General features: G+C 40.7%; 5 protein-coding genes and 1 long non-coding RNA gene across 40 annotated transcripts in view; 3 read left to right on the top strand and 3 right to left on the bottom strand.

Annotated features, from left to right (window-relative positions):
* Nucleotides 1–29,925, bottom strand: part of TMEM163 (transmembrane protein 163) — a 256,787-nt gene extending 226,862 nt beyond the window's left edge. The window contains exons 1-2 of the mRNA XM_082397929.1: nt 29,507–29,925; nt 23,583–23,702 (exon numbers count right to left, since the gene is read on the bottom strand). Coding sequence (XP_082254055.1) covers nt 23,583–23,702; nt 29,507–29,708 — 322 coding nt within the window. The 5' untranslated portion in view covers nt 29,709–29,925. The remainder of the gene's footprint in view (nt 1–23,582; nt 23,703–29,506) is intronic.
* A 31,054-nt stretch (nt 29,926–60,979) lies between these two features.
* Nucleotides 60,980–194,587, bottom strand: LOC309631461 (uncharacterized protein). Of its 10 annotated transcripts, none has more exons than XR_014246265.1 (7): nt 194,379–194,582; nt 173,740–173,833; nt 127,471–127,561; nt 69,794–70,242; nt 68,338–68,452; nt 62,360–62,558; nt 60,980–61,121 (listed from the first exon to the last, which is right to left on the bottom strand). XR_014246265.1 is itself a non-coding variant. In XM_082397938.1 (7 exons), exons 1-5 carry the CDS (start codon nt 194,339–194,341, stop codon nt 68,433–68,435), a joined length of 372 nt encoding a protein of 123 aa, XP_082254064.1. In that variant the 5' UTR covers nt 194,342–194,587; the 3' UTR covers nt 60,980–61,121; nt 62,360–63,388; nt 68,338–68,432. The 10 variants fall into 10 exon arrangements, 2 of the variants coding, with proteins under 2 accessions (XP_082254064.1, XP_082254063.1); XM_082397938.1 differs by having other exon boundaries at nt 62,360–63,388; nt 70,177–70,242; nt 194,241–194,587; XR_014246259.1 differs by adding an exon at nt 95,461–95,642 and having other exon boundaries at nt 62,360–70,242; nt 194,379–194,587.
* On the top strand, nt 102,276–193,784 carry ACMSD (aminocarboxymuconate semialdehyde decarboxylase). 5 transcript variants are annotated; one of them, XM_082397927.1, is made up of 10 exons: nt 102,276–110,543; nt 117,715–117,759; nt 129,367–129,463; nt 133,330–133,379; nt 134,743–134,979; nt 140,116–140,209; nt 142,652–142,747; nt 143,462–143,486; nt 143,870–144,042; nt 168,076–168,175. In XM_082397927.1, exons 1-9 carry the CDS (start codon nt 110,418–110,420, stop codon nt 144,000–144,002), a joined length of 903 nt encoding a protein of 300 aa, XP_082254053.1. In that variant the 5' UTR covers nt 102,276–110,417; the 3' UTR covers nt 144,003–144,042; nt 168,076–168,175. The 5 variants fall into 5 exon arrangements, with proteins under 5 accessions (XP_082254053.1, XP_082254052.1, XP_082254051.1 ...); XM_082397926.1 differs by lacking the exon at nt 143,462–143,486 and adding an exon at nt 192,657–193,784 and having other exon boundaries at nt 106,581–110,543; nt 168,076–168,174; XM_082397925.1 differs by lacking the exon at nt 143,462–143,486 and adding an exon at nt 172,846–173,050 and having other exon boundaries at nt 106,586–110,543; nt 143,891–144,042; nt 168,076–168,174.
* A 17-nt stretch (nt 194,588–194,604) lies between the features above and the next one.
* CCNT2 (cyclin T2) lies at nt 194,605–242,750 on the top strand. 22 transcript variants are annotated; one of them, XM_082397863.1, is made up of 13 exons: nt 195,632–195,713; nt 220,133–220,256; nt 220,672–220,813; nt 221,359–221,525; nt 223,822–223,864; nt 224,039–224,167; nt 225,430–225,542; nt 225,988–226,048; nt 228,286–228,348; nt 231,572–231,617; nt 233,277–233,440; nt 238,350–238,420; nt 238,924–242,750. In XM_082397863.1, the coding sequence occupies exons 7-13, from the start codon at nt 225,528–225,530 to the stop codon at nt 240,349–240,351; spliced, it is 1,848 nt and encodes a 615-aa protein (XP_082253989.1). In that variant the 5' UTR covers nt 195,632–195,713; nt 220,133–220,256; nt 220,672–220,813; nt 221,359–221,525; nt 223,822–223,864; nt 224,039–224,167; nt 225,430–225,527; the 3' UTR covers nt 240,352–242,750. The 22 variants fall into 22 exon arrangements, with proteins under 22 accessions (XP_082253999.1, XP_082254000.1, XP_082253984.1 ...); XM_082397860.1 differs by lacking the exon at nt 223,822–223,864 and having other exon boundaries at nt 220,672–220,808; XM_082397865.1 differs by lacking the exon at nt 221,359–221,525.
* LOC309631498 lies at nt 197,684–214,685 on the top strand. The gene is made up of 2 exons (XR_014246315.1): nt 197,684–197,802; nt 200,524–214,685. It is a non-coding gene; the product is annotated as an uncharacterized lncRNA (long non-coding RNA).
* An 88-nt stretch (nt 242,751–242,838) lies between the features above and the next one.
* MAP3K19 (mitogen-activated protein kinase kinase kinase 19) lies at nt 242,839–286,914 on the bottom strand. The gene is given in 16 exon segments (XM_082397940.1): nt 242,839–249,137; nt 253,546–254,243; nt 254,970–255,119; nt 257,463–257,487; nt 257,489–258,231; nt 258,235–258,353; nt 258,356–258,599; nt 258,603–258,725; nt 259,088–259,314; nt 259,317–260,093; nt 260,096–260,264; nt 261,716–261,759; nt 275,174–275,270; nt 283,592–283,609; nt 283,613–283,707; nt 286,287–286,914. Coding segments are annotated over 16 exon segments (3,618 nt in total). The 5' UTR covers nt 286,309–286,914; the 3' UTR covers nt 242,839–249,070.
* Nucleotides 286,915–288,358: the final 1,444 nt, after the last annotated feature.

The raw sequence follows: 288,358 nt of genomic DNA, 5'->3' as shown, positions 1-288,358 counted from the left end.
TCTCTTCAGTTCTGATACCATATTTCCTCATTCACAGTAAAGAATAACCTGGGATTAGATCCAAATGCTCACAAAATGACTACATATACACACTACTCTTTTTCAAAAAAAAATCAAGAAGTCTCCATTTTGGAAATGTACTTGATCAAATAAACAAACTTCACTTGTCATCTAAAAATGCTACAATGTTTCTGAATGCAATTAACAGGAATGCCAGAAATTTCCCTGAATTTAAAAAAAAAAAAATGCATTATGGATAAGGTACCCAGGTAAGAAATATAAACTCCAAGATTTTCTGGTAAGATAGAAATGGTAGTTAAGTGGTAGGTTTTGTTTTTTTTTTTTAATCTCCCTGAATTCCCCCATAAAAACATCAGAGAAACTAGGATAGAAAAACCAAAAACTCAAACATTTACAACAAAACTAGGTGGAAGGCATTTACAGAAAACATAAAATATGAGCACTGACCTTCATACTATCAGCAGTAATCGGGAAGAAACAGAAGGGAAAACCCCAAAATCAACAGATACTCGCCAGAATGAGTAGTAGGTCAATCTGAGAAAGGCAGCCCAAACTGAGAGAAAGCCTTACAAGCTCCAACTCATGAGCAACAAACAGCAATAAGGTCTGTTAAGACTGTGTGTGCTGAACTAACAAGGCAAACCTCTTTTTCAGGACAGAGTTCCACACTGAGAAAAAATTACTAGAAGCAGAATCCAAACACAATAGACCAGAAACAACTGGGGCAAAGGAAATTTCCATCATAATGAAAAATGAGGAACAGTCACAAAACCAAAGAACAGGAGGCAGACCCAAAGAAGGAGGCCATATTTTTTTAATCACTTTATGAAAAAAAAAAAAAAAGAAAGACTGCTAGAAGCTCTCATGCTCAGAAAGCTCTCCAGACTTACCCTTCCTCATAGAAGTAGAGGAAGACTTGTTTCATTTAAACATGAGTCACAGGGGACTTCCCTAGTGGTGCAATGGTTAAGAATCCGCCTGCCTATGCAGGAGACACGGATTCGAGCCCTGGTCCAGGAAGATCCCACGTGCTGCGGATCAACTAAGCTCATGCGCCACAACTACTGAGCTCACGTGTCGCAACTACTGAAGCCTGCATGCCTAGAGCCCATGCTCCACAACAAGAGAAGCCACTGCAATGAGAAGCCCACGAACCACAACGAAGAGTAGCCCCTGCTCGCAGCAACTAGAGAAAGCCCGCATGCAGCAACAAAGACTCAAAACAGCCATAAATAAATAAATAAACAAATTAATTTTAAAAATAAATAAATAAACATGAGTCACAGAAAAAGATTGCACCCAAATATTATTCAATTAAATAAAAGAATGAGAAGCAGGAAAATGTCCCTCTACATGGTGAGCACACGCACAAGAGAAAAACATGCTCACTAAACTGATGCAAACTCTAGCATAGCATCTAAAAAGGAACAAAGAGAAATAAAGAAAGTGACACATGTATGGAAATATATGTATATATAAATCAGAATGTAAAACTTCAGAAACATTTGATTGGAGAACTAAAACATTTGAAAAACACAGATGAGAGAACTCAGCAAAGCTTTAAAATCAAAACAAAATTTTCATTTCAGCAATAAAGAGAACACTAGAAAGACCACAAGAGCAAAAGAAAATAGTAATACTATTTCCTAGAAAATGGAAAGGAGGAAAATCTTTAAACTTGAAGAGAAAGGAAAGATTAAAAGATCTGAGGAAAATTAACAGATACAGATGGCAGGAAAAGAAGATCCAACACGATCAGGAAACTGACACAAGCCTCTTAGATAGCCTCATCCACCAGAGGGCAGACAGCAGAAGCAAGAAGAACTACAATCCTGCAGCCTGTGGAACAAAAACCACATTCACAGAAAGATAGACAAGATGAAAAGACAGAGGGCTATGTACCAGTTGAACCCCAGAAAAACAACTAAATGAAGTGGAGATAGGCAACTTTCCAGAAAAAGAATTCAGAATAATGATAGTGAAGATGATCCAGGACCTCGGAAAAACAATGGAGGCAAAGATCGAGAAGATGCAAGAAATGTTTAACAAAGACCTAGAAGAATTAAAGAACAAACAAACAGAGATGAACAATACAATAACTGAAATGAAAACTACACTAGAAGGAATCAATAGCAGAATAACTGAGGCAGAAGAAAGGATAACTGACCTGGAAGACAGAATGGTGGAATTCACTGCTGCAGAACAGAATAAAGAAAAAAGAATGAAAAGAAATGACGACAGCCTAAGAGACCTCTGGGACAACATTAAATGCAACAACATTCGCATTATAGGGGTCCCAGAAGGAGAAGAGAGAGAGAAAGGACCAGAGAAAATATTTGAACAGATTATAGTCGAAAACTTCCCTAACATGGGAAAGGAAGTAGCCACCCAAGTCCAGGAAGCACAGCGAGTCCCATACAGGATAAACCCAAGGAGAAACACACCGAGACACATAGTAATCAAACTGGCAAAAATTAAAAACAAAGAAAAATTATTGAAAGCAGCAAGGGAAAAATGACAAATAACATAAAATGGAACTCCCATAAGGTTAACAGCTGACTTCTCAGCAGAAACTCTACAAGCCAGAAGGGAGTGGCATGATACACTTAAAGTGATGAAAGGGAACAACCTACAACCAAGATTACTCTACCCGGCAAGAATCTCATTCATATTCAATGGAGAAATCAAGAGCTTTACACAAAAGCAAAAGCTAAGAGAATTCAGCACCACCAAACCAGCTCTACAACAAGGCTAAAGTAATTTCTCTAAGTGGGAAACACAAGAGAAGAAAAAGACCTACAAAAACAAACCCAAAACAATTAAGAAAATGGTCATAAGAACATACATATCGATAACTACCTTAAACGTGAATGGATTAAATGCTCCAACCAAAAGACACAGGATTGCTGAATGGATACAAAACAAGATCCATATATATGCTGTCTACAAGATACCCACTTCAGACCTAGGAACACATACAGACTGAAAGTGAGGGGATGGAAAAAGATATTCCATGCAAATGGAAATCAAAAGAAACCTGGGGTAGCAACACTCATATCAGATAAAATAGACTTTAAAATAAAGAATGTTACAAGAGACAAGGAAGGACACTGCATAAATGATCAAGGGATCAATCCAAGAAGATATAACAATTATAAATATATACGCCCCCAACATAGGAGCACCTCAATACATAAGGCAACTGCTAACACCTATAAAAGAGGAAATCGACAGTAACACAATAATAGTGGGGGACTTTAACACCTCACTTACACCAATGGACACATCATCCAAAATGAATATAAATAAGGAAACAGAAGCTTTCAATGAAACAATAGACCAGATAGATTTAATTGATATTTATAGGACATTCCATCCAAAAACAGCAGATTACACTTTCTTCTCAAGTGCACATGGAACATTTTCCAGGACAGATCACATCTTGGGGCACAAGTCAAGCCTCAGTAAACTTAAGAAAATTGAAATCATACCAAGCATCTTTTCCGACCACAATGCTATGAGATTAGAAATGAATTACAGGGGAAAAAACGTAAAAAACACAAACACATGGAGGCTAAACAATACGTTACTAAATAACCAAGAGGTCACAGAAGAAATCAAAGAGGAAATCAAAAATACCTAGAGACAAATGACAATGAAAACACGACGATCCAAAACCTATGGGATGCAGCAAAAGCAGTTCTAAGAGGGAAGTTTATAGTTATACAAGCCTACCTAAAGGAACAAGAGAAATCTCAAATAAACAATCTAACCTTACACTTAAAGGAACTAGACAAAGAAGAACAAACAAAACCCAAAGATAGCAGAAGGAAAGAAATCATAAAGATCAGAGCAGAAATAAATGAAATAGAAACAAAGAAAACAATAGCAAAGATCAATAAAACTAAAAGCTGGTTCTTTGAGAAGATAAACAAAATTGATAAGCCATTAGCCAGACTCATCAAGAAAAAGAGAGAGAGGACTCAAATCAATAAAATCAGAAATGAAAAAGGAGAAGTTACAACAGACACCGCAGAAATACAAAGCATCCTAAGAGACTACTACAAGCAACTTTAGGCCCATAAAATAGACAAAGTGGAAGAAATGGACAAATTCATAGAAAGGTATAACCTTCCAAGACTGAACCAGGAAGAAACAGAAAATATGAACAGACCAATCACAAGTAAGGAAATTGAAACTGTGATTAAAACTCTTCCAACAAACAAAAGTCCAGGACCAGATGGCTTCACAGGTGAATTCTACCAAACATTTAGAGAAGAGCTAACACCTATCCTTCTCAAACTCTTCCAAAAAATTGCAGAGGAAGGAACACTCCCAAACTCATTCTATGAGGCCACCATCACCCTGATACCAAAACCAGACAAAGACACTACCAAAAAAGAAAATTACAGACCAATATCACTGATGAATATAGATGCAAAAATCCTCAACCAAAATACTAGCAAACAGAATCCAACAACACATTAAAAGGATCATACACCACGATCAAGTGGGATTTATACCTGGGATGCAAGGATTCTTCAATATATGCAAATCAATCAATGTGATACACCATATTAACAAATTGAAGAATAAAAACCATATGATCATCTCAATAGATGCAGAAAAAGCTTTTGACAAAATTCAACACCCATTTATGATAAAAACTCTCCAGAAAGTGGGCACAGAGGGAATCTACCTCAACATAATAAAGGCCATATATGACAAACCCATGGCAAACATCATTCTCAATGGTGAAAAACTGAAAGCATTTCCTCTAAGATCAGGAACGAGACAAGGATGTCCACTCTCACCACTATTATTCAGCATAGTTTTGGAAGTCCTAGCCACAGCAATCAGAGAAGAAAAAGAGATAAAAGGAATACAAATTGGAAAAGAAGAAGTAAAACTGTCACTGTTTGCGGATGACATGATACTATACATAGAGAATCCTAAATCTGCCACCAGAAAACTACTAGAGCTAATTAATGAATATGGTAAAGTTTCAGGATACAAAATTAATGCACAGAAATGTCTTGCATTCCTATACACTAATGATGAAAAATCTGAAAGAGAAATTATGGAAACACTCTCATTTACCACTGCAACAAAAAGAATGAAATACCTAGGAATAAACCTACCTAGGGAGACAAAAGACTTGTATGCAGAAAACTATAAGGCACTGATGAAAGAAATTAAAGATGATACCAACAGATGGAGAGATATACCATGTTCTTGGATTGGAAGAATCAACATTGTGAAAATGAGTATACTACCCAAAGCAATCTACAGATTCAATGCAACCCCTATCAAATTACCAATGGCATTTTTTACGGAGCTAGAACAAATCATCTTAAAATTTGTATGGAGACACAAAAGACCCCGAATAGCCAAAGCAGTCTTGAGGGAAAAAAACGGAGCTGGAGGAATCAGACTCCCTGACTTCAGACTATACTACAAAGCTACAGTAATCAAGACAATATGGTACTGGCACAAAAACAGAAACATAGATCAATGGAACAAGATAGAAAGCCCAGAGATAAACCCACGCACCTATGGTCAACTAATCTATGACAAAGGAGGCAAAGATATACAATGGAGAAAAGACAGTCTCTTCAATAAGTGGTGCTGGGAAAACTGGACAGCTACATGTAAAAGAATGAAATTAGAACACTCCCTAACACCATACACAAATATAAACTCAAAATGGATTCGAGACCTAAATATAAGACCGGACACTATAAAACTCTTAGAGGAAAACATAGGAAGAACGCTCTTTGACATAAACCACAGCAAGATCTTTTTTGATCCACCTCCTAGAGTAATGGAAATAAAAACGAAAATAAACAAATGGGACCTAATGAAACTTCAAAGCTTTTGCACAGCAAAGGAAACCATAAACAAGACAAAAAGACAACCCTCAGAATGGGAGAAAATATTTGCAAATGAATCAACGGACAAAGGATTCATCTCCAAAATATATAAACAGCTCATGCAGCTCAATATTAAAGAAACAAACAACCCAATCCAAAAATAGGCAGAAGACCTAAATAGACATTTCCCCAAAGAAGACATACAGATGGCCAAGAAGCACCTGAAAAGCTGCTCAACATCACTAATTATTAGAGAAATACAAATCAAAACTACAATGAGGTATCACCTCACACCAATTAGAATGGGCATCATCAGACAATCTACAAATAACAAATGCTGGAGAGGGTGTGGAGAAAAGGGAACCCTCTTGCACTGTTGGTGGGAATGTAAATTGATACATCCACTATGGAGAACAGTATGGAGGTTCCTTAAAAATCTAAAACTAGAATTACCATACGATCCAGCAATCCCACTACTGGACGTATACCCAGAGAAAACCATAATTCAAAAAGACACATGCTGAGGAAAGTTCCCTCTATGCCTACTTCCTGCAGAGCTTTACTATGTGCCTTGGCGTGTTTCTCCTTGGGTTTATCCTGTATGGGACTCTCTGCGCTTCCTGGACTTGGGTGGCTATTTCCTTTCCCATGTTAGGGAAGTTTTCGACTATAATCTCTTCAAATATTTTCTCGGGTCCTTTCTCTCTCTCTTCTCCTTCTGGGACCCCTATAATGCGAATGTTGTTGCGTTTAATGTTGTCCCAGAGGTCTCTTAGGCTGTCTTCATTTCTTTTCATTCTTTTTTCTTTATTCTGTTCCGCGGCAGTGAATTCCACCACTCTGTCTTCCAGGTCACTTACCCATTCTTCTGCCTCAGTTATTCTGCTATTGATTCCTTCTAGTGTAGTTTTCATTTCAGTTATTGTATTGTTCATCTCTGTTTGTTTGTTCTTTAATTCTTCTAGGTCTTTGTTAAACATTTCTTGCATCTTCTCGATCTTTGCCTCCATTGTTTTTCCGAGGTCCTGGATCATCTTCACTATCATTATTCTTTTTTTTTTTTTTTTTAATTTTATTTATTTATTTATTTTTTATTTATGGCTGTGTTGGGTCTTCGTTTCTGTGCAAGGGCTTTCTCCAGTTGTGGCAAGTGGGGGCCACTCTTCATCGCGGTGCGCGGGCCTCTCATCATCGCGGCCTCTCTTGTTACGGAGCACAGACTCCAGACGCGCAGGCTCAGCAATTGTGGCTCACGGGCCTAGTTGATCTGCGGCATGTGGGATCTTCCCAGGCCAGGGCTCGAACCCGTGTCCCCTGCATTGGCAGGCAGATTCTCAACCACTGCGCCCCAGGGAAGCCCCCACTATCATTATTCTGAATTCTTTTTCTGGAAGGTTGCCTATCTCCACTTCATTTAGTTGTTTTTCTGGGGTTTTATCTTGTTCCTTCAACTGGTACATAGCCCTCTGTCTTTTCACCTTGTCTATCTTTCTGTGAATGTGGTTTTTGTTCCACAGGCTGCAGGATTGTAGTTCTTCTTGCTTCTGCTGTCTGCCCTCTGGTGGATGAGGCTATCTAAGAGGCTTGTGCAAGTTTCCTGATGGGAGGGACTGGTGGTGGGTAGAGCTGACTGTTGCTCTCTGATTTTTGTATATTAAACTTCTATCCATCCACATCAACTTTCCTGAAATTTCTCATTTCTTCTAACAGTGTCTGCAGACTTCCTTATCTTTTCTATGTAGAGCAGACTATACTATCCATGAGTAATGCTGGTTTCTTTTTTTCCCCCTCTCCAATCAATATGTGTACTTTTATTTCTTTTCCTTGCCTTATTGCACTGGCTGGGACATCAAGAATAATGTTAAGGAGAAGGGATAATAGCAGCATCCTTATCTTCATTCCAGATTTTACAGAACTGCTTCTGATAGTTACCACTTATAACTGTTGACATTTTAAGTTAGATACCCTTTATCAGGCTAAAACAATTCCCTTCTTTGCTAAAAGTTTTTATCTTGCCTTGAATTCTATCAAATGCTTTTTGTATATCTAGTGAGAGATGCTATGACTTTTCCTCCTAATTTATAAACATGATGAATTACATAATAACTGTTCTAACTACACCATCCTTGCATTCCAAAATTTACACAATATGGTAATGACGGTTATTTACTGTTTTGTTATATAAACATAGAGAGATTCAGCTTGCTATTATCTTATTTAAGATTTTCACATCTATATTCATGAGTGATACTTATCTATAAATCCTTCTCTATCGTCTTTGGTTTTTGGTATCAAGCTAGTACTACTCTCAAAATGATATGGGAGGACTTCCCTGGCAGTGCAGTAGTTAAGACTCCAATGTAGGGGGCCCGGATTCAATCCCTGGTTGGGAAACTAAGATCCCACCTGCTGTGCAGTGTGGCCAAATAAATAAATAAATTTTTAAAAATGATATGGGAAGCTTTCCTTCTTTTTCAGTGAAACAGAATACATGAGAGTGGGATTATCTAATCCTTGAATATTCATAAAAACACCTTTAAAACCATGTTGGCCTAGAGCAGAGTTTCTCAACCGTGGACTATTGATATTTTGGGCCAGATAATTCTTTGTCTGGTGTGGGACTATCCTATGCATTGTGGGATGTTTAGCAGTATCCCTGGCCTCTGTCAGCCAGATGCCAGTAGCACTCCTAACCCCAGTTCTGACAACCAAATATGTCTCCTGACGTTGCCAAATGTCCCTTGGGAATGGAGGGGGTAGGGAGTTAGGTGCAAAATCATAGCTGGATGAGAACCAATGGCCTAGATTAACTTCTTTAATTTAAATCAGGCATACTTGGTCATTTTTTTCTTTGAGTCAATCGTGACAGATTATGATTATAGGAAACCATGCATTTCACCTAAGCTTTCAAATTTATGGGCATAAAACTGTAAATAATAGTCTCATTACCTAAATTTTTCTTTATTACTAATTATTATTCTTCATTTAACTTCTAAGTACTTTTCACTCATTCCTTTTCTGTTATGATCAGTCTTGCCAGAGCTAAGCCTATTTTACTAGTCTTAAACAGCTTTTAGTTTTATTGATTCTACTGTATCTTTTTCTCTTTCATTAATTTGTACTCTTAAATGTATTGTTTTCTTCCTTCCACCTATTTTGGATTTACTGCTTTTCCCTTTCTTAGTGTCTTGTTTTAGATAGTTTTGCTCATCAATTTTTAGTATCTAATTTCCTTTAAGTTCTAAATATTTTTAAATATTTAATATCTCTCCCCCTTGAGATACTCAGAAAGGTGTTAATTTCCCACATATGTCGTGATATACAGAAGTATTTTAACTATACTTGATTCCAAATGTTCATTGCACTGTGGATAGAGAACACTGTAAAATATAGATTCTTAGTAATTGGATGAGACTTCCTTTGTGACTATGGAAGTGGTCACATTTTAAAATGTTCCATAACATTAAACAGACTTGTTGGACACATGGTTCTATATTGACCCATTGGGTCAGTGTTCTTTAAACTGAAAGTTACAACTCATTGGTGGCACACAAAATCAATTTGTTAGGTTGTGACCAGCACTTTTTTCAAATGAAAGAGAAATGTTCAAGTGCACTTTTTTTTTTCTAATTTTAAAATCTCTGACATGAAGTCATTCACACATGGTCAGTATGATATAGTTCAATGACAGCATTTTTTAATTTTCCTAGTAGCACCAAAAAAAAACATGCTGCGTATTATAGTTAAATGTGCTTAGATATGATGACATGTAGTATGTATATAAAACATAAGTTCAGATATACTAGGTAACATGCATTTTTTACTACAGATAGTAGTCAAAAATGTTTGAAAACCACTTAATTCCATAATTCAAATATTCGATGTCTTCACTAGTTTTTTGTCTTTTCATTTGTCAACAAGTAAAAGAGGTACAATAAAGTCTACCATTACGATTATGATTTATCAATCTCTACCTATAATGCCATCAATTTTGGTAGGGGCTTTGGAGCTTTGTTTGGTATATACAAATTCACAAGTGTCTTGTCTTCTGGGTGAACTGAACCTTTGTTTATATAGTAACAACCTTTATACCTAATAATGCATTTTGTCTTCAAGCCTCTATTTTCTCTATTAATACAGCAACAAAAACCTTTTGTTCCTATTTGCCAGACATATTTTCTATCCCTATACTTAAGCCATTCTGTGACCTTATGTTTTAAGTTTATCTCTTACTAACAGTATACAGCTAGATTTTTAAAATCCAAGTTATCTGACTTTTACCTAATGGATTTAATCCATTTATATTTTTAAAATTACTCAAATGTTTGGATTTTTTTCTACTTTTTGCCATTTCTATGCTTTTTCTGTGCCATTTTTTTTTTCACTTCTTCTGCTGCCTACTAAATAAGGTAAGATTTTAATTCTTTTTCCCCTGTAATGGTTTGAAACGTATGTACTCCACTCCTTCCATCAATTCCAAAACAGCCTCAGACACTTCTAAAAACACTGACTATTCTCTATTTCCCCTTTTTTCTACTTTTGGAATCCATATTCATTTATTTCAGAAATTTTCCTAACTTCCATGTCTCTTAGAAAATATGAAAGAGAAGAATCACTTTGTGCTACATTCTGGGTAAGTTCCTCAGACTATATTTTGGTTCACTATTTCTCATTGGTTTCTGATTCACTTTGTATATTTTTCACTATAAATTGCTGTATTTGACACTTCCCGGCAAATATGGCAGGATGGTTCCTCACATTTACTTTTGCTTCCTCTAAAAAACTCACTAAACTAAAAGTAGAGGTATTTAAAAAAAAAAAAAAAAAAAAGACAACCCCATTAGAAAAAGAAAATGAAAGAGGCAGCAAAAAGTATTTTTAGATGCTAGAAAACATATGGGCAAGTAGTAGTTGATTTAACAAACTCCAGAAAGCAAATTCCTAAGACAGCTGTGTGAAAGCAAAAAGGCAACCCAATTTACACTCAGGGCACTGAAGAAGAAAAAAAAAACAATTGGTAGCACAGGGTAACAAAGAGAAGACTGAAAACAGAAGGACTGGTTAAAAGTCTATTTAAAAACCACTCCTCCAGATTCCCTCCCCAACTTCTATCAGACACTAGAGGTTTATTCTCTGAAGAAGGTGCAACGGTCTCTTGGAGGAACACCAGACTCAGCTAAAGGTGGGAAAACCAAACTGAACTCTAAACCGGCAGACCAAGTTAAGAATTCCAAACAGAATGCTGAGATCTCAATCTTTCTCCTCAACTTAGCTCTCAAAATTCACGCAGTCAGGTGTCTACCCTCCAGGCAGATCAGAAAGCCCTTCTCCGGGCTACTTGGGAAGTCCAAGAGGAAAGATCAGGAAGTATTAAACTGGAATCCACCCAACAAAACAGTCCAACCCACAGGGAAGTCCATCTACTTGTTCAGAACTCTAGTCAGCTTTTATTATTTTTTTATTTTATTTTTTTAACATCTTTATTGGAGTATAATTGCTTTACAATGGTGTATTCTAGTCAGCTTTTAAACACCCACTCTTTTTGCCTCTCTTTTTTTCCATTATGTTTTATCACAGGATATTGAATATAATTCCCTGTACTACACAGTAGGCCCTTATTGTTTATCCATTCTCTATATAACAGTTTGTATCTGCTAATCCCAAACTCCCAATCCATCCCTCCCCCACACTCCCTTCCCCCTTGGCAACCACAAGTCTGTTCTCTACATCTGTGAGTCTGTTTCTGTTTCGTATGTAAGTTCATTTGTGTCATATTTTAGATCCCACATATAAGTGATATCATATGGTATTTGTCTTTCTCTGTTTGACTTACTTCGCTTAGTATGATAATCTCTAGATCTATCCATGTTGCTGCAAATGGCATTATTTCCCTCTTTTTTATGGCTGAGTAGTATTCCATTGTGTATATATGCCACATCTTCTTTATCCATTCATCTATTGATGGACATTTAGGTTGTTTCCATGTCTTGGCTATTGTAAATAGTGCTGCTATGAACATAGGCGTAAACACCCACTCTTTTTTTTTTTTTTTTAACACCCACTCTTAATATGAGCAGACTATCAAGGATCACCACTCACAGGATTCCTCACGTGAGCCATGAACCCAAGGCAAGCAGGAAAAAAAATGCACCTTGGAGGAAGACAACACAAGAACCGGAAAAAGATTTTTTTTAACTATCATTAATATTTGCTCAGAAAGATAAGAAAAGGTCTATGGAAAAGATCAACAAAACAAGAGTTGGATGATTTTTTTTTTAATTAAAAATTAAAAAATATTATTAAGATAAAAAAAATTTTCAAGTACTAAAAGAAAAAAGAAGAGAGCAACCAAACCAATAAACAAATCCACCACTGATAACATGCGCTAAAAACTATACTAAGATAAACACAACAATCAGAAACTAGTCAGTCCCATACAGCAAACCCCAAGACTACAGTTACTCCCAAAGTCCACCACCTCAATTTTGGGATGATTCATTGTCTATTCAGGTATTCAACAGATGCAGGTACATCAAGTTGATCGTGGAGATTTAGTCCACATCTCCTGAGGCTGCTGGGAGAAACTTCCCTTTCTTTTCTTTGTTCGCACAGCTCCTGGGGTTCAGCTTTGGATTGGCCCCACCTCTGCATGTAAGTCACATTCTGGCATCTGTTCCCTGCTCAGGGAGGATGGGGTTAAAGTAGCAGCTGATTAGGGGGCTCTGGCTCACTCAGGCCAGGGGGAGGGAGGGATATGGAATGTGGGGCGAGCCTGTGGAGGCAGAGGCCAGCATGACATTGCAACAGCCTGAGGCACCCCATGTGTTCTCCCGGGGAAGCTGTCCCCGGATCACGGGACCCTGGCAGTGGCGGGCTGCACAGGCTCCCAGGAGGGGAGGTGTGGATGTGACCTGTGTTTGCACACAGGCTTCTTGGTGGCTGCAGCAGCAGCCTTAGCATCTCATGCCCGCCTCTGGTGTCCGTGCTGATAGCCATGGCTTGCGCCCATCTCTGGAGCTCATTTAGGCGGTGCTCTGAATCCCCTCTCCTTGTGCACCCCAAAACAATGACCTCTTGCCTCTTAGGCAGGTCCAGAGTTTTTCCTGGACTCCCTCCCGGCTAGCTGTGGTGCACTAGCACCCTTCAGGCTGTGTTCATACAGCCAACCCCAGTCCTCTCCCTGCGATCCGACCGAAGCCCAAGCCTCAGCTCCCAGCCCCCACCTGCCCCGGCGGGTGAGCAGACAAGCCTCTCAGGCTGGTGAGTGCTGGTCGGCGCCGATCCTCCGTGCGGGAATCTCTCCGCTTTGCCCTCCGCACCCCTGTGGCTGCGCTCTCCTCCGTGGCTCTGAAGCTTCCTCCCCACACACCCCCTGTCTCCACCAGGGAACGGGCTTCCTAGTGTGTGGAAACCTTTCCTCCTTCACAGCTCCCTCCCACTGGTGCAGGTCCCATCCCTATTCTTTTTTCTCTGTTTTTTCTTCTTTCTTTTGCCCTACCCAGGTACGTGGGGAGTTTCTTGCCTTTTGGGAAGTCTGAGGTCTTCTGCCAGCGTTCAGTAGGTGTTCTGTAGGAGTTGTTCCATGTGTAGATATATTTTTGATGTATTTGTGAGGAGGAAGGTGATCTCCATGTCTTACTCCTCCACCATCTTGAAGGTCCTCCCATTCCATTTTTTTAAATGTTACCTAGAACACCAGGGTTTAGATACACTCCATTTTTTCAACAGAACAACAAAGAGTATGTCTCTGGGAACGTTTGAGAGTATGTCTCTGTGTGGTTGAGATCCTGGGGAGTCAAAAATTTCTACTGAACCTTTCTTGGGAGCAGCCTTGGGCTTTTTATAATGGCAGCCTCTAGTCCGTTTACTTTTTTTTTTTTTTTTTTCATGGATGACCACAACAAAAGCAACAATGATTGCAGTTACCAAACATGAAACACACTCATACTATGTCATAATATTGACATTCAGTCCAGTAATCCTCCACTGTAACAGCTCCTTTACTTTGCAGTGAAAATTGATTTGTATATTCTTTGCCTCTGAGTCCTTGTGGGATTTTTTTTTTTTTAATTCAGACAGAAAGTCACAAAAATTATACTCATCCTCATCAGTTCACTCAGTCCCATGTAATTAATTTTTTTTTTCATCTTGATCTTTTGTGAACAAACAAAAACAAGAGTTGGATGATTTTTTAAAAGGCACACTCAGACAATTAAAAATAAACTTGACAGTAGGAACGAAAAGCTCAATAGAAACGTAGGAGTATAAAGTGGAGGACATTTCCCAGAATGTAGAGCAAAAAGGCAGAAAAAGATAAATGGCAAATAAAAAAAAAATAGAAAGGAAGGGCATACATTCATGAAAAAGACCCTACTGCAGCAAGTCTCATACAAAGGATTATAATTTAGAAAGGTTTAGGACTTAAATAGTAACCCTAGAAATAAGAACTTCAAAACTCTTAAAGAACATTATTTCCTACCAAGAATTTTCTATTAAGGCATCAGTCAAGTGTCAGGATATATTAATGACATTTCAGGCTTGAAAGCTTCCCTTCCCTTGTGCCCCTTCCTAGGTAGAGGAGTTAAAAAGAAGATAAGGGTGTCTATCAGAGAAGAGAAAAACGTGGTATCCAGGAAACGGGGAACTCAGCAGAGGAGAAAAATACAGGGAATGCCCAAATCCCTGGTGAAGGGTGATCCTAGGATGCAGCTGGGCACCTAATAGAAAGGGCAACCAAACAGATTAGAGGATGTCAAATGGCTCCAAGAGAGATTTCTTCAAGACGAAACTGACAGAATTATCAGTGCATCTGAAAATATTACAGAGAAGCTGAGGTTGGAATAAAAATGCTGAATTATAGTTTAATAAGAAATAGATGCAGAGAAAAGTAAACATAGGACTAAACAAAACAGATATTAAAACCAAGAGAAAATAAAAAATGGTGCAGGAAAGTAATCATTCTTCACCATATAGCTCAGTGAGCAAGATTTATGTAGTCATAATAATGCAAACCATAACTATTATGCAAGGGTGGAAATTCAAGAAGTCAGCATGTTTGTGTGGGACCAGGAGGAGGGTAAAGAGTAAATTATCTTCTTCCATGGTGGGAGGTCAACAAATAATGCCTAAATGACAAAAATTCAAGAGCTGGCATTAGAAGCCTGTTATTTATACAGATATAAGTAAATGCAAGGATCAACTAACTAGAGAGGCAAAGTGATTGCCAGGATGGGGACAAGGAGGAAATAGAGAGGAGAGAGAGTGGGGGACTGTTATAGTTCTTAAATTTTTAAAAACTACATCCATGTTATGGCTTCCATAAAAACAACAAAAATATATATTTCTTTGGTTATTTTCCATTTGGTCTTTTCAGTGTCTTTTTCCTTTCGTGTGTTTGATTCCTTTTTGATTGTCTACTCATTAAATATACCCATTTTACAGATTTTGTCAAGTAATTCTCTTCTCTGGAAATGGGAGTTGTAATCACATGCTGGCTGACGTAGTCATGGTGGATCCTCTCTCAGGAGCTTCCTGTTGTTGGATTATGAGCTCATCTTCGGTGGAGTGTCATCCATGGGACGCTGCTGGGACTTAGCTGAGGTTCTACACTTGCTTCTTTCAGGCGCTCCAGGGATATTTCTGACCTAGAGCCACATCTATGTTAATATCTCAGCTTGAGGGTTCCTAGGCTACTCGGGCAGGATAAACTCCTAAAGCGGATGCCATGGTGTAGCCCCTGGATCCTCCCTCGGGACCTGAGCACTCATTCCTCAAGCCACCAGGAATGAGGGCTGCTGACGGCTCACAGTGACATCCCTCTCCTGGAACCAACCTCTACTGAAGGAAGCTGCCTCTCCCAAGGTTACACTTTTCCGTGGGGCACCTCACACCAATGACTGCTCTAACAACCTTGCTTCAGTTAGACAATTCTGAAGGGCCATTCCAGCTTCTAAGTCCCTGTGGGACAAGCCTCTGAGGTAACAGCATCGAAGTTCAACTTCTCCCTCTGCCCAGTCTTGATTCCCTTGCTCCCTTTCAGGTATTATTCCTTAGAGCCTCTCCCAGCCTCCACTCCCAATACGCCTCTTGCAGTAAATCTCAGAGTCTCAGGGCCTATTTCTTAGGAAATCAACCTATGAAAATTCCAAACACAAACTTGCACAAGGTAATCCCGTGGTTATAAGTTCTAGTGGAACACTCCCCAACCCTCACCAAGCTAAGCTGAGTCAGATAAGCTTCCTCATTGTCTTCCTAGGCTGGTGAGTGGGTTTATTCTGGTCCAGCCTTTCACTGAAGGTAAAAGTCCTCTAGCCCCTACTATTTGCTCTGACATCTGCGGAGTTCCCCTTCCCATTAGGCTGGAGCTCTTCAAGGGGAACAAGAGACTGTCCCACTTCCTTTTTTTTTTTTTTTAATTTAATTTTTTTTTATACAGCAGGTTCTTATTAGTTATCTATTTTATACATATTAGTGTATACACGTCAATCCCAATTGCCCAATTCATCCCACCATCACCACCCCTCCCCCCCGCCTTCCCCCCTTGGTGTCCATACGTTTGTTCTCTACATCTGTGTCTCTATTTCTGCCTTGCAAACCGGTTCATCTGTACCATTTTTCTAGATTCCACATATATGTGTTAATATATGATATTTGTTTCTCTCTTTCTGACTTACTTCACTCTGTATGACAGTCTCTAGGTCCATGTCCCACTTCCTAATGTTCTCTGTCATACCTAGCAGAGCAGACAGGCAACAGAAATTCACTAAGGACTGAATGAACACATCCACCAGCTGGAAGGAAGGATGAGCTGATAGGCATGGGAGAGTTGGCAGAGAGTGAGGAACAGGTCCCTTCACTGGGGGAAGGAGGGTTCTCTCCCACACTCTGGCATCATCTTCGGCCCTCAGGATGGGACACCAGGAAATAATCTCTTCTCAAGAAGTTTGCCAGACATTCATCTTCAAGAGGCAATTCCCAGAGGACCAAATCACAGCTCTGGAGTACAAGCAGACCAGAAAACCCCTTCTTGTCCAACCGGCTAACAAATATGCCTGGAAAGAGATTGAGAGGCAATAGGAAAAGCCCTCAGGAATTTCCCACAGGGCGCTGGCCCATTTCCTAGCAGAGCCCAGGCGCAAGCAAGGAGGGGCAAGGACCCGGCGAGCCTAATGAGATGAGCCCAGCCGGGGCTCACTGCCCAGCTCCCCTGAGCCACTGCCACCGCTGTGTGACAAAGACACCCCCGTGCAAATGCACCCTGGCCACACTTTTAATTCAAGGCTGTGTGCAGAATGCAGGGAGAAGGCAGGCAGAACAAGCGAGCAGCTGCTAAGACCCCTCCTCCACTGCGGCTGCAAACAGCAGCTCATGCTAAGCGTGGAGACTCAGGAAGATGCGCTCTCCTGACAGCCACAAGCGAGTCCGGTCAAAAGAACCCTGGATCCTTCGGTCCAAGAGGAGGCAGAGGGAGAGGGGAGGGCGGGAGAGTGGAATGAGGGGGAGGGGGAGAGAAGGGGCCTGCATGCCCCAGCCCCCGTACCCACAAAGGTGAAGCCGGCTTTCCCCCTTGTTTCCGTTCACTTGAAAACGCTGCCGTGCCTTTTTCGGAGCTCTTTACCTGCAAATGTACATCCTCGACCAGCTGCAGCCACGATGGCCTCAGCAGGAAGATGTCAAAATTACTCCAGTCCAACCAATATCTGAGCGCCAACTGTGTTAGGGGCTGAGAAAGCAGACTGGAGAGGACGGCGCCCTGCCCCTGAGGGGGATGTATCAGTGCACAGAGCGACAACGATTGGGTGTCACGTTCCTGACTGCTGGGTGTCACGTTCCTGACTGCTGGGTGCCCACGCGGCTATGGGCAAAAGGGGCATTTCAGACAGCCCGGAGGGTCAGGGTATGCTTCCTGGAAGAGGGGATCTTTCATCTCAGTTTTGGGGGAGAAATACAATTTAGCAAGAAAACAAAGCGGGGGGTCAGGAACAAAGGGCATCTGAGGCCAAGGGCAGAGCAGGTGCATGGGTATGAGAGCGCAGGGTTGGATGCAGCACTTGGGGAACTACAAGGAGCGTTTGTGGGCTGGCATGGCTGGGAGATGGGAGGAGCCGAGTACAGCCAGGAAGGAGGGGCCAAGGTCAGGAGGAGACTCTAGGTAAGCAAAGGGGTGGGACTAAAATACTACTGCGCATCCATGAGGCATCACTGAGCCAGCATGGGGGAGGGGACCAGGCAGCAACCTGTGAGGACACGACCTCGAGGATGTGAAGGAGGAACCCGGAGGCAGGGCGTGTTGTCAGGATGAGGCGCCCAAACTGCCTTTCAGCCTGTTCCTCCCTCCTGGTTTCCACCTCTCAGAATCAGCATCCCCGGTTATCGTTCGCCCGGCACGCTCCCGGGTTAGCAAGTTATCCCACTCAGCACGCCCAGGATGTGGCTCACAAGCTTCCTGCCCACATCCTGTCCCCACCGTGTCACCCGGCTCAGCAGCCCAGGCAGGCCGTGGTTGGGAAGTTGTTCCGGAAAACTCTCCACCTCGAATCGACTTCACGCTACGCTAGGGAAACAGCAGCTTGGGAAGAGGCCGGGCTCTTTGAAAGACCAGCAAGAATAAGACGCCATATCTAACCTAAGTACCAACGGGGAGCGTGCACGGCCCCACATCTGGGCTTGCCGTGCCCAGAGAATGTCTAGAAGAAAATACAAGACACGGGCAACAAACATCGTCCGGGAGGCGCAGGAACAGGGAGAGAGGTTAGGATGGGAAAGAGACTGGCACCGTGTACCTCTGGCCTCACGAATTTTTATAATGTGCACATACTTCTTTTATCAATAGAAATAAAAAAGAACAGCAAACGACACGAAGGATCATTCTATGAGCAGAATAAAAACCGAGTGCTGAAGTCTTTGGTTCAGGGAAACAGTTCAGGGGCTGAGTCTTAAGGACACAGGCAGGAGAGCCGAGGGCCTCACAGGCGGCGTCATCCAACGGAGGTGGGGACACAAAGGGGAAAACTGGGATGAAGAAAATACACCGTGTGATGGGTAAAACTACTCTGGGGGATGAGTCCTGGTGACTGGGGAGGCCCCCCCTGAGGATTCAGCCACGTGGAGATCCATGGGAAGATGAGCTTTGCTGAAGGATGCCCACCCCCATCCTGAGGAGAAGGTGGGGTGTCTGAGAAAGTGGGGCAAGGGTCAGATCGGGACGCACGTTTTAGGCCGCTGTAAATTTTTTTTTGGCCACGCCGCGGGTCATATGGGATCTTAGTTCCCCGACTGTCCTCCTGCATTGGAAGCAGAGTCTTAACCACTGGACCGCCGGGGAAGTCCCACCACTGGAACTATTTAGACGCTACTCTTAGGGCACCAGAAAGCCACTGGAAGATCTTCTGTCTTCTTTCCCACCTCACAAATGTGTCACTTGAGAGATACCTAAAAAAGTTCCCAGACATATTTTGCTGAGTTTATAGAAGAATCTGTAATTTCATTTCACTTATCTCTCAACTCTTGGACTCACAAATTAAAAATAAAAAGAATAAGTACACTTATTCTACCATTTTTAAGGGTCAACAGTTTATATGAAAATCAGATATATTATTTTAAAACTCCCAAATATAAAATCACTCCTTTCAGAAATTTTTCTAATTCTTAAATCTACTGATTCACAAAAATTTTGAGTGAGCTTTTTCTGAGAAGATCTTGGTTTGGAGTACTTTTTTTTTTAAAGTAGAACTGTGTATCTTAGGAAAAGTTTTCTCCTGAGAATGTTTCAAATATATCTTCATTTCTCACAGAACATGTATTGAGTGCCTAAAAATTAACTTGCACTCATTCAAAGCTCAGAAAGAGTTAGAATGCATTTTCCTAAATCATTCTAACAAAGACATCAATGATGTCAAAACCCTGAATTCTGAAACAGAACTTCTGTTCTCTTTCTAGCCTCATTATTAAAACAGATTTTTTTTAAGGTTTGTTCATAACAGGATTGCCATTTTCCATGCTGCCTACCGATTATAAACAGAAGTAATTCTAAAGCCAAACTAGAGCTGTCTCTGAAATATTCAAGATGTATTACCATCTGGTTTTATATCAGCATTTGAGCAGGTCCAAAAAATCACTACATTACCAAGTATTATCAAAAATAGTTCATTTCCCTTTCAAAGCACATATTCCTCTCAAAATACTTTCAAGTCACAAACTTTAAAAATTCACCTAATTTTTCAAACTACACCAGACACATGAATGTCAACCATAGTTACATTTGTAAGTGATTTGTCACAGATCACTCAGTAATACTGACCAAAGCTAGTTTCATCTAATGGTCTTATGGAAAGTACTAATTTGGGAAACATGGCATACCTGATTACTCGGAAGCATATAGGAAGTAAAGGGTAATAGTCTTTATTTGCAATGTACACACTATGTAAAACTACACATCTTTCCAACCCTGAGAAAAGAGGTGTCCCCCAAACTTATATATATCCAGCAGCCTCATTTCCAAACACAAAAGAGACAATAGCCTTTCTCCAGAGGATGCTCAGCTAAAAATCAGCATCTACGAGTAAAGAGAAAATGGCAGGTGGGGAGATAAAGATGGGTTTCTAACTGAACCTGCAGATACAGCTCCAAGACAGGGCCCTTAGCAAGAGAACGGCTGTCGGATTTTCCAGCTGTCTCGACAAGATTTCAATTGTTCATAAAATAAATGAGACCTAAGCCTGGTATCTAAACAAATGTTTAGATGAAATTTATTTCTAAGAAATCTTTTCCTTCCACCTAACCGAAAAAATGCTTTTTAAAATCTCTCTCAGTTCATTCATTCAACAACTTTGAGTACTGATTCCACGTAAAGATGTTCTTCCTGCTCCCAAAGAGTTTACCATCCAGTAGTGGCAAGAAGGCATGACAATACACACAGTCTTCTACTCTTCACCATGATTATCACCCCCTGGCAACACACACACACACACACACACACACACACACGCGCGTGCATGCGCGCGGGCACACACTCCGACCACTTCTCTGCCATCTCAAAGCACTGCATTCTATAGCAATTCTCTTCAAAATGCTAACTGGTTCAACCTGACCATTTCACAGGATAAAACGGGGGTTCGCCAAGCCAGACCATATTCCATTTTATCCCATCTCTCTGTCAACCACCTCCTTGGAGAAGAAGACTGGGGGCTCCTTCTGACACTTTTCTAAAAATACTTTTACTGCACTTTCTGAAACGTACCATTTCCCTTGAAATACTAATTTACACAACTTCAAAAGTCAGCTTATATTGCTTAATCTCTACTGATTTTCTCTCCCTTCAAAACTATGAAAAGGATTGAGCGAAGGCCTGTCAACATGTAAACGATGCCTTAAATTTTTTTTAATATTTCATGTTACAAAATAAACTTAGGAAACTAAAGAGTAAAACCAGCAGCGCTAACAACACAGCCACAGGCCACCTCAAGGGTCTAAAGTACGAAACACAGACAGGTGCACATACACTGCAGCTACTCTGTAGTTAAAGCGGGAAAAAATATAGTTTATCTTCTACATGTTTTGGTTTCACTGGACCAGAACAAGTTGAAAGCAACTTGGGAACAAATTGAATGTACCATAGAAAGCAACAAAGATCATATCATGTATATGTCAATGCCAACGTTTTATAGGCAAGAACTTACAGGAGTTAAATTGTTTGCTTGCCATAAAAAAGTGGTAAGATCGTTCTGAAAAGAAACAGAACGCTTCTCACAAAGCAATATTCGAATTCCATATGCATTATGCAACAGTCTTTTCCTATTATAAGAAATGGAACAAAGTTTTTATGATAATCCAACTGATCAGACATAATACGGGAAACCAAAATTTCCTCCTAATTTGTTCTTATTCTGAGATTAAAGACATCAAATGTAGGACTCTTCTCCCAAAGGAAAGACTTGCTCAGTATTTCTTCACATTCAGGTCCTCATTCAAACACCCACATTACAGAGTCGTTAACATCTCTATCAGGCACACAGCCACGCATCTGAGTAACTATTATTCTGTTTGTAAATCACCTCTCCTTTCCTGGCGTTCCTCTTTCTTTCCATATGTAAATTATGGTGTCAGATTCGGACCCCACCACCAGCCACCGTGACCAAATTATCCTCCAGGGACATCAATCGGGCTCGTTATTCTTGTTTCAGCATTTAAAAAAAAAAAAAAGGAGGAGTAGCTATTTTCAGGAAACAGAATTCCTTTTTTTTTTTATACATCTTTATTGGAGTGTAATTGCTTTACAATGTTGTGTTAGTTTCTGCTGTATAACAAAGTGAATCAGCTATATGTATACATATATCCCCATGTCTCCTCCCTCTCGCATCTCCCTCCCACCCTCCCTATCCCACCCCTCTAGGTGGTCACAAAGCACCGAGCTGATCTCCCTGTGCTATGCGGCTGCTTCCCACTAGCTATCTATTTTACATTTGGTAGTGTATATATGTCCATGCCACTCTCTCACTTCGTCCCAGCTTACCCTTCCCAGAATTCCTCTTGATCAGATGTCTGGCTCACTGGTAAATGTTTCTACCCTGAAATGCATTATCCTTGGCTGCTAAATGTGTGGCTTTAAAAAAACAAAAAACAAAAAAACAAAACAAAACAAAAAGCCAAGACATGGTACAGCGTTTCCAATATAAATTGCTTCCAGGAAACTATGCTGAGTTTTGCGGGGAGCACTCGGTCAAATTCTAATATTCCCTCTTGGGAGCCAACACCAACTTCCAGCAGCAGCTCTAACTGTGCAGAACGGAATTTCAAACACACACAGGCCAGCATCTTCCGGCGGACACAGCCCTTTCTTCTCCTACTCTGTGGGGTGTCACATGAGACACCTCGTACGATACTCATCACTTAGAATATAGATCTTTGTTAAAGTCATAAATTAATCACGAAATGCACAAAATACATTCTTTTCCCTAGCATTAAAGAAAATAAATAAATAACACTGTGGTTTCCAGCAAGGTTGAGCTGAAGCTGAATGTCACTGCTTAAGCTTGTGAATCACTGCACGATTAAGAATAAACACCACACACACATCTCTATAGGCTGCAAATGTTAGCAGAGAACAACGCATGTCATGGGGCTTCCTAACACGGACAAAGGATCATCCATGGGCAGAAAGTGTTCAGTTGTCTTAGTTCTTCTTGATTATAATAAATATTTCTGCTTCCGTGGCCACTGAAAACTTGAGAGAGGACCCTCCCATTCTCTTTTCATTAAAATGTACGGATGATTTTATTCTAAACCTTACGCAGATACAATCGGGGGAACGATTGCACTCATCTGGTGGATGAAGCTCAAAATACGAATCTCAAGCATGTATATTTGTCACATGTCAGCCCAGGCTGAAGGCATCCACCAAGAGAATATTTTCACTATTCAGCTGGCAGCCAGAATCTACTGCCACGAACCCGCATACTGATGAGAGCCAAAGCTCCCAGTCCCGTTCTCCATTTCTTCTTCTTAACCACCTCTTGCCTCTGCAGAGCAGAGAAGCCATTTTGCTAATTTATAAGCATCCTGACTATGCAACCACTGAAAAAAATTTACTCATCAATGATAGCTAAAAGCAAAAGCACATCCCATAGGAGTGAGAGAACAAAACAGGCAACACCGGCACATATGTCGATCAGCAAGACTCCGGATACTCACTAAAGGCAGCCACTGCCAGGGCCAGTGTGACAATAATGGAGAACCAGGAGACCCACAACGCCTTCTTTCTGTAGTTCTGGGCTTCGTGGGGTTTTAGCCGAGTGCTGCTTTCTAGTAAGCCTGACAAAAACAAGGAGAAAAGGAAGTTAGGCATTTCCTTATTAAGAAACCCACAACTAGAGCTATTCTTTCTTAGCCAAGGATTGCAAACTGACAGCCCGCGGGCCAAGATGTGGGGTTTTTTCATTGAAATATAGTTGATCTACAACACTGTGTTAGTTTCAGGTGTACAGCAAAGTGATTCAGTTATCCAAGAGGTGTTTTAACATTTAGGAGAGTCGTATGGAAATCAAGCTTTCTGGCCTCTCTTGAAAGATCTCGGGTTCTGGCAATATCTGGCTCGTGTTTCCGCAGGGTAATGGCAGCTGTCTTCTTTGTAAAGTACCTACCACCCCCTGACCTGACATATGACCCCAGCCATCGCCCTGCCCCTGTGGCTCACTGGCTCACATAGGTGCTGCTCCTTCTAACGAGAATTTTTCGTTAGAAAAATAGCACAGATAGCCCACATCTGGCTGGGCATTTGTGCTCCTCGGCGTGGCACTGATTTGCATTGCTCCATCAGCATGGCCCTAACCGGCGGACCGGGTTTCGGAGTTGTGGAATACAAATGCCTCCATGCCTCCCCTCAACAGTTAACAGAAGGAGGACCATTTCTCTTTAACCACAACCAGCAGCCACCAGGCCTAAATTACACGCCACGTTTTCTTCCCTCCTCTTTCTGCTCTATAGTATCTATTCCTTTGTATCAGTCAAATGTCAAAAAATTCTCACAGTATTGCAGCGGGGTAAACCCGCTAAAACTGGAGGTCACCTCCCAGGTGGGTCACGTGTAAGAAAGGTTTGATTTCGTCTCCTATGCTTTCAACACTGAGAGTCCTCAACAGCAACAGAAATTCAGGACGACTCTGAGGCAGTGCCCAAGCTTCTGCAGCCATGGGTTGAAGACTAAAACATCTCCAGCATGATCTTGATTTATATTCTTTCTTCTCCTTTGTAAAGAGATCATACACGGCATCTCTTAGTTGCATGAAGAACCAAACTCTCAGCCCGGCATTCTACATAAACAGGACAACATCTCTGGCCAAACAACCCATAATACACCTTTCAGAGGTGGGGCACCCTCATCACAACAGCTCCAAATGATGAAGGAATTGGCAGTCAGAGCTTAAGCACCCACCTGTAAAATAAGGCACAGTGTGCGACAAATCACACCTAAGCACTGTGGAAAAGGCATCTTCCCGTTAGACTGACTGGGTACCACATTAAGCCTCTGGTTGCCAAAAACTGCATCCTGTTCAAAAATTATAACAAGGACCCTGTTAAAACTTCCCAATTCCATTAACTACCCAGATTCAAACACCCTTAAGAAGGCCTAAGTAAACAGGAAATGTGGAGAAGCCTGCTTACTGAGTCCAGTGTACAGCCGCAGATTTTTTTTTTTAATAAATTTATTTTATTTTATTTTCTATTTTATTTTTGGCTGTGTTGGGTCTTCGTTGCTGCACGCGGGCTTTCTCTAGTTGTGGTGAGCGGGGGCTACTCTTCGCTGCGGTGCGCAGGCTTCTCAATGCAGTGGCTTCTCTTGTTGTGGAGCATGGGCTCTAGGCACACGGGCTTCAGTAGTTGTGGCACGTGGGCTCAGTAGTTGTGGCTTGCAGGCTCTAGGGTGCAGGTTCAGTAGTTGTGGCGCACGGGCTTAGTTGCTCCACGGCATGTGGGATCTTCCCGGACCAGGGCTCGAACCCGTGTCCGCTGAATTGGCAGGATTCTCAACCACTGCGCCACCAGGGAAGGCCCCACAGATTTTTTAATCATTGAAACCTGTAGACTTATTTACAACCAAAAGGTAGATAAATTTGCAAAAGGTAGGTAATAAACTCCATCTCCATCACCTCACTGTAAAAATCTCCCCAAACCTTCCTTTAAAAATGCACTTGGATGGAAAAAAGAAAAACCTTCTCTCTTATCAAATTGTGCCCTGGGTACAAGTGATTTCAAACTGTCCCTTTGTCTGCTTCCCTAGCTGCTGAAAAACACCCCATTCTAATTTTCAACTGTGATCACCCTCGACTCCAGTTAAAGCCACAACCTAGAAGAAGCAGGTCCCAGTGACTCCCAATAATTTATTTCCCTTTGCCCAAATGATATGGAAATCTTTCTTTCATCCTGGCCAATTGATTTTCAAGAGGAGTGAAGCTGTAACACTTAAGTACTGACTCAAATAAGCAGTTCATTTGCTGGGTACTTTGACAGCAACCATCTTGAGAGGTTATCCACTGGGGCTACAAACGAGGTTTCTTCTAGAAGTAGATTTAATTTCCTAAGAAAAACAACAAGGATCTGGGTTTTCAATTCCAACACATGACATTTATTTTCCCTACCAAAGCCAGCTGTTTCCAACAGTATGACTGGAGCTGACCGCACAGACCAATCATGTGCCTCGCCCCAGAGTGGGCCAGCACTCCCCTTGGAGGGAGTCCGGAATGCCAGCTCACCTGGGCTGCACTGCCCTGCTAAGGTGGCAGTTGAATCCTCTGATCAACAAGACTGGTAGTTCTTCCCCAGGTCTGATCCTGTATGTGCTTCCCCAGGAGATACTTCAAACTTTAAACACTGGAGTAAATTGGAAGACTGTCCAAGAAGGGAAGAACTTTCCCATTTCTATCCAACCTTCTGTTTCCTGCTAGTTTTCCTTCCTAAAAATAGAGCCAATACCAAGAATGGAAAACTTCCCACTCCTCAAAGGGTGTGGGGTATAATGACCTATGAGGACCCAGCTCATAAATGAATGGTCCGCACACAGGTGCCACCACCTCCACCCCGTGTTAGCTGCACGCACACGTGCAAGCCACAGAGATGTGCTGAGAATTCCTGAATCTTTCAGGAAGCTGTGTGTCAAAGGTAGAAGAAAAGCAGCGCAGCCTACAGAAGCCAAGGCAGGCCTCAGATTTGCACACAGGGCTGGATCCTTCCTACCCGTAGCTGGCCTCCACATTCAAATGTTTAATCTCACTTGAATTTCACCTATTGGTAATTTGGGCCTGGCAATAGTAAGCATAAGGGTTGTATTAATGAAGGACTGATACCTTATTTGGGGTGGAGGAGATGCAAATATATGCAGGGAGATTGAAGCCATCAGTCATTTCCATGCTAGTATGAATTAGTTCCAATTGCTTTCTCCTAAGAGTTAGTCACGCTTGGATTCTCTGAAGGAAGGGGTATATTCATTAGATGGGAAGGTAGTAGGAAATGCTGAAGCATGTAACACTCTAGGGCCCTAAGGCTTGGGGCAGAATGATGGGAAAACACCTGTGGGGAGAAGAGTGGGTATTAAAAGGTAGGGCGTGGAAATGCGTAAGACAAACTTGGCCTATGTTTTGTTTTAGTCCCTAAAGGTCTTGGACCACAAAGCTCTTGCTCCCTGAACTACAAGGCTCAGTAACTGCAGTGTCACTTGGCTGATATATGAGCTCATTAGGGTCCTGGGAACCAGCCCACATCACTTCTAAGGAAAAAATACCTCTCAAGCCTCCAAACACTAGATTTTTATAAAGCAAGCCTTTGATCAAAGTTAAATGGAGCCTGTCACAGGGTCCTGATAGCTCAGAAGGAATTTAGGGCAAGAGAGAAGGCCAAGTATAGGTACAAATCCAGCTGCCCACCCACCACAAACACACATACCCATTGGTAGGTATTTAGGCCTCGAAGAAAGCAAGCCAGGCATGATGTAGAGATACACATCAGGCAACTGCTGACGCCTCCTCCTCCCCAAATCCTCTCACCATTAGGAAAAAGGTAGCAGCAATTGAACAGTTCCCAAGGGATACAAAAAATCGATATTGGAAAGATGCAGCCCCGTTAAGAAAAAATAACACAAACACAAAATATTATAAGAAACCTCCTTAGTTAAGCTTCTGATTTATTTAATAAAAATGACTCATTCAGCATTAACTCTTTGCTGCCAGGAATGGGTCAAATAGAAGAATGTCACACTGACTTTCAGCTTTCAACGCCACATGGCGCTGGGTTCTTTGGGGGACAGGGTTCATCTTAACAGAGAGGCAGTGTGCGACATGCAGCGCTTTCACACAGTGACAGTTTATGAACAGTGAATGCTTTCATGCTATAACATAATGGAAAATGAAATTCAGTTGACCAGTGAAAAATAACCTAAAGAATAAATTCAGAAGGGCTTTTTACACTTGAGCATGAGCTACAAAATGACACTAAATATTAACTGGCCCTAGCACTTTTTTCCCTCCTATCATTTTGTGAGGCGGGGAGAAATAGGCCAGCTTTTACAGATGACCTGCAATGCTACAAAAATAAGCCCAGCCCAGAGTTCGGTCTTTCTTCAGTGCAAAAATTTTATAATCCTACAACATTAGTTACAGTGGGAAAGGTAATTAACACGACCTACACTAAAAATAACAGGTTTTGCTGGGTGCTTGTGATGTCACCCACCATCAGCTGGAAAATGATAATCGAGTTAGGTGAGAACAGGAGGAGAAACTGCAACACAGGCGCGGAACTCGTTGCACCTGGAGGGGCTCCAGTTCTCACCCGGGCATCCCTGCCGACTCTCTGGGAATTGCCGTTTGCATGCTTCACATGCTACAGTTCAAAATTTCTAAGAGGAAAGAAGAGATCGTGCATCCGAACACTAAACCGGAATAAAAATGTACAGGAGATACTAAGAATAGGACAGAAACCTGCGAAGACTGAAATATACAAGTCCGCCGCAGCCAACAAAATAAGGCTTCCAAGAACAGGGGGTGGAGGTGGCGATGGGCCGGCTCCCCCTGAAGGGCCGGCTGTCAGAATCCCGTTTCGGCCACTAACCGGGTTTAGGAAAGCCACTGAGTCTTTTTGAGGGGGCCGATTTGGATTTCGATTCAGCAAGAAGCAGAGAAGGTACCGACGTGGCTACGAAGAGGGCCCCCTCTGAGCCAAAAGGAAACGAGAGAGGGAGAAAAAGAGGAATGTAGAGAGACACGACAATGAATAGGGTAGTCTCTCCCATTTCTTATGGGCAACTCAAAGGCGGCATCAGCTGTCGGTCGGAGGGTCGGGTTTGGCCTCCCCGGAAAGGGACGTTTGCAGGCTTCCAGGCCAGTGTCTGGGGAAGGATTCTGAAGGGGCTAGGGATGGGCGCTCCGGGAACCATCAGGTTCCAGTGGCATCCATCCAGGATTGGTGGCCCAAATCCAAGTGTCCCAGGCCTCTCCCCCCACCGGCAGACAGCGGGGCAGTGACCCACGGTAAACTGGGTACCCTGTAAATGAGAGTCGGGAGTCACCCGACTCCCGTTCGCCGGGGCGGTCGCCGAGGGACTCCTCAAGGCTAAATCCGCAGAGGGAAGTTCTCCCGGGGAGCCGGCGGTGGCCGCAGGGGGCTCGGGAAGGAGGATGCACCGAGCTCAAGACCCTCCCAACTGAGCGGGACACGCAGTCCCCGGGAGCGCTCGGCTCCGAAAGCAAAGGAAAAAAAAAAAATCACACACACACACACGCCTCCTGCAAACTTTTCCAGTGGGCGCCGGAGGGACCAGGGCTGGCCGAGAGGAGGGCGCGGGCCCCGGCGGGGTCGCCCAGGAGGCAGCACGGTTCGCGGTTCCGGCGAAGGCTCGGCGGCCCCGGCGGCGCCGGCCGAGGGAGGTGGGGCTGCCGCCCTCTGCTCTCCGCGCCTTCGCGGGAAGTCCCGGCTCCGCGCCCCCGCGCGCGCCGAGGCGCCGAGCCCCGCGCCCGGCCCCACCCGCCGGCGGGGAGAGGCGGGCCCCGAGCAGCGGCTCCTCAGCGCGCCCGCCGGGCGGGAGGAAGGGGCCGGGCCGGAGGAAGGGGCCCGGGGCGGCGCGCGCTCACCTCGATCCTCCAGCCCGTCGCTGAACTGGCCGCTCTCGCTGATCCGCAGCTGCCGCTCCTCCTCGGGCTGCGGCGGCTCGCGCGCGGGGGAGCTCAGCGGGCCCGGCCCGGGGGCGGCGGCCAAGGGCGCGTGGACCCGGGGCGGTGGCGGGACGGCGGGGCCCGGGGGGCTGCGGCGCTCGCTGCCCACGGCCGGCTCCATGGCGCGCGGCGGCGACGACGAGCGCGGCGGGGACTCGAGTCAGAAGTGCGAGGCGCAGCGGCTGGGAACAGGCGGAGGGACGCACCGACCGCGCGGAGAGGGAGGGCGGGCGCCGCGGAGTGGAGGTGCGGCGGCGGCAGGGGGCGGGGGGTGCGGGCGCGGCGCGGCTCGCGTGGCCGGTGGCAGAGCCTGGAGCCCAGTAGTCGGCGCCGCGCTCCGCCCCCGGGGGCAGGTGCGTGCGGCAGGGACCCGCCCCGAGGCACGGGCGCCGGAGCCGGCGCTCCGAGGCCGGTGGGAAGGGAGGGATGCGGCCGGGCCTGATACCCGGAGGCTCGGCGGTGTGGGAGGGCGACTGGGAGAGCCGTGACTAGCAGGCGGCCGGGGCAGGGCCCGGTGAGGGTGTGACGGGAGACCTGCCCCACTCGTGCCGCGGGATGGTGACCAGAGGAGACCGCCCCCGCCCCCCGACCCCGGACTCCACTCCTTTACCGTCCGAGAAGCCTGCGGCCGCGCTTGGGTAGAAAAGCCATCAGCGCCCTAATTGGGCATCTTTCTCCTCTGGAGTCGCACAGGCTTCAGACACTGTGGAGGGTCTCCTGCCTGGGCTGCCATTCTCACCGCCCATCCCGGGGAAACGAGGTTCACCTGCCCCCAAGCCCATCCGTGTCGGGCCTTCTTCTAGGAGCTTCGATTGCCCTCCAGCACCAACTTAAGGGGACCGGGTATCTTAGGAGCACAGGGCGTTCTAGAAGATGTTTGGACCCTACCCCGCCCCCCTTGCGACTGCCCCTGGGCCTTGGTCCCAGCCGGTCCCCCACCAGCTCTCTACTCCCCCTCTGAGTAGCCGAGTCTTGCCCGTACTTCAGGCCTCCGATGGAAGCCTCCCTCCTACACGAAGCCCTCCCCTGGCTTTCTTGGCGCGGCCAACTGTCCCCACCTCTGAGCGCGCGGAGCTCGTCCCTTTGCGCCGTCGGGCTCATCTCCGCAGCGAGGCGGCGAATTCGTCCACTCCGGGACCCACGCCCGGCGGTGTAGCTCGGAGAGGTGCCGAGGGGGGATAGGCCATTTGTCAGATTCAGCTTGAATGTAATAGCAACATCCAAATTCACGAACCTAGATTTCACCTTCCTATGTATAATCAGTCTTCAGATTTAACGAGTTCTCTAAAATGCCAATTCCTCGTTTAAAGCCTGCCTACTGTGGGGAACGGCACCCTGTTTTCTGAAGAGTAACCCGTTTCCTTTCTCATTCTCGCTTTGCCTGCGATGGAAATCGGAACGGGATTTAAATGCCTTTGTCGTGCAGTGGAAACAGCACCAGCACTGGGAAGAGGGTCTCATTTTATTTTGTTGCTGTTGTAGGGTTGGAATGAGAATATCTGAGTTGACCTTGGCCAGCTCACTTTACCTTTTGGACCACTCATCTAACTACAAGCGGAAAGAGTTGGGACTAGGGCGTTTCAAAGGCCCCTTCTTGCTAGGAAGGGAGGGAGGAAAGGAAGGGGGAAAAAGCAAAGAAAAACGCTATGATTCTTTGGACAAAAAACAACGAAAATTTTTACCCACTGGTCTTGGTTCTCTCTTCTGAGGTAGACAGCCTTCGGGTATTTGCAGACAGCCCAACACACACACCTCTGTTACTCTCTCCCACCCAGACTGTTTTCCTCCAGGTTTTCGCATTTAATCCGTCAATGGCTCTCAAACATAAGAATCACCTGGGGAGTTTACAAACAAAAATACCCAGGACTCAGCTGCTGCTAGAGATTCTAATATCACAGGTGATAAGGTGGGTATTTTTTAAAGCTCCCTTCCCATTCCTTTTTTTTTTAAACGTTTTTATTGGAGTATAATTGTTTTACAGTGGTGTGTTAGTCCCTCCCCATTCTTAAATCATCTGGGGAAGCTTTTTTTTTAATTTATTTAAATGCTGATTCCTTGTTCTTTGAGATTCTGATTCAGTAAATCTGGGATCTGGCAGAGGCTCTTCATCTGAATAACACACACATTCTGATATAGATTGATTGCTCTAGGACCACCTTTAAGATTCTCACTACCTAACTACCCTCCACAATCTGAACTTTTCTCTCTCTCTCTCCTCTCTCTATTCCTCTCACACAAGCACCCAAGGTCTGTGTTCTCTCAAAGGATAAAGTATTATTGTTCTTTCCTCTGGTTCCTCAGTTGGTTCTCTAGGCCATCACATCGCAACTGTGAATGTGCAGTTGAACACCTGGGATTCTTGTTAAAATGCATATTCTAACTCTGTGGGTCTAGGGTAAAAGCTAAGATTTCTAACAAACCTCCAGGCGCTGCTGATGCTGCTAGTCTGAAGACCACGCTCTGAGACGTAAGGGTCTAGGAGTTATTTATTATTCATGGGATAAATATATTTTCCTTCAAGTACCAGCTGCCCTGGCTCAATAAGCCAATCTTGTCTCCTCCAGAAAGATTTCTCTGACTCCGGCTCTCCCCGGGCTCTCCTTTTTGTGAGCTCTAAGTGTTTAATAATTCACTCCTTGTTTCATGTTGGAGGCAGGGAATGTGGTGCTTGCCTGATTCCCATCTTCACTCACCCGCATCTATCTGGGGGAACACAGTGTTCCCCCAATCTCTGCTGTTGGGGAGATAATATTATCTTACATTCTGGAGGAGGTACTGTGTGCTAGGCACCTTGCTAAGTGTTTTACGTGCATTGTCTCCATCCCTTAACCACTGCTATCCTCATTTTACAAAGGAAGAAATCAAGGCAAGTCCCCTGTTACGCCGTCTAGCACCTCAGCCCACAGCAGTACCGCCCCCTAGGGGGCGTTTTGGAAATTTGCATGTGCTTTGATTGTTTCTCACAATGATGAGAAGGGGGCAGTGGCATTTAACGGGAGATGGAGGAGGACGCAGGAAGTGCCTCCAGGGCAGGATTTTGCAGCACAGGGGTTGTTTGTGTGTCAGACTGGACATTTGGGGCGGTTAAAATGTGCTTCTAATTACATTAGAACTTTAACTGTTTTCCATATAGACAAAATATTTTTTTGCACCATTTGAGTACACACTGGATTTTCTGTAAATGCAACTACTGCATAAATCTAGGAGAGATTGTACTTTGTTCACTGTTTTGGGAAATCAAGACAGTGACACCAGTTCCACCCATGGCAATCAATACATCAGCACCTGTCAAATGTATAACTGTCACAGGCCCAGTAATTCCAAATGTGTATATGAGTATTTTTTATTTAGCTCTTACTTCAAAATGTCAAAAATAAAGAAAAAGTGTCAGTAATATTCCAGAGTCTTGTCTTATTGCTCTTGAATTATAAATGGGTACAAGTATCTGACTATTTTATGATTTCTGATGCAGATCTGAGCATTTATAGAAGCAACTACATATTAAATATTTATTGTTTTACTCCTCCTTCATTATATCGTTAGGTCATCATATTGATGTTTAAACTATGTGTGTAGGTACTAATAATGCATTCTATTTCATGATCACAATAGTGAATAGTACCAAATAACTTACAGTAATATAATAATTGTTATGAAAAGGGAGCCTTAACTGTCACAGCCAAGAGGAGCCTAGAGAGACATGACAATTAAATGTAAAATATCCTGGATGGGATGCTGGAACAGAAAAAGAACATTAGGTTAAAATTTAAAACATCTGAACAATTGGGGCCTTAGTAATAATAATGTATCAATTATAATTCATTAATGGAAGCAATGTACCATACTAACATAAGATGTCAATAATAGGGGAAACTGGGTGCAGGGTATATTGCAACTTTCTATACTATCTTCTCAATTTTTCTGCAAACTAAAACTGTCCGAAAAAATAAAGTCTACTTTTAAAGAAGTAAAATTAAGTGGGGGAGATGGGAAGGCTTGAGTAGAGGTAGACATCCTAACCTTAAATTTTGCCCATTGCAGAAGAGAAACCATGGAAAGACAAAGTACATGGGGTCTTTAATAATACTTTAAAGTTACTTGGAAACTTTAATATGGTCATCAGGAGTACAATGTTCATGAATAATGGTTAGAAAGAATATGACATAGAATTAAACTGAGTCACAATTTTCAGCCTATTCCACTGGCTTTTACTGGAACTTGTTAGTATATTTAAGGATTTAGGAACTTTTGTGAATTTTGTGAAATCTCAAATTCTTAAATCAGGGGGCTTCCACCAGGACACTTTAGAAAGTCACATTTGGGTAAGAGCACATGAACATGTAATCTGACTATTGAAAGACCACAAATTGAGTGGTGTCTTTTTTTTGCTATTTATTCCCCTTTACATCTTCAGTATAGGCATGCCTTCTTTTATTGTGCTTTGCTTTACTATACTTTGCAGGTTGCATTTTTTAACAAATTGAAGGTTTGAGGCAACCCCACATCCAGCAAATCTATTGACATCATTTTTCCAAAAGCATTTGCTCACTATGCGTCTCACATTTTGGTAATTCTCACGATATTTCAAACTTTTTAAATGATTATTATATTTGTTATGATCTGTGGTCAGTGATCTTTGATGTTACTATTGTAATTGTTTTGGGGCTCCACAAACCGTGCCCATAAAAGATGGTGAACTTAATCGATAAATGCTGTGTGTGTTCTGACTGCTCCACCACCAGCCGTTAGGCCAGTTAATAACCCTACATTGGAAAAAAAATAAAAATAAAAATAACCCTACATTGGCATCTAAGTATTCAGGTAAAAGGAAGAGTCACACCTCTCTCACTTTAAGGCAAAAACTAGAAGTGACTAAGCTTAGTGAGGAAGGCATGTCAAAAGCTGAGATAGGCCTCTTTGCCCTAAATAGTTAGCCTTGTTGCAAATGAAAAGGAAAAGTTCTTGAAGGAACTTAACAGTGTTACTCCAGTGAACACATGAATGATAAGAAAGCAGAACAGGCTTACTGCTGATATGAAAAAAGTTTTAGTGGTCTGGATAGAAAATCAAACCAAACACAACATTCCCTTAAGCCAAAGCCCCATCCAGAACAAGGCCCTAACTCTTCAGTGCAGTGAAGGTTGAGAGAGATGAGGAAGCTGCATAAGAAAAGTCTGAAGCCAGCAAAGGATAGTTCATGATGTTTAAGAAAAGAAACCATCTCCATAATATAAAAGTACAAGGTGAAGCAGCAAGTGCTGAAGCTGCAACCAGTTATCCAGAAGACTAGCTAAAGTAAGTAATGAAGGTAGCTGCACTAAATAACAGATGTTCAACGTAGATGAAACAGCCTCCTATTGGAAGAAGATACCATCTAGGACTCCCATAGCTAGAGAGGAGAAGTCGATGCCTGGCCTCAAAGCTTCAAACGACAGGCTGACTCTTGTTAGGGGCCAATGCAGCTGGTGACTTTAAACTGAAGCCAATGCTCATTCACCATTCTGAAAATCTTAGGGCCCTTAACAATTATGCTAAATCTTCTCTGTCTGTGCTCTACAAATGGAACAACAAAGCCTGGATGACAGCACATCTGTTCACAACATGGTTTACTGAATATTTTAAGCCCACTGTTGAGATCTACTGCTCAGAAAAAAAGATTCCTCTCAAGATATTACTGCTCATTGACAATACACCTGGTCACCCAAGAGCCCTGATGGAGATGCACAATGCAATTCATGTTGTTTTCATGCCTGCTAACACAACATCCATTCTGTAACCCATGGATCAGTGGGGAATTTCAAATTTCAAGCCTTATTATTTCAGAAATACATTTCGTAAGGCTATAGCTGCCATAGACAGTGATTCCTCTGATGGATCTGGGCAAAGTCAATTGAAAACCTTCTGGAAAGGATTCACCATTCTAGATGCCATTAATAACATTTGTGATTTATGAGAAGAGGTCAAAATATCAACATTAATAGGAGCTTGGAAGAAGTCAATTCCAACCCTCAAGGATGGCTTGGAGGGGTTCAAGACTTCAGTGGTGGAAGCAACTGCAGACGTAGTAAAAACAGCAAGAGAACTAGAAGTGGAGACCAAAGATGTGACAGAATTGCTGCAATCTCATGATAAAACTTTAACGGATAAAGATTTGCTTCTTTTGGATGAGCAAAGAAGTGGAATGGAATCTACTCCTGGTGAAGATATTATGAAGATTGTTGACAACAAAAGTTTTGAATATGACATCAACTTAGTTGATAAAGCAGCAGCAGGGTTTGAGAGGACTGACTCCAATTTTGAAAGAAGTTCTACTGTGGGTAAAATGCTATCAAACGGCATTTCATGCTACAGAGAAATCATTCGTGAAAGGAAGAGTCAATCCGTGCAGTAAACCTCATTGTTGTCTTATTTTAAGAAACTGCTACAGCCACCTCAGCCTTCAGCAACCATCACCCTGATCAGGCAGCAGCCAACAACATCAAGGCAAGACCCTCCACCAGCAAAAAGATTACGACACGCTGAAGGCTCAGATGACAGCTAGAACTTTTTAGCAATATTTTTTGAGATATGTACATTGCTTTTTAGACATAATGCTATTGTACCTTAGACTACAGTACAGTGTAAGCATAACTTTTATATGCACTGGGAAACCAAAAAAATTGTGGGACTCTATTATGACATTCGCTTTATTGCAGTGGTCTGGAACCGAACCTGCAGTATCTCCAAGGTAGGCATTCACAAATGTCTCCAGATCCCTAATCCTAGGAATATATGCAAGAAAGAGAAGAAAGGACAAGAAGCCCAAAGAAACAAAGCAGGCAGTAAGAGCCTCAGCAGGAATACAAGTCCGCAGTTACCTCTGGTAGAGCCACCTGCTAAGGGTCATGAGTCCTAAGGACACCACATGTAAGAGTCATCTTAGTCCTCACAACCTTATAAAGCAGGTAGTATCAGTACCTCCATCTTAGGGATAGAGAAACTGAAACACAGGTTAAGTACCATTGCTAAGGAACCCATGAGTGGAGCTCCCTGAGCCTTGCTCTTAACCAATACACTGCATAGCTACAGAAGAATCTAAAGATGACCAGAGCTTGGCTTCTACACTTGACTCCCTACGTTGGACTGCACACTAAAGTATACTTGTCTTACTTTGTTACATGGGTGGACTTTGGAAAACCAAATAAAAACATATCATCTTTTGCAATTCTTGAAGAAACATAAGAGACACTTAGAGCTAGCTAGTGCCACCCTTGAAGGAGTGAACCCCAGGCCTGGGGCTGGGTGAGGAGCTTTCCCATGATGGGGTGTCTAAACGGGCTGCCAAAGTCAACCCAGAACAGCAGGAAGGGCCCTAAGACCTTTTCTTGGAAAGTGGGAAGTATGTGTGTGCATACATGCCTGCTGGTGTGAGTGTTAAATTATAAACTCCCTTTACCATAAAAAAAATTTGTAAATGAGGGCGAGACTATGGAACATTTAGAGAAATACCATATTAGTGATAAGCATTAGTAAGAGGCTTTGTGTGCAAAATACCCTAATACAAGACATACCAAAAGAATCGTTCAGTGCCATCTCTGCTTTTAAGGGACTCAAGGATGGTGTAGTTCTGCATCCCAGCCTTTGTCACGTGCTCTCCAGCAGCGCGTCTCAGCTCTACCTGCGTGTTATAATCACCAGGGCTAGGGTGATCGACTTGTCCTGATTTGCTGAGGGTGTTCATGATTTTAGCACTGAAAGTTCTAAATCCTGAAAAAAAAAACCCAGTCCCATGAAAATTGGGACAGTAGGGATGCTTGCTAGGATCCTGATGCCCAAACCAACTCCCGGATCAATTGCAGCGGAACCCCCGAGTGTTTTTGGAAGACCCCCCAGGTGATTCCAATGTGCAGCCAAGCTTGAGAAAGCACTGCTCCAGGACAGTTCTGCTCAACTTGGAATGTGCACAAGAACCTCCTGGGGATCTTATAAGATGCAGATTTCAATTCAGTAGGCCTGGTGTGGGGCGCAGTTTTCTGCATTTCTAACCAGCTCCCAGGTGATGCCAGTGCTGGTATTCGGCCCACCCTCTGAGTGGCAAAGGTCTGGAATGCACGAGCAGTAGGTTTGGTTTCTACTTCGAAAGAATCTACAACGTAGTCAGGACGGGGAGAAATATGGGGACAAAATGGACAAAAGGGAAAAATCAAATAAGCAACATGTAAGTAATTAGGAATGCAATACAGAGAGGGAGCAGGATCTCGGGCACGCTACCCTCTGGGATTCCTCAGTGCTCAACACACACAGCGGGCATCCAACACAGAGAAAAAGGGCAATCTGGAACAGCTTCGTGGGGGTGAGTGCCAACAGTGATTTGCAGTTACAGGGGGGAGCATCCCAGGACAGGGCAATGAGGGGCATGAGGATTCTGTGATGAAATTAGCCAAAGCTCGGCAGAAATGACCAGATCCACAATTCTCTCCATATAATGCTTACCTAGGGGAAGAAGGGAATTGGAATGGGGATGGGGCATGTTAAAAGAGGCTTCTGGGGTGGCTGGGGAAGTCCTAGTTTTTGACCTGGGGAGCATTTGTTTTATAATAATTTGTTAAGCCATACATTTGATTTGTGTGGTCTGCAACATCTGTGTTTTATTTTGCAATAAAATATTTATAAAAAGTCTATCCAGAATAACCATCTATATTGTGAGGGATAGATGATACTGTGGCTAAAGCAGTTTTTCCTGAACCCAGGCAGAGGTTGCCAGGGGACACGGAGCAGGACTAATGAGTCATCTCGGCTCAACGGGCTGTCAAAGACAGGGAGGAGTAGGGCATTAAAAAGAATGGAGTACAAAGTTAGCTGAATCTGGTATGGGAAAATGCAGTCATATAAACTCAAAAAAACTGTTGCATTTTCCCCTGCTCATATAAAAAAAAGTTTATGGCATCTACTCTCCCCTGATTCTCCTCCCACCTCCCCAGAGCCCTCAGAGTCCTAAATCCAACTCCATGTCCAGCTGAGTAATCCTCCCAAACTCAATCTGTCCCTATACAAAACACATTATCTTTCACCCCCAAACCTGTGCATCTTCAGTCTCCCTTTATTGGAGAATGACAGCTCCATCCATTGTCATCTCGTGCCAGGATCCTAGAAATACCTCCTCTTGACTTCACTCTTTCTCACCCTTACAGGCAGCAGGTGATTGTTGACTGACCTCTGTTGAGTCCGCCTTCTTGACATCCCTTATATCATCTCCACCTTTTCAACCAGGCTCCTATTGTTTTATTTGCAAACCTCCACCACCTTTTGCCTGGACTGTTGCAGTGGTCTCCTGGCCAGTCTGTTTTCCTCTTGTCCAGCTCCCTCCATCCTCTGTTATAGTTCTTTTTCCAAGAAGTCACTCTGACCATGTTGCTCCTCTGTTCGCTATTGTTTATAGAATAAAGGCTTTAAAAATCTGTTAGGTTGGTAGGGAAAGCCCTCTTCATCTATGTCCCCATGTCTTTCTCTTCTACTGAAATGACCCTCCCCATTCCTCCCGCCCCTGTCTCTCCAACTGGGCAAAATCTCTTTTGTTCCCCAAACTTGTCTGGATAATTCATTCACACCTCTGTGCTTTTGCCTTTGCTATTCTCTCTTCCTGGAAGAACCTTCCAGACTCTCCCTTAATCCCAGCCAAATGCCGGCACACCCAGTACCTTCTGTTCTTTCAAGAGTTTCATCCTCTGAAAGTCTTTCCTAATACACGCACCAGCTAAGGGGTTCTGGTCTTTCCCACTGTTTCCCTCCCACTATTCATACCCTATACATACTTCTGTTATAGCCCGAATCACACTTTATTTCTCTAATTTTGTTTATATACGGACTTCTTTCTACCTGATGGGAAATGTCTCAAGGCAAGAACGCAGTATATTTATCCTAGTGTTTTAGGCATTTACCACAATGCATGCAGAGAGTTAAAAAAAAAAAAAAAGTGTTGAAGGAATAAATGAATAAACTCAGCTACACCCATATCAAGCCTTAGATAACTGAGTTGACCAGACAGATCATTTAGGACTAATTTCATAGCCAGCTACTGAAGCAGTACCCAGAAATTACACCTCCCTCATAGCCCCTCCCTCAGTAGGAAGAGAAAGAGAAATCCAGGTTCCAGCTTTTAAACTACTAAAATGGGAGAACTTTCAGGGAGAAAAAAATGTATAAATTGTACTGTCCCTTTAAAGATGGCAGACACCCACTCCCACCCATCTCTCAATGGCAGATGCTGTTGAGATTACATGGTTTTAAACTTGACAGACCCTCGTCCCAAAAGTCCACACTGTTTTTCTGTATTGGGTTGGCCAAAAAGTTCGTTCGGGTTTTTCCGTAGGATGTTACGGAAAAATCCAAATGAACTTTTTGGCCAACCCAAATAAAACTTTTACTGAGGTTTAACATACATGTAGAAGAGTACACACATCCTAAGGTTAAAGCTCGATTTTCACAAAGTGAACTCCCACATGGAACCAATTCAATAAACAGAATATTATCAGCCCACCAAATCTCCTCTGTTGTCCCCTGTCAGTCCCTGATCCCCATACCCCCAAGGGTAGATTGAAATAATTCCAACATGGTATGGACACAAACTATTTTGTGAAAAGTTTGTATCTTTATGTATTTTATATAATTAAAAATCAGTTTTTAATTATAAAAGAAAATAACATAGGCTCATTGTAAGCAGTGAAAACTAAATAGAAGTGTAAAATCACATCCTGGGTTCCCCCCAGTTACCAAGTTCCTTCACCGCTCTGCCTTCACCCTTGCTTTCCCACTGCCTGGAATGCCCGTCCATCTGGCTAGTGCCTTCAGTTCAGTGGTGACATGGTCTAGGAAACCTTCTCTGACACCCTCCCATGCCCAGGCTGGGAGACGAGCCTCCTTTTCAGAAGCCCACCAGTGCCCGCCTCTATCAGAGCAGGTACGACACTGTATTGTAATTGCCACTTATCTGTCTCTTTCACCTGACTGCATCCATCTTTCCTCCCCGCCTCTCTGGGTCCCAACACAGTGCGCAGGTACACAGGAGGGCTTGGTGAACATTTGTTGAATAAACGAATGAATGAATGAATACCTTGCCCTCTCACAGCTGTGCCCAGCAGCTGCTGTCTCGTTACCAACCACAAACAGGCTTGTTTCCCTCAGATCTGAAGTCCCTCCTTACTGCTGCTTCCACAACTACTTAAATCCCAGACTATTTGCACCAGGGCTCATCCAGCCCAGAACTAGGAGTGAGAACAGGTAACAGAATCATAGTTACTCTGGGCCAAGCATTTTCCAGTCTTTAATACTCATGACAGCAATACAAAGTCATTCTTATCATTCCCATTTTACAGCGGAGGAAACAGAGGCTCAGAGAGGTTGAAAGTGACTTTCCCAGAATCGTACAGATGGGAGTGACTGAGCCAGGAATGGAACCACAGAATCTGGCTCCACAAGCTCCAGCCCTTCCAGCTGGGCCATGTGCACATCCATTGAAAGGAGAGGCAGCTGTGTGGGTGGGAAGGAGGAACAGCTGCCCAAGACTCACGCTGACTAAGTGACTCAGTTCCCATTCCCACGAAGGGGCCATGGGCAGTGCCCCAATTCTATAGCCATCAGCGTTTCTGCCACTGGTCATAGTGTACCCAAATGACCTGTCTGTAATATCACCTCCATCAAATATATTTAGAATGTGCAGTCCATGTACAACCCGTGTCTAGAATAGTATCTAGTATAAGGTAGATGCTTAATAAATATTTGTTGGTTTAATAAGAAAGAGTGAATAAACAACAATCACCCTATTAAAAGTACTCAGTGTAGTTTTTCTCTGTATTGTGCAGGATTTTAACATTTTATTTTATTTTTTTATCTCCCAGGGTTTTCTTTGTTTTTTTTCTTTTTGGTCACACCACATGGTATGTGAGATCTTAGCTCCCCGACCAGGCATCGAACCTGTACCCTCTGCAGTGGAAGTGTGGAGTCTTAACCACTGGACCACCAGGGAAGACCCTGTGCAGGATTTTAGAAGCCAATTTTCCAAGGAACCCATATACAAGGGCTGAAATTTTTGTTCTTCTCTCTCCTCCATGATATGTTCTTCCCCTTTTCTCATGTAGAGACTGAAAATTATAAGTACTTATTGGGTAGAAATGCACATTAAGATCTTCTGATAAAGAGCCCCTTAACAGGTGAAAAATGTCCTGATGTTACTTTAATTCCAAAATAGTCGTCCCGACGGCACTACCTCATGAGATCATGAGGTTCTGTAGCTGTTTATAAACTTGAAAATTGGCTCTAATTCATCACCATGAGCTGTTGCTCGTCACCTTGACTCTGACTTTCAAGTTCCGAGTCTGACCTTGAGCTCTCATCTCGTGATGCCAACACCACTGAAACAGGCTCAAATTGTTCTGTATCCAAATACAATATAAGCAAGAAAGACCTCTTCTAAGACTCTTTCATCTAATGGAAATGAAGAGACACGTGACTGGGTTTTAGTTCACCTCGGCCATAGAAGTGTGTCCTTACATCTCACTAGACCGTGATTTCTTAATGTCTGTAAAAGACATAGATACTTATTCTGTCTAGCCCAAAAGAAAGCCAGGATAATGACTGTGGAATGAGAAAGAGAGTTAGATGGGGCCACGGAGGTCATCTAAGTTTGCCCGAGGCTCCACGTTACAGATGAGGAACTTGAGACGAGCATTACATTAGTTTCCTATTGTTACCGTAACAAATTATCACAAACTTGGTGGCCTAAAACAATACAAATGTATTCTTGTGTATTTCTGGGAGTCAGAAGCCTGAAATGAGTCTGAGGGGCTAAAACCAACATGTCAGCAGGCCTGGTTCCTTCTGGAGGCTCCAGGGAATAATCCAGTCCTTGCCTCTTCCAGCTTCTACAAGATGCCAGCACTGCTTGGCTCCCCCCCGCTTCACCCCAGTCTCTGCTTCCATGGTCACATCACCTTCTTCTCTCTGATTCTGATCCTCCTGCCTCCCTCTTATAAGGACCTCTGTGATCACTTTGAGCCCGCTGAATACTCCAGGATAATCTCCCTTAGCCAAGATCCTTCATTGAATCACATCAGCAAAATGCCTTTCACCACGTGAGGTAACATTCGAAGGTTCCAGAGGTTAGGAGATGGATATCTCTGGGGCCATCATCCAGGCTACAGCATGGGGTAAAGAGATCTGCTTAAGTTGACACCATGAGGAAGAAGCCAGGATGGATGGTAGATACACAGCTGCTCCTGTGTATCTACCATCTGGGTGTCTGCTGAGGCCTGTCATCCAAGATTATGTAAAATTGAATCCAGCCCCCATCCCAGGTTTTGTGAGAAGTTAAACGTGCTCTGTTTAACTTCTGATGGGCTAGCTCCTCCATCGTATCTTCTCAAGGTCATCTCTCCCCACACTCTCTGAGTTCCTGCCACCACTGAATTCCTAATCCTACATGCATTTGAACTCCAACAGCCATTCTCTTCTCTTGGCTCCTTGTCTTCTCCCATTCTGCACTGATCCAGTTCTGGGACTCAGCCCCTTTCCTTGATTTACCTGAAACCACTCAAAGAGGCAATTACTGTCACTCATGCATATGTTCATTCATTCATTCATTCAGGGTTGTCCAGAGGGACTGAGTCCCAGTTACCCTTAGAAGTAACTGACTTGCTAACACACCACGTATTTATTTCTATCCCTTCTCTTTCTCACTTTCATACCCCACTATCAGCATTTCTCAAGATTACTTCCCAAATGAATTACTTGCACGCAAATTCTCACTGTAGGGTCTGCAACTGGAGCAACTCAAACCAAGGCAGTAGGCAAAATCAGTCCATTAGAATAAGCAACATCAACAAGGAGATGGTCTCCAAAAAGAACCTGTGATCATGCACTTGTACTTCCAGGAAGGGGGTAGGACCCCACAGCACCTTTAGTCAGAGATATCCTTACATGTGAAAACAGAAGGTTCTGGAGAGATGCTTTTTTTTTCCATTCTCACCAAAAAATGCCTCCTACACCCATCACTCCCTGAAGTCTTTTAATGGGAAATGGTGTTTTGTTTTGTTTTGTTTTTATAGATTACTGTGGTTTAAATTTATTTATTATACTTATTTATTTTTGGCTGCATTGGGTCTTCATTGCTGTGCGTGGGCTTTTCTCTAGTTGTGGCGAGCGGGGGCTACTCTTGGTTGCGGTGCATGGGCTTCTCATTGCGGTGGCTTCTCTTCTTGCGGAGCATGGGCTCTAGGCGCGTGGGCTGCAGTAGTTGTGGTGCGCAGGCTCAGTAGTTGTGGCTCATGAACTCAGTAGTTGTGGCACACGGGCTTAAATGCTCTGCAGCATGTGGGATCATCCCGGACCAGGGCTCAAACCCATGTCCCCTGAATTGGCAGGCAGATTCTTAACCACTACGCCACCAGGGAAGCCCGAAACAGTATTCTTTTTATTACCCAAATATATATCTAGCTTCCAAAATCTCCCAGAGAAGACTATGCAGTATCTCATTTCACACGAAGCCATAGTTAAGGGATATTCGATCCCTTCCTGAGAAGAGACTTTACTGCAGGGCGGGGTGTGGACACATGAGATGCAGTCAGGCGAAGCAGAGGAAGAGGACAAAGAGGGAAGCCGGTGTGCACTTGCCCTCACTGCCCAGAACCAGCACTGGAGTGGCTCACATCTGCAAGAACTGTGATAAGAACTCCCAGCCCCACCCTGAGTAGATTCCTAAACTTTCCCTGGAGTTGAGTAAACATAGTAGGGAAAATCACAGTAGGACAGAGAGTCCCATGAGGACACCCTGCTTTGTGGGGGTTAAGCAAAGGACAAAAATATCTCTGGGACTTGCCTTTTAACAACTTCTTTTCCCGACTTCAGCTCCAGATCTTCACCTGCTGAAAAGACCTGGGGGAGGGTTTCCCTGGTGGTGCAGCAGTTAAGAATCCGCCTGCCAGTGCAGGGGACATGGGTACGAGCTCTGGCCTGGGAAGGTCCCACATGCGGCGGAGTAGCTAAGCCCGTGCGCCACAGCTACTGAGCCTGCGCTCTAGAGCCTGCGAGCCACAACTACTGAAGCCCGCACGCCTAGAGCCCGTGCTCCGCAACAAGAGAAGCCACTGCAATGAGAAGCCCGCGCACCTCAACCAAGAGTAGCCATAAATAAAAAGACCTGGGGGAGCTGGCTCTGCGGAGGGATTTCTAGCTGAATGGGACCCTGTAGACCTAGTTACATCTTCTGAGCTCCTTTCCAGCTGATTTGCATCCTGGTCATTCTCTACCCAGGTGCAAGGGCTGGTAATTCCAGCTTTTCCAGGGAATAAAGGGAACAGGACCCAGAGTCAGGAAAAGTGATTTCTGGTACTAATTCTCACCTTCTGATGACCGAGCTGCTGATATGCCCTTGGAGAATCTAGCCTGTCCCCTGTGATCCTTCCTCCTGCAAGTGACATCTAGCTGTGCTCAGTGTTGATCAGAACATTTTCAGGCGCAACAGACAGAAAGCGATGAAAGGCGCACCTTGGGTTGTGTAAGAGGGAAGGACAGGACGCCTCGGCGTGACAGATCCAGGACTGCTTCCATGTTGTCAGGGCCACTGTTTTCTCTCTCGCCACCTCTTAGTGCTGGGTGCTGGCTTAGTGTCCATGACCTCAGAAGCGCTTTTTCCACATAGCAGGGAGTGTGGCCACTCACAGCCCCAGGTTCAAATCCTTCCAGCATCTCAGAGGCAGGAGGCTGTCTTTTTCCTTGGTTTCTACAGAACAGTCCCAGGAAGGGCACTGATTGGCCTGGCTTGGTCATGTGCTCACTTCTGAACCAGTCTCTGCACCCAGCTGCGTCGCGTGCCCACATGTGGCTGAAGTCAGGCCAGGTGGCGGGGCACAAGGTGTGTTATCAGCGGAAGGGGCATGAGGAAAATCATGCCAGGCAACCAAAATCCATGGCTACCTCGGCCCCCAGCTTGCCTGCGTGTGTCTGATAGCCATAGTCCACGGTGGATGATGGGGGACAAGGATGAAACAGAAGCCAGGGAAAGGATGAAAATAAGAAAGAGTGAACCCAGAGGGTGAAGAGCCCGTAAAGGTGAAAATACTCCTCTTATCCTTGGGAAGCAGTAGTTTCAAACAGGAGAGACCTCGCCTCCCTGGGCAGGGAGTCCGGAGTCACATCACGCCTCCAGAAGCAACTCGGAGTGCCTTTAGTGGGGACAGTACCTCCACGATCTCACTCTGAAAAAATACAGATGGTCGTTGTGGACTCACAGGGCTTGTCTGAGGTCCTATAGAAGCAAGGCCTGAGATGGGGATTGGTAGGAGCGTTCTCGGGAGAAGAGAAATGAGGGAAGCCAGAGAGGACAGAGGAAAAAGCCAAGAAAGATGTGGTGCAGCTGAGGTCTAACCTCAGCCCGATCCCGCAGGGAGCTCTATAGCTCTAATGGCACCAGAGTTGTCTGGCCTTGAGACAAGGGACTAGGCTTTTGCACCCCATATCTGTCAGTCATTGGCTGGGGGTCACCTCCGCAGGGAAAGCAGTCATTTCTAGGCAGCCCAGGGCTCAGAAGGAGGAAACAGCTGAGAGCCGTGAGCAGCCAGCACTCACAGTTGCTGGGGGAAGTGTGGCCAATCAAAGGGGATTGGGTGGGCCCCCTAGAGGGCTGCTGGAAGGTAATGTATTTCAAGCGCCCATCAGAATGCTGGGAGTTATCACCATCATTTTACCTGTGTTGTACAAAGGTAATGGTAAACGTTACATAACGCATGGTTCTCTGCCAGATGCTGCGCTCAATAATGTAAGCATGCGTAGGCAGTAGGAGTCTAGACAGACATAGGTTCATATCTTGTTCCAGCACTGCCGTGGACTAGTTTTGTGATTTGGGGTGCATAATTTAACCCCTTTGAGCCTGAAAGGGTTCCTGAACCCAATTCCAACGTGTGTGCATGTGTGTATGTGTGTGTGTGTGTCTGTAGGCTTCCCACACCAACAAACTCAATTCTGACACTATCTACCAACAAACTCAATTCTGACACTATCTACCCGGAGATAGAATCGGATTCCACAGGTAAAGGGTTCAGTCCCACAAGACTGCCCTTCACCTCAGATGCCAGTCGTAAGCCAAGATTGTTACCTGTGCTTCTGACCGACTGGCTCTAAATCAGAGGTCCCCATGACCCCCTCCTTGGGTTTGATTAATTTGCTAGAAGAGCTCACAGAACTCAGGAAAACCCATTTACTCACTAGATTGTCAATTTCTTACAAAGGATATCAAAGGATACGAATCAGCAGCCAGATGAAGAGATACATGGGGTGAGGGCCCCAACAAGGAGCTTCTGTTCTTGGGAAGCTTGGAGCCTGGCTCAGTGGCACGTGGAAGTGTCTGGTTCACCAATGTAGCTCTCCAAAATCCCTCCTTTTTTGGTTTTTATGGAGGCTTCATTACATAGGCATGATTGATTAACTCATTGGCCACTGGGGATTGAATCAACCTCCAGCTCCTCTCCCTTCCCTGGGAATCAGGGAGTGGGACTGAAAATTCCAACCCTCTATTCCTGTTTGGTTGCCCTGGCAACCAGCCCCCATTCTTACTTAGATGCTTTACAGAAGTCACCTCATTAACATAAACCCAGCTATGGTGGAAAGGGCTTGTTATGGATAACAAGACACCCATTTCACCTTCCTGGCTCTGAAGCAGTTTTTGGGTTTTTTTGTTTTGCTTTGTTTTTTGTTTTTGTTTTGTTTGTTTTGTTTTGTTTCAGGAATTTTTGTTTTTTTTTTTAAACATCTTTACTGAAGTATAATTGCCTTACAATGGTGTGTTAGCTTCTGCTTTATAACAAAGTGAATCAGTTATACACATACAATATGTTCCCATATCTCTTCCCTCTTGCATCTCCCTCCCTCCCACCCTCCCCCTCCCACCCCTCCAGGTGGTCACAAAGCACCGAGCTGATCTCCCTGTGCTATGCGGTTGCTTCCCACTAGCTATCTATTTTACGTTTGGTAGAGTATATATGTCCATGCCACTCTCTTTGTCCCAGCTTACCCTTCCCCCTCCCCATATCCTCAAGTCCATTCTCTAGTAGGTCTGTGTCTTTATTCCCGTCTTGCCACTAGGTTCTTCATGACCTTTTTTTTTTTTTTCCTTAGATTCCATATATATGTGTTAGCATACTGTATTTGTTTTTCTCTTTCTGACTTCCTTCACTCTGTATGGCAGACTCTAACTCCATCCACCTCACTACAGATAACTCAATTTCGTTTCTTTTTATGGCTGAGTAATACAAAGACGATGTGAAAGCACAGCCTGAGCCTGTCTGGGGGTGGAAAGTGCGGGCCTTGGTAGCGGTTTCTCTGGTCCATGCAGATCACTGCTCGGAACCAAGGGGACTCAACCTTAAGCTTCCACGAAGACTTGTCAGCCTGAGGTCACTACCTCTCACTTGGTGGATCAGCTTTTCCTGCCTGTAACCAAAGAGGATGTATGTCCTGGTACAGATTAGCTCAGGCTCTGCCGTCAGGCAAACCCAGGGTGTGCCCTTGCTCTCTGCACCCTAACAGCTGTGTGCCTATGAACACGGCCTCGCTGAGTTTCATTTCCTTCTCAGTTAATAGAGGAAAATAATATCTGCATCTAGGGTTATGGTAGAGAATTAAATGATATTTGTAAACACTTAAATCAGTGCCTGCTCCCAAAGAGCAGCTACTATTGTTGTTATGGATGTTTATTTGTTCAACTAATATTTACTGATGCCCTATTAAGTGTCAGTACTGTTCTTGGTAGTGGGAAGATTTTGGCAGGAAAAAACATGAGGTTTCTGCTCTTAGGGAGCTTCCAGTGAGAAGGGACGGTTAACAAATAACCAAGAAAAACCCCAGGGTGTGGGATGAATGGGAGATTGGGATTGACATATATATACTATTGATACTAAATAGTATCAATGTATAAAATAGATAACTAATGAGTATAAAATAGATAACTAATGAGTATAAAATAGATAACTAATGAGAACCTACTGCACAGCACAGGGAACTCTACTCAATGCTCTGTGGTGACCTAAATGGGAAGGAAATCCAAAAAAGAGGGGAATATATGTATATGTACAGCGGATTCACTTTGCTGTACAGCAGAAACTAACACAACATTGTAAAGCAACTATACTCCAATAAAAATTAATTAAAAAAAAAGAAAAACCCCAGAGTGGTTAAGTGTTATGCAGGGAATTAAAATAGGATATGTGATAACACTGAGCCAGATCCTTTAGTCTAGACTCTACTTTAGAAAGGCCTCTCTGAGGAAGTGAGGTTCAGGCTGAGATCTGAAAAACAGGATGGCACCAATGAGGCAATGATGTGGGGAAAGGAGATTCCAGGCCCAGAAAGCAGCTAGTGCAAAGGTCCAGAGATGAAAACGAGTTGTGCGTGATTAGAGCAAGGTCAGAACGTTTGAGGGACGCACAAAACTCAGGTAGCTGGAGTATAGTGAGAGAGGGTGGTGGACAGGTGAGAGGTGAGTTTGGGACAGTAGACAGAAGGGACCATTTAGGATTTTTCTAAGTCAGGTGAGGAGGTTGGGTCTTAATCTAAATGGAATAGAAAGCAACAGGATTTTAAGCCAAAAAGAGACATAATGTGAAATAAGCTTTTAAAAGTTCACCTGGATAATTTCATCCAGTATTTAAAGAAGTAATAATACATCCTATATATATTTCAGAAAATTGAGGATGCAGGAACACTCCCCAGTTCATTAGATGAGGCTGGTATTATCCTAACAACAAAGCCAGACAGATATAAGAACACTAAAGACATGAATATCGATGCAAAAATTCTTAACAGAATGTTAGCGATCTGAATCCAGCAACATGTCTTTAGTGACTTTTCCTCTGATCCTCTAGCTGTGGCCTTCCAGACCTCCCTCTTCCAGCTTCACCCAAGGTCTAATTCCAATATTAGGCCTATTCAATCTCGAATACATGTAAAAAATGCATTTGACAAAATGCGACACCATTCCTGATAAAAGCTCTCAACGAAATAGGAAAAGAAGGGAACTTCCTCAGTCTAAAAAGGGGTATCTGTGAAAAATCTACAGCTAACTTCATACTTAATATGAAACACTGATTGGTTTAACCCTGAGATCAGGAAGAAGGCGAAGATGCCCCCTCTCATCAGGCCTATTCAATATTGTACTAGAGGTTCTAGTCAATGCAATAAGGCAACAAAAAGAGATAAAACACATCCAAATTGGAAAGAACAAAGTAAAAAACCGTCTTTATTTACAAATGACATGAAAATCCTAAGGAACCTATCAAAAAACAAACATACAGGCAAACAAACCCAAACTACTATGACTAATAAATTCAATGACTAACAATCCAATTTTTAAATGAGCAAAGGATTTGAATAGACATTTCACCAAAAACGACTTCCAAATGGCTATTAAGCACATGAAAAATGCTTAACATCACAAGGAATTAGAGAAACGCAAATTAAAACGAAAATGAGATACTACACACCTACTAGAAGTATCAAAAAGACTGACGATACCGAATGTTGGCAAAGATATAGAGCCACTGGAACCCTCAAACACTGCTGGTGGGAACAAAATAGTACAGACACTTTAGAAAATATTTTGGCAGTTTCATAAAAAGTAAATAATGCACTTACCACACAACCCAGTAATTCCACTCCTAGACATCTACCCAAGAGAAGTGAAACATAGATCCACATGAAGTCTTGCATGGAAATTTTTATAATAGTATTATTCATAATAGCCAAAAATAGAATAATCAAAATGTTCATCAACTAGTGAATAAATAATCAAAATTTGGTGTATTCATACAATGGACTGCTATTGAGCGATAAAAATGTTGCTACATGCTACAACATGGATGAGTCTCAAATACATTTTACTGCTCCCTTGCTCTCCCCCTCTCCCTCCCTCCCTCTGCATTTGCACAAAGAAGAGGTCATATGAGCACACAGCAAGACAGTGGCCACCTACAAACCAGGAAGAGGCATCTCACCAAAAATCCACCATGCTGGCACCCTGCTCTGAAAAGTTGGACAAAAACAACTACGTGTAGTATGATTCCATTTATTTGAAATTTTCAGAAAAGGCACATCTATAGAGGCAGAAAACGGATTGGTGGTTGCCTGTGGCTGGGGATGGGAGCTGATATTGACTACAAACAGGGGATAAATTCTGTTTGAGGGGAGATGGAAATATTCTAAAACTAGATTGTGGTGAAGGTTGTATAACCCCACACATTTACTAAAAACAGTTGAATGATATATTTACAACAGGTAAAATTTACTGAGGTAACATGTACCTCAATAAATCTGTTTTTGAAATTTGCATAACTATGTGGAGAATGGATTGCAGCAGATAAGAGTCAAAGAAAGGAGATCAGTCAGCAGGCTATTGCATTGGTCCAAGGTGAAGGTGATGGTGGTTTGAACCAACATGGCGGCAGTGGAGATGGTAAGAACTAGTGGGATTCTGGACACACTGTGCTTGTGGAATTGACAAGATTGTTGGTGGCTTAAACATGCAGTAAGGAAAGAGAAGGACAGAGAGGAATTTTGGTGGTGGTGATAGTTGTGGTTGTATTTTGCAGTTCAATTCTGAGGGATCCCTAGCACCAATGCTGAGGGTTCTGGCCTGTGTGTAAGTGGGGAGATGGAGTGGCTGGGGGCAGAGGAGGGAGACTTTTTTTTAAAGTGCAGATTCTTGGGGTCCAATTCTTCAGAATCAGAATTGCTTAAGCTTGGTCCCTGTAATCTGCATTTAAAAAAATTCCCTCAGGTGACTGAGAAGCACTGCAGGGTTTGTAAACTCACCTGTTGCAGGCATTATTATTCCTCCCCCCCCCATGGGGTGCACATTGTTTATTTTATTCCTTTCTTTGAGGTCACAACTTTGTTAACTTTTAATTCAAGAAAGTGTCTGGGGCTTCCCTGGTGGCGCAGTGGTTGAGAATCTGCCTGACCATGCAGGGAACACGGGTTCGAGCCCTGCTCTGGGAAGATCCCACATGCCGCGGAGCAACTGGGCCCGTGAGCCACAACTACTGAGCCTGCGCGTCTGGAGCCTGCGCGTCTGGAGCCTGTGCTCCGCAACAAGAGAGGCCGCGATAGTGAGAGGCCCGCGCACCGTGATGAAGAGTGGCCCCCGCTTGCCGCAACTAGAGAAAGCCCTCGCACAGAAACGAGGACCCAGCACAGCCAAAAATAAATTAATTAATTAAAAAATAAAATAAAATAAAATAACAAATATTCAAGTACAATTGGTGTCTAAAAAAAAAAAAAAAAAGCATTCCCCCACCCTTGGTATCTAATCAAGTTCCTTTCTGAAAAAAAAAAAGAAAGTGTCTGAAAAATAAGGACTACGGTTATTAATTAATCCTACTAAGAAGTCTTGTTCCTATGGATTGATTTGGAAACCTGTAATACGAGAGACAAATTTACTAACCCTCCCCCCAAACATGACTTAAATCAACTATACTCCAATAGAAAATAAAAATATTTTAAATAAATACAGGCATTATTTTTAAAGTGTTAGAGTGCTTGACTTTGGTTATTGGTTCCTATAAACTTGTCCAGTGACCCTCTTTAATGTCATGAGCACAGGTGTCCTGTTCCCATTCATAGTTCTTCAACCCTGGGAACACCAAGATTAAAAGTCCAGCGTTCAAAAAAAAAAAGAGACTTCTCTGGTGGTCCAGTGGTTAAGACTCCAAGCTTCCACTTCAGGGGGGCATGGGTTCAATCCCTGGTCGGGGAACTAAGATCGCACATGCTGCGCGATGCGGCCAAAAAAAAAAAAAGTCCAGCATTCTCCCTGAGCTCTGTTCTTTCTCCCTTGAATTCTGTTTGCCCAGAGTGGAGAGCACCACTCCCGAGGCGGGGTATGGCTTTGGAGGAGACAGACTAACCAGGGCTGTTGTCTGCGGTTGCCCGTGCCGTGCCCTCTCACTGGGGAACATTTTGAAGTGATCTAACCACAACTCTCAGACGAACCACAGAAACTATGTAGATTCAGTAAATTCACAAGCATTCCCCCTAACCCTCTAAATTAGTCTTCCTCCTTTCTCTCTCTCCTTCTTCTTAAGACCATTGACAGAAGATTTGTGAAGCCTGAGCTTGAATCCTCGTACACTAGCTAATGAGCTATGTGGCCTCATTCTAGTTCTGGGACTCAATGAGCTTATTTGTAAAGGAAGAATGGAACAAAGTGAGTGGTTCTTAACCCTGGCTGCATGTTAAAAGCACTGGAGGAGTGTTTAAAAATTGCTAATGTCCTGGCAACACCCCCAGACAATTGCATCAGAATCTCTGGGTGGTCGGATGCAGGCATCAGTATTGTTAGAAGATCCCCAAGGTGATTCCAATTGCAGCCAAGGCTCAGAATCATTGATCTGTGTAATCATTAAGGGTTCTTGAAGCTCTTTCTCTGATCTATATTTTCCTTGGCTTCCACAACACCCTCCCTCATGATTACCATTACAAGGCCAGGGTGAGTGGGGATGGTGTATTACAGTCTGTGACTGGCCAGTACCCAGGGGGTGAATCCACTCAGTCTGACAAGGACCATATCTGGCCTGGCCGCTGAAGAACCGGTGAGTATTTGAAGGCGTGTTCTTGAGCAGGTAAGCAAAAACCAACTTCCCTGGTTGCATTTAAGACCTTCCATTGGTATCCCCTAAATTAAGAAAAACTACCATTTTATGGGGAGCAGGAGTTGCCTCTCCTAAAGACATTGCCCAGAAGCCTCCAAGCGCTACAGACAGGCAATGATGGGTTAGAAGTGAGTCAAGGGGGAGGGCACAGTGGCTTTGCAAAGCAGAGACTATTTTTAAACATTAATTTGACTTTTTGAATTGATCAGATGTCCACATTAGGCAACAGAATCCTGGGAAATTTGTTAATTGTATGGAAATGTTTAGACATCTTATTTTTCTACGGATTTAGAAATTACCCATTATTCTTTATGGTATAAATAATTCCAAAATCTGTAAAACAAAGAATGTAAAGACAAGAAAGTTTGAAAGTTTCAAACTGCCTTCTTCCAGAATTCAATTCCACTGAATTCCCTGGCGGTTCAGTGGTTAAGACTCCGCACTTTCACTGCTGAGAGCTGGCTGGGGAACTAAGATCCCACAAGCCACGTGGCATGGCCAAAGAAATAAATAAATAAATAAATAAATAACAAATCGTCTTCGTCCCATTTTAGCCACAGTAATTCTAAGCCCCCTGTGATGTTTCCCATCTCAGCACCCAGCACCATCTAAAAACCCTGGGGCATCCTCAACTCTGCTCTTCCATGCCTACATGCCTAGGGCATCAGCAAATCCCACTGGCAAACCTTCATAACATAGCCCTAGTCTAACCTTTTCTTACCACTCTTTTTTTTTTTTTTAATTTATTTAATTTATTTATTTTTGGCTGCTTTGGGTCTTTGTTGCTGTGCACAGGCTTTCTCTAGTTGCAGCGAGCAGGGGCTACTCTTCGTTGTGGCACGCGGGCTTCTCATTGCGGTGGCTTCTCTTGTTGCAGAGCACGGGCTCTAAGCACGCGGGCTTCAGTAGTTGTGGCACGCGGGCTCAGTAGTTGTGGCTCGCGGGCTCTAGAGTGCAGGCTCAGTAGCTGTGGCGCACGGGCTTAGTTGCTCCGTGGCACGTGGGATCTTCCCGGGCCAGGGCTTGAACCCGTGTCCCTTGCATTGGCAGGTGGATTCTTAACCACTGCGCCATCAGGGAAGCCCGTTACCACTCTTTTTTAAGCCACATTTATCTCTTTCTTGGGTCTGGCTTCAACACCTGTTTGCCTTGTGACCCATAAAAGGAGGCGGCTGGCCTAGCTAACCTCTGAGGTCCCTGCTAGACCCAAGAGTCTAGACAGTCTAACCCACAGGAAGGCGTGGACGCTGAGTAACCACTCACTATGCATCAGGTGCTCTCCTTTTGCTATTCGTTTCATCCTCATACCAACCCAGTGAGGCAGGTATCATTATCCCCCCTTTGAAGAGACAAGGCACCTGAGACTCAGATGCTTCTGGCTGCCAACCCAGGGCCCCCACCACTTGCTTCCTTGTTAACCAAGCCTGATTTTTGTCAGGGGTGGCAATGAGCCCAGCTCCTAGTGAGTCAGCAAGTCAAGATTTAGTCAAAGCCAGTTTTGGTGACCATGCTCTGCTTTACTTGTAGTTAGTACACATGCGGGCATGAGAGATACAAGGGGAAGGCAGTTGGGGCGTCCTGGGAAAGTATTTTCTCCCTCATGAGAGAAAAAAGAGCAGAAGAGATAGCTCTTTATGCCTCGTTCCTGCTGTTTCCGGCTTTGGATGTTATCAGGAGAGCAGGAAAAGCTGGCGGCTTTGTCAGGCTATGGCAGTTGTGAGGTGGGGGGATGGGATGTGTCTGAGGATGCAGGAGGAAAGGATGGGAAGTTTGGTCCTTGATGGTCTCATTGAGCCTGGTACTGCCTACCTCTGGGCTTCTTCTCCAGCAAACCACAAATGTCCTTATGAATGAAGGCAGGCTAGTCGAGAATCCTGTCACATGGTACCCAACGCACACTGACACATAAATAACTTGCCAAGGACACGCAGCTAGGAAGTGGCAGCACCAGGCTGCAAAGCCAGGTCTGTCTGTCTGCCTGTCTGCAAAGCCAAAGCGGACAGGCTCTCACCTCTGCCCCGCCCCCACTTTAATTCCAACTCTGCACCTCTGAGAGAGGATGGGCTTGAACAAGCATGCAAGGGCTTCCCAGCCGCAGCTGATGCTGGACCCAGATCTCAGCAAAGCTGCTCCTCTCACCCTTCTGGGCGGACACTTCCTGAAGGTCGGCCCTGTGGGAGTCAGGGTGCCCCCTCAGTGTTGTGGAGACTGTTGTCAAGGGCCGTCATAATAAACAACAAGACTCGTCACTCATCTGCCTTCGTGGCACCCCCTTCGTTTCACTGTGCTTATGCCTGGAGCTTGATACGCTCCACTCGCCTGTTTTCTGGAATTGGGGCTCAACAGGTAGGCCCTTCCCCCAAACCGGCATGTTGGCATCAGGGGGCCTCAGAAATCAAGCTACTCACCTTGTACTGGACTCAGAGGGCTCAGGGGAGGATGATTGGAATGTCCTCTCTCCCTACTCCTGGCCTAACCCTGCACCCCAATAGGCTGGCCTACAGGTGTTGAAGCAAATAGATCTGAGGGCTGCCAAAAGATTCGGCCACCTTCACATGTCTGTCCCACTGACCTGCTCCAGCGTGAGAAATCCCTACCCTTAGTCCTGGGATATAGTAGTATTTCCAGACTGTACCTTTCACAAAACAAACACATTACTTAATAGGGATAGCAAATCAGTTTCCTTGCTATACATGAGACTTTTACATGTTGCTTCCATTTATATGGAGATAAAACCTACCTCTGTTTGAAACTGCATACTTTTAACATGTGATTTCTTGTTATCTCTTTCTCTTTCTCGATAGTCTGTAAGCTCTATGAGTGTGAGGGGGCTTATATTTTTTTTACTTGCTGTTGTAGTCTGAGCAGCTAGTGTGGTGCCTGGCATTTGATAGGTAGTTAATAAATATATACAGAAAGAATAAATGAATTGCAGTATAATGGAGAGGGAAAGGAAGGTAAAGAAGTGGAGACAAGCGTAACAACTCTTTTAAGGAGATTGGCTGAGAGGAGAGAGAATGGGTGTGGTTAAAGGAGGACACAAAGGGCAGGGAGATTGTTAATAGGACAGGCAGGAGAAAGGGATGGGAGAGAAGTAGGATTTTCAAGTCAGCCTTGTCCACTGCCAACCCCAGGTGCCATCGTTTACATGGCATTACATGTGGATGACACCTGTTATGGCTGTGTGATGCAGTGGTCCAGTTGCATATAAGAAAGAAGTGATCATTGATGGAGAGTAAGATAGGGCCGGAATCTAGAGCATAGGTTGTGGTACTCATCCTTTGAGATTGGATAGAGGAATATATTAGGGGTAAAGTGGGAGGCAGGAAATAAGGACAGTTTTTGCCCAACGACCTAATTTTTTGGTCACCTAGGAGATGAAGCCATCCCACTATGAGAGAGCTGGGCTGTGTGAAAGGCTTAAGGAAAGTGATGAGGGTTTGGAAGGGAAGAGAGAGTTGACTAAAGACAAGTAAAAGGTCTGGCAGAAACAGAGGACCCTGGCAGATCTGGGATCATCAAAGAGAAAGAAAAGGAGGCTGGGAAACACAGCGGGGGAAGAGCCGAAGGCTGGAAGGGTGTCTTCCATGCACAGCCTCTGACCCACAAATGGTGACAAAACTACTTTTATGTAAGTTGTCAGGACTCAGAAAGCATTGTCCTATTGGAACTACTGTTTACAGTGATTCAGTTCTCCAGCCAGCAACCTGCCAAAGCCCATTTATTCTTCAAAGTCCCTGAGGTCGTGAGCTAATGCTATATTAATACTTCAATATCACCTCCCATGATTACTAATTAACAACCTTTTAAGGGAAAAGGTATTCCAAGTTACAGATCGGTAGAACTGGAACACTTTTGCCCACCACCATCCATCTCTGAGTCTCTCCCCCAGCATCCCTGCCCAACACGTGGTAAGAGACTTGGTCAGCCTTCGGAGCCAGCCCCTTTGGTGGAACCAAGCCTCTATGTACCGAGAACTTGTTAGTTGCATTCATTGAACCAGGCACTGGACCTGTATGCACTTGTAAAGGGACCAAGAGCTCCCTCAGGAGTTCTGAATTGCACACTACTGGCAGTGCCATCGCTCAGGCTTGGGGGAGGGCAGCGTTTAAGAAGGGCACTTTCTCAGACAAATCTCTCTTTGATGGAGAGGTCATTACTATGTCATAACACTTGACCATTGAAAGGGCCTTTAGACTTTGATCCAGCAGTTCTATTTCTAGAAATCTACCTGGTTGAAATACCAGCACAAAGGTGCAAAGATAATGCTCACAGCTGTTCACTGCAGTATTATTTGTAATTAATAAAAGCTGGAGGGCTTCCCTGGTGGCGCAGTGGTTAAGAATCCACCTGCCAATGCAGGGGACACGGGTTCGAGCCCTGGTCTGGGATGATCCCACATGCCGCAGAGCAATTAAGCCTGTGTGCCACAACTACTGAGCCTGTGCTCTAGAGCTCGCGAGCCACAACTACTGAAGCCCGTGTGCCTAGAGCCCGTGCTCCGCAACAAGAGAAGCCACCGCAATGAGAAGCCCACGCACCGCAATGAAGAGTAGCCCCCCGCTCGCCGCAACTAGAGAAAAGCCCGCGTGCAGCAATGAAGACCCAACGCAGCCAAAAATAAATAAATAAATAAATAAATAAATATTTAAAAATAAAAAAATAATTTTAAAAAAGCTGGAAACATGCAAATATTCGTCAACGGGGGAAAATGAGTAAATTAATTTTGGTAACCTTGTCCCACTGCATAGTGGCCCATGATGTGACCCTTAAAAGAATAAGATAGGGCTTCCCTCGTGGCGCAGTGGTTGAGAATCTGCCTGCCAATGCAGGGGACACGGGTTCGAGCCCTGGTCTGGGAAGATCCCACATGCGGCGGAGCGACTAGGCCCGTGAGCCACAATTGCTGAGCCTGCGCGTCTGGAGCCTGTGCTCCGCAACAAGAGAGGCCGCGATAGTGAGAGGCCCGCGCACCGCGATGAGGAGTGGCCCCCACTTGCCGCAACTAGAGAAAGCCCTCGCACAGAAACGAAGACCCAGCACAGCCATAAATAAATAAATAAATAAAATTAAAAAAAAAAAAAAGAATAAGATCTGCATGTATTAACACGGTATATAATCGATATATTCATGATACATAATTGATGAAAAAAGTGGGTTTGAAACAGTATGTGTGATAGGAAATTAGATATAGCTACATAACAAAATATACATATATTAAAATGTATGTATGTATACATGATCACAAAAGTACATATTAAGAAATACCATGTAGGATGAGCCTCTAATTATTAATAATGGTTACCTCCAGGGGAAGGACTAGAGGAGGAGAAATGGAACTTCCATACTTTCTACATTACAGAATTGCCAGAACTTTTTACAATGAGCATGAATTACTTCTATATTAAAATAGCTTTTGAACTAATTTTTACAGATATTAGACATTGTAAATATGTTAGTGCACCATAAATTAATCTATAAATAGATTGTTCTCCCAATGAAAATTCCACAGGGTCTTTTTTTGGAATCTCACAAGCTGATTCTAAAGTTCATATGGAAAAATAAACATACTAGAATAACCAAAAATTTTCTGAAAAGGAAAAGAAATGAGAGGAGACAAACCCTAGCAGGTATTCAAATGCACTGTCCAAACTACAATAATTAATAGACTCAGCTGGAGAGTAACCCGTGAATAGACAGGCAGATCAATTCAACACAAAAGAGCCCAGAAATAGACACAAATGCTTGTGGAAAATTTTTATGGGATAAAGGTGTCCCTTCAAACCAGTGGGGAAGAACAAGTCCTTCAGTAAACAGTATTGGAACAACTGGGTTGCCAGCTTGGGAGAAAAAAGAACTGAATCCCTCATTCGATCCCTACACCTAATAAATTCCAGGTGACTCTAGATAAACGTTAAAGAGAAAAACTATAAAAGTACTAGAAAAAAGTATGAGCGAATATGAGCATATTTTATAATAAAGGAATGGAGAGTAGGACTCAGACATCTTCGGGGGCCACTACTCTGCCTGCCCCAAAAGGTACCACTGAGCTGGTGCCTCTTCTACCCCGGGCACTGAGGACACACCAGGACAGCAGCCACACAACCCTTGCCTCATAGAGTTCCTATTCCAGCTGCGGGCGTTACAGAGCCCAAGCTCATTCTGCTCACTGCATGACAGGCCCGTAAATTGGGAGACAAGCTGTTGCAACAAGGAATAACGCTTTTAATCGGAAAGCTAGCAGACCGAGAAAACACACTAGCGTCTCAAAAAAACCATCTTCCCTCAGTCCGAATTCCGGGCTCCTTTTATACAGAAGAGCGGAAGGGGGCGGGGCCACTGCAGCACCGACCAATGGCTGAGCGGAGCTGCTACAGCTCGCGCCTGCCCCGCCCCTATTACAGGGGGAGGGAGGCAATAAACGAAAACACAAATAAAATAAATCATGTTAGATGGTGATTAGTTCTATGGAGAGGTACAGAGCAGGAAAGGAGGCAAAGCTCGTGAGTTGAGGCTGAGTGAAGGGATTTAGAGCCAGGAAGCCCTCACTGGGAAGGGGACACTGGTCTGGAGGAAGAAAGGGAACAGCTGTGAAGACACCTGGGGGGAAGAGCATTCCAGGTAGAGGGGACAGCAAGTGCAAAGGCCTTGAGGCTGGAGTGCATTTGATGCATTCACAGGGCAGAAGGTGACAAGTGGGGCTGGCGGAGGGTAAGAGAGATGGTAGGGAAAAAGGCCAGAGAGAGTTGGGAGGAGGTCTTTTCCTTGGAGTGAGACAGAGCCTCTGGAGGAATCTGAGCAGAGGCTAACAAGATCTGCCTTCCTAAAATTCTGTTCAAATGCAAGGGAGGAAGTCAGGAGGTTATCGCGGTAATCACGGTAGAAAGTGATAACGTGGTTCACGGTACTAGCAGTGGAGGTGAAGAGGAGTAATTTGATTTTATGATTTGACAGGATATGACATACAGCCAGAGCTACAGATTGTAGGATGCGAGAGAAACTGATAAGTCAAGAACGACCCTAAGGGTTTTGGTCTGAGCAGTTGGAAAGATGGAACTGCCATCACTGGAGAAAGAGGTTCAAGAGAGAAGTGGATTTGGGGGCGATAATTAGTTCATTTTGGGAAATGTTAATTTTGAGATTCTATGTTAGTGTTAATAAATGTTCATAAAATGTTAATTTTGAGACATCCAGTAGAGCTGCCAAATGGGCATTGTAAATCCAAATCTTGACTTCAGGAAAGAGGGCTAGAGATAAAAATTGGGAGTCAGAGAAATGGCATTTAAAAACGTGAGATTGAACAATGGGTCACCCGTTGGCAAAGGCAAGGTTTGGATCCAGATCTTGGTCCTGCCTTTGTACATTGAAGATTTGAGGTGCAGAACTAGCTGTATTCCTTATCCTTTGTTTCGTTTAGAGAGCAGTTAATTTCTATTTTTCTTTTTTTAGTAGGGAAGTATTTCATGTTCAATTTAGAGACCAGACACCAGATAATAAACACCAAAAATGTAAATGACCTATAATCTCATTAAGCATAATTGCTCTTAGCCATTTGATATATTTCCTTTCAGACTCTTGCTAATGTATATATTTTGTATGTCACACAAAGCCCAAAAAGTATTAGTTGGTTTTGCCTTTTTATAAAAAAAAATATGAGAAGGGAAATGCGGGGCCCCTTGAGAGACTCACCTGGTGAATATCCATCCATGAAAATATCATCACTCTCTCCAAGGCAGGCTTTCTGCCCAAGATGCCTCGTTTTGCACAAGTATGGTCAGTGCCTCGCCTTGGGCTGTGCGGCCACTCGGCTCTGCCATCTGCTGAGCAGATGAGGAGCCTGGCTTTCTGACGTGTACCTGTGGCACCTGGTGGATAAACACATAAATGGGTGCTTGGCTGGTGTGACTGTCTTGTGTATAACAGGCCTCACCACCATGGGGCTTCCACCCGTAGTTGGGTAAGTGAGAGGCTCGTTCTGCGGCAGCAGGAAATTTACTTCCTTACACAACTGTGAGGTTCAGGAAAGGGTATTCAGCAGCGGTTTCACAGTGGAGAGAGAAAACCCTTGGGAATTCATTTTGTCTTTTCAGCTCCCAGAACATCTCATTCAGAGAGGAACTGTCATCTTTCTATTCCTGACCTAGTACTAAGGCTCAGAACCAGTGACCTGCCTGCATTTTGCCTGAATTTCTTGCAAACTGAGGCCAAAGAAAGAGCAGCTGCTCTATAAATACTGATTTGTGAAGGGAGTACAGGGTGAGGGGCAAAATCTGGCCCCTCTCCTGCTCCCGCACACACACCTTCCCCACTCCACGCCCCACCCTTCCAGCTGCTCCCACCAGGACAAGGGGAAACTGTGACATGACCATAGGGGCCCCAGAGTCAGGATTTTTATCACCATGGCGATCAGTCACCTCTTACAACAATGCCCGTAAGACACAGCCTCACGCACCCCTGCCAGAGCCTGACATGATGTGCTGATAAAAGCATAGATTTTTTTAAAAATATTCTTTTTTTTTCTTTTTCCACGCTGTGTGGCATATGGGATCTTAGTTCCCCGACCAGGGATCGAACCCGTGCCCCCTACATTGGTAGGGTGGAGTCTTAACCACTGGACCACCAGGGAAGTCCTATTCTTGCTTTTTGACCAAGTAATCCTACTTTTATATATATATATAAATTTATGTATTTATTTTTGGCTGCGTTGGGTCTTCATTGCTGCGGGACGGCTGGGCTTTCTCTAGTTGCAGTGAGCGGGGGCTACTCTTCATTGCGGCACGCGGGCTTCTCATTGCGGTAGCTTCTCTTGTTGCGGAGCACGGGCTCTAGGAGAGCAGTTGCGGCTCGTGGGCTCTAGAGCGCAGGCTCAGTAGTTGTGGTGCACAGGCTTAGTTGCTCCACGGCATGTGGGATCTTCCCAGACCAGGGCTCGAACCCGTGTCCCCTGCATTGGCAGGTGGATTCTTAACCACTGCACCACCAGGGAAGTCCCAAAACCACAGATTTTAGAGGCAGCACACCTGGGCTCAAATCCCACCTTGATCAAGTTACTTAATCCCAGACTTGGTTTTCACACCTGCAAAATTGGGATGATAATACCCACCTGTCAAGTCTGTGGGGCAAGACTAAATAAAATGTCTGCAGATCCCCTGGTCCATAGTAGGTCACAGCAAATGTTATTTCCTGCTCCTGTTCATGGAGACCAGCCTTGTTGACGTGGATTCCCTCTCTGCATGCTCCTTCTGGGGACCTCAGAAGGTCATCTGGCGATACACTTCTCCTTTAGCATCTTCAATAGTGCTCTAGAGAGGGAATCACAAGTCATTACCTTGACATTTGCAGTTGATACTAAAATAGATGTGAGGTGAAGTGCTAAGACTGAAAGTCACAGTTCAGGGCCTGAAGAGGGCTCAAAATGAAAATGACCTAGGGGAAGAAGTTCATTTGGGAAAATGTGAGTAACTCTCTTCGGAGGGAAGTGTAGCCGCTCTCCCAAGTTGCCTCAACAGCACCAGTCAGTGAGGAAGGAGGAGTGTGGCCAGGCTGGGTATTGAAAAGTTGTTCCTGTCCCGGGGTCTGAGGGGTCTCGAAGGGTGAGAACTGCTGAGGCCTCCAGAAGAATCACGTGTGTGGGTCCCGAGAGGAATGCCTGAGCCCCACTATTATGAATGGCTTCATCAGGTAATCTCACTGTCATTTCAGAGTCCTCCCAGAGGAAATGGGAGGCAGGAGATAAGCCATCTCATCCTTTTCCACCTAGGTGTCGTTAGAAGATACACAGTGGAGAGCAGTAGGGAATATAAAAGCAATTTCAACTTAAAGTCAAAGCTTCTAGTTTCAAGATAATTTCTACAAATGAGTATTAAATACAGTGTGACAGGTGGGATAAAGGCCAACTCCTCAACATGGCCTGCTATGCCCTGCGTCCCTCCTATGTCTGCCCCCTACCAGCTGCCCAGAACCTTATTCACATCCTAGAACATGTGTCTCTCACACTTGTGCACCTCCACAAAAGTCCTTCATTCCTCCTGATTTCAGCTCCAGGGGTGAATACCGGTTGTGTCCAAGGCCAATCCCAGTGGTCCCATTGCCATGCTGGTCATTGGTTTGGGTGTGAGCTTGTAACACAGATCTGGCAAAGAGATGGAAGGGAAATGTGCTGGGGGAAGAGGGGATTCTGGGAAAAGTTTTCCCACTAATTAAATTTTATCTTTTTTTTTTTTTTTGGCCACACTGCGCACTTGTGGGATCTTAGTTCCCTCACCAGGGATTGAACCTAGGCCCTCAGCAGTGAGAGTGTGGAGCCCTAACTACTGGACCGCCAGGGAATTCCCTTTTCCCACTAATTAAACAAAAAAGAACATTAAACAAAAAGCTCCTCTCATTCTGCCAGACATTGTCATGTCTGTGTGTGAAGCCTGGAACCATGGCAGCCACTTTGTGACAGGGAGGGAGCTAAGCTGATATAATGAGGACCACAAAGTGGAAAGATGGAAAGAATCTGCGGTTTTGACAACATTGTTTGAGCCAATGGACTACTCAGCCATGGCAGCTGTTCTACCTCAAGACTTCTTGCTAAGTGAGGTAATACATTTTTCTTATAGTTGTAGCCACTTGAGGTTTTCTGCTCATTGCCACCAGAAGTGTCCTAACTGATACAAGACTTGAAGTCAATTTTCAATGTTCTAATTTAATCATATAAATAGTCACAAGGCTAAATCATCTTTCTCTGAATCTTCTAGATTGTTTTGTGATGGGTTGGGGAAAATTGAGGGCACCATGAAGGAGGAGAAGCACAGTCTTTCTTGGCTGTCCATAAACTGAGACTAGCATGTGCCTGAATGATTGTTTGTTCCTGCAGAGATGGGTAGTTACTTTTCTACATTTTACTAGGAAGTGTGTATGTATGTGTTTTAAAAATGAAGATGCACTTGGACAATTTTAAAAGATAAGGACATGAGGGAAAAGCTAAAGGAGCTTTTTTTTGTGAGAGGTTTAATGGAAGTCTATACTTGGAGAGTCAAGGCCTTTTTTCTACCATGCACAAGAGCACCTGGCCAACGGGGTGAGTGGACACAAAAATCCAACCCACTCCTGGCACAGGCTGCATCTACCTGAAGGAAGGGGTGCATTTTTTCTAATCTGCACAAAGGTACCATAAGGGCTAGTGGTAGTCTTACGGGCAATACTGTTTCAAGGCCGGTAACAAAGTGTGGCATAGAGGTCATGAAGCAGATAAGAGGATCTATGTCCATATTTTGCCCACAACTTTTCTAGAAGTCCAGGAAGTGGACTTCAGCAATAGCAGGAGAGAGCTACTTGGAACAGATGTTCTTGAAACCTTCAGGAGCATACCACTGTGTCTGAAAATTGCTTTAAATATTTCATCACTGACCAGGTGTGATTACGTGTGCTAGTTAGTTCAAGCATCATCTCTAAGTATGTCAGTTGTCCAAAGTAAGAATATGTGTTCCAGGGGTGATCAGTTGGCCTTACATCAAAAGAGCCATAACAGTGTTTCTGATATCAGTCTTTCCTTCAGTGCTTTGCTAACTGGAACAGTGAATGTCAGAAATTGCTTTTTTTTTTTTTAATAACTTTTTTTTTTTTTTTTTTTGGCTGCATTGGGTCTTCATTGCTGCGTGCAGGCTTTCTCTAGTTGCGGCGAGCGGGGGCTACTCTTTGTTGCGGTGCGTGGGCTTCTCATTGCGGTGGCTTCTCTTGTTGCGGAGCACGGGCTCTAGGTGCGCGGGCTTCAGTAGTTGTGGCTCGCGGGCTCTAAAGCGCAGCGGGCTTCAGTAGTTGTGGCTTGTGGGCTCTAGAGTGCAGCCTCAGTAGTTGTGGCGCACGGGCTTAGTTGCTCCACAGCATGTGGGATCTTCCCGGACCAGGGCTCGAACCCGTGTCCCCTGCATTGGCAGGTGGACTCTTAACCACTACACCACCAGGGAAGTCCAGAAATTGCTTTTGAATGATGAAATTAGCAACTTGTTGACTAACATGATTCATGCTTAGAAATGCATTCTCATTTGGTAAAAGAAATGATATTTAAGATATGTAGGCTGGACATAAATTTTAGAGACATTTCCCACTCTTTATAGTCAGGAAGAAAGAATCTTGCACCCTAAGGAAGGATTGTTCCTAAATGGTCCCGTATCCAGCCATTGTTTCTGAGGATTCCTGGTTGCCAAAGCCCACTCTAACCTGAACTGAATCCAGCCTCTGGAATGCTGAAGTCATCAGGGCAAATTTAACGGCAGGGAGCTGGAACTTCATTGAAATTACAGAAGAGGTTTTAGGACCATTTTGGTCCCTGCTGCTTGCTAATAAATGTTCCTGTAATAAGTATCAGCAGGGGTGGCAGAGTTTGGTCTGAGACTTGTTTTTATTATGAGAAGATTGTGGAGGTCCACTGAAATCTCCCCAAACCATCCCTGAGGTTAGTTTTCAACAGGGCACCATCCTCAATGGCAATACACAGTGAGGTTCCTTTAGAAAGTTTTCTTTTTATATTTATTTATTATTTAATTTATTTTGGCTGTGCCGGGTCTTAGTTGTGGCATGCAGGATCTTCATCGAGGCATGTGAACTTCTTAGTTACGGCATGCATGCAGGATCTAGTTCCCTGACCAGGGATCGAACCCGGTCCCCCTGCATTGGGAGCATGGAGTCTTACCCACTGGACCACCGGGGAAGTCCCCCTTTAGGAAGTTTTGAGAGCAGTGGATTTTGTCCTGGGGGAGCCAGAACATGAGGGACAGACGTGGTGAATGGAAGAGAAATAACATGGTGATGCTGCATGATCATCTAGTGGACAAACAGATTTCTAAGCACTCATGAGGCACACCTTTAGAAACTTCCAGAAATAAATAGAAACTAAGAGCTGCTGATATCTCACAGTACAGCTGGCTAAGGCTCAAACAATCTTAGTTTGGGCATTAAAAGCAAATGTAACTTCATGTCCTACCTACATACTGGAAAAGTCCAAAATACTAGTTACATCCAGTGAAACTAAGCATGATTATATACAATACAGCATTTAAAGTGTGTAACGGTTGCAGGTATAAGCCATCCTGGAAAAAAAAAAACAGTTGGAAAAATCCAAGAGCAGAGGTCTTGGTCCAAGTTATGGCTTCTGTGAGGTTTAATAGGGACTTAGTCCCTTTTCCTCTACTGGGCTTGTGAAGAAGTTTTATCTACTACTTCTGGTGATTTTAGGTGCTATCTTCCTGGGAAGGGGAGGAGAGGAGTGGGGTGGTAAAGCTTGTTGTGTCAAAGGCTTGTCATGGGGACCCTCTAGCTGGTAGTTTGAAATGACAATTATGGAGAAAACTGGGACATTTGGGGGCTCCTGGATTTCCATGTTACCTTACGAGGCCATTTTGATGGGGCGACTGTTCAGGAGCACGGGTACTGCACGGAATGAGAACATTCACACAGGCCTTTGGGGGGCTCAACCACAGATTGACAGGAGATCCCTAGTGGCCTGCGCCATGGAAGGCAAAACGGAACATTGGATAAGTCAACTCACCAATAGGTATTGAGCTCTTGTTAAGTGCCAAGCACTGTGGCAGTCACTGTGACCCAGTCCTGCTATGAATAGTCTTGTTAATAGCAAAGGCAAAACAAAACATGTTAGGATTTGTAAATCAAGTGGGGAACAAAAGCTGATGCCTTCAGTGTTTTTCATTCTAGCCAATTTGTTTGCACCAATAAGTAGAACAACCTCGAGCTTAATGCTTACTTCTCCTGAGCCTTGATGTACCCTCAATTCCCTCTTCCTCCCTTCCTTTCTTCTCCCCAGTAATGAAGAATTTTTGAGCATCTAATGTGTTTCAGACACTCATGCTAGATTCTGAGCATACAGAGATAAAAACACAAGTTATGGCCCTTACGGAACTCATGATCTCGTGTGTGTGTGTGTGTGTGTGTGTGTGTCTGTCTGTCTGTCTGTGGGAGGGTGGCGGTAGAAAGAAATAGATAAACAGACCATTAAAACACAACTTGATAGGGAATTCCCTGGTGGTCTAGTGGTTAGGATTCTGCGCTTTCACTGCCGAGGGCATAGGTTCGATACCTGGTCAGGGAATTAAGATCCCACGTGCATGGCGCAGCCAATAAAAACAAAAAACAAAGAAAAACTTGATAAATACTAGAATAGTGAGGCCTCAGGTAGCTCAGAGGAGACATATCAAACTCAGAAAATTTATGTCAAAGCTATAAACAAGCTCCCTGGAGGTGACGCCACTTGAGCTAGGTCTTAAAGGACAAGTGGCCAGGGTGGAGGAGAGGGATGAAAGGCCTTCAGGTCAGCTGGCAGCATGTGCAGTACGTGTTGTTGTGACTGCAGGAGGCCGAGGAGGGGCTCCAGGGAATTCAGCTTTCGGCAGCCGGGACACAGGATGCACCGGGGAAAGGATGGCAGCAGAGCAAGCTGGACTTTGGGCTGAGCCCGGATCACAGAAGAAACAACTCAATCCTGAAGGTGACAGAAAGTCAAGGGATTTAAAACACAGAAGGAACAAAATATATTTTTGTTAGAGGAGGTCGAGGACAGACTGCAGTAGAGAAGAAAGACAGAGACAGGGGGACTTCCCTGGTGGTCCAGCGGTAAAGATTCCGCCTTTCAACACAGGGGACGCAGGTTCCATCCCTGGTCGGGGAACAAAGATCCCACATGCCGCGGGGCAACTAAGCCCGAGCGCCACAACTACTGAGCTCACATGGCTCAACAAGAGAGCCCACGTGCTGCAAACTACAGAGCCCACGTGCCCTGGAGCCCGAGTGCCACAACTAGAGAGAAACGCGAGCAGACGGCGCGCCGTAACAAAGATCCCGCGCACCACAACGAAAGATCCCGCACGTCTCAAGGAAGCTCCCACATGCCGCAACAAACACTCGATGCAGCCTCCCCCCCAAAAAAAAAAGAAAAGCAAGAGATAGGGTTGTGACGGTTGTTTACGGTGTAATTTTTAAAAGAGCCCTTTCAGGTGTATTTATCCATAACATCAGCCTACTCCTATAAGTAGTCTATAATTAATATTTTTAAGTTGAAGTCTCATTATTCTCTAGTACTGGTACCTGAATCAAGGAATGTTACTTGTCATTCCCGGGGAATCATGTTGCTGGGCGACTCTCCATCCGTTGCTTCAACAATTCTTCAATGGTTCTTTGCTTCAGAGAGAAGGCAACACTACTGGGGTCAAAGAAATCATAGCTCAGCTTTAATTGTCAAACTGATTTGAAGGCCACGGTGAAGACAATCATATTGAAAGCTGGGTTTTACTGAGTGACAAAGGTATTTTCTAAATTCTGAAATTTTCCCTTTAAATAAGAAGTAAAGTTTGGATTATAGAGAAGGGAAGAACTTGGATAAGGGCAAAACATTTGAAAGAGGAAAGGGAGAGGGGGTGAAAGGTCAGATACAAATGTCTTGCTTGTCTTGTGGGGTGGAAACTTCCAGAAGGGGTGTAAGGAACCCATTGTTACATTTTGAGAGACCTGAGAACACTGGGGTTTTATGTCAGAGGAGACCGCAGGGCATTCAAATAAGTCCCACATTGGGCAATGGCCCTGCATTGATGCCTGTAAGGAGTGATAGAGCAGCTTCATTCAAGAGGAGTTAGTGGTCCCAGTGGACCCCAGTCTACATGTCACATGCGGAGGCTTGAGGAGGACCCATAAGCACCAGTAGTGGATGAGAGAATGCTAAGAAAACTGGTAGACCAGAGGAAGGCTGGGAATCAGGAGGAGGAGGTCACAGAACATAGGGTCTCGTGACTAAAGGCTGTATCAGGAAACTTCGGCTTTAGCAGTGATTCCCAGAATTCCAGCCGGGACCCACTACTCCTCAGCATCAGGGGTACAGTTGGTCCAGTGACCCTGTAGGATGAGGGCCATCTCGTGGAAGGCAGGGGAAACCCAAAGCCCCCCCCATCCCCTGCACCCAAGTGCCCAAGGAGGAGGGAGATACAGCCCTGAGGCAGGAAGTGAATTTGAATCCACTATTTACCCCCAGCTGACAATTTTAAACTGGAAGAGACTGAGTTAAATTAAAAAAAAAATTTTAGGTGTCTTCCTCAGCATGAGCAAGAAGGGCATTGGTCTCAAGCAGGATGGGCTCAGTTCATGAATATAAGGTTACTTGGGTTTTTTTTGCATCTGAGTTGTAGTGTGTAAACTTCTATTCTGCTTTACCTGTGTATATCTCACACACACACACACAAACACACAAACACACACGCTTATGAATTCCTTCTCTAACAAAAATCGTCATGTCAAAAAATATGCTCCAAAATAGCAGACAACAGAAGATCCTAGGGAAGGTTGGCTTTCAAATGAAAAGGCTGAGGATTCATTTACTTTACAGTGGGGGAGGCAACAGAGTGCAACGGTTAAGACCATGGAGCCCGATGTGTAGTCTTCAAACCCGGGTTCCACTTGGGCAAGTCCTTCATATCTCAGTGCCTCAGCTTCCTCCTCCGGAAAATGGAAATAATAATCACACCCACTTCACAGGCTTGATATGAATACTAACCGAGTTTTATCTGGAAAGCATTTGGAACAGCTCCTGGCATACGAGTGGTGCCCTCTTAGTGTTTAACAAACAGACTCTGGTCTCAGGATCTCAAACTCTTGAGGGACTTGTGATTGAAGGCAGGGTCACATGTGAGATGGTGATTTAGAATAACAAATGTCAGCTTTTTATCCAGACTTCTGAATCTGGGCAGTTCCTTTGGCCATAGCCCTTCTTTCCCCCTAACTCTGTCTATTCAGTGGATATAAGATTGTTTTGTCTGTTTCTGACACTAAAGGACTGTGAAAATTAATGAGGACGATGTCTGTGAAGTGCTTTGAATTTTTTAAAGGAAAACTGAATAAAAAACAAAAGATAAGAAAAATTTTGAGGCACTTTTTCACCGTCTTTAACATTCAACTGTTTCATCATTGTTGTTTTTCTTCTAGGGCTCTCTATCGACTTGCCAGCTGAAAAATGAGAGAAAGAGTAGCAATCAGAAATACAATATGTTTCATGAAATGTTTGGCATTTAAATCTCTCATAAAATATAGAGCTGAATGGCCTACAGTATATTTTAGATATATTTGCTGGTAGACTTTTAAAAAATTTCATCACCGTGGTAGCATTTAACACACAAGAAGGAATTTCTCTTAGACCTGAATCCAGAAAATTAATCTAACACCTGTTTAAAAATAGAGACGGTTACTTTCTGCTATGTCCTTTTCTCTATTTTTAAAAGCCCACTACTTGTTCATTCGCCTTCCCCAGATGTTAGCTGGGAAATGGAAACCTTTTTTTAAAGCCTAGCTAGAAGAACTCACAGATACACAAAAGTGTTGATAGCACCATAGGTGCAACTTACATCAAAATCTCACAGAATTCAAAATTTTAAGGATCTGTTGTTGCCACTTCATCTTCCATTATTAAATGCATAGAAATCACAAGGTGTGTACCTGTGAGAATTTCGTGAATTAACAAACATCTATAATGTAGAACTCATGCGGGTGACATTTAGGTTTTGAGGCAGAGCTAAATTCAGGTTTTTCAAAGCTTGGTCAGCTGTTCAATACAGATATTGTTTTTAATCTAGTGCTATGATCACTTTATCACATAAGCATGTTTCTTGAAATGGCAGGAAACTTGAGGTTTGAGATATTTTTAGAAGGCGTAGTTCCTATAATCCTCCTAGATGCAAATATGAATTACACTCAGCTGGATCCACCACCATGATCTAAAGCAGTGTTTTTCAAACTGGGTCATGGCCCATTCACAGGCCCTGAAATCACCTTATGAATCAAAACCAGCATTAAAAAAATTAGAAGATAACAGAAAACATAATATCATAGTAGTAGTGCATCTTATGGGGAAAGAGAAAGCTTTGTTTCTGTGTGTGTGTGTGTGTGTGTGTTGGGTTATGATACACAGTGTTTCTCAGGGTGAGCCAATAAAATATATTTGAAAGCTGCTGATCTAAGATTACTGTATGCATACTTCTTAGCCAATATAAACTACTAGTAAGAGGAAATCAGTACACACCTAATGGAAAAATAATTTTTCAATAAATTTCATAGACCTTGAAATTATTCACAGCCTCTAAACCAGTTATTGCACCTCTGGATATTCATCTTAAGGAAATAATCCAAAATTCAGACAAAGATTATTACATAGAAATATTCACTGCACTGTTATTCATTGTACTGGAAACCCCTAACAGCTTAAGTGCTCAATAACATAGTAATAGTTAAGTCAATTTAGAATATGAAAACTAGTTGAGTATGGCATCATCATTAAAGGCAACATTTTCAGAGGATTTATAGTGATGTGGGGAATGCTTACAATATTAAATAAAAAAGGATTCAAACTTGCTTATACTCTATAATCTTAAGAACTGCAAAACTTGTTAAAAGAAAAATGCTAAAATAGTGGTTTTCTGAGTTGAGTTATGGATAATTTTCATTCTGTTTTTCTATATTTTTCAAGTTAACTACAGTGCACGTATATCATATCTATTGTCTAAGGGAAAACACGTGTTTCTTTAAAAACAAGTTCCCCCTTCCCAGGATAATAGTGTGTGTTCTTATCAGCCAAGTAGCAGTGCTTTTGCAAGGATGCTACCTTGGTTGACTCCCCTGTTGGTCCAGAGAGAGTAATATTTCCCTTCTTTCACACGTACATTCATAGTGTAATGACTTTGAAGATTCCAGTTCACACTATTCCTGGGAGATTAGTGCCTGCCCATGGGTGATCTTCCTTTTCTCAAGACCAGCACGTCAGTTTCCTATCCTTGCTATAACAGATTACCATCAACCTGGCAGCTTAAAACAACACAAACTTCTTTTCTTACAGTTCTGGAGGTCGGGAATCCAAGATGGTTCTCACTGGGCTAAAATCAAGGTATCACCTGGCCTGAGATCCTTCTGGAGATTCGAGGGGAGAACCTGTTTCCTTGCCTTTTCCAGCTTTTACAAGCCACCAGCATTCATGGCCCCTTCCTCCATCTTCAAGCCAGTGGCATAGCATCTTGAACTCTCTCTCTCCCTGCTTCCATCTTCACATTGCCCTCTCCTCCAACTCTGACCCTCCTGCCTCCCTTTTAACAAAGACCTTTGAGATTACACTGGGCCTGCCTTGACAATCCAGGGTAACTCACTATCGCAATATCCTTAATTTAGTGATATCTGCCAAGTCCCGTTTGCCATGTAGTAACTTATTCACAGGTTTTGGGGATTAGGACATGGACATCTTTAGGGAGACCATTATTCTTTCTACCATCACCAGGTTTGACAAAACAGCTTAAAACAGGGGCAGGATGGGGGGAGGATCATCTCTCTTGCATTACAGATAGAGTGGCTTGAAAACTGCACTGTGCCCAGGTAGCTGCCCCAGTTGTGTGTGGACCCATGATTTTCCCCCAGAGGACAACATCCATTAATAACAGGATCTGTCACTCAGTCACTGGCAATAGCCAAAGGTTAGCCAAAGAAGAGATGGTTTCCAGCTTTACTGTTACTATGCAAGTCTAAGCATTTCAGAAATGTAGACAAGGTGCAAAAGTACACATAAATAGATGCTAAAGGACCTGCAGGGTTTTTTTTCTTTCTTGTAGTTGATTTCTAATCTCACAGCATTGTGGTCAGAAAGATGCTTGATATGATTTTAATTTTCTTACATTTACTGAGGCTATTTTTGTGGTCCACCATGTGATCCATCCTGGAGAATGTTCCATGTGCACTTGAGAAGAATGTGTATTCTGCTACTTTCATATGGAATATTCTATAAATATCAATTAATTCCATCTGCTCTAATGTGTCATTTAAGACCTCAAAATGGGTTAAAGACCTAAATGTAAGGCTGGATACTATAAAACTCTTGGAGTAAAACACAGGCAGAACACACTTTGACATAAATTGCAGCAATATCTTTTTGGATCCACCTCCTAGAGTACCACAAATAAAAACAAAAATAAACAATCATGATTCCCTTCTATCATTGTCTCTTAGGCTATTGCTATGTAGATGACAGATGAGCCAGAAAAGGGAGATTATGAGCTCAAAAAATTCAGAGGTTATTCTAACTCACTTCTGTTTTTATTTTAGAACTTTTTTTTTAATTTATTTTTTATTTTAGAACTTTTAAAGTTCCTCAAGTAATACCACACTGTAAAAAATGTTAGAAAATACAATTAAGCAGTAATAAAAGGAGTGTTGTTTGTATGTCACGTCTGGTTCTTCAAAGCTGAATACGGGGACTTCCCTGGTGGCCCAGTGGTAAAGAATCTGCCTTACAATGCAGGGGACTCGGGTTGGATTCCTGGTCAGGGAACAAAGATCCCACGTGCTGCAGGGCAACTAAGCCCGCGCACCACAAATACTGAGCTCACGCGGCCTCAACTAGTGCCCGCGTGCCACAAACTACAGAGCCCACGTGCTCTGGAGCCTGTGTGCCACAACTAGAGAAGAGAAAACCGGCATGCCACAACTAGAGAGAAGCCTGCACACCACAACAAAGAGTCCGTGCACTGCAATGAAAGATCTCGCATGCCTCAAGGAAGATCCCACATGCTGCAACTAAGACCCAACACAGCCAAAAATAAATTTTTTTTAAAAAGCTGAATACAAAACAACTAGGTGCCAGGATTTTATTTACTTATTTATTTATTTTATATTTTTTAACATCTTTATTGGGGTATAACTGCTTTACAATGGTGTGTTAGTTTCTGCTTTATAACAAAGTGAATCAGTTATACATATACATATATCCCCCAGGGTTTTATTTTTTAAAAGACCTTTTAACTGAGTTGTGGATTTAGAAGATTAAAATTCATTTAAACAACTGAAGTAAACTTCAAAGCAATAAAAACATTTGGTTATGAGCTTAACTATCTTCATACACACTGCTTTTGGTTTCTTTTAAATGCAATAGTGTATTATTTTTTTTAGAAAAATAGTGTATGAAATTAATGTAGAGTCTCAGTTTTCTCCAGGTTTGAGCAGACCCCTCTGTCCCCCAGCTTTTCTTTCATAGCGTCCAGTTCGTGTTTTTCCTGCTTTCCTTCGAAGCTGACAGATGAAATAAAATGCCAGCATTCACGAGCCAAGGAGCATTTTCTTTTAATTCCCCTTTGTGGACAATGAAGATATGGGACTCTTTCACGTCTGTCTCTTCATTTCCTTTAAACGTTTTCTTCTCAACCTATTACCCTACCTGAAATATTCCAGCCTCCCCACCATGTGCCTAATTTCTGTCCATCCCCTCAAAGCTTGGCTCAAATACTACTGACAAGCTGACCCAAGTCTGGTACTTAATCACCAGTGTGTTTATGAAGCATTTGCGTGGAGCCTGGCATTTTCGTCATCTTTTCCAGCTACGCGGACCTCCTCTGACAGAGGTTAGGTAACTGTCCCCGTCTCCCAGGGTGGTCAGCAACATCCTGGACACCGCAGCCAAGTCTTCTGACCCTTTCCCAGGTCTTGAGTCACCGCCCCCTGCTGCCTCTGGTGCCCATCATGTGCCCAAAATAGATCTTTACATCTGATGATGGGATTAACCTTTCAGATGTCTGTATCTTTTCACCCTAGACACATTGTAAACTGTGTGAAGGTGAACATCACATTTATTCATGAAAAAATACAGCAAATGTATGTTGAGCTCCTACTCTTTGCTGGGTACTATGCTAAGGGCCAGAAATGCTACAATAAATTAAGACAATTGTACCTGTAAAGTTCTTAGAGTCTGGTGAAGAACAGAGAAGTAAACCAGCAGTGACATGGCCATGTGAAAAGTGTCCTAAAATAGAAACAGGTGAGGGCGGCCCAGACAGCCTAGGGGTCAGGAAAGCCTTTCCAAAGGAAAAGTCCTCCGGGACTCTGGTCCCTGGCGGTCCAGTGGTTAAGACTCCGCACTTACACTGCAGGGGGCACAGGTTTGATCCCTGGTCGGGGAACTGAGGTCCCACATGCCTCGCGGCCAAAAAAATGCGAAGGAAAAGTCCTTCAACTGAGGCTTGAAAGGCAAGGAAAGCAGGAGGGAGAATTCATATATATTCAGCAGGCACTAAGTGCTCAGCACGAACCAGGTGTCACTCATACATCACCTCATTGAATCCTAACAGCAACCCTAGGAAATATGTGGGGAGAGCAGAAGACACCAGACAGGTATGGTTCATTTACTGTGTTTCACCATCTATTGCTAATACCAGCAAACTCCTATGCAGCACTTCTAATGTGCTGGCACTATTCCAGATAGTTCACATATGTTACTCATTTAATGATTACAACATCACTGAAAGGTAAGTACTCTAGTTACTTTATTTTACAAATCAGCAGAGTAAGCACAGAGAGGTTAAGTAACTCGCCCACAGTCACACAGCGAGTAAGTGGGCGAGCTGGACTTAAACCAGGCAGTCAGGCTGCAGAGTCTGTGCTCATAATCACCGCACTATGCAAACTCTACCAGATTATTTTTTCATCCCTTGAATATTTTTATTGGCAAAAGTAAAGGCTTACTAGAGAAGCCAACAATTTAAAATGTGTAAAATGCAAGTCACCTCTTCACACTTCCCCTGATTCCAATGCCAGTATTACTGGTGAGTTTTGAAGCTAGGTATAACTATCCCCATTTTACAGATGGGAAAAGTGAGTTTCAGAAATGTTAACTCACCTGGGGTCACAGAGTTAGCAGCTGGACATCTGGGATTCAGCACCTTTCTAGCTCTACCTTCTGGGTGGGAACTACCAGGCAAGCTGGAGAGTCTGGCGAAAACCCCCAGAGCTGACGACAAGCACATATTTTGCCAGCAAAATCAAGAAGAGCTGCACCTGCCATGCTGATGAAACTGGGCTTTTCTTGTTGGTGATGTGCGAGGGGACACATGACACTACTGGCCTTTTAGGAAGTTCTCTCTGGTGACAGTGTGGAGGGCGGAATGTCAGAAACCAGAACCTGGAATGAGGCAGTGGTGAGGACTGACACATACTCAGGATACTGGTGGGATGGGGTGATGGAACTTCATAACAGATTTGTTGTGGGGATGGAGGGAAAAGGACATGTCTGTTGTGCGTCCCTGGCTTCTGGCCTGGGTGACAAGGGGCGGGGGAGTGGGCACCTGTGCCATCCCCAGAGGTAGGGAGGAAACTTTCTTCCCATTTGGAGTTTGTTTGTGTCAGGAAGTTGATTCATGGTAAAATTTCAACATTTGTTCTAGACCAGAAAAACAAAAAAACAAAACCTTTTTGTCTTTGTTATACTGATTATGGAACAGCTAGAAAATGTACTTTCTTGGAAGTAGCCTCTCAAGTGTTCTCGGAACTCCTTCAGATAGTTCAAGCCTTCTGAAGTTACTTTCCTGCTACTTTCTTTCTCTAGCTCCTCAGGGGAAAAGTCTGCCACGCCTGAAACCTTCCACCCGTTGAGATTTCCTATCAACCCAATTTCTCCATCAGTGAACCGAATTCTGGGAGACGGTTTACCAGCTGCACACGGCAACGACCCATCTCCCTGGCCAGCAGCAGCAACCTCAACAGCTGCACCAGAATGTTAGAAAGACCACAGTGTGGCAAAAGTGAGCAGGTTTGCTAGTGGGAGGCCAGGACTGGGCAAAGTTGCAGGAGTAACAGGTCTTTGTCTCAGCCTTGAAGATCCTGACTAAGACATAGAACTGACTAAGTCAAGGGGACCCACTAGAGTGCTAATCCTGCAGAACTCTCTGTAACTCAAGAGTCAGCAAGCAGACACACTGCGGTATCTACTCTGGGGTTTCCAGATAATTTTCTCTTCTTTTGTAGAATTAAACAGCACAGGTCTACCCTGCTAAGTCTGTCCCTGACAGTTTTCTGGACTCCATGAGGATGCTGATAGCAGCCAAGTAACTACTGACCAGCTAAATAATCTCAAAATCCAACAAATGATAAACACAAGGAAGACAGCTGGGGGTGTTCAGTGTAGTCTTTGAGCCTGAAGGAAGTCACTTCAGTGCAAAACTATAGGGTAGTAAGGGTGATGCCATACTATTTTATGTTCAGTATCATCATTTTACCTGGCAGTGAAGCAAAATATTTATCCAAAAAATTTCCCCCCAGATGGCTAGAAATTTTAATTTGTGTGCTCAGTGCATACACTTCAGGTCCTTGGAAAACTCACTCCTCATGTGCTGTGAATAGATAATGGGAACTTGTCTGACTCACCACCCTCTCCCAGTTCTGATGGCCCAGGGAGAGACCACCCACCTGAAACTGCAGGGAAATGCCCTTAGGGCAGAACAGGAGGGTGGGCTGGCCCAGGCCCTACCTGATAGTATGCAGAGGAGGGGATGGGCGCAGGGAGGCGGGCAGTACCTCCCATGGTGCCTTGTGGGCTCCTTGAGAGAACTGAGGTGCTCGGAACTGGGGGTCCACAATGCCGACCCCAACCTGGCTAGTCACTAGAACATCTCTGCCCTGCCCTCCCCTCCCTCGGGCGAGTCCGTGTTTCTGTCCCTCTAAGTCTGCCCTTGATACTCATTTATCCCATTCCACTTGAATAAATATCACACCGAGGATGGTTTCTCAGACCTGCCCTTGACAGAAGAGGCAAACCACACCAGGAGTTCCGGACTCATGTTCCTCTACTGGCCGGTAGGTAGAGTAAATGTGTGAAGCAGTCAGCTGTAAACAGCTGGAAGCGGGGGAAACGGGGCAAGCTCCAGAGGGCACTCCTGTAATCCCAATCATTCCCTCTCAAAGTCTTTTTCTTTGTGTCACCATTCTGGTCAAACAAAAGACAGCTGATCCTCACTATTGGAGGATTCTGAATTTGCAAATTTGCCTATTCACTAAAATGTATTTGTAACCCCAAAAGCAATACAGCTGTCCTTCAGGAGTCATGGCGGATTGGTTCAAGGACACCCCAGCAGATACCAAATTCCACAGACGCTCAGATCCCTTTTATAAAACGGTGCAGTGTTTGCGTGTAACCTACCCACATCCTTCTGTATACTTTAAATCATCTCTATGGGACTTCCCTGGTGGTCCCTGGAGTCTTCCCTAAGACTCCGCGCCGCCAATGCAGGGGGCCCAGATTCCATCCCTGGTCAGGGAACTAGATCCCACATGCCACAGCTAAGACTTGGTGCAGCCGAATAAATAAATAAATAAAATACTTTAAAAAATAAATAAAAATAAATCATCTCTAGATTGCTTATAATACCTAATACACTGTAAATACTATGTAAATAGTTGCAAGCAAATTCAACTTTTGCTTTTTGGAACTTTCTGGATTTGTTTTTTGTATTTTTCGCTACACTGTTGGTTGAACCTCTGGTTACAGAGGGCCAGCTGTACTTGCAGCACTTTTGTAGTCATTTGCGGACATGCACAGAGCGGCGGGAAATTCGACTCTCCAGGCACACAGCTGAGGTTAAACAATCTGATATTCTGCCTTCTTGTTTCAGCTCTCATACTGTAAACAGCATCACCTCCACAGTCTATTTAGGGACACGTTTTTTAATTTTTTGAGCTTTTCGTTGGTGATTTTGCTGTTTAAAATGACCCCCAAGCATAGTGCTGAAGTGCTGTCTTTTCCTAAACTCAAAAACGCCTTATGTGCCTTATGGAGAAAAATAAGTGTGTTAGATAAGCTTCATTCAGGCATGAGTTTAATGCCGTTGGCCATGAGTTCAATGTTAATGAATCAACAATATACATTAAATAAGGTGTCTTTAAACAGAAACACACATAAAACAAGGCTACGGTATTCATCGCTGATGAAAATGTTGTGACCAGAGGCACGCAGGAAACCAACCCTGCATCTCCCCTAGGAGTAATGATTCGGTATTTGCTGCAACTTTATAACTACCAACAATGGTGAATCATCTGTCTCTGAAACCCCTCATTTGGCTGTCAGTTTGGGAGCCCTCATTTGATGATCTTGTCTTAGTTCTCAAAGTTCTCAGAGTTTTCTGTCAAGGGACTTCTGAGATATGGTGGGTTATCGCTTGGGACTCATAGTAATGTACTGGAGTTTGTGTATGATTTTTTAATTAAGTGAAACGAGTATATTTCTATAACGATATCACACTTGAGAATGCTTTCTAGAATGGGAGGATATACCAGTCACAGCCTCCACAGCCCCCCACTGGCCAAATCCAACTGGAAGCCAGCTGACAAAGGAGACTGGGGTCAACCTCTGGGGTGCAGAGGGGACAAAGAATGGGTGTAAGGGAGGGGCAAATGGAGAATTAAATCCACACAGGGAGCCCAGATTTAATCAGGCAGTCCCATTATTAATACACAGATACTAAATGCTCTGAAGGAAAAGAGCTCGATGTTCTGACAGCTTAGGACACAGGACCATGACCCGGACAGGGAGTGAGGGAAGTCTCCCCAGACGGGAAGCCTGAGCTGAGCCCTGGAAGATGAGTAAGAGAGCAGCATCCCTATTAGAGGGAAGAGCATGTACAAAGGCACTGAGAAGGAAGGGGGCAGGATGTTCCCCGGGAGCTGTTAATAAGAATGTAAAATCAATAGTGTTTTGAGAGGCAATTTGGAAGTTGCTATCATATATATTTTTTGGTTTTTTTGTTTTTTGTGTCTTTTTTTTGGCCATGCCATGTGGCCTGCAGGATCTTAGTTCCCTAGCCAGGGATCAAACTCATGTCCCCTGCAGTGGAAGCATGCAGTCCTAACCACTGGACTGCCAGGGAAGTCCCAGGAAGTTGCTATAATATTTTAGATGTGCATATGCTCCTCAACCCAGCAAACCTGTTTTAGGTCCCTAGCATAGAAAAACTACTTGCACCTGGGCACAAGGCAGCATTAACCTGATGCTGAAGACAGCAGTGCTTACTATGACAAAACTCTGGAAACAGCCCTAAGTGTCCATGAATAAGACAATGGTAAGATAAATTATAGAACATCCATTTTACAAAATACCGGACAGCAATTATAAAGGATGAAGTAGGGGAATTCCCTGGCAGTCCTGTGGTTAGGACTCCGAGCTCTCAATGCCAAGGGCCCAGGTTCAGTCCCTGGTCGGGGAACTAAGATTCCCACAAGCCACACAGTGAACCCAAAAAATAAAATAAAGTCCAACCTTTTAATAAATAAATAAATTAATTAATTATTTTTTTTAAAAAATGAAGTAGGCAAAGATATGGTAGCTTGGAAATATCTAGAAGATTTAGTGGTTAGGGAGAAGAAGAAGGTTATTGGCAATTCTGTTCCAGAAGGTGTCCCAGAGTCCATCACCCCCATGGTTTGGCCCCTGAGTGAAGGCACTTGCAAACAAGGGTTAATCCTTCCTTGGCGTGCTTTCCAAAAACTAAAGTGGAAGGCTCTTTCATGAGTGAAATTTTCATTGCTTTCATGACTAGTCAGGAAGATCCACTGAGGTATACACTAGGGGGGCCTGACATTGTATTTATTTTTCTATTAATAAATCTGGTCTTCTCTTGAGGCACCAAGGTAAGCTTGATTAAAGTTCTCTTTCAAATGATCCCCGAGTGGGAGCTTTCTTGCCTGTAATTCAAAGTCTAGTGCAGCTCCTTGTCAAATGGTTGCCAGGAGATAGCAGAAGAGCCAACTCCCCATCTCCTCTGCCATGGCAACGCGCCATTATTTCCCAATCCGTCTTCTTTCTGCGGGAGTCTAGATTTCTGAGGGTAGTATGCTACCCTTGATTGTTTAGTTAATCTTGCAGAAAGAACCCTTCTAACCTTCCTTCTGCACAAAGAGACCTCCTCATGTGGAAACAGCCTGCCACTGATTTTTCCTTTGTGATCTTGCACTGTAGCTGCCATCATTCTTTCCTATCCTCCCAAGGCTTCAGTGAGACACTTCTGGAAACAGAAATAAACTTTGAACCCTTACAATAGCTCACTTAATTGGTGGCTTCTCAAATAGAAGGCAAGATCTTCATAAGTTTTTCCTAACCTACGAACAGAAAGTATATTGAACATGGCGTTGATGGAGATGGGACCCACTGAGTGCCTCAGTTTCTCCATCTGTAAAATGGGGATGTAGCCCCTTGTAGGTTCCTGTGAGGATTAAATGAGTGAGTGTATGTAAGGCTCTTAGAACAGTGCCTAGGACACAGCAGGTGCTCAGTAAACATTAGCTATTATTATCATTATAAGTAAGATTGACTCCCATCTGTTTTGACCAGGAACTTTAATCAAATTTACAGAAAAAAGAACTAAATATAAATTGTTAGTCAGGACTGCCTCATTTGTAAGTGACCACAGGTATATCTCCTTATTGCACTTCGCTTTATTGCACTTGGCTGATACTGTGTTGTTTTTTTTTTTACAAATTGAAGGTTTGTGTCAACCCTGTGTTATCACATGATGGTTAGCACCTTTTAGTAATAAGGTATTTTTTAATTGAGGTATGTACATTCTTTTTAGACGTAATGCAATTGCATACTCAACAGACTACAGTATAGTGTAAACGTAACTTTATGTGCACTGGGAAGCCAAAAAATTTGCGTGACTGACTTTATCATGATACTCGCTTTGTTGCCGTGGTCTGGAAATGAACCCGTAGTATCTCCGTAGTTCGCCTGTACTCAAGTTGGCCTATGTGAAAAAGGTGTCAGACTGGCTCCAAGCTGGGTTGTCTTCAGGCAGAGCTGGCTCTGAGGCTTAAAGAAAATCTTCAGGATTCGCTCTCTCTCCCCATCACTTGTGTCTGTTTTTCCCTATTGGCTTTACTTCCGATTCTCACACCTCCACACCGTCCTCCTCATAACTGGCCATCCCAGTGGAAGGAGGGCTTCCCTTTCCCAAAATGTCCTGCAAGGATTTCAGGATGGGTGTCACTGGAATAACTGACATCATATGCCCATCTCGGAGCCAACCCTATGGACGGAGGGGATGGGCTGCACCGATCAGCCCAGAACAGGGTCTCAGCTCCACCCTGGAGCTGGAGGCTGGAGGAGGTGGATGGAGGGGGTCTGGGGACCCGGGGTCAGCCCAACCCAAACCATATCAACTGAGGGTGGGGTGAGGCTTGAACCTCCAAAGGGAAGTCAGAGTGCTATTACCGGAAAAGGGGAAGGGGTGCTGGGCAGGCAGAACCACACGTGCGTGATGCATCATCACTTCTAGTTCACTTCTCATTTATGTTGATGGACAGAGGAACATGCTACATAGTTTAAACATAGTGGTTTTTAACAAGAGATGAACTGAATTATTTATGGTTTATGAAAAATTCACATGTCCAGGCCCCAACTAGAGAAATTCTGATTCAGTAATCCTGGAGTGAGGACCAGGCACTTGCATTTTTTAAAAACTTCCCAGGTCAGTGTGATGTAATGTGTAATGTAGTAAATATATAAGTGCTCTTTTGTGTTCCTGATTTCTTATTTGACAAAGGTTATATACACATCTCGGACTTCTAATCCCATGTCCATGAATCTGAAGGAAGATAAAATACCATAAAGAAAGATGAAATACTTAAGATTGCTTTTTCCTTATGCTTGGACTGCACCTTCTAGAGTGATCAATCACAGCCCTTATCACACTCATTCATTCACTCATTCATTCATTTATTCCTCTCTTACTTCGTGCTTGGTGTGAGGGGTAAAGTGATTAAAATACCGCTTCCTGCCCTGAGAAGCTCCTAGATTACTGGAGAGAGAGAAAGAAGAACCCAGACATTGACAAGACAAGACAATACGGGCTGCGATGTATAATGCTGGCATGGGGTGGTATGGGACAAAGGAAACTGTTGTGTGTGGGGACTGCTGTTTGTCCATCAGTATCTCCCCACGAGATTCTAAGTCCCTTGTGGACAGAGATGGTGTATTCTCATCTTAACTTTCTCTCAGGTCCAAGGGAGGTTGGGGGTTGGGGGGGAGTGATGTTGAATCAAATCCAGGTGTTGGTGGAGTCTAAAGCTGATATTTCAAAGGCTCTCTTTAAGAAAGATATAGAATTACAAATACACAATTAGATATAAAGGTGACTATTTCTTTAGAATGACAAAAGAAATCAGAACAAACTCCTGGAGCCTTGGAGGCTGCTGACTTTTTATTTAGTATGAGGCCTCTTTAGACAAGTTATCGAAAGTGCTTGCAGAGAAATACTTGTAATTGCTAACTGGTTCTGCTTCCCTGTGCAGAACACTTTACAACTTCTGGCAGCAATGAGCACCCAGGGGCCTATATGAGGGAGGGGTTTTCAGGCTTCGGTTTCAGCAGCTTCAGGGTAAACCCACTTCTGCTGGAGTGTACCTTCCGCCGCTCCCTCCCTCTGGGGTTGCCTCGGCTTGGCCGGGCTCTCCATGGAGGGTCACAACTCCACACAGATCTGCTTCTGGCTTCTGGGAACCACTCCCTCCCCATGTCCCTTCAGGCCTGGGAGAGGTAGCTGCACCCCACTGTTTCTAGCCTTGGGGTACTGCACCAGCCAAGCAGCTTCCCTACCCCCTGCCTACAACTGTGTAAATAGTTTCTTAATCAAAGTCTCTTGAAATTTCTAATTGGAATGTACCACCAGTTTCTGCCAGGACCCTTGATTGATGCAGAAGAGAAAATGTGTTCATTTATTATGGCCCATGGGTAAGCAGTCTCTAAGTACTATGACATTATGCACACTGTTGTATTAGGCACCCCATATTCTGCATATGATGTCATTATTATGAGTATATACACTATTCCTGGCTCCTTTTAACTCACTAACGTGAGAGTCCATCATTTCTATTCCTCCAGAGACAGATACCAATGCCGATAGAGATTTAAAATCTAAGACAGAAAAGAAGCACGTCAGGCCTTTTCACTGCAGTAATTCTATCGAAGGCCTGAAGGCGGTGAACTATCTCCCTCCAGTCCCTATAGGTGAGCCCCAAAGCCAAATGGGGACCAGTGGCAACCCAGGTCACCTACAGCTCAGGGGCTTGGGCTGCTCAGAGGGCAAGTGAGGTCTCATCCTGGCGGCTTACGGGCAGACATTAGTGAGACCGATACCCATTTCTCTGTCACATGCTGCCCTTAGCAAAGCAACCAGAGACATTTTCAACAAAGAATTTGATTTAGGGTTGGCAAAATGGGATGTGAAAACAAACTCACTCAGGAAAGTGAAGGAAACCTTAAAGAATACAAATGGGTCTGACCTTCACAGAAAGTCAGAAACACTGGTTACATTTTGGTAACAGAAATTAATGACTAGATTTGTCAGCCAATATTTGATATTAATTTCTCAACAAACACAGGAAAAAATGATCAAATGAAGATTGCTTGCAAACAGGAGTGTTTAAACCTTGACATAATGTTGACTGTGATTTTGCCGGGCCTGCCATCCCTGGATGACTGCCTTTGGTTTTGAGGGTTGGACTGACACATTGGCCAGATGACCAATGACAGTGCCAACTCAAAGCTGAGAAGGAATAAGTTTGTGTGGGCAGTTGCACATCAATATCAATGATACACAGGATTTGGAGTTTCAGTCTGTCAGAAGTATGTGAAGACCCTGATACCCAGTTGGACCCATCAGGCCCCAGCTGAATTCCATTTGCTACTGTAGCTAAATATCCATTGATCCCACTGCTTCCTTTTCTAGAGAATTCAACAACTATACTTCAATTGGAACACATCCCACTCAGACCCTGAGGCCGGGTATGAAATCTCACTGGCAGATCTGGCGTTGGAGGCTGGGTATGGAGAGCAGAAGATTTGGCCTTATTTTATTTCCAGTTCAGTTTTTCCCAAGAGGGTGATAAAATCAAGGGATTTTCAGAAAAAGAATATATTTAGACAATTACTTGCCTGCTAGTTTCTGGTTGAACTGATTGCTCAGTTACCAATGCAGTCAACTATGTACTATTTAAATGTATTTATCTGTGAAAGGCTGCCCACCGATAATGAAATTGACCTTATTACAGCTGTTCTTCACTGCTCTAACTCTGCCCTGACTTTCTGGGTAAGGGTTCTATTACCTATCTTGTAGTGTATCAGTGATTCTCAAACTTTTTGGTCTCAGGACCTCTTTATGCACTTAAAAATCATTGAGGACCCCAAAGAATTTTTGTTTCTATGGTTAGATCTGTGAATATTTACCAATTCACATAAATATAACAAGAATTCCATTTCATGTTAATGTAACATTTTATGAAAAATAACCATATTTTCCAAAACTGAGAGGGAGAGAGGGTTAATTTTTCAAATCTCTTCAGTACATGGCTTAGTAGAACACTGCTGGATTTTACATCTGCTTGTGCACTAAATTTGTTGTAATAATACACAGTTTTGGTTGAAGGATATGAAGATTATCTGGGCTCACACAGATACACAGCTGGAAAAGAGAGGACTAACAGCATTTAGTTATTAGTAGCATTTAGTTATTTAGTTATTATTTACTAATAGCATTTTCAGATGATTTCGGATATTCTACTTTAGTACTGCACTAAAACTTGACAACTGGTACATTCTTAAAAGTTAGCTGCAGTGGTACAGAATCTGACACCACATCAGTGACTTTCTCGTACTCTGGTACATAAAAACTCATTGGCCTATCTTGCATTTGGAATGATTTTGTAACGGCATTTTCCAATACCTGGAAAATACTGGTTCTCTGAATTATGCAGATCTCTAAATGTTGACAAAATTCATTACACAATATTTAAACAGTCACATTCATTAATATCACCATTAACCTCATCAGGAAAGATGTTAAGTAGCGGGAAGCTACTGAATTCATGGATGTGGATGCAAGTTTTCCAAAGTTCTAATTTTGGAAAGCTTGAAAGCTAGAATTTTATCACTGGCAAAAAATATTGCTGGTTGTTTACTTTAAAGTAACAAATCCATTTTGTTAATTTTCAAGAAACTGTCTGTCAGATATCCAAGTCTCAATAGCCATAGTTTCTCTGACAATTATTCTTTCTAGTAAAAATGGTATTTCATGAGAAAGGTGGCTAGTTTAACTCATAACTCAAATAATTACCCAAGTGCTTTCCTCAAGATATACAGCCACAGATCTTTATGCAGATATTCTATTTTACTACTCAGATTATTAAAAAGATATATAGTCAAGAGTTGAGGTTTAATAAAATTAATAATTTCTACTGCTTTATTGAGGACATTCTTAAGTTAAACTGGCCTTTTTTTTTTTTTTTTTAAACGGCAAGTGTGTAACGGTGAAAATACAGTAACTGTTAGTGCAATTCTTTGCCATTGCTTTGATTCCTGCTAAGGCCTTAGCAGCTCTATTTGTCATTGCTTTGGCACTATCAGTGCATATTAACTGAGTTCCTCACTATCTGTGTGTTCTTAGCTTTAATCCAGTCTGTTCTTTGATCCGTGGACTCAGTGACACAAGCGTGGAAAAAGTGGGACAGACTATTTGCATGTTCAGACTATTTTGCATGTTATGCATGTTAAGTTGAAACTGAAAAATTGAAAATCTGTTTTTTTTAGATATAGGCAGATGCACTTTCTTCACTGAGAGATAAAACATATGTTTTGAATATTAACAGATTGTTTTACTGATTCACAAAATTTGACAAAATAATGGCTCAAGAGTTCACAGTGGTCTTTACCACTATTCTCTGTCCAACGAGACAAGATTTCTCCCAACTGGGATATAGATACCCTTTTTAAAAAATAATAATAATGCCTTTTTTTGCAAATGCTTTATATTTTTTCTAAGAATTTCATTCATTCTTTCATACATTATAACTTAAATATAAATATAAAACAATTATAAAGAAGGTCTACTCTGTGACCAAACAGTAGCAAGCATAGTTAGAGACTAAAGAGTTGAACCAAAAGCACCTCCATTCTTATATTCTAGTTGGGGAGAGGAACAAGGAAACAGCAAACTATATAACTTTCCGCAGGAAATTACTCCATCTTGACTCCTAACATCCCGTGCTGTAAGTAGTTGTGGTAGGCAAATTAATGGCTCCCCAAAGAAGTCTATATCCTAATCCCCCAAATCTGAGATTATGTTACCTTACACGGCAAAAGGTGATTAGGTTAAGGTTCCTGAGATGGGATATCATCCTGGATTATCTGGGTGATGTAATCACACAGGTCCATGTAAGAGGGAGACAGGAGAGTCAGAAGAAGAAGATGTGACAGATGGAAGCAGAGGTTGGAGTAATGCAGGGCCATAGGCCAAGGAATGTGGGAACAAATTCTTTGCCATAGCCTCCAGAAGGAATGCAACCCAGCCAACGCTCCATTTTAGCTCAGAGACCCATCTTGCACTTCTGACCTCTAGAACTGTGAGATAATAAATTTGTCTTGTTCAAAGCAACTAAGTTTGTGGTAACTTACTACAGCAGCAGGAAACTAATATAGTTGGGCATCATTATTGGTCCCATTTAACAGATGAAAAAAATGAGTGAAATGTTCACATAACTTCAACCACATATATTCCGGAGGGAGTGCAAAACTGTAAAACCCCAACAGAAGACACTTTGACATTAACTATCAAAATTACCAATGCATTTACTCCACTTAGCCTAATCCTACAGATATACCTAGCTGCATGAAATGGCACATGCTCAAGTTCATTCACAGCAGCATTGTTCGTTAGAGCAAAATACCAGAAACAATTCAATTAACAGAATAGAAAGACCAGAAATAGACCCACACACCTATAGTCAATTAATATTCAACAAAAGAGGCAAGAATATACAATGGAGAAAAGACAGTCTCTTTGGCAAGTGGTATTGGGAAAGCTGGACAGCTGCATGTAAACTGATGAAGTTAGAACACTCCCTCACACCATACACAAAAATAAACTCAAAATGGCTTAAAACTTAAATATAAGACAGGATGCCACAAAGCTTCTAGAAGAGAACATAGGCAAAACATTCTCTGACATAAATCGTAGCAATGTTTTCTTAGGTCAGTCTCCCAAGGCAATAGAAATGAAAGCAAAAATAAACAAATGGGAGAATTCCCTGGCAGTCCAGTGGTTAGGACTCCATGCTTTCACTGCCGAGGGCCTGGATATGATCCCTGGTTGGGGAACTAAGATCCTGCAAGCCGCCTGACACAGCAAAAAATAAAATAAAATAAAAATAAAATAACAGGGACTTTCCTGGCAGTCCAGTGCTAAGACTCTGTGCTCCCAGTGCAGGGGGCACGGGTTCGATCCGTGGTCGGGGAAATAAGATCCTGCATACTGCACGACGAGGCCAAAAAAAAAAGGCGGGGGGGCAACCTAATCAAACTTATAAGCTTTTGCATAGCAAAGGAAACCAGCAACAAAACACAAAGACAACCTATGGACTGGGAGAAAATATTTGCAAGTGATGCGACCTACAAGGGCTTAATTTCCAAAATATACAAACAGCTCATACAACTCAATAACAAAACAAACAACCCAATTAAAAAATGGGCAGAAGATCTAAATAGACATTTCTCCAAAGAAGACATACAGATGGCCAACAGGCACATGAAAAGATGCTCAATATCACTAATTATCAGAGAAATGCAAATCAAAACTACAGTGAGGTACCACTTCACACCAGTCAGAATGGTCATCATTAAAAAGTCTACAAATAATAAATGCTGGAGAAGGCGTGGAGGAAAAGGCAACCCTCCCACATTGTTGGTGGGAATGTAAATTGGTGCAGCCACTATGGAAAACAATATGGAGGTTCCTTAAAAAACTAAAAATAGAGCTGCTACATGATCCTGCAATCCCACTCCTGGGCATATATCCGGACAAAACTCTAGTTTGAAAAGATACATGCACCCCTGTTTTCATAGCAACACTACTGACAATAGCCAAGACATGGAAGCAACCTAAATGTCCATTGACAGATGAATGGATAAAGAAGATGTGGTATATATATACAATGGAATACTACTCAGCCATAAAAAGAATGAAATAATGCCATTTGCAGCAACATGGATGGACCTAGAGATTATCATACTAAATGATGTAAGTAAGACAGAGAAAGACAAGTATCATATGGTATCACGTATATGTGGAATCTAAAATATGATACAAATGAACTTATCTACAAAACAGAAACAGACTCATGACACAGGAAACAAACTTATGGTTACCAAAAGGGAAGGTGGGGGAGGGATAAATTAGGAGTTTAGGATTAACAGATACAAACTATTATATATAAAATAGATAAACAACAAGGTCCTACTATATAGCATGGGGAACTATATTCAGTATCTTGCAATAACCTATAATGAAAAAGAATATATATATATACACACACACATATATATAAATCACTTCGCTATACACCAGAAACTAACACAACATTGTAAATCAACTATACTTCAATTAAAAAAAAAAGACAATCCAATTGTCTATCTCTAGGGGAGTAACAAAATAAACTTCACAGTGGGATAGTATGCAGCTTTGGAAAAGAATGAGGAAGCTCTCTACATACTGATGTGGAAAGGTCTCCGAGATAAATTGTTAAGTGAAAAAAGCATATATAGTGTGCTACCTTTTGTGTATGAAAAGGGAGAAAATAAGAATATATATTTTAACTTGCTTATTTTTGAATAAAGAAATACTGGAAGGACACATCAAAAACTAACAAAAGTGGTTACCTACAGAAGACAAGGCTGTGTGGAATGAGGTGGATGGGCAGAGGGGTGGGAGAAAGATTTTTCTTTCCTTTTCATATCTGATTTTCTAACTATGTGAATGTGCTACTCTATTTTTTTCTAACTGATTTTTTAAAAATATCTATTTATTTATTTATTTGGTTGCGTCAGGTCTCAGTTGCCGCGTGCGGGATCTTCGTTGCGGCATGCAGGGTCTTTAGTTGAAACATGTGAACTTCTTAGTTGCAGCATGTGGGATCTAGTCCCCTGACCAGGGAACAAACCCAGGACCCCCGCACTGGGAGCCCGGAGTCTTAGCCACTGGACCACCAGGGAAGTCCCTCTAATTAATTTTGAAATGAGTTAAAAAAACTTGCTGGTCTAAGGCTGCAGAATCAATTATAACAGTAAAAGTAACAACAACATAGTGGCACCAGCTACCCCTTATGAGCCAGGCACTTTCAGATCTTTCTTATTAAATCTTTACAATACCCATGTCAGGCAGGGATCATTATCCTATTTATAGATGAAGAAACTGAAGCTCATAGAGGTTGAGACGTGCTTGAGATCACCCAGCTTGTAAGCAGGAGAGTTGACCTCCCAGCTTGGGTCTCCCTGACTCCAAAGCCCACGCTCTTGGCCACCAGGCTGCCGTGCCTAGAAACCACGTCTTCAACTTCTAGCATTAGTGCTCTAAATACGACAACACAGCATGTCACATACAGGTTGTTGACACGTTAGAGAGAGAGAGCCAAACGGGCTAAGTGAAGTATAAGCATTTAGCCTTTTTCTGCCAGGCTCTTCTGTGAGGCTTTGGAGAACTTAATTTGGGGACAATTCATTGTTGTTTGTTTTTGGGGGTTTTTTTTGGCCACGCCACGTGCCATGCGGGATCTTATTTCCCCAATCAGGGATCGAACCCATGCCCCCTGCAGTGGAAGCTTGGAGTCTTAACACTGGACCGCCAGGGAAGTCCCTCATTGTTTTTGTTGTTGTTTTTTGCTTTTGTTTTTTTTTCCATAATGTTTTATTTTCTTTTATTTTTGTATACAGCAGGTTCTTATTAGTCATCAATTTTATACACATCAGTGTATACATGTCAATCCCAATCTCCCAATTCAGCACACCACCATCCCCACCCCCCCGCCGCTTTCCCTCCTTGGTGGCCATACGTTTTTTCTCTACTTCTGTGTCTCAATTTCTGCTCTGCAAACCGGTTCATCTGTACCATTTTCTAGGTTCCACATATATGCATTAATATACGATATTTGCTTTTCTCTTTCTGACTTACTTCACTCTGTATGACAGTCTCTAGATCCATCCACGTCTCAACAAATGACCCAATTTCGTTCCTTTTTATGGCTGAGTAATATTGCATTGCATATATGTACCACATCTTCTTTATCCATTCGTCTGTCGATGGGCATTTAGGTTGCTTCCATGACCTGGCTATTGTAAATAGTGCTGCAATGAACATTGGGGTGCATGTGTCTTTTTGAATTATGGTTTTCTCTGGGTATCTGCCCAGTACTGGGATTGCTGGGTCATATGGTAATTCTAGTTTTAGTTTTTTAAGGAACCTCCATACTGTTCTCCATAGTGGCATCTCCATCTGTTGGTATCATCTTTAATGTCTTTCAACAGTGTCTTATAGTTTTCTGCATACAGGTCTTTTGTCTCCCTAGGTAGGTTTATTCCTAGGTATTTTATTCTTTTTGTTGCAGTGGTAAATGGGAGTGTTTCCTTAATTTCTCTTTCAGATTTTTCATCATTAGTGTATAGGAATGCAAGCAATTTCTGTGCATTAATTTTGTACCCTGTAACTTTACCAAATTCATTGATTAGCTCTAGTAGTTTTCTGGTGGCATCTTTAGGATTCTCTATGTATAGTATGTCATCTACAAACAGTGACAGTTTTACTTCTGCATTTCCAATTTGTATTCCTTTTATTTCTTTTTCTTCTCTGATTGCCGTGGCTAGGACTTCCAAAACTGCTGAATAATAGTGGTGAGAGTGGACATCCTTGTCTTGTTCCTGATCTTAGAGGAAATGCTTTCAGTTGTTCACCATTGAGAATGATGTTTGCTGTGGGTTTGTCATATATGGCCTTTATTATGTGGAGGTAGGTTCCCTCTATGCCCACTTTCTGGAGAGTTTTTATCATAAATGGGTGTTGAATTTCATCAAAAGCTTTTTCTGCATCTATTAAGATGATCATATGGTTTTTACTCTTCAATTTGTTAATATGGTGTATCACATTGATTGATTTGTGTATAATGAAGAATCCTTGCATCCCTGGGATAAATCCCACTTGATCGTGGTGTATGATCCTTTTAATGTGTTGTTGGATTCTGTTTGCTAGTATTTTGTGGAGGATTTTTACATCTTTATTCATCAGTGATATTGGTCTGTAATTTTCTTTTTTTGTAGTATCTTTGCCTGGTTTTGGTATCTGGGTGATGGTGGCCTCAGAGAATGAGTTTGGGAGTGTTCCTTCCTCTGCAACTTTTGGAAGAGTTTGAGAAGGATGGGTGTTAGCTCTTCTCTAAATGTTTGATAGAATTCACCTGTGAAGCCATTTGGTCCTGGACTTTTGTTTGTTGGAAAATTTTTAGTCACAGTTTCAATTTCCTTACTTGTGATTGGTCTGTTCATATTTTCTATTTCTTCCTGGTTCAGTCTTGGAAGGTTATACCTTTCTAAGAATTTGTCCATTTCTTCCAGGTTGTCCCTTTTATTGGCATAGAGTTGCTTGTAGTAGTCTCTTAGGATGCTTTGTATTTCTGCGGTGTCTGTTGTAACTTCTTCTTTTTCATTTCTAATTTTATTGATTTGAGTCCTCTCCCTCTTTTTCTTGATGAGTCTGGCTAATGGTTTATCAATTTTGTTTATCTTCTCAAAGAACCATCTTTTAGTTTTATTTATCTTTGCTATAGTTTTCTTTGTTTCTATGTCAGTTATTTCTGCTCTGATCTTTATGATTTCTTTCCTTCTGCTAACTTTGGGTTTTGTTTGTTCTTCTTTCTCTAGTTCCTTTAGGTGTAACGTTAGATTGTTTATTTGAGATTTTTCTTGTTTCTTGAGGTAGGCTTGTATAGCTATAAACTTCCCTCTTAGAACTGCTTTTGCTGCATCCCATAGGTTTTGGGTCGTCGTGTTTTCATTGTCATTTGTCTCTAGGTATTTTTTGAATTCCTCAGTGATCTCTTGGTTATTTAGTAGTGTATTGTTTAGCCTCAATGTGTTTGTGTTTTTTACGTTTTTTTCCCTGTAATTCATTTCTAATCTCATAGCATTGTGGTCGGAAAAGATGCTTGATATGATTTCAATTTTCTTAAATTTACTGAGGCTTGATTTGTGACCCAAGATGTGATCTATCCTGGAGAATGTTCCGTGCGCACTTGAGTAGAAAGTATAATCTGCTGTTTTTGGATGGAATGTCCTATAAATATCAATTAAATCCATCTGGTCTATTGTGTCATTTAAAGCTTCTGTTTCCTTATTAATTTTCTGTTTGGATGATCTGTCCATTGGTGTAACTGAAGTGTTAAAGTCCCTCACTATTATTGTGTTATTGTCGATTTCCTCTTTTATAGTTGTTAGCAGTTGCCTTATATATTGAGGTGCTCTTACGTTGGGTGCATATATATTTATGATTGTTATATCTTCTTCTTGGATTGATCCCTTGATCATTATGTAGTGTCCTTCCTTGTCTCTTGTAACATTCTTTATTTTAAAGTCTATTTTATCTGATATGAGTATTGCTACTCCAGCTTTTTTTTGATTTCCATTTGCATGGAATATCTTTTTCCATCCCCTCACTTTCAGTCTGAATGTGTCCCTAGGTCTGAAGTGGGTCTCTTGTATACAGCATATAGATGGGTCTTGTTTTTGTATCCATTCAGCAAGTCTGTGTCTTTTGGTTGGAGCATTTAATCCATTCACGTTTAAGGTAATTATCAATATGTATGTTCCTGTTACCATTTTCTTAATTGTTTTGTGTTTGTTTTTGTAGGTCCTTTTCTTCTCTTGTGTTTCCCACTTAGAGCAGTGCCTTTAGCATTTGTTGTAGAGCTGGTTTGGTGGTACTGAATTCTGTTTGCTTTTGCTTGTCTGTAAAGCTCTTGATTTCTCCATCGAATCTGAATGAGATCCTTGCTGGGTAGAGTAATCTTGGTTGTAGCTTCTTCCCTTTCATCACTTTAAGTATATCATGCCACTCCCTTCTGGCTTGTAGAGTTTCTGCTGAGAAATCAGCTGTTAACCTTATGGGAGTTCCCTTGTATGTTATTTGTAGTTTTTCCCTTGTTGCTTTCAATAATTTTTCTTTGTCATTAATTTTTGCCAATTTGATTACTATGTGTCTCGGCGTGTTTCTCCTTGGGTTTATCCTGTATGGGACTCGCTGTGCTTCCTGGACTTGGGTGGCTATTTCCTTTCCCATGTTAGGGAAGTTTTCGACTATAATCTCTTCAAATATTTTCTCTGGTCCTTTCTCTCTCTCTTCTCCTTCTGGGACCCCTATAATGCGAATGTTGTTGCATTTAATGTTGTCCCAGAGGTCTCTTAGGCTGTCTTCATCTCTTTTCATTCTTTTTTCTTTATTCTGTTCTGTAGCAGTGAATTCCATCTTTCTGTCTTCCAGGTCACTTATCCATTCTTCTGCCTCAGTTATTCTGCTATTGATTCCTTCTAGTGTAGTTTTCATTTCAGTTATTGTATTGTTCATCTCTGTTTGTTTGTTCTTTAATTCTTCTAGGTCTCTGTTAAACATTTCTTGCATCTTCTCGATCTTTGCCTCCATTCTTTTTCCGAGGTCCTGGATCACCTTCACTATCATTATTCTGAATTCTTTTTCTGGAAGGTTGCCTATCTCCACTTCATTTAGTTGTTTTTCTGGGGTTTTATCTTGTTCCTTCATCTGGTACATAGCCCTCTGCCTTTTCATCTTGTCTATCTTTCTGTGAATGTGGTTTTTGTTACACAGGCTGCAGGATTGTAGGTCTTCTTGCTTCTGTTGTCTGCCCTCTGGTGGATGAGGCTATCTATGAGGCTTGTGCAAGTTTCCTGATGGGAGTGACTGGTGGTGGGTAGAGCTGGATGTTGCTGTGGTGGACAGAGCTCGGTAAAACTTTAATCCACTTGACTGCTGATGGGTGGGGCTGGGTTCCCTCCCTGTTGGTTGTTTGGCCTGAGGGGACCCAACACTTGAGCCAACCAGGCTCTTGGTGGGCCTAATGGCAAACTCTGGGAGGGCTCACGCCAAGGAGTACTTCCCAGAAGTTCTGCTGCCAGTGTCCTTGTCCTCACGGTGAGAAAAAGCCATCCCCCGCCTCTGCAGGAGACCCTCCAACACTAGCAGGTAGGTCTGGTTCAGTCTCCTATGGGGTCACTGTTCCTTCCCCTGGGTCCTGATGCACACACTACTCTGTGTGTGCCCTCCAAGAGTGGAGTCTTTGTTTCCCCCAATCCTGTAGTCAAATCCCACTAACCTTCAAAGTCTGATTCTCTAGGAATTCCTCCTCCCGTTGCCGGACCCCCAGGTTCGGAAGCCTGACATGGGGCTCAGAACCTTTACTCCAGTGGGTTCACGTCTGTGGTATAAGTGTTCTCCAGTTTGTGAGTTACCCACCCAGCAGTTATGGGATTTGATTTTACTGTGATTGTGCCCCTCCTACCATCTCATTGTGGCTTTTCCTTTGTCTTTGGATGTGTGGTATCTTTTTTGGTGAGTTCCAGTGTCTTCCCGTTGATGATTGTTCAGCAGGTAGTTGTGATTCCAGTGTTCTCGCAAGAGGGAGTGAGAGCACGTCCTTCTACTCCGCCATCTTGAACCAATCTCCCTCACTGTTTTTTAAATCTGTAAAATTAGATAGTCAAAGCAGTTTCATCAGTATTTGCTCCATGGAATTATATCAACAGGTTCTTCCTTCCTGCTCCAGGCCAAGATCTGAGTCCTGGCCTCTTGAGTTCTCCACATACCCTCCAGGTCTGTGTCTAACATTTACAGGGTCTTTGGCGAGGATATAAGTGGAGACCTATGTACCGCAATTATGAATATTTATAAGTACAAGCCAACCTAAGAAGCTGTCAGGTAGAATCTATTCTATCCAACCTACCTTTACGAATACTCCCTCAGAACCATGTGGAAGACCAAGTTTGAAGTTAAATTTCTTGGGTGCTTAGAAATTCTGTGCCCGATTGTGATATTGCAGAGAGTTCTGGTCCCCAGTCCATGAACCATTCTCTTTCTCTTCTTACCTCTAGGTCCCCTCATGGCCTCAAACTCCCAGCCCACATGTCCAAGCTCCATCTGCACACCTCCAAATAGCCACCCCTTGGCCATATTTTGGGCCTAGGGGCATGCATGCAGTGACACATTCTGGGCTCCTCAAGACTGAGGACAAGACCCACCCAGACCCGAGAAGCAGGCTCAGAGCCCTTGGGAATTCCAGGGCCATGTCTAAATGGTGAGAAGGAGGCCTACAGGTGGGCATTGTCCACTCGTCTCCGGGAGTCCTCACCCTGTGGGGAGGGCTGAGGCCAAAGGAGAGGCAGGAGCCCAAGTCCACTAAAGCATGGAGCCCAGAGAAGGGACCCTCTTTCTCAAGCCCAAAAGAACTATTGCCTGCCCCTAGAAGTGTTCACAGAAGCAAACCTAGGACATGGACAAAATTCAGAATGCAGGCCCAATCAGTCACTTACTGAACAGAAGAGAGCAGTAAGGAGAAAGAACCACAGGGTCCATGGTAAACCCATGTGTTAGACAAGCAAACAGTGGGGGGAAAGCAACTAAGCAGACCCCAAATTCCAGCACAGTGGGGATGTTTTGGACATGACTAGGCTCGAATTCAAAAGATGAGCAGTTGAGCAACAATGAAAATTTACCACTTTCTTTTTGGTTGTTAACGTTGTCAGAACATTTAAGCCCTGCATACACATTCTTCACCTTAGAAATCATTTACTCCTGGTATGAAAGTCCATGCCCAAGTTGTTTGGACTCTGTTAAGTAAAAGGAACCGAATGTCCCTCAGGTTCCTAAAGTAATGGGGGTTTGTCCCAAGGTTGTGATGGGACAGACTATTACCTTAAGTGGATCTCTAAACCTTCCCCCCTCCAACCACCACGCACGAGTCCCGCTGGCCTGCTTATGCTGGTCCCCACCCCTGTATTGCTAAATCAGATTTTGGGGATTTTGAAGTGCAGAATTGGGAGAAAAGGAAAAGAAAGAGAAAAACTAGAAATCCAAAGGCTGGGGCTGGGGCAGACTTGGGGCTTTATGTGGGAAAAGTGTACTTTAAAAATTTAATTGGGAGTTTGGGATTGACATGTGCACACCACAATATTTAAAACAGATAACCAACAAGGACCTACTGTATAGCACAGGGAACTCTGTTCATTACTCTGCAATAACCTAAATGGGAAAAGAATTTGAAAAAGAATAGATACATGTATATGTATAACTGAATCACTCTGCTGTACACCTGAAATTAACACATTGTTAATCTACTATGCTCCAATATAAAATGAAAATTTTTAAAAAATTGTAAGATGTTTTTATTTTGGTCTATATGTCCACTTCATGGTGTTTGAGATCTACAAGTTGGAGACCCAGATTACCTTGAAATTAATTTAATTGCTGGGACACGCTTTGTTGGTAGTGACTTGGTTATGTGATGAGATACCATGGGAGAAGGCTTTACAAGCTTACAGGTGTATGTGGGAATAAGGATGTGAGAATCTCACAGGGATGTGTGAACACCTATATTAACACATCCATGGTGATCAGAACATAATGCAACAGCTTTAGAGGTGGTTCAGGATCAAAAGCAGCTTCAACAACTGTCATCAACCATTATATAGGGTTTCCCTGGTGGTGCAGTGGTTAAGAATCCGCCTGCCAATGCGGGGGACAAGGGTTCGAGCCCTGGTCTGGGAAGACCCCACATGCCGCGGAGCAACTAAGCCCGTGTGCCACAACTTCTGAGCCTGCGCTCTAGAGCCTGCGAGCCACAACTACTGAGCCCGCGTGCCACAACTACTGAAACCTGTGCACCTAGAGCCTGTGCTCCACAACAAGAGAAGCCACCACAATGAGAAGCCCGCGCACCGCAACAAAGAGTAGACCCCACTCGCCACAACTAGAGAAAACCTGCATGCAGCAACGAAGACCCAATGCAGTCAAAAATAAATTAAAAAAAAAAAACACCATTATATAACTCTGTATATCCATGCCTTGTCTTTAATCACCCGTGCCTCTACCATCCAACCAGCCAGGGTTTTCCTCAATCCCTGGCTCCGATGGTCTCATGCCCTCTGTGTGCTGGTCTCTTTCTGTGTGTCTTTTTTAGTTCCAGCTGCTGGTTGATCACTAGGGCAGTTTGCAAAGCTTCTAGTTCTCTCTCTTTCTAAACAAATAAGATTGTGTTTACCTGCTCCACTAGAAGTTATGTGGGGCCATATGATTTTCTTTGGTCAGTGCAGTTGAGTAGAAGTGACACATGTCACTTCCAGGGGAGACTTTAAGAGCCCGGGTGTGCTTCACCACGCACTCCCTGTGTCTTCTGCTGTGGTGGCCAGGATGTTCCAGACAGTGGCTGCTCCATCCATCAGTCTGGGTCTCGGAGTGAAGAAGCTGACATTGACATTGGAAGCTGAGCACCCAGACAACCCACAACAAACACGTGGCCCAAACAAGAAATAAACCTTTGTTTCCTTCAACCACTGAGATCCAGGGCTTGTTTGTTACTGCAGCAGAAGCTAACCCAATAATTCTCAGAGTGTGTTCCTGGAATCAAAATCAGCAGTATCACCCAGAAATTTGTTAGAAATGCAAATTCTTGGGTTCCAGCCCAGACCTACTGAATCAGAAACTCTGAAGTGAGGACCAGCCATCTGTGTTTTAATAAGTCCTGCAAATTATTCTAATGCTCACTGAAGTTTGAGCACCACTGACATAACCTATCCCGATTGATTCTGCTTCCACTCTCAAACATCTGGTGCTCTGTATCCAGAAATAAAATGCACACAGAGAGAATCTGTCTGGTCTAGTTCAATCATCATCACCCTACTGGGCAGAACTCTTGTACCGCAGTACCTTATAGGCCACTGTACAGACTATAAACTGATTGTCTTGGGCTGTGTGTCTCCCTCATGTTCAGTCAGCCCTGTCACCAGGGCACATAGTTTGGAGGGGGGCAGAAAGGGTCACTGACACAGAGCATGGCTACACCTCCCTGTATAACCACCAAGAATTGCTCACTCAGCATCAGTCAAGGTTATGGTAGTTCAGAGAGGCTATAGATGCAGTGTAAATGTTCTCCTCAATAAATTATAACAAATATAGAACATAGGACAACAAAATAGAAGACTTCAAAGAAGCTGTGATGGGTTCTACTAACCTGTCTTAACAATCATTTCCCATTCTCTTCTTTCCTGTTTTAGTTTGCCTTCTGCCAACCTCAGCTTCCAGAGCTTTGCCGCTTGAACATTTTAAGGTTTAGCACAGTGTTTCTGAATCTTGGTGCACATTAGAATCACCTGAGGAACTTTTTAAAACTACCAGACCTTTTAATTCTGAATCTGGTTTGGGGATGGGGGAGGGAGGGTGTGTGTATGCCAGATTCAGCAAGTAAAAAATACAGGATGCATAGTTAAATTTGAATTTCAGATAAATAATGAATTTTTTAGTATAAGTATGCCCCATGCAATATTTGAGAAATACTTATACTAAAAATATTATTCACTGTTTATAAATTCAAATTTAATTAGGCCTCCCTGGACAGGGCAAGCAGGGACAGGGGCAAGGGTTGCGGGGAGGTGGGTCAATATTTTTAACGTTCCCCTAGTGATTACCACTTGGGGGTTAAGACTGAGAGTCTCTAGTCTTTCCCAATCCATCCTCAACCCCACGGGATAAAAGTTATTCTTTTCTATCATCAGAGCTCCGAGTACGTCTAGAGTGGAATTCATTCTTTTCTAAACGCACTTCAGGTGATGGATTTCACATGCATTCATTTCTGCTTCTCCCCCCCATAGCACTGTAAAAGCGTGCAACGACTGACAGCCCTAGCATTGTCATTATGAGTGAATAACACATAATCCCCCATTACGTAAATGCCTACCACCTCATTTCCGAATTAGGCATCAATTATGGCAATTGTGAATGAAGAGACTTAGAGAGGAGAGCTGATCTCTGATTCAAAGTCACAGAGAAAAAAATATGAATAAAATTCAAGTGTACCACTAGTTTTTAGGGTGACACTCATAAATCTAATTTAGTGTGAGACAATCATTTTTCCTGAGTTCCACTAGGCATAGTTCTCCATGATTGTAGAATCTTATTAGGTTACTCTGATCTGGCAAAAGCTAATGCAATCAGAAGAGATCCTGAATTGAATCTTAATTCTTGGTTTCTGCAGTAGATTTAAAAAATGGTTCAGGGGGCAACTGGAGTAGAATATACATCACTGTGGGATTATTGACAAATAGGTAAGGTAAATCATGCCTAGGTTATCAGATGAGATGAGAGCGTTGATAAAACTGCTTAGAAGAATTTCCTGGTGGTCCAGTGGTTAGGACTCACTGCAGGGGGCACGGGTTCAACCCCTGGTCGGGGAACGAAGATCCCACATGCTGCAAGGCACAGCCAAAAAAAAAACTGCTTAGAGAAGACAAACCATTGTGATTCATGGTCAAAAATGACATTAGGTATGGTGACTTTTGAGAACACTGACAATGCAACACATCATAAATTCCTTTAAAATATATTTTTATAAACATTTCCAATGATCAGAGTATTGTAACTTCATTATGAAATATTTTGAAAATACAGAGATTAAAAAAATAATTCAGACTCTCACTACTCTAATAGAACCACTGTGTGCATTTATAGCTGCATTTTGTCCTAGACTAAAAATTCCTTTGTGTGTTTTCAAGTGGTTTTCCATTAAACATTCTTAAAGTCCAACTACACTGTAGCCCTGATGTTGCTGTTCATCACCTAGCAAGCAACTCAAATGCCATTGTAAAGCTGTTCCTTTCTTTCCTTTCTTCCTTTTCTTTTTAAACTTCTAACACTGACTCAGTAGATTACCTCACTTCCCACCTCAGAAAGACCATAGGTATTAGCCCTTGATGGTTGAGGTTTCATCTGACACATCATGGCCCCATGTATCACTTCATCTCTCCCTTCACTCTCAAAAAGACAGGTGATCGCTCCTCTCCAAAGCTAACCCTCTACCTATACTCTGGTCTTCATCACTTCCTGTCCCCCCTGAGCTAACCCTCCACCTAAACTTTGGTCTCCACTGCTCCAGGCTTCCTCAGGTGGCTCACATCCGTTGATAATATGGTCTATATATCGTGGAATTATCAACCCCAACTTCCACCCCAAAACTTCCCTGCCCATATAATAACACCTGTAATTCCAAGTGGAGCTTGCAAAAATTTCCAGTGTGCCATTGTATAAATGCATGCAAAATGTAAGTTTCTCTACCTTTCTATAATCTCTCTCAACTGTTAATACAAATCCTTATGTCATCAGATGGCAGAAACTTAATCACAGTTATTTCAGGTTTTCCCTTACCCACACATTTTCCTTGAGGTTTTGTCTGAATTCTGGAGGGCTTATGTGTTGACAGTAATATGAAAAACAATGACTAACCCTTATATACTGCTTACATTATGCTAGGCATAATTTTATATGCCTTCCATGTCTTATCTCATTTGATCCTTAAAACAGACTAAGGTAGGTTTTGGGTTTTTGTTTTTTTTTTGTTTTTTTCTTATGGCCAAGCCCAGGCAGTGGGTTCTTAGTTCCCCAAGCTGGGATCGAACCCAGACCCCATGAGTGAAAGTGCAGAGTCCTAACCACTGAACCGCCAGGGAATTCCCCCAAGGTAGGTTTTATTATTCCCCTATTTTACATATGGGGAGATGAGTACATAGAGAAGTAAGTAATTTGCTCAGGGAAATAAAGTCCATAAATTTATGCTATAGTCTGTGCTCTAAACCATTACCCCAGACCCTCCTTACTCTCTTGTGGAGCCCAAGGCACTAGCAGGCAGAGGTGGCATTACCAAACTGAACTTGGGTCTGCTCACCTGCCATGCAGCAAAGCCAATCTACTGACACTGGGTTGTGGTAAAGGAAAGTACAGCATTTATTTTAGGGCACCAAGCAAGGAGAATGGGCAGCTAATGCTCAAAAGACCTGAACTCCCTGATGGCTTTCAGGGAAGAGTTTTTAAAGGCAAAATTAGGGGCAAGAGTTGACTTTCTTCTGATTGGTTGGTGGTGAGGTAACAGGGTGATGTTTTAATCATCAACTTTCTGGTTCCAACCAGTATGGGTTCTATGTGTTTGTGGTCAGCATGTAATCACCATCCACCACTTGGGTGGGGGTCATAGTTCCTGTATAACAACTCAAGATATACATCAAATTGTTATGTATATCCCTTGAGAAGGAACTAGGACTCGGTTTTATTGATGAACTATTGTTTAATCTATCATTACTTTTCTTGCTTGACTGCCTTACCTTTGTTTCTGCCTTCCCTCACTTCCCTAACTAGTAACTGCTTGAGTCTGCTCTTTGGAACTCAGCGAAGTCCTAGGAAACTAAAGTCGTTTTCTACAAACAAGAAAAAGGGGGCACCAAGGGGCTTTTGTAACTGAGAGCGGACCACAGGGTCCTACTCGGTTTCAGTCTCCCCTTTTCTTTGATACTCTTCAGTCCGGAGGGGAACAGGGGCAGGACAAGCAGGGGAATAAAGTTCTGGATAGAGAGATTAATCATAAACTCAGCAGGGGAACTCGGTTTCAGTGGTATCTGGTTTCAGTTACTGTCCATGCTGGTGTATATTGAAATATCTTCCTTCCATCATCAACACACACAGGTGCCTGCTGACTCATCCCTCACCCCAAGGCCCCCTCATGACTGGCTTGCCTACCTACCATAATGGAAAAGAATATTTAAAAGAAGAATGTTTATATATTTACATACACATATATAAAACCGAATCACTTTGTTGTACAGCAGAAATTAACACAACTTTGTAAATCAACTCTACTTCAATGTGAAAAAACCCTCAAAATCCAAGAGCTGGTTTCTGTTTTTACCCTTGAACACCTAATTTTCCAAATATAAAAAATGCCAGAGACTTCACAGAAATACTGGGAATGACACCTGTTGCTGCATGATATTGAATAAAAGCTGAAACCCTTCACATAACAATTCCACGTGAGGCTTAGATAGAAATGTTCCAGAAAAATACATTTTATCCACCTATTCGTGTGTATTTACTAATTGATGAATTAGTTCATCAAATATTTATGAAACATTTATAATTTTAAGGAATTAGTTCACATGATTGTGGAGGCTGGCAAATCCAAAATCTGCAAAGTAGGCCAACAGGTTAGAGACCCAGGGAAGAGTTGGTGCTTCAGTTCAAGTTTGAAGGCCATCCGCTGGTGGAATTTCTTCCTCATCCAGGGCCATCACTCTTTTTATATTAAGGCCTTCGAATGGTTAGAAGTGCCCACCCACATTACAGAGGGTAAACTGCTTTACTCAAAGACTACTGATTCAAATGTTAATTCCATCCAAAAACCTTATAAAACTTTTACAGAAACATCTAAAATAGTGTTCAACCAAATATCTGGGCACTGTGGCCAACTTGATACATAAAATTAATCATCACAAGTACCTACTCATTTGCTTTTCACTGGGGTTTTAACAGACAAGACAAACATGGTTCCTGGCCCTTTGGTATTTTCTCAAAAATTCATTAATTCAACAGTTCCCCAATGTAGACAAATTCAAACTCAAGTGCAAAAGACTAAAACCAGCTCCTCTTCAAATAGCAAGTATTGATAAGGAAGAAAAATAGGTAAAGAGGTCTCTGGGTGCCAAAAGCTAGAGGCTGGGTAAAAGATAGCAGAAAGGGATTCTGTTATCTTTGAAGATGAACTTGAAATCATTCACAGCTTTTTCAGGGTCATTCCTACTCACTCATTCCTTCAACTAAGTCTTCCAAGAGTGGGTAGTCCCCCTTTACCATTTGGGGATGGGAGTAGTCAGGAGAGGCTTATAGAGGAGTGATGTTTAAGCCAAAAATGTTCAGTGATGGATAGGTGTAAATTTGCTAGAAAGAAGGACAGGGAAAGGTCATTCCAGACCTCAGAGGTCAAAGAAGCCATAAATAAAGACAAAAAGGGAAATGCATTCCCTTTGGGGAGAAATAAGGCATTCCGTGTGGCTGGGGCACAGAGCACGGGCACAGAAGAGCTAGAAAAGGACATATGGGGCCTTGTTTCCCATGCATGCTTATACTTAGCAGTGAGAAACCATGAAAAGCATTAAGCTGGAAGGAGATGTGATCATTTTGCATTTCAGAGCAGTCACAGTGGCCAAGACTCCTGGGGATGGATTACAGTGGGCCAAGACTGGAGTCAGAGACCATGAGTGGGCGATTCAACAATCCTGGAGAGACATGATGAGGGCCTAAAAGTGAGACTAGAGAGGAGGGAACTGGGTTGGGAGACGCAATAGGGCTAGAATTAAAAAAACCTGATGCTTTATTGATCGTGAGGAAGGGAAGGAGAGAGGCAGAGAGGGAGAAGTTTGCTTTGGATAGAGTGTCATTCACTGATAGAGAAAACACAAGAAGAGGAGCGGGTACTGGAGGAAAGAAGAATTCCAATTTGGAATGGGAGCCTCCAGGAGAGGTCCCTTCTACCAGTGGAGCTGCCTACCTTCAAGTGGATCACAGGTCTGGACAAGAAGAAATACAATCATGGTGACCACTGCAGAGGGGATGTCCCAATCACACAGTCCTGCGTCACCTAAACCCAGGGTTCTTACATAATCCACCATCAGACTTCCCGCCAGTCTGCGTATGGAGGACTAAGAACTAAGTGGATTATGTGTCATCATCTAATTCATTGCTGATAGTTTTTATTATTCAAGTTAATACGTAGAACAACTCTATGAAATCAGCTCTATTATCATCCCTATTTTACAGAGCGACGAAGTAACTTTCCCAATGCCATCCGACTAATAATCAGTAGAGTCAGGAGCTGAACCTTGGTATTTGAGCTGATTCATAGCCATCAGATTGGGGCCAGGAGAAAGGAGCTACTCAAGACTTGGTCTAAACCATATTTTATTTTTAAACCACTACTGAGTAATTTAAGGATCTTTTGCCTTTTTCCACAAAGGAATGCCAGTATAAAGCTCATCTGTTTTATAACTCATTTTCTTAAATGTGGAGATGAGATCTTATACAATTTTCCTTTTTGCTGTCACTTTCCTTAGTGTTATGGTAGGAACTGAAAGAGTATTATCTTTTGCTCATGAGGACACTGTGACCTTCTGCACATTTAGCCAAAAACTTTGCCTGTCTTTATAAGCAGAAGTAAAAGCATTGTTCTCTTCTTCTGTAACACATACACTGAAGACACAGGACTCACTGGATACAGTTGCATGTGCAACATTTTAAATCTCCTACTTTCCTTTCAATACTGCTTGGTGAAGGTAGTCTTTCTGCTTCCTCTGGATGAGAACCTAGACAGTCTCCATGACATTTCCACTCCCTTCTAGGTAATAAAACTTCCTAAAGTCACTTTAAATTGCAAACCCATCCATAGGTAAAAAAGTGAAAATGTCTAGTACAATACGTTAATAATCTCTTCAATCCTCATTGAAAGGTACGATTTCTCTTCCTAAAGGTGGGCACATGGTCCTTTCTTCTCCTTCCCCAACTGGCATTTCTGCTTCTCCTTAAGATTGATCTCTTTGATTGGCAGAGTCGAAGCAAGGAGAGAGATTAAATGTTAGGGTTATAGGCAAATTGTTACCTGACCGACCATGTAGTAAAATGGCTTACAGCTCTGTGGGCAGGCTGGGGCTTAAAAGGATCTCTTTCTCTTGTGCAATGGTTTTGACATTCTCTGGTGGTTCCCTAGCACTGGGGCCCTCCTCTGGAGCTCCCTGCAGATAATTTTTATTTGACTGACCTATCAATAATTGAGAGACCTATGTTGAAAGATTTGTCAAATATGTATGTGCGTGTGTGCATTTTATATTTTGAGGCCATTTGGTATACCAATTTAGAATTACTATGGCTTTGTAGTCAGTTGAACCTTTTATTATTATATAGTGGTCCTCTTTTGCTCTAATAATGCTTTTTGTTTTATAGTCTCTTTTATTTGAATTACCCTGTTTATGATAAACAGCTATCATAGCCTTCCTTTGGTTAGGATTTGCTTCTTTTAATTCCTCTTACCTTTTTACTTTCAAACTTTCTGTATACTTATAGTTTAAACACATTTCCTATAAACAACACATGGTTGGATGTTGTTATTTCTGCCATTTCATTTTGTGCTATTTGCCTATCTTTTCTATGTTTCTTTTTTCCTTTATTGCCTTCCTCTGAATTGATTTTTTTGTTGGTTTTTTTTTTGGTATTTTTTTGCTGCGTTGGGTCTTCGTTGCTGTGCACGGGCTTTCTCTAGTTGTGGCGAGTGGGGGCTACTCTTCGTTGTGGTACGTGGGCTTCTCATTGCGGTGGCTTCTCTTGTTATGGAGCATGAGCTCTAGGCGTGCGGGCTTCAGTAGTTGCAGCGCGTGGGCTCAGTAGTTGCGACGTGCATGCTCTAGGGCACGCGGGCTTCAGCAGTTGTGGCGCACAGGCTCAACAGTTGTGGCTCGTGGGCTTAGTTGCTCCGCGGCATGTGGGATCTTCCCGGACCAGGGATCGAACCCATGTCCCCTGCATTGGCAGGCGGATTCTTAACCACTGCGCCACCAGGGTAGTCCCTGAATTGATATTTTTTTTCTTTATTCCATCTTCCACTTAACTGGATTGTAAGTTACATACTCTATATGTAATCTTTTAGTAGTTACTTTGGAAATTTTTACCATGCCTAATTGTGGTAGGCTGAATAATGCCCCTATTCAAAGACCCCCAGAACCTGTGAAAATGCCACCTTACATGGAAAAAGCACTTTGAAAATGTGATTATATTAAAGCTCCTGGGATGCGGAAATTATCCTGGGTTATCTGGGTGGGCCCATTGTGATTACATGAGTCCTTAGAAGAGGGAGATGGGAGGGTTAGAGTCAAAAAAGGGTGATGTGATGGCAGAAGCAGAGAAAAGGACTATGAGATGCTAACTGCCCGCTTTGAAGATGGAGGATGGGGTCATGAGCCAAGGATGCACACCGTATCTAGAAGCTAGAAAAGGCAAGGAAACCAATTCTGTTCTAGAGCCTTCCTTAGGAACACAGCCCTGCTGACCCATTTTAGACTTATGACTTCCAGAACTACAAGTGAATAAATTTGTGTTGGTTTAAACCACTAAGATTTGTGACAGCAGCAGTTGGAAAGTAGTGCAGATTTTGGCACCTGAAAGTGGGGTGCTACTGTAAGAAACACATAAAAATATGAAAGTGGCTTTGGAATTGGGCAGTGGGCAGAGGTTAGAAGAACTTTGAGGTGCATGATAGAAAAATCCTAGATTTCCTTGAACAGGCAGTCAGTAGATATACAGATGTTAAAGATTCTGCCAGTGAAAGCTCAAAGGAAATTAAGGAGCATGGTAGAGAAAGCCTATATTGTCTTAGAGAATACCTAAATCATCATAAATAGATCATTGGTAGAAATATGGATGTTAAAGGCACTAATGGTGAGGGCTCAGAAGGAAATGAGGGACATTCTAGAAAGTGGAGGAAAGGGGATCCTTGTTATACAGTGATGGAAAACGTAGCTCAATTGTGTGTCCTGCAGTTGTGTGGAAATCAGAGCATATAAGTGATGAAATTGGATATTTAGCTGAGGAGATTTCTAAGCAAAATGTTAAAGGTTCATCCTGGTTCTTTCTTGCTCTTTATAGTCAAATGCAAGAGGAAAAAGATCGAAAAACTGGTAAGAGAAAAGGAACCAGGACTTGATGATTTAGGAAATTCTCAGCTTATCAAGATTGCAAAAGATGTTAAAATTAGGAGATTCACTGTTAGGAGGGCATGCTTTGGAGAGAAAAACCAAGAATATAACTGGACAGGGCTTCCCTGGTGGCACAGTGGTTAAGAATCCGCCTGCCAATGCCAGGGACACGGGTTCGAGCCCTGGTCCAGGAAGATCCCACATGCCGTGGAGCAACTAAGCCCGTGCGCCACAAATACTGAGCCTGTGCCTTAGAGCCTGCACGCCACAACTACTGAAGCCCGCATGTCACAACTACTGAAGCCTGCGGTGCCTAGAGCCCGTGCTCTGCAACAAGAGAAGCCACAGCAATGAGAAGCCCTTGGCGTACCACAACGAAGAGTAGCCCCTGCTCGCTGCAACTAAAGAAAGCCCGCGCACAGCAACAAAGACCCAGCTCAGACAAAAATAAATAAATAAATAAATAAATTCATTTAAAAAAAAAAAAAAGAATATAGCTGGACAATCTTTTGCTAGTGCCTTAACTCTGTAAAATAGGCATCATCATCATCATCACTATTATTATTATTATTAAAAATATTATTTAAATGTACTTATAAGATTACCAGTTTCTTTACTCCCCACTCATTTTACATTTCAGACAATTTTTTCCTGGGGTCATTTTTCCTCCTTTCTGGAGTATATCATTAGAAATTCCTTAAGTGAGTTCTGTTGGTAGGAAACTCAGTTTTTATCTGAAAATTTCTTTACTCTTTCTTCACTGTTAAAATAAAATTTTACAAGGTATACAGTTTCAGGTTGACTATTAGCTTTTTGAACATATTATTCTATTGTCCTATGGCTACCATCATTGCTGTAAGAAGTTGGCTGTCAGTCTAATTGCTGAGTTTTGAAGGCATTCTCTTTTCCTCTCTAGCAGTTTATAAGATCTTTATTATTGGTGTTCTGTAGTTTCACTGGAAAGTTTCTAGAAAGGGAGTTCTTTTTCTTAATCCTTCTAGATATAGGTTTTGATTCCTAGCTATTATCTCTTGGAATATCTCTCCTCCAACTTCTCTCTCCTCTTTTAGCACTCCAATTAGACTCCTTTTAGACTTTCTTAATCTACCCTTTGTACTTTGTGACACCCTTATATACTCTTACATACGCTCAATCCCCTCACATCTCCATGCAAGTGTCTCTTCCAATTCATTAATGAAGGAGTCTCAACTTCATACAAGCCTATGGTATGATCTCCCACTTCCCTCTAGGATATTAATTTTCAAAGCTCTGGGGTTCTGAATCCACATTACCTGGGTTCAAATTCTGGCTTATTTACTTACACACTCACTATTGTGTGACTATGGACAAGTTACCTAACTACTCTGTGCTTCAGTTTCCTCTCCTATCAAATGAATATTGGTAATAGTTCCTCTTATAGGAATGTTATCAAGAATAAATGAATTGATTTGAGTAAAATGCTTGGAACAGTGCCTAGCCCATAGAAAGTGCTTTAAAACTGCTTACACTTACTCTGAGTATTGGCATGTGCCTCCATGTTATTTTAAGGCTCATTCATTTGCTTAAGCTCATTGAACTTTTTACAAAAATGATCTTGAGGATTTCCTGTATTTTCTTTCAAGCTGAGCAAGCATTTAAACATATGTTTGTTATAATTTATCCAGAATCTAGTTGAAAAGAATGTTTGTTAAAATTTATCCAGATTCTAGTTGAATAGCCTAGTAGGAAGGCTGTTTTTTTTTAAACTACCTAGTCCCTTCATTGTGGAGACTGAGCTGACGGAAGCATTCCAAAGCAGGTTCAAGGTTTTGCCAGTGTCCTTCGGTCCCCTGAACATTTTAAGCTTTCCAGGAATAGGAAAGGACAAACACAGAACAATAAAGGGCTGCTTTGCTCCAGGCTCTCTTTGGAAGCTTGACCATAAGCCTCCCTTTATGCTCCAGTGATAGCCCTCCCCAAACTGCTCTGACAACCCTCTACTTCTCCCTACACTTACACTCTGTACAAATACCTATAACAATGTACGTATCATTTAATCTCTCATTCAACCTTATATTCTCAGCACATAGTAGTTCTCAATAAAAGTTTGTCAAATGCATGAATGAACAAATGAAAGAAAAGGCAATGGAGGAAATAACATATACCAAGTATGGGCTCTTTCTATGATTTAAAAGTAAAGATGAAACTTCCTCCACACGTTTCAACATGCTAGATTTTCATGAACAAGCCAATTGCTAAGTACTGTTTAAAGACCTAGAGGTAACTACCATACAAAAAGCAAAAGCATTACAATTGGTTTCTTCTGGGGAATGAAACCAAGAATAAGAACAGATGAGTCAGGGATCTATTATTTTCTTTAAAAGTCTTCTGATATTTGATTTTTAACTATGTATATCTTGATAAAAATTAAAATATTCAAAAACAAAGATTAGTCCATTTTTGACCTGCTGTAACTCAAAAGCAGCCTGCAGTACATTTGACCTCACGGGGTTTAGTACAGTTTTTTGTTTTTTTTTTTTAATTTGTGCCTGGAGTCCTGATTACCAAAGAGTTGTTGACCCAAAGCCAAGTCGACCGATAAACAGAACTGTGGACTTTAAGAAGGCAGCTCCAATGGATCTATACCGGCTGAGCAGGCATACTGAGTGGTGCCTGAAGGCAGCCGTAAGGATGAAGTAAATCAATTAACTCCATGGTTTTCATGAAGACCTCTTATATCAAAACTTCTTTCTTTACATGCGTCTCCTCTGATCCCGTGGAGATGAAAATTGACATCCACAGTCATATTCTACCAAAAGAATGGCCAGATCTAAAGAAGGTAATGGTGATTAATTTGCTGAATTATTTCTAGAACTTCTCCAGCATTTCTCAATGCCTCTACTATAGAATGATGTCTTCTTTGGGGAATTAGATGTTAAGTTTCTCTGCTTTAGGAGTGATTTTAAGTTATTTGGTAGCTCTGATTTCCTAGTTTTTTAAAATGACTTCATATTTATTTTGAAAGAACATTGATAAAAAGAAGTAAGTGTTCTCTCAAAATCCCTTTTCCCCTCAAATGAAGCACACTTTAAAACTTCTGGACAATATAAGTCAAGCAGTTTTACTTCCATTTAAGTCACATATTCAGCTGCTGGGGCGATAGGTGACAATTACAGTTTCAAGTAAGAGACTATTAAAAAACAGAATGTGATAGGTTCTCATTACTTCTAAAACATATCTCCTTTCTAAAATGTTTAAAATAAGTTTTAGAAGCACTAAATGATAGCTCTGTGGAATTTTTTTTTAGTCTATTTTAAGACACTGTCTGAAACCATTCCTTTTTGATGTTCTTTAAGCTGTAAATCCTTGTTATGAAGTACAGAGTTGGAACATCAAAAAAAAAAAAAGAACTAGAGGAAATGACATGAAACGTTTGCACTATGAATGTCTCTCAAGACTCTTCACTGTGTTTCTCGAAAGATGGAAATTTCCTTTTGTCATTAAGAACTTTTAAATGAATACTAAAACAGGAAGGTGGGGAAAATGAAAGAAATTTAAAATCGGTTTGAGTTTTGTTCGGGCTAAGTATCAGATTTTACCCAGTCTTCAGTCTTCTCTAGTACTTATACACTACTCATAGTGTTTCATCTTTTTTTTTTTTTTTTTTTTACAAGAATTAGTACTGGGAAACTAGAGGTTGGACAACAGATTCTGCAGTCACTTCTCTTTTTTTTTTTAACTTTTGGGTTTATTTATTTATTTATTTATGGCTGTGTTGGGTCTTCGTTTCTGTGCGAGGGCTTTCTCTAGTTGCGGCAAGTAGGGGCCACTCTTCATCGCGGTGCGCGGGCCTCTCACTATCGCGGCCTCTCTTGTTGCAGAGCACAGGCTCCAGACACGCAGGCTCAGTAATTGTGGCTCACGGGCCCAGCCGCTCCGCTGCATGTGGGATCCTCCCAGACCAGGGCTCGAACCCGTGTTCCCTGCATTAGCAGGCAGATTCTCAACCACTGCGCCACCAGGGAAGCCCGTGTTTCATCTTTTTTATCCCAAGTGAGGAAAAATGAATGAACCCAAACTCTAATTAAAATGTGGTTCACTGTTTCATTGTGCAGGTAGATGAAACGATTTTCTTCTCATAGTTGTCTCTTGGAAGAATGGTCATCTTAAGTGTTTCTTTGTCCACTGGTATTTTAGGTAAGATGGCCAGTGGACATTGTAGATCAGAAAATACAAGTGATGCTAAACCATCTTTGAAAGGTTTTCCTATTATAGTTCATGGTAAGAACTAACCCTATCAAACTAACCCCTCCAAAAGGAGCCTAAGTGCCTACATGGGAACTTGCTGTTCTGAATGCTGTCATCCTCATCATATTTTATTAAAGTGTAGACACCACTTCACAATGCTAGTGATGAATACCCAAAACATTCTACCTAGTATCCTGTGCCATAACCCTACCTCCCAAGCCTGCCTCCACTTTGATCTGAGAACTGGTCACCAAGAGCTGACAATTTCTAGCCGCCCCACCTAATGCAGGGCCCTGAAGGCACTGTTAAAACTGCTCCAAAAAAAAAAAAAAAAAAACTGCTCCAGAAGCTCTGGGATGCAGAGCATGGGGAGGCTATAGCCACAGCTGTGTGCCCTGGAGATTCCCCATGCGCAAATTTTGCTGGCTTTTTATGTTATGTCTTCTTATCGTCTAGTTATGCCTACTTATCTTCTAGTTATGCCTTCCTATCTTCTAGTTATGCCTCCTATCTTCTAGTTATGCCCTCCTATCTTCTAATTATTCCTGAAAAGAGGGGAGGGGCATTTTGTACCCATAAACCAGGCTTTTATCAAGCAGTCTCACACCCTGCAAGCAGATAACTGATATACTTTTTAAAAAAAATTTTATTGAAGTATAGTTGATTTACAATGTTGTGCTAATTTCTTCTGTACAGCAAAGTGACTCAGTTATATGTATATAACTGAGTATATATATATAATATATATATATTCTTTTTCATATTCTTTTCCATTATGGTTTGTCACAGGATATTGAATATAGTTCCCTGTGCTATACAGTAGGACCTTGTTGTTTATCCACCCTATATATAATAGTTCACCTCTGCTAATCCCATACTCCCAATCCTTCCCTTCCCTACCTCCCCTCCCCCTTGGCAACCACAAGCCTGTTCTCTATGTCTGTGAATCTGTTTTTGTTTCGATAACTGATATACTTGATGCTGCTGCTGCTGCTGATGGTAGTAATAATAATCATAATACTCTTACACTTCCAGAGAGCAATATATACGTGTAATTTGATTCACATAAAATCTTGTGAGTTTCAGATAGGATTTCTATCATTAGCCCTGCTGGACAAATGAGGCCCCTGAGACTCATAAATGAGCCTAGAATCCCAGAGCTTTGTGGAGCTATGGTGGCCCCTCCATAGCTCTACACCCACACCTACCTTCCGAGAGCTGCCCAGGAGCACATCATGGGAGGGATATCCCTGCTTCCCTCTGCTAGACACCAGCCCGTTCCCCAACTCTCCACACTCACATAAACCCAATGAGGGCTTCCTCACAGCAGGTCAAGCAATGTGGTCTGCTATGCGCTGGAAGTTTCCGTTGGACTTCAGGCAAGTCAGTGATGAAACAATTCGCAGAAAATAGTTTGTGTTTTCAAACTGGGAAGAGGGAGATAAATAAAAATACATCTAAATGGTGCTGGGTTCCTTCTCTCTCTCTCTATTTCCTTATTTCCAGTCTATATGATCAGAGTATTAAAGTGACATTAGTGGATAGCAGATAGTCCTTGGTGTTCATAGAGTTCAATACTTCTAGCAGAATTTCCTTTGTCTTCAGATCGTTTCTTAGTAGGTAAAATATTATTTCAAAACATCAATCTCCGATCTTTTCTCACCATTTTTTCAAACTTCCCAATAAAAAAAAATGAAAAGAATAAGCCAGTCCTAGTTTTATTTTGGAAGATGAAGCCCCTTCGGAAGAACTGATATCTCTTTTCAAACCTGCCTTTTCTTGTTAAATATTAATAGACACACTTCAAAAACCTTGACCTCCTTATTCAGTGAAGAAATAGAAAAGCAGAATCAACACGCCTGGGTTGGTGATTAACTAATGATTACAGAGGACTTGGATTTGAGAAATTTTTTCATTTTCACTTGCTAATAATGATTGTAGTCAGAGTTAGAGTTAAGATCCTTAGGGGGGAAAATCTACCTGAGGTAGAAAGAGAGTAGATTCAGGGTGCACTTAATTACATTGTTCCTGATGAATCAGGACCCACACTCTGGCCCAAGAAACCAGGGTGAAAGTTGTTTCAGATTGATCCACAATGAGATTATTCATAACAACAAGGATGCTAATAAGGTTTCAGCTTTTTCCTTCAGCAAGACTTCACTGCCCACCTACTATGTGTCCGATAGTAGGGCTTGCAAAGATTCTTCTAATTTTAAATGGGGTCCCAAAATTCCAGCCTTTAGTAAAAAATTATTTATTTACATCTTCTTTGATTAGTGATGATTTAATTGCACTTGATCGCTGTAAGGTTTTAGGAGACAAAATCCCAGACATAACTTGACTTTTAAACAACTCCTCTGAGGAAACAGACATCTGGTTTCATCACCCAGGAGGTTCATTATTCACCTCATGAGTGTGAGGTCCCCAAGACATTAAAAATGTCATTCAGCTCATCAACATCTGATTCACATATACCCATTTCAGAAACACAACTCGTGTAGATAGAACTGAATTCCCTTGAATTTTTAATATGTTGTTTTATTTGTCATGCCCATAAATGCCTATGGGACACCAGTCACTGTCAAACATTTTCAGATGGTAAACGCCTCCTGGTATACGCTCTGGCAAAAACTACTCCGAGGGTCAAAAATTTCAGACCCCAGGCTTGGTTCAACCTAGGATGAGAGCCTGGGGATTGTGTGGAGGCCAGATTTGGAGCAGAATAAAGTTGGCCCAAATAGGTTAGGTCTTTGTAAAGGCTCAGGGCAAGTACAAGGTGCTCCAAAGCGTTCCAAGTGCTTTCCAAGACAGGGAAGGGAGGAACACAGAGTGACAAAGGGCTCCTTCCTTCACAGTGCTCCTTAGTGTCTGCTCCCAGCGTACACCTTATTTCACGACCTCAGGATGGAAGAGGCTGTCACCGCCATGCCACCCCCACTGCCATTACTGCCTGCCACCACTACCATCACCATCATTGGTACCACCACTGCCACCAAACTCACTACCACAACTATCACCACTACCACGTCATAGCCTCCACCACTACCATTACTAGCGCCACCATCCCTTCCACCGTCATCACCATCATCATCACCACTACTGCCACCACCGCCTCTGCTTCCACCACTGTCACCACCATTATCATGGTTAGCATTGATGAAGCCCTTTCTATAAGCCAGGTCTGGTGTCCATAGCTTTGTCCGAATTGTTTCAGTCATTCCCATAAAACCTTATGTCACCACAACTGCGGTGAGCCTCATTTCACACATAAGAAAACAACGGCTTCAAGATGTTAAGTTACTCCAAGAAAGTACCTTGTAAGCGGACTGTTGTGTGTGACCAGATCCCTCCGTTCTGCCCCTCCCTGCCTCTCTGCCCTTCCCCAGGGCAATACTTCTCTCACCAGCTAACTTATGGGTTAACATTCCATAGGGAATTAAGAAAAAGAAAGAAAGAAAGTGAGGAAGGAAGGAACAGAGAAAGGAAGGAAGGAAAGAAAGAAGGCGGGAAGGAAAGAAGGAAATAAAACCCTTCTTTTTACAGTAAAGTAAGATTTCAATGGTAAATTTCCGGTTCGAGAGAGCATTTCGGTTTACTCTAAAGTGTAACTGATTGAGGCCATTCCACCCCTTCCCCCGACATGCACTCTGGGCAGCTTTATCCAGGAGAAGAGAGAGGAAAAGCACAAGGGTACTGAATGCATGAAGGGGTGGGAGGGCACCAACAAAGGAGAAATTGGGTGCCAGGAGGAGAAACTGGGGTCCCTGATGGACAGGTTCCCTTGAGTGACCAGCCTACTAAGCCAGGTCCTCCAGTGTCACCTGGGAGGAGGCAGGTGGACTTCCAGAGCTAATGTGACAATTTGGAGCTGGAATTCAAGAACAGACCTTCTGCCCAGGTAGAACAAGGCTGGTAAAGAACTGACCAAATCTTAAGTCTACTGGGGCAGAATGCAGGGATGGATATAGAGACACAAAAACACCCCTGTGCTGCAGGCCCAGACCTCCCCTCTGAGTCTGCAGGTGAGAGGGAAGCCAGGAAGAGGGATCTGCCGAGACCTGGCCCCCTCAAGACAACGTCCCTGTACCGTGACATGACAGCCAAACCACGGTCACATGGTCTCATCCAACCACAACAAGCGAGGAGTTGTGCAATATTTAGCTTCACTAACTCTACCCATTGTTGCTGACAAGAGCTGCCCATGAGCCCTTTACATCGTGGTCTCCGGCCTCCACGCCCTCCCCCCAACTTCACACTTTGAGAGCCATTGCTCTGGAGCATGGAAATGCTGAACACTGGAAGCACCTCTCCAATCTGACCCCAGATTACCTTTCCAGCCTCCCTCCCATGACACCGCCTGGCCCACATTGTGCGTCAGTACCCTCGCCCCCTCCTCCTGGGGAACCTGTATGTCACTCTATCACAGCGTGCCTCACACGCAGTAAGGCTCTTCAATTACCCACCCACCCCAGCCTCGCCCTCTCAAGACTGTGCTCCACACAGGCTGCAACTGTCCTTCACTTCTATTTTCTCTGCCCTAGAAAGGCTGGTCATGGTGGGACTCCATGAGGGTTCGACAAATGAATGAATGAATGAACAGAATGAGATTTTAAAGCCTATAGTTACATGAGTCATATATGCCTATGTTCACAGGCAGAGTCTTTCAAATATTTTTATTCATGACCCCCAAGAAGAAATATATTTCATACTGTGACTCAGTACAAACATTTATATCTATAATGGAAACAAGAGTTTCATGAAATTAATACTACACAGAAGGCATTCTAATATATTTGTTCTATGCTATGCTATGCTATGCTATCCTATCCTATTTCATTCCATTCCATTCCATTGCTTTACTATCTTAGCTTGGGTTTTCCAAGAAGCAGACCCTGAGATACGGATTCAAATGCAAACAGTTTACTCTGGAGGTGATGCCAGGAAACACCAGTAGAGCGGGGAAATGAGACAGGGAAAGCAAGGCAGCCAGTGAAAGTGCAGAATGTGTGCCTCACCTCAGAGTCATCCTGCCCGAGGAGGTGAGGAAACCAGTGTGTGCAGTTTATATACAAACGCCCTCAGTCGTTGATTGAGGGATTTGGGGGGCGGAAATTAGCACCACTGATTTCCTGGTACTTCTGATCTTCTAGAAGGGCCTAATCAAAGTTGACGCCAATGGCAAAAGGGAAAATCTTGTCAAAGAAATGCGAGTGCTTTTAGTTGAAGGAGGGCTGATGTGCACAGAAGCACTTCAGGGAAGGAATACGGGCAGGACACCAGCCTTACCTGTTACACGTACTATTTCATGTTTTTAGAACATCTGGGTCATTAACCACTAAACTGATTTCATGATCTACTCACAGATTGCAAACCACAGTTTGAAGAACAGGGTTAATGTTCTAAGATGGTATTTCCTAAAGAGTGGTCCCTACGGTCTGTACTCCTAGTGGCCTGGAAAGGATTTTAGGTGGTACACAAATATTTTTTAATGTGCATCCTTATTTAAAAATTACAACCTGCATTAGGAGAAAAGGTAAAACTAGCACTCCTATGACAGAGAATTTTCTTCCCGAATAAATACATTTCAGGAAAAACATTGATTTGAATATCAATATTGAATAAGTGATCAAGAGCGTGGGGAAAAATGGGAAAGTGTTGCTTGAAAGGATAGAGCTTGGAATGCTCTGTCCCAGGGATGCGCCTTTATTGCAGTCCTCTCTGCTTTGGCCTTTCAGTCTAACTGTGCTTCCTCTCCCCCACAGAGATTCGGTTACGGAGGCTGGGTGCAGCTCCAACACCACGGCAAGGTGAGTTTCTCCCTAAGCACGAGTGTGCCTCAGACCCACAGACCTCCTGAGTCTGAAACCTTCCAGCAGGCGGGCCTCTAGGAACCCCCAACTCTTCTGCCCTCCAACTGACTTTATAGTAGGCAAGGGGACAGCACTGAGGTTTCTCAAAATTATTTGCAAAAATGGGGATAACGTCAAAGAACAGCATTTAGGAAGATAAAATTGGAATTGGACAAGCCATTAAGAAATGTCTCTCTCTCCCTCTCCTTTTTTTTTTTTTTTTTTTTTTTTGCCCTAGAACCAATTTTAGCATTGCTCTGTGTCAAGGAAGCGACCTGGCCCTCTCCACAGTTATGACATTATATTACGACTGACCAAATAAATGGAACTGTTTAGGTTTGCACACAGGCTGAGAAATTAAACACTGGAGGCAAAAGGGAGAAGAAGCCACTGTTAGAAAGGGTTTAGTTTGGTCAGAGGAAAGAGCGAGAGGAAGAAGGCTTGGGGCAAAGCATTCAGACAATAACGAAGCCTGAGAGAGAGCTGCAAATCTAGAGCTGCACAGAGGTCAGGTCCAACTTCATTTGCAGAGGCATCACATGCCCTCGTGGAGTGCATGGGGAACCCCCCCGAGCTCCCAGTGGAGCACAGACACGACTAAGGCAGGCCCTGGAAGACTGGTGGTGTGGGAAGACCACGTGCAGGGGTAACTCAATGCACTGTGATGAGGTGAGGACAGCTTTTGCACCAGGTACTGGAGGATGTAGACTTGGGCACCAAGGACTGGAGAAGGCCTCCTGGAAGAAGTGATGCTCATCCTGGGTCTGGAAGCAGAGGTGAAGGCTTGCCCAAGGAATAAAGGAAACTAGAAAGCAAAGACAGGGAGCAAAGGCCTGGAGATATCAAACATATGTAAGCCTAGAACTCAGGCATTTGGCTTGGGTTGGTACCAGCATTTCTCAAAGTGTGGTCTGTGGACCAGCAAGTTCAATATCACCTGGGAACCTGGGAGAAAGGCAAATTCTTGGGCCTCACCTCAGACCTACCAAATCAGGAATGCTGAGGATAGGGCCAGCAATCTGAGTTTTGACAAGCCTCCAGGTGGTTCTGATGCTTACTCAAGTTTGAAAACCACTGGCTCTATTCACTCACTCACTCACTGATTTTTATTGACACCTATTTGATGCCAGGCCCACCAGTCTAGACACGCAGAATATGCTGGTGAAAAAGACAGACATACTCCCTGCCCCCATGGTGCTCAAGTTCTAGGGGGAGACAAACAAACGTGATCACTTCAGAGAATGAAATAAAAAACAGTGCTGAAACAGGGAATGACTGGGGAGATGCATCTGGGCTGGCTGGTCAGGGAGCTAGCAAAGACTTGGAGGATGAGAAGGAAAAGCCCGGAAGAGCATCCCTGGCTGAGGGAATAGCAGTTGCAAAGCCCTCCATATGAGGAAGAGCTGTGTTCAAGGAACAGGAAGGAGGGAAGTTTGGCTGAGATGTGGTGAATCGGGGAGATGGAAGGAAACCAGGCAGGCAGGGGCCAGATCATGGAGGAACTTGTAGCATGTGCTAAGGAGGCCGGGTTTTATTCTCAATGTAATGCAAATTCTTCGGAGGGTCTTAGCGGCTGAAAAAGGTCACCTTGTCTGATCTGTGGAGGATGGATAGAGGCAGTTAAGAGTTTGGGGCACAAAGTGGTGGGAAGAAGCTGGAGAGGAAGGCAGAAGCCTCATCAGACGGGGCCTTGGAGGATGGGCTTAGGCCTTTGTACTTGATCCTGAAGGCAGTGGGAAATCATTAAAGAGTTTTTTAAACATCAGAATCTCTGGAGCAGCCCATTTTCACCTTCATCAAAGGCCACCCACTAAGTGCCAATTTAGACACTGGGCTACACTTCTCCCATGAAAAGTGTCAGTTCCTAGCCTGGTAGTTGATGATCTAAGCTGGCCTCAAGTCTCCCCAGAAGAGAAGACAAGCTGAGTGGAGACGACGACAAGGCCACTAGGAAGCCCCAAGTGCAGGGATGGGCAGCCTGTAATTTTTTTTTTTTTTTACTCCCTGTCCCAGGCTGCAGTTTGTAACCTTGACACTGGATTTGAATGGCCTTCATTTCATCTTGTTTCTGTGTCAAAGAGACTGCAAAAACTTAACAGTAAATCTCAAAAAAAAAAAAAAAACCCAGAACAAACAAAAAGAAATCCAAGAATGAAAATATTTCCAGTCAAATCTATTACCTGATATTTCCAGCAAAACTGGATATAACAGTAGTCTTATAAAACAAAACAGTAACACTTTCCTTTCCTCTGTTTCAAAAACAAAACAAAGCAAACCAAAACAGAACCAAATCGGTATTTACCTAATTACAGTGGTCAGGGATCACAGTCACTGGAAAACACCACGCAAATATATACAAATATGCAAATTCAGCTAAGAGCCATGAGAGAATCCAGCACTTTGGGGTTGAAATTTCTTTTCATTCTCCTGTATCCCTTTGGTGAACAAATCTTTTCTGTCCCCCATGTATGATTTACCTCAGAGATTCCTGTTTTCTGAAAGGTCTTTCCAATACATTTCTCTGGTCTGCCCTATTTGTTTCTCTTCTTAACCTTTGGTTTTTCAATGCTTTTGGAATGAACCGAGGGGTATTTGTTTGCCATGGTAAAGCCTTGTTCAGAACTGAAAAACAACATTTGTCCTTGGGTTGAATACTTATAATTTGGTTGAAGATTCATGAAAATATGTACGGCCTCCTCTCAGGAGCCGCATGGGGTGGCGGCACAATTGAGTGCTGACGGCAGGAACACCCAACAGCGTTCAGAGGAGGCCAGACACAGGACCTAGTTCAAAGCCATGGGTCAGCAGCATCTAGAAACACCGACTGAGTGCTCTTCAGGCCCTTGAAATACAAAGACACACACACGCATTTCCATCACACTTAGCATTTTCAGACACGCTATTCTGTGTGATCTTCAATCATCAGGTTCCTGCTCTAAAAAATGATTTCCCTCTCACTGTGGAGCCAGGAAGACACTCAAATGAATAAAGAACATACAGAGAGTGACAATTTTGTGCTGAGCAAAAGAGACAATAAATAGTAAGGGAATTCAAGGGGGTGGGAAGGCCAAGGCAGAGGGCAATTCTCATGAAGATAAAGAATCATAGGGCTGTAGGGCTAGGGAGCATCTAGCCCAGTGTTTGAAAATATGGGCTGCAACCCAACAGTGAGTCATAATATCAATTCAGTGGGTTAGGACAGCTTTAAAAATAAAATAGGGCTTCCCTGGTGGCGCAGTGGTTGAGAGTCTGCCTGCCAATGCAGGGGACGCGGGTTCGAGCCCTGGTCTGGGAAGATCCCACATGCCGCGGAGCAATTCGGCCCGTGAGCCACAATTACTGAGCCTGCGCGTCTGGAGCCTGTGCTTGGCAACGAGAAGCCGCGATAGTGAGAGGCCCGCGCACCGCGATGAAGAGTGGCCCCCGCTTGCCACAACTAGAGAAAGCCCTTGCACAGAAACGAAGACCCAACACAGCCATACATACATACATACATACATAAAAAAAGAATGTAAGCAGACAAGAATAGCATTAAAAAAAAATAATAATAAAATAAAAATAAAATAGACTACAAAAGAAAAGAGCAGAATGTATTGTTCATGGTAAGAGTAAGTGTTGTTTCATCAAACTTTTGTCTCAGTTTGTATCTGTATAAATCTTGGGTTGGCCAAAAAGTTCGTTCGTCTTCTTCCGCAACATCTTACCCGAACGAACTTTTTGGCCAACCCTGATAGATATATACAGATGTAGTGGGTCACAATGGAAAATATATTTTTTAATGTGGGGTCGCAGCCAAAATCGATTGAAAGCCATTCATCTAGTCCAATATCCTCATTTCATGATTTTATTTTTAAGCTTAACTTTCCATTGCATAAGTAGAATCTGAATAAATTCTCCTTTTTATTTTTTATTTATTTATTTTTCTCTTTTTACGTGCATTTATTATATGAATTAACTACATGAACTAAGAGTCCCATTTGCAATGCAAATATAACATTCATACAAAAAAGGACAAAATCACATGAAACCTTTCTTGATTTAAGGTACTTAAAAAAAAATAAGGCTGTCAAATAAATTCTCCTTTTTAAATTTAAGCTATTGAAGATAAAGCTACAGTTCCCTTGGATCAGCCCTCCCCATCCTCAAAAGTAATTCCTATTAACAGTTTGGTGGGTATCTTTCCAGACCTTTTCCTATGATTTTACTTATACATACACGCACCTATTAAAAAGGACATAGTATTATTTAATGTTTACGTACATATTTTTTAGCTAAGTCAATCAGGTTCCAAACAGAAAACAAACAGCATACTTAGAACATTCTGAAAAGGGTTAATAAAGAGCCTACTTATAAAGGTGTAGGCGTGGGATGAAGCTGTGGAGGCAGGCACGGGCTGGATGATGAAGGGTCTTTGGCCAGGTTAAGGAGTTTGGATTTTACCTTCAAGGCAACGAGAATCGATTCATGAGTCTTAAGTGGCGGAGGTAGTGAGATCTGATTTAGGGTTTTAAGAGTTTACTTGGCTGCTTTGTGGAGACTGGGTTGGAGGGGAGCAAGAGTGAAAGCAGCAAGAGATGAGGCTGGAGGCTGGAGCAGTCGTTCAGGTGAGAGAGGATGGGGCTTGGACCAGAGCTGGAGCAGTGGAGATGGAGAGAAGTGGACCCTTGCGGCGTCTATTCTGGAGATAGACTTAACGGCATTGGGAAATGGACGAGATGGTGACAAGTCAAGCCAAGGGAAGTGAGAAAATGATGTAGTCTCAGAGGGATGAGAAAGATAATGCTGATATCAAAGGACAGAAGCAGCCAAGCCAGGAGGACAAGCAGATCTGGGAGAGAGAGCATTAGGCTGAGTGAATAGAGCTGGAGGTGGTTGTGATAGAGCCTCCGTGAAGCTGTCCTTCAGAACCTCGTCATGTGGGACAGAGGCTGCTTCCTGGTGACAGTGTCTGGGCCATTTCTGCCACCTTCGTACCTCAAGCCCAACCAGCCTGGCAGCTTGCATGGTCTAGAGGGAGAGCCTGAGTGCGGACTGGGGGCAGGGGGAGGAGAATGGAATCTGACATAAAATACTGAATTTTCAAATACATTGTTGCTTTTTCCCCCTCTGTGCTAGTTTTTTCCTTGTTGTCTATCCATTCTGTGTGTAATAGTTTGCATCTACTAACCCCAAACTCCAAGTCTATCCCTCCCCCACCTCCCCTCCCCCTTGGAAACCACAAGTTTGATCTCTATGTCTGTGAGTCTGTTTCTGCTTTGTAGATAGGTTCATTTGTGTCATATTTTAGATTCCACAGATAAGTGGTATCATATGGTATTTGTCTTTCTCTGCCTGACTTACTTCACTTAGTAGGACAATCTCTAGTTGCATGCATGTTGCTGCAAATGGCATTATTTCATTCTTTTTTATGGCTGAGTAGTATTCCTTTGTATATATATACCACATCTTATTTATGCATTCATCTGTCAATGAACATTTAGGTTGTTTCCATGTCTTGGCTACTGTGAATAGCGTTGCTATGAACATAGGGATGCATGTATCTTTTTGAATTACAGTTTTGTCCGGATATATGCCCAGGAGTGGGATTGCTGTATCATATGGTTAATTCCATAAAATACATTTTTAATGATACGCAATACCAGACATTTGAAATACCAGCCATATTTGAACTCATCTGCAGATAGTGTTAGAACTAGAACTTAAGAATCGGAAGTGTCAGAGGTGAAGTTCCTTGGGAATCAGACTCTGAGACGGAGATGAGAGTGCAGAAGGTTTATCAGGAAGTGCTCTTAGAATGGACATCACTGAAAGGGAAAAGAAGGAAGCAGGATAAAACAGAGGGCAATGTTGAGCTGTGATGTAGTCTCAGTGGAGGCCTCAGCTGACCCTACAAGAAGCTCTAAAGCTAACCTCCAGAGTTGTCCCAAGTTGGGGGGTGAGGGCAAAGAAGAGGGGCCTTTACGTCTCCGGGGCAGTCAGTCATTGGAAGTGGGCTTCCCTGGAAATAAAGCAGGACTTTAAGGGTAAGTGATTTACACATAGGATCCAGGTTTCCTGACGGCTGTAGTTATCATGACTTCTACTACCCCATGCTGTTCTGGCTTAAAAAACATTAGAGGTATATTTGAAATGAGTTATCTGGGTGGTGATGGATGGTTGGAGAATTCTTTAATTAAAATAAAAATAACAAAAAAAAAAAACCCTTGGTTTTCTTTCAAGGGTTTATAAAAAAACAGAATTTGTTTCTGAGTTGAATAATTTAGAGCAGCTTGCTCCAATTACTTGATTATTAGTTAAGTTTAAAATCTTGGTTAATGTTGGGATCAATGTTAAAAACAGAACCTAAGAGACCCCCCAGTCCCTCCCCTAGCAGCAAGTGCTGACTTCTGAGGCCCATTTATATCCCTGCAGGGATCCTGGGTTCCTAAATATCACGTGAGAGGGATCAAGAATTGATTCTCTACAATAACTGTCAGGTCCCAAAATTCTGGTTGAAAAAGCAAAGAGAACTGGGAGCCTATTGGGGCACAGCTGCCCTGTGGTAATTTTCACTGAGAAAGAGCTCCCCTGACAGCTGCTGTCATTCATTTGCCTTACCATGGATCCAGCATAAAGGGTGTGGAGGGAAAAGTTTAGTAAGTCTGATTCTCCTGCAACATAATTAGGGCAACCCCCCAAAAAGATTGGACTCCTTAGGAAATTATAGTAATTAACACTTGCTTACTAAATAATTACACCAATTACCAAATATCAGCCTGACAGGGTGGAAAATGGCTTCATGAACCTGAATTCTTTTCCCAGTTCTATACCACTAAGTGCTCTCTAGCAGCTAAGCTCTATACCACCGCATCTCAGGGACTCAATGGTAAATGCAAGAGTTGAACTAAAGAAATGATCCATTTCTGCTTTAACATGTTCTGCTTTGTCTGAAACCAAAACTTACTTGTGCACCTCCCAGAGAAACCCAATCTCCTCCCTTGCCATTGATAGTATATGGTAAAATCTGGCCATTGGATGAATCTAGAGACTGTCATACAGAGTGAAGTAAGTGAGAAAGAGAAAAACAAATATCGTATATTAACGCATATATGTGGAACCTAGAAAAATGGTACAGATGAACTGGTTTGCAGGGCAGAAATTGAGACGCAGATACAGAGAACAAACGTATGGACACCTAGGGGGGAAAGCAGCGGCGGGTGGGGGTGGTGGTGTGATGAATTGGGAGATTGGGATTGACATATAGACAGTAATATGTATAAAATAGATAACTAATAAGAACCTGCTGTATAAAAAAATAAATAAAATTCAAAAAAAAAAACAAAAACAAAATGTGGCCATCATTCATTAAGCAAGCTCTCTGGACTGTACTAAGTTCTTTACAAACATTCTATTATTGAATCTTCTGTATCATTCTGTGTTCTTAGTTGCAAACAACAGAATCCACTCTAGCTAGTTTAATTAGAGAAGCAGCTCACAGACTTTCTGGGAGGGCCAGAGATCAAGCTCAGAGGCTGTGCTAACAGAAACAATGCCCAATACCTGGCCGGGGACCTGCTCTAGCAAGGCTGTGGGCGCTGCCACTCCTGGTCGCAGACAGGAAGCTCATGTTGACGATGCTGAGATTGGAGACCAAAGCACTGCAGCTTCAACACTCCAGCCACGTCTGACACCTCGGGCAACACCCTTATTAAAAGACTCTGGATTCTGCAGAGTCCCTGCCTCCTCACAGGGCCCACTTCCAAATCAAAGTCACACGTGGGGGCTTCTGATTGGCAGAGCCTAGAGCACATGCCAGCGCCCCTGCTACAAGGGGAGCTGGGAAGGTGAACTCTGAATTCCCCCTCAGGAAGGGGGAACCGTAATGTGAAAATATCTTCACATATAGGAAGTGTTCCAAGGATGCTGGGTGGCTACAAGCATGACAAATAAAATGGTCCACATTTTACAGATAGAAAAAGTGAAGGTTAAACTCAGAAGGGCTGTAACTTAGCCAGTTATACTGTTAGTAAGTAATTTAATGAGATTTAAGCCCCTGTCTATTGAAATGCAGAGACTATGCTCTTCAGCACTCTGCTACACTGGGTATTTTGTGGTAATTAAGCTTTCCTAGTAAGAAGCAAAAGAAAATACTTCTAATTGCCAAATGAAAGTTTGTTTCTCAACTTTTTCTCTTTTACCATCACCCCTCTCCACTCCCTTCTTCACCAAATAAAAAGATGTGTTCCTATATTCTATTTGCGCAGTCAGTATCAGCACTCTTGCTTGCAAACAAAAGAAACAAAGAATGGTTAGTTTAAGCAGAAAAGGAATTTGTTGTAAGTATTTTAAGCCCCTCAAGAATTACAAAATGCTTAGGGAGACACACTCAAATGTGCAGGTGACTGAAGCCACAGCCAAGGCCATGCCACAGGTACAGCCCGATTAGGACACTGCCACCAGCACCACTGCCAGTGGACATAGCTCATGGCCACTGCTGGAATCAATACTGGCAGCATAAACTCAACTCTTGTTGTCTTTTTGCATCACTTGATTTTGATTCACAACCAAGCATTGATCAGTCAAGTTTGGGACAAGGAGAGCAAGTATTTGGGTTTTAGTAGAGGGAGGCTGGGCCCTACCTCTACCAGTACTCTTGCAGGAGAGTCCCCAATCCAGGAAGGTGGTTCAGATGCTGTCATTGTCAGCAAAGAATCAGAACTGAGGCAAATCAATCCTGATGTTCTGATCTCACAGACTCGGCTCTGCCTGGGTGTAGATACCTGTCATAGTTACACAAGTCACTTGCTCATTGACCTATTCCCCAGTCTGTGAGCAATGAAAACATGGATGTGAGGGCTTGCTCACGCTTGGGAGATGTGCACAGGCTGCCGCGCTTAAAGGTGAAAAGTGGTCGGCCTCCTCCATGAAGGAGATGGGGAAGGTCTAGTGCTTGGATCAGAAGGATAAAGAAGGAAGGTGTAGCAAGACCTGGGTGCAAGCCAAGAGGAAGAGGAGGAGGGCAGAGAACTCCATCAAGCACAACTCAAGGCCTTTGATCACCACATGCTTACACGGCCATCACGTAGGGCCCAAGGGTAACCTTGAGGCTCTGAAGCACCGCCAGAGGTCATGTGTCCTTAAAGCAGGGGAATGTCAGGAGACAGCTCAGTCTCTAATTAGCCATACATCATTAATAACTAATACTAAGAATAACTAACACTCAACATGTGTCAGACACTCTACTAAGTGCTTTATAAAGATTATCCCATTTCGTGCTCACAAGATCCCTTTAAGGTAAGTCATATTATTATAACTATCTTAAAAATGAGCCAAAACTCAGAAGTTTCTAGACAGAACAGCTAGCAGGACAGAATCTGAGACTCCACAGATATTTGATGTCACAAAGCAGAAGAAACCATGGAGCCATGGCTAAATGGGACGAGTTTGAACTAATCTGTGCCATCTGCCAAAATGATTTAAAGTAAGTGGTCATTATCAACTCTGACCATGACTCTGTCCCACCCGTCTTGTGCTCTGGGCCAAAAGAAGTCCAAATCCAATGTATGAGTGTCTTGTATGCTGGGTGGTAAGCTGGAAGCAATACCTCCTCATGGAGCTGAAGAGGTTGCAATGAAGGCAGGGTAACTGAAGAACCAAGAATCTTCTTTCCTCCCAAAAGCAATCACTGACCTGTCACTCCAACTAAGCCTGGTCGAGCGAAGAAGGCTGTGCCCCGGTTATGCCAAATCCTCCAGGAGATCCAAGGAGTCCAGCACGGATACTTCAAATTTAAATAACAGAGAGAGAAAGATATTCAGATGTTCCAAATTCAACATCACTGCAGAGCATAATAATAATAACATCTGAATGAAATAACGTCATTTGCAGCCACATGGATGGACCTAGAGATTATCATACTAAGTGAAATAAGTCAGAGAGAGAAAGACAAATATCATATGATATCACTTATATGCAGGATTTAAAATATGACAGAAATGAACTTGTCTACAAAACAGAAACAGACACACAGACAGAGAGAACAGACTTGTGGTTGCCAAGGGGGAGGGGGGGGTGGGAGAAGGATGATGGATTGGGAGTTTGGGATTAGTAGATGCAAACTATTACATATAGGATGGATAAACAACAAGGTCCTACTTCATAGCACAGGGAACTATACTCAATATCCTGTGATAAACCATAATGGAAAAGAATATGAAAAGGAATGTATATATAACTGAATCACTTTGCCGTACAGTAGAGATTAACACAACATTGTAAATCAACTATACATCAATAGGGGAGTCCCCTGGTGGTCCTGTGGTTGAGACTCTGTGCTTCCAAATGCAAGGGGCACGGGTTCAATCCCCGGTCAGGGAACTAAGATCCCACACGCCACACGGTGCAGCCAAAAAAAAAAACAAACCAAAAAAAACCAAACTATACATCAATAAATTTTAAAATAATAATAATAAAATACTAATATCTACCAAAAAATAATAATAATAACCTTTGGCTTATGGAACCTCTGCTCAGTCAACTCAAGTACTCTGTTCTTTGTCTCTGTGGATGGGAATCTGTGCCTTAATTTCTTCCTTTTCTCACAGTCTTTCCAATCTCCATGTTTATGACCTAATTTTTTGGTGGTAGATTACTAACTTGTCTTTTTTCCTCAACTATATATCCTTAAAGTTTTACATCAGTCAGAGAAAGTATATTGCCCACCTTAGGCGCTACGTAAATATTTGTTTTATAAATTGAAAAAAAAAACTGAGAAAACTGAGGCTCAGAGATGTTGTTTAACTTGCTCATGGTCACACAGTAAGTGGCAGAATAGGGATTTGAACCTTAGCAGTATGATTTCAGGGACCTGGATCAGAACTTTTCCCTTTTCTTTAGGGATCAGCCACAGGAGGCCCAGTTTAGAGGCCGCTGCCATGCTGCACACAGCCACTTAGTTTGCACCTCCCCACCCCCGCACTGAGTATTAAAAGGTAGTGTACAAGACAGGCACAATGTCTGGTAGAGGCAGCAGCTCAGAACCAAATTTCATATGTGCTGCTAGGCTGTTTCACTGCATGGCTTGCCTCCTCCTGCAGGTGTTGACATCAGCGGGCCCTGCTCTGCTAGACAAATTATTTACTCTCACTATCCATCTGTTGCTTCTCTATAAAACAAGAGGGTAGGACTAGACGGTCTATCTCAGAGGTCCTTTCAATTCTAAAATGTTATGAATCTAGAGTTTTCCAGATGCTGGGCCATCCTCTTGGGTCTTGGAGCCAGAGGTTCTGGCAAGGTGACCTACACAATCCTCAAGTTGCGTAGTCCCAAAAGGCCATGACCATGACCTTGTTCTCTCTGTGTCCAGCCACCGACACCCACAGAGCACACCCCTTCAAATCCAAGCCAATATTAAGGTACAAGGACAAAACGTTGAGTTCTGTTAAATAAACAGATTTCTACTTCTTCGAGGATTAAGTAAAAAAACCCTAAAAAGGTTAGGGGAGAACCACATTCCAAAGCATACAAGGAAGGATTAATCTAGGTAAGCTTAGGTCACCTTTCGCTGATGTGAGTTTTCTGACTTAGGGAGAAGCAAAGATGCTGAAAGATGGGAAGGTCTTCAGAGTGGTTCAAGAGAACTGCTGGGACCCAGAAGTTCGCCTTAGAGAAATGGACCAAACAGGTACTTCCAATGAGAAACACTACCAATGTTTGCATCTGATGTAAGAGGCATGTCTACCGCTAAAGTCTGTTGACCACGCTACGTGATTTATGTGATGGCAACTTCTGATCTCCTTTTCTCCTCCAGGCCAGGCTGTTCCAGCTTCACTGGGTGAGGGATGGCACCTTCCACAATTATGTTTTTAGAGTGTGGATTTAAAATTTTTTGAAATTAGGTATACCCTGTTTTAAAGTAGAATGCTGTATTATCCAAAAGATAAAAGTGGTATTTTATTATTTAAAAAAATTTTAAGTTCAAATGCATAGTATTTACTTATTATAGAGCCAATTAAAACAGTAAAAATAAGAGTTCACAGATTAAGGATGCCAAGTGCCTGGTTAGTCAGATTCAGGATCCGATTTCTTTCTGTAGTTTCTTTTGGTGCACAGTACACAGAATGTCCCCACTGACACGTAAGGGGTGGAAACGGGAGCAGCTTACAAAAAAGTTAATCATGTAATCTCAGAATACTCTACCATGAAACCAATCCAGAAATTTGAAAGGGGAGAATTAGGATATTTTTGTTTCCAAGCTGAGTCACTAACAATTTCTAAGAACTGCTTGCATTCCTCATCCCATATTTTAAAATCAAACAAATCCCCATAATTTAAAAGAATTATGAAAGCCTATCTAACATATGGTATGATGGGTAGGGGATAAGATAAAATAAAATAAAATAAAACATAATAAAATAGTAAAATAAAAATGTGGCATGACAGCCGCATTGTGCTTTCTCTTGTTACTACCTGGTTGACCGTGCCACCAAGGAGAGCATGCTCCAACAAGAGAACCCAGCCTTCGGGACACGCGTGGGCTCTGCCCAGAGACTGTGATGGGGAGCTCCCCACGACAACACTGTCAGGCCTAAATTTTGACATCAGTGGTCTAGATTTAATCCAGAAAACAAACAATTCATACACACAAATAAAAGAGCCCTTTAGAACTACCACCTTCCTAACCAAGGACAAATGTATAAGAAGTTCAAAGATACACACAGAGATGGCAGGAGACATTTTATTCCAAGGTCTGCATAAAACAAGTTAATAGATATCAGCCCCAAATAAGGAGGTGGTCTCTGGCATGTTAGAATTTGGTATAGCTACTTTAGGCTAGATATTGCTGTCTAGATTTTTTTAAATAATTAAAAGTACATCTAAATTGCATTCAAATTGAACTTTGTGGAAAGCCTGAAGCACTTCTGTAGACCATTCCATAGAACATAGTATATATGCCCCTGTACTAGAATGGGGGTGGTAGGGGCACTGAGAGAGAACAGCTTCTCAGACTGACAGCAAAGACCAAGGTCTTACTCTAAATGTGAAGCACAAGCAGCTCCCACCTCTCAAGGAGAAAACTAGTGGAAAGGAGACTCAGATGACTGGTGTCAGAACCATTGCTCACGAATGCAGTTTAGGTGAAGAGTGTCTCCTTTGGTTTTTGCTGTGTGTTTCATTCCACAGCTATCCTTAAGAGGACAGTCAAGTCTAACCCTTGCTGAGCATTTTTCTTTGTGCCAGGTACCTCAGCACCTGACGTGTATTAACTCAATTCCTATAACAACCATTGTAGGTGGCACCTATTATTATGCCCATTTTACAGATGAAGAAACTGAGGAACAGAGGTTAAGCAATTTGTCCAAGATCGCACAACTTGTAGGGGGCAAAGCCGAGATTTGAATCCAGGCAGTCTGGACCCAAGTGCTTAACAAGTGTATCCTACTTGTTTCTTGCCTCTGCCAAGGTAAGAAAATGATGAAGGCACAGCACAGAAGGTTCCAGCAAGCCATGCCATCTTCACAGGGAGAAAAATATAATTGCAGTCCCTGGTTTACTTCATCACATCTCTATGTGGCAGGCATTGTTGTACCTAGTGCCACCTGAGGGGTATTAGGAGGTGAAGTGATTTGCTTGGGATCACACAGCAGTAAATGGCAGAGCTAGAATTGTACCTAGGACTGTCTTTCTCATTCCATCACTTTTCCCAAGGGAGCTTTTCCCAAGACTCCCTCAGGATGAGGATTGCCTGGGGTGTTTATTAAAACTTTTTTTCAGGGTCCATCCACTGAGTCACAGTTCCCAAAGGAGGGCCTAGGAACTTGTTTTTACAATGTTCTCTTCCCTCCACCCCCCCGGCCTCTGCCCATTTCACTCAGCAGGTGAGTCTGGGGAACACTGTGCTATTGCCAAACTGTTAAACATCACTTTAAAAAAAATCAGCTCTAATTGGGTTAGACTTGTTTTTTTCCCCTCTTGATTCCCAGAAACCAAAGAACATGTATCCAAATCAACCAACACATAAATAATGCAATTTACTATGTTAATATAAAATATGGTGACAAGTGATGGCCACTGGGGTATCAGAAGGTGCAAGGCTGGACAGCTGCCTCGTCCCACCACTTGCAGGCCATGTGATCTAATCTATAAAATTAAATACAGTAATGTAAGCAAAAGCATTTGTGTAAATGTAAAGATTTTACAATTGAACAGCATTTCTCTGTTGTATACTAATCACTGAATACAAATCATATCTGTGACAATGTTTAACAATGCTCTCTAATCAAACGCTGTAGTGTCTAGTCCTCACTAAACAATGATTTATTTATTCATATATTGGGTATGTTAAGGATAGAACATGGACAGTCAGGTTCATGTGGTGTTGAAATTCAAGTAGGGCACGGCACAGGATAAACCACCACAGTCATGACAGACTGTAATAAGTTATCAGAAAAGGAAAGGAACAGAACAATGGGATAGAGAGTGGATGGAGTTGGGGAAGGCCTCTCTGAGGATCTGACATTTGAACGGAGACCTTAGGGTACAAAGGAGCTCGTCCTGTGATGAGCCATAAGGAGGGCATTCCAGGCAGATGGAACAGCAATGCAAGGGTCCTGGTGCAGGAAAGCACCCCCAAAGAACAGGCAGGAGGCCTACGAAGTTCAACATGAGCCCCCAGGAGAGACGGAGCCTTATAGACCATGTTCCAAGTTTGGATTTTACTCTGAATGTGATGAAAAGTGCTTGGAAGTTTTGAGCAAGGGAGTGACTTGATCTAAGTTTTAACCCTTACCCTGGCTTCCAAGTGTAGAACAAACTGTAAGAGGACAAGAGTGGTAGTCGGAGACCAGCTCAGAAGCTTCTGCAGTGGTCCACGTAGGAGATACTGGTGGCTTGGACCAGGCAGTGGCAGGGGATGGGGAGAGGTGAGCACATGAAAGGAACTGGAGTAGAGCTAACAGGACTCGCTGTTGGGTTGGACGTGGGCATGAGGGAGAGAGGAGCCATCATTGCTCTGGCAGCATCTCTCCTGATAACCCAGCTCCAGGAGTGTGAAGATAAGAGATTCTAGGCATCTTGGATGCTGGATTCTGGAACCACACTCAGGGTCTCATTCAGGGCATTCCAGACAGTGGGACTCTACCCATGCTCACTTAGGAGATGAATTAAAGGGGCGTGGAAGGTGCCTGAGAAATACACTCTGTCACGCATGACCTAAGATGAAAAGCCTTTAAAAAACTGATTGGGAAATGTCTTGCTTAAATAAAACTTCACAGGAAGGAGGGTTGGAAAAAACCTTTGAAAAACTGTTTTTTAGTTCTTCTTGAATGATCTCACTCTGTCCAGCCTTTACCCCTCTCCTTAGAACTGACGCTGAGGGATGAGGGAAGCCTGGGACAGAGACCCTGTGAGAAGGGAGGCAGGGAGGAGCAGCGAGGGAGGGGAGAGAGGAAGGAAGGTGGGACGGAGACTTGCTGGGCTCCTCGGCCCTGGGAAATGTAGGAGTGCCCGGGCCATTCTTCTCATTAGCTTTGCCTTTGTGTCTGTGTCTAGGAGTGACCGTGCAAGCCCTTTCCACGGTTCCCGTCATGTTTAGCTACTGGGTGAGTGTGCAACCTCAATCCATCTCCTTGGTGGGCGAAGGCTCACTCACGTCCAGCTCCCTAGCAAGTAGACAGATGCCTCAAGTCTCGAACATTGCCCACCCAACTCCCCACCCCTTTAGAGATCAGCAGGGCCCCTCAGTTTCTCACACCGCACCGTCCCCTCCCAGGCCTGTCTTCCTAGTCATGTCCTTGCTCTAGACCTGCATGGTCCAGTATGGTAGCCAATGGCTGCAGGTTGCTATGTGACTCGAATTGCATTTCCACTGGACAGCACAGTTCTAGACCCAACCTTAATCTCCATCAGAATTGACCTGTCTGCTGACTCATTCCTGCCGTGCCTGGCTCAGTAATTGACAAGCCAGCTTATTCAAAAGTGATAATGATTTTGAGGCGGTGGAAGTGATGATAATGGCCTAATATGTTGCCTCTCCCATGGAAATATACAATTCAAAACAGGATTCCTAGAGTTGGATGCCTTTCCCCAAGTGATTAAGTCTTGAGTGCTAAAAGTTTCAGGCATGATGGCAAGCCTGTGGAAGCACATTTTTGTACATAGTTGGGGGTGCACTAAGTACCCTCTCAACCAAATAAACATTCACACGTGTTGTTGTGATTTAATGAGCAACGGAAATACCACCTGCTCACACTTACTTCCTCCACCTGTGCTCATAATTCTAGTATTAGTGATTCAATCCTTATCTGTTCCTATCATGAGATTCACTACTTAAAATAAAAATCCCCTAAGACCTCGAGATACCTGAATTTACCAGACTGGGTGCTATTCTGACTGGGCAACTGGGATTGCAGGCGAATGCCAAATTCTTAGCAGTGGGGTGGGATGATGTTGAAAGACAGCAGTGGCGGAGAGGTTCCTCTTGAGTGTCACTGCCAACAGGAAGGACAGGGAGAAGGACAGACAGGGACAGGAGAGGTCCATAAGCAGCCCGGCATCCTCCGAGGAGGCGTGACAAGGAGGTGTCCTGAAATCCGGCACTCACCAGGCCCAGCTCCTGGGGTTGGGAGGGGGGATGCCTAGGTGTGCAGCCCTGCAGACTCCTGTCTGCAGTTGGTGGGGTGGCCCACCCTCATTCCACGTCTAGTGTAGGATTCCAGGCCCTTCTGATTACAGCCTCAGTTTTTCCAATTAATCAGCAATATGCTAGCAGTTTTCTTTGCCTTGGCAATGACTGGCTTCTGGGTCTCCTGTGGCCAAGGCCTAACTCAGGCTGTGCTTCAGCTTTCTGAGGGGTAAAGCCACTGAGAGTGACAAATGACTGAGCCCCGAGGAGGTGTCGATCAGAGTAAATATCTAAAGAAGTAAGTTTTGAACCATGTGCTTTCCCTTACCTGTCTCCACCAGGCCAAACCTCAGGACACTTTAGAGCTGTGCCAGCTTCTAAACAATGACCTAGCTGCCACCGTTGCGAGCCACCCGAGGAGGTTTGTGGGTCTGGGGACATTGCCCATGCAGGCCCCTGAGCTGGCGGTCAAGGAGTTGGAGCGCTGTGTGAAGGAGCTGGGCTTTCCGGGGGTTCAGATTGGCTCCCACATCAACGAGTGGGACCTGAACGCCCAGGAACTCTTCCCAGTGTACGCGGTGAGTATGTGGCGCTCACTCTTGGAGCGTGGCCGGGAGCTGTGCTGGGTGTCCCTGGGTGGGAGAGATGCCTGATGACATGCTAGATGTAGGGGGAAATGTGGAAAGAGCTCCCCCAAATAAGCACGCCATCCTACTAGAAGAGGGACAAGTGGAAATGCTTCCCAGGCCAGCCCTAAGTTAACTCAGTGAAATCTCTCTTCTTTCTAGCCCCCTTGCTCTCCTTTTAAAGTTTCATTTGGAATAAAATAGATAACCAACAAGGACCTACTGTATAGCACAGGGAACTCTGTTCAATATTCTGTAATAACCTAAATGGGAAAAGAATTTGAAAAAGAATAGATACATGTATATGCTCAACTGAATCACTTTGCCGTACACCTGAAACTAACACAACACTGTTAATCAACTGCGCTCCAATATAAACTAAAAATTAAAAAAACTTTTTAAAATAAAGAGGTTATGTAAACTGGAAAAAAAAAGTTTCATTTGGAAGCCAAAATACTACCCTCATCACAGCCACTGTGCAAAAGAATCAGGTTAATGACATACCCCAAAGTATTTGTTTTTGCTTTGGAAAAAAATTCTTATCATTTTTCAAAATTATGAAGTAATTTGGAAGAACCTGTGGAAAATACAAAAAAGTTTAAAGAGGAAAACAGCTATATATAAAATAAATAAGCATCAAGGATTTACTGTATAGCACAGGGAATTATACCCAATATCTTGTAATAAGCTATAATGGAATATAATCTGCAAAAAACAAACAAACCAAATCACTATGCTGTACACCTGAAACTAACACAATATTGTAAATGAACTATAATTTTTTTTTTTTTAAAGCTTGGATTTCTTTTTTTAAATTTATTTATTTATTTATTTTTGGCTATGTTGGGTCTTCGTTTCTGTGTGAGGGCTTTCTCTAGTTGCGGCAAGTGGGGGCCACTCTTCATCACGGTGCACGCGCCTCTCATTATCGCGGCCTCTCTTGTTGTGGAGCGCAGGCTCAGTAGTTGTGGCACACGGGCCTAGTTGCTCTGCGGCATGTGGGATCTTCCCAGACCAGGGCTCGAACCCATGTCCCCTGCATTGGCAGGCCGATTCTCAACCCCTGCGCCACCAGGGAAGCCCTGAACTATAAATAAATAAATAGGAAAACAAAAAGAACCCATAATTCTGCCACCCAAAGATGAGTAAACACTGTTAATAGTACATTTCATTTATATTTTTATTTGCATACATCTGTATATTTTATATTTTAATGAAATTGGAATTACACTATACATGTGATTTTTTTATAATGTTTTTATTTATTTATTTTTATTTTATGTATTTTTTAAATTTTTGGCTGCATTGGGTCTTTGATGCTGTGTGCGGGCTTTTCTCTAGTTGCAGCGAGCAGGGGCTACTCCTCATTGCGGTGCGCGGGCTTCTCATTGTGGTGGCTTCCCTTGTTGCGAAGCACGGGCTCTAGGCATGCAGGCTTCAGTAGTTGTGGCACATGGGCTCAGCAGTTGTGGCTCGTGGGCTCTAGAGCGCAGGCTCAGTAGTTGTGGCGCACGGGCTTAGTTGCTCTGCGGCATGTGGGATCTTCCGGAACCAGGGCTCGAACCTGTGTCCCCTGCATTGGCAGGCAGATTCTTAACCACTGTGCCACCAGGGAAGCCCCTATACATGTGATTTTGTATCCTAATTGAGAATTTCCAACCTAAGTGAAAATTCTCTCAATGCATGATTTTAAAATAACTGCATAATATTCCAATATATGGATATGTTTTATTTAACCAACCCACAATTAAGATACTTTTTAAGGCATATATTTTTTAAATGTAGTATAATAAAAATATGCAACAAAAATAATACATTCAAAATGTTAACATTTGATGAAACTAGATGGTAAATATATGGGTGTTCATTTTAGTTGTTTATAACTTTCTATATTTGAAATATTGCATAATGAGATAGATTTTCAAAAACACAGTGCCATCCATTTCTGAAATATCCAACAGAAGTGTCCATAGTCCCATGGTCCTCTCTACCTTCTGTTCTTTCTGTACATAAATCTGCTTTCCTTAATTCCAGGATTCAAGATGCATAATTCTTTACTCAATTGCATTTTTTAAAAATTTCTTACTTCCCTCCTAGAATTATAATGGTATCATTTTCTGTTATTTTCATTGTAAATGCAAAATCTTCAATAATGAATTAAGTAGATGTTGGTAGACTTATCAGGCAATATAATCACTGATCATTTATTCATTTAATATTTATTGAGCTCTGACTACATGCAGAATGCATTCCATGTTTGTATCTGTGGACACTGTCCACCAGTTGGGGGACTGCCTGTTAAATTGCCTCCTAATGACCTGAAAGATTTAATGTTCCTCTAAATATCAAACTCCCAGAAGATTATTGGCTGCAGTGGCTGAACTGATCCAGTGAATGTTTTCTAGAAACTTTAATGAGCTCTGAAAGAGGATTTATTTACTTGTGCATCCAAATTGTTTCAGCACAGTCTGAGCAAGCCTTCAGCTGTAGGTCATTTTAGTATTCATTGGAATCGGCTTTATGAATTACTAAGGGGCTCAGAAAGCAACAGCAGCAGGACCATTGGGGTCCAAATGGATATTTTCATTTATGTGACCAGCTCAATCAATCATTCTAACCAGGCTGTTTTGGGGGCTGCCAGTCTCTGTGGGGATTCAAAAGAGCATCCTGGCCCCATCTGACGTGTGATGTCCTGGGGTTGATAGCACATTTGTTTGCTTAGCAAGACTTGCCAGCCTTACCACTATCTAACTTGCGTCAGTAACGTGCTGAAACAAATGAGAGGAGTTTCTGTGAGCCAAGTTGGCTTCGTCATCTCCAGGGCAGCCTGAGCTCCAGGGCACCCAACTGTCCCCCTTATCTCCTAGACCTCCCTTCTTAGTGGGCAAACCCAACAGCACACGCTCAGGTCAGTTTTCAGGTACAAAAATGATTTTGTGGTGAGTATGAAGCAAACAGAGTGGTAGTGGCAGACTGCCTATCATTTCTCAGCCAGAAGACCTGAGTAGGTTACTTAGCCTCTATCTGCCTTAGTTTCCTTCTCTTTAAAATGGGAGTAATAAAAGTACTCATCTCATAAAGGATTAAACTAGTTAACAATTGTGAAATTGCTATATATATTAAAAATATATATTAAATATATAAAATTAGATATTATATATAATATGTAAATATATAATAATACACGTTATATAAAATGGGAGTAATGAAAGTGCTCATCTCATAAAGGATTAAACTAGTTAACAATTGTGAAATTGCTATGTATAAAATAAATATAATATACAAAAATATATGAGTGGGGCTTCCCTGGTGGCGCAGTGGTTGAGAATCTGCCTGCCAATGCAGGGGACACAGGTTCGAGCCCTGGTCTGGGAAGATCCCACATGCTGTGGAGCAACTGGGCCCGTGAGCCACAACTACTGAGCCTGCGCGTCTGGAGCCTGTGCTCCGCAACAAGAGAGGCCGCGATGGTGAGAGGCCCGCGCACCGCGATGAAGAGTGGCCCCCGCTTGCCACAACTGGAGAAAGCCCTCGCACAGAAACGAAGACCCAACACAGCCAAAAATAAATTAATTAATTAATTAATTAAAAAGAAGTTATTGATTAAAAAAAATATATATGAGTATATATAATATATATAAAATATATAGTAGTATATTATATACAGGATATATATTATATATAAAATATATAGGATATATATTATATATAAAATATACATACATACATAGATATATATAAACAGCTTTGGCACATGGTAAGTGCTCAGTAAATTTAAACTATCATGATTTTGAGGGTATAAGTGACTTCTTTTTATATTCTCTACAATGTCTCACATGCAGAAGATGATCAGAAATATTTGTTAATTTGAATTGAATAGAAATGAACCATCACACGTACACAGAATAAAGTTTTATCCTTATGAGGAGAGAAATCCCACCAAGATACCAAGATCACATGCCTTTGTCAAGCCCAAACCATCCCAAGAAGTTGATACTCTTTCCAGCCTGCATCCATTATTAGAAACCAATCAGCTCCTCTCCCTTCAAAAGATTTCCATCTCTTCCACTCCCCAGAACCTGTTGAATTAGAAGGGCTTTCTTCAATCTGCCCGTTGCCTGCCACTTCCAGAATCCCCTATTGTCCCGGGATTATTTCTCCATTTTGAAAAGGCTTATGTACGCAAGTCACATTGCATCAGCCTGGTTGGCCCAAATGTTTATACGTAGAGGTAGGATGAGTCACCCCAGAACCCCAATATATTTGGAAAAGAAATGCTCCATGGAAAATCTGTTTTGAACCTTGACAAGCAACTAATATTAAAAGCCTATTGTGAGGACTTTTTCTAATTAAACATTGTGTCAAATAAAGGTCATTCCCTGCAGATGGTATTTCTATTTCCCAGAAGGTCCTGGAGCAGGTTTGCTCATGACATTCTTTTCAGTACCTGCCTGGCTGAGGCACTGAGAGCTCTTTCCTTTCTAAAGTCATCTCATTCACAGCGGACTCTTCAGGGGCTCAGCTGTGGCCCTGAGGCTTTGTGAGTGCCTGTAGATCCCAGAAATTCCCACCCAGTGTCAGGCTCGGAGTGGCCAGATGGCGTAGGTCAGGCCAGTCATGAGCTCCTGGCTCCCAACCCATCACTTCCTCACTTTCCACATCGTCGGGTTTCCAAGAGAGGGAGAGGAGGGAACACTCCACCCCTGACTCCAACACTACAATCTGAGCAGTCCTTCCGAAAGAGGGGACCAACAGGAACCAGCAGGGGAAATTTCCTCACACTTGAGGTGTGAGATCAGTCCTTGAGTGTTTCGCTCTCAGCCAAAGTGTTTCAAGGGTAGATGTTTCATCAACCTCAGTGGTAAATCCACCAACACCTTTGTTAATTCTAAGTGTTCTTTTTAGTTGCCAAGCAGGAGCAGAGTTTATCAATATTCTTTTATATAGATCAGAAAAAACTTCAAAAATATTTTAGTTTATTTATTCAGATCAATATAGACCCAGAGAAAAGCAATACCCTAAAATAGTGCCCTATAATTTGCTGGCTCATCCAAATAACCCCCTCACTCTCCCATTGCTTCTTTGAAGGAGGCTGAAAAGCTGAACTGTTCCCTATTTGTGCACCCCTGGGACATGCAGATGGATGGACGGATGGCCAAATACTGGTTCCCTTGGCTCATAGGTTTGTGTCAGCTTGGGATCTGGAAAGAGAGTCAAGCCCTTAGTTTTTTCCAATTATCTATGGGACCCTATTATGTCAAAGAGAGAAGGTATGAATAACTAACAGGATTGTGAGTTATTGAGCTCTTACTCAGATAGTGCTATATGTATTACCTCATTTAATTTTTTTAATTGAAGTATAGTTGATTTACAGTGTTTCAGGTATACAGCAAAGTGATTCAGTTAGATTACCTCATTTAATTTTAATCTTATCCACACAAAACTTTACGAGGTTGACATTATAATAGCCATTTTTTTTTTTTTTTGGCTGGGCCACATGGCTTGCAGGATATCTTAGCTCCCCAACCAGGGATCAAACCCATGCCCCCTGCAGTGGAAACTCGGAGTCCTAACCACTGGCCCGCCAGGGAATTCCCTGTAATAGCCATTTTATAGATGGAGAAACTGAGTCTCGAAGTGGTTAAATTGTGCAGGTCACATAGTTAAAAAGTGAAAATGGAATTTACATAGATCTGTCTGACTCAAAAGCCACCTCACTACACAGACTCCCAAAAAGGCTCTGAAAAAAAGTAGCCATGCCTATCTAATAGATTTTTAGAAGCCAATGATAGCAACAGCCCTTACAAATGAGAACCCTGGAGTTACAAGTAGAAAGGTCAGCTTCTAACACCCAAGGATCTGAGACCCTAGATTGCAGATGACCAGGCTTTCAAGTCCCCTGTTACCTGCTCTTTGCCACCTGCACTGTTCACCCATGGTTCCACCTGAGGGTAAGGGAAGAGCAAAGAGGAGAGACCTTTACTGGGCCTACCAAGCTCTGGATAGGAGCTGGTCCGGATTCTCCTTCTGCTCTGACATTTCATGCCCTTGTTATTGCTTTTGGAGATGAATGTGTTTAGTAAGGCAGCTTCCTACCCATCCCCCACCAAATTCTTGAGCAACAATTAGTCGGAAGAGATAAACTAAGTAGCCCCGGTGCTCTCTAGCTTCTAAGAAAATCTCATCCTAATTCACACAACACTTCGACAAGTTCCACAAACTTATTTGCGTTGCAACTTCCCACATGAACAACAAAGGAGAGCATTTACATAGAGGATCATTTCATCCCTCATTATGCAACACATATATATTGATCTTTTCTAGCACGCCGGGCACTGAAGATGTACCAGACATGGACAAAACCTCTGCCCCCCTGAAGCCTGAGTTGACAAGTACACAGATCATAAACAAACAGGCTAATTTCAGAATTTTATTCTGGATGCAAAGGCGGTCTTTAGGAGATTGGAGAGTTCCCAGCAGGGGAGGGCCATGACCCAATCTACATTATAAATATTCCACTTTGGCTCCTATACGGACAGTGATTGTGGGGCTATTGTCCAGGTAGTTAACGGAAAGCAGAATCACAGGACCAAAAGGAAGTGAGGCTGTCCATGCCCCTGCCTGCAGGAAACTCTCCCCACAAACCACTCCCAGATGCATGTGAATCCAGCATGCTTCCAGAATTCTCAAGAGGCCAAGGATCCAGGGAGCCAGGGGCATCTCTGTCCATGGAACAGTGACAGGCCTAAGGCGGGATGAACAACCAGTAAAGCCCCACTAGGCAGCCAGAGGATCAGGCTTCCCCAGAAGGCCCAGGGCTCAGTCACGGAGCCCCCAGAGATTTCTTAATCACAGTCTGAAAAGCAGTCATCTGGGAATACAGCCCAGATTGACTCCATGGAGGTGAAGGCATCAGGCATGGACCAGCTGCCTCTTCTAGAAGCACAAAGTAGTTGAAATAATTCATTTTAATCCAGCTATTTTCAACCTCAGCTCCAAGAAGCAGTAAAGATTTGGCAGGAATATTAATATTAGTTAATATTTATTGAGCACTCACTGAGTGGCAAGAACTAACCATTATTAACCCCAGTTTACAGATGAGGAAATTAAAGCAGGGAGGCAAATCATATTTGTTGAGCCCCTCCAATGTGAAGTTCTGGCCAAGAACTTTCCCAACATCATCATTTGCAAGGTCCCACAACAGCCTTCCAAGATGGGCAACACTGTCCCCATTTCACAGGTGAAGAAGCCCAGACTCGGGGGCATTAAATTACTTGTCAAAGGCCAAGAAGCAAAAAACTGGAGGAGAAAGGGTTCAGCCTAGACTCACTGTACTCTGCTTGCCCCACTGCACACAAAATGGAAGCTGGGAGAATCAGGACAAAAGACAGGTCCTCTGGCTCCTTGACTGTTCTAGCCATTAGATGACTCTACTTGCAAGTAGCAGATAGGAAGTGTCACATGGTTTCTGCTTGCCAAAGTAATGGCCTGCATACAACCAAGCCATGCTAGGGCACAGGGACCCCACGCTTCTCAGCAAGGTCCCATTCCCCTGCCATTAACATCACTGAACTTCTTGCTCGTGATGACAAGCGCTATACGTCATGACTGTTTTGTCTTCCAGGAATGCCCGCAGAGACCACCACAGCCATTTGCTCCATGATCATGGGTGGAGCGTTCGAGAAGTTTCCTAAACTGAAAGTATGTTTTGCACATGGAGGTAAGACCCTATCTGCATTAGTCAGCTTGGGCTGCCGTAACAGAATATGACCACAGACTGGGCAGCTTAAATAAGAGAATTGTATTTTCTCACAGTTATGGAGCTCCCAGATCAAGATGCCAGCACGGCTGGTTTTTGGTGAGGTCTCTCTTCCTGGATTACAGAAGGCCGCCTTCTTACTGTGTCCTCACACGGCCTTTTCTTTGTGTGTTCACAGGAAGAGAGAGAGAGAGTTCCTGTGTCTCTTCCTCTTCTTATGAGGACACCAGTCCTGTCAGATGAGGGTCCCACCTTATGACCTCATTTAACCTTCATTATCTCCTTAAAGGCCTTAACTACAAATACAGTCACATTGGGGATCAGGGACACAATTTTGGAGGGACACAATTTAGTCCTGATAGTTGTTCTAGTTATAAAGTATATGACGGTTCAAGGACCAAATTCCATTTCTGCAGACAAGTTTAGTTTGGTTGGCACAGTTTACTTGATTTTGTTTTGTTTTTCATTTAAATCTCTCGTCAGACCACAAGCTACCACAAGCTCTCCAGTTTGCTATAGTCCCTACCATTCACTATTGTTTACAAACAGGCCTGTATCATTCATTTCCATTTCCCGCTTGGTCCCTGTAGGTAAGTGAGTTTGTGACTCTTGAATACACACACACAATATCAAACTACACACACTGTTCTCTAATCCGCTTTTCCTTCTCAACAGCACGTGGAGACATCTTTCCATGTCAGTGAGTACAGAGCTTCATCATTTTTGATGGTTGTATACATGACAATGCATTTTATGGATATGCCGTCATTATTTAGATATTCCCCGACTGAAAGGCTCCCTCTGTATTTTTCTATTATAACCACGCTACATTTGAAAACCGTGACCACACATCTTTATACACTTGTCTTCTCTCTTTAGGATAAATTCCTTAAATCTGAATTTCTAGATGAGTTAACTTTATTCTTTTTTCTGGGTCATCTCTCACATTTGGAACCCAGTAGATCCTTTGTAAATACAGTTAACTAACTGGGCTACAGTAACTTCTCTTTGCATACAACATGAGGGTTGAAAAGAATCCTTTTCAATTAACACTAGTCCCTCAGGAATGGGCTTTACTTGCAGGTGGTTCCTTCCCCTTCACAGTAGGAAGAATCTCTCATGGATTCAGCATGCGTCCAGATCTGTGTGCCCAGGACAATCCAACCAACCCAAAGAAATACCTTGGCTCCTTTTACACGGACTCCTTGGTTCATGATCCTCTGGCCCTCAAGCTACTAACAGATGTCATAGGAAAGGTAAGCCAGGGCGCCATTTGGATGAGTTACGGGGAGCAGAGTGCAGGATCCCCAACCAGTTGCTCGGTCTCTCTTTGAGAAAAGGCATTAGAAGGAAAAAGAGGGACACTGAGGTTCGGGATTAGGTTTGCTTGCACAGGGTACCCTATCCAGAACCTCCTTCAACACAGACCATGTATCAGCAGGGAGCCATTATGGATGTACGCCAAGGAAATCCCAGATAACTCACACGGCTGGGTAGTTCCCCAGATAAATTCCTCTTCCTTACGGTCGCCTCTGTAGTGACCGTAAGGAAGTGACACATCATGATGAGGTAAGCAGGAAAGAGCCACCAGCTCTGAGGTCAAATTCACCTGGGTTAAAATCCTGGCTCTACTTCTTACTGATTAGATCAAGTGTGACTCTAACTGTCCTCATCCACTAAATGAAGAAAACTGGAACATTAAAGGCGGGGGGTGGATGGCACCGGCCAGGGAGGCAGGGGAAGATGATGAAGGGTCTTAGGTACCACCTGAAATGTTTTTCTGGAATAACATGGCCTTTGTTTTGAAAACCATTCTCTCATTTGGCCCAAAAGACCAGCACGGTAGTGCTTTAAAGCTCACAAGAAAAGGTCTTTCCTCTTCTGTGGTCTGCTAGCAGCTCTCCTGTTGGTGGCATCTCCACTTTTAAGTATTCTTTGGAAATGCTAATGGAGCAAGTTTAGACAATGTTTAGAGCAAAGGTCAGTCTGAATTAGTAGTCTGAAATATTTAGTATTTCAATTCTGTTTGATTGCTTACAGATAGCAATAGAAGGTTTCCAAATTTACCCAAAGAAAAAACTCTTTGGGGTTTCTAAAAGAATATGGACATATGTGTTTAAAGATTGGCAATATGGTACTTGGATGGAGAGTAGATGCTAAGGCATTTAAAATCTTGTTTAGCAGAGAAAGTGGTCCATTATTTGAAAGCTGCAAGTTAGTCTTCTATCTCCAGAATGAAGACTTCATCTCACTTTAAGGCTGACTGTTTCTCTGGCTTGAGAAACTCACTAGAATGTAAATGTTGAACACTCTGGTTTGGGAATAAGTTATGTGGCTGAGCTGTGTTTCTGAGCCTTCTGGCTTTTGTGTTGTCCCTGCTGAAATGGGTGCTTAGCAGCTGGTTGTGACTGTTGATTATTATTGGATTGGACAGAGGGGCTATGGGCAGGTGTGTAAGTAGGAAACTACAGAAAGGAGAAGCCGAAAGAGTCTGTAAACTCTGGATTTTGAGCAATGGAGGAGGGGGAGTGGGAAAGCGGTGTGGAAGTGGGGAAAGGGTCAGTCTAACTACCTCCCATCAAGCCTAGTACCCCTGGTGTTCCTGGCAATGGCAACATCAGGAAAAAACACCCTTGGCAAATATAACATCTATCTTATGAGGAATACCATCAGCAGTGAGGGATACCATCAGCACCTTCAAACAGCATTCAGGGCAACACACATCGGCCAGGGGGTCACAGCAGAAGAGGAAAAACATGGCAAATGCCTTGTGGTAACCAGTGGATAGACTAGTTAGTAAGTATATCCCATTTGTGGACCCCCAGAAAAATTCAGAGGGCACTTTGCAAAGTTGCAATGTTGCAAAGGTGCTGAGATCTTGCATTCAAACTGTGAAGACTTGAGCCCCTATGCCTTGGGCATCAAAAGCAAAAGTGACTTCATTTTATGTGACCTCACAGGCTGGTGAATCTAGGACATAGAAGCAGTATACATTAATAATTTAGGATTCTCTTTAAAATATTAATGCTTCCTCCTTCAAGTTATATTCACATTAGCAAAATCTTTCAAAAACAATCCCCAAATCAGAATGGCTAAGAAAAGTCCTAACATGACAGCTAGTCTAGAGAGCAACTGTCCATATTTGAGCAAAAGGACAGAAGGCTGTGGAAGGAGGTCTCCAGGACAAATAAAGTGGAACGGATGGATTATTTGATGTGTTTGAATTTGAAACAATGATTGCCAGGCATTCAATGGATCTGTTAATACATTAGTAACAAACAAGCTATACATATATAGAAAATTAAGCAAAATAAAGGAAAGGAAATAATTAACTCCAAGAAAACAAACATCCATATAAAGACAGATAATCATTGCACATTACCTGACTCGGCAGTGGACAATATTTATATTTATGGTGTAAATATTAAGCACTGGCTTAACTGAAAATTGTAATTCTACTGGGAAATTGGAGAAGTTGGGATAAGAAAGAAATTCTCCATGATCATAATGCGAAGTCAGTAAATACTCTCTAAAGTTGGGATAAGAAAGAAATTCCCCATGATCATAATTGGGATAAGTTGGGATAAGAAAGAAATTCTCCATGATCATAATGCGAAGTCAGTAAATACTCTCTAAAGCTAATAAATCGAGAAACAATAGTATAATCTTAGTATCTGAAACTATGAGGGTGATTATCAGGAGATTCATGTTAAAAGGTAAAAGTGGCTGTCTTGGGATACAAAAATGGACAGGACTGTTTTTGATAAGAAAGATATTAGTAATATTGGATTGTTTAACTATGTATAGGTATTATTTTGATAAATCAAAATTTTAAATAATACCTTCAGAATAAATAGATGTATGTCATACATACACCAAAACCATATATTGTGCACCTACTATTTCTAAAATTCCCTCTAAACAGAAGACGTGAATTACATAATCTCTTAGTTTCCTCCCATCTCTAAAATTCTCTGCTTTTAATCTATGTCTACTCATTTTTAAAGACAGAGTGCAAAGAATGCTAGTTATGTGTTATCAGTCTATCACTGTGAAAAATATGAAAAAACTTATTGCCTCCCTATATTAACATGACCATAGACAATTCACTTTATATATTTAGGTGGGTAGATTTTGAGATGTCCGTTTTCCTCCCATTATGATTATATCACAATTTTGGCTAGATCCATTGTCAATCTATTGCTGTGTAACTAACTGCCCCAACTCAGTGGATTAAACCAACAATAAACACTTACTATCTCATATGGTCTCTGTGTCAGGAATTTAGGAACAGCTTAGCCATTTCAGGATTTCTCACAAGGTTGCAGCAAGTTGTCCGTCAGAGCTGCAGTCACCTGAAGGCTTGACCAGAGCTGAAGGATTTATTTCCAAGGTGACTTTTATATATTACTGGCACACTGGTGCTGGGTTTTGGCAGGAAGCCTCAGTTCCTCCTCATCTGGGTCCCTCTACTCTCCGAAGAGCTGCTTGAGTGTCTTCACAACATGGCAGCTGGCTTTCCTAAAGAATGAGTGATCTGAGAGAGAGACGGAGGTGGCGGAGGAAAAGAGAGCAAGAGAGAGATGGAGTGTGCACCAGGCAGAAGCTATCCTTTTATGACCGACCCTCAAAAGCCACGTCGCATCACTTCTGCCGCATTTTATTCATCAGAAGCAAGTCACTAAATCTGGCCCACATTCAAGGGGAATGGAATTCGGCTCCACCTTTTTCTTTTCTTTTTTTTTTTTTGGCTGTGTTGGGTCTTCGTTGCTGCGTGTGGGTGTTCTCTAGTTGCAGATAGCAGGGCTACTCTTCGTTGCGGTGTGCAGGCTTCTCATTGCGGTGGCTTCTCTTGTTGCGGAGCACGGGCTCTAGGCACACGGGCTTCAGTAGTTGTGGCACGTGGGCTCAGCAGTTGTGGCTCGCGGGCTTCAGTAGTTGTGGCGCACGGGCTCAGCAGTGTGACTCATGGGCTCTAGAGTGCAGGCTCAGTAGTTGTGGCATATGGGCTCAGTAGTTGTGGCACGTGGGCTCTAGAGCGCAAGCTCAGTAGTTGTGGCACATGGGCTCTAGAGCGCAGGCTCAGTAGTTGTGGCGCGTGGGCTCAGTAGTTGTGGCACATGGGTTCAGTAGTTGTGGCTTGCGGATTTAGTTGCTCTGTGGCATGTGGGATCTTCCCGCACCGGGGCTGGAACCCGTGTCCCCCGTGTTGGCAGGTGGATGCTTATCCACTGCACCCCCAGGGTAGCCCAGCTCCACCTGTTGAAGACATGTTTGTAAACCACCGCACCCCACACTCTGGCCACCTAAATGCAAAGTACCCTCAGTCCTCCCACAACCACCCCAAAGTATCATTCATTTACAGCATCAGCTTAAAGTCCAGGATCTCACCACTTAAAGTAACTCGGGGATGACACTCCTCATGCACAGTTTCTCTCGACCTGAAGCTCTGTGAACCACAGAGACAAGTCCTTTACCCAGCACACACTCACGCAACACTATAAAATGGTGAGACATGCAAAGGATAGTTGCTATAGACCCTCCATTCCAAAAGGGGAAAATCAGGAGGTTTAGAGGAGTTACTAGTCACTAGCAAATCTGAAATCCATTGGGCACATGTTAGCAGTTGCTTGATTAGAACTCAGAACACAAGAATGATTCTCCACAGCTCTTGGTTCTACCCTCTGAGTCATCCCTCCTTTTCCATGAAAGGGAGCCCGTATTTGCAGCTGAGTAGTTTCTCCAGACTGCTTCATGCCCCTACAACTTTTGAGGCCCGAAAGCTTCTTTTCATTTTGTTCTATCCATTCCTTTCAATCCTGCTGGTGTTTCTGCTAATACAATTCTCTTAAAAACTTTGCAGATCATAACAGCACTGGTGACTACGAATGTGGTGTTAGCGTACAGAACATTGTCAATGATTAAACGGTAACAAAGTTTAAGAAAAAACATGCAAAAAATCTTTGCAGGTCTTTCGTGAATCTTATTAGGTTTCAAACCATTAGGCAAAAGCCTTACCCACAGATCTCTGAGAAAAGCCCTTTTCTGCAAAGGCTGCTGAGGAACAACACTCTTAAGCTACCTAGAAGCCCTTATTGTTTGACAGTGGTTCTTTGAGGCACTGCCTTAAATCTCTTGAGGTCATAACACAGATATTATAGTCATATCTTGGCTTCATTTTTAGACTATGTTTTTCTGATTGTGCCCTGGATTTAATCTTTGCCAGAAAGCCATCTCTAATTTTAGCATCATTTGCCACTGGAGGGGCTGGGAATTTTCAAACCCAACAATTCCTGGCTCCTTTATATTTAATAGTCCTTCCTTTAAGGCACTCCCCTTGCATTTTACTATAAGCAGCAAGAAACGGCCATGCAGCATTTCTAACACTTTGTCTGGAAATTTCCTTAGCTCTATCCCCCAGTTTATTAAATATATTTTCTAGTTTGCATATTACTGTAGGTGACCATGTTGCTAATTTTTTTTTTTTTTTTTGCCACAGCATAGCAAGGATCTCCTTTCCTCTAGTTTCCAATAACATTTTCCTCATTCTCCTTAAAGTCCTTACTGGTAACCTTCTCACAGGTTATCAAGCTTCTAATAACAGTCTTTACAAGGATCTTCAGTCTTCCACTACCTCAAGGTCCTTCCAACTTCCTCCCACTAATCAGTTCCAAAGCCACTCCCACATTTTTAAGTTTTCATTATGGCAACACCCTACTTCCAGGTACCAAAATCTGTATTAGTTATCTATTGCTACATATTACATTAACCTAAAACTTAGGGTAGCTTTAAAACAACAATGAACATTTATTATCTCATTCATTTCCTCTGAGTCAGGAATCCAGGAACCCCATGGCTGGGCAATTCGGGTTCAGGGTTTCTTATGAGGTTCAATGACATGACTGCAGCCCAACAATATCTATCTATCTATCTATCTATCTATCTTTCTTTTTTTCATTCTTTCACCCTTTACTTTTTTTTTGCACACTACTTTACACTAACTTAACCCCAAACTCTACACCAATTTTATAACTCTCCTCTCAGTACACTTAAACACATTAGGTACAGTAGTCTATTAATTCCTTCTTCTTGAAAAAATATATTCAGGAGTCTCTGACTTGCTCTAATATGGACTGGGTTGCTATTTAGACCTGCTGCACAGATGCTGCACATCTTAGTGCATCTTGAATCTCCCCTTTGCATTCCTTACATTCTCTCTCTCTCTCTCATTGGGTTCCCCGCTTCCTGAGCCCTATGATTTTCCAATTTCTTGCTTTATTCCTTCATCTTGGTAGGGAACATCTTCCAATAACTTTCTAAGAAAGACAGTATGGGAGATGAAATTTTTGAAACCTTGGTTATTTCAGTATGTCTTTATTCTTCCCTTACAGTGAGTTAATTGTTTGGCTAGGTATATAATTCTAGCTTGGCAACTGTTTTCCTGAGTAATTTTAAAGACATTTTTCCATTGTATTATGGCTTCCAGAGTTGCTGTTGAGTAATGTAACTCCAGTCTAATCCTTGAAACTTCATATAAAACCTACTTCTTTCCCCTTCACTCCCAATCTCAAACACTCTAAGATTTTCTTTTTGTCCTAAAATTTCTCAGTGATGTTACTCAGTATGGGACTGTTTTCATCCATTATGCTAGACATTTGGTGAGCCCTTTTATTCTGTAAAATTTTCTTAATTTATTTCTTTAATGACTTCCTTCCCTCTGTTTTCTCTTTCTGGAGTTCCTAAAGTTGAACCTTATTTTTTTTCTGTCTTATGCCTCCCCTTTTTGAGCTTTTGTTTTACTTTCTGGGATATTTCCTCAACTTTATTAATAAACCCTTTTATTTAATTGGCTTTTTAATTTGTTTAATTTGCAAGAGCGTGTTGTTACTGTTCTTGTTCTGTAAACTTTTTAAAAACATCCTGTTCTTGTTGATTGAGTTCAATATCTTTTATCTCTCTAAAAATATTAGTAATTTTGGGAAATGTACTTCTCCCCACAAGCCTTCCTCCAATTGGCTTTTTGTCCCTTTTTTTTTTAAGTCTCAGTCTTTCATATTAAATGCTTTCCTCAAATGTCTATAATCCTTGGCTGTCTGCTTATATTTAAGAGCAGTCACTAAAAAGATGATTGGAAGTCTCTGCATGTGGATGGGGCCTGTCAAGTGTGGTCTTCTCTACAGAGTAATCCAACTGAGCCATGTTCTTTTGAAACTCCAGAAATTTGGTCTTTCCTTTTTGATTTATCACTTTCCCAGAGAAGCTCTTTCAATCTCTTACCTGAATGGTAAAGGCCTGGTTGCCAGTATTCTGGGAACTGAGTAGGGAATAAAGGCTGGGATGCCCAATTTTTTTTTAATTTTTAAAAATAATTTTTAAATTAAATTTTTTTTTTTTTTTTTTTTTTTTTTTTTTTACTTTTTGGCCACACTGTGTGGCATGTGGGATCTTAGTTCCCCGACCAGGGGTTGAACCCATGCCCTCTGCAATGGAAGCATGGAGTCCCAACCACTGGACCACCAGGGAAGTCCCTGGGATGCTCAATTTTTAATAAATAAACTTTCATTAACCTTTTGCTTTCAGAACATTCCACGCTCTCAACTGTGCCTGATATCTCCCAGATCAGAGACTCTCTGACCCTTTCACCCACTTTTGAGACTAAATGACCAGTCTTTTGCCAGGATGAAGGGAAAGCAGACACTGGACTTAGTCAGGGAGGTGATCTAGGGTCTCACTGCTTCTGAAACAGGCTTACAATGAATCCTCCTGTTGTTAGTTCCATCTTTGTCTCTACTTCCAGAGGTACCTGGTGCTATCAATTATACATATTTGGGGGCTTGGTGATATAAGCCAGGTTACTTTTTGGCTTATCTCATACTAGCTAAGAATTTCTTTCTTGGTCTTCTAAAGTGAGTTACTATTATCCAACTGCTTTCCAGTTTCTGAAGTTTTCTTCTTAGTTCTTCTATCCTGCTCTCTTTGTCCTTGTGGCTATATGCTCTTCAAAACCCACTTGACCGTCTTTTTAATGGGGTTTCAAATTGTGATTCTCAGACCAATACCGGTCCACAAAGAGTTTGTTACCAGCCCATGATGAGAGAAGGAACTTGTGCCAGAATGCAAACTGAGTCACTAAAGACACCATTTAGTTTAACTGACTTTTGTTTTTAATAGCAAGACTTTTTCAGTAAAGGAAGCAGTGCATTGATTTACATTCTGGGATAAGCTCCTTAGGTCATCATGGACAACTGAAAGACCAGTTTGCGTGCATGTATTAATACTGGTCTTGAGCTTTCCTCCTTTTTGCTAACAAAATTTATCTTACCTATATTGCATCCACCTATGGCCCAGCTTCCAGCTCCCTAAAGTCATTTTCATGGTTATAGGCAATTAGAGGTCAGCAGAAACTACAGCAGTAAAAGGGGTCTGGCTACATTTTCAGAAGTTAAAGAATATTCTAGTCCTCTCTCTGGCTTGGGTTGAAGGTGGAAGGAAGAGAGATGATATGCACATCTTAGAGTCTTAAGATTTTTTTTTCTACTTTTTTTTTTTTTGCCACCCCTCATGGCCTGTGGGATCCCCGCTCCCCGACCAGGGATTGAACCCGTGCCCTGGGCAGTGAAAGTGTGGCAACCTAACCACTGGACCACCCTTTTTCTACTTCTAAAAGTTAATCTATTAATTCAACTAGAACATCTAAAATCACATAACTTAGTTTATAAATATTACTTTTCCACATTTACATTTCATGAAACAATTTTGTTCAAATATGCATCTTTGACATAGTGTCTTGTCATTATTAGAAACACCATTTGAGGCATTAAAATTGTTTTTAATAGCATATAAGCACTGCAGTAAATAAACTCTTTTATTGAGAGTGTCTGTTTCCTAAGTTTCTAAATATCCAAGCTTCATCTACAACCAAGTATCATTAGAATTTTCTTCTAGAAATGGAGGAACTACAGGACTATCCCTATGTTATTCACACATAGCATTCTATTCCAAATTGAATTCACTACTGCTGTTAGTCTTTTGTTTGTAGTTTGTACTTTTTAGTTGTTTCTGTTAGTTTGTTGATTTGTTTCTGCATGCCTGAGAAATGTGGTAAAAAATGATAATACAATTAAGAGTAGAAATAAAAATAGAAATGAAGATAAAGTGGAAAAAAGAAGTCCTAGAAATCCCATTCTTGTGAAGCAAACAGTAAATGATGCTTAAGAGTTTAATGCTATACAACATAGTCATAGCTGTGAGAGATATGAGTAAATTATTTGATCTCTCTAAACTTGTTTCCTTATCAATAAAATACAGATAATAATAGTATCTAACTCTTGGGGTTGTAGACAGCGTTAAATAAGATAACCACATAATGTATACAACACAATTCCAGTCCCACAGTAAGTGCTCAATAAAAGCATTTGACAAAGGTACATACAGACTTTCAAGAATGAAACTACAGTGAGAACAACTGTGACAGCATCAATCAATTTGCAAGATTTTTCATTCATCTTGAAATGTTAGAACCTCAGAATTATACAATCACTGCAAAATTGAGATAAAGGGAAAAAATTCTACTAAATTAAAGTTCACAACAAACAAAATGTGCCTCCTTCTGAAGCAATGATGTAAAATAAGGCTTGGATCTTCTATGGCAATTTAATCAAAAGTGAAGAGGGAACAAGACAGAAAGAGGGAAGAGTCTAGAAAGCCAAGCACATGCCGAGAGCAGGACACATGCTCAGAAAAGACATGACAGGAACCTAAGCTTTAATCTCTCTCTGATCTTTAGGCTCAGTATCAGCAGGGTGTGAATGCTAGGGTGGAGTTGTAAATGGCCTGGCCAAGCGTTGAAGGAAGGCCCAACACAGAGCCAATCTGCGAAGACCGAGAGGTTTTTTCCCTTGTCTTTTTTTGGTTCTCTTTTTGCTCTAGGCATTTAAGGACATCTTATCAAAACATGAGCTAACCACAAGCTTAGGGAACAGACTGCAGAGAGCATATACAACAAAGAATAAGTCTTTAAAAATAGTTTGGAAAAGTCACTAAATAAGCAAATACAAAGCACACTAAAGGAACAAGAACAAACCCAGAGAAGGAAGAATCTTACCAAAGTTACCACATTATACTATTCAAAATGTCTAGTTTTCAACAAAAAAATTGAGGCATGCAAAGAAAAAAGAAAGTACAGCTCATTCCCATGAAAAAAAGAAATTAACAGAAACTGTCACTGGAAAAACATTGGACTTACTAGATGATGACTTTAAATCAACAGCCTTAAATATGATCAAAGAAATAAAGAAAATCATAGACTAAGAACTAAAGGGAACCAGGAGAACAATGACTGAACCAAAAGAGACTATCAATAAACATATAGAAATTATAATATGAAACCAAATAAAAATTCTAGACCTGAAAAGTACAATAACTTTAATGAAAAATTCACTAGAGGGTTATATACCTGATAAGGAACTTATATCCAAATGTATAAAGTACTCTTACAATTCACTAATAAAAAGGTATATAACCCAATTCAATTGGGGAAAGGATCTGAATAAACATATCTCCAAGGAAGATATATAATATATATATATATATATATATATATATATATATATATATATATATATATATATATATATATATGAATAGCTAACAAGCACTTGTAAAGATGTTCAGCATCACTGGTCATTAGGAAAAGGCAAATCAAAACCACAATGAGATACCAATTCATCCTTACCAAGATGACTATAATTTTTTTTAAAAAGTGGAAAATGTTGACAAGAATGTGAAGATATTGGAACTCCTGTACATTGCTGGTTGGAATATAAAATGGTGCAGCTGCTGTGGAAAACAGTTTGGCAAATCTATAAAAAGTTAACCATAGAATTAGCACGTCCCAACAATGCCACTCCTGTGTCTATACCCCAAAGAATTGAAAACAGGTTTTCAAGCAAATGCTTATACACAAATGTTCATAACAGCATTATTTGCAATAGCCAAAAGGTAGAAACAACCCAAATGTCCATCAACAGATGGATGAATAAACAAAATGTTGTATATCCATACAATGGAATATTATATTCAGCCATAAAAAGAAATGATATACTGATACACACTATAACATGAATGGACCTTGAAAACATGCTAAGTGAGAGAAGTCAGACATAAAGGTCACGTATTGTATGATTCCATTTACATGAAAAATCTAGCATAGATAAACCCACAGAAACACGAAGCAGAATAGTGGTTGCCAGGGGGTGGGTGGGAATGGAGAGTGACTTCTTAATGTGCATAAGGTCTCCTTTGAGAGTGTGAAAATGTCTTAGAACAAGATAGAGGTGATGGTTGCACAACTCTGTGAATGTACTAAATGTCACCACAGTATACACTTTACAATGGTTAATTTTTATGTTATGTGAATTTCACCTCAATTTTTTTAAAAAATGAAGAGGCCTTTCTCTGCAAGATAGACTTTCAACCACCCAAACCAAAATATCTATTCATATGTTCTTTTATTTTTAAAAGAGAAACCAGAAACACCTGTTCCACAAAATAGAAAGTATTTTATCTTAGAGTAAAATAAATTGTTCACTTTTAGAAGTAACAATGTTATTTTGGGACATTTTATGCCCCAATTTTTACAGTGGGCATACATGTGGTCTTGTCTTGGGCATTTGATCTGTGGGTTAGAAAATGAACCTAAACTAGAGACCGGTCAGGCCCAAAAGCCAAAGTTTTTTCTCCATTCCTTTTCCAGGCCGTCTACCTCTTTAACATTCAGGACTGCTCTATTCAGGGATTCTAAAGGGTTAACATGATCTGGAAGCAATGAAAAGGTCTTTTAACACCAAAGATTTGATTATGTCTAGGGCTAGTGGGGGCAGTGGAGTATACCCTGTGAATTTTAAGTATTTCCACCCTGACTTGAAATTCTAATGTATTTTAACACTTCTGTCTGTAAGTATTCTGGTTAGGTGATGTTTTGTGTGCTGCAGTCCTCAATAGAGTGGAACCCTTTTTGATGCCTGTAAGATTCCTGAGAACAAGAATATAACTTACTACCTTCTCACGAAGTTGTGGGATGTGAGAGAGAGTTCAAGTCCTGGCTCTACTGCTTGTTAGCTGGGTGACCTTTAATATCAAGTCACTTACCCTCTCAGCCTCAGTTTCCTCAACTGTAAAATGGAAATGATAACCAGACAAAGTTGATGGGAGAGGCTAATATAACATGATTCCAAAGGACCATACAAGTGTTAGTGCTTTATGCACAGTAGGTGTTAAGTTAATATTTGTAACTTATGTAATGATCTTGTGGGTATAAGGCTAATCTTACCCTGCATTGATTGAATTAAATCAGGCTCCTTAGCGAGGAAATTATGTCTCAGGGAACAAACTGAATCCTTGACATGCTAGAATTTTTGTAATAAACTATGTTATAATAGAGGTGTGTTGCATTTACTGCAAAATGCTACTAATGAAATATGCTAAATGAGAAGATAGTTAATCGTTCCTTTTCCAGAAGACAAATGAATTCTCTTCCACTATTTGAGTTTCTTCAGTAAGCCACATCTTTCAGTGCTTGCAGCATTCCCTGAAAATGTGAAAAAGTTAATGCATCCCAGCAGATGAGCAGTTTATTTCTTTTCCCTGGCAGGAATATTAATTACTATTATTATCAGCTCAGTAAGTCTTTGACTTCATAGCGAGTGTGTGCAGCTGGCTTTGGGAAGGAAAATGCACTGGGGCAGTGTTGGTGTGGAGCAATCAATCAGGATTATCCACTGCTTTCCTGCCTAATAAAGGAAACCAGTGGCTGTTGAAAAGGTATAATTTTAGGACCCCAGAAGAGGCAGCCACACTACCTAAAATGCCTACCGTTAGAATTATTCCTTTGGGTTTAATAGAGTCTTTAGAAAGGTCCTACTAAAATGTAGATGTTGTCAAATATTACAGTAGCACAGATGTCCTTAAAACTTGGTTCATGATTATGGTCAATCCCAAGGGAACAGAATCCTGGATCACAGACAAGAAGGAAGAAGAAGGAAGAAAGTTCTAGCTTTTGGGAGGCCAGGAACAGGTATGTTACTTGGGAGCCTGAGATGTCACAAGAGTCTTGGGTATACCAGGGAGCTTGGATCAGTGGGAAATGAGGCAACAGTCATCCAAGGCCATATGCTATGCTTCCTTAACCAGGACTCTGCATCCATTTAAATCACTAAATCACTAATTTAAATCACTAATCATTAAATTTAAATCAATTTGCAGTTATAACAGGTGGTAGAAATAGCAATACAAAAAGTATTTTTAGGGCTTCCCTGGTGGCGCAGTGGTTAGGAATCCACCTGCCAATGCAGGGGACACGGGTTTGAGCCCTGGTCCGGGAAAATCCCACATGCCACGGAGCAGCTAAGCCCATGCGCCGCAACGACTGGGCCTGCGCTCTAGAGCCCACGAGCCACAACTACTGAGCCCGTGTGCCACAACTACTGAAGCCCGCGTGCCTAGAGCCTGTGCTCTGCAACAAGAGAAGCCACCGCAATGAGAAGCCTGCGCACCGCAACAAAGAGTAGCCCCCACTCGCCACAACTAGAGAAAGCCCGCGCGCAGCAACAAAGACCCAACGCATCCAAAACTAAGTAAATAAAAATAAATTAAAAAAAATTTTTTTTAACTCAAGAAATATTGATTAAGCATCTATCAAGTAGGGACTGGTATCAAGTGACGGAGTATGTGACCTTCATCCTATAGGACCGTTTGCCTCTTAAGGAATCTTTTCTCCCCACCCTTTCCCTGCTACTATCCCTTCTCTGAACAAGAAATGCAGTTAACAAGAACTTCACTTCCAGTTTTTTTATGCCTACTTCCCTCTCCCTTAAGAAATCACTAGCAAGTTAGAAATGGTCAAAAGTTTATCAGAAGGTATCAATAAAAGGTATATAGATAGATAACAGGTATGAAAAATTTCCAAACCAGATTATCACAAGTGGATAATTAACCTCCTATGGAGAGGAATTGTAACCAGTAGCTATTAAATAATAATTAAATACTGCCAAACTATAAGTTTGGTGTTCTACAATAGGCTTTCAAACTCAAGTTAGGCAGGAGAACAGGGAAGTGTCTTAACGAGGAAGAATGAATTGAAGAGGAGTGGTTTTCATTTCGGCTTTAAAATCGTTTGCTTTCTTCTCATTAGAACAGAACGGACCCTTCCCCGCTCAAAATGTATTTATATCTGAGAAGGCCATAATACTGGGAATGGAAGAATTCCTGACTAGAAAGAAAAATTATTTTCTAGATTTCAATTTCATGTTAATGTGATTGACAAATGTAATATAAGCATGGGACTTTTTAAAATTATGTTGTGTTTTGGAATTGTAAACAACTTTTAGCAAGAGGAGTAGAAATAAGGCCAAATGAACCTCCAGTGAATACCAAGCAGGCAGTTCAGAACGAGATCAGCTGTTGGCACAGATGTGAGGAGACATAACTTTGGGTCTTTAGGGCTTCTACCAGCAGGTGTATTTGCTTGGTTTTAATACAATACATGAATACAGGAATCTAGAGATAGAGTTGTGAGTCTATCATGGCCTTCCTCTAAATTTTATTATATACTTCCCCACATTATTTCATGTAAATGTATTCATAAAACCTAGGAAAATCCTTTTTTTCTAGTAGAAATCAAAGTGTCATTTATCCTCAGCTCAAATTGAGAGCATTTATACATTTAATATTTCAGGCCTAGTAACAATCAGACTTTCCTCTTTTGTACATTCAAGCCTTCATTCCTTCAACACACAAAGCCACTCTCAGATTGATTATAAGCATAGGTCAGAGTTTTATTTCAAACAAAGAGGCTTTCTGAAAAGCCCAATTCAAAGATTCTATCTTGGCAGAGACATTTTATGGGGAAAAATGTTTAGACAATTATTGTTAGATTGGATTTTAAAAAAGAAGGAGATGACTATCTAGTTAAGGACAATTAGCCTTTTTGCATTATTGGTTAAAGTTCTTAGACTAGTTTCAAGACTAATAGTCAATTGAGTGGGTTTCCTAGGAGGGGCTTTTTTTTTTTTTTTTTTTTTTTTTTAATTTATTTATTTATTTTTGGCTGCGTTGGGTGTTCATTGCTGAGCGGGGGCTATTCATTGCGGTGGCTTCTCATTGCGGAGCACAGGCTCTAGGCGTGTGGGCTGGGTAGTTGCGGCACACGGGCTTAGTTGCTCCGTGGCATGTGGGATCTTCCCAGACCAGGGCTCGAACCCGTGTCCCCTGCATTGGCAGACGGATTCTTAACCACTGCGCCACCAGGGAAGCCCAGGAGGGGCTTTTAAGCTCAGTAAAGTCTATCAAAAAATTGCTCAAGTATTTTATCAAGAATGCTAAACTATGTTTAGTGACAAATGTTGACTAGACTTGTGGTGATCATTTCGCAGCATATACAAATATCAAATCATTATGTTATACAGCTGAAACTAATATAATATTGTATGTCAATTATACCTCAATAAAAAAGTATAGGTTTAAATGCTTCTATTAGAAAAAGAAGAAATGTGTAAAATCAATGATTTATGATTCCACTTTAAGAAACTAGAAGGGGAGAAAAGTAAACTAAAAAAGTAAGCAGACAGAAAGAAAGAAAAAATAGAGATAAGAGCCAAAATCAAAGAACAGAAACAAGACAAGAGAGACATACACACATATAGTTCCACATCAGCAATAATTGTCCTATCTAGTGCCCAGATCTTGGTTTCTAGATACTTTCTACTACAAGGAAGCTGGGTTGCTTGGAGAAAAGGCTGATTCCAGAGCAGTGAAAGCACAAAATGAGATGGAACAACTTTTTGTGCCTGAGAGTAAGTACTCAAAAAATCATGCGGAAAAAGCATAAGGACACAGGAGTCAAGTTGAAGGGGTTCACACGGATCAAATCTGAGATGATCTGGTCATCAAAATAAACAATGATAGTAATAGATTATAATCCATTGAATAAAATAAAGTCTAGAATGATATAAATAAATATACTATATATATGAATAGACAAATGAACATATATAATTATATACATAAATGTATATGTATATACGATACAATCTCTTCCTTATAATTAGTATAGAAAAAAGAGTAAGAAAATCATTATTGAATGATAAAACCAGTGGGTGAAAGTTTGATGAGGAACAACATATTTATGTGATCTTAAAGTGTCTCCCCACAAATTACTTATTAATCATGAAGGAAAAAATAGTCTTTATAGGAAAGAAATCTGGTGGGTCCCAACTTAACTAAATGATCAAACATCACCAATACTGGGACAAACTGGTAACATGTACCGCTGATATGATGCAGTGAAAAAGACACAACATCACTTCTGTAAAATTTCTACCGCAAATGCATAATTTATATGTAATCATGAGGAAAGATCAAAAAAACACAAACTGACATTCTATAAAATTCTATAAAATAGAATAGAGGGACATTCTGTAAAATAACTGGATTGTAGTCTTCTTCAAAAATATCCAAGTCAAGAGTGACCAAAAAAAAAAGATTACCTGTTCCAAATTAAGGGAAACTTCAGAGACATGACAACTAAATTTAATGTGATTATCAACTGGATCTTGGACCAGGAAAAAAAAACTAGCTATGAAGCACACCGTTGGGATAACTGACAAAGTTTGAGTATGAACTGGTGATATTATATATATGTGTGTGTGTGTGTGTGTATATATATATATATGTGTGTGTGTGTGTGTGTGTGTATATATAATAACATTGATATAATGTTATTATATATATATCAACTTATAAATTTTCTGATTTTAAGAACTGTACTATGGTTATATAAGAAAACATCTTTTTTCTTAGGAATAAACTCTAATTTATTTAGGAGTAAGGGGCTGTAATGTCTCCAACATGCATACAGTTCAGAAAAATGTGTGTTTCTGTATAGATACACAAATATCTATACAGAAAAAATAATAAAGAAAAGGGGGCAAAATATAAACAATTGGTGAATCTGGGTAAAGGTTATGTGGCAGATCCCTGAACTAGCCTGCAACATTTCTATCTGTCTAATCATTTGAAATTCTGTCAAAATAAAAAGTTGTCCACCACATTAATTAATCAATTAATCAATTAAAAATAGGAGTTTGGGGCTGGATAGGACATTCCAACCAGAGGATAAACCTAGTAAAGTGAGAAAACTATGAAGATTTTGGTATAACTGGAACACAGTGTGACTCATTCAGGATTCCAGCAGAAAATAAGATGGCATACCTGAATTGAGAAAACTAGAGGAAAAAAATTAATAAATGGATTATTTACAAAGGTATGGAAAGCTCCATTACCATTCTGGGCCAAAAGACAGAGAGGGCTCTGTGAAAAGGGCCTGCTAACAGGAGCCAAGATTTTTAGGTGGAGCCAAGTTGATGACTCCAAAGGGAGGGATCTGGGGCATAAACACTTTTCTCCATTCTCTAATCTCCTGCCTATGTTGCCCATTAGTTAAACCCAACTAGAAACCTGAGGTCAAGGAAGCCTGTTGTACAGTACAGACAGGTCAGCTTCCAGGGGACAAACAGGAGTAAGATAAGATACCCAGAGAGCAAGTGGATGGGATGTGAGGGGGTGAGGGAGGAGAGTAAGAGAATGCAAAAGTGAGAACAAGAGAATGAGAATGAACATGATGTTGCATAAATATGAAGATGAGGACTTCAACATTAGATGACATGTTGCGTTTTAATTGCCTGTAAGGCAGCCAAGTGGAAGTGTCCAACAGGTAGCCATATACCCAGGACTTGAGGCTTAGGAGCTAGATCTTTGTTTATGGATGAGACTGCTCAAGCAGCACAAATAAGAGTGATAATCAAAGACAAGAGAAACCCAAGCTAAGAGATATGTGTAGTCAACACTTAACATTTTTTCACCATTCATCTACTTTTTCATCCTGTGCATCTGTTTTTTCTCTCCATCACTCCACTGAAAGTGCACTTAATAAGGCTGCCAAATCCAACAGAGACTCTTCAGTCCTTATCTTTTTCATCCTCTTCTAAAGCATTACTTATTAAACACTTTCTCCTTCAAATATCTCTCATTGCATTTTTTTCTAATACCACTTTTTTTCTGTCTCTCCTTCTCTGCCTCACTGGCTCTCTCTGCCTGTGGACATTCTCCCTCTGTTTTGCATTCCTGCAAGCACTCCACCCCCAGTGTTGATGTTCCCTATGGCTCTAGCCTTAGCCCTCAGCAAAAACTACGGAGGCCAGTAGGCAGTAGAAGACATACTTAAAGCTCATGCACACACAAAAACCTGTACATCAAAAACTCTATATCCAGCAAAACTATCCTCCAAGAATGAGGAGAAATGAAGATATTCTCAAATAAACAAAAGCCAAGAGAATTCAATGCTAGTAGACTTGCCATACAAGAAATGCTAGAGGATGTCCTTCAGACTGAAATGAAATGACACTAAACAGAGAAGAAATCACAAGGGAAATTAGAAAATATTTAATACAAATATAATATAAAACAAAACATTCCAAAACTCATGAAATGCAGCTAAAGCAGTGCTTAGTAGGAAATTTATAGCTCTAAAATGCCTATATTGAAAAAGAAGAAAGATCTCAAATCAATAGCCTATATGTCCACCTTAAGAAACTAGAAAAAGAGTAAGCTAAACCCAAAACAAGCATAAGAAAGGAAATAGCAGATACTAAAGCAGATATAAAAGAAATAGAGAATAGAAAACAATAAGAAAATCAATAAAATCAAAACTTGGGTCTTTGAGAAGATCAACAAAATTAGCAAACCTTTAGCTAGACTGACCAAGAAATAAAGAGAGAAGATTCAATTGTTAAAATTACAAATGAAAGAGGAGGGTATTACTAGAGACCTGACAGAAATAAAAAGAATTATAAGAAAAAATATGAGCAACTGCGTGCTAACAAATTTGATAACCTAAATGAAATGAAGAAATTCCTAGAAGGACTACAGAAACTGACTCAAGAAGAAATAGAAAATCTGAATAAACCTATAATAAGTAAAGAGATTGAATCGGTGATTTTAAAACTTCCACAAAGAAAAGCCCAGGACTAGATGGCTTTACTGCTGAATTGTATCAAATTTTTTAAAAAGAATTACAACCAATCCTTCACAAACTCTTCAAAAAAGTACAAAAGAAAGCAACACTTCCTAATTTATTCTATGAGGCCAGCATACTCCAAAACCAGAAAAAGAAATCACAAGAAAACTACAGACCAATATCCCTTATGAATATAGATGTGAATTTCCTCAACAATATTTATTAAACTGAATCTAGCAACACATAATAAGAATTATACACCATGATCAATTGAGATTTAACCCACAGATGCAAGATTGTTTCAACACACAAAAATCAGTCAATACACCATATTAATAAAGGACAAAAACTACATGATCATCTCAATAAATGCAGGAAAAGCACTCGACAAACTGATAGTCTTTCACGATGAAAACACTCAAAAACGAGTATAAAGGAACTTCCTCAACCTGATAAAGAACATCTATGAAAAACCCACAACTAATATCATGCCTAATGGTAAAAGACTGAAAGGTTCTGCTCTTACCACTTATATTCAGCATTGTACTGGAGATATTAGCCAGGGAAATTAAGCAAGAAAAATAAATAAAAGGCATAAAAACTGGAAAGGAAGAAGCAAAATTATTTGCAGGTGACATGACCTTGAATACACAAAATCCTAGAGAATCCACAAATAAACCATCAGGGCTAATAAACAGATGCAGTAAGGTTGTAGGATAAATATACAAAATATATACAACACATACAAGATAAATATACAAAAATTACCTGTATTTCTATATACTAGCATTGAATAATCCATAAATGAAATTGAGGAGACAATTCCATTTACAATGGCATCAAGAAGAATAAAATACTTAGGAGTAAATTCAACTAAAGAAGTGCAAGATTTGGACACTAAATTACAAAACATTGTTGAAGAAAATTAAAGAAGACCTAAATAAATAAAAGACATCCCATGTTCATTGGTTGGAAAATTTAATATTGTTAAACGGCAATACTTCTCACATTGATCTACAGATTCAATGCAATCCCTATCAAAAATCCAGCGTTTTCTTGTTTGTTTTTTGTTTTTGCAGGAATTGACAAGCTGATCCTAAAATTCATATGGAAATGCAAGGGACCCAGAATGGCCAAAATGATTTTGAAAAAGAAGAACAAAATTGGAGGACTCACAGTCCCAATTTCAAAATTTTCTACACAGATACATACAGTAATCAAAACTGTGTGGTAGTGGCTTAAGGACAGCCATAAAGACAACTTATTTTGAACAAAGGTACCAATACAATTCAATGAAGAAAGAATAGTCTCTTCAATGTATTAGAGTGGGATAACTGAATACCCACATACAGAAAAAAAAAATAATAAAGTTGGATCTCTTCTTTACACTCAAAATACACAAAAGTTAACTCAAAATGGACCAAAGACCTAAAGGGAAAAGCTTAAACTACAAACTCTTAGAAGAAAACATAGTTGTAAATCTTCGTGACCTTTTAGGCAATAATTTCTTGAATATGACACCCAAAAGCACAAGCAACTAAAGAAAATAGATTAAATTCATCAAAATTTAAAACTTTGTGCTTCAAAAGATACAACCAATGAAGTGAAAAGAGAGCCCACAGAATGAAGAAAACATTTGTAAATCATACATCTGATAAGTCTCTAGTATTCAGAAAATATAAAGAACTCTTACAACTCAACAATAAAAAGGAAACACATGGGCTTGAATAGACACAAAGGATATAAGTAGATATTTCTCCAAAGACATACAAATGGCCAATAAGCACATGGAAAGATGTTCAATGTTATTAGTCATTACAGAAATGCAAATCAAAATTACAGTGAGATACCACTTTGCACCCACCATGATAGCCATCATCAAAAAGATGGATAATGACAAGTGCTGGTGAGGATTTGGAGAAATTGGGACCCTCATACATTGCTGTTGGGAATGTAGAATGCTGCAGCCACTGTGAAAAAGAGTTTCTCAAAATGTTAAACATGGACTTACCATATGATCCAGCAACTCCACTCCTAGGTATATACCCAGGAGAAGTGAAAACGTGTTCATACAAAAACTGCTCTGTACACAATTGTTCAGAGAAACAATATCATAATACCCAAAAAGTAGAAACAACCCACATGTCCATCATCTCATGAATGGATAAACAACAATGTGGTATATCTATACAATGGAATATTATTTGGCCCAGAAAGGAATGAAGTACTGATTCAGGCTACAACATGGATAAACCTTGAAAACAATATACTAAGAGAAAAGAAGGCAACATACTGTTTGATTCCATTCATATGAAATGTCAGAAGAGGCAATTCCATAGACACAGAAGGTAAATTAGTGTTTTCCAGGGGCTGCAAGGAGGTAACAAGGAGTGCCTGCTAATGAGTACGGGGTTTACTTTGGGGTGATAAAAATGTTCTGGAATTAGATAATGGGAATGATTACACAAATTCATGAATATATGAAAACCCACTGAACTGTACACTTTTAAAGGGTGAATTTTATTGTATGTGAATTATATCTCAAAAAAAGAAGAGGGGGTATCTCCTACACCCCTGAATCCTAGTCTTCATTTGTGGAGACAACTAATGTTACTTGTTTCTTGGCTACCATTCGTGAAATAGACTTTATACATACAAACATATATTTGTGTGTCTACAGGTCCCTTAGTAGAAACAGAAGTATGAGCATAGCAGATACACTGTCCTAGACTTTGTTTTCCCCTCTTCACGATATAACTTCAAGATCATTCCTCTATTTTTAATTAATTAATCTTTTTATTGAAGTATAGTTGATTTACAATGTCGTGTTAGTTTCTGCTGTACCGCAAAGTGAGTCAGTTATACATATACATATATCCATTCTTTTTAGATTCTATTCCCATATAGGCCATTACAGACTATTGAATAGAGTTCCCTGTGCTATACAGTAGGTTCTTATTATTTTATATATAGTAGTATGTATATGTCAATCCCAATCTCCCAGTTTATCCCTTCCCCCTCTTTCCCCCTTGATAACCATAAGTTTGTTTTCTACATCTGCGACTCAATTTCTGTTTTGTAAATAGGTTCATTTGTACCATGTTTTTAGATTCCACATATAAGTGATATCATATGCTATTTGAATTAACTTTAGTAAATTCCATATGACAGTTATTACATTGTATTTTCTCAATTACAAGATCATGTCTTTTTTTCTTATTAATCAATTTTTTTATTGGAGTACAGTTGATTTACAATGTTGTTTTAGTTTCTGCTGTACAAAATCATTCCTCTTTACAATATAACTTGGTGATTATTTCATTACAGCATATGCAAGTATCCTTCATTCCTTTTTATTTTTGGATATGCTATAATTTAGTTTGATAGTCTTTTGCTGCTACAATAGTGTTGTAATTAACTTCCTTGATGTATTTCCATTACATGCATATGGGTGGGATACTTTCTAGAAGTATAATTTCTGGTTGAAAATATGTTCTTCTTATTTTGATAGATGGATTTATTATTGATTATTGATTTAATGTCTCTCTTACTAGATTATGAGTTTCCTAAGGAGAGGGAACATTTCTTTTTTTTTCCCCAAAATTTGTTCATTTATCACTGTATACTATTCCATTACAAAAATATATCATATTCTTTTTTAAATTTATTTATTTATTTTTGGCCGTGTTGGGTCTTCGTTTTTGTGGGAGGGCTTTCTCTAGTTGCGGCAAGTGGGGGACACTCTTCATCGCGGTGCGCGGGCCTCTCACTATCGCGGCCTCCCTTGTTGTGGAGCACAGGCTGCAGACGCGCAGGCTCAGTACTTGTGGCTCACGGGCCCAGGTGCTCCGCGGCATGTGGGATCCTCCCAGACCAGGGCTCGAACCCGTGTCCCCTGCATTAGCAGGCAGATTCTCAATCACTGCACCACCAGGGAAGCCCTATCATATTCTTATTCATTGTACTTTTAAAAAATTATAGTTGATTTACAATGTTATATTCATTTCAGGTATACAGCATAGTGATTCGATACATTTCTATACATTACAAATCAATCACCACAATAAGTCTAGTAACCATCTGTCACCATACAAAGTTGTTTTTTTTGGCTGCTTCTGCACTGGAACTTGGAGCGAGTTTTTGCACCTGCCCTTTAAGGATGGAGTCTCAGTTTCCAGCCTCTAGCTCTCCTAAACATAACACCCACTGGTTTTCAAAGCCAGATATTTTGGGTGCTTGTCTTCCCAGTGCAGGACCACCAGGCTGGTGAACTCAGTGTGGGACTTGGACCCCTTGATCCTCAGGGAGGACCTCCACAGTTGTGATTTTCCTCCTGCTTATGGGTCACCATGCCAGGAATGTGGGTCTTGACAGTCCATGTCTCCACCGCCCTACCTGTCAAGTTGTGGTTCTTTCTTTATATCTTTAGTTATGGGAAAAATCTTTTCTGCTAGCCATCAGGTCATTCTCAGAGATAGTTGGCCTGTAAGTAGTTGTAATTTAGGTGTGACAGGAGGTGAGCTCAGGATCTTCCTACTCTGCCATCTTGATCTTTCTCTATCCCCATTTCTGTTCTGTTGACCAGAACAATCTAGATTTTAGCACATTGCTTGACATAGTGCTTTACTTATTTGTAGACAGACAAGCCTGTGTGCTTTATTGTACAAAGTGTCAAATAGAAATTCAAAGCTACATCATTAAAAAGCAAACAATCTAATTTATAGAGATGGTAATTGTTTGGGGGGGTTGGTTGGTTTTTGTTTGTTTTGCTTTTCATCCAGTTGTTTGTTTTTTATGTTTTCCTTTTAAACTCCAGTATATTTTCAAAAATTGTGCGGGTCAACTGCAATGCATCATTTTAAGAAATATAGAATCCTTAATTTCATCTGAAGACATCAGCATGTTTTATTAAATAAACGCCTGCTTCTTATATTTCAGTATTCTGCATTTCAGTTACTTAAAAAAAACAAGGTTGGATGGGGGTTGATATGCAGCTTTAAGAGACCTAATAGCGGCACCTGCTGGAGAAAATGTCAATGAGTTTTGAAGCCATTAAATCTTAAAAATTTTAGATCAGTTTGTTTCTATTAATCAGGAAGAAATTTGTTATTTTACCATAGGAATAGGAGTGCTTGTAATATGTAAATATAATTAAGTTTACAAGAGGTTCTTTGATGTTCTACAAAATTAGAGATAAAAGTGTTTTTTCTTTTTTCAGGATAAAGTCATTTTGGGAACCGATTACCCCTTTCCACTAGGTGAGCTGGAACCTGGGAAACTGATAGAATCCATGGAAGAATTTGATGCAGAAACAAAGGCAGGTGCCTTTTACTTCATGATCTTCCTGAATTTTCCTGCTCTAATTGTGTTTGGTTTCAGAGCACTTTGCTATGTGATAGCAAAGAACAGAGAAATCGTTACACTTAATATTCCTAGAACTGTTACTTGATCTCCAGAAATAGCTGACCTATTAAAGGGCAAAGGAAAGTTAAAACGCTGAAAGTCAATCTAGTACAACTAAATTCATAAAGCCAAGAAAGAAATCTGTAAAGAAGCACATTATAATAATATATTTAGATTTGCATGTTAGATGAATAAGAGAAATGTCTAAATTTTTCCTTTAATGTTTCTATTACAAATCTACCAATCTCAAAAGTCGTAATGATTCTAGTTATTTAGATATTGAGACTAAAGTCTTGATTAACAGAACTCAAGGATCTAGAACCCTCAAGTAACTGGATTTTTTTTTTTTCTTTTAGCATTTGACTTTTAGAGTGGCTAAAAGTGCCTTAATGCTGCCACTGCCATTCTGTCCCCAAGGCTCCTGAATAACAATGAGGTTAAAATGAGACTCAGTGTCCCCAGATTTCCTCTCTTTTGCCATCCCCTTCCCATTCCACACCCACCCCCAACAAAACAAGTTCTTCCTAAGACTTCACTGCCAATCACTACCACGGGACAGGGATGGCCAAAAATGAAAACATGGGGATATATAAATTCTTAACAAATCTTAAAAAAGTTTTAGTCATAATCCTTTTGTATAAGTCTTGGCTTTCTTCTAAACTAGAATCCAAAATTTCTCTTCAACTCTAATTCTCTGCTTTAATTTTTAAGGATATATTAGCTCATCACATCTTCTCAGTAGGCTTGAAGTACATGAACAGATGCCAACAAGGGTCCTTTTTCTTTTTTTTAGATTTATTTATTATTTGTTTTATTTATTTTTGGCTGTGTAGGGTCTTAGTTGTGGCACTAAGGATCTTCATTGAGGCATACGGGATCTTTCGTTGTGGCACACGAGCTCTTCCTTGTGGTGTACAGGGCTTTTCTCTAGTTGTGGCGTGCAGGCTCCAGGGCGTGTGGGCTCTGCAGTTGTGGCGCAAAGGTTCCAGAGCACGTGGGCTCTGTAGTTTGCGGCACGCAGGCTCTCTAGTTGAGGCGCGCGAGCTCAGTAGTTGCGGTGCGTGGGCTTAATTGCCCCACGGCATGTGGGATCTTTGTTCCTTGACCAGGGATCGAACCTGCGTCCCCTGCATTGTAAGGCGGATTCTTTACCACTGGACCACCAGGGAAGTCCCAAGGGTCCATTTTGACATATACTAGTTGCAAGTTATTGACTGGGAGACCTAAGACTGCTTTAAACAGGAAGTTTCTCCTTTGGCACTTACCCACCTTAAGGCACTAAAAGTCTTGAATTGTTAAATATATACTTATTAAAGTAGTAAGCAATACTGTTTTTTTTACTTTTTATATCAAAGGTTGAGAAATGAAAAACTTTCTATAACATTAACCAAAATTATACTGAAACCAGATTACCCCAAGTATCCTGATTAAGACTTTAATGGAATAATAATTATTATTATTACATGCCTTTTGTTATTTACTTTTATGTGCTTATCACTTTCAAGTTTTCAGAAAATCTTGAATAAAAATTTTATATTGTCACAAATTCATGACATTCTGTATAAGGTTACTCATTATAACATTGTTTGTAATAAAACTAAAAACAATCTACAGGGGAATAAATAAATAATAACATATCCATACAATGGATTCTATACAGCCATAAAAAATATTAAGAATCAATTTCTGAGATATATTAAGTTAAGCAAGGTGCAAAAACTGCATATAGTATACTTCCATTTATGTATGGTATAGTATCCATTTGTGAAAAAAAATTATAAACCTACATATAAGTATCTGCATATATATGCATAAAATATTTCTGGAAGAAGGACAAGAAACTGATAACTCTGGAAAGAAAAAGTAGTGGTTGGGTAGCACTAGTGAAAGGAAATGTACATTTTTATACCTTTTGAATTTTGAGCCACATGAAGGTAAAATTTCACTAAAAAATTTTAAATGAAATAAATAAATCCATTTGATGAGCACAACCAGCCTGGGAGATAGTCAGGCAAATGCATTCCACCATGTAGATGCAGAGGAGAAAAACGAGACTTGGGGGCTGAGTGATTTGCCAAAAGGGATATAACTGCTGGATTACAGCACATGGACCCAACCCCAAATCTCCAGACTCCAGGATCAGGTTTCCATCCAACACACCAAAATGTATCTCCTTCAAAGAATACTCAGTACCAACCTATTTTATTATTTTTATTTATTTATTTATTTTTATTTGGCTGTGTTGGGTCTTCGTTGCCATGTGCCGGCTTTCTCTAGTGGCGGCGAGCGGGGGCTACTCTTCGTTGCGGTGCACGGGCTTCTCATTGCGGTGGCTTCCCTTGTTGTGGCTTGTGGGCTCTAGGGCACAGGCTCAGTAGTTGTGGCACATGAGTTCAGTAGTTGTGGCTCGTGGGCTCTAGAGCACAGGCTCAGTAGTTGTGGTGCATGTGCTTAGTTGCTCTGCAGCATGTGGGATCCCCCCAGACCAGGGCTCAAACCCACATCTCCTGCACCAGCAGGCAGATTCCCAGCCACTGCGCCACCAGGGAAGCCCCCCAACCTATTTTTTTTTAAATAAATTTATTTATTTATTTTTGGCTGCTTTGGGTCTTCGTTGCTGTGTGCGGGCTTTCTCTAGTTGTGGTGAGCAGGGGCTACTCTTTGTTGTGGTGCACGGGCTTCTCGTTGCAGTGGTTTTTCTTGTTGCGGAGCATGGGCTCTAGGCACACGGGCTTCAGTAGTTGTGGCACGCGGGCTCAGTAGTTGTGGCACACAGTCTTAGTTGCTCTGCGGCATGTGGGATCTTCCCGGACCAGGGCTCAAACCCGTGTCCCCTGCATTGGCAGGCGGATTCTTAACCACTGCACCACCATGGAAGCCCCACCCAACCTATTTTAAAAAGCAAATAGTTTCTCACAGCAGCAACAGTCACTTCTGAATCTTCCTTTAGAGGAGGATGGCCCAAGTGTGAATCTGGGAAGAACCCTGAGTAAGAGGTCCCTGCCTCAAATTACCCACTCTGCAAGGCTGTGTGAGAACCCTGAAGTGGTCATGATATATAGATACACACTAATGGTACGGATATTACACGACACCATATATGTTTCCTTCCACCCTCAGTTACATACCTGCCTTTTGCAAACGGGATATATATCAATTAGGGTATCACAAAATTACCCCTCAAATCACAAGAGTTCTTTCTGTGGAGATGATCTAATCTATAGCTGGGGAGAAAGTGAAAAAAAACTTGGGAGTCTTTTTCTCATGTGAAATTTATAAATGTACATACTTGTACAGTTTTCTGAGACTCTTCATCTGTATCACTTTTCTTGCTCCAAAAGAGCTTACTTTTTATTCAGGGCCATGTGAAAGGACAACACATATACCGAGAAGGTGGTAGGTGGCTAGATGACTTCTGGGCACTCTTTCCAACTCTCTTATCTTACAGATCTAAAACTCACTGGAGGGTCCTGTAAAAAGAAAGTCATTTTCCTAAGAGGGTTTTCCCTGTTGTAATTCTCCTCCCCTCCTCCCACAACCAAGTTTCAAACTTAGATTTCAAATAGAGGACAAAGGGGGAACTGAAGGCAGTTAAAAGGTACAAACTTCCAGTTACAAGATAAGTAAGTACTAGGGTTATAATGTACAACATGATAAATATAATTAATGCTGCTATATGTTATATAAGAAAGTTTTAAGAGACTAAATCCTAAGAGTTCTCATCCCAAGGAAAAAAATATTTTTTTCTATTTCTCTAATGTATCTATACGAGATGATGGATGTCCACTAAACTTATTGTGGTGATCATTTCATGATGTACATAAGTCAAATCATTATGTTGTACACCTTAAACTTATACAGTGTTCTATATCAATTATATCTAAATAAAACTGGAAGAAAAAAAAGAACTTCATTCCTTTTGGGGCCTGAATATTCCATTTATGTATATACCACATTTAAAAATCTATTCATCTTTTGATGTATGCTTAGGTTGTTTCCATCTTTTGGCTCCTGTGAATCGTGCTGCTATGAACATTCGCATACAAGTATCTGAGTCCCTGTTTTTAATTCTTTTGGCTATATAACTAGGAGTAGAATTGTTGGGTCATATCGTAATTCTGTTTCTAATATATTTAAACTTATCATTCTATTATTTTATATAAAAAGCATTTGCAGAAGTCTTTCACTAGGAACTGTTACTATAAAAATAAGCATAAAACAAATATACATTTTATACATTACTTATAACATAAATACACATTATTTACATGTTTCAAAATTCAAAAAAATCCATTTTTTGTCCATGATTGTCAACATATTTGAAAAGTAGGGAAAATAATAAAACCATAAATATACCACACACCATTTATATTTTTGCTTTTAAAAGACTGTTCAATACAAATATATGAATATAATTTGAAAAACAGTGGGGTGAAACATGGGTCAAGAGATTCATTGTTTAACCTGCTAATATTTTTCTCTCACATTGGGGAACTGAATTTTTAAAAACCTGACGAAGACACTTAATAAGTACTTTAAAACAACCATTAAATAATGCTTTACAATAAAATCTTTTCTTTTTCAGGATAAACTCAAAGCTGGCAATGCTCTAAAATTTTTGGGTCTTGAGAGAAAACAATTTGAATGACTGAATTTACTACAAAGGCAAATTTCAAGAAGATATTTTATCTTTGTTTTTAAATATGTATCACATATGTATCACTAAAATCCTATTTTGAACACTTTTATCTAGAAATAGAATATATATCCTAAATTGTTCATAACAAAAATGACTCGTGCTTTTATTCTGAAAAGCAGTACATTATTTCATTTGCAAATCAAAAATAATTTTCCCAGTGCCTTTTAAATTAATGTCAGAAATAAAAAGCAAAATGTCATTAATGATTTATATGGAAAAAATAACAGATTCATCCCAGAGGGTTCAGGTAGGGTCTACTTTGAGCAAATATATGTTAATAGGGCCCAAATAAACTGTTTTTATTCACTTTCAACACCTACCATTAGCCCAGAAGTGGGCTGGGAGTGCTTTAGGCTCCAAAAAAATAAATGATATACATATTCCATAACATCTAGGAGCTTATAGCCCAATTAAGGAGGCAAGATATATGTTCATGGAATAAGAACTAAGCAGTAAAACATGCGTGTCACAGAAGTTTCAGTAAGAAAAATTCATTTGGATTCAAACTTTGGGCAGATCGTCACAGAAGCTGGAACTTGGGCTGAGTCTATAAGGATGGATAAGGCATGTTTAGGTTTGGAAGCTAGGAAATAGATAGAAAGGCAAAACTATGGGAACATAGTTCCCATATGAATGAGAACTTACCTATTCTGCAGAAAAGTTTCAGTATATAATTTACTTTTACGAGAATCTCTTTTAATTTAAAATATGGAGCAGAATGTTTAAAGAAGGCTGTAGAGACTGAGCAGGGCAATACCAGGGTAGCCTTGTTCTACTCACTTCATTTCTGGTCATCCCACCTGGGCTGCTGAAAATGAACTCGGTCCTGGGAAGGGTGATGAACGTCTGTGGTTCATGTTCCTCTGGCTGAATTCTAAAATCAAATATAATTTTTCTAAATTACCCTCTTGCTTTCGATTCATTCATACTTCTTTTCCCTTCCATTAGTCAAGAAAATCAAGTTGAGTACTGGCATGTGATTTGTACTGATTTAATTTTTGCAAAACTACACCCATCTCATTATTTTTTCTTCATTTATTTAGTCTGTAACTCCATCTCTTTCTTGCTACTCCTGTTGCTTTCTAGGACTTTACCCACCCACCACTCTGTTACTCCAATCTGCCTAAAAAGAAAAACAAAGTTGCGCAAAACAGCAACATGAAGCATGTGTTATTATTTTTTTCCTTCCTCATTCTTTGGGGAAAATATCTGTTCCTTTTCAAATAATATATATTTGAGCACTGTTAACACAGTGTTTAATGATTGCGTTATTATGAAAAGTAACTTGATCATCTCATTCAGTATCATAGATCTACAGATACATAGCTTAAATAGATAACCGGGTATATTCATGGTCACAGAGTATGTATATGATGTGCCAGTACTGTAGGACAGTTCCAGACACTGGGGATACAGAAGTTAACAAAAAGGATAAAATTCCTTCTCTGATGAAGCGTACAATCTGGAGGGTAAGGAACATAAATAAATGAAGGAGGACAAAGAAAGGAGGAATGGAGAGTGACAGGGAGGGAGGGAGGGAGGAAGGAAGGAAGGGAGGGAGGGAGGGAGGAAGGAAGGAAGGGAGGGAGGGAGGAAGTAAGAGAGGGAATTCTTCTCATACTGATAAACATTATGCAGAAATTAAAACAAGGAAATGTATAGAGCGACTAGGGGAAGGATGGGAGATAAAATATTAAGCTGTGAGGCCAGAGAACACCGCTTTAAAGAGAACTTTGAACTAAGACTCGAACAATAGAAAGAAAGAGCCATGGAGAAGAGTCTTGCGGGCAAAAGCTGGAGCAGCAAAGGCTCTGAGGCAGAAAAGAGCTGTGGCAGAGCTCGTGAGCAAGGGGGAGAGAAGTAGGGACAAAGCGGAAAAGCTGGCCAGATAAGCAGGCCAAGGTCAAGAGTTTAGATTTTCATATTAAGTTTTATAAGAAGACACTGGAGTTTTTAAAATAGGTTTGTGACATGCTCTGACTTAGGTTTAAAAAACAAAACACATTAGCAGCTGTGTAGAGAATTATTTAAAGGGGTCAAGAATGGTACTAGGGAGACTAGGCAAGAAATGATGGTGACTTGGGCAAGAGTAGTAGAAAGGGAATGGTGAGATGGGGTTGTAGGGAGAAGCAACAGCACTTGATAAATGTGAGGACAAGGGGAGATGGGAAGGAAAGAAGTCAAGGTTGATACCCAGGTGTCTGTCTGTATGTGTGAGTGCACCACAGTTTGTTCAATCAATCTCCTACATTCGAACATTACATGTAATTTCCAATATTTTGCAATTACAAACAACACTGCAATAAAATTACGTTCATTTCTTACATCATACATAAGGACAACTCCAACTTTGATTTGATCAAAGATTTAACTCTAAGATAAAATGAAACTATGCAGATGCAAGAAAAGATGAGAAAATTCCTCTTTAATCCCAATGTAAAGAAGGGCTTTCTTTCTTTTCTTTTTTTAAAAATTTATTTATTTAATTTATTTATTTTTGTCTGTGTTGGGTCTTCGTTGCTACACGTGGGCTTTCATAGTTGTGGTGAGCGGGGGCTACTCTTGGCTGCGGTTCGCGGGTTTCTCATTGCAGTGGCTTCTCTTGTTGTGGAGCATGGGCTCTAGGGGCGCGGGCTTCAGTAGTCGTGGCATGCGGGCTCAGTAGTTGTGGCTTGCAGGCTCTAGAGTGCAGGCTCAGCAGTTGTGGCGCACAGGCTTAGTTACTAGGCGGCATGTGGGATCTTCCTGGACCAGGGCTCGAACCGTGTCCCCTGCATTGGCAGGCGGATTCCTAACCACTGCGCCACCAGGGAAGCCCAAAAAGGGCTTTCTAATGATGTCTTTTCTGTGCAATAACTCTGGGGACATTTAGCCTCTGAGATGTAGCTAAAGGTATTAAACTCATCCATACCTTAGACACAGATGCCTTGACTCCTAGTTTTTTTCACTAGAGCAGCTGAGCAGATTTATTTTACCATCATGAGAAAGACTGGGAAAAACAGATTTAGGAAGAAAGAGAATCGATAGTTCTACTGTTGGACTCATTATATTTCAGATGTGTCTTAGACATTTAGGTAGGAATGTCCAGTAAGCAGTTAGGTATATTACTCTGGAGACTTCAAGAGGGAAGCTGCAGAGAGGCCATCAGTGTACAAAAGGTATCTAAAGAAATAAGACTGGATGAAATCACTGAGAGAAAAAGTAGAGCAGAGAACCAAAAGAACCCAGGACAAATTCCTGGGATTCAGCAGCATTTGGAAGTTGGATGGAGGTAGCCAGCATTGAAAACTGAGTAGTGCCCAGTAAGGTAGGAGGAAAACCAGAAAAATGTGGTATTCAGAAGTAAGAGGCAGACAATATTTCAACAAGTCCTAACAGCTTTAGGCATTAAAAAAAAAAAAAGCTACAATACTATGGTACTTTACAGAATCATATGCCCCCAATATAACTCAATCCCTTTATCCCAAAATAGTTCCACTTCCTATAGTCCCAACTCTGGTTAATGGCATCACCCAGTCACCAAAATTCTCTCCTTCACCCATATCAAACCTGACATTAACTCTGATAGATTCTGCCATTTTAACATATACCTTTCACTTCTTATCTATTCTTTCTTCCCTAATGCTCCCAACTAAATTCAGGTCCTCAAGTCTCAGCAGGACTATTGAAATAATCTCTTATGTATACCCCTGCCTCTTGGCTTAGTCTGGTACAATCCATCTTCCACACTGTGGCCAGAGAAAATTCTCCAAAGTATGTATCTGATCGTATTGCTTTCTCTCTCTCTCTCTCTCTCTCTCCTTCAAAATTCCTCAGGACCTAAAGTGATGGTTTCTAGGCTTTGGGATTTCATTAATCAGTACCTCCCCCTTTGAAAAACTGTACTGATATCTCTACTAGAACATACTTCTCATTTGGGATTGCAGCTGCTATCTTCTCACTGGACTGGGACTTCCTTGAGAGCAGAAACTATGACTTCATTCACTTATGCGCTCATTCACACACATTCAACAATATTGATTGAGGGTCTATAACGCACCAAGAACCACACTAGGTCCTGGGATAATGTAAGTAAAAACAAACACAGTTCCTGTCCTCAATTGTGCTTATAATCTAGTTAGGGAGACATGTATCAAATAAGCAACAAATTAATATAAAACTTCTACCATTGGGCTTCCCTGGTGGCACAGAGGTTGAGAATCTGCCTGCCAATGCAGGGGACACGGGTTCGTGCCCCGGTCTGGGAAGATCCCACGTGCCGCGGAGCAACTAGGCCCATGAGCCACAACTGCTGAGCCTGCGCGTCTGGAGCCTGTGCTCCGCAACAAGAGAGGCCGCGATAGTGAGAGGCCCGCACACTGCGATGAAGAGTGGCCCCCACTTGCCGCAACTGGAGAAAGCCCTTGCATAGAAACGAAGACCCAACACAGCCAAAAATAAATAAATAAATATTTTTAAAGAAACAAAAAAAAACTTCTACCATGACCAGAGCTATGAAGGAGAAGCATACAGTGTATAGAGAGCTTAAAATAAGGGATTTGAGCCAATCAGAGTTGGGGAGAGAATTTTCAGAAGTGTTGCTTGAGCTGGGATCTGAAGAGCAGACAAGAGCTAAAAGGTAGAGAGGCAAAGAGGAGAGTGAAGAATATCTGAGGCAGAGGAATAAGAAATAAGACCACAGTAAGAAATAAGACCACTGGGGCTGGAGGTGAGAAAGCAAAACATTCTTGGTACAAAGTGACAAGATCACATGGGGCCATATGTTGGTTGAGGAATTTTATCTATCAAAAAGCAATGAGGTTTTCAGGCTTCCCTGGTGGCGCAGTGGTTAAGAATCCGCCTGCCAATGTAGGGGACACAGGTTCGAGCCCTGGTTCGGGAAGATCCCACATGCCGCGGAGCAACTAAGCCCGTGAGCCACAACTACTGAAGCCCATGAGCCACAACTACTGAAGCCCGCACGCCTAGAGCCCGGGCTCTGCAACAAGAGAAGCCATTGCAATGAGAAGCCCACGCACCGCAACGAAGAGTAGCCCCCCCTCGCCGCAACTAAAACAAAGCGCGTGTGCAGCAACGAGGACCCAATGCAGCCAAAATTAAAATAAATAAATTTAAATTAAAAAAAATAAAGTTAAAAAAAAAAGAAGCAATGAAGTTTTCAATTAGGAGATGACAAAACTAGAGCTGAATTTTGAAAAGACTCTTCTGGCCCTAAAACAATACTGCTCACACCCAGAATCTCAAAAATCTCTCAGGAAAATCACTTTTTCAGGCTTTTCTCGCCCATGTTTTCTACTACAAGTACTTCTCCAAAACATACTCCTGGGGGGAAAAAAATCCCACCACCATCAGATTCCAAAGGACAACCACGCATAGTTATCCAAGTACTTCTCTTCATTGTACTCTACCCTTCCCCATATTTTCGATCTCCCCTAAAAAGGAAGTCAGCTCTAATTCAATTTATATTACCCAACCAGAAAACTTAAACTTATATTGATGTAAAAAAAAATGATACAAATGAACTTAGTTACAAAACAGAAAGAAACTCACAGACACAGCAAACAAAATTATAGTTACCGAAAGAGAAAGGGGGGTGGGGGGAGGGATAAATTAGGAGCTTGGGATTAACATATACACACTATTATGTAGAAAACAGATAACCAACAAGGACCTACTGTATAGCACAGGGAGCTAATAAGCTCAATGTTTTATAATAATCTATAACGGAAAAGAATCTGAAAAGGAATATATACGTGTGTGTATGTGTGCGTGCGTGTCTGTGTGTGTGACTGTACCACTGTGCTGTAAACCTGAAACCAACTAACAAGCTAATCAACTATAGTTGATACTGTAAATCAACTATACTTCAATTAATAAAAAGTATATTCGAGATTGGTTCAAGATGGCGGAGTAGAAGGACGAGCCCTCACTCCCTCTTGCAAGAACACCAGAATCACAACTAACTGCTGAACAATCATCAAGAGGAAGACACTGGAACTCACCAAAAAAGATACCCCACATCCAAAGACAAAGGAGAAGCCACAATGAGATGGTAGGAGGGGCACAATCACAATAAAATCAAATCCCATAACTGCTGCGTGGGTGACTCACAAACTGGAGAACACTTATACCACAAAAGTCCACCCAATGGAGTGAAGGTTCTGAGCCCCATGTCAGGCTTCTGAACCTGGGGGTCTGGAAACAGGAGGAAGAATTCCTAGAGAATTAGACTTTGAAGGCTAGCAGGATTTGACTGTAGGACTTCGACAGGACTGGGGGAAACAGAGACTCCACTCCTGGAGGGCACACACAAAGTAGTGTGCACATCAGGACACAGGGGAAGGAGCAGTGACCCCATAGGAGACTGAATCAGACCTACCTGCTAGTGTTGGAGGGTCTCCTGCACAGGTGGGGGGTGGCTCTGTCTCAGCATGAGGACAAGGACACTGGTAGCAGAAGTTCTGGGAAGTATTCCTTGGCGTGAGACCTCCCAGAGTCTGGCATAAGCCCCACCAAAGAGCCCGGGTAGGCTCCAGTGTTGGGTCACCTCAGGCCAAACAACCAACAGGGAGGGAACCCAGCCCCACCCATCAGCAAAGGAGCAGATTAAAGTTTCACTGAGCTCTGCCCACCAAAGCAACAGCCAGCTCTACCCATCACCAGTCCCTCCCATTAAGAAACTTGCACAAGCCTCATAGATAGCCTCACCCACCAGAGGGCAGACAGCAGAAGCAAGAAGAACTACAATCCTGCAGCCTGTGGAACAAAAACCATATTCACAGAAAGATAGACAAGATGAAAAGGCAGAGGGCTATGTACCAGACGAAGGAACAAGATAAAACCCCAGAAAAACAACTAAATGAAGTAGAGGTAGGAAACCTTCCAGAAAAAGAATTCAGAATAATGATAGTGAAGATGATACAGGACCTCGGAAAAAGAACGGAGGCAAAGATCGAGAAGATGCAAGAAATGTCTACCAAAGACCTAGAAGAATTAAAGAAAAAAACAAAGATGAATAATACAATAACTGAAATGAAAACTATACTAGAAGGAATCAATAGCAGAATAACTGAGGCAGAAGAACGGATAAGTGACCTGGAAGACAGAATAATGGAATTCACTGCTGCAGAACAGAATAAAGAAAAAAGAATGAAAAGAAATGAAGACAGCCTAAGAGACCTCTGGGACAACATTAAACACAACAACATTCGCATTATAGGGGTCCCAGAAGGAGAAGAGAGAGAGAAAGGACCCGAGAAAATATTTGAAGAGATTATAGTCAAAAACTTCCCTAACATGGGAAAGGAAATAGACACCCAAGCCCAGGAAGCACAGAGAGTCCCATACAGGATAAACCCAAGGTGAAACACGCCGAGACACATAGTAACCAAGTTGGCAAAAATTAAAGACAAAGAAAAATTATTGAAAGCAGCAAGAGAAAAATGACAAATAACATACAAGGGAACTCCCATAAGGTTAACAGCTGATTTCTCAGCAGAAACTCTACAAGCCAGAAGGGAATGGCATGATATACTTAAAGTGATGAAAGGGAAGAACCTACAACCAAGATTACTCTACCCGGCAAGGATCTCATTCAGATTCGATGGAGAAATCAAGAGCTTTACAGACAAGCAAAAGCTAAGAGAATTCAGTACCACCAAACCAGCTCTACAACAAATACTAAAGGCACTGCTCTAAGTGGGAAACACAAGAGAAGAAAAGGACCTACAAAAACAAACACAAAACAATGAAGAAAATGGTAACAGGAACATACATATTGATAATTACCTTAAACGTGAATGGATTAAATGCTCCAACCAAAAGACACAGACTTGCTGAATGGATACAGAAACAAGACCCATATATATGCTGTATACAAGAGACCCACTTCAGACCTAGGGACACATTCAGACTGAAAGTGAGGGGATGGAAAAAGATATTCCATGCAAATGGAAATCAAAAGAAAGCTGGAGTAGCAATGCTCATATCAGATAAAATAGAGTTTAAAATAAAGAATGTTACAAGAGACAAGGAAGGACACTACGTAATAATCAAGGGATCAATCCAAGAATAAGATATAACAATTATAAATATATATGCACCCCACATAGGAGCACCTCAATACATAAGGCAACTGCTAACAGCTATAAAAGAGGAAATTGACAGTAACACAATAATAGTGGGGGATATTAACACCTCACTTACACCAAAGGACAGATCATCCAAACAGAAAATTAATAAGGAAACACAAGCTTTAAATTACCCAATAAACCAGATAGATTTCATTGATATTTATAGGACATTCCATCCAAAAACAGCAGATTACACTTTCTTCTGAAGTGTGCATGGAACATTCTCCAGGATAGATCACATCTTGGGTCACAAATCAAGCCTCAGTAAATTTAAGAAAATTGAGATGATATCAAGCATCTTTTCTGACCACAATGCTATGAGATTAGAAATGAATTACAGGGAAAAAATGTAAAAAACACAAACACATGGAGGCTAAACAATACCTTGCTAAATAACCAAGAGATCACTGAAGAAATCAAAGAGGAAATCAGAAAATACCTAGAGACAAATGATAATGAAAACACGACAATCCAAAACCTATGGGATGCAGCAAAAGCAGTTCTAAGAGGGATGTTTATAGCTATACAAGCCTACCTCAAGAAACAAGAAAAATCTCAAATAAACAATCTAACCTTACACTTAAAAGAACTAGAGAAAGAAGAACAAACAAAACCCAAAATTAGTAGAAGGAAAGAAATCATAAAGATCAGAGCAGAAATAAATGAAATAGAAACAAAACAATAGCAAAGATCAATAAAACTAAAAGCTGGTACTTTGAGAAGATAAACAAAATTGATAAACCATTAGTCAGACTCATCAAGAAAAAGAGGGAGAGGACTCAAATCAATAAAACTAGAAATGAAAAAGGAGAAGTTACAACAGACACCGCAGAAATACAAAGCATCCTAAGAGACTACTACAAGCAACTCTATGCCAATAAAATGGACACCTGGAAGAAATGGACAAATTCTTAGAAAGGTATAACCTTCCAAGACTGAACCAGGAAGAAATAGAAAATATGAACAGACTAATCACAAGTAATGAAATTGAAACTGTGACTAAAAATCTTCCAACAGGGCTTCCCTGATGGCACAGTGGTCAAAAATCCACCTGTCAATGCAGGGGACACGGGTTTGAGCCCTGGTCTGGGAAGATCCCACATGCTGCGGAGCAAATAAGCCCATGCTCCACAGCTACTGAGCCTGTGCTCTAGAGCCCGTGAGCCACAACTACTGAACCCGTGCGCCACAACTACTGAAGCCTGCGTGCCTAGAGCCTGTGCTCCGCAACAAAAGAAGCCACCGCAATGAGAAGGCTGCGCACACTGCAACGAAGAGCAGCCCCCACTCCCTGCAACTAGAGAAAGCCCACGCGCAGCAACAAAGACCCGATGCAGCCAGTAAATAAATAAATAAAATTAATTAATTAAAACAAAATTTTTTTTAAACAAACAACAAAACAAAATCTTCCAACAAACAAAAGTCCAGGACCAGAAGGCTTCACAGGGGAATTCTATCAAACATTTAGAGAAGAGCTAACACCCATCCTTCTCAAACTCTTCCAAAAAATTGCAGAGGAAGAAACACTCCCAAACGCATACTATGAGGTCACCATCACCCTGATACCAAAACCAGACAAAGATACTACAAAAAAAAAAGAAAATTACAGACCAATATCACTGATGAATATAGATGTAAAAATCCTCAACAAAATACTAGCAAACAGAATCCAACAACACATTCAAAGGATCACACACCATGATCAAGTGGGATTTATCCCAGGGATGCAAGGATTCTTCAGTACACGCAGATCAATCAATGTGATACACCATATTAACAAATTGAAGAATAAAAACCATATGATAATCTCAATAGATGCAGAAAAAGCTTTTGACAAAATTCAACACCCATTTACGATAACAACTCTCCAGAAAGTGGGCATAGAGGGAAACTACTTCAACATAATAAAGGCCATATACAACAAACCCACAGCAAACATCATTCTCAATGGTGAAAAACTGAAAGCATTTCCTCTAAGATCAGGAACAAGATAAGGATGTCCATTCTCACCACTATTACTCAACACAGTTTTGGAAGTCCTAGCCATGGCAATCAGAGAAGAAAAAGAAATAAAAGGAATCCAAACTGGAAAAGAAAAAGTAAAACTGTCACTGTTTGCAGATGAGATGATACTATACATAGAGAATCCTACAGATGCCACAAGAATACTACTAGAGCTAATCAATGAATTTGGTAAAGTTGCAGGATACAAAATTAATGCACAGAAATCTCTTGCATTCCCATACACTAATGATGAAAAATCTGAAAGAGAAATTAAGGAAACACTCCCATTTACCATTGCAACAAAAAGAATAAAATACCTAGGAATACACCTACCTAGGGAGACAAAAGACCTGTATGCAGAAAACTATAAGACACTGATACCAACAGATGGAGAGATATACCACGTTCTTGGATTGGAAGAGTCAATATTGTGAAAATGACTATACACCCAAAGCAATCTACACATTCAATGCAAGCCCTATCAAATTATCAATGGCATTTTTTACAGAACTAGAACAAAAAATCTTAAAATTTGTATGGAAACACAAAAGACCCCAAATAGCCAAAGCAGTCTTGGGGGAAAAAAAGGGAGCTGGAGGAATCAGACTCCCTGACTTCAGACTATACTACAAAGCTACAGTAATCAAGACAATATCATACTGGCAGAAAAACAGAAATATGGATCAATGGAACAAGATAGAAAGCCCAGAGATAAACCCATGCACCTATGGTCAACTAATCTATGACAAAGGAGGCAAGGATATACAATGGAGAAAAGACAGTCTCTTCAATAAGTGGTGCTGGGAAAATTGGACAGCTACATGTAAAAGAATGAAATTAGAACACTCCTTAACACCACACACAAAAATAAACTCAAAATGGATTAGAGACCTAAATGTAAGGCCAGACACTATAAAACTCTTAGAGGAAAACATAGGCAGAACACTCTATGACATAAATCACAGCAAGATCCTTTTTGACCCACCTCCTAGAGAAATGGAAATAAAAACAAAAATAAACAAATGGGACCTAATAAAACTTAAAAGCTTTTGCACAGCAAAGGAAACCATAAACAAGACGAAAAGACAACCCTCAGAATGGGAGAAAATATTTGCAAACAAATCAACAGACAAAGGATTAATCTCCAAAATATATAAACAGCTCATGAAGCTCAATATTAAAAAAACAAACAGCCCAATCCAAAAATGGGCAGACGACCTAAATAGACATTGCTCCAAAGAAGACATTCAGATGGCCAAGAAGCACATGTAAAGCTGCTCAACATCACTAATTATTAGAGAAATGCAAATCAAAACTACAATGAGGTATCACCTCACACCAGTTAGAATGGGCATCATCAGAAAATCTACAAACAACAAATGCTGCAGAGGGTGTGGAGAAAAGGGCACCCTCTTCCACTGTTGGTGGGAATGTAAATTGATACAGCCACTACGGAGAACAGTATGGAGGTTCCTTATTAAACTAAAAATAGAATTACCATGTGACCCAGCAATCCCACTACTGGGCATATACCCAGAGAAAACCATAATTCAAAAAGACACATGCACCTCAATGTTCATTGCAGCACTATTTACAATAGCCAGGTCATGGAAGCAACCTAAATGTCCATCGACAGGCGAATGCATAAAGAAGATGTGGTACATATATAGAATGGAATATTACTCAGCCATAAAAAGGAACAAAATTGAGTCATTTGTAGAGACGTGGATGGATCTAGAGGCTGTCATACAGAGTGAAGTAAGTCAGAAAGAGAAAAACAAATATCATACATTAACACATATATGTGGAACCTAGAACAATGGTACAGATGAACCGGTTTGCAGGGCAGAAATTGAGACACAGATGTAGAGAACAAACGTATGGACACCAACGTATGGACAGATGAACCGGTTTGCAGGGCAGAAATTGAGACACAGATGTAGAGAACAAACGTATGGACACCAAGGGGGGAAAGCGGGGGCCGGTGGGGGTGGTGGTGTGATGAATTGGGAGATTGGGATTGACATGTATACACTGATGTGTATAAAATGGATGACTAATAAGAACCTGCTGTATAAAAAAATAAATAAAATTCAAAAATTCAAAAAAAAAGTATATTCAATCACTTAAGATTAACTTAATTGAAATAAATACCCACTTTATATTTTTTTAGCTTACAGACACCATTCTGAGGCTTCTTTACAATCAAAATTGAACAAAAGTGAATTGAAGTCTTCATTTCTGAATATAAAACACTACGCACTTTTATTAGGTACCTAATAAAAAATTTTAAGTTTATTTTTGAAAAGGCAATACATGAACATGTTAGAAGAGTTCAGAAATATCAAATTCAATGTATGTCTCCCAGTGGGAACCAATTTTACCTGTTGTGTGTATATGTGTATTCTTGTAAAGAAAATCTATACAAATATGTTCCTATAAAAGGGTTACATCTTCAAGGAATTCATGGAAAAGACTCTGACAAGTACAGGTTTCTGGTAACTGACTATACTGCTGAACTGAATGAATAAGCAGTTTCAGAACTCTAATGGAAAACTGATGAACTCATAAAAGTGCTAACAAAAGATGAAAAAAAAATTAATTACGTTGGACTGAGTGAACTGATGAGGATGATTATAATTTTTGTGACTTTCTGTTTGAATTAAAAAAAAAATCCCACAAGGACTCAGAGGCAAAAAATATACAAATCAATTTTCACTGCAAAGTAAAGGAGCTGTTACAGTGGAGGATTACTGGACTGAATGTCAATATTACGACACAGTATGAGTGTGTTTCGTGTTTGGTAATTGTAATCATTGTTGCTTTTGTTGTGGTCATCCATTTACAATGCTTGGTGTCAGTCTATTTATCTCTCGTAAAAATAAAATACAGTGTGTGTGTGAGAGAGAGAGAGAGAGAGAGAAAATAAATAAATTAAAAGAAAATCTATAATCATACAAGCACTTACATGTACATATTCCTTTGTTCATTTTACCCAAACAGTAGCATCTTCCTTTTTTTTTCCTACTTAATACCTTGGTGGTCCTTCCACATAAAAGCTGCCTTCTTTTTTTTTTTTTTTAAAGGTATCCTTTTTAATTTTTATTTATTTTTAAAATAAATTTATTTATCTATTTTTGGCTGCGTTGGCTCTTCATTGCTGCTCATGGGCTTCCTCTAGTTGCAGGGAGCAGGAGCCACTCCTCGTTGCGGTGCACAGGCTTCCCATTGTGGTGGCTTCCCTTGTTGCGGAGCACGGGCTCTAGGCATGCGGGCCTCAGCAGTTGTGGCACACAGGCTCAGCAGCTGTGGCACACGGGCCTAGCTGCTCCGTGGCATGTGGGATCCTCCCGGACCACGGCTTGAACCCGTATCCCCTGCACTGGCAGGCAGATTCTTAACCACTGCACCACTAGGGAAGTCCCTGCCTTCTTTTTATACCAGTCTATTTTAAGTTGATAACTTAAAGTTTGGATGCATTATAGAACTCTGTATTTTTACTCCCTCTCCGCCAATGTTTTATGTTTTTGATGTCACAATTTACATCTTTTTATCTTGTGTATCTCTTAGCAAAGTATTGTAGTTATAGCTTTTTTTTTTACTACTTATGTCTTTTTGTCTCATACAAGCTTTGTAAGTGATTAACCTACCACGTTTACAACTTTAAATTATTCTGATTTTTACTGCATATTTACCTTTCCTAGTAAGACTTATACTTTCATATGTTTTCCTGCAACTAATTAGCACCCTCTTGTTTCAGCTTAAATAAGTCCTTTTAACATTTCTTGTAAGGCCAGTCTAGTGGTGATGAACTCTGTTAGCTTTTGCTTGTCTGGAAAACTCTTTCTCTCTCCTTCAACTCTGAAGCATAGCTTTTTTTGGTAGAGTATTCTTGGTTGGTAGCTTTTCTTCTTTCAGCACTTTGATGCCTTCTTCTTTTTAAGAGCTGACTAGTATTTTATTGAATAGACGTATCAAATCATCCAATCCTCAATTCAATTAAATAAATTTTTTAAAAAATTTAGAAAAAAACCTATTAGTGAGTCTGCAAGATGGCATCTTAGGTTTCTGAGGAAGAAATTAGACAAAAAAAAAAAACCCTAAAGTCAGCAGATGGAAGGAAAAAATAAATATCAGAGAGGAAGTAAAATAGAGATCAAAAAGAAACAACAGAAAAAAATCAATAAAATCAAGAACTTTCTTTGAAAGGGTAAAAAATATTGACAAACCTCTGGCCAGTCTCACCAAGAAGATGAGAGAGAAGACCCAAATAAACAAAATAAGAAATGAAAGAAGAGGAATCACAACTGATACCCCAGAAATACAAAAAAAGCGTAAGAGAATACTATCAACAATTATATGCCAAAAAATTTGCAACCTAGAGAAATGGACAAGTTTCTAGAAACACACAACCCATTGACAGTCATGGACAGTCATACTTCATGGACAGTCATACTTCCAAGCTTCTGCAATTATAAACTACTACTAAGAATACCCATATGATATATGATGTCAAACATCTTCTCATATGTCTATTTACCATCTGTATATCTTCTTTGTGAAGTATCTGTTCAGATCCTTTGCCTATTTTTAAATTGGGTTCTTTGTTTTCTTATTGAGTTTTACGAGTTCTTTGCATACTTGGGATACAAGTCCTTTATTAGATATGTGTTTTGCAAAGACTTTCTCCTTGTATTTTCACTATTAACAGTGCCTTTCACAGAGCAGAGGTCTTTAATTTTTAATGAAGTCCAACTTAATTTTTTCTTTCATGGATCATCTTTTGGTGTTGTATCTAAAAACTCATTGCCTATGACAATAAAATGGACAACCTGGAAGAAATGGACAAATTCTTAGAAAGGTACAGTCTTCAAAGACTGAACCAGAAAGAAATAGAAAATATGAACAGACCAATCACAAGTACTGAAATTGAAACTCTGATTAAAAATCTTCCAACAAACAAAAGTCCAGGACCAGACTGCTTCACAGGCAAATTTTATCAAACATTTAGAGAAGAGTTAACACCTCTCCTTCTCAAACCACTGCAAAAAATTGCAGACAAAAGAACACTCCCAAGCTCATTCTACGAGTCCATCATCTCCCTGATACCAAAACCAGACAAAGATATAACAAAAAAAGAAAATTACAGGCCAATATCACTGATGAGCACAGACGCAAAAATCCTCAACAAAATACTAGCAAACAGAATCCAACAACACATTAAAAGGATCACACACCATGATCAAGTGGGATTTATCCCAGGGATGCAAGGATTCTTCAATACACACAAGTCAATCAATGTGATACACCATATTAACAAACTGAAGAATAAAAACCATATGATCATCTCAACAGAGGCAGAAAACGCTTCTGACAAAATTCAACACCTATTTATGATAAAAACTCTCCAGAAAGTGGGCATAGAGGGAACCTACCTCAACATAATAAAGGCCATATACGATAAGCCCACAGTAAACATCATTCTCAGTGGTGAAACACTGAAAGCATTTCCTCTAAGATCAGGAACAAGACAAGGATGTCCACTCTCACCACTTTATTCAACATAATTTTGGAAGTCCTAGCCATGGCAGAGAAGAATAATAAATAAAAGGAATCCAAATTGGAAAAGAAGAAGTAAAACTGTCACTGTTTGCACATGACATGATACTATACATAGAAAATCCTAAAGATACTCCCAGAAAGCTACTAGAGCTAATCAATGAATTTGGTAGAGTTGCAGGATACAAAATTAATACACAGAAATCTCTTGCATTCCTATACACTAACAACAAAAGATCAAAAAGAGAAATTAAGGAAACAATCCCATTTACCATCACATCAAAAAGAATAAAATACCTAGGAATAAACCTACCTAAGGAGGCAAAAGACCTGTACTCAAAAAACTGTAAGATACTGATGAAAGAAACCAAAGATGACACAAACAGATGGAGATATACCATGTTCTTGGATTAGAAGAATCGATACTGTGAAAATGACTCTATTACCCAAAGCAAACTACAGATTCAGTGCAATCCCTAGCAAATTACCAACAGCATTTTTTAAAGAATTAGAACAAAAAATGTTACAATTTGTATGGAAACACAAAAGACCCCAAATAGCCAAAGCAATTTTGAGAAAGAAAAATGGAGTTTGAGGAATCAGGCTCCCTGACTTCAGACTACCTACAAAGCTACAGCCATCAAAAAAGCATGGTAGGGGGGCTTTCCTGGTGGCGCAGTGGTTGAGAATCCGCCTGCCAATGTAGGGGACACGGGTTCGAGCCATGGCCCAGGAAGATCCCACATGCCATGGAGCAACTAAGCCCGTGCGCCACAGCTACTGAGCCTGTGCCCTAGAGCCCGCAAGCCACAACTATTGAGCCCATGTGCTGCAACTACTGAAGCCCGCGCACCTAGAGCCTGTGCCCTGCAACAAGAGAAGCCACTGCAATGAGAAGCCTGTGCACCACAACGAAGAGTAGCCCCCTGATCACCACAACTAGAGAAAGTCCATGTGCAGCAACGAAGACCCAATGCAGCCAAAAACAATAAATAAAATAATAAATAAATTAAAAAAAAAAAAAAAAAGCATGGTAGGGCTTCCCTGGCAGTCCAGTGGTTAAGACTTCGCCTTCCAATGAAGGGGGTGCGGGTTTGATCCCTGGTCAGGGAGCTAAGATCCCACATGCCTTGGGGCCAAAAAACCAAAACATAAAACAGAAGCAACATTTTAACACATTCAATAAAGACCTTAAAAATGGTACACATTAAAAAAAATAATTTTTTTTTTATAATTTAAAAACAAAGAAGAAAAAAAAATGGTCCACATTAAAAAAAAAATCTTGGGAAAAAAAAAGCAGCATGGTACTGGCACAAAAACAGAAATATAGATCAATGGAACAAGATAGACAGTCCAGAGATAAACCCATGCACCCAGGGTCACCTAATCTATGACAAAGGAGGCAAGAATATACAATGGAGAAAAGACAGTCTCTTCAGTAAGTGGTGCTGGGAAAACTGGACAGCTATATGTAAAAGAATGAAACTAGAACACTCCCTAACACCATACACAAAAATAAACTCAAAGTGGATTAAAGACCTAAATGTAAGGCTTGACACTATAAAACTTAGAGGAAAACATAGGCAGAACACAAATCGCAGCAAGATCTTTTTTGATCCACCTCCGAGAGTAATACAAATAGAAACAAAAATAAACAAATGGGATCAAGTAAACTGAAAAGCTTTTGCACAGCAACGGAAACCATAAACAATACAAAAAGACCACCTCAGTATGGGAGAAAATATTTGCAAACAAAGCAACCAACAAGGGATTAATCTCCAAAATATGCAAACAGCTCATACAGCTCAATATCAGAAAAACAAACAACCCAATCAAAAAATGGGTGGAAGATCTAAATAGACATTTCTCCAAAGAAGACATACAGATGGCCAGAAAACCACATGAAAAGATGCTCAACATCACTAATTATTAGAGAAATGCAAATTGAAACTACAATGAGGTATCACCTATCACCGGTGATGGCCATCATGAAAAAATCTACAAACAATAAATGCTGGAGAGGGTGTGGAGTCCTACACTGTTGGTGGGAAGGTAGACTGGTACAGCCACTATGGAGAACAGTATGGAGGTTCCTTAGAAAACTAAAAATAGAGCTACTGGGGACGTCCCTGGTGGTCCAGTGGTTAAGAATCTGCCTTCCAATGCAAGGGACACAGGTTCAATCCCTGGTCGGGGAACTAAGATCCCACACGCGTGGGGCAACTAAGCCCGCGCACTGCAACTAGTGAGCCTGTGCGCTCTAGAGCCTATGTGCCACAATTAGAGAGCCCACGTGCTGCAACTACTGAGCCTGCACACTCTGGAGCCCGCCACAACTAGAGTGAAGCCTGCACACTGCAACAAAGAGCCCGCGCCGCAACGAAGAATTCTGCATGCTGCAACGAAGATCCTGTGTGCCGCAAACAAGAACTGCCACAGCCAAATAAATAAATGAATATTTTAAAAAAATAAAAATAGAGCTACTATATGACCAGCAATCCCACTCCTAGGCATATACCTGGAGAAAACCATAATTTGAAAAGATACATGCACCCCAATGTTCATTGCAGCACTATTTACAGTAGCCAGGACATGGAAGCAAGCTAATGTCCATCAACAGAAGAATGGATAAAGAAGATGTGGTACATATATAACAATGGAATATTACTCAGCAATATAAAAGAACAAAATAATGCCATTTGCTGCAACATGGATGGACCTAGAGATTGTCATAGTTAGTGAATTTAAGTCAGACACAGAAAGACAAATATCATACGATATCGCTTATATGTGGAATCTAAGAAAAGGGTACAAGTGACCTTACTTACATAACAGAAGTAGAGTCACAGATGTGGAAAACAAACTTAGGGTTGCCAGGGGACAAGTGGGGTGGGGGAGGGATGAGTTGGGATTGACATATGCACACTACTATATATAGAATAGATGACTAGAGGGGACCTGCTGTACAGCACAAGGCACTCTGCTCAATTCTGTAACGGCCTATATGGGAAAAGAATCTAAAAAAAGAGTGGATATATGTATGACTGATTCACTTTGCTATACACCTGAAGCTAACACAGCACCGTGAATCAACTATACTCCAATAAAAATTAAAAAAAAAAAAATCTCACTGCCAAACACAAGGTCACCTCCATTTTCTCCTATGTTATCTTCCAGAGGTTTTAAAGTTCTGCATTTTACATTTAGGGATATGATCTACTTAGAGTTAATTTTTGTGAAAGTTGTGAGATCTGTGTCTCGATTCTTTTTTTTCCATACACATGTCCAGTTGTTCCAGCACTATTTGTTGAAAAGACTATCTTTTCTCAATTGAATTACCTTTGCTCCTTTGTCAAAGATCAGTTGACCATGTTTGTGTGGATCTATTCCCAGGCTCCCTATTCTGTTCCACTGATGTATGTGTCTATTCTTTTGCCAGCAAACGCTGTCTTTGGTACTGTAGCTTTGAGGTCGGGTAAAGTCAGTTCAGCTTCTCTGGTATTGCGTTGGCTATTTTGGGTCTTTTACCTTTCCATGTAAACTTTAGAATCGATTTGCACATATCTACAAAATAACTTTCTAAATTTTTTTATTGGGATTGCATTTGAATCTACAGATCAAGTTGGGAAGAACTGACATTTAATGATATTAAACCTTCGAATCCATGAACTCAGAATATCCTTCCACTTATATCTACTTTGAGTTCCTTAATCAGAGTTCTGTTGTTTTCTGTATACAGATCCTGTACATATTTTAGATTCATACCTAAGTATTACTTTTTGTAAATGGTATTGTTTTTAACTGCAAATTTCAATTATACGTTGCTGGTATACAGGAAAGCAATTGACTCTTGTATATTATAATCCTGCTATAGCCACTTACTAGTTCCAGTTTTTTTAGTACTCTGAGATTTTCTACATGAACAATTGTGTTATCCGTGAACAAAGTCAGTTTTATTTCTTTCTTCCCAATCTGCTTAGCTTTGACTTCCTTTTCTTACAGGGCTTATAATACAACGTTGAAAAGAGCAGTGACGGGGACATCCATGCCTTAGCAGGAAAGCTTCTAGTTTCTCACCATTAAGTATGATGCTAGCTGTCAAGTTTTTATAAACGTTCTTCATCAAGTTGAAGAAGTTCTCCTCTATTCCTAGTTTGTTAGAGCTTTTATCATGAATGAGCGTTGGAGGTAGACACTTCTTAAATGTTGGTTTAAGTCAATCTATCCTGGAACTTTTAAGCAGCCTAAGATGTGAGGCAAGGTAGGTAAGAAGCTAGACAACCGTTCATGATAGCTGCCTACCAAATCAACAGCTCAACACTGTGGCCTGACGGGGGCAGGCAGAGCCAAGGTATATTAGTACCTTGAGCATGGGAGCCCCGAAACAAGGACAAAAGCCTGGAGATATAATCAAGAACTCAATGAAAAGTAGTATTAATTGCTTTCGAAGTATGACTTCCTGCACGTATACACTACTATGTAGAAAACAGATAACTAATAAGAACCTACTGTAGAGCACAGGGAACTCTTCTCAATGCTCTGTGGTGACCTAAATGGGAAGGAAATCCAAAAAAAAGGCGATATATGTATACTTATAGCTGATTCACTTTGCTGTACAGCAGAAACTAACACAACATTGTAAAGCAACTATACTCCAATAAAAATTAATTTAAAAAGGAATCCTGATATAACAATGCAAAAAAAAAAAGTATGTTTTCCTGTACGTTGTATCTTTGGCAAATAGCTAAAATTTAAAACTTAGCAACTTTATTCACACACATTAGGCGCTCCTGGCTCAGAGCCAGAGACCCACCGACTCCCAGTCTGCAAAATTTCTTGCAGGGACAGGATAAAGAGTTAATCAATAGATATGTGCGGTGTTACCATATTAAACACTGATAACTTTTTAACTCAGTTCCTTTTACACTATCTGCTTCTTTTTAACCTTCTCTTTCAAATCACAGAGTGATTTGAAAACACACTACAGATAGGGACTCCAAACCTAGTTTAGAAATTCAGCTCCTCTGGTTGCTAATCAAATAACCTTTGGCAAGCAATTAAAAAAGTAAACCCACGGCCTGCGTGGTCGTAGGATTCAAACAAGATAATGTAGGAAAAAAGAACTGAAGTGCGGCACAAACGTAGGCGGGGGGGGGGGGGAGGGGAGGCGGGGGGGGGAGGGGAGGCGGGGGGGGGAGGGGAGGCGGGGGGGGAGGGGAGGCGGGGGGGAGGGGAGGCGGGGGGGAGGGGAGGCGGGGGGGGAGGGGAGGCGGGGGGGGAGGGGAGGCGGGGGGGGAGGGGAGGCGGGGGGGGGAGGGGAGGCGGCGGGGGAAACATTTCTTATGCACCCTTTCCCAGGTAGGTCCTTCCCAGGGCCGCCCGTTGGGCGGAAGCTGTCCGTCGGGGACTTGGGAGTCGGGAGCCTACGAGACTGCGCAAACCGACGCTAGACGAAAATGGAGGATGTGGCGTGCGACTGCGACAGAAGAAGGTTCTTCTCTTTTTTAAAGCGCCGCCAGACTCCCGGCCCAAGAACCAGCCGGGATTTCAGAGCACACGCCCAGGCCCCACGGCGCAGCCACCCACCCGCTCACTCGCCCGCCCGCGTCTCTCGCCACCCGACCCGAAACCAGTCTCTTCTCGCCTCTCCTCCCCGCCCTTCTCCCAGCCAATCCTAGACCCGGCATGCACCGCGCCCACCTTTCCCTTCCAGCCTACCCCCACCTTTGGGCGCCTCCAAATGACAAGCGGCGCGGAGCATTGTGGTCCCGTGCGCGAGAGCGAGGCCCGGGGCAGGAAAAAGAAAGCAAAAGACTAGGGCGAGCCGGTAGGGCGGCCCCCGCGCACGCGCACGGGCGGCGGCGGTGGTGAAAAAGGGCGGTGCGTGGTCTACGGCGAGCGGAGTGGGGCGGGGTCGCGCGGCCTTGGCTGGGAGTCCGCGAGCTGGGAGGGGCGGGGGGTGGGTGAGGGAGCGGGCGGAGGAGGAAGTGTCATGGCGTCGGGCCGTGGAGCTTCTTCTCGCTGGTTCTTTACTCGGGAACAGCTGGAGAATACGCCGAGCCGCCGCTGCGGAGTGGAGGCGGATAAAGAGCTCTCGTACCGCCAGCAGGCGGCCAACCTCATCCAGGACATGGGACAGCGTCTCAATGTGTATCCTTTCCTATTTTTGGCCCTCCGCCGCTCACGCCCTGTCCTCCTCACTGCTCGCCCGGTCGCCGGGCCTGGTGCCCCGCGAACATGGCGCCGCCACCTCGGTCTTAACTGGGCCTCGGCCGCGCCGTAAGGGAAGACAGGTTCGGGTTCTGGAGGCTCCGAGCGGCCGGCGGCGGAGGAGGGGAGGAGGAAGGGAGTCCGGTGAATGCGGGCCGGGAGGCTGCGTTGTGTAATCTATTTGGGGCCGCGCGTGGTGACGGCGGGGGATGGGAGTGCCGCCCGGGCGAGAGGGAAATCTTAGGGATTATCGCAGAAAAGAGGCGGCTGCTTCTACTTCTAGTCCGAGAAGGGGTTGAGAGCTAGGAGGGAGGTGCTGAAAGGCGTAAGTGTTCTCTGCAGCCCTTCCCCGCTCTCCTCGCCGGTTTGATGGCTGTTCTCTTGTACCTTGGGAGCGCACGGGACGTCTTTATGTTCTTGGCATGGTTTTGCATGGGTGCGCGCGCGCGCTTCAACTGTTTGATTTTCGGTTTAGTCGTAGCCATTGATAAATCCTTCCTGGGCTCGCTTAATAGCAGTATTGGAGTGGAATGCTCGGCGTTTGTTATTATTATCCCTGCTATTTATTCGGTGTGGAGCCTTTTCGATCCGCCAGCCCCCACGCCACCATCCTGTGGGTATTTAGTTCCTTATTATTACAGTTTGGGGATTGGTTTTGAGTGAACGGGGGCCTTGGAAAAGAACGGTAGATCGGGAATTTTCCTTCAGAATTGTTTTGGAAAAGAGATCTTGTTTTTCTCCGATATTTCCTAAACGTTACGTTCCAGCTCTCAGCTTACAATAAACACTGCGATTGTTTATATGCACAGGTTTTACATGCACCATTCTTTCACCAAATTCAATAGAAATGTAAGTACTGTTTTATTATCTGCTTTTGAAACAACCAAATTTTAAGATATAATCGATATGCAGAAAAAAAGTTGGTCGTGGATTTTACTATTGTATTTAATGTTCTAAGTTAACAGTGAAGGTGAATCGCGTGATAAACATTTTGCTTCAAATGCGGGGTTTCTGGTTGGTTGGTTTGTTTTTTAATTTGTGTTGACAAGCTGCCAGGCGCTGTGTCAGGCTCTGCCAGGTCTTTTCAGCTAAGAGATAAATCAGAAGCATTTCTTTTCTCAAAGAGTATTTATTACATTGGTATTCATTTAAATTTTATACTCAACATTTGAACGATTTATATGTACAATGTAATTGTAGAAAATCCAGTCATTCTGTTGTACATCTTAATTGTATTGGACTCATATTGTTTCAAATACTGCGAATTGGGCTTAGTTTAATTGTAACATTGTTTTCAAGTGACCCTGTGAAAGAGTTAAATGTTTAGCAGAAATATTTCATTTGCTAACACAATTTAAGTTGTAAAACATTCTTGTTTATCACATTTTAGCATTAGTTGTCTACTTAAATTTTTGGTGGTTTGAATGGTGTCTTGCTTCAGAAATACTACGTCAGAGGTGTGTCTGTGTATGTACAATTAGTTTGAAGTAAATGTTGCCTTCCAATACTAAAGTACTGATTTGGAACATATTCTGTAAATTTTGACAAACTGAGTAGTGGCGTTTAGTTGAAATTTTCATTTTAAGTTATGAAAACGGCACTTCGGTGTCTGTTCTTTTCAGAGAAACACGAATACTGTGTTGTACCTGTTAACAAGGAAAATTGCATATTGTTTAGAAATATTTAGCTCTACCTTATTTCTCACCATATTTTTTGCTCACAGCTATTTATAGAATGCTATTCTGAAAGGAGTGTGGAAAAGTTGACCCTGGAAGACTTTATGCAATTTGTGGATTGTCATTAGGACCTTTTAAGAAAACAGTCTTTGAAAAGGTCCTTTTTTTTAGTTGGAAGGAAGAACTTTGTAGTTTAGATTGATTCCTATTTTAATCTCTTCTGATCATAAATCTGATTTGGTTTATCAGATTGGCACATAGGTTTCTATTAAACAGTATACATTTTGGTCTCTTGAAGTCTCCATTGCTTCTACTCTTCATCTTTTAAATCTGCTTGATTCTTGCTCTGTTTATATTTTCCCAGTTATTTCTTGTACACAGAACTTAGGTCAGTGATAGTGTTATGGAAGAGAGAGGAAGCCTTTTTGGTACAACATTTAGATTGAGAGAAATACATTTTTATTTAAATTGTCTCCTAAGGCAGTAGTGAACTGATGAATAGTAATGGAAGTATGGCTTCCCTTAAGTAGCCCTGGAATATGCTGGTAGGAATCACAAATCAAAATAATTCTGGAAATTCTTGATGTGGCTACAGATGTCCCATTTGCTTACTTTTCTATTTCAGTAATGATTTCACCACAAGACTACACTTCTCTTTTTGAACCCTCCGTCTTTCATAATTTGTCTCTATGGCCTGGTTGGTGCGCTTTAAAGCAAAACCTTACTTAACAGCCAAAATTCACAGCTGTAACTTTAAGTTGACTGGTGAAGCCCAGGTCACTTACATTCTAACTCTTATTATTTTACTTAAATGCCATCGTTTAATAAGAAAGCCAGAGTATTCATTTTTATTACCCTACTTTCTGTCTTCTGTGTATAAAGGCAAACTTCAGTGTTTTACATTGAGTAATTATTAGGAGAATAATTGAAATCTGATGCTAATTTCTGTTTTGAGAAGTAAATTGCACCCTTCATATCTAACCATTGTCTTTTTTACCTTTGCTGTTTTATCAAAAGTGGTTTTAATATTTATTTGTGTTGGTACACTTGCATCAATTGCACAGCCTCACTCTTTTATCTTTTTTTTTTTTTCCTATTCTTTTAGGGTGAAGGGGGTGGTCTCAAATTGAATGTGAGTCACTTTCAAATTCATACTCCCCGACATCACTGGGAAAATTTTTCTTACAAGGTTATAATGGAATGTCATGGTAGACTTTAAAAAAGCATGAGTCTCCACCACTAAGTAAATTGAACACCATTCGGTAAATTAAACCATAGCAAGCTTCAATTTAAAGATGCTAGTAACAACATATATTTAGTTTTATAATAAATATGCATTCATTATGTTAAAAGATTTAAAAATATTTATGTGGCTTTATTTTATTTTTTCACATTAACAAATTTAAAAGTAAAAAATCCCCTAAAGGTCAAGTTGGTCTTGTGTTAAAAGTTAGTGTCAACAGAGCTGTCTTTTATCATTGTTACTTTCTCTTTTTAGAAGGTTGGATGGCTACCAGCAGAAAATGACTTTTATGTGTATCCTAATTAGATAAATCTATCCTTTGCTCACTGGATGCAGTGAGGTTTGTGTAATTGAGATTAGTAATTGAAGAATGGCCTTGCTGGGTCAAGCTCAAGCTTAATCTAATGAAGTATATAAAAAAGCCCTGGAACCAGCAGTGCCTCCACAAAGTATGTACTGGGGGAGAGCATCCTCCCCAGTGTCAGTCGTAGAATAGATATTGACCCAGCTTTTCCTAGAAACTCTGTTCATTAGTTTGGTTAGTCAAGTTTATGATGCATTTGTTTCTTATATTAATTCCAAGTCTTTTGAGTTCTCTAAGATGAGGTTGTAAAGAACACACTCTTAGTATTTTTGTTGGTCATGGTCTAGTCTCATCTCTCTCTCCAATTCATGTGATCATTTTAATCTTCTCTTTCTTTAGTTCTGTTGCCTCTTTTTTGAGCTGCAGCAATTGAAACATTATAATATGCCAAATTTAAATGTAGTTGTGTTTAAGGTCTCAAGAGTACACAGTAAGTTAAGGGCAGTATTCAGAACTAATGGTTTTTGACTATGATGACATCTAAGAATGCACCATCTGTGTCATATCTGAGTTTCACTTAGTACATCTAAGATTAGTCAGCTGATACGCATAAAGGAACTTGTATTTGCTTGTGCTAAAATTTGATTATCACTTTTTGCTTGCAGTCTTAATCTTTCTCAGTTGACTTGGTTCTTGACTAGTAGATACCATTTGAAAATTTAAAGATTTTCTTTTTGCATTCCTTTCTTCCCCTGTAAAGACTTAAATGGTTTAAAGGAAAGCCATTCCTTTCTCTCTCTAGAAGAGTGCCCACAATCCCTGTTCTTTGTCCGATAATAAAGCATTCTCCCATTCTAATTTTTATTAATAGTCTTTGCATAGAAATTTATTCAAGATTTTTTAATGGTAGATTTCATCCAGTTAACACTACCTGTTGCTTATTTATACTCAAATTGCTCATAAAATTGTCATAAACAATTGCCACTTGTGAAAGAATAACATTTTGGGCAATTTGGTTAGTTAAGGATTTTGTTTAAATTTGTATTGTGAAAGCCCTAAATTTCTCTCAAACATAGGAATCTAGATAAAGTTAAATGTAACCTCCCCCTGCCCCAAAAGGACAGGGAGGTTTTGTTTCCTTTCTTTTTGGCTATACTCACCAGTACCTCACATAAAGTTGATATTTGGCAATAGTTCGTCAATAGAATGTATCAAATCTTGTTGCTCATGGGTCTATTGAGTGAATTCTTCTACATTTTCCTCTATATTCATCCTCCCCACATAGACACATTTTAAATGTTTTATTATTGAAAACTAACAGACACATGGTAAATGAAAACAGTAGAAAAAGGGGTATGATAAACCTCCCTCCCATCCGGGTGCCTAAGCCCCCTGCCCTACAGCATTTGCTGTGCACAGTTTCTGTGTGCCCTTTCAGAAATAGTTTTTGCTTGTGCAGGCATATATGTGTGTATTTTTTCCAGCACAGAAAAGGGTTTTTGTTTGTTTTTTTCACAGTTCTTAGATCCAGCACACAACAGCAATATTGAGAACATACAGAATTGGACTGGTCCTGGTTGGGGTTAGATGTGGCTGTTTCTGGAGAAGTAATTTTTAATATGGCACCAGAAAAGGATAGTATAGATTGACCCAGTGGATCTCAACCAGAGGCAGCTTTGCCAACCAAGGGACATTTAACAGTGTTTAGAGACATTTTTGGTTGTCCCAGATGGGAAAGGGGTATTACTGGCATCTGGTGGATAGAAGCTGGGGATGCTGCTAAACATCCTACGATGCATAGCATGTTCCTGCAAAACAAAAAGTTACCTGGTGCAAAATGTCAGTAGGGCTGAGGTTGAAGAAACCATGCGTTAACCTAAAGAGTTAAGAAGTGAGACTAAAAGCGGTGTTATCGTCACTAGATTAATTTTGAGTGTTTGGTGAATTTTATCTGTTCTAGTAAGAAATAGACTATTCATCTGTAATTCTTCAAGGACCATAAGGACAAAGATCACATTTGCAATCTTTTTCTAATTGGGGGCTTTAGGGAAACGTTTCGATATTTCTAAAATTTAAAGTTTAAATTTAGCTTGTTAATGTTGCTTTTCTGTTAAGTACTAATGTGTTTTTTAGCCTCTTATTTGAGCTTGTTATGAATCTTATCATATTAGAAGATATTTTAGTAGTTTGGCTTCTAATTTTGTTTATGGTGGGTTTTGACATAAATTTTTTTGTTACTCAAATCTACCAGCCTTTAATTTTGCTTTATTTCATTACCTTTATGTTTATCTGGAGATAAATGTCTACCTATATTTATTTACTGATTTCATGGGAAGAGATTCTTGGGTTTTGGCGTTTGTTTTTCCTTGTTAGGTTTATTTTGGTATGTGGTTCCTAAACATTTACTTAAGGTTGATATTCTCTTTCTTACCCCAGATAAGGAAGAAAAGAATCATAAAGGTTAAACACTTTGTCTGAAGTCACACAGCAGCAGAGTGACAAAAGCTAAAAATCGCACCCAGATCTAGACTCCATTGTTCATGCAGTTATCACTATTTCTGCCTCAAGTATCTGTTATTAGGAATCTTTTCATAGCCCTGAAAATTTTCACTAAAAGCAGTTGATGTGTAAAGCTTTTGTGATGTGCCAGTTGTGATTCACCAACGCTCGGCATGAGAATTATCAGGATGCTCCTCTAAAATATGCTTTAGTGGGCTGTACCTTAGATCTATGTAATCAGAATATTTGTGGTGGGACCTGGGATCCTCTACCTTAACAAGCTTCCCAGGTGATACTGATGCCTGCTAAAGTTGAAGACTGTTCGTTTAAATTTTGATGTTTCCCCTGTGTCTCATAATGTTATACAGTCAGCCCTCCATGTCTGTGGGTTCTGCATCTGTGGATTCAACCAACTGCAGATCAAAAATATTTGGGAAAAAATTCATTTACAAAAAGCAAAACTTTTATTTACCCCACACCAGCAACTATTTACATAGCATTTGCATTGTATTAGGTATTGTAAGTGATCTAGAGATGACTTAAAGTGTAAGGAAGGATGTGCGTAGGATATATGCTATTACTACGTCATTTTATATAAGAGACTTGAGTATCCATGGATTTCGGTCAATGTGGAGGGGTCCTAGAACCAATCCCCCGCCTGTGGCTACTGAGAGATGACTGTACAATGGCCGTTTTATAGAAGTTAAATCAGCATGTTTCATTCCTTTACCTGCTAAAGTAAAATGTCTTTGAAATCTGAGTGGTTGTTTATATTATAGCGCACTTATGCTTCTGCTTTTTAATTTAATAAAGCAATTAGTCGAAGAATAATCTTATGTTCAAAATCCATTAATGCTACTAGGAAATACTGTAGGGCTGTCCAGTAGAACTTTTTGCGATAATGGATGTATTCTGTATCTTTTATGTTCAAAATGATATGTACTGACCAAACACATTTCCTGGATTGTAAATTTGAGATTATTAGATGATTTCTAAATTCCTTTTCAACTAAATATTGTGTGGATGAAAATTTATTAAGATCCCACTCTGTAGGGCTTCCCTGGTGGCACAGTGGTTAAGAATCTGCCTGCCAATGCAGGGGACACGGGTTCGAGCCCTGGTCCGGGAAGATACCACGTGCTGGAGAGCAACTAAGCCCGTGCGCCACAACTACTGAGCCTGCACTCTATAGCCCGTGAGTCACAACTGCTGAGCCCGCATGCCACAACAACTAGAGCCCATGCTCTGCAACAAGAGAAGCCACTGCAATGAGAAGCCCACACACTGCAACGAAGAGTAGCCCCCGCTCGCTGCAACTAGAGAAAGTCCGTGCGCAGCAACAAAGACCCAACGCAGCCAAAAATAAAGGAAATAAATTATTAAAAAAAAAAAAATCCCAGTATGTAATAGGCATTTTACTATGGCAGCTGAAGTATTCTCCTCCTGAGGAAACAGATGCAATTACTAAGTTACTTGTCCAGAAAGTAGCCGTTATGTGATTGGCATTTGAACCTAGATCCCTAGCCTGATCGCATGCTGCAGTTCTCACTTGTGTCTAATATGTTTAAGAAATGTTCCTAATGTGTTTCAGAAATAGGGCACACTAAGTATTGATGCCAGTGATTTCTAAGGAGGAGATGAGTATACAAGTGAATAATGAAAATACTCTCAGATTTTGATTTGCTTTTCTCATTGGATGAAATCCAGTGAAGTCCTCTTTTGAGTTAGGCCCCAATTCCTCCTTCAGCCATACATCAGTCTTAGGATTTACGCATTGTGCATCCCTGTTTTTCCATGTGGTGCTTTCCCTTCACTTTGCACGTGATCCTGACCTGTGAGGTTGTGAGACTGAGCTGAAGTTCCAACTCTTCATAAACCATTCCCTAGATAACTCCACTCTTTCACTTCTGTTTGATTCTCTGACCTTATCCTTTGGGTCCTGTTCTATTTCATCTATTTGATATTCTTTAGTGCTGTAGTGTAACTGTGCATATATGAAATGAAGTGGGTTTTTTTGTGTTTTTTGTTTGGTTGGTTGGTTGGTTGAGTTTTTTTTGGCCATGCCACGCGGCATGCAAGATCTTAATTCCCCGACCAGGGATTGAACCCGTGCCCCCCAACAGCGGAAGCGTGGAGGAAGTGGGTTTTGTTAATTGTTATAAAATGAAACACAAACATGTAAAACCACTAAATGTATAGCATAGTGAATTATTATAAGGTAAACAACTTTGTAACTACCACTCAAATCAAACAAGGGAACTTTGCTTACTACCCCAGAAGTGCCTTCATGTGCTCCATCCCAATGTCAGCCCTTTCCTTTCCTCCACAAAGGGATAGAAAAACTCTCCTATCCTTTCCCATTATTAAAGATTTGATAGGTTTCTTAAATCTCTCAAGGTACAGGTTTCCCCTCTATCCCTTTCTTTTACTTAAATTTTATCTGTTGAAGGACCTAGGACATTATACCTGTAGAGTTTCCACCTGTCTGGGTTTTGCTAACTGTATATTCATGGTGCAGTTTATTATGTTCCTTTGTTCCTGTATTCCCTGCAAATTGCCAGTTGGATCCAGAAATTTGATCAGACTCATGTTAGATTCTTTTGGCAGGGCTACAGGTGATGTTATATTCTTTAATCAGCAGGCACCTAATGTCTGGTTGTCTTTTTGTGGTGTTAGCGCTGTCGATATTCAATGCCTAGATCCTTTTATTCATTGTGATACTTTAATTCTGTCATTTCTTCTTCATTTATTAATTGGAATATTTGTATAGTGAAATGTTGTGATTCATCACTGTTTGGACATCCGGTGGTACAAGTTCATATAGGAAAGGCAGAATAAATACTTGATTGTTGCCCTATATTTACCACCTTTGTTGAGATAAAATTCACATACCATATATTTCATCCTTTGAAAGTGTACAATTCAGTGGTTTTTGCGTACGTTCACAAAGTTGTACATCAATTTTAGAAATCTGTATCACCCCAAGAAGAAATCCCACATCCTTTAGCCATCTCTTCCCATTCTTCCAACCAGCCTATTCTGGACAGTCCCTATAAATGGAATCATTCAATGTGTGGTCCTTTATGACTGGCCTCTTTCACTTAGTACATAATGTTTTCAAGGTTCATCTGTGTTGTAGCATGTATCAGTACTTCATTTATTTTTCTTGCTAAACTACCATTATACCACATTTTGTATATACATTTATTAGTTAGTGGACATTTGGGTTGTTTCTACTTTTTGGCTGTTATATTGCTGCTATGAACATTTATGTATGTTTTTGTGTAGATACATGTTTTGGTTTCTCTTGAATATATACCCAGGAGTAGAATTGCTGGACCATCTAGTAACTCTGTCTGTACCCATATAGTCTGGGATAGTTTCCTCAGTATTCCAGGTTCATCTTGTACATTTTATGTCCACAGCTGAAATGGCCATTTCTTTAAGAAACTGTGCTTTTTCTTTTAGTAGAAAGTGGTATTTCAAGATATCAACCTGGACCCTGGAGATACTCATTGTTGCTAAGTTTGTCTTGTTTTTAGGCATCTTCAATGAACAGAGCAAGGAAATATATAGTACAGTAAATATGTATTCGCTATACACGTCAACATATTGTTTATTATTCATTTAACACTAAATATATGAACTATACAAAATATAGGTGGACTTGTTATATATATACATTTTAAATACATATATTTAAGATATCTTAGGAATTCATTCTGATTCAAGCAACAATAGCATTTTATACTTAACTTTTTTTTTTTTTAACCTCTTTTGTATTACATCTCTGTGACCTTTATTTCACACCAAAAATCTTAGTTTTGAAGGATGTGGGAATGATAGAATTTAAATATCCCAATATCACTTGTTAACTTAATCCCACATTACACAAACATGTCTCAAAATTACAGTACAACCACCACCAGTATAATTAACTGAGGACAGTTAAATGTTTTTGATTGCTTTCCCCTCTCACCCCTGGTTTTTAGAAGTTGTATCTACATTATCATAAATAGCCATTACAAAACTCTCCCTTTTAATCTTCATTCAAGCTTAGTTCTGCAAGTAACTTTATTTGTATTGTTCACTACCAGTGCGTATGTTGAAGTCTCTGTAATCATTTTGAGTGTTTAAAGTTATCTTGAAGATCATGGAAACAATATTGTCTGAATCCTTGGATGTTAATAATGTTTTGTGCCCTTTATATCCAAGGTCAGTTTTGCTGGATATAAAATTCTTGGCTTGTGCTTTCTTTTCTTGAGTATCTTATATATGTAACAATTGCTTTTTTCTTTTTTCCTGATATAAAGCATTGCTGGCAGTTTGAGTGGTGACCTAATTTTCTTATATTTATTTTCGCCTAAGTGATCAAAGGATTTTTTTTCCTTAAAAATCTAGGTGGTTCTGGGTTGATATGCTCAGGTGTGTGACGTGCTCTTTGAATGTGTGATTTCATATCTTTTTTACTTAGGTTTTGTGTTATGAATCCTTTTTTTTCTTTTTTTTTCCTGTCTTTTTTTAACATCTTTATTGGAGTATAATTGCTTTACAGTGCTTTGTTAGTTTCTGCTGTATAACAGAGTGAATCAGCTATACATATACATACATCCACATATCTCCTCCCTCTTGCGTCTCCCTCCCACCCTCCCTATCCCACCCCTCTAGGTGGACACAAAGCACCTAGCTGATGTCCCTGTGCTATGCGCCTGATTCCCACTAGCTATCTGTTTTACATTTGGTATTGTATATATGTCCATGCCACTCTCTCACTTCGTCCCAGCTTACCCTTCCCCCTCCCCGTGTCAAGTCCATTCTCTACGTCTGCGTCTTTATTCCTGTTCTGCCCGTATGTTCTTCAGAACCATTTTTTTGGGGGGTGGATTCCATATATATGTGTTAGCATACGGTATTTGTTTTTCTCTTTCTGACTTACTTCACTCTGTATGAAAGACTCTAGGTCCATCCACCTCACTACAAATAACTCAGTTTCGTTTCTTTCTATGGCTGAGTAATATTCCATTGTATATGTATGGTACATCTTCTTTATCCACTTATCTGTCGATGGACACATAGGTTGCTTCCATGTCCTGGCTATTGTAAATAGAGCTGCAATGAACATTGTGGTACGTGACTTTTTGAATTATGGTTTTCTCTAGGTATATGCCCAGTAGTGGGATTGCTGGGTTGTATGGTAGTTCTATTTTTAGTTTTTTAAGGAACCTCCATACTGTTCTCCATAGTGGCTGTATCAATGTACATACCTACCAACAGTGCAAGAGGGTTCCCTATTCTCCACACCCTCTCCAGCATTTATTGTTTGTAGATTTTTTGATGATGGCCATTCTGACTGGTGTGAGGTGATACCTCACGGTAGTTTTGATTTGCATTTCTCTAATGATTAATGATGTTGAGCATTCTTTCATGTGTCTGTTGGCAATCTGTATATCTTCTTTGGAGAAATGTCTGTTTAGGTCTTCTGCCCATTTTTGGATTGGGTTGTTTGTTTTTTTGATACTGAGCTGCATGAGCTTCTTGTATATTTTGTCAGTAGCTTTGTTTGCAGATATTTCCTCCCATTCTGAGGGTTGTCTTTTCATCTTGTTTATGGTTCCTTTGCTGTGCAAAAGATTTTAAGTTTCATTAGGTCCCCTTTGTTTATTTTTGTTTTTATTTCCATTTCTCTAGGAGGTGGGTCAAAAAGGATCTTGCTGTGATTTATGTCATAGAGTGTTCTGCCTATGTTTTCCTCTAAGAGTTTGATAGTGTCTGGCCTTACATTTAGGTCTTTTTTTTTTTTTTTTAAAGATTTATTGATTGATTGATTGATTGATTGCTATGTTGGGTCTTCATTTCTGTGCTAGGGCTTTCTCTAGTTGTGGCAAGTGGGGGCCACTCTTCATCGGTGTGCGCGGGCCTCTCACTATTGCGGCCTCTCTTGTTGCGGAGCACAGGCTGCAGACGCACAGGCTCAGTAGCTGTGGCTCACGGGCCTAGTTGCCCCGCGGCATGTGGGATCCTCCCAGACCAAGGCTCGAACCCGTGTCCCCTGCATTAGCAGGGAGATTCTCAACCACTGCGCCACCAGGGAAGCCCCTACATTTAGGTCTTTTGAGTTTATTTTTGTGTATGGTGTTAGGGAGTGTTCTAATTTCGTTCTTTTTTTTTTTTTTTCTAATTTATTTTCTTCTGCAGCAGCTTATCAGTGGAGAATCACTGTGTTAGGTAAAATGCATCTGAAAGGTGTTACCAGGGCATGTCTTTTTATGGACTCATGTTCTGATTCTTGGTCACTCATTCATATCTAGGTTTCCTCCTGCACTTTTTTTTTAAATTAATTAATTAATTAATTTATGGCTGTGTTGGGTCTTCTTTTCTGTGCGAGGGCTCTCTCCAGTTGCGGCGAGCAGGGGCCACTCTTAATCGCGGTGCGCGGGCTTCTCACTATCGTGGTCTCTCTTGTTGCGGCGCACAGGCTCCAGACGCGCAGGCTCAGTACTTGTGGCTCATGGGCCCAGTTGCTCCGCGGCATGTGGGATCTTCCCAGACCAGGGCTCAAACCCGTGTCCCCTGCATTGGCAGGCAGATTCTCAACCACTGCGCCACCAGGGAAGCCCTAATTTCATTCTTTTACATGTAGCTGTCCAGTTTTCCCAGCACCACTTACTGAAGAGGCTGTCTTTTCTCCATTGTATATTCTTGCCTCCTTTATCAAAGATAAGGTGACCGTATGTGCATGGGTTTATCTCTGGGCTTTCTATCGTGTTCCATTGATCTATATTTCTGTTTTTGTGCCAGTACCATACTTTCTTGATTTCTGTAGCTTTGTAGTATAGTCTGAAGTCAAGGAGCCTGACTCCTCCAGCTCCGTTTTTCTTTCTCAAGGTTGCTTTGGCTATTCGGGGTCTTTTGTGTTTCCATACAAATTGTGCAGTTTTTTATTCTAGTTCTGTGAAAAATGCCATTGGTAGTTTGATAGGGATTGCACTGACTCTGTAGATTGCCTTGAGTAGCATGGTCATTTTAACAATGTTAATTTTTCCAATCCATGAATACAATATATCTCATCTGTTTGTATCATCTTTAATTTCTTTCATCAGTGTCTTATAGTTTTCTGTATACAGGTCTTTTGTCTCATTAAGTAGGTTTATTCCTAGGTATTTTATTTTTTTTGTTGCAGTGGTAAATGGGAGTGTTTTCTTAATTTCTCTTTCAGATTTTTCATCATTAGTGTATAGGAATGCAAAAGGTTTCTGTGCTTTAATTTTGTATCCTGCTACTTTACCAAATTCATTGATTAGCTCTAGTAGTTTTCTGGTAGCATTTTTAGGATTCTCTATGTATAGTATCATGTCATCTGCAAACAGTGACAGTTTTACTTCTTCTTTTCCAATTTGGATTCTTTTTATTTCTTTTTTTCTCTGATTCCTGTGGCTAAAGCTTCCAAAACAATGTTGAATAATAGTGGTGAGAGTGGGCAACCTTGTCTTGTTCCTGATCTTAGTGGAAATGCTTTCAGTTTTTCACCATTGAGAACGATGTTGGCTGTGGGTTTGTCATATATGGCCTTTATTATGTTGAGATAAGTTCCCTCTATGCCTACTTTCTGGAGAGTTTTTATCATACATGGGTGTTGAATTTTGTCGAAAGCTTTTTCTGCATCTATTGAGATGATCATATGGTTTTTCTCCTTCAATTTGTTAATATGGTGTATCACATTGATTGATTTGCATATATTGAAGATATTGAAAAATCCTTGCATTCCTTCAATAAACCACACTTGATCATGGTGTATGATCCGTTTAATGTGCTGTTGGATTCAGTTTGCTAGTATTTTGTTGAGGATTTTTGCATCTATGTTCATCAGTGATATTGGCCTGTAGTTTTCTTTCTTTGTGACGTCTTTGTCTGGTTTTGGTATCAGGGTGATGGTGGCCTCGTAGAATGAGTTTGGGAGTGTTCCTCTGCTATGTTTTGGAAGAGTTTGAGAAGGATAGGTGTTAGCTCTTCTCTAAATGTTTGAATTCACCTGTGAAACCATCTGGTCCTGGGCTTTTGTTTGTTGGAAGATTTTTAATCACAGTTTCAATTCCAGTGCTTGTGATTGGTCTGTTTATATTTTCTGTTTCTTTCTGGTTCAGTCTCAGAAGGTTGTGCTTTTCTAAGAATGTCCATTTCTTCCAGTTTGTCCATTTTATTGGCATACAGTTGCTTGTAGTAATCTCTCATGATCCTTTGTATTTTTGTAGTGTCAGTTGTTACTTCTTTTTCATTTCTAATTCTGTTGGTTTGAGTCTTCTCCCTTTTTTTCTTGATGAGTCTGGCTAATGGTTTATTAATTTTATCTTCTCAAAGTACCAGCTTTTAGTTTTACTGATCTTTGCTATCGTTTCCTTCATTTCTTTTTCGTTTTTCTTATCTGATTTTTATGATTTCTTTCCTTCTGCTAACTTCAGTGGTTTTTTGTTCTTCTTTCTCTAATAGCTTTAGGTGTAAGGTTAGGTTGTTTATTTGAGATTTTTCTTGTTTCTTGTGGTAGGATTGTATTGCTATAAACTTCACTCTTAGAACTGCTTTTGCTGCATCCCATAGTTTTTGGGTCATTGTGTTTTCATTGTCATTTGTTTCTAGGTATTTTTTGGTTTCCTTTTTGATTTCTTCTGTGATCTCTTGGTTAAGTAGTGTATTGTTTAGCCTCCATGTATTTGTATTTTTTACAGATTTTTTCCTGTAATTGATGTCTAGTCTCATAGCATTGTGGTTGGAAAAGATACTTGATACGATTTCAATTTTCTTACATTTACCAAGGCTTGATTTGTGACCCAAGATATGATCTATCCTGGAGAATGTTCCATGAGCACTTGAGAAGAAAGTGTAATCTGCTGTTTTTGGATGGAATGTCCTATAAATATCAATTAAGTCCATCTTGTTTAACATATCATTTAAAGCTTGTGTTTCCTTATTTATTTTCATTTTGGATGATTTGTCCATTGGTGAAAGTGGGGTGTTAAAGTCCCCTGCTATGATTGTGTTACTGTCTATTTCTGCTTTTTTGGCTGTTAACATTTGCCTTATGTATTGAGGTGCTCCTGTGTTGGGTGCATAAATATTTACAATTGTTTTATCTTTTTCTTGGATTGATCCCTTGATCATTATGTAGGGTCTTTCTTTGTCTCTTTTAATGGTCTTTATTTTAAAGTCTATTTTGTCTGATTTGAGAATTGCTACTCCAGCTTTCTTTTGATTTCCATTTGCATGGAATATCTTTTTCCATCCCCTCACTTTCAGTTTGTATGTGTTCCTAGGTCTGAGGTGGGTCTCTTGTAGACAGCATATATACGGGTGTTGTTTTTGTATCCATTCAGCCAGTCTGTGTCTTTTGGTGGTAGCATTTAATCCATTTACGTTTAAGGTAGTTATCGATATGTATGTTTCTATTACCATTCTCTTGTTTTGGGTTTGTTATTGTAAGTCTTTTCCTTCTCTTGTGTTTCCTGCTTAGAGAAGTTCCTTTAGCATTTGTTGGAGAGCTGGTTTGGTGGTGCAGAATTCTCTTAGCTTTTGCTTATCTGTAAAGGTTTTAGTTTCTCCATCCAATCTGAATGAGATCCTTGCTGGGTAGAGTAATCTGGTCGTAGGTTTTTCCCTTTCATCACTTTAAATATGTCCTGCCACTCCCTTGTGGCTTGCAGAGTTTCTGCTGAAAGATCAGCTGTTAACCTTCTGGGGATTCCCTTGTATGTTATTTGTTGTTTTTCCCTTGCTGCTTTTAATATTTTTTTTTTGTATTTAATTTTTGATAGTTTGATTAATATGTGTCTTGGTGTGTTTCTCCTTGGATTTATCCTGTATGGGACTCTCTGCGCTTCCTGGACTTGATTGACTATTTCCTTTCCCATATTAGGGAAGTTTTCAACTATAATCTCTTCAAATATTTTTTCAGTCTCTTTTTTTTTTTTTCTCTTCTTCTTCTGGGATTCCTGTAATTTGAATGTTGTTGTGTTTAATGTTGTTCCAGAGGTCTCTGTGATTGTCCTCAATTCTTTTCATATTTTTTTCTTTTTTCTGCTTTGTGGTAGTTATTTCCACTATTTTATCTTCCAGGTCATGTATCCATTCTTCTGCCTCAGTTACTCTGCTATTGATTCCTTCTAGAGAATTTTTAACTTCATTTATTGTGGTGTTCATCACTGTTTGTTTGCTCTTTAGTTCTTCTAGGTCCTTGTTAAACGTTTCTTGTATTTTCTTCATTCTATTTCCAAGATTTTGGATCATCTTTACTATCATTACTCAATTCTTTTTCAGGTAGACTGCCTATTTCCTCTTCATTTGTTAGGTCTGGTGGGTTTTTACCTTGCTCTTTCATTTGCTGTGTATTTCTTTGTCTTCTCATTTTGCTTAACTTACTGTGTTTGGGGTCTCCATTTCGCAGGCTGCAGGTTCGTAGTTCCCATTGTTTTTGGTGTCTCCTCCCAGTGGGTAAGGTTGGTTCAGTGGGTTGTGTAGGCTTCCTGGTGGAGGAGACTAGTGCCTGTGTTCTGGTGGATGAGGTTGGATCTTGTCTTTCTGATGGGCAGGACAGCATCTGGTGGTGTGTTTTGGGGTGTCTGTGACCTTATTATGATTTTAGGCAGCCTCTCTGCTAATGGATGGGGCTGTGTTCCTGTGTTGCTAATCGTTTGGCATAGGGTGTCCAGCACTGTAGCTTGCTGGTCGTTGAGTTGAGCTGGGTCTTGGCGTTGAGATGGAGATCTGTGGGAGAGCTTTTGCAGTTTGTTATTACGTGGGGTCGGGAGGTGTTTGGTGGACCAGTGTCCTGAAGTCGCCTCTCCCACCTCAGAGGCACAGGCCTGACACCCAGCCAGAGCACCAAGACCCTGTCAGCCACACAGCTCAGAAGAAAAGGGAGAAAAAAAAAGAAAGAAAGAAAGGAAATAAGTAAATAAAGGTATTAAAATAGAAATTAATTATTAAAAATTTAAAAAGTAATTTTAAAAAGAGAGAGGGAAAGAAGAGAGCAACCAAACCAAAAAACAAATCTTCCAATGATAACAAGCACTAAAAGCTATACTAAAAAACAAAAACAAAAAACGGACAGTCAGAACCCTAGGACAAATGGCAAAAGCAAAGCTATACAGACAAATCACACAAAGAAGCATACACATAAACACAAAAAGAGAAAAAGGAAAAAATATATATATATATAAAAATTAAAAAAGGAAGAGAGCAACCAAATCAATAAGCAGATCTACCAGTCATAATAAACTCTAAATACTAAACTAAGATAAACATAAAACCAGAAATAAATGAGATGCAGAAAGCAAACCCCAAATCTATAGTTGCTCCCGAAGTCCACCGCCTCAATTTTGGGATGATTCGTTGTCTATTTAGGTATTCCACAGATGCAGGTACATCAAGTTGATTGTGGAGCTTTAATCCGCTGCTCCTGAGGCTGCCTGGAGAAATTTCCCTTTCTCTTCTTTGTTCTCACAGCTCCTGGGGTTCAGCTTTGGATTTGGACCCACCTCTGCGTGTAGGTCACCTCAGGGCGTTTGTTCCCCACCCAGACAGGACAGGGTTAAAGGATTGGCTGATTAGGGGGCTCTGGCTCACTCAGGCCCTGGGTCGGGGAGGGGTACGGAATGCGGGGCGAGCCTGCGGCGGCAGAGGCCAGTATGATGTTGCACCAGCCTGAGGCGCGCCATGTGTTCTCCCAGGGAAGTTGGCCCTGGATCATGGGGCCCTGGCAGTGGCAGGCTGCACAGGCTCCCGGAGGGGCGGTGTGGATAGTGACCTGTGCTTGCGCACAGGCTTCTTGGTGGCTGCAGCAGCAGCCTTAGTGTCTCATGCTCCTCTCTAGTGTCTGTGCTGATAGCCATGGCTCGTGCCTGTCTCTACAGCTCATTTAGGCGGTGCTCTGAATCCCCTCTCCTTGCGCACCAGGAAACAGTGGTCTCTTGCCTCTTCGGCAGCTCCAGACTTTTTCCCGGGCTCCCTCCCAGCTAGCTGTGGCACACTAGCCCCCTTCAGGCTGTGCTCACACCGCCAACCCCAGTCCTCTCCCTGGGATCTGACCTCCGACACCCGAGCCTCAGCTCCCAGCCCCCGCCCGCCCCAGCGGGTGAGCAGACAAGCCTCTCTGGCTGGTGAGTGCTGGTCGGCACCGATCCTCTGTGCGGGAATCTCTCCGTTTTGCCCTCCGCACCCCTGTTGCTGCGCTCTCCTCCATGGCTCTGAAGCTTCCCCCCTCCACCACCCACAGTCTCCGCCCGCGAAGGGGCTTCCTAGTGTGTGGAAACCTTTCCTCCTTCACAGCTCCCTCCCAGAGGTGCAGGTCCTGTCCCTATTCTTCTGTCTCTGTTTTTCCTTTTTTCTTTTGCCCTACCCAGGTACGTGGGGAGTTTCTTGCCTTTTGAGAGGTCTGAGGTCTTCTGCCAGCGTTCAGTAGGTGTTCTGTAGGAGTAGTTCCGTATGTAGATGTAGTTTTGATGTGTTTGTGGGGAGGAAGGTGATCTCTGCGTCTTACTCCTCCACCATCTTGAAGGTGCCTGAATCATTTTTTTAATGTCTGTTAGTTTGGAGGTGTGTTGGTTTGTTAAATTTTTTGGTGTCTTTTAATTGTGGTAAAATATAACATAAAATGTAACATTTAAACCATTTTTAAGTTTACAGTTCAGTGGTATTAAGTACATTCACATTGTGTGCACCCATCCCCACCATCCATCCATATCCAGAACGTTTTATCTTCACAAACTGAAAGTCTATTTATTAATCAAACTTCACATTTCCCCTTCCTCCCTGCCCCCCGGCAACCACCATTCTACTTTGCTATGAATTTCACTATTCTTTTGTATCTCCTATAAGTGGAATCTTAAAATATTTGAACTTTCATGTCTAGCTTATTTCACTTTACCTGATGTCTTCAAGATTCATGTTTGTTGTAGCATGTGTCAGAATTTCCTTTCTTTCTGAAGCTGAGTAATATTCCATGGTATGTTTGTACTACAGTTGTTCATCCATTTTAATTGGTTAATGTACAGATGGATAGGTGCTATAAACATGAATGTACAAATTGCTCAATTCCTTGCTTTCAGTATTTCGGGGTGTATACCCAGAAATGGATTTACTGGATCACATTGTAATTCTGGGTTTAATTTTTTTAGGAACTGACGTACTGTTTTCCATAGCAATAGCACCATCTCATATTCCAACTAGTAATGCACACAGATGCCAATTTCACATCCTCACCAACACTCTTTTTTTTGGTGTTTTTGGCTGCATTGGGTCTTTGTTGCTGCGCACAGGCTTTTCTCTGGTTGCGGCAAGTGGCTACTCTTCATTGTGGTGGCTTCTCTTGTTGTAGAGCACGGGCTCTGAGCGTGCGGGCTCTAGAGTGCAGGCTCAGTAGTTGTGGCTCACGGGCTTAGTTGCTACGCAGCATGTGGGATCTTCCCGGACCAGGGCTCGAACCCGTGTCCCCTGCATTGGCAGGCGGATTCTTAACCACTGTGCCACCAGGGAAGCCCCACCAACACTTACTGTTTTCTGGTTTTCTGATAATAACCATTCTAATAGGTGTGAAGTGATATTTCATTGTAGTTTTGATTTGAGATTCTCTGATGACTACTGGTGTTGAGCATCTTTTCATGTGTTTATTGGTCATTTATCTTCTTTGGAGAAATGTCTACTCAGGTCCTTTGTCCATATTTTAGTTGGGTGTTTTGTTGTTAAGTTATATGAGTTCTTCATATACTCTGGATATTGATCCTTTATCATATACATGATTTGCAAGTATTTTCTCCCATTCTGTAGGCCAACTTCATATATATATATTTTAGTGCACAAAAGTTTTTAATTTTGATGAAGTCCAAATTTGTTCTTTTGTTGCCTGTGCTTTTGGTGTCATATCCAAGAAATCATTGCCAAATCCAAAATTATAATCCAAAATTATTTCCCATCTTCTTCTGAGTTTTATAGTTTTAGTTCTTACATTTAAGTCTTTGGTCCATAGTGAGCTAATTTTTATATATGGTGTAAGGTAAGGGTCTGATTTTTGCATGTGGATATTGTTTTCTCAGTACCATTTGTTGAATTTTTTTTTAATAAATTTATTTATTTAATTTTGGTTGAGTTGGGTCTTCGTTGCTGCGCAGGCTTTCTCTAGCTGTGGTGAGTGGGGGCTACTCTTCGTTGCGGTGTGCAGGCTTCTCATTGCGGTGGCTTCTCTTTGTTGCGGAGCACGGGCTCTAGGTGCGCGGGCATCAGTAGTTGTGGCTCGTGGGCTCTAGAGCGCAGGCTCAGTAGTTGTAGCACACGGGCTTAGTTGCTCAGCGGCATGTGGGATCTTCCCGGACCAGGGCTCGAACCCGTGTCCCCTGCATTGGCAGGCGGATTCTTAATCACTGTGCCACAGGGAAGTCCTGTTGAATTTTTTTTAAAGCAGTTCTTTCTAGTGTGATTTTTGTTGCTTAGGGACAACTCTTCTAAATTTTTCTTATAGTATCTTTGTAACACCTAAATACTTTTTGTGATACTCACTCTTTTCAGAGATTAGTTTTCCTGAGCTTTAAGTAGATGTGTTTCAGAGGAGCTTTTCTAACTTCACTGTTATTTTGTGTAATATTCAGAAATGTAGCAGGTTGCTTTCTGGGGTTTCCTGGCTGAGTTCCCCTACCTCATTTTTATCTGTGCTTTGCCTTGTACCTATCCTGCCAATTTTGCTTGTTGTTCCCAGAAGCTTTTCTTCAATATGGAGTCCTGGAAGAGAGGCTTGGGAGATCAGTTTCAAAAGTTCATAGAAGTTAGCTTCAACCCTTTAAGCCTTACTCTAGTCCTCATGCATTCATCCACTTAATTGGACTTGACAAAATTTTTCCCAGGTTTAGCTGATGTTCTCAAATTGGCCCACCATGGTTTCCAGTGGATGCCTGTTGGCTACTTTTGAGTTTCTTCTGTTATCAAGTCCAGCACATGCCCCATTACTTCCCTTTCCTTATTGCATAGATGCTGATACTGTAGGTATTGTGGTTACAGTAGCCTGTTTTCTCCTCTCCCGTTTGTATTTTGGGATTTCCTTGTTAAGTGGTTTGGTTATAAGCATCCATAGGCTCTTGGTTTTGCTATCTTGTTTCTCTGATTTTCTGTGGAGATTTGGGTAAGCAAGGTGGATGATCCATCAGAGAGAGTTTGATAGACATATGAAAGCAAGTGATACTCTTGTTAGATTTTTTTTTCAAATTGATTCTGAAAAGAGCTCAAAGTTTAAAAAAAAAAGCTTTTTTTTGAAACATGGTGCTCTATATGTCTAGTTACATATGTTGACTGATGGAATGTATTGACCATATCTTATACAAGTCTTTATAAAGTCTTCATGAAGCAGCTTTTTTCCCTCAAAATTAAATGATTGTAAAATATTCACATAATTCATACCTTTTTTCATGCACACACACATACTTGTGTCTGCTAGTCTTGATAGTTCATATGCTTCTTTGATGGCTTTAGCTCATTTGTACCAGAACTAAGAAAGTATTTTATACAATTTGGTGATACAGTAATTCTAAACTGAGCTTGGTCTATAGAATAGAGCAGATTTTTATGTTAACAAATATGCAAAGAGTGTTTGCATTAGCCAAGGCACACAAAGGTTTCTGTATGAAGACTGACTTTATGTAATTTATAAACTGATTTTGAAGGCATAACAAAGGTATTTTTAGTACATAAAATTGTTTACAGTAATTTTTTTAAGTGAAAATCAAATTAGATCACTATACATGCTACTATAAACATGTATACACATTCTAGGGAATGAGGAAAGTGATAGAAACATCCTTACCACCCCACAGAATTTTGGGGCATTAACTTAATGTTTTATATTTAAATATAAGTTGTGATTCTGGTTGTAAAGCTGGCATGTTAAGTACTCCGTATATGTCATATTTAAGGAAATAGATGTGATGTGAACTAATGGGCACGGGGTTTCTTTTGGGGGCGATGAAAATATACCTTAAATTCACCAGTTTAGAATGTGCAATTCAGTGGGTATATTTATAGAGTTGTGCAGCCATTATCACGATCTAAGTGTATAGTACTTTCATCACCCCAAAAAGAAACCCCATGCCTATTAGCAGTTCGCTGATTTTTCTCCACCCTCCCAATCCTGGACAACCATTCTGTCTCTGTCGATTTGCCTATTCTGGACATAGCATATAAATGGAATTATGCAATATGTGGTATTACACTTAGCATAATGTTTCCAAGATTTACCCATGGTGTAGCACATATTAGCACTTCATTCCTTTCTACTGCTGAGTAACATTCCATTCATTGTGTGGATATATCTCATTTTATTTGTCCATTTATCAGTTTATGGACATCTAGGTTGTTTCAAATTTTTTGCTGTTGTGAATAATGCTGGTGTGAACATTCGTGTGCAAGGTTTTGTGTGGAGTTAAGGTTTTGTTTTCTCTTGGGTATATACCTGGGAGTGGAATTGCTGGATTGTATGTTAAACCTAGACCTCAGTAATCTTAGGTAGCTTTTTTTTTAAATATTTATTTTATTTATTTTTATTTATTTATTTTGGCTGCACCGGTTCTTAGTTGTGGCACATGGGATCTTCCTTGTGGCGTGAGGGAATCTTTTAGTTGAGGCATGTGGACTTCTTAGTTGCTGCATGTGGACACTCAGTTGCAGCATGCGTGTGGGATCTAGTTCCCTGACTAGGGATTGAACCCGGGCCCCCTGCATTGTGAGTGAGGAGTCTTACCCACTGAACCACCAGGGAAGTCCCTTGGATAGCTTTTTTGAAGACATTTTGTGAAACTGCCAAATGGTTTTCCAAAGTATTCATACCATTTTACCTTCCCACAAACAACGTTAAATGGTTCCACTTTCTCCACATTTTTGCCACACTTAAACTGTCTTTTTTTAAAATTATGGTTATCCTAGTGAGTGTACAGTAGTATCTCGTGGTTTTGATTTGCATTTCCATAGTGATTAATGGTCTGGAGCATCTTTTCATGTGTGTGTTGGCCATTTGTATATGCTTAAGCCTTGAACAGTGCAGGGTTTAGGGACCCCACCCCCACACACTAGGAAATCTGCATGGAACTTTACAGTTGCCCTGCCCTCTGTATACAAGTTTCTGCATCTGTGGATTCAACCCACTGCAGTTGCTAAGGCACTGTAGTATGTATTTATTGAAAAAAATCTAAGTTGTAGGATGTCTTTATATAATCTGGGTAACAATCGCTTATCAGAAAAATAATTTGGGAGTATTTTCTTCCATTCCATTGCTTGTCTTTTTCACATTCTTGATGGTGTCATTTGTAGCACATGTATCCAATTTATTAATATTTTCTTTTGTCACTTGTGCTTTGGTATATCTAAGAAAGCATTGCCTGATCCAAAGTCATGAAGATTTATTGCTGTATTCTTCTAGGAGTTTTTTTTTAATAGTTTTAGCTCTTACATTTTGGCCTGTGATCCATTTTCAGTTACTTTTGGTTTGTGGTGTTAAAGAGGGAGGGATGGACTTCAGTTTTTTGCATGTGATTATATGGTTGTCCCAGCACTATTAGGTGAAAAGACTGTTTATTGAATTACCTTGACACTCTTGTTGAAAAATCAGTTGACCATAAATATAATGTTTACTTCTGAACTTTTTTTTTTTAAAGAGCTCCTGACTTATTTTATTTATTTATTTAAAAAAATTTTTTTTTTGGCTGTGTTGGGTCTTCATTTCTATGCGAGGGCTTTCTCTAGTTGTGGCAAGCGGGGGCCACTCTTCATCGCGGTGCACGGGCCTTTCACTGTCGTGGCCTCTTGTTGCAGGGCATAGGCTCCAGACGCGCAGGCTCAGTAATTGTGACTCACGGGCCCAGTTGCTCCGCGGCATGTGGGATCTTCCCAGACCAGGGCTTGAACCCGTGTCCCCTGCACTGGCAGGCAGATTCTCAACCACTGCGCCACCAGGGAAGCCCCTGAACTCTTTATTCCACAACCTATATGTCTTTATGCAGTACCACATAGTCTTGATTACTGTAGCTTGTAAGTTTTGAATTCAGGAAGTATGAGTCTTCCCAACTTTGTTCTTCTTTTTTCAAGGTTGTTTCGATTATTCTCTGTCCCTTGCATTTCCATATGAATTTTAGGATCAGCTGGTCAGTTTCTGCAAAAAAGAAGCTGGTATTTGACAGGGATTGTGTAGATCAATTTGGGGAATCAGGCCTTCTTCACAGTATTAATTTTTCTATAATATTAGTTTTTGTTTAGCCATCTGAAGAAAAGTGGTCTTTTTAAGGTTTATGTGGTATGATAGAGTACATATGCAACATTAATGTTCTTATTTCACAATACTATGATTGTTTATTATGGGCTGGTAGGAGCTGAATATGTAAGGGAGAGTTGAACACCAACATTTGAAATGCTGAGTGTATTTTAAGCTGTAAACTGTAACAAATTCATAATGATGAGGTACTCCTCAGTAAATAAATTTTAAAATGCCAAATTGTGTTAAGCATATTAAAATGTATTTAAATATAATGTAATTACTCTGGAAATCAAGCCCTATTCTCTTCATCAGTACTATTTTTCAGCAATACTGAATACTAGTATTTTTTCAGTCTTTATTAAGCCAGCTCTTTTTTAAATGTAACTAGATGGTCCAAATAACATCCAACCTGAAGATTTTTTTAAATTCTCAACATAAAATTTCTTACGTTGACAGTATTACACTCACACATAATTATATGGGTAGGAAAACAGCTAAAATGCCGGAGTGAGTTAATGACATTTTCTGTAACACTGAAATGCCAGTCTTTTCAGTGCAGTAAAATTAAGGGTTTAAACCCCTTTTTAACATTGTACTGGAATTTTGGTTTAATTTGTTGAAGCTTGGTGATCTTTCTTAGTAACAAACGGACATTTTGACCTATTCCGTTTTGTTCTTTGTTGGGGGGCTGTTTTTCTTTATATCTAAGTTTTTACTTTTCCTGTTCTGGGATCCTCTTTCTGTGAGTGTTTGCTGAAGTTTTACCATTACCCCTTTTCCTTAGCTATAGCCATAGGCAAGTGAGTTGCAAATTCAGACTGTGATACCTAGAACTAGCTGGATATTTATTAATGAAGCGTCTTCAAGGCACAGAAAATAGTTACTCCTACTCTTAGGGGACAGGAAGTGTTGGGGCAGTTAAGGGACAAGGCAGAAATGGCCTCACCAGCCTGTAGGACCTAAAGATGAAACCTAAGAAAAGATTAGGAAAAGCTTGTTGATGATGTATTAGCAAATAGAAAAGCAGAGTTGGAGGTCTTTGCTTCTGTTAGGGCTTTTTTGGATTAGGAGATCTAAAGTTGAAGAGTAATAAAATAGCTATGGCTAGTTCTTAAATAAAAATGTATACACAAAGTGTATGCAGAAAATTAACTACTAAAAGAATAAAGACCAGAATGATTTATTTGAAACTGATTTTGATGTAGCCATTTTCAGTGACTTAGAAATCACCCAACCTTTTTGTTAATGCAAACTGACCTTGCCTCCAACTATCAGGGTTGAAGCCAGCAATGGAGAGTGAAGAATGTCAGCAGTGAGGGCATCATGAGCAGAAGGGGAGACAGCGGCCAGGAATGGGCAGGAGGAGAAAGATGGAGAAGGAAGGGAGTCAGATCAAGAGGTAGGAATGGAAACATACAAAGGAATAGAATAAGAGAAGAATGTAAAAACAACTGGAGAGAGAAGGGAAGAGAGGAGTACAAGTGTAATCATTGAAGTAAAGTCAAGTGTCATCATTTCAGTGTTTGAATCTGCTTATTAGTTAGGACTACAATGAACCCTTTAAAGAATTGAGTTTAACCGTGGAAGAAAGAAGGTGAGCAAGAAAGAAGGGAATTTTGATGAGCGTGTTAAATCACTTTTTAAATTTAAGATCAACCCTAAAAATACACAACTGTTGTTTCATTTTGCAGCATAGTGATAATAATATTTGAGTCATATTACTATGGGGCACTATTCTAAGTGCTTTACATATATTGATTCATTTAATTCTTACCACAACTTTATAAGCAGATACTATTTCTCCCATTTTACAGATGCGGAAACTGAGCCACAAAGAGAATAAGTAATTTGCCTAGGCTAGTCAGATAACAGAGCCAGGATTCCACTGAGGCAGTCTGACTACTGTGCTACAGCTGGCTTCATCACCTCTACCTCCCCCTCTCCATCATTTGTATGGTATATTTCTGTAGAAATTTGTTTTGTTTTGAGAATGTAATATGCCCTTGAAATAGTTGTACATCTGTTAGAGTGACAAACTGTGGACACTATTTAAAGATCAGTTTTTCTTCCCTTTAGTTACAGTAACTTGAGAAAGTTTATTAAACTCAGTACCAGAACACAAAAGATGAAGAGTACATGGTCCCTGTCCCCAGTGAACTGAATCTCAGTTTGTAATTGGTCATTTGAACCAACCAAATGTCTACTCCAGTATTGGTGTGAATTCTTTTACTTTGAACCAAGGTTGCTAATGAATGTTTGTTGCCTTCAAAAGTATGCTCACCTTTAAAAGCCACCGACCAACTAGAAGTATTGTCGTTACTTAAAGGTTTTTGAGTTATTTTTGTTTTAATAAGCCACACAACAAAGTCAGCTTTTCATACAAAAAACAGTGGTACCTAGTTTGATTACCTTCCTTAGTCATCCTTAAAATTAAAGCCTCGCATGGATATTCACAAAGTATCTAAAAAGGTGTTTTGTTTTGTTTTGTTTTGTTTTTACAGCCCTGATGGAGTAAGATGTTTGCAGGCAGTAGAGGAGGAAATGTGAATGGAGGTAGTGGATTTCACCAGGAACTTTGGAAGAGTGTTGGGTATTAGTTGCACTGGAGGAGGATGAGAATTGAGCCCTATTTAGAGGGAGAACAGAAAGACTTCTGTGAGGAGTGTGGGTAAATAAACCAGGAACCTATCCTGAAGATCATTGCTTAGCTCCTTGAATACTTACTTTTTAAAACTTTTTTGTAGAATTTTAGAATCATTCACTAGCATGCATATTTTGTGTCCATTGAGACTGTCTTCTAAGGAGAAGAGCTATGTGGTTTGAAAGTGCTTCTTGATATTGAGGTTTACAAAAAGTCTGAAGAGGATGGAGCTGTGACTGGGAGTCCTAAGAGATTTTACCAAGAAAAACTCGTTGGAGACTTTTAGAAGTGCCCTTTAGGCAAGTAAGAGAAATTCTGGTGTTAGGAAGACAGTTTAAATATTAATATTAAGTTCAGTCTAATTTGACTTTTCACTTGAGCCTGTATTGCTTCACTGTTTGACAAAGAGTTCTAGCATTTGAAGGTTGACTTAGCCATTTCCCTCTTAGACATGAACGAGATAATAAATGAGAGATTGTGGGAAACTAAGAGTATCTTCATTTTATTGAGTGTCTCTTGCATTTCTTACCTTGGCATTGGCTCTTAGATTTTTTGTTGTGACATTTGGAATACTCTGAACTTAATATTGGTGCCTTTATATTAATATATGGATTATCCACATGTCATTCATTCAGCAAGTATTTTGAACAGCAGCTGCACAATGCTAGGTAATGGGAACACGAATGAATAATTTAGTCTCTGTGTTCAAGCTGCTTCTAGACTGATAGGGCAGACAAAATTAATAAACCCCAAGTTAGAGTACAGTGTAAGTACAATGACAGAGGAATACACCGTTTCCTATTGAATAAAGAAGAGCAATTTGCTCTGACTCAGGAATTTTACCTTGGGGGGGGTGTGATCTTTTGAGGCAAGCTGTTAAATGGAAAAGGAATTAATCAAACAGACTAGGTAGCAGTGGTAAGAAATTTTCAGTATGTAGACAGAATGACAGAACAGATAGAAGATAATTGTCCACTCTCAGTTATCTTACACTTTCTCCATCTTAGGGACCCCCCTGCCCTGGATGACTGCCATATAACTGGTATTTCAAGGATATTGACTAATTTTGGTATTGTTTGATTAAATCTGTTGTAAAGAATAACAGTTTAGTCTATATCTATGAAAACTAAGAATAAGTTGCTTTTCTGAGCATTCTCAATTTTTTAAACCATTTCCTGTTGTAATTTTAATTTTAAGAGACTGAAATAAATTGAAAGTCCAAGATGGAATTATTCAGTCTGTTTAAGGTAACATTATATCTGATTGTTTGTAGCGAAACTCACTTAATTTTAGGTATGTTTTAAAGATTTATACATAGGAAGAGAACTTCGTGAAGTCATTTTTACTCTGTTTACTCATCTGCAAATGCAGTTGGACTAGAGAAGGCCCCTTTCAGATCCAAAATCCAGTGATTAAATTTTATATCTCAAGAATGACATTTATAAGTTGTTTTAAAAGCTATCAGAAGAAAGGGTCCACCTCCCCTGTACCAAATTTTCTCCTTATGTTAACTACCCAAATCATGTAGCTTGATTTATGCCCCCCTCTCTCTCCTCCCCTCCTTCTTTTGGCATTGTTTCTGTATAGTGATTGATAACCCCTCAGATGCAGTTAGACTCAGATATTCATCTCTTGAAAAATAATGTACCTGAATCTTGATGTTTAGAAATTATCTTTTCATGACATATTTTTTGTATGTATTCCTAGAATGTTATTTGAATTTAAATTATGCCAGTTTTCTGAGTCAGCAATTATTTGGTTTACTACTAAGTTTTTGGATAAATATTTGCTCAGAATTGTTGTTCTTTTAGTCAATATCTCTATAGTGCAATGTTCTTATATTTCTATCCCAAGAACATAACTTACTAAAGCTAAAAAAACAAAAGTTACTTTTTTTATCTCCAGTTAGAAAGGTTTCTACTCTATTGGTTTGTCTTACATGTTTATATTTCCTGGTTTTTTAGCTACTTTTAATATTGCTGTATTGAAGTAATAGAGATATTAAGTAGCAGTTTCATGTTCAGAATCCTCTTATTTTGCCTTGTAGATTCTTGTTCTTTTTCTCTCTTGAGCAAGATTGTATAGCTCTTAGCCACAAAATGAAGCATTGATTAAAAGAATCCTAGTAAGTGGTGACTGCCTCAAAAGAGGGAAAATCTGGGTATACTTTACCCACTTTTCTTTTTTTTCTTTCTTTCTTTTTTTTTTTTTTTTAAAGCTTTGACTTCATTATTTTGCTTGAGTTTTTTCCTTTACCTCCACAATGTGTGTTAATATTATTTAAACTTTCTTTTAGCTAAAGTATAAGTCTTTTTCCTTTTAGAATTCTACTTGCAAAACAAGTAAAACAGATTTTATAGACTGAGGTAACTAGTTCTATCTAATGAATAACTTTTTAAAAATTTAATCTCGTCATAGCCCAACTTCAGTTCATACTATTAATATTGCATTCCTTTCTTGCATGTCCCCCCCCCTTAGAAAGTAGAAGGTGTTTCCAAATTTATTTGTTTTTAAATCACCAAATTTTATCTTTTCCACAGATAATATCACCTACTGCATTATTTTTGGCTGCAAAAGTAGAAGAACAGGCTCGAAAACTTGAACATGTTATCAAAGTAGCACATGCTTGTCTTCATCCCCTAGAGCCACTGCTGGATACTAAGTGTGATGTATGTAAAAATTGGATGTTTTGGGTTTTGAAACCTTTTCATTATTTAGACTTAATAAAAATATAATTCAATTAGTGTTGCCTTCCAATGCTGCTTATTACTATTACGACTTAGGAATGTAATACCAGGAAGTGATCTGACAGAAACATATTTCATGTTATGTTCATGAATTTCATTGTCATTCTGCATCATGTAAAGCTTTGATTCAAAGGTACTTTTTTAAGTGTTTCACATTTTGTTTATCCTCACAGCAAACCTGTGATATATGTAGAGGGTATGTCATATCACCGCCATCGTTTGGGTGTATTTAAGACCAGAGATATATAATTTTCTTAAATTGTTGGCAAATGAGGGAATAGAAAAACCTCTGGATTTATCTCTAGACCAGTAATTACTCTTTTTATAGAAGTGTTCCTTTATTAATGCGTGGATGCTACTACTATTCTCTGATACATAAAGATTTATTTTACCATGCTTTCATGAGTGTCATTTTGAAATTATTTTTGTTTTCCTAAAGAGTAATACTGGTTTACAAACAGCTTGTTCATCACCAATGTTTCAATAGACCTTGTTTGAAAACACCATTTTTAAATGTTCTGACATCTTAAAACAGAAGCTAGCATTCTGGGCCTTTGAAATCCTTTTTCTAGCACTCCTATGTAAGTGAGTTGCTTTATCAGGAACTGTTAACTACTGAATGTCTACCAGACTGTATTAATTCAGTTTGATTTGGATCAAGTTTAAGGTCCAAATTAAATATATCTGATTTTATTAATGACAGGTTTTATCCTACATGTTGGCTTTAAGGGACTAAAATATTAATGTAGCCATTCAATAATAGAGAATGTATGATTATTTAAAGTTACTTCTTATAGTTTCTATTAACTTTACAAATTCAGAATTATTTCTTGTGAATGCTTAGGGTATTGTTCAAATAATAGAAAAATCTATGTTTTAAAATTCAGCTCAGTGATCTCAAAATGGGCATAAATAAAATTAAAGGTGCTTTCTCTCTAAGTTTAGCAATATGTCCTTACAGAAATGAATATTTATATATAATATAGTTTTCTTATCACCTTAGTCAATTGTCATGATATAAGAATGAGCTGGCAGGAAAGTTTTCCTACCTTTTATTCCCCGAGTAATTACATTAGGGCAATGATTTATTGAAGTTGAGGGAGAAGACCGTCTATTTTTGTCCCCACAGGTGTATGGTACATTGTTTTGGTATTTTATAGCTAAAATTTTTTCTTTTGATCTAGGGGTTTGAGGGATTGTTTTATTTTGTCTTTTCTGAAGAGAGGAATTTAATTCTAAAAAATAACGCACTGACCTACTGTGACAGTCAAGGAATTACCACATGAAATATCCTAGAGTGAGTTGATGAATCCTTTTCTTTAAAGGCCAGTTTGAATTTAATCTTACTTGGGTTGGCGCTTCCTGTCCTTAATGAGTCCTGAAGCACCAATGCCTGGGTAAAGTTTTACCTTACAGACTGGAGATGTCTTTTTTCAATTAACCTACCCCCTTTCATATTATTATTTTTAGATTGGTTTTTGTTTTGTTTTGTTTTGCTTTGTTTACATTTCCTGTATTAGAAGTAATTGAATTTAGAGTTTCCTGTATTAGAAGTAATTGAATTTAGAATTATCACAGAAAATAGGTTTTCTCTATCACCCTCAGTTTTATTTTCTTCATATTTCCAAACTACCTTGTAGTAGTTCGTAATGAATCTATAATACTCATGAGATTTAACAGTCCCATAGTCTAGTAGTGTTATGTTTATTAAGCATTTTAATATTATTATTTTTACCTGGCAGGCTTACCTTCAGCAGACTCAAGAACTGGTTTTACTTGAAACCATAATGCTACAAACCCTAGGTATGTACTTATGTCAGGTATTATTTGTGTGTGTGTTCTTCAATGCAGTATTCTAAATAAAGGAAAAGATTTCTGGAATAATTTTATCATTGAAGAAAGTTTCATTTGAAAATAAGGTTTGGTTCCAGAATAGTATTGCCTGGTTCTAAGGAAGCCATTTTTTAAAATTTAATTTTGTTTATTAGCATTTAATTGAAAGGCAAACATAGCCTTCAATGTGATTTCTTATATTTTCAGATAGTTGAGACACTGTGCTTCATTTTGGATTTGCATTGGGGAATAAAATGGTCCTTTAGGGCTATTGTGTATGACTATAATATGTATAAACATACATAGCAGTCCTGCTGTACTAGAGCTTATGAATTTATCACATCATTTTATTTTATTTTTTTAAATATTTATTTGGTTGCACTGGGTCTTAGTTGGGGTAGGTGGGCTCCTTAGTTGAAGCAGGCAGGCTCCTTAGTTGTGGCATGCGAACTCTTAGTTGCAGCATGCGTGTGGGATCTAGTTCCCTAACCAGGGATCGAACCCAGGCCCCCTGCATTGGGAGCACGGAGTCTTATCCACTGTGCCACCAGAGAAGTCCCTATCACATCATTTTAAATGTGACATAGTAGTTATTTAAATGTTGATCGTCCTTGTCTGAAAGTTATATTGTCTGCAAGGTTTATGCAACTTAAGTATCTGTAAAAATCATTTATTCTAATCTTTTACTTTACTCATGAGGAGGTTGAGCCCTAAGCAGGTTTTGACTGTGTACAGTCATATATTACTTCTGGAAGAACCTAGGAGGGTGTAGTGGGAAGAACATAGGCTTTATGGAGATCTGCGCTTAAATATGTAGGCCTCTTTACTTGCTTTCTAAACTTGGTCAGTGTTCCTTTACCTTTCGTACCGCCATTCTGTATGTGCAAGGTGGAATAATAATGTAGCTTTAGCATTGTGAATTTGAAGATGAAAGGTTGTTTTTTTAAAAAATTGCCACATAGTGTTTCATAAATAATCATTATTTATTATGGTAGTTATTTTTATCTTATTTATACTCCATTCCCAAATGTTGAATAGAAGTCTAATAATCATAGCTTTCCATCATGACAGATTCTTTTTATTACAAAAGTAGGTTGTTTGAAACACATATAACTTGTTGAAAGTTTTTATAATATAAATATATAAAAATAAAAGTGAGAATCTTTTTATTCCTTCCAAATCCAATTATTTAGCATGTTACCATTTTATTATATAAATATGAAATTTTACAAATAATGAAAGTTGAAGGAAAATAACATTTTAAAAGTTATTTTATCATATAAAATCAATGTATCGTATTCATATTGTTGATGACAAGATTCTTAAACGCAGAGAATGAATAGCATTATTTTAAGGGGAGCATTAGAATTTACAAGATATAACTATGGCTTTTGTTAAAGTGGGATTTTGCAGGTTTAATAACAGTAGAAATATGAAGAGACCACACAATAACTTTATAAATCCAGATAATCTGTTTATTAGGATGTTATTCCTTTAGTACTGCTGAAGGCACCATACAACGACCTCCACTTTAAAAAAAAAAAAGGAAACGGAAAAACCCTGCCCTACCTAAGGGGTTGACTGGACATGATAGCTTTTCAACATGTCGTCTTTAGTTTTAGAAACTGATTTAATCTTGAGGCCTATAACGTTCACTTGCCTTAACAATTTCATTGTTATTAGTAATGAAATGTAGTTATAAGCTAACTGAAACCCATTGATTTAAGGCACAGTGAGAAAATAAGAGGACCATATTTAAAAGGTCATTTCTCCCACTGTGGCCCAAAGGTTATATTTATGAAAAATGTTCTTTTCACATCTTCTGAAAGAGTTGGAATATATTTAAGAAATATGTTACTAGTTGAATTCCCTGCTTAAACCGTGGGGCAAGCTTAATAATTGTATTTGTCATGATTTTAGTTTGTTTTTAACTTGAGGATAGTCTCAAACTAATTGTAATTGAGAATTTTGAATAAATATTACTTATCTCTAAATAACTTTGTCAGTTTTCATAATTGGAACACTATATTTGAGAAGATATTATTTCTTATGATTGGGGGTATAATAAACATGTCAGTGATGAGAAACTTGTCTTTGAGTTTTTTTAATAATGAAAAATATACGTTTATGGTTATGTGATGAGTGGCATTTCTCAGGCAAGTATTATAGTGGTAAGTGATTGGGAAAAAAAGTGCTTTTCATTTCAGGTTTTGAGATCACCATTGAACACCCACACACAGATGTGGTGAAATGTACCCAGTTAGTAAGAGGTAAGCGAAACTTTTCAATTAAGTTTTAATGCTTTTTATTGTCTAGAATTGATAATTGAATGCTATTTTGTTCTTCTAGCCTTTTCTTGAGTTTTATTAAAATGGCAGAAATGTCATTTTGAAGCATTATTTTTCAGTGTTCTACACCTACCTATTCATCTACTTCTATATTTGGTTCTTCCTGGTGAATTAGCTTCCTTTAAGTTTAGGTGAGAGTCTTGTTTCTCTAAAAAATTAGCGGGCTTGCAAATATTAGGACTCTTTCTACTTCCCCATTGGGCTATGCCCATCCCAATTCAGTTAGTATTTAAGATGTAGGCCAAATTTAACATATAGGTGCAGAAAATAGTACTAATTTCCCATTTATGTCAAACTTTGATTGACTTCCTGAAAAGTGATTACGGTTTAAGAATTTGGAGGTCAGCTTCAAATCTTTCAGATAAAAATTGCCTTTCTTAGCGGATTTGTCATTTTGGGAAATGTTTTGCCCATGTTCGTTTGAACAGAATTGATTTAATACATTTTTCAAAGTTCTTTAGCATTACTAAAAATGGTTTCCTTTTTGTGTATAATGAAATTATTATATAGCATGATATATAACAGCATGTGATATACTTATTAAACCTTTTATAAACAGGAGTACAAAGTTTTTGTATTGTTTTCTTTACTCCTTATAAAGCATGTGGTATATATTTTTTCTACTCTTGTTAATGAATCCTATGTATCTATCGTTGTATCTCTAGAAATAATTTTTCACACAGATGCATGCAGTACTACTTCTACTTTCCTGTTTACCATGTGAAGTGTTACACACTAGTAGCAACCACTTGGAACCTTTAGTGTGCCTTTTTCTGATACTTCTTTTTGAAAATGAAATTTTGCAGTTTCATTCCTTTACCACCAGACTTGTTTAGGTTTATTCTAAACAAAATGGGTAAGACTTTTGAAGGCCTTGTTTCTAGTGTTCACCTAAATGTTCTCTTATTCATTCTTAATTGAATTCACTTTATACCGAGGTTAAGGTTTTATTACTATGCTAATGGCTACATATTAAAACAGACAAACCTGTTGTCTGGTACCACAGTTGTCATTGTTAAGAAATGGACTAATAAAAATCCCATTTATATTTTTTTAATCCTAAAAGCAAATGTTATCATTTATAAACTAAACTAGAACATATTTAATTTTGGTTTCTATTCTTCATGGTTATATATTTTATAGCACTTTCTCATTCTCAGTATTACAGTGTAGTATAAAATTGTATAGATAACTAGTGTAGATGTTGGATTAAGAAATAGAGCTTTAGAGAAGTTCTGTTTTCCTGAAAACTTGAAAGGGTAAGCTGTTTTGTTTAAATAATGGAGAGCCATATAATTTGCCTTAAGTTGAAAAGAAAGATGTTGAAGATATTAAATATAGGTTAAAAAATATGTAGGTGTATGTGCATATACACACACACACACACTCTCTTAGTAGGAAATGAAACTGAATTTTCAGCTTACTATTGTGAAATTTGAGTCAGCTTCTCTTAAATCCTATCTAAAGAAGCTAGAGACATTAAAGTCCATTTATTTTGCAAAATTGAATAGTAAAATTTAAACATTTACAAAAACTATGAATTTGATATATCATCCAAAGCAAAATATTTAAATCTGATTTTGTTGTTGTTGTTGTTAATGTTTAAAATGTGACCAATTCTTAAATTTTAGTACGACTCTCATATGTGTTTAACATCATTTTGTCTGACTAACATTTCAAGTAACTGTAATTTGCATCTTACTCCACTTTTAAAATGTTCTTTCGTGTTAGGTATATTTTTTTCCTTTGCCCCTAAAACCACTTTCAGCTAACAAAAGAACATTTTCCCTACATTCTTCTTGTTTCAATGACTTTTAATGGGTTATTGAATTTACATATTCTGAGGTGAAAACTGCAATAGCAATTTAAACTTACTTTTACTTACTTTTCTGTATGTTTTGATTCTTTCGTGGGTGGAGGTGAGGGTAAAAGGTTTGAGTTCTTTGAAGTTCTCCCCTGCCCCTGACCTCTGGAGATGAGAAAATTATTATGCTACTTTGCTGCAGGATTGGCTGATGTCATTTTACAGGGACCTTTCATTTCTGTGATTTCTCCTTCCCTCCCCACCAGGAAAGAATGCCATACTTAAGTCACACTGCCTCCAAGACATCTGATGCTTTGATACTCTTCCTTAGCACAACTCTGCTAAACCCAAATCCCTTTTGTAAACCTTTATGTTGATGATCCACATGGGGCAGCGGGGAATTACAGGTGCCACAAATAAAAATAGGAGAGGGCAAGGAATTTGAGACCTGTTAGAGGGGGTGAGCTGAGGTGAACTGATCCTAGGTGAGCAGAGAGGAAAGGTATGTCAGTGATTATGAATGTAACTGGGGAAGAGGGGGAGACTATAGCAGAAGCATCCCTGTTGGGAAGAATAAGAAGCAGAAGAAGGGAGAGGGGAACTGTTTTCAATTTCAGTGTTTCAAGAAGCTAGTTGTTAAAAATTGCTTTTCTATTGAGGACCAGTATTGAAGCATCCTGATTCCCTCTAGAGTACTTGTATCTTTTCTAACGTTATGGTTAACTGGATTATATAATTTAAAAATAATACAGTGGTGTTTTCTATATCTACATCCTTATGATGTTTCTAGGTTGTTTATTCTCTGTTGATGCTTAGTAGCATGATGAAAAACTGAGCAGTTTGTCCTCTCTGAGTTTGGGGGTTGGGGGTTTGTTTTTGTTTTTATCTTTTGGTGGAAGTACTTAAACCAACTTAAATATGATGACTGAGGATTAAGTCTGGCAGGCAACTCTTTGTATTTTGTATTAGACTTCAAAATCTTTTCTTCTTCTTCTTCTTCTTTTTTTTTTTTTTTTTTAAATCCAGGAGAATGCTTTATTGCAACTTTTAGCTGACTAGATGCTTAACTTAGTAACAAGTTTAGCCCTTGTAACTGGCTAGCTAAAAGCAAATCGGCTTGTTTCTCAGATCTTTGGGGGATAGCAAGAAACATTTGAGTGAATGTTGTTGAAGATTTTCAGTAGTATAGAAAATGATGGCGCTCTTGTGATATTTGTAAGTAGTAAGTAAAATTTACTTTTTGTGTACAAATCTTTGAAGTTTTTGTTGTGTTGAGAACTTTTCGATGGTAGCATGTTAAAGCTGATAGTATTGTCTTCGTTTTTTTTTCTTTTCTTACAGCAAGCAAGGATTTGGCACAGACATCCTATTTCATGGCTACCAACAGGTTGTTATCCTGACCCTCTTTGTTGCACTGTTGTAGCACACTATAGCTTCCTTTAATGCAGGGCCCCCTCAATGTGTCTCTTACCCTTGTTGCAGCAGGAGACTGGACCATCTACTGTGGTGGTACCTTCCTGTCTGCTTTGCGGTGTATTGTACAAGGGACTTTTGGCACAGAGGGGTTAAATGCACAATGTGAAGTGTAGTGGTGCTTTTTGATGACATATTCTCGATTTGTGAGTGCATAAGTCTAAAATTGGTAGCCTGAATAGCAGCTAAAGATTACAAAGAGCTAAACTTAACGTAGAAATTCGAGCAACTTGGTAAGTATAAAGCTATTTCTAGTTTACAATTATAGTTAAATGACAATTTTTAAAAATTTCACATTGATCCAATCTTAACTTTAAAATAATCATTAAAGCTTTTTTTAATAAATAAAATTTATATAACTTGGGTTTTTTTTTCCAGATAATACCCGCCAGTAGTAGATTAGTAGTAGTCACGTCCTATCAGTGCCTTGATTTGCATAAGTATAATTTTTACTTTAAAAAAAAAAACTTCCTCTTCAGTTCATATAAAGAATGGTATGGGTTTGTGCTTGATCAGTAGACATTTTCATCAATTCTGAAACTGAACTGGAAGAATAGTTTTTAAAAGTCTTTCACATCTAATATATTAATTTTGTTCTAGATTGATTATAGTAATGATTTAAATTTGTTTTTAAAATGAGTCATTGGGGAGGAGTGGACCATACCATCTTTATGTGGTCCTTAATTTCTTGTGACACCGTTAAGTTTTGTTTAACACTTTGGATTGGCAAAAGCCAATATATTTTCTTAGGTATATGTTGTTGGGATTTAACCTCTATCCCTAGAAATTCTGAACAACAAGGCCAAAAAAAATCACTTAAATTTAAAACTTTGGTTAGAAAAGGCTAGCTGTGACATGCTACATGCCCAGTATTTGGCATGTCATGGAAGGAGAGAGGTAGTATTTTTGTAGTATTTAACAACATTGGGCCTTCAAGCTGTTCAGCAAAAGGTAAGTTTCCTCTGTGGCTTTGCTGAGAAGAAGATAGTTTTACCTAGATAGGTTTTAAGTTGTCTGAGTTACTTAAGAATTAATGTTTGTTAAGCCACATCAAGTGGTAATCCCTGATTATGATGTGTTATTGAAATCACCTTGTCAGTTTTACAGTCTTCTGCTTTTTCTTTAGTTTTTTGCCATGACATTACAAAAGAAACAAAAATACCACCAAAGAAAGTTTAAAGCATTTTACTTGTATGTAGTAATTAGTTGAAATATACTGTCTTCCTCTCCTTTTATAGAGAGGTAAAAATACTTTTAATTTAGATGTAAAAAAAAATTTAGAAATATTAATATGTTAGTAGTATTAATAAAATACTAATGTACTCTAGGAAGTAAGAGTGTGAAAATGTTCATAATCTATATAGGTTTTTTAGTGTTCAAAGTTTTTGACCATAGTCATAAAAAGTGTTATAATGTTAACTTTTAATTTAATAAAATAAGGTTTTATACTCTAGACTTGAAAAAGAAAACCTTTATAATTTTGTTTTTGCTCTAATCTTATTGGTAAATGTTTTTCTTTGTTTTACATATCTGAATTTCTATGACTCTTCGTTTCAAACCTGCTCCACAACAGTCTGCATCTTACAACCTTCTGTCTTCAGTATAAACCAACAGTGATAGCATGTGTATGCATTCATTTGGCTTGCAAATGGTCCAATTGGGAGATTCCCGTGTCAACTGATGGAAAACATTGGTGGGAATATGTGGATCCTACAGTTACTCTGGAATTACTAGATGGTAAGTAGAGAAAATAAATCTTTTTGTTACATTAAAATTTTTTCTTTTTATTATGGATTAAAACTTCTATCTACTTTTGTATAGGTTTGAAATACTTTCGTATAGGTTTGAAAAAATACTCAGTACCCATATACTCATGCTCAATTGAAGTTATCAGTTCTGGCCAATCCAACATCCTCCTTCCCCCATAGTTATTTTGATGCCAATCCCAGACATCATTTCATCTATTTTGAAAAGATAAAGACTCTTTAAAGACGTAATTCCATTTTAACAATTTAGCAGTACAATTTAAAAGTATAGTTACGTGATCAGGGCTTCCCTGGTGGCACAGTGGTTAAGAACCCACCTGCCAATGCAATGGTTCCCTGGTGGCACAGTGGTTAAGAACCCACCTGCCAATGCAATGGTTCCCTGGTGGCACAGTGGTTAAGAACCCACCTGCCAATGCAATGGTTCGAGCCCTGGTCCGGGAAGATCCCACATGCCGCGGAGCAGCTAAGCCCGTGCGCCACAACTACTGAGCCTGTGCTCCAGCACCCATGAGCCACAACTACTGAACTACTGAAGCCCGCGTGCCTAGAGCCCATGCTCCGCAACAAGAGAAGCCACCGCAATGAGAAGTCCGCGCACCGCAACGAAGAGTAGCCCCCGCTTGCCGTAACTAGAGAAAGCCCACGCACAACAATGAAGACCCAACACAGCCAAAAATAAATAAATAAATAAATTTATTTAAAAAGAGAAAAGTATAGTTACATGATCAAATGAACAGGATGAAAATAAGGATTCATTAGCCTAAAGGGGAAAAAAATGAGCATATATTAACCACCACTCAATATCTAAAGCCCTTTCAGGACTTTTCAAAGAAATATGATTTATAGTACTACAGGTTGATAATACAAGAATACCTAATTTAAAGTACACTAATTTTGGGCTTCCCTGGTGGCGCAGTGGTTGAGAATCCGCCTGCCAATGCAGGGGACACGGGTTCAATCCCTGGTCCGGGAAGATCCCACGTGCGGTTGAGCAGCTAAGCCCGTGCGCCACAACTACTGAGCCCGTGTGCCGCAACTACTGAAGCCCATGCTCCTAGAGCCCCTACTCCGCAACAAGAGAAGCCACTGCAATGAGAAGCCCGCGCGCCGCAACTAGAGAAAGCTGCCTGTGCACAGCAACGAGACCTGATGCAGCCAAAAATAAATAAAATAAATAAATTTTTAAAAAATAAATAAAAAATAAAGTAAACGAATTTTGTTGAGTTTAAAATGTATAAACACAAAGTCAGGTATTAACTTACTGTAGAAGATGTGAAGCAGTGAGCTAAAGGTATTTTCGTGGTAATATTCCTTGCTCTGTTCCACTGATGGTAAAGTGTGTCGTTGTCTTGCATTAATACGTATGAGTTGACAAGGAAAGATTGGGAGTGTAAGTTCTGTACATTATGGACCTGGAATTTGGAGGTCTCCTGATAGGACGTTTTTGTGGTAGAGAAATAAGCAGGCCAGAGGCAGGGGATTCTTGGGGATTAAGACATTTTAACCAGGCACTCTAGATTCCAGGAAGGAGATAGGTAACATTTCTTACCTAATATATACATAAATCTAAACTGGTATGTTAGGTTTTCTGCTTCTTTTTGTGGGCTTTCCCTGATTTCCTTTACAAAATTGAAGCTAATTTGAAAACTGGATTTACATGACTTCCGTTATATAAAGTGAGAGACCCCTATGGCTTTGGAATGTGGTTTTCCATTAATATCTTAGATGCTTCTTTAAGACAGAAATTTCTTTAAGGGTCTGCTCCCTTTTCTGTGAAGGGCCAGATAGTAACTATTTTAGGGTTTGTGGGCTATACTATCTATGCACCTAGACAACTCTGCCACCGCAGCTGGAAAGCAGCCATACGCAACCTGTAAAATGAGTGGCTGTGTTCCAGTAAAACTTTTATTTACAAAAACAGGATGCAGGTCATATTTGGCCCACTGGTGATAGTTTGCCTACCCTTGTGGTAAAATATGCTCTTTGTTAGGTCTCTTGATTTTGTTGGTTTTTTTTTTTCCTCCCTGAAAAATTTCTCCTGGATTATATACCTCATGCTGTATTACTGCCGCATGATTATCCTCTTTTCCTTACATTGCCAGAGGTTTTTTTAAAGGTTATTCAGAGTGGTAGGAAATCTTCAGTGAGTTGAAATAACATCTTCTAAAAACTAGTGGGGGGTGGTGCTTCCCTGGAGGTCCAGTGGTTAGGGCTCCACACTTCCATTGCAGGGGATGCGGGTTCGATCCCTAGTTGGGGAAGTTCTGCGTGCTGCGAGGTGTGGGCAAAAAAAAAAACATTGTAAAGCAACTATACTCCAGTAAAAAAATTTTTTAAATAATAATAAAAATTAAAAATAAAAAACTAGTGGGGGCTTTTTTTTTTCCATCTGTGACTTGAAATTAGGTTACCTATGCCACCGTCTTATTTTAGCAGTCAATAGATAAGATAAAATAGGCATAAACTTAATAAAAATAGTTTGTATATATGGTGCTAAAATAAAGCTCACAAAAAGCAAGTAATCTGCCTTTTATCCTGCTCTTAAATTGTATCAATAGGTGAAGTCTTTTTTTGACACAACAAGAGGCACCAAAATATCCCTTTGCTTCTATTCTGAAAAGGCTCAAGTACATTATTCATTTGGAGAACCACTGAATAGGAATCTTGGACACTTAACACATTGAAAATTTCAATGTATTATGTAGCAGCCTTTTCTCACATTTTTATGGGATCACATTGTGATCCCGTAAAAGTAAAGTAACAAAGTATAAGATATTAAGAGTATCTGAATTTTATCATGGTGTCTGCAGCATCAGTGTTTACTAAAATAATTCATTTAATGACTGTCCCCAGAACAACGTTGGCTTGTATTTGGCCTACCTGTAACAGGGTTTGGTGGGGGGGGGGCGGGCAGGGCTTAGTTGTTTCGTTTTTTTTAATGATTAATAACAAACCCTCATGTGTTTTTTATAACTTGAATTTTTTCTGAAATTGAGTCAAAACAATTTATTGTTAATTTTGGACCCAAAGGCATGTGTCTGCTAGATTTACTGCTGTGTCCAAGTAGAAAAGTGGTCTTTTTTTTTCAGATGAAGAAATGGTAGTACAGACATTAGATTGTTTTCATCCAGACTGAATCGAAAAGCTCCTGAGACTTTAGCAGGAATTAGTTGTCACAGCTTGTGAGCATATAATGGTGCCGAGTTTTTGCATGAATCTAGTCTCTATTAAATTGGCATTAATAATATTACGTGGGCTTCCCTGGTGGCGCAGTGGTTGAGAGTCTGCCTGCCAATGCAGGGGACACGGGTTCGAGCCCTGTTCTGGGAGGATCCCACATGCCGTGGAGCGGCTAGGCCCGTGAGCCACAATTACTGAGCCTGTGCGTCTGGAGCCTGTGCTCCGCAACGAGAGAGGCCGCGACAGTGAGAGGCCCACGCACCGCGATGAAGAGTGGCCCCCACTCGCCGCAACTAGAGAAAGCCCTAGCACAGGAAAGAAGACCCAACACAGCCAAAAATAAATTAATTAATTAATTTAAAAAAAAAAACCACACAATCACCACCAAATGTCAGTTCGACACACCCTAATAAAACTGGGAGCAGTTCTGAAGCCATTTCTATTGGGAAAAAAAAAATAATAATAATAATAATAATAATATTACATGACATTGTAATTCATTTGACATATTATTATTTGTATTGAGAGTGGCCAATAACTTTATTAATGACACTATTTTGGAGTCAAAAACTATAATTCATCATAACCACACCATTTTGGAAAAGTGGGTCATCTCATTGTAATCCTAAATTTTAGGAAAATTGTAAAAATATGACCAGGGTGATTTACTGATAATGTTACTAGTGTTGATTGCTAGGAAGTTATGGGTATAGGAAAAGGAATTTTTTTCATTTAACTTTGAAATGGTTTTAAATCTAAAGAAATTGTGAAATAGTACAGATTCTGTACTATTATACCCTGCACCCAGTTTCTCTAATGTTAACATCTTCTATAATAATAACATGATTATCAAAACCAAGAAGTTAACATTGGTATAATACTATTAACTACAGATTTTACTCAAATTTCCCCAGTTTTTTTTATTCTAGAATCCCATGTTCCATTTAGTTGGCATGCCCCTTTAATCTCTTCCAATCTGTGATAGTTTTTCAATCTTTCCTTTTCTTTCATGTCCTTGACACTTTGAAGAAGAATGGTCAGTTACTTTATAAAATGTTCCTCAATTGGAGTTTGTCTGATGTTTTCCCATTATTAGAGTGAAGTTACGCGTTTTTGGCAAGAATACCACAGAAGTGGGTTGTATCCTACTGTGCATTTTATCATGGGGTATCATGTTGATATGTCGTATTGCTGGTAATGATAATCATGATCACTTGGTTAAGGTCACAAAGTTACTAATTTTCTCTTTATAATTAATAAATATCTTGAGGACAGTATGTTGGGATTATACAAATATTCTCTTTTTCCTTAAACTTTTGCCCACTGATTTTAAAGAATCTACTGATGGATCTTGCCCATCACAATTATTACTATGATGTTTGCCTAATAGAGGTTTTCCATTTGGAAGGAATTTTTTAAATGTGACTAAATTTTCCAGAGATTCTAAGTAAGCATGTAAAATCAAGGGGGTGTGGGAGGAGTGTTTTGTTTTGTTTAATTAAAACAAGTTTTTTTAAGATTCATCTTTGAAAATACCAGTTCAGAGCTGTGTCTACTTCTGTATGTGCTGATGGTTGAATTATGAGGGTGATAGTGAAGTAGATGAACTCTTCAGCTTTCTTTCTAATATTGCCCACTTGAGAGAATTCTAGATCTAAAGGCACCTTCTAAGTTTTAAATTTGAATTTTATCTTTAGAGCTAACACATGAGTTTCTACAAATATTGGAGAAAACGCCTAGTAGGTTGAAGAGGATTCGAAACTGGAGGGTAAGAGAATTGGCGGGTTTTTAGAACATCAATTTGTTAACTACATAGCTAATCCGTTTGAATTTTTGTGGTTAAATATTCTTATTTCCAGTATTTGTAAGTAATTACAGTGTATCGTAAGCTACATACACTCATAATTTATTCAACTATGGTGCCCAGTAGACTTTGCTATTAATACTTTGTAAATTCCTTATTTAATTCTCATAGTGATTACCGTGGAAATAGTCTCCTCACTTAACAAACAGGAAAATTAAAGCTTAGACGAGTTAAATTCCTTTCTCAAATGCTGGGCTGGGATTTAGTCTGCATCTAATTTAAAACCAGTGCTTTCAACTATTTATATCCTTTTTATGCCTCTAAATAAGATATGTATTTACTGGCAACATAAAGTGAAACCCCAGGTGATTTTATTTCCATGTATTTAATATAGAATTTTTATAAGCAAAGAAATTTGTATTAAATTCCTTTGCTGTCATTGCTTCTTCTGTGTTTTATTTAAATAGGCTAATCAGGCGGCTAAGAAACCAAAAGTAGATGGACAAGTATCAGAAACACCACTTCTTGGTTCATCTTTGGTCCAGAATTCCATTTTAGTAGATAGTGTTACTGGTGTGCCTACCAACCCAAGTTTTCAGAAACCATCCACATCAACATTCCCTGCACCAGTACCTCTAAATTCAGGAAATATTTCTGTTCAAGACAGCCATGCGTCTGATAATTTGTCAGTGCTAGCAACAGGAATGCCAAGTACCTCATACGGTTTGTCATCACACCAAGAATGGCCTCAGCATCAAGAGTCGGCAAGGACAGAACAGATGTATTCACAGAAGCAGGAGACATCTTTGTCTGGTAGCCAATACAGCATCAACTTCCAGCAGGGACCTTCTGTATCACTGCATTCAGGATTACATCACAGACCTGACAAAATTGCTGACCATTCTTCTATTAAGCAAGATTATACTCATAAAGCAGGAAGCAGTAAACACCATGGGCCAATTTCTGCTACTCCTGGAGTAATTCCTCAGAAAATGTCTTTAGATAAATATAGAGAAAAACGTAAGCTAGAAACCCTTGATCTGGATGCAAGGGATCATTATATAGCTGCCCAGGTAGAACAGCAACACAAACACGTGCAGTCCCAGGCAGCCAGCAGCAGTTCTGTAACCTCTCCCATTAAAATGAAAATTCCCATTGCGAATGCTGAAAAGCCTGACAAATATATGGCAGATAAGAAGGAAAAGAGTGGATCGCTGAAATTACGGATTCCAATACCACCCACTGATAAAAGTGTCAGTAAAGAAGAACTGAAAATGAAGATAAAAGTTTCTTCCTCAGAAAGACACAGCTCTTCTGATGAAGGCAGTGGGAAGAGCAAGCATTCAAGCCCGCATGTTAGCAGGGACCACAAGGAGAAGCACAAGGAGCACCCTGCCAGCCGCCACCACCCCGGCGCTCACAAGTACGCCCACTCGCACAGTGGCAGCGGCAGTGGTGGCAGCAAGCACAGTGCTGAGGGGGTACCACCCCCTGTGCTGAGGAGTCCTGTTGGCCTGAGCAGTGATGGCATTTCCTCTAGTTCCAGCTCTTCAAGGAAGAAGCTGCATATCAGTGATGCCTCTCACAACCATCACTCCAAAATGAGCAAAAGTTCCAAAAGTTCAGGTAGTTCATCTAGTTCTTCCTCCTCTGTTAAGCAGTATGTATCCTCTCACAACTCTGTTTTTAACCATCCCTTACCCCCTCCTCCCCCTGTCACATACCAGGTGGGCTACGGACATCTCAGCACCCTCGTGAAACTGGACAAGAAGCCAGTGGAGACCAACGGTCCTGAGGTCAATCACGAGTTCAGTGCACACAGCCAGCATATGGACTACAAAGACACATTCGACATGCTGGACTCGCTGCTAAGTGCCCAAGGAATGAACATGTGATCACTTGTTTAGGTCCACTTTTCCTTTCCTTTTTTAATTTAAAAATTGTTAGAATGGAAAACTTCCTCCTGATCTAGCAGTGGTAACACCTGCTGTTACTGCCACTGCTTCAATATTTGTAAGTGCTGCTTTATTCTTCATTCTGAAAAGAAGAGATTATAGTAAACAAGTCTTTATCTCCACATATGATAGTGTTATAAATACTGTAAAAGCATGGAAGGTGCAAAACTCAGTATTTCTACAATTGCAGCTAAGAACATTAGGGTGAATGGCTGGCTGCTTCTAGGAATATAAGATGCCTCAAGCATTTGTTTATTTATAATTTGAATACTGTAGCTATTTTTTGTTGTTGCTTGGCTTTTGAATGAGTGTAAATTGTTTTCTTTTGTGTATTTATACTCGTATGTATGATTTGCATGTTTCAATGATAAAGGGATAAAACAGTATACTGACAACTGTTTACAAGAAAGTGGAGAAAAATGTACATACATTTTTGTATGTTTAGATATTACCATAAATACTCAGGATTGGAGCTGCTTGTAAGTATAACAATATACAGAATAACTTTATTTTATCTTGTCAGAGTCCATCACTAATCTAAAACAAAGGTGGCACTTTTTCATGTTAACCTTAAACTCTAGGCCTTACTGGAAGCCACTGAAGGGGGACACTTCACTACCAGATGGGTATGCAGTGCCACAGATGGTCATTTACACTGTGAGGCACTGATTCTGCCTTCAGAGGTTCTGACCAGATTGGCTGCTGAAATAGCCCCTAATTTTCTGAAGGCTTGAAGAGGAAAAAATAAAGTTTACATACTCTTGATGTGAAGTGCATTTAAGTGTTTGTTGGCTTGTTGCAGTACTATAAACACAGAGCTGTTAATAATGGTTATGTAGATGACTGTGATTTGAAAACTAAATTCACAAAAACTTACATTAGTGAAGAATTAGTAAGTCTTTTTCTTAAATAGAGAACTTGAACACTACGTATCTGAACAGTAAACAGGAATCGCTTGTCCTTCAGCGTTCAGAAGGACACCGTGTTCTGAAACATACTTCTCCCCTGAAGCGCGTTTGTGTGTGATGCCGTATTTCTTTTTCAGGTAAATGCAGTCTTCCGTATAAAAATAAAATTAAACTTATTGCTCTTCAGTTCTTTTATATTCTAACAATAAATAAAACAAAAAATCATTGACTGTGCATTGTACCTGTATTTATAGCTTATGGTTGTTAACAGGAAGCTCACTGAGAAAAAAAAAAGGTAAGCCTCCAGGTAAACAGCTAGTGGAGGTTTTACATTTGTTTGCACATCTCAGTATATTCCTGTTGAAGTCAAGTTTGCACAGTCTTCTGACTTCGGAACAAATGATAAACTTTAACTTGTTTAAAATTTGTCTTAAATGCCGATAACATGGCTCTGGTTTATCAGCTAATCTTCAATTCTGTGGTAAATCTTTGAGCTGTTGAGTATCTTTGAGATAGGTTGAATTCAACTTCTGTTGAATTGAAAACTGTCTTAATTTTTCCTCTATGTATATGAATTATTTTTGTTACAAAGCCACTGATATGTGCACAATTGTAATTTTACTCAAGTATGTTGCAGTTGTAAATATTAGAGAGTTTAATCTCGTGCTCTACTCTTATTTAGCAATTACCTGATCTGCCAGTAGCTTTATAATTTTTTTTTTTAAGATAATTGTTCATTATTTGGTCAATGTTATTTGAACTTAGGATACTAGGATCCTCTTTCTAGGGACTTTGCCTAGCTAGCATGTCCTGACTTTGTTCTTGTCTGGCATAACTTTAGTAATCTTTGTCATCACATGTAACTTTGTTACTCTGTATGGCATATTATTGTATCCATAAACATGGTAATTTTGATACAGTTATACTTTTACAGTGGTACATAATCCAAGGACTAGTATAGAATTAAGATGAGTGCAAGATGAGGGAGGGAAGGGTTTTGTTCTTGGTAATTTAGATGTGAAACCTCTAAGGAGCTATCATGTGAAACGACGTAGGGTGGTTGTGCTACTGTATAATTGGGTTGATAATACCAGGAATTTTAATAAGATTTTGTAAAGAATATGCAGAAAAGTAGTGAACTTATTTTCAGTATGACATAGAAAACAATGTGAATATTTAAGGTCTGTGACTATACTTCACTAAGAATTTGCAGAATTGTTTTGAGATGTGAGAATAAAGGTAATTTTGTTGAATCTTTATTGGTGCTAATGATGGACAGTTAAAAAGGTAGCTAGTGTATATTGTTATGGGTCAGTACTTATTAGTACTTCCAAAATTGAATTTGAAATGCTATGTATTCACTTTTCACTCTGTAAATGTAATTCTTTACAATGACTTTATTTATTAAAGGGCAGCCAGTTGTAATTTTTACAGGATTGTGTGAGCTATTCAAACTCTTCAACCTCTGAACAGGATATTAGCTTCCGTAAACCACAATGGGGATAAAATATGGAATTTCTTTTAGGTTCGTTTCCATTAAATGAGAACCCTTATAATTCATATTGCCATGAATTTAACCATCTCATTTGCATAAAGTAGTTCATCAGCCTGGTCCCAATAGGCTCAACCAAAGAAAAAGACTCCAATGAATGGACATTATTACTGAGTCTTCTTGTAAGTAGCCATAAATAAACCAAAATAGTATCAAATTTAGGTATGAAATTCCACATGTGCAAAGTACTGTTAAGGTGATACATTTTTGATGAGATTTTTAAAAATATTTGAACTATTAAAAAGCATTATCTTTAAACGTCCTATAAAAGAGTGATTCATTTTTAAGTTGTGTTTTCCCTAGATCAAAGATCATAGATATGTTACCTTTATGCAGAAGCACATTACATAGAAAGGCTTTACTTCTACCTCTTTCAACTAATTTTTCAATATTGAGCTGTGCCCCCTAAATATTTGCCTTAGCTATATTAAAATACAATATTTTTAGAACCAAAGCAAAGGAGTGGTTTTTTCACAGAAACATTCTCAGAGGCTTACTTTACCAAATAAACTGATGGTAATATCCTTGAGTGGTGAGACCTTGCAAAATGTCCTAGTTCCTTTTTCTTGTTTAACCCTGAGGTTCATTTCTTGTTGCAGGTATTTAAATACTGAAAAGTTGTGTAGTCACCCCAAGGTTTATCCTTGAAAACAGTTACAAGTGCATCTTGATCTTCCTCTGTGTATGCAGACTCAATCTTGTTAGAGTTCTTAAGCGTCAAGAGAAAATTTCTACCATGATACATGGTTTCATGCAGAATGTCATAAGGGGTGCTTACACTACTTTGTGCGAACAGATTATAATTATGTAGGATACGTTACTTTTCTGGCCTATCCTCTTTGAACTAAAGAAATGACTAGTTTCAGATGGTTTAAAGGAAATGACTATTTCAGATAACCAAATTTGAAATGTGTTTGTTAGTTACCAAATGTCTTGCCTTAAAACATTTTAAGCACATTTTTTGGTTATATTTGAGAATTTAAGTCACTGATTTTTATTCCTTAACTAATCTTAGAAATAAACCACTGCTTACATATGCATGACTATTATGTACTCTCAAAGTACCCTTGGTTGATTAGATATTTTAGGTTTTGCGTTTACTATGGAAATAAATAAGGATTTTTAAAAACATGGTAATGTCTCTAAAGGGAGACAGTTCTACTGTCAAGATATTTCACCGTTCCCAAATTTTATCTAAACAAAAAGCAATTGTTTCTCACTTACTACTGTGCTTAAATAGCTAGGTGATTTTTAAGATGTCTTTGCTAAGAAAAATGAGAGCTTTGGTTATGGAGAATTCTTGATTCAGCAGTCTGTGCTTTCTTGGGATGCAGTAGGATTCATTAACCACATTTACCCAGATGAAGGATTAATAAACCCCACACATGAGAGAAACTTGGTGACACATGCTAATCTCATGTACCAGTTTGTTTATGATAGGCTGATTTAGGGGTCTTTACATTGGAAAAGTAGCACATTCTGTTCCTACCCTTCTAGGGTCCCAAGTTATGGTACTATTGTGTTAATTTGAGAATTCACAGCTGTATTAATATCTGAAATTTGATTGCTGTAAGCGGACAAATGTAAGCCAAATAATCAGAAGTTTGCTTGTTTTGTAAGAGAAGTTTGCCTCTGAAACATCTGTCATTACAGTAGAGATGATCTTGCCAGTGGATCTGGGATGCTCTGAGGGTTTTAGGTCTGATACTGTGCATCCATTTGTTACTCCACAATGTTAATTTGGGCACAGCCATCTTTTGCTTCTGTGACTCCTCTGTTCCTGTTAACTTACTAGTATGTATTCTGCCGGAAGTTTCTTAAGGTAGCTAGATAAGCAAGATACATGGAAGGCTGTGTGGCTAGGAGTAATTCTGGTGTCGTAAAAGTGACTTAACCTGTTCGCTGTGATCCATTAATCTCAAAAGTAAATTCTGAGGGCTAATTTCCTTTATTTCCAAGTTCTGAGAAGAAGCCTCACTTAAAACCTGTTTAGTGGTTGGTTTAACTTTATTTGCCTATTGTTAAGTAATGAGTACATTCTTTTTTTTTTTAAGTTGTGTTTTTCAAGCAGCTTCCTTACTTTGAAAAACTTCACATGTGCTCATTTGTTGTCAGCAATAATTGGGATTTCATTTTGTGAATGTACTCAAAACCCCCAAGGACTATTATTGAACAGGATGTTTGCTGATAGAAAATCTAAAACAGGAGTTTGTGTTTCAGCTCAGTATCTATTACAAGGAATAATTAATAAAGTTTGTTTATTGACTACATAAATCCAAGGCTCTAACATGTCTTGTTAATGTGAATCAGAAATAACTTTCAGTCCCTGGGAGATGTGGGAAATAAGGTCTCTAATATAAAAGTTACTCTTTATTTGAGTGACTTCGTATATCATCAAGGAGTATGACCGCTGAGATCAGATTGTCCATACCCCGTTCTCAGCCCCATCACTTAGTAGCTGATGTCCTTGGGTAAATTACTTTGTGCCTTGATTTCCTAATCTACAAAACGTCAGTAATAGTACCTGTTCATTGGGTTGTGAGGTTTAAGGCTTGGGTGATCAGGGAATAAATGGAATAGATGGCATTGAAAAGAATCCTAATAGAAGCATGTTTTGGGTATTGGGGAGAGTGGTGAAGGCCCAATCCAGGTGCAGTAGACTTGAGTGTGTATTAAACACCGCATGTGGAGCGTTTCCAGAATTTAAGTTGTTCATTCTGATTCATACTTTGGGATTTTCTTGTGTACCCTCTTGTGTCACCTTCACAAAAAGCAGAGAGTAATTGCAATTATCTGCAAGAGGAATTTTCCGTGAGAAATTTAATCATAAACTGCTTTAATATTGCTGCTCTTTCCAACCCCCTTCCCTCCCTCACCGATTTTCCTGCACCTCACACTTGAGAAAGAAAATGGAAGCCTTGCAATGGCTTTCATAAAATAGAACTAAGATAGACAAGTTACTTCCTCTAACATGAATTTTAAGCCTAAATATAAAATAAATGTTTTGAAATCACATTAAAAGATTTGTCTTCATTTTATGTTGATAACAGCAGTAAGGGCGTCCTTTTTTTTTTTTTTCATGTAATAAATTACATGAGCTTTATTTAGGAACATCACAAAGTTGGTAATTCCCTTTAACCAAAGTTAGTAATCCCATTTACTAATTCACCCTACTTCATTGTTTCTTCACTCTTCCACCCCCTGCTGTATTTAATATAACGGAAAAAATTGTACGTTTTTGTTTTAGCTCTAGTATATGACCTGCCTGTTCCCTCCCCCCAACACCCCTTCCCAAAGCAATATAGGGCCTCACTAAATGAGGGTTTTTAATCATATTGCCATGAAATTAACCGGCTTATTGAGACCTTAGAAATGTCCGGGCATATACCCAAGATCAGTTTTCTTTGGTCTTTCAAGTCATAATCCACAGGAGCAAGTGCTTTAGAGACAAATTCAGCCATGATTTTTCACAAGTCTGAGAAGTCAGCAATGAGACAAAGTGCTACAGCCTTTCCTCAGGACTGTTTGCTATCTCAGCTTTTCACAGCTCAGTGCCATACACAACAACTCTTCTTGTTAACGTTGTTCCATGAAAATGCAGACTGCCTACAGCCAGTACTTTCAAGTCGAAAGCTTTTTTTAAATGCAAGTTGCTTTATTATATAGCTGCCTTAAACTGAATACTTGCAAGTACAGCAAGTGTGAGGAATAAAGATGGCCTGGTACGTGATGGAGGCTTTTGATGCCCATTGAGCAGATTAAGTGAGTTTTTATCTTGGAGCTACTCAGTACACTAAAGGCCCAGGACTGCTGTCGTCAAGCAGGAGAGAGTGGGTAAAGCAAGTAAGTGGAATCCTGTACACTCCCCAACCCCATAATCCAGAGCTCGCTCTTTTCCACAACGGCAACTCTCATTCAGACACTGAGAAACGTCCAGTGGGCTAAAGTAGGTTAAAGTTAAGGAGATGCTATAGAGCTGGCATTACTTTCAGGATTTTACTTGGGGAGTTAAATTTACTTTGGTTGAGCTTGAGACCCGTTCAGTATGTAATGAAATGCGCTTCTGAATGTGATTGAAAACCGGGGTGGTGTTCACGGTGAGAAGGGAAGATAGTCATAGAAGGGAAGGCAGTGTTGCTGCTGAGTGAAAAAGGAAAAGCTTTGACACCATTAAAGTCATCAAAATCACTGGACTGGTGAATTTCTCAGCAGCTATGGAGTTTTGTTTGCGTAAAACTTAAAAAACTGTAACTGATTTCATTTATAAACTACAAATCTGGGAGGCAGCAGGGAGAAGGCTCTAAAGTCAGACAAATCTGGGTGGCCATCCCAACTTGACCTTGAGAAAGTTAAGTAGCTCTGAGCCTTATTGTTCATTAATAGAATGAGACCACTACCGACCCCAGCAACAGGCAGAATTAAATGATGTGGCTTTCTCCATTAAGAGCTCAACGAATGCTAGCTCTCCCAGCCCACACCTTTGTTCCCTCTCAGTGTCCTTTTAGGACCTCTACCTCCTAAAGGAAGATATAAAGAGAGCAACCTGGGCAATGATAAACACAGTGAATGACAGAACAACAGAAAGCTCTTAACATCAAGGCTTGCCTATTAAAAACAGGTTTTGAAGGTTCTGTGAAATTAGTGTTCAGTATTTTTCTATATCAGTAGAAGAGGGGTAGGTTTGTTGACAGCAACTTCATGTGTCCATTACTGTGATCTGTATACACAGTATAAACATGTCTTAGTCCCTGCCTTTGCCTCATAGGGTTTAATAGGGTTGAATGTAAATAGGTAACTGCTCCGAAGTCAGATATAATCATTCAGATTTTAAAGAATGCTGAAATCCCTACTAAGATTAAAAAATTAAACCCTACTTAAAATGGTGTTATGTTGATATACAAGTAAGTAAAATAAGGGACATATCCCTTTAATTTTTATCAAATATAAGGGAAGAACTCTGCAAACTGGAGAGGGAGAAGGAAGGTACACCCGCAAAGACCCTTCTAAACATGTCGGCCAAAGTAAAAGCTTTTATCTCAGCTGGACTGCATTTCACATTTATTTCAAAAACTTCTGAAATAGCAGCTTGATTCTGACAAAGTCTGACAGACAACTGGTGTTGGAATTCACCTAAAGTTAGTTTGTAGTTGTGCCATCTTCAAATGATAGTAGCTAGTAAAAAAAAATTTGTAGACCTAGCTTAAGACAACAGGTGTCAGTGAAATTTAGTAGATGAATGGAGTCACAGCAACCGAAACCTTACCAAAAATGCTCAGTCCACCAACTTAAGACCTTGTAATAATTCTGACAACTTGTCCCTGTTCATTTTTGCAAGGTTTTCCAATGTTCTGGGAATGAAAGTGAAGAGTGACCTTAGCAGGCGTGTCCTTCCTTCAGGTGAAGTGAGCAAAAGTGCCCTGGAAAAGTTTATATGCTCACCCACTCTGCCCTTAACAGATCAATGAGCTTTTATGCCACCAGCTGGCTTAGGTTTAGCTGGTTCTCAATGCAGTAATTTTCTAATTCACTCTGTAAGTACGTGAAGACCTCAAAACATACGACCAATCACAGAGAAGGCAGCCTGAGGTTTATGGAAACACCTTGAAGAGCCCAACTTCTTGTACGTGCAGACTTCTGAGGAGTTAGGGGACCCTGTGGTAATGAAAGGCCAAGGCCCTTAGCTCTTCCTGTTAACTTTGAGGCCCCTATAGTCTGCAGCGTTAAGGTTGCTGCCTAAGTAAACTGAATCTAGTGTCTTTCTACTCCTTTTACCTTCTCACCTTCCTCTACTCTCCTTTGTAAGAATTAAGTCTTTACCCATCAAGCAAGAAAATACATTTTATTCTTGTTTCTACAATTTAATGACATTAAAATTGACAGGCCAGAAATAAAAGGAAATATCGTATAAAGCAAGAGAGATTGTAGTTCCTGGATAATCAGAACCATAAACACTGGAATAGGTTTTCTGTTGTTAACTCTTTTAAGACAATTTTCTTATATATATGGGTAATTGTGCCTGAAGCTTGAGAAGGCTAACCTGTAACTGAAACTTTTCAGTTAGTGCCACTGCGGGATCTGGTTAAATTGGGTTAGATTGACTTTCCAGTAGGAAAACAAGGGTCCCTTAACCATCATTTCTGCAATGAAGCAGTAACGGAGTAATCTGTAGTGGAGCTGGGAAGAAAGTCCTGATGTGTGTTCAATGACTTCTCCTCAAGCAGGAGTGCTTCAGGAGCCGGACAGCAGAAGGTCGTTCATGCTGGTCCATAAGAAGGGAAAACACACATTAGAGTAAGCAACACCCAGTAACGTGCCTGCTTCAGTTGACTCAAAATGCCAACTTTAACAATGGAAGTACAACCTCTGCCAGTCAAACAGATTTGGATTGAGTCCAGACTCCAGATTTTAACTGTGTGATCTTAGGTGAAGGACTCCAACTCGTTCCTCATCGGTAAAATGGGGATAACAATAACACCTAACTCACTGGGAGAGTGTTTTTTAAAATTTTTATTGGCGTATAGTTGATTTACAATGTTGTGTTAGTTTCTGCTGTACAGCAAAGTGAATCAATTATACATATTCATATATCCACTCTTTTTAAAATTCTTTTCCCATGTGGGTCATTACAGAGTATTGAGAAGAGTTCCCTGTACTATACAGAAGGCCCTTATTAGTTATCTATTTTATATATAGTAGTGTGTATATGTCGATCCCAATTCATACAGGGAATTTTTTTTTTAATAATGAATTTCTTAAAATATTTATTTATTTATGTTTTGGCTGCACCGGGTCTTAGTTGCGGCATGAGGGATCTTTTTTAGTTGCGGCATGTGGGATCTAGTTCCCTGACCAGGGATCGAACCCGGGCCCCAGGAGTCTTAGCCACTGGACCACCAGGGAAGTCCCCATTGGGAAAAGTTTTAAAAATGCATATACAACTTTGAAACAGTGTCACATACTAATAATTCAAAAATTAGTACCTATTATGATTCAAAACCAGTCCCTCCTTTTCCATTGTACTTTCGCTCAGTTTGTTTGGGGTATAATTTATACACAGTAAAATTCGTGCTTTTAGATGTACAGTTTAATGCACTTTTAGTTAGCATGAAATTTATTTTTTAAATTTAGAGGTATCCAGGATTGAAAAATCTTTAAGAAGTAGACATTTAAATATGCTTTGGTGATTAATTTGAATAATCCCATTTGGGGCACTCTTGGATGAGCATGAAGGGAGACAGTTACTTAATTAGTACTATTGTGGCTTAGGTTTATTGGCCCTCAAGAAATCAGAAAGCTTTTGCCAATGAACTAGTCAGTGAACTAATGAACCAGTCACTGGTTATCTGCAGTGACCTATTCCAAAGGCATTCTTTTCGTTAAACTGGCTATTTTGATCATTTTGGAAGCAGATGACCACCAAGAACATCCCAGGTAAAAATGGAAATAAAGATAAAATACGTTAAAAAGCAAGTGACCAAAAATCATTCTAAAGTAAAAAAACCTCTCCCCTTCTGGAGGCTCTTTCTCCTGCCTTCAAAATATGCAGAAATCTCTTTTCTCTTCAAAAAATCCTTAAATGACTACCATTTCTAGCTGCCATCCTATTTCTTCTATTCCTGCCAAATTTCTCTAAGTTGGCCAAACCCAAAGATTTCTTTTTCAACATTCACTAGCCTAAATCCTTACCATTTGGCCTACTCTTCTCTGTAGAAATTGCTCTTTTAAAACTAACCATGACCTTCTCCTTACCACATTTAATGAGCTCATCCTCCTTGTCATCTCTGCAGCATTTGAAGTATTCACTACCCCCTTCTCTCTGAAACAGTCTCTACTTAGTCTTAAGAGAAACTGTCCTCTTCGTTCTTCTCCCACACTGCGGCAACTCCCCTCCTTCCCTTTCTTCCACTTGTGTACTGGACTTAATTCTATGCATATTTTGTTATCTTCTCCCATAAGCATTTTCAAAAACATTTTCCTCAACCCTCTAATTTTTTCATGATTATAGCTACCAACCTTATGATTTTCAAATCTGCACTTCCAATGTTCACTGCTTTCCTGAGCAACAATTCCACAGCTTCAAATGTTTCCTTCAACTTCCTCCCCTGTTCCTCTTTCACAACTTTCTATTACTTCTTCCATTATCCACGTTCAAAACCATGAGATCCTATCATCCTCTATCACCAAGTCCTGATTCACCTTCCTCTGAAATACTGATATATTTTTTAAAATATATGTGCCAGGTCTTAGTTGCAGCATGTGGACTCTTAGTTGCGGCATGCATGTGGGATCTAGTTCCCTGATGAGGGATCGAACCCGGGCCCCCTGCATTGGGAGCGTGGAGTCTTACCCACTTTACCACCAGGGAAGTCCCTGAAATATTGATATTTTGGAATCTTCTTTACACTCCCACTGCTTCCATCACCATCAAAACCCAAACTCTGGATTCCAGAATGGCCTCCATTCGAGGTTCCTCTACTGAATCTGCTGTCTGACCTGCCTCCCCAAAGACCTTTTCCTTCATGGCATTCTCTACCCCAAATCCTTTGCCGTCCTCTGCTCGTCACTGCCTATCTCAACAAAGTTAAACTCCTTGGCCTGACTTCCCAGAACTTCTGAGACCTGCCCATAGGAGTACCCCCAGCCATGCTTCTTACTGCTTCCCCAGATTGATTTCTGTTCAGTCCTTGTTCCTGGTTTTTACCTGATCATCTCTACTTCTGAATCTTTAAGAGTGCCTTACCCCTTTATTTATGACTATCCACACCTCCAAGAAGTTATTGTCATAGACAACAGGCAAGATTCTAGAGTCCTTAGGGTCTCTGGCATAGAATTGCAGGCTTGCAATACGACACTCATTAGGTAAGATGTATTAGTATTCTCCCAAAGGGTTATTAACTGTTGAGCCCTAATTACATACCCCAAGCTGTGCTAAGCAATTTACATACACCATTTCCCTTACCCTTCACAACAACTCTGTTAATTGATGATTAGTGGTGTGAGTTGTGTATTGCTTAGTTTATGAAGCAATGGTTCAAAAGGAGAGCCAGAAAAAAATACTCCACCCTTTCTCTTTAAAGCCGTGTGTGTGTGTGTGTGTGTGTGTGTGTGTGTGTAATGAGAACTAGAAAGAAAATGAGAATAGCAAGCACTTTCTGTGGATCAGTAATAGATAATTGTTCAGTTCAGAACAAAGCAACTGCAGTATTTTTAAGAGCTAAGACCAATCTCCAAGACTAGTACTGGTCTATATGATATTCCTAATACCTTTATGTCCCTTTTGTGAGGCGTTTTTTTGGGGGGGCGGGGTGCTGGGGGGCAGCTCTGTGCCTGGAGCTCTGTCTGCAAAATCCATGCTGGAACAGTTACGGCATCTCTGCATGTAGGGATACCCAGAACTGCACCCCTGGAGTATGCGTTGCTGCCCTGGCCTACGTGATCCCCTGAAATCAACCAGGACATGCTGATTGGTACACACACGTGCTGGGAGAGGGAGACAGAGAGTCTAAAAGAGACACACCCATCGGCAGGCAGGGAGGCCTGTGGGTTCTGGAGGTTAACTGAGAAAGGTAAAATGAACCCATTCAGGGAGCTGGAGGTTGCCATATATGTTTGCTGAAAGCTGGGGCACTAGAATTTTTCATCTAGCAATGAGAAAGCATACTTCCTTGAAAGGCAAGAAATTTCGTTTGGGTTTCAGGCTTTCCTCATTCTGCACATGCAACTGAGTGTTGAGCCTCACTAGGTGGGTGGATTTTAGGCTATTCTACATCATCGTAGAGGCCAGGTAGGTAGGCTTGAGCACCCCTACCCTACTCTTCAGCTCTCCTCCACTGTACGCATACATGCATATACATATACACACTTTAACCAGAGCTATCTCGCTGCCTTTATGTTTTCTTCTTTGAATTAAGATTTCATATGAGCAGAGAGTGCCTGGGTAAGAAAAGTTTGAAAACCACACAAATGAGTAATCTCTAAGCTCCCTTACAGTTCTAACATTTTACACAGAACTTTGTTCCATAAGTACCAGGAAGCCTCAGGACAGGAGAAAACAGGCAACCTTCTGGGGCTTTTCTGCTTCCCCAAACACTACCCATTTGATGCTTGAAACACTCCAATTAGAGATTTGTTCCTTTGGCTCAAAATGCTTCCTCTCACTTTAAATGCAAGTGTTTCTGGGGAAACAATACATTAACTCTGTCAGTCATCAATCAATCAGTTCATATCATTCCCTTGATATGAATGAATTTCTCACATACTCTCCTGAGAGCTGGTTTTAGGAAGGAATGAGAACACTGGTTCCCCAAGAGGGAAGGGAGGCTAAAGCATAGGTGATGTCATTTCACCATGGCTAGTCCCTGGGAAGATGTCTCATTGGTAAATAAGTAGATCCTTAGCAATTTTTGCACACCCATTGATTTGAGGAAGTGTTGTCTGGACCTGATAAGACATTTCACTGAGGCGCTTCTCACTTGAAGCATTACCCCCATACCCTGGTACAACAAGGAACACAATCACCCAATATGGCCAATCATGATTCTTTTCAGCACAAAATCACTCCCTACTTGATTTCATAACCCAAGCAGAGCTTATAATGGGCCATAAATTGCAGGGGAAACGTCAGCTGCTTGGAATCTCTGGGGATTTATCCTCCTGCTGCTTTCAGTTTCTTACCTGGTGAGGCACACACGCACGAAGTCTGCTGCGTTTTCTGAGAAGTGTTCTGGTAAAGGAGGCATCAGCCCTCGGTGTGCGCCAATGTAAAACATGGCTGCCATCCTGTCCGTGGAAGCTAGTGGGGGCTTCCCTGTGGCCATCTCAAACACAGAGCAGCCAATGCTCCAGATGTCTGACTTCCGTCCATAGCCAGACTCATTGATGACTTCCGGAGCCATCCAATACAGAGTCCCATGCATGGACTTCGGCATGTCACTGTGGGTACCATTTAAGCCAGCCCAGACCAAACGCTTGACACAGCCAAAGTCAATCAGCTTTATTATTCCAGTTGGCATAAGCATAATATTATTTCCTTTGATATCTCGATGCACCCCACAGTTCTCATAGAGATAAGCAACACCTTGCAGAATTTGTTTTGTATACTTACAGAACACCATCTCAGGCAATGGCCCAAAACGGTTTATAACACTAGAGATTGTTCCTGGTGTCTCAAACTCCATGAAAATGCTTACAGTGTTCTCCTCCAAGCATGTCCCCAGATAGGCCACAGTGTTGACATGTTTCAGTGCTTTGAGCAAATCTACTTCTTCCTGCAGCTTCCTATATTCTTTTTCAGTAGTTAATTTATCAGAGGTATCCAAAGCCACCTGTTTTACAGCTATTAGCTGTCCTTGGCAAGTAAGACCACAATATACCTAGAAGCAAACCAATGCCTTATTATTAAAAGTAAATGATGACACTTGTTCACAAAATGCCTCCCAAACACCTGTCTTTCTCTAAGCTGAAACATCCCTACCTAAATGCAAAGTACTTAAGCAAATTGAATGTTTCAGTGGAGCCAAGATGGGGATAAGTAGCATAGTGAATGTACATCATAATGGCTTGGGTTCAGTCTTCTCTTTACCAATCTGTGTAAATACAATCTAAAGTGCTGGGACTTTAGATGGTCTTTTATGCAATTCACAAAATGTAAGGAACATCTTTTGTTTTTGCCACTCAGCAATGATTCTCCCAACTTCTGGTAACATAACTTGAACGGTTGAACAAAGAGACTTCTTTCCCCCAGGACTTGGACCTCAGAGAATTAGAGGCTTGAAACACAATGGCCATTGTACTTACCCCGTGGAGCCTGAGAACCAGAGCCAGAAGGAGACACAGAGAGACCAGATCCCCAGTGACATTGTTTGACCCCTGAAACAGCTGTGCCCAGAGCCAGTCCTACTCCAAATCCTTCAGTTACATAAAGCTGTGGACATCCTTTTCCTCAAGCCACTTTAAGCTGGGTTTCCTATTACTTCCAGCTGAAAGAGTTCTAAGTAAGAGAGTATGCAGGGTGGGGCGGGCACTCAGGAAGATTAGGGAAGAGGGAGGGGTGGAGGAGTGGAGACTTTTTATTTCAACATGTTTCCTGTTTCACTTACTGGGCCGTAGGCTCCCTTCCCAAGGATCTCACCCTTGGTCCACAGGATAGGTTCTTCATACTTTAAACTGTTTTCAGAAAATGTCTTCTTTTCATGTGAGTTGAAAAATCTCTCCTCTTTGTCATATATCCCAAAGCCATTACTGTATCTCTGGAAGAATGAGACAAAAAAGAAAAGTCATCATTACATTCTGAGTCCTTGGGACGGAGAGAAAGAGTGGAGAGTAAAGTCTTCCTTTCTTCTAACCTAGGACCAACCAGAGAAGGCCAAATATGCACCCCTAACCAATCACGTGGGAGGCCCCTTCTAGTTAGCCGACCTACAGCTTCCCCAGGACAACAGCCTCCAATCAGGGCACACCTGAAGCCTTTTTTCCACTAAAAAGCTTTCCTACTCCTTGCCTGCTTTTGAGTCTCGGCCAAACACAAGTGATGGTGGTTGACTCCTTTGCTATAGTGAGCTCTGAATAAATAACCTTTGTTCTATTTCCACAACGTACGCATATACTCAAATGTACACATATGTAAGCATATATGCCTACACTTCCATACACATACACATTTACACACAAATATACATGCAGATAGATACTCTCTCTCTTACGCATACACGCACATACATTCACCCATGCACAGCCATACACTCAAGTCTAATGGTCAAGACCAGCTGCAATAGACTAAAGATCCATGGTCCTCTAGACCCTTGCTACTCAAAGGAGAACCTACAGACCAGCTGTATCAATATCCCATGGGAGCTTGTTAGACTTTCAGAATCTCAGGCCTCAGACATACCAAATCAGTGTCTACATTTCAGCATGACCCTCAAGAGATGTGCATCCACAGTAAACTTTGAAAAGCCTTCCCCTGGAAGTCGGGAAACAAGTAGCTTTTTGTAGAGCTTAGACCATGTTTACCAATTGTTTGATCAGGACCAAAAATACTTTGTCTTGATCTCCTCTATGAGTTATTAAAAATAAATGATGATGGTGATGTAGAGGCACAGTGACGGTCCTTAAGAATAAGACATTACACAGGATCTCCTTCCTCGGGAATGAGCACGGGTGCCTCCAGAGGGCCATTTGGGTTCCTCTTCCCCAGCCTCTCATGTTTCTATCCAAACTGAAATTTATGGATTGCTTAGAAATGAAAAGATCACAAAAGGTCAGACTCCGTGACTCCGTGATTGCAGCGTAGGGTTATGGGCTGATTGTATTTACTAGCTTGTTAGCTTTTCTTGAATGTGAAATGGCAGGCTGGTGGACCCATCTCAGACACACAGGCATGCACACACGTACCCCCAACTCCCACCCAAGCCTGGCAGCCTCTGTGAATCCTGTCCACGTCCCAGCCAAGACCAGGTTCACCATGAGGGTGAAGATGGCCTTTTACAACCAGGAATATTCCCACTGTCTAGTGATTAAGAGTGTGGGGCTGGAATCAGAATTCCTGTCCCCACCACTCACTACCTGCATGACTTTCTAAACCTCAGTTTCCTCATCTGCAAAATGGGGACTTGTTATTACCTTTAGCATTGATCTCATGGAGCTGTTATGAAGTATAGAAAGGAGACAGTATGATGTGTCTCACTCATATGTGGTAACTTCTCAATAAACTTAGCTATGGTATAATTATTTACCTTGTGTATTCTTCTGATCAATTATTTAAAATAATGATTCCTGATCCTGAAAGAGCATGATATAACCTGAGTTAGTGTACAGTAAATAATGTTTCAGCTAAACCTACTGTTTGTGTTTAAAATTTAGTAGAACAGGAGGCTCATATACTTCAGTGAGAACTAAAACAAATGTAACCTTACTACCTGCTGATAGTCTTCTCACCGCCCCACTCCAGTGCCAAACAAATTTTTTTTAAATGTGTTCAGGATTGTTGTTTATGCTTCCTTGAGAGCAATGGCTAAGTCTTGTGCCCCACCATATCTTCAGCTCTTATCCCAATACCAAAATCACAGGAGGCATCAATAATATTTTTGTGTTAAAGTAAACCATTTGGGAACAAATGCTCAGGTGCAGGGAATCTTTGAGTAATGAGCTTTTCATGTTTTCATATGTCTTTTGGAACTAGATGGTGAGCTACTTCGGGGGCTGTGTTAATTTCTTTCTATCTCACACACCACTTAGAGTAATGCTTTACCCATAATTATCTCCCTGCTGTTACTTGTTGATTGAAAACTTCATCACTGAATATAATATCTACCTATTTCAATAAGTAGCTTTGCTATATTAATGTAATCAAAGTGATTCCATTGCAGTGTCAGGCTAGCTAAATTCTAGAAGTAAGGCAACATAATGAAAACGTCTTAGCGTGAGAGTCAGGGGACCTGGATTCCAAACTTGCAACCAAATAATGAGATCTTGATGAAACTATTTAATTGTTTAGGGTTACTGATTCCTCATTTGAAAATAAGGGGTTTGAAACGGATTGTCTCTGAGATCCCTTCCCGTCCCAATGAATCTCTGATTCTAATTATACCAACCTGTGTCTTGACAGTTGTTGTCTCCGCCTAATTCTTGCATGGTATTTCCTCTCTTACTGAGGACAAGATTTCGGCTTTCAGGATCTGTTTCATCTGCCATTACTTGGCAAGAGTTGTTACCTTTCTCATCAAGAGCTAGTAGTTCCGCAGCTAGACAACCTAACAGTTCATCTGTCGATTCTTCACTCTTTACAGGGTCTGGAATTTCTTGGGAAATTGAATCTGCATCATTTAAAGTTTTTCCAAATGTTTGACATGGAATTGACTTATTAGCCAAACTATCATGATCCAAAGACTGTGCCCAACGTTGATATGCTTGAGAAGATGCACTTTCTTGTTTCTCTTTGAAAGAGAAACTCATAAGTGTTTTAGACTTATCTGAAACACTCTCAAACTCTACATCGTTAGTTAAAATTTGATTGGCATTAGTTTCACCAAGAGATGCTATAGTCTGCTTCTCTTGCAGTACATGCTTGCTGGAACTCTTCGCACTGGGCAGTGCCCAGCTGTTTTCTGAAAGGACAAATGGGGTTTGGTGAAGTTGCTCTTCGAGTTCGCGCAGATCTCTGAGGCTCGTGGCAAGTATCTGATTGCTAGAAATGTCTCCTTCGTCAGCAGACTCTTCCATGGAGACTTCCTCAACAATGGACAAATCTGAGACAGGAAGGAATTCGTTTTGTTCGATGGACTGCTCATGAGTCTGAACCATGATCATGGGCTGAACTTCATCCTTGGAAGATAGAAAGTCATTTCCTGAAGACTCTATCTGCTATTCTGGTTCTGAAATACCATCACCATTTTCAGTGTCGTTGCTACTTACAGCCTGGCAACGCTTTTCTTTAGAAATTAAGCTTTTGTGCTTTTGTTTAATGCCAAGAGAAGACTTCGGGGTTTAATATGTGGTCTTTTCTGAGAAAGTCTGGTTCGGCTTTTGCTGGTCCTCTCACTGTGTGAAGATCGACATTTATTGGTGACACATCTGCCCGATGGAGCTGAGCATATCTCTCGGAAATATTTGTTTTCATGCTGTTCAGCCTCTCGCATCTGACGATAAACAGGAGTCCTGAACATTTCGTAGATTCCAGGTCCATTTGCAGTTGAACTGATTTCTTTGAACCTGTCACTGTACTTCAGATCTCAGTAATTTAGTCTTGGCTCTGTTGGTTGAGCAGAGAGAGGAACAGAAGACTTTTTTATTCCTGGATTTTTACAGATGCAAGGCAATGACTGCTTTTTAGGTTTCAAAGCTCGGTAAGTGGATTGCTTCTTTTCTTTTCTTTTTTTTTTTTTTATAAATTTATTTATGTATTTATTTATTGGCTGCGTTGGGTCTTCGTTGCTGTGCGCGGGCTTTCTCTAGTTGCGGCGAGCGGGGGCTACTCTTTGTTGCAGTGTGCGGGCTTCTCATTGCGGTGGCTTCTCTTTGTTGCGGAGCACGGGCTCTAGGCACGCAGGCTGCAATAGTTGTGGCACGCGGGCTCTAGAGCGTAGGGTCAGTAGTTGTGGCACACAGGCTTAGTTGCTCCGCGGCATGTGGGATCTTCCCAGACCAGGGCTCGAACCCGTGTCTCCTGCATTGGCAGGCGGATTCTTAACCACTGCGCCACCAGGGAAGTCCCGGATTGCTTCTTTTCTATCTGTGGCATTCTCTTTTGAAACTTGGGTGATTGCCGAGGTCTGGGGTCCACAAGCCCCAGAGCAGGAAAAACTTGAGTTTTTATGCTGGTTTTGTGCATGGTAGGCTTCATGGAACTTTCAATGGAAACCATGAAATTCTGAGGTGTCCTGTTACTGGCCTTGGTCTTTGAATCCAACTTATTTCTATGGGTTTTCATTTTATGCCTGTCATTTCTTGGTCTGCAAGTATGTTGAAGCTACTATTGTTATGAAGGATGCCCTTTCTTTTCTGGAGGCTTGGCTTAGTTATTGCTGGTTCCTTGGGAGTTTCATCTCCGGGGAAAGTGATGTGGATAAGAGGCACCATCCCATTTGTTTCTGGTTTGGCTGCCTCTGCTACTGATATTTTTATGTTTGTCTCCATGCTTCTGTGATCTTCTGGGAGCTTTTCAATGAGGTCATGAGGAACTATATTGGACAAACTTTTAAGAACAGTATAGTCTTCTGAAATATGATTTGGCTCAATCACTTCCCCTTTATGTGCTGAAGCAGTTTCTGAATCAGCTTTATCATTTCTAATCCCTTCATCCAGGCTTAGAGTTATTTCTGAACGCAGGGCTTCTTGGAACTTGACTGGTTTGATATATCCAGCTTCTGAATCTTGTTCATAGTTTCTGGCTACTGAACCCTCTTTCTTTCCTGATGAAAGAGGTGGAGTGTTCTCTTCTGCTCTTCTCAGTTCAGCACCAAGGCAGTCAATATCCACTTCCCTATCTGTAGGAAAATTGCCTTCCTTGAAATTCTCAAAGGACACCAAAGACTGTCCTTTTTCAAAGTGAGAGATTTCAGTGTTGACACATCCCTCTGTTTCCTTGGATTTCCTACTCTCCTCTGTCTCCAGGTGTTGTCTGTGATGGTGAGCCTTCCAAAAAGAGCACATGTTTCTGGACCAGATAGAGCTATCAAATGACCTGAGAGTCTGACCCTCTAAACCTTGAACGGTGCTTCCTTCTGCTTGTTTGATGGTCTAAACTCATCAGATCGACTAACAGGCTCTGAGAGCTTAGGTATGAAAGATATAAAGCTTGGAATATTTCTTTCTCTCTCCTTTTGATCCTTATGATTTGGGGGTGTAGTAAGGAGACCAGATCTCACAGGCAAGGGTGACAATGGTGGCTGAGGGAACTAAAAGGAAAGAGAAAACGAATGAATGCAGAAACACATATGCGTATCATATTAATAAAGTAATCTGAAGAAATTTTAAGATTCTCTTTAGGAAGTCCTTTAAAGTACAAAGTTATCCTGGAGATCACAGTTTTAAAAACTAAAATCTTATTCCTGGTGTTTTTTAAGAACCAAGGCAAGACAATACTTTTAAAAAGCAATGCTAACATATGTAAAGATTCATGGTTATATGTTTAAAATAAAGGCCCTACATTGTAAACAATAAAACCTTTAAGTTTTTTAAAATTTCTGTTCTCTTTTCTGTTTACTTTGTTTTATTTCTATTCTCTTTTCTATTTACTTTCCATAGAATTGATCTAAGATTTTTAAAATTCCCACTTAGAACAGCTTAAAATTGCTGTTACATTTACTGTAATAGTGATCGTTAGGTTGCAAACCAACTCAGAATTTGTATGCAGAACACAAGTGCTTCTCATTGTTGGCTGAATTGTTCTGTTGAGAGTGGCTTATAAATGTGCCACACTATACGCTTGAGAGTTAGCTCCCTAAATGGTATTTAATTCTCCTTGGCCCTCCAACTATTTTCAAATTAAGCAAGTTTATGTTATTATCAACCTCTAGAGGTCAGTGTAACCCAATATATAATATTCAGCTTTTGGTTGGTTAAGCTATAAGCTCTCACTTTACAGCTTTCACCGTGGCCTTCCTCCTCCACCACCCCACCCTCTGGGTATAGAGATTCGATAACTAATTATATCAGAATATTTATAGGCATAGATCACGAGTGGTAATTGAGAGCTCTATGTTTAATTTTCATTCTGTTGCCACCTGTGTGTAAGAAGACAGGAAAAGGAAACTGACACTAGAAACAGGCATTAGAAACAGGTGAGATGCAGTGTAATCCCCTAGTTTCATTACCTAGATGACTTTCTTTCATCTCTCAAAATACAGATTCTCCCAGTGCTTAAACACCTCTGCAGTAGCAGCCATTATTTCATTTATTTATATTTTAGGCCAATAAAGTCCTTTTTTCAACACTAAGCAGTACCTATGCATTTTCTCAAAGGCTCATAGAATACAGAAGAGTCAGTTGAGAGAATTGCAAGGCTCTTTCCAAACGCTTTACTTACAAATGAGACAACTAGGAAAATCTTTCTACCAATGGAAAAAGAATTACCTCATTTCTCAATACATTAAAAGAAGAAAAATTAAATATGTCCAAAAGAGCTACTCACTTCATTACGTGGACAATGGGAAACACCCCAGAAAAGAAGTATACGTGTCAAGATATAATTTTCCCAGAAATTAGCTCCTCTATAAACTGCATGTGAGTTGTGGTTTTTCCAAGATATATGCTGAGGATTTGGGCTCTGAGTTCTTTGATAGAATTTGTCTCTAACAAGATTCTTTGGTTTTAATCCTTAAGTCAAAAATGCTCAAACTACTCTTACCTCAATTCTCCGGCTACTATACTTCATATTAGAAGAGGAAAACCCTGTAACGAGAAAAATTATTTTTTTTATAAGTTTTTTTTTAAAATTAATTAATTAATTAATTTATTTCTGGCTGCGTTGGGTCTTCGTTGCCGCACGCAGGCTTTCTCTAGTTGAGGAGAGCAGGGGCTGCTCTTTGTCGCGGTGCACAGGCTTCTCATTGCAGTGGCTTCTCTTGTTGCGGAGCACGGGCTCTAGGTGCACGGGCTTCAGTTGTTGTGGCTCGCGGGCTCAGTAGTTGTGGCACACGGGCTTAGTTGCTCCGCGGCATGTGGGATCTTCCCGGACCAGGGCTGGAACCCGTGTCCCCTGCATTGGCAGGCAGATTCTCAACCACTGCGTCACCAGGGAAGTCCCCAAAATTATTATTATTATTATCAGATATTCTTAGTAGTAGAGTGAACACAGTCGGCCTTAAGCCAGGTGATGGCGATGGAGTGATCTTGGTGCTGAGGTTTGAGGAAAAGTTGTCAAAATGAAGAGTTTTTCCAGGTGTAATCCACATGGAGGTGGGTACAGAATGATTACACAAAACTATTGCTGAAGAAGGTGGTTGTTTTATATACAATGTTGTTTTTCATATATATCTATGTTATATATGTGTATATATCTCTGTTTTATATTTATAACATTTGCGTATATATAGTGATATTTATTTATTTTTACTTATATTCCTTCTGGAAACACATGCTCTCTGGATCAGAAAGCAGAGCACTTATCACCCACAGGGCATCCTAGTGCCAGTTCCCTGCAGCCCGATTCCCCACAGGTTGACACAAATGAGAACCTGCACCGGTAGTGAGGCTGCACCGTAGGAGGAGACCCTGAAATTATGAGACTCAGAGCTTATGTATAGAGTGCTGGCAGTTCAACCCATCTTTCCCTTCTGAGAAAGAGAGACCTTCACTATGAAATGTAAGCAAGCGTCTCCAGGAGAAGGAGGAAATGTGTCTCTGGGTTTTGTTTGTTTTATTTTTACCCTATTAAGTAAGTAAACAGCTCTTGGCAAAGCCAGCTTCAGTCTTTCTGGAGCAATAGCTTATCTCTAACTTCCAAGGCATGTTTGCCATTCAATCATCTTTCAACCTAGTCTCCTAGTGCTTTTTGCTCAGAAAACCCAGACTTTTGCAGAAATGTGAAAGTATTTATGTATAATTGTCTCCCATCCGTTGTTTGAACTCAAACATGGGATAGATCATAAATTCTGAAGGAGTGCGGGGAAGGGCGAGATGAGATTTACTAGGTAGGGTAAAACCTAGACGTTGTTTTCTTCTTACCAAAACATCAGAATGGTCCCTAAAACCCCACTCACCATCATGGGTTAAAGCTGAAGCCAAAAGCTCCAATGTGTTCAGGGTCAAAGCAGGCACATAAATGAATGAAGTGGGATAAGTAGGGACAGTGGTGAACTGAAATTCTGTGCCCCAACTACAGGGACATCCATTCCCCAGTTCTAGCTGGTGTGGTCCATTCCAGATGGGTAATCCAGCACTGCTGGATCCTCCAATTGCCAAGAGAAGCCAGAGAGCTGGAGACCTTATGTGAAATCTCCTTCTCATCCCTTTTTAAAATACTTTGAAGGCCGAACAAAATATGCCTGTAGGTCCTTTTTGGCCACAGGCTGCCATTTGGAAATTTCACTTAGCGAGACCTCTCTGAGATGTACCACAGGTAGAAGCCATTCTCAGGTGAAAACTGGTCACCTAAGAAGAGGATTCCAATTGGAGGGGATGCGGGCATTCCCCTTAGCCACAGCTGGGCAGAGCACCACCCCAATTCTTTATCCATTTATTTAACCAATATTTATTGAGTGCCTACTGAATAGCCAACACTGTCCCAGAAGATGGCAATATAATTGTGAACAACAAAGACAAAATTCTTGCCCTCATTGAGGTTGTATGCTAGAGGTTGAGATTTTCTGTTGAAAAGATATTACAAGTTAATACTAGAAATATAACTGAATATGATTTATATTTGGGTGCTTATGTATAACACCCTGAGTTTAAAAAATTCAGGTATTATAAATATTTAGATGAGTAATATCCAGTATTGACAAGGAATGACGTGAGATATAAAGGCACTCAAACATTTCTGGTGAGAATGTAGAGGTAAGATCTTTCCAGTAGGTAATGTGGTAATATATATTGAAAGGCTTTTTAAATGTGTATAGAATTCCAGTTAAAAGGTTGAATATACAAGCTTTTCTCCACTCTCTCCACAAACCTCACTAAAATGATGGTAGACTAATTTTTTAAAAAGGTAAAGAAGGGAATTCCCTGGCGGTCCAGTGGCTAGGACTCAGCGCTTTCACTGCCAGGGCCCAGGTTCGACCCCTGGTCTGGGAACTAAGATCCCGCAAGCCATGCAGCCAAACAAAAAAATAAAAATAAAAAATAAAAGGTAAAGAAAAAGAACAGCAAAAACCTAGAGGGTAAAACAGCACATGCACGACATCAACAAAATTTTGGATGGTGAAAACTGTATGGATGGGCTTCCCTGGTGGCGCAGTGGTTGAGAATCTACCTGCCAATGCAGGGGACACGGGTTCGAACCCTGGTCCGGGAAGATCCCACATGCCACGGAGCAACTAAGCCCGTGCGCCACAACTACTGAGCCTGCGCTCTAGAGCCCACGAGCCACAACTACTGAAGCCCATGCGCCTAGAACCCATGCTCCACAACTAGAGAAGCCACGGAAGGAGAAGCCCGTGCACCACAATGAAGAGTAGCCCCTGCTCACCACAACTAGAGGAAGCCCGTGCGCAGCAACGAAGACCCAACACAGCCATAAATAAATAAATAAATAAATAAATAAATAAATAAATAAATAAATAAATAAATTTTTAAAACTGTATGGATGAATAATAAACAATTTAGTTGTCAACTTTCTCTGTTTTGCTCACTGCCTGCAGAGGGTAGAACTCAACAAGAAATAAGAACCCCAGAAAGGAGCAGGAATTAAAGATACCAGGTACCTCTGAAGGTGGGGTTGCAGATGAGTCTGAAACAAGGGGTTGCTTCAAACTCTGTACAAGGAGTTGGTTCCAGATTCCCCGTCCTGCGTCCTGCCCCACTTGTCAGGGGTTGCTCTTCTCCATTCCTGGCTGGAAGTTTATTCTCTGAAGAGCTTGAAACAAAGATGCGAAGGAGCTAGGTACAGCTGAGAGCAGAAACAGGGTGCTGGAGTGAAAATGTGAGGATAAATGAAAGCCTCCACATTGACATGTGAAGCTCCAGCCTTATAACCTACAAGCAGGAGCTTGGATTCTCCTTCTCTCAGGCAAACTAGCTGAGAGAAAAGCCTACCTACGCACCCTGACACTAGGGGAATCCGTCATCCAACCATCCAGGTCTCTGTCCACTCCACAAGCCCCCTCGAGCTCCTGGCACTTTTTAGTCTCCCCCTCTTAAATACAAATAATCGCCAAGCATCAACTGATATATGGGAATAGCCTCTAACATGAAAATACACAGAACAAAACAAACAAAAAGAAAGAAGAGAGCTCAGAGGAAACAGAGACAATGAAAAACTACTGTTAATATCATTCATGGGGCTTCCCTGGTGGCGCAGTGGTTGAGAATCTGCCTGCCAATGCAGGGGACACAGGTTCGAGCCCTGGTCTGGGAAGATCCCACATGCCACGGAGCAACTGGGCCCGTGAGCCACAATTGCTGAGCCTGCGTGTCTGGAGCCTGTGCTCCGCAACAAAAGAGGCCACGATGGTGAGAGGCCCGCGCACCACGATGAAGAGTGGTCCCCACTTGCCGCAACTGGAGAAAGCCCTCGCACAGAAACGAAGACTCAACACAGTCATAAATAAATAAATAAATAAATAAAAGAACGTGAATTTCTTTAAAAAAAAAAAAATCATTCATGTACCTTCTTCAGGAAGCTACGGGAAAATTTACCTTCCTAAAATGAGTGCATTAATCAAGAGAGAGGAAGCCGTGTACCCAGTACACAGGGGTCCAACACAGAAGGTAGCCAAGGGCATTTCCAGGATAATGATGAGGAACTCCCAAAGAGACAGCTGGTCAGGAGGTCCAAAGACCAAGTAACACACAGTGAAACAGGAGGGCAGAGCATTCCAGGAGCAAGGTCTTAAAAAACAAAAGAAACCAATGGATTACCTGGTGTGCAGTTGCTGTATTGAGGTGCGTTTCACAGGTCCATCAGACAGGATGGGGATGAATTAGTGACAGATATACAGAAAGTAAGCAAATGGTGAAATGAGGCGAGTATTAAAGCTGGGATAAATAGAATGTCTCAAAAGAAAAGCAATGTAATCATAGCATACTCTGGGGCTCAGCTGTGAATGATATTTTACCTAGTCATAATAAGGGAGACATTGAATATTAATTTTTTTAAAGCACAAAGATTTCGAAGGTTGCCTGTGTGTGTAGAGAGTAATATAAAATTGTTAAACACTAATAGATAATGCGTAAATTGAGCAATCAAGCAATGTAGTTATAAACATGTTATTTAGAAATGTGGAATTACATTCTAGAAGAAACGGTCTTGAAACAGTATTTGTACTTCTTATTTCTTACTTTTTATTTTTGCTCACCTGTCTTTTCTGAATTTTTCTTAATCGACATATGTTGATTGTCTAAAATTTAAGATTGCATTTAAACAAAAATATTCTTAAAAAGGGAACAAACACCAGCCTGGTAAACCCAGCTGACTTCTTCAGACAAGATCGTAACACCAATGGAGCAGATCCCATTACAGAATACTGACCTAACCCAGTTTGTTCTTGTTTGAATGTGCTACTTTTATTACATCTTCAAAACTTTCTGTGGTTTGGCCAGGAGAAGATATTTCCATGATGTCCAATTCAATCTCTCCATCCATCCTTCCTCCAGTTTGTACCTGCACCAACTGCCCTCCCTTTTCTCTAAATTCACCTCCACCACAAGACTAAATGTTTCTCCTTTTTTTCCCTCATAACTAAAGTGGGGCTCAAATGGGCGGTGTGAGCTCTGAACACACATGACATGGTGCTTAAGCACGTTGGCTTCAGAGACAGGGGGTCCAGGTTTGAACCCAGCCTCTGTAACCCATTAGCTATGTGACCTGGGCATGCACTTAACCTTCTGAGGCTCACTTTCCTCATTTCTAAAACAAGCATGCTAATATTACCTGTATCAGTGAACATATGTGCCTTGCAGTAATAGGCACTCAATAAATGGTGATTGCCATTGTTATTAATTCAATATACATTTTTAAATAGTTATGTGCCAGATCTGGAGCGAGGTGTGCAGAGGTGTGATGGTTTTTGCCTTTGTCATCTGGTGAAGACCAGCACATAAAAAGACAGTGACAATTCAGCATGATGAGTGTTATGTTGCAGACAAGGTCAGGATCCTATGGGAGTCCAAAGGCCTGGCGACTCCCCCAGTCTTGGGGACATTCAGGAAGACTTCCCAGAGGAGGGGGTTTCTAAGGGGAGAGCTGAAGGATGGTTTAATGTTCCGGCAGAAAAAAACAACATGTGCAAATATTCACATATTTGTTCTGGGAACAGAAGGCGTTTGGTGATGCTGATGTTTAGCATCTGCTGAGGAAGAGTGGCAAGAGAGGAGGCCGAAGAGAGGCTGCGGACAACTGGGAGTGAGATTTCTGGATTTCAAGGAACAAGACCCTGGGTCTACGTCACAGTCCAGACCTGATGTTAACACTTTTATACACAGTCTATCGAAACTCGGCTTCAACATCATGTTAAATGAAATCAGCCAGACAGAAAAGGACAAATGTTGTATGATTTCACTTATATGAGGGACCTAGAATAGTCAAATTCATAGAGACACAAAGTAGAACAGTGGCTACCAGGGGTACGGGGGGAAAGTAGAAAGGAGAGTTAAAGTTGAATGGGTACAGATCTTCAGTTTTGCAAGATGAAAAAGTTCTGGGGATGCATAGTGGCAATGGTTGTGCAACAGTGTAAATGTATTTAATTCCACTAAACCGTTACACTTAAAAATGGTTAAAATAGTAAATTTAATGTGATGTACATTTTACCCAATAAATTTAAAATTAAAAATTTTTTTTAAAAATCCACTGCTTCATTTAAATTTCATTTGAGCTCTACCCTTGCATCCAAATCCCATAATAATAATTCTATTTTTTCCCCTTTTTTTGGTGAGATGCTTCACATTTCCTCTGCTGTGCGATATCTCTCATTGCAATAAGCCAATAAATGCAAAATTTTGGACTACAGGTTTGTCCCTGGTGGTTTAGGCCAATTGGTTTAGGACAGTGGTAAGCAGATATCAATGAGAGCAACGTCCTAAGGGGAAACGCTGGCATCAGTGTGCTATCTGGTAAATAAGTCTTGGGCTAGATAGAACAGCTAACTCAAATCTTGGAGGAAAGCATCTTCAGTGTAGGCCCCCCCAACTCCCATAGATAAAGATAAACCAAATATGAGTTCCCTGTAAAGATTTTCAAACGCTGAAGAAAAAGCTCAGTAAAGAAATATTTATGGACCAAAGAATAAAGGAATAACTGTGTAATTAAATGAACTCACCTTCAGATTTTCTCGGCTGCCCCTTCAGAAAGTGAGGAACGTCTTCTCTGGCTACAGACTTGGAGATGTTCGGTTTTAAGCAAGGTCTTGGCAACAAAAAGCCCAAGTTCACATTGCAGAGCTCCTGGTAATGTTCCTCTTTCTTCAGGAGTAAAGGCTGCCTGGTCACCATCTTTGTCCTGGAGCCTACCATCTCAATTTCATTTGGAAGTGAAACAGAATGTGCTAGTACCCATTCCTGATGCACTGAGGTTATCTGAATAAAAGGGGGAGGAAATGGTTTGATTTAAAAATCATTCCCCATGTCTTCTGGGTCTCCAGTTCTTAGCCCAGCCCGACATCACTAGAAAGTTTGGAGGACTACTTCCAAACGGTGCTGCTGTGTGGAATGGCTGTGTTGCTGAAAGCACAAGACTTCCTTGTCCTCTGAGTTGCTCCCCACCTCACCTGCCCTCTGCCCCTCACACTTTAGTTTTCCCATTCCCATTTCCTCAAGCAGAGAAATCAGAGGGGCAAAGGGGAGACGTAAGAGGTGCATCCTTCTACTTCTCCAAAGGTGTTGACCAAAGGCCTTTGACCATTCTCCAAAGGCCCAGTGCTTCTCAAACTATCTTTGGTGAAGAATCCGTTTAAAATTTTCCATTGCATTGTGGGCTGAAACTTTTGTAATATGTAATCAAAGTGAAAGACTATATGAAATGAACATATGAAAAATGAAATGAAAATCAAAAACATGAAAATAAATTATAAGACACTGATGAAAGAAATTAAAGATGATACAAATAGACGGAGAAATATACCATGTTCTTGGATTGGAAGAATCAACATTGTGAAAATGACTCTACTACCCAAAGCAATCTACAGATTCATTGCAATCCCTATCAAACGACCACTGGCATTTTTCACAGAACTAGAACAAACAATTTCACAATTTGTATGGAAACACAAAAGACCCTGTAGCCAAAGCAATCTTGAGAAAGAAAAGTGGAGCTGGAGGAATCAGTCTCCCTGACTTCAGACTATACTATAAAGCTACAGTAATCAAGGCAGTATGGTACCAGCACAAAAACAGAAATATAGATCAATGGAACAGGATAGAAAGTCCAGAGATAAACCCACGCACATATGATCACCTTATCTTTGATAAAGGAGGCAAGAATATACAATGGAGAAAAGACAGCCTCTTCAATAAGTGGTGCTGGGAAAACTGGACAGCTACATGTAAAAGAATAAAATTAGAACACTCCCTAACACCATACACAAAAATAAACTCAAAATGGATTAAAGAGCTAAATGTAAGGCCAGACACTATCAAACTCTTAGAGAAAAACATAGGCAGAACACTCTATGACATAAATCACAGCAAGATCCTTTTTGACCCACCTTCCAGAGAAATGGAAATAAAAACAAAAATAAACAAATGGGACCTAATGAAACTTAAAAGCTTTTGCACAGCAAAGGAAACCATCAACAAGACCAAAAGACAATCCTCAGAATGGGAGAAAATATTTGCAAATGAAGCAACTGACAAAGGATTAATCTCCAAAATTTACAAGCAGCTCATGCAGCTCAATATCAAAAAAACAAACAACCCAATCCAAAAATGGGCAGAAGACCTAAACAGATATTTCTCCAAAGAAGATATACAGATTGCCAACAAACATAGGAAAGAATGCTCAACATCATTAATCATTAGTGAAAGGCAAATCAAAACTACAATGAGATATTATCTCGCACCAGTCAGAATGGCCATCAACAAAAAATCTACAAACAATAAATGCTGGAGAGGGTGTGGAGAAAAGGGAACACTCTTGCACTGTTGGTGGGAATGTAAATTGATACAGCCGCTATGGAGAACAGTATGGAGGTTCCTCAAAAAACTAAAAATAGAACTACCATACAACCCAGCAATCCCACTACTGGGCATATACCCTGAGAAAACCATAATTCAAAAAGAGTCATGTACCCCAATGTTCATTGCAACTCTATTTACAATAGCCAGGACGTGGAAGCAACTTAAGTGTCCATCAACAGACGAATGGATAAAGAAGATGTGGCACATATATACAATGGAATATTACTCAGCCATAAAAAGAAAAGAAATTGAGTTATTTGTAGTGAGGTGGATGGACCTAGAGTCTGTCATACAGAGTGAAGTAAGTCAGAAAGAGAAAAATAAATACTGTATGCTGACACATATATATGGAATCTAAAAAACAAAACAAAACAAAACAAAAATAAAAAACTGGTCAAAAATAGAAAACTGAAGAACCTAGGGGCAAGATGAGAATAAAGACGCAGACCTACTAGAGAATGGACTTGAGGATATGGGGAGGGGGAAGGGTAAGCTGGGACAAAGTGAGAGAGTGGCATGAACATATATACACTACCAAATGTAAAATAGATAGCTAGTGGGAAGCAGCCACATAGCACAGGGAGATGGGTGTCTTTCATACCAGTTTTATAGTCATCCTTGAGGGCAAACACCTAGCTGACAAGTTGGAGTAAGAAAAACATACAGCATACTTTCCTAATAACTAAACTGTCAGTGAAAAGGATGTTCTAGTAAAGGCTAGGTACAGTTAGTATTTTGCTGTAGAAATTAGAAAATTGGGCAGTGTATTCATGTGAACACGTTGTTAAGAATGACTGTACTTTTACAATCATTGAGGACTAATAAACCCAGGTTATTTTTTTTTTTACCCAGTATGTTTTTAAGCAAATTTAATGTGTTCAAAATCTGTTAATTGGTTGATTTCTTCTTTTTTTTAAAAACAAGGAAAGATACAATAAGCGAGTATTAGAAATACCTGCCTTTTTAGACATTGTGAAAAGTTAATGGCTCCTAAATGGGAAAAAAAAAATTTGGTCCTAAATGGCGGAGGGGAGGGGGAAAGATTATACAACATTCTGGCTCTGAAATCATCTTGGAACACGTGTGTTCTCTTTTTGTCTTTTGAATACAGTGAGTAGTCACGGGAGCCTCTAAACATATCCAGTGGTCCAGGAAAGAGGATGTACTGTTACATGTAAAAATAAAACACTTGCTCCCATCTGAGTGAATCTTTCCAGTAAGAAGATGTATTAATAAATTAACCCTGGGACTTCCTTGGTGGTCCAGTGGGTAAGACTTCACCTTCCAATGCAGAGGGTGCAGGTTCGATCCCTGGTCGAGAAGATAAGATCTCATGTGCCTCGCGGCCAAAAACCCAAAAAATATAAAACAGAAGCAATATTGTAACAAATTCAATAAGGACTTTAAAAAAAATGGTCCACATCAAAAAAATCTTTAAAATTAATAATTAATTAATTAACCCCACCAGAAAATGTTACAGTAGAGAGAAACTAAAAGGCAACATTTAAACACAACCAGAAACATAATTTCCTTGCAGAAGAGGTGCAAATGACATTCATAAGAGTTGGGAAATGATGATTAATTTGTTAATGTAAGTGCTAAATCATTAAAATGAAAATTTAAAATTGGTCTAACCTAATTCATTCAATGAAGAAAAATTATTTTCTCCAGAGAAGTCTTACTTTTCTGTATTTTCCACTTGTTCTGTTTAAATTGATGGGAATCGAGGTTCAAAACATTTTGATAACCTCTCCACTTTTTTTGTTTTGTTTTTTAATTATTTATTTATTTATTTATTTATTTATGGCTGTGTTGGGTCTTCATTTCTGTGCGAGGGCTTTCTCTAGTTGCAGCAAGTGGGGGCCACTCTTCATCGCGGTGCGCGGGCCTCTCACTATTGCGGCCTCTCCTGTTGCGGAGCACAGGCTCCAGACGCGCAGGCTCAGTAGTTGTGGCTCACGGGCCCAGCTGCTCCGCGGCATGTGGGATCTTCCCAGACCAGGGCTCAGAACCCGTGTCCCCTGCATTGGCAGGCAGATTCTCAACCACTGCACCACCAGGGAAGCCCTCCACGTTTTGATAGTTTCCTAAATCATGATTTTCAACAGAATTTTTTAAAACTACATTTTCCAGCCTTTTTTTGCCACTAGAATTCAGAAAGCTAACTTGAGACATGGATTCACATGGGTTACATGAGAAAAGATAAGGCACAGGCATCATTTGCTGATGTGGGTATCAACAGAGGAGGGAGGTTCTGAGGTCAGTGTGGGAGCAGCTCCTGGTTGTGGCTGAAGCAGCATGATCTGGGGGTCAGTAGCCAGTTTTGAGATGTAGCTACAAGAATTCTTTCTGACAATCCAACCTGGGGTCTGTTCTTCTCCTTTGGTTTTTCAATGGTCTATGAACTTTCTGGTATCTTTGAAAACTTCCTTCCTTTTTCACTCAAGTAGAGTAGATTCTGTTATCTACACTTAAGAATTCTGATGATACACTATTAAAAATAAATTAAGCCCAGTAATTTCAGAAAATAGATTCTTATTCACTCATGAAAAGGGTAATTTTACACGCTCAATTTCCAGTCTATGAGGTTTGCATCTGATATGTTATGGGAAAATAGCTGATTGAGGAATGCAAGATTTTTATACTAAGGAAAAAGATGAGGGATTTTGCGGGGGGATTTTATTTTACAAGTTACCATCTGTAAAAGCCCATAATAAAGCAAATGTACGCTGCAGGAATACTTAGTTGTTAGAAGACCAGGGGAGTTATCCAAGCATTATATAAAGTTTATACATACTTTAGTCAGTGCTGCTCCCTTTTTAAAAGAATAATACAATGAACAGATATAAACTAAATGATTAAATGTGCATATCTAGAGCTTCCCTGGTGGCACAGTGGTTAAGAATCTGCCTGCCAATGCAGGGGACATGGGTTCGAGTCCTGGTCCAGGAAGATCCTACATGCCGCAGAGCAACTAAGCCCATGCGCCACAACTGTTGAAGCCCACGTGCCTAGAGCCCGTGCTCCACGACAAGAGAAGCCACCGCAATGAGAAGCCCGTGCACCGCAATGAAGAGTAGCCCCCGTTCGCCGCAACTAAGGAAAGCCCACAACGCAGCAACGAAGACCCAATGCAGCCAAAAATAAATAAATAAATAAAAAATTTAAAATGTTCATATCTACAACAGAATAGTCACATGGTATGTGCATAAAGTCTTCATAACATGTGCAAGCACTTTAACGTTAAGAAACTGGAATATGTTATTGATAGAAACATGTAAATGGGATTTAAAGAGATTTATTGCTATTTAAGATGTATACAATGCACAATAATACCCCAAACAGTTTTATTTCAGGCTTTGTGACTTAAAAGAGTAACTAGTTCTAGTGAAGACTCTTATCAACTATGAGAAGAAAATTTAGAAACATAATTGCTTCTTTCAAATGTGTAACCCAAGTTATGAAAGCTTAAAACTGCAAGGGCTTAGCCGAGATGCGGCATAAGTGTTATGGTTCCTATATGAAAACCTAAACTCTTACAAATCGATTTTAAAAGAATTATAAGCACCTCAAATGGCAAGTCATCTCCAAATGGAGCAGAATAAACACATTATTTTAACCTCTTGGAAGATGATGGGGAACACAGTCAGGCTTCTGATAACTCAGCTTTGAAACCTTTGAAAGTCAAAGGCAGATCACATAGACTGTTTGGAAGGGGATCAGAACTTGTTTATTTTAATTAGGTCTTTCAGGGTTCATGGAGTTAATCATTTCAAATGTTATTAAATTATTCCCCGCCCTCCGCCAGGGGAGAGGAGATACCGAGTGAGTCTGAGAAAGACTGAAGCCTCCCCAGAAGAGGGCAGCATCACATAAGGGGCCAAAGGAGACAGCAGCTAGGACAGCACTGTGGCATTCAGGGTGGTTGACAGGGATGAGAAAAAAAGACATCCAGAGAACAGCTTCCCTGGAGTGTTAGAAATGCAAGTAGGAAAATTACCAGAGAGAGGTTGGAGCAGTTCAAATAAACATTTCATTTAAGAAGTTTGTAGGGGGACTTCCCTGGTGGCACAGTGGCTAAGAATCTGCCTGCCAATGCAGGGGACATGGGTTCGAGCCCTGGTCCAGGAAGATCCCACATGCCACGGAGCAGCTAAGCCCGTGCCACAACTACTGAGCCTGCGCTCTAGAGCCCGCAAGCCACAACTACTGAGCCCACGTGCCACAACTACTGAATCCCGTGCGCCTAGAGCCTGTGCTCCACAATAAGAGAAGCCACCGCAGTGAGAAGCCTGCTCACTGCAACGAAGAGTAGTCCCCGCTCGCCACAACTAGAGAAAGCCTGCACGTAGCAATGAAGACTCAATGCAGCCAAAAATAAACAAATAAATTTATTAAAAAAAAAAGGAGTTTACAGGCGAATAGATGACAGACAAATGTGATCTCTGTGATGACTATTTTCTGCAGTGAGAATCTGCAAATACTTTGTGATCTGTTCAATGCAAGGGCACTTATGGGTAGGACAGGATGACATATTTGGAATGGGCATTGTTCTGGAAAATTCCAGACTTATGACCTCTGAGAATACAAGAGTGCAACTTGGGGCTTTAGTTCTTTGTTCAGGCCCCCATCTCCCCCTCAAGGGAGGAGCTCTGGGATGACAGATAGTGGAGAAATGCTTGATCCTGGAAGAGAACAGATCGCTGGAGCTGATGGAATATTCTGAGAGGAAAGAAAAGAGGGAAAAGATGTTATTAGACAGAAAAGATAGGAGGTGAGAACAGTAGGCTGAGCTGGAGTGGGGTAGAACGAAGAGGAGAGACAGAAAAGAGATGCCCATTTTGGCTGGGCAGATTGACAAGACTCACTGATTCAGGTATGGACCAAAGGATAGGATTATGAGTGATTTTTCTTTTCCTTTGTGCTTGTCTGTGATTTCAACGTTCCTGCACTGAGCACTACCAAAATTAGGGGGAAAATCCAAATAATCCATGTTATTTTTGTAACCATATCAAGGACAGAAGACAGATACCTTCTGTCCTGGGTTGCCAGTCTTGTCCATCACCACTTGGATCTCCTCTTTCACTAATCAGTATGGAATGAGTGCAGACATCATCTTGGTCAAACTCCTGAAATATCATAAAATAGAAACTCAGTTGTTCAATGTAGTACTTGGTTGGCAGAGCGAATGTTGATTTTTTTTCTAGGCTAAAGTTTCACACTGTGGATTCCTTTTAAATCGGATAAAGTATTTAGGACTAAAAAAATGGGAAAGTATTCGCCTCCAGAGCACCACGCTCAGACAGACGCGGACGTGATTAACTGCATAATCAAAAATGAAGATCAAAGCTGAAATCACCGAGACACATAGAAATTCAATATTTTATACTTTATCATGTCCGTGTCCAGGCTGTTAAACTGCCACAAATTCCATCTGGGTGGGTAACTGGAAAGAATCCTTTGGCCACAGTCAGTGAACAGCCCCAAAGGAACATGATCTTTTCCATAATGCCTCCCTGGGGCATCATTTGTAAATGGTGAGGGTAGAAATCCCTGCCCCATATGGAAGCTGCAGATATAACCTTAGACTGAAAGGAGGCAGCAAAGCTGATTAAAGTTTTCACTATGACAGCTTTTTGATCTAATCGTGGTATGCAACCTCTAAAGCTTTCCTTTTACCCTCTAGAAAATAATCATTATGCTAAAAAACATGGTTGAGAAACAGCTTGATTTATAAAAAGTACTCCTAACTCTCTAAAGAAGAAATGTTTTCTATTAGAATTCATGGTTGTTGACAGTTTCCTTCATTAGAAGTTGTTGCTGGTGATTTTGCCCTTTTTAATGTCTAGAACAGTGATAGATGCAAGTAGTAGTTAAAATATCCCGTCACAACCTGGATGTTACAACTGGCTCTCTGGCCTCTGTGACCTGGCTGAACCACGTATTTAAGGAGACTGTTGGATTAAAAGCCTTTGCCCTAAATGCACATGCCTGTTGGACAAGCAGGTAGCCTTTGTCACCAAACAACATCTGATATTTCATTCACTAATTCCCAAGAGAGCTTGGGAATCTTTTCTTTTTGCTTTGTTCATTTTAATTATCACAGAAAAAAATAAAAATAAAACCCTGCATTTATACTGCCATGAAAATATTTTAGGTGTTCAACTGTAATAACTTAGCAGTACATGATTTTTAAGATTTTTTTTTGATGTGGAGCATTTTAAAAGTCTTTATTGAATTTTTTTCTGTTTTTTAATCTTTATTAGAGTATAATTGCTTTATAATGTGTTAATTTCTGTTGTACAGCAAAGTGAATAGGTTATATGTATACATATATCCCCATATCCCCTCCCTCTTGAGCCTCCCTCCCACCCTCCCTATCCCACCCCTCTCAACTGCTCAGTTCATTCATTAGCTGGTCCTTTAAGAAAAGGTGGAAGACACAGAGTGTGGGCACACCTACCTACAAAACCCATAATGATGACTAGCATTTACACATAAAGTGCCAGACACTGTTGCACCTTTCACATATTAACTAATTTAATCCTCACAACAACTCTAGAGGTAGGAACTATTATTCTCTTTTGTATGTGAGGTCCAGAGAAGTTAAATAACTTACCCAAGGTCACATAGCTAGACTATGGTAGAGCCAGGATTCACACCCAGACTCTGAAGTCTGGTTACAGAGGTCTTAACCACTCTGCTTTATTGTTACCATGAAAAACTTGAAACAGAGTCTCAACAAGAACCAGAGAGAAAGGAATCAATAACAGTGAGCAAAATTAAGAGAAAGAATACTCAAACGTAATTTATAGGTTTTGCACAGGAAAAGATAAAATGAAAGATGTGTGATGCCTACAATCTCCTGACAAAAATTTCTTCTGTAGAATAAACTGAAAAACCATAAGTATCACAAACAAAAAGGATGTAGGGAATAATGTCTACTTTGAAGGTTATCATGGAAATGAAGACAAAAGCAGAAAGAGCTCAGAATTTTCTAATTTCTTTTAGAATACTAAATTTGAATGACTTTAAGGAGTGCTTGGGTGCTACAAGGAGGAAAATTAAAATAATGACACTCAGTTGTGAGTGAAGGAGAGAAAATATTAGAATAGCACATCCCAAACATAAATGGAGTTCATAAACCATTGACAGTGATGCAGGAGGTGACAAAAGACTAGATAGAGGGCATAGCATTCTAATCTGTAAACAACAGAATGCCAACCACACAGAAAAGAGGCATAGAAATCATACGTAATTAAATTTAGTAAGACGATTCTCCTTAGATGAAAAAAAGATTGGGAGAGGGTATAAAGAGCCTCTCAGGAGCAATCCTACAAGCCAGGCAGCTGCTTATATTTGTAAACTGTAAAAACCTATTACAGACAACCCAAAAGAAAAGCAGGCTTTCATTCAAAGGAAAGAAGTGAAGAATGACCTTGGGTTTTGCAATTTAAGCACTAGAGAAAGCACTAAGAAGAAGAGGCAAATTCAATAGTGAGAGTCTTTTTCTCCTTCAGAAATGAGTTCAAAGTTATTTCAACCATAAGAGGAAAAATATAGAGTGAAAGTTCAGAAAATGTTTTGCACGAAAAAATATACTAATATGAAGGGATTTTTAGTCTTTTTAAGAAAGAAAGTTCCTAACTATACCACAAAAAAAATGAAAAGTAAATGAGTTTTTGTTTATCAATTTCTGATGCATGACACTCATTTTAAAGATTGGCCTCTAGGTATTTTATTCCAATTACTATGTAATATTAGTAATCAAATACAATACAGGGCTTCCCTGGTGGTGCAGCGGTTGAGAGTCTGCCTGCCAACGCAGGGGACACAGGTTCGAGCCCTGGTCTGGGAAGATCCCACATGCCGTGCAGCAACTGGGCCCGTGAGCCACAACTACTGAGCCTGCGCGTCTGGAGCCTGTGCTCCGCAATAAGAGAGGCCGCGACAGTGAGAGGCCCGCGCACTGCGATGAAGAGTGGCCCCCGCTTGCCACAACTAGAGAAAGCCCTCGAACAGAAACGAAGACCCAACACAGCCAAAAATAAATAAATAAATAAAATTAATAAGTGTTGTAAGAAAGGTTTAATTAAAAAAAAAAACAATACAACCTTCAATGTTGTGACAAAGCCTGCTACACAGCAAGGTTTCTAAGCCTCGCTGCTCTCGACATTTGGGGCTGGGTGATCCTTTGCTGTGGAAAGCCTGCCCTGCTCACTGTAGGGTGGATGTTTACCAGCATCCCTGACCTCTACCCACTGGATGCCAGCGGCACTTCTGCCCCGCCTGTGAGACCAAAAATGTCTCTAAGCCTTGCTAACTGCCTCCTGAGGGGTGAAATCACCCCCTTTGACGACCACTGTACCAAAGCAACTTTGGTGAGAAGCAGGCTACCCTCTTTAGAAAAGTTACAAACGCACAACGGTAAAATATTCAAATAGTATTAAAAGTAAATGTTTCCATTCTACCTCATCCCATCCCATGCCCCAGAGGAGTCAGGATTTAACCATTTCTGTATTTTAATTTTTAATTAGTTTTCATTTTTATCTAACTTATACATTTTTTAAAAGTCAAATAATGGTTAAAAAAAAACCACTTATAACAAAAAAGGTCATCAGTTGCCTTCCCCACTCTTTCCCCCAGAGGCAGCCAGTTCCAGCCTTTTAAGTGTTTCTTTTGGTATTTTCTTCCGTATCTCTAGATAATGTACTTATCCTGCTGTCACTAAAGTGATATATTACCTACTGTCTTCTTATTATTGCAGTTGACAATTTAATATTCTTTTTTTTTTTTTTTTTAATTTTTATGGCTGTGTTTGGTCTTCGTTTCTGTGCGAGGGCTTTCTCTAGTTGTGGCAAGTGGGGGCCACTCTTCATCGCAGATGTGCGGGCCTCTCACTATCGCGGCCTCTCTTGTTGCGGAGCACAGGCTCCAGACGCGCAGGCTCAGTAATTGTGGCTCACGGGCCCAGCTGCTCTGCGGCATGTGGGATCTTCCCAGACCAGGGCTTGAACCTGTGTCCCCTGCATTGGCAGGCGGACTCTTAACCACTGCGCCACCAGGGAAGCCCCAGACAATTTAATAATCTTATACTTTGCCTCTATCTTCCCAGTAAATTCACCCTCTTTTTCTTGTTAAATCAATAGGCAAAGTTCACATTATGATTATTTGAGTATTGTACTATACTGTATGTATTGCACTGTAGTAGTGCAATAGTAGTGTAGTATGTTTATACTTTCCTGAATAACCTTTCCTGCACAAAACCCAAAACCCCTATTTTTATTTCATTCACAATTTAATTTAATATTTAATTCCTTTTCTTATATTTTTTTAAATCTTAAATCTTCCAAACATCCTGTGGTCTTTCCACTTGGTTAAATATATCAGATAATATATCAGTTCCATCTTCTTCCTGGAAATCTCCATTATCCTGTTCTCCCTCACTCCTCCCATCCCCCAACGATCAGAGCTCTTTGTTCTCTAGAATTCATACGTGGCTGAAGCCCTGGGACTTGCTTTCTGCTTTATACCAAGGATACCCTCCTCTCTTGTGTTAGGTTCCAGATACCCTGAATCATGGATCCAATTTTCCCCTCCATTTTTATCTTATTTCGTTAATTTAACAGAGCATATATTAGCTTCCTTAAAAGGTGTATGAAATGTAAAATGTTTGAGCATTTGTGTGTCTGAAAAATGTCTCTATTCAACTCTAATACTTGACTTATAGTTTGTCTGGATATAAAATCCTAGGTTGAAAACCGTATTTTTTCTCAGATATTTGAAGGCATACCCCTTCCCTTTAATTTACTTTTAAGTATAGCATACATTCAGAAAAATGCACATATCATAAATGTATAGACTAATGAATGTTTATAAACTGAACACACTCATGTAACCAGGACCCAGATCAAGTAAAAGACTTCTTAGACGTAAAAATCAAGACCAATACAGGAAAAAGTGGGTACACTGGTTTTCATCAAAATTAAAAACTTCTGTTTGATAAAAGAATTGTCAAAAAGGTGAAAAAAACCCCAAGTTTTTCTTATTGGAGCAGAAAATATCTGTGAGTCACACATCATTCAGAATATATAAAGAATTCTCTAAACCCAACGATAAGAAAACAAACAATTCAATCAGAAAATGAACAAAATATTTGAACAATTTATGCTGATGGCAAATAAATTTTTAAAAAATGTTCAACATTGGTCATTAGGGAAATGCAAATTAAAACCACAATGAGATACCACCATATACTTATTTTGGTTTAAATTTTTAAAAATGGTTAAAATAGAAAATACTGATAGTACCAAATGCTGGCAAGGGTGTAGAGAAACTGGACATCTCATTTATTGCTGGTGGGAATATAAAATGGTAGAGCCACTCTGGAAAATTGTTTGGCAGTTTTTAAAAAAACTAAACATACATTTACCAAATGACCCACTAATTGGACTCCTGGGCATGTATCCTAGATAAATGAAAACATAAGTCATGCAAAAATTTATACATGAATGTTCATAGTAGCTTTATTTGTGATAGCCCCAAACTGGAAACAACCCAAATGTCTTTCAACAAGTGAATGGCTAAATAAACTGTGAAACAAAATATAATTGTAATAGAATACTACTTAGCAATAGAAAGAAACTATTGGTACACACAACAGCTTGGATCTATGTCAAGAGCATTATGCTGAGTAGAAAAAGCAATCTTAAAAGTTATGTATGATAATTTCATTTATATGACATTCATGAAATTACAAAATTATAGAGTTGGAGAACAGATCAGTGGTTGCCAGGAGTTAGCAGGGAGGATGTGGCAGAAAGAGAGGAGTAAGAGGGCGTTCCTTTGTGGAGACAGGCCAGTTTTGTATCTTGATCATGATAATACAGGGGATAAAATGTCATAGAACTGTACGCACAGACACACACAAATATAAGAAGAAAAAGGAATGCATTCAAAGATTAGTGAAATCCAAGTAAGGTCTGTAGTCTAGTTCCTTGTATTGTATCAATATCAGTTTCCTAGTTTTTTTTTTTTTTTTTATAGGGACAGGAGATGGATCAGCAGGGGTGAGAGGAGGGTGTTTTTAAATTTATTTATTCTTGGCTGTGTTGTGTCTTCGTTTCTGTGCGAGGACTTTCTCTAGTTGTGGCAAGCGGGGGCCACTCTTCATCGCGGTGCGTGGGCCTCTCACTGTCGCGGCCTCTCTTGTTGCAGAGCTCAGGCTCAGTAATTGTGGCTCACGGGCCCAGTTGCTCCGCAGCATGTGGGATCTTCCCGGACCAGGGCTCAAACCCGTGTCCCCGGCATTGGCAGGCAGATACTTAACCACTAGCGCCACCAGGGAAGCCCCCAGTTTCCTAGTTTTGACAGTCAGCTATAGTTATGATAATTCCAATCGGTGGTAGTTTGTGAAGGTTATACAGCACCTCTCTGTACTATTTTTACAAGTTCTTGTGAATCTATACTTATTTCAAACTAATTTTTTACTCAAATTTTTGTTTTTTGTTTTCTTGTTATTTTGGGATGATTTCTGGAAGGAGAAAGGGACTGAAAGATCTTACTCCACCATCTCCAAAACTCTTCGTATTGTTTACACATATTATAGTCCATACCTCATTACCTTTTAGAAATAAACAATTTTGTGGTCATATTCTTTATTACCAATAAAATGTAGGGTAGGAATTTCTCTTTTTTTGGTGGGGATCGAACCCAGGACCCCACAGTGAAAGCACCGAATCCTAACTACTGGACGGCCAGGGAATTCCCACAGAGTAGTAATATTTTAAACTGTTTGGGCTATGTTAATTTTTATAAAAATTCAAAAGGTACACATGAGTATACAGTGCAAAGTTCTTCTCCAATTCTGTTCCTTTAGGCAACCACTTTACCAGTTTACTGTACATCTTGAGAATCATTTCATAATTTTCCATGGGCACAATGTTTGCTACCACTACTGTTACTGTACTTTGTGGAGTCATTCATCATGGGCTGCTGGGGTTGATGACCAGGGCCAAGAGGAGGTACCTCATTTGTCATAACCTGTGATGGATTTGACATGATCAGAATAATGATTTTCTCCTTTTCCACATTAACACACATAAAGACAAGCTACATTTTACTATTTAGTATGGATTCAACTGCAATAATATTCTGTGGTATTCCATACACACACACACACACAATGCATGAGACTCAGAGTTGACTAGCTCATTACTGCCTTGAGATTAAACTCATGAAAGACTGTCATTAATTGTACTTTAAGTTTCTTTATAATCACATTTAAATATATAATTGTAATATATGATTGTTATAAATATTCAAGCAACACAAAAGAAGTAGATGTAAATACAGTAAGTGTAGATGGAGTAGCTTATCCATTTTTCTGTTACTTTTGTTTTTTTGTTTTTTTGTTTTTCACACACACACACTGTATTTTATTTTCACAAGAGATAAATAGACTGACACCAAGCATTGTAAATGGATGACCACAACAAAAGCAACAATGATTGCAATTACCAAACACGAAACACACTCATACTATGTCATAATATTGACATTCAGTCCAGTAATCCTCCACTGTAACAGCTCCTTTACTTTGCAGTGAGAATTGATTTGTATATTCTATGCCTCTGAGTCCTTGTGGGATTTTTTTTTTTTTTGAATTCAAACAGGAAGTCACAAAAATTATAATCATCCTCATCAGTTCACTCAGTACCATGTAATTAATTTTTTTTTTCATCTTGATCTTTCGTTAGCACTTTTATGAGTTCATCAGTTTTCCATTAGAGTTCTGAAAATGCTTATTCATTCAGTTCAGCAGTACAGTTACCAGAAACCTGTACTTGTCAGAGTCTTTTCTATGCATTCCTTGAAGATGAATCCCTTTTATTGGAACATATATTTGCAAAAGCATCAGAGTACACCCAGAACTGTCTGTAAATGACAAGACTTAAAAATGACCACAGTTAAAGATTTGATGAAAGTTCATAATAGTGCAATTGACAAGGAAATTTAGTTATTTCTGAGATATACATTTTAAAGTAATAACTAGAATTATGACTTATAACATTATACCAGAACATATAAGATTTTTAGAAATTTCACGTAATGTCTGAAACATTTATATTAACATATTTCCATACAAATAACCCAATGAAAGTTTAGTATTAGTTGTTTTGTTTGTTTGTTTGTTTATACTGCAGGTTCTTATTAGTCATCAGTTTTATACACATCAGTGTATACATGTCAATCCCAATCGCCCAATTCAGCACACCACCATCCCCACCCCACCGCGGTTTTCCCCCCTTGGTGTCCATATGTCTGTTCTCTATGTCTGTGTCTCAACTTCTGCCCTGCAAGCCGGCTCATCTGTACCATTTTTCTAGGTTCCACATACATGCGTTAATATACGATAAGTTACTTTGTTTTTTTAAAGAGAGTTTCTTACCTCCCTGCTGTTGATGCTTTACAAGATTATATTTTGGTTTTTAGTAACTGTCATCATATCAGTTGGAGAAGAGTTTGTATCATGACGAATGTCAAGCAATGATTCAGAATGTCTTTCTGCCAAAAGAAACATAATAATGTGTTTTGATGAGATGCATCTCCAGCAGTTTCACAGCGAGATCTAGCTCTAGGTTCTAAAATCAGTTCCATTTTGTCTAAGATTTTCTTGAAATAGTAGACTGGGATCCTGATGAAGCTTCGGGCCATAGTTTTCGCAACAAGAGTCCACAGAATGAATGGGGTTTTGTCTGTTTATTTTTAAAAAGGGGCCAAAGTTGCTAAGGGAAACCCTTTATTAACAATAGGCTGGAAAATACATTTGCTCTATAGTTGCCAAAGACAAAAGCGTTCAGCTGCTTCGAGCACACCTCCTGTCCAGCACTTGAAGCCACATTAAACTGATAGAGTTCTAAACACCAAACAGTGAATTTCCACTTAGTTCCTGGGGGACATTGCTCTCCTATTCTTCCCTCTCCTGCCAGCCTGACTTCTTCAAATAAGCACAGGCTCGTCCATGAAAACTTCCTCTTGCAATCGTTCTTCCATTTATCCTAATAACTGAAACAAATTTGAACAAGGGATCTATACTCATATCCTCCATTTCTTCACCATATCCTCTTTCTGTACTCTTTGCAACCTGTCTTCTGCCTCTATCCTGCCATTGAAACTCTCACTTCCTTATCACATCTGCTTTGTAACCTCTTTTCCAATTTGACATTGTTTCCCACTCCTTCTTTCTTGTAACTCTCTCCCAATTCTCCTCCCTTCCTCATTCCCCTGAGTCTCTATGCACACAGCACTCTCTAACTGTGGGCGCACCTCCTCTGTGCAGCCCCTGAAATTTTCTCACCATCATCAATACTTTAGTGATCTTACCTACTCTCAGGTCCTCACAATCTCCTAGTAGAGAACTCCCAAAAGAACATATCGACCCATCCTTTCCCACAAGCCCTGTCCTACAGAAAATTGCTACGTTGAACGTCCTAAGTTTCCATCAAATGTAGTGTTTTAAAACTCATTACCTTCAACATCCTCACCAAACCAAAGTGTTCTCCTATTTTGTTGATTGTATTTCTATCTCCCCACTTCCTAGGGCTGAAACTTTGGAATCATGTTTAACTCAACTCCCTCAACCCTCGTCTCTGTGTCTCCTCTATCAATGTTACAGCACTAAATTCTGTGAATTCTTTCACAATCTCTTAGACTCACCATACCCAGCACTTCTCAGGCCCACTACACACCATGCCCAAAGACTCTTTTCCTGGTTCTTATAACCACACACGGGTACTTCTGTAGTTTCTTAAGAGAGCTTCCCTGGTATGAGTCTCTTCCTTCAAATTCATCCAAGACAATGACAGGTTAATTTTCCTAAAACATGGCTTTCATCATTACCTGGCTTAAAATTCTTTAGTGACTCTATTTTATCGGGGAAAAAAAATATGTCCTTCAGGCTGACATTTAATGAGTCCTCAATGGACCCAGTTTCTTTCTTTCTTTTTTTAAAAATAAATTTATTTATTTTATTTATTTTTGGCTGCGTTGGGTCTTCGTTGCTGCGTGTGGGCTTTCTCTAGTTGCAGCGAGCGGGGGATACTCTTTGTTGTGGCCCACAGACTTCTCATTGCAGTGGCTTCTCTTGTTGCGGAACACAGGCTCTAGGCACGCGGGCTTCAGTAGTTGTGGCTCACGGGCTCTAGGGCACAGGCTCAGTAGTTGTGGCTCACAGGCTTAGTTGCTCTGTGACATGTGGGCTCTTCCTGGACCAGGGCTATGAACCCGTGTCCCCTGCATTGGCAGGCAGATTCTTAACCATTGCACCACCAGGGAAGTCCCTGGACCCAGTTTCTTTATGTGTCTAATCTTCTGTATTCCTTTTCCCTGACATGAACTGTTGTTTCCAGTGTCCCATTTGCTCCTGGGATAAGCCATGCTCACTTACAGCATGATGCCTCTGCTCCACAAAATCAAATCTCATCATTTTTTAAGGACCAGATTGAGTCTCACCTCTTCCATGAAACCTTTCTGGGGATAACCTTGTCCCCTGCCAAGAAGCTTCCCAAAAAAGCCAATCAAACAATAAAGTCAAGCAGCTTTCACAGTCACATGTGGCTCAGTGGCACTTTTTCTATTACACTTTTCTCTGTGGCTGGTTTTTTTGTCCTGCTCAGACTCTTTCTCCCTGCCTATATCACACCTTCTCTCTTTTTCTCTTCCTTCCTATCTTATCCAGCATTTGAGAACCACTGTAAGTCCTTCTTCCCCTTTCAAGTTTACAACAAGCTCTTTCTCCTCTGACTTACATGATGTGTCCCTGACTGTACTGAACACTTTCAAAAGTTTGGACCATGTCTTAGACTTCTTTGCCTGCCTCAGAGTATCTAGTTTTGGGTCTTGTACAAAGTCCCTGCTCAATAAATAGTTGTTCACTTGATTTCTTTTAAAAAAATTTATGGAAGTATCATTGATTTACAATGTTGTGTTAATTTCTACTGTACAGCAATGTGATTCATTTATACATATATACACATTTCGTTTGATTTCTTTAAACAGATCCATCAAATCCATGTAGAAAAAGAAAGATTTCTAATAGGGCTTTTATAGTTAGAGAATTTTGAAAGTGGAATAGAAGTATTTACCTGGTTTGGGCATAGAATTCATTAGAATGTCCAATAACTGCTGTTTCCTGAAACTTTCTATTTGTGACACATAATGTATTGCTGATTTTCCACTAAAATCACAGAGTTTAGAATCTCTAGGAAGAATAGAATCAACATCAAAGATTATTTAGTTCAATCTATTGAAAAAGAAAACCATTGACATCAAATAAATAGAAGTAATTTTATATAGTTTGGGGATAACAATAATGACTTCAAAATGTATGAGAGAGAGTGACAAATTTTCAAGATTTTTAAATGAGAAGAATATGCTGTATATCTTATGCCTCTCCCATTCTAAAAACATTCTAAGGCAGAAAATTTCCAACTTTGGACAAGAAGTTTCATAATTCTTTAATAATGCATAAATCAAGTAAAGATAAAAAACATTTTGATTAACTGTTGTCTTTTTTTTTTTAATTTATTTATTTTATTTTTGGCTGCGTTGGGTCTTCGTTGCTGCGCGCAGGCTTTCTCTAGTTGCGGTGCGCGGGCTTCTCATTGCAGTGGCTTCTCTTGTTGCAGAGCATGGACTCTAGGTGCACAGGCTTCAGTAGTTGTGGCTCGCAGGTTCTAGAGCACAGGCTCAGTAGTTGTGGCGCACGGGCTTAGCTGCTGTGGGCATGTGGGATCTTCCCGCACCAGGGCTCAAACCTGTGTCCCCTGCGTTGGCAGGCAGATTCTTAACCACTGTGCCACCAGGGAAGCCCTAACTGTTGTCTTATCACTGCCACATAGCTGACTTGATTGTTTTTTTTCTTTCCAATGGTTTAGTTAATTGCTTAGTCTCGATATTTCTCTTTCCTAATGCTAACAGCTAGCACTTTTATCATTCAAAATAGTAGAATGGCCTAGCATCTCACTTTGAAATTAAACTGATATGCTTATTTCACAGGTTTTTGGTTGAGTGGAGTGATCGTATCATAAAATCTCTCTCTGCGTGACTTTTTCATTCCTCTTTGCCTTGCTGTTAATCCCAACTGGCTGATCTTAGGGCTCCTTGCATCGGCACATATCTCCTCTCTCTGCTGTACTGGATCCTAGAATTAGACATGAGCTCAGAGAGGTCCAGAGAGTAAATGATGGGAACTCTTATTAACAGATTATGGTGAGGGAAACAATGACTAAACTTGCTTCACTAGTCACATTCTGGGACCAGGAGCGAATTGATCATGGTTTCCAACCTAACACCTTTGAATTTGAATCTCTTTATTGCTATGGGACAAGGTAATGTTTTATGATCTGCAACAATATTCTTATGACCTTTTCTCCATCAAAAGTCATGATTCAAAAGAGTTAGCATGGGACCAAGAATCCATGGACTACCATTACCTTGATATGTGGCCTTAAGCAAGTCATTTATCTTGTTAGGACCTTGTTTTGCTCATCTGCCTTGATTAGTGTTTCTTCATGTGGTGTCCTTTGATCTCCAGTATTCTGGACCTCACTCCAGGCCTACTAAACACCATCTCTGGGGTGATGTCCATTAATCTCCATTTTAAACAATCTCTTCAGCTGTTGTTTAACGCTAAAGTTTGACATAGCTTCAGACTTCCATCTTCATCCTATTATACTAATTTATCCTTTTACAATAGATCATATTCTTGACTATACTTTTGGTCTGGAAGTTTCATCTTCCTTTTTCATTCCCAAAACAAAATTCATGTGAAATACTGAGAAAGAGCTTTGGCCATGTTTTCTTATTTGATGACAAGATAAATAGGTAGCAAACAGAATTAGGAAACTGCAATTCTGACACGAAAGACTGTTTATTAACCCTCTAATTTTTAAAAGAAATTGTTTATGTCTCCTATCCTAAAAGAGCAGGCTGACATGTAATCTTACAGATAACTGTAAATCATTACTATAAATTGTTTTTGATAATTGACAATGCTTTCTGCAATAATTAGTAACATTTGGGGGGTAGGGAACTGCATACTCAAGAATTATTTGACATTCCCAGGAACTACCAAAAGAGTAAGTATTTAAACAAGTAAAACAAAGGGCCAATATCATAAGAATAATAGATAGCAACCTCTAACATCTGTACATCA

This window comes from Balaenoptera borealis, assembly GCF_965194805.1.
Source record: "Balaenoptera borealis genome assembly, chromosome: 6".
Lineage (NCBI taxonomy): Eukaryota > Metazoa > Chordata > Mammalia > Artiodactyla > Balaenopteridae > Balaenoptera > Balaenoptera borealis.
Note: the sequence above shows the minus strand (reverse complement) of the source record. Positions and strands in the feature narration are given on the sequence as shown.

Coding starts and splice junctions, on each gene's coding strand:
- CCNT2 (XM_082397858.1), top strand. CDS start 194,647: ATGGCGTCGGGCCGTGGAGCTTCTTCTCGCTGGTTCTTTACTCGGGAA. Junction 194,805..195,631: donor ATGGGACAGCGTCTCAATGT/GTATCCTTTCCT, acceptor GTTACGTTCCAG/CTCTCAGCTTACAATAAACA. Junction 233,441..238,349: donor TACTCTGGAATTACTAGATG/GTAAGTAGAGAA, acceptor TTTTATCTTTAG/AGCTAACACATGAGTTTCTA.
- LOC309631461 (XM_082397937.1), bottom strand. CDS start 194,341: ATGCCGGGTCTAGGATTGGCTGGGAGAAGGGCGGGGAGGAGAGGCGAG. Junction 70,243..127,470: donor AGGCTTAGTTGGAGTGACAG/GTCAGTGATTGC, acceptor CTCATTTTTCAG/CTGGCAAGTCGATAGAGAGC. Junction 68,453..70,176: donor ACAGTTGAATGTTAAAGACG/GTGAAAAAGTGC, acceptor CTTTGACCCCAG/TAGTGTTGCCTTCTCTCTGA.
- ACMSD (XM_082397924.1), top strand. CDS start 110,418: ATGGTTTTCATGAAGACCTCTTATATCAAAACTTCTTTCTTTACATGC. Junction 144,043..168,075: donor TAACAGATGTCATAGGAAAG/GTAAGCCAGGGC, acceptor TTCTTTTTTCAG/GATAAAGTCATTTTGGGAAC. Junction 168,175..172,845: donor AATTTGATGCAGAAACAAAG/GCAGGTGCCTTT, acceptor TTTCTTTTTCAG/GATAAACTCAAAGCTGGCAA.